This window comes from Aricia agestis, chromosome 17 (genome assembly GCF_905147365.1).
Source record: "Aricia agestis chromosome 17, ilAriAges1.1, whole genome shotgun sequence".
NCBI classification, from domain to species: Eukaryota; Metazoa; Arthropoda; class Insecta; order Lepidoptera; family Lycaenidae; genus Aricia; species Aricia agestis.
The window spans coordinates 3,146,491-3,414,789 of record NC_056422.1 but is presented as its reverse complement, the minus strand read 5'-3'; the positions used below and the strand labels follow the sequence as shown (position 1 = coordinate 3,414,789).

Sequence of the window (268,299 nt, the reverse complement as noted above, 5' to 3'; positions counted from 1 at the left end):
CCTCCGAAACGGCTTGACCGATTCTCATGAAATTTTGTGAGCATGTTGAGTAGGTCTGAGAATCGGCCAACATCTATTTTTCATACGGAAAAAAAATTATATGGCAAAACAACGTTTGCCGGGACAGCTAGTAATATTTAAAATTCGTCTGAGGCTTAAAATTCGAAGAGTTTTTTTTTTTGCGCTACGGCGATGTGAAGCGTTGCCAGTGTGAAGTAAAAAGCGGGAAAACGAATTCCTCGTACAAAAAAATGGCGCTGACATTTGACAGTCGAACAAAATATTCTTAAACAAATTCCCGCCATAAATTTTCGAGTTTGGAAGTCGGGAATCCGTGTTAACACTTTTCTCGTAATTGGTTTTAAACGAATATTGATGGTGTGTTGGTCGTCTGTTCTCAATAAAATCCAATTGTGTTTACAATAAAAAGGAGAATGTTTCAAAAAGTACGTAACGACAATTCTTCCAGAGTACTAGATTAGAACTAGTGTTGCTAGATTTTTTTAACCTTGAATTATAATTATAATAATATTTTTTTTTATTTGAAGAAAGATGTACAAAGATTGTTAAATTACTAATTATGGTCCCAGTCTTTCTACTTACTATTTAGGTACATGCAAAAAAGATAAAAATCTTTGATTTGCCATTTGTCTCAGCTGGTAATTTCTTTAATTAATTTAATAATTAACCCCCGACAAAAAAGAGGGGTGTTATAAGTTTGACGTGTCTATCTGTCTGTCTGTCTGTCTGTTTGTCTGTGTGTGTATCTGTCCGTGACATCGTAGCGTCCAAACGGGTGGACCGATTTTGATCTAATTTTTTTTTGTTTGAAAGCTGACATGATCGAGAGTGTTCTTAGCTATAATTCATCATCATCGCCTGCTCAGTGCTGGACAATCAGGGTTTATCTGGTTCATGAAAGGCCGTTAGCAACTTGTAGTCGTTTGATGGGTTTTATATTTCATTCTAGTTGTGAATATACAATATACGTATACACATACTAATGGAAAGTTGACCTGGTGTTGCAGCATCACCTGGTTATCAATAGGATATCCAACTCCTCGCCAACTTAGAGCAGAGGTTTCGTGTTTGGGCTCATTTTGATTGCGACAACCAGTAAGAAGTAGATAAACACTAAATATTTACATGCTGCTACTGCAGCATCACCTAGATTCTATAGGAACCGACCTTCGTATGAACCCAAAGTGGATGTTTCATGTTTGGGCTCATATTAACGGCCTCATCGAAAAGGACATTGATAAAATATGGTAATCATGATAATATGATTCTGTTGATAGGAATTAATATTCTGCACTATAACCAACACCAGTTTAAAAAGTATGAAATAAAATTAAATTAAGAAATTTAAAAAAAACCCCCCGCCAAACAACTTTAAAAAGTAATGAAATAATATTTACTGCCTTCAAGTTCAAATAATTCCTAACTTGTGTAAAGTAATATTTTAGTCCATAATTGTTGTCAAGGTGTGTCGGGGGACCGTTCCTTGTCGCCTTGATGATAGCTCGAAACGAACTGAATTACGGCCCGTCCTCCTGCGACTATTTATGTGGGTCGAGGCGAGCCCTAGACTGTTCGAGAACATTTCTTCCCGAATGCACACAATTGGCGTAAACAAGTGTGGAATACGAATACGAATACGAATCGAGAAGCTTAACGCCATCTAGTATCCAATAGCGGATTTACGCTGTCTGCGTTTCTTCAATAAGTTGCGCTGGTCTGTCGCTAGATGGCACTACGTGTCCGTATACCGTGTACCGTAACAATATGTCCCTTCCCGGGACTCGAAGTGACTCTATACCAAATTTTGGCAAAATCGGTCTAGCTGTTTAAGCTTTAAGAGGTAATAGACAGACCTTTCGCATAATTAAATTTTAGTATGAATATTTATCCAGTAATTTCATTGTACAAACTGTACAGTTTCGTACATAGGGTCTTATTGATTAAAATAAAAGGGATATCGAATACGTTGCTCATTTATTATATTGAATTGAAAGGGCCGGAGATAACGAATACTTTCACCAATATAGGGCTAAATGTATAAGGAAATTGATATTGTTCCGCAATTTACTTAGAACCCTATCCGCTGTCGATAGGGAAGCTAAAAACGGTATTTATTGTATAGAACGTTTGGTAATACAGCTGCTTGCAAGAAAAATGTTGCTACGTTCAAAAAAAGCTATTTCTACACTTGCAAATTGTGAAGGACGTACAGCGGTATTAATCACTGGTCAATACAATTAACTCATTAAGGCCGCGCACAATTTTAAGATTGCGGGGAAGAAACTGGAAGGGCCAATATAATATATAACGTTGCTTTGCCATAATATAAAGTAGGTACCTATTTCGCCCTATTTTATTGAAGTGACTAAATAAGTTTGTTACCATAGCAACGTCCATCGCTATCCAGTCGCACAAACAATGGTCGTCGTCAGTCTAGAGTTGTAATAATTTACTATTATTTATTCAACAAATGCACTTTTCAAATTATAAAAAGTACCCAGTAGCCGATTCTCAGACCCACTGAATATGCATATAAAATTTGGTTAAAATCAGTAAAGCCGTTTCGTGGCCTAACATTGTGACACGAGAATTTTATATATAAGATATTTAATCTACCAATAGCGTGTCACCATCTGATCACGATCTACCAATGGCGTGTCTCCGTGCGCGCCACCCGCCCCGCCAAACACCTCGTCCCACCAAAGAGATCTAAATACTGCTTATTCCCCTACCAGTTTCGTCCAGCGACCTATAAGTTAGGGGCAGCCTACCGAGCCCCCCGTGGAGTTCAAAGATGATTGTGTAACAAATTTATTCAAAGTCAATTTTCGGCCCAAACTGTCAAAACCGATCCACTTTGAAGTCCACATTCAGTAATTAGAAATTAAACGCTTTAGCACCGAATTAACATTTAAAATCATATTTTGGTCACATTGGAAAATACGTTTTCAATGGAAAATCACGTTTGAATGCCCCTTTTCAATTAATGTTTTTGCGTTGCTATTCAGTCTAAATTCAAATAAACATTTGTATATTTTTGTTACACAAGTAAATTAGTAATTCAAGAAAATTAAAAATCAAAAACGTAAAAAACTTAATACACAAACTCAAATCGATCTGTGGGAGAGCTAGAAATATTGCTTAGAACACTCACAAAATCGGTCGACCCATTTGGATGCTACGATGCTACGGACAGACAGATAAACAGACATGAACCCTCTGCAGTTCCTGTCGGGGGTTAAAAAAAATAAAAAACACACGCTGGAAAAATATTCACTCTACACTAATTGCAAATTGCAATAAATCGATATTAGTAATTATTACTTACTTAAAATAAAAATGAAATTAATTTGGCGTTAAGTCCGCCTATAAGTATATACCAGCATTGTGCAATAAGTATAAATAAAACTAGCTGACCCGGTAAATGTTGTTTTGCCATATAAATTATTTCTAGTGTCAATATAAAAAGTAAATAAAAATTAAAAACCTATTCTCATGCCTAAAGAATATACATACAAAATGTCATTATAATCGCTTGAGCCGTTTTGGAGGGTTTCGCGCACAAACACTGTGACACGAGAGTTTTTTAATATATTAGTACAAACAAAGTAAGTAAGGACAAACGGACGACGTCGCGTGTAATAGGCAGTCTAGTATGAATATAAATTGTAATAAAACAACATTGGTAACAGATTCCCGTGCAGATGTTCACAATATTTTAATCAAGTAACAGATATTCCTGCGAACATTACGCGAATTTAGATCTAGTACTGGAAATGTCACTTTTTACTTTGTGGTTCAATGAAAGGACTTTAATAGAATCAGGTGTTACTTTGCGGAAATCCATAGCTTAAGTGTGTTATTATTTTTAGCAATATTCCGCGAAATAAACCTCAACCTGTAATTAAATGAGTGAGTGTACGCATTGGCATGCTTATGCGTATATTTCTAAAATCACCTAAATAGATATAGGTATATAGTTATAGAGATAATATTATCTTTTTTATATGATATACGTGGGAGAGCCATGCTTTGGCACCAATGGGCCGGCTCGACCGGAGAAATACATCGTTCTCACAGAAAACCGGCGTGAAACAGCGCTTGCGCTGTGTTTCGCCGAGTGAGTGAGTTTACCGGAGGCCCAATCCCTTACCCTATTCCATTCCCTACCTTCCCCTATTCCCTTCACTTCCCTACCCTCCCCTATTACCCTATTCCCTCTTAAAAGGCCGGCAACGCACCTGCAGCTCCTCTGATACTGCGAGTGTCCATGGGCGACGGAAGTTGCTTTCCATCAGGTGACCCGTTTGCTCGTTTGCCCTCTTACTAATTATCCATACTAATTTTATAAATGCGAAAGTCTGTCTGTCTGTCTGTCCGTCTATCTGTCTGTTACTTCTTCACGCCCAAACCGCTAAACCAATTCTGCCGTTTGGTTTGAAAGGACATGGGATGCTTTTTATCCCGCTAAAATATGCGGATGCTGCGACAAAGATTTTGGCGTAACGGAGTTGCGGACTAGTAGGTACCCACTACCCGCATAATTAAAAAAAAAAAAACTCTTCAGTCTCTTCCAGTACCTCTAGCTCCTCACTCTAATGTCCATTCCGCCCTTATTTTCAGATTGCGGCCATAAATATAGGGATGGACACATCCAATTTGATCGTCGTCTTCTAGTGAAATATCTACCCTTCGCCGATTTATATTTGCGCTTGTTTTTGACCTAATAAACTTGTCAGGATACAGATGGCGCTGATAACAGCTATCTTTGTGTTTTATCAGCTTCGTATTATATGAATATGAGAATAGAATAACAGCGGCAAAATTAAAACTAAGGGTCACAATTTCAAGTTGGCCGACTATCATACAACTAAATTGCATAGTTTAGGCCGCGCTACACCGGAATGGCAGAGGCGAGGCGAATACTTTTAGTGTCATTTACGATTTTAAACTTTATCTTCATTATATAGTATCGCTTAAGAAAGCACCGTAAGTGCTCGCCTCGCCTCTGCCATTCCGGTGTAGCGCGGCCCTTTCGCAATTTTATTGGACAACTTTTTAATTGTGGGTAATCGGAAAGGAATCGCGGTTCTTATACCATCGGTGTCCAATTATTTAGTTGTACAACTTAGTTGGATGCAATGTGCGAGCTCTCATAAGTCGCTATTGCTATTGGTATAATACGTTATACGAGTACTATGCGATTTAGTTGGTCAACTTGAAATTGTAAGTCTGCGGTCGCTCCCGCTGCAATAGACACAATGTCAAAGTGTCTGTACTTTTTGATGAAATTGATGACCCGGTATACTTAGTATCATTTTCCTCCTAACCTACCTTGGACTTCTAAGAATATATCAAGACTAAAATAGGTTCAGCCGTTCTCTAGTTTTAGCGAGACCAACAAAAATTGAAAATTCATTTTTATTTATAACTAGCTGTCCCGGTGAACTTCGTGTCACTTTAAAACCTTCCCTGGACTTCTACGAATATTTTAAGACTAAAATTAGCCAAATCCGTTCAGCCGTTTTCGAGTTTTAGCGTTACTAACACAATTGAAAATCCATTTTATATATATCTATACTAATATTATAAATGCGAAAGTATCTCTGTCTGTCTTTCTGTCTGTCTATCTCGCTTTCACGCCAAAACTACCGAACCGATTGTAATGAAATTTTGTATACAGTCTAAAGCCTGAGAAAGGACATAGGCTACTTTTTTACTGAAAAAAAGCGTTGTAAGGGGGTGAAAATGCGTAAATTTGTTCAAATTAAGTTAGTTCCAAAAATCCATAATAGATGGCGCCGTACGTCTTCTACATCGCGCTAACGCTTGCCCAAAAGACTTTATATAAGAAGTGGTATTATCTTACTTTCGATTTTCGATTTTTTTCGATTGTTATTTCTATTTTACGTTATTTAATAAATCAGTACTTCATCTATGCAGCCAGTGACGTAACATTAAACCTATCATTGATAAAATAGTTTATGGGTAAAGTTGTGTAATTGGGGGGCTAAATAAGCTTAAAAATTTGGCATAAAATATAAAGTTTAATAAAAATAATAGTAAAAGGTACCAGGGTTTTTTTTATAAAAGCTTTTGACACCAATTTTGTTGACATCGCGCGCTATAAACTGAAGTCCACGCGGACGAAGTCGCGGGCAACAGCTAGTACTTTATATGGCAAAGAAACGTTTGCCGGGACAGCCAGTAGATAATATATTGAAGAAAGAAGACAATCATCCACAGTGAAGTGTACTATTTCAGTAAAATTATAATGAAAACTTAATGACGCCCTCAATTCCATTGCGCCAAAGTGCGGTTATCGTGCGGGAACCGCACATTTTTCCCGGATTAAAACTCTCTTTAATAATATGTCCTTTCTCGGAATTCAAAGTATCTCCATACCTCAGCAAAATCAGTTCAGCGGTTTGGGCGTGAAGAGGTAACAGACAGACAGACATACACACTTTCGCATTTATAATAATAGTATGGATGACTTGATGGTCGTCGACACAACAAGAAGCTCTAAAAGCAAAAAGCCGTGAATTTTAGTTTATTGACTCACCCTCTAGTGACAACCCTATCGGCCAGCGGTCCTCAAAGAGTTGTTAGCGCGGCCTCATATCCGCCCCACACCGGATATTGGTTTTTCACGCCTCGCTCGCACTTGTCCGCTTAACTTTAATCGTTTGTGGAAGAACATTTTAAATAAGCATGATGTTAATTCTATCTTTTAAATTAGATGTTTACTATCACACTTAAGGGGAGGTTATTCCTAAATTAGCAGGCCGATGTCTGTCAGTGCGAATATCGACGTAAAAGACATTAAAATAACATTCATATCAGCGCGCCTTGTACAGTGGCGGTTACGACGATCGCCGCGTCCATGATAGGGCGAAATAGGAGAAAAAACCTTTTTACTTAGATAAAAAATAGTATAACTAAACATGTATCCGTACATTTCCCTGTAAAATTTTAATAGTAATCGAACTATCCAAATTATTTTTTGATTGAGTCCCTGTAAGTCCTATAAAACTGAAAATGTTTTTAAAATCGAGGTTGTTTCGGATTTTTTTTTAATCGAGTAAAATTATCTGTATTGTGTTTCTAACCGTAAAAGTCACTAGTTAAAAGATGTATCTATACATGTATATATTTTTCAGTTTTTTTTAATGACGCTTTCTTTAAAAATTACTCATTCTAGAAACGTGAATTTGGAATAACCTAGCCTTAATATAAAAATCTGCCAAGTGCGAGTTGGACTCGCGCACGAAGGGTTCCGTACTGCTACTTCCGTAGAGCAAAAATAGGCTAAAAATTGCAGACGGACAGACGGACAGACACCGAAGTCTTAGTAAAAGGGTCCTGTTTTTACCCTTTGGGTACGGAACCCTAAAAAGTACCGAAAAAAGCTAGTTTTTTGTGTATGTAACTCACAATATTTTTGTTGAACTTATGAAAGCAGTCTTGTTCTAAATGATCTATTAAAGAACATAACTGCATTCATAACTCAATACGTGTTTTTTGTGGGATGATACACAAATGCTTAACACCGTCCAGTTACTATATAGTGAAGCATTTATGGTAATATTAGTTGCACAGTGTGTAGAAAAGTAATTTAATTAAGGACAAAACATCTGTATAACGTAGTGTATGATGTCTGTCTATCGAGTTTTGACCAATCAAATCGCAGTATAATGCCTTTTTTAAAACACACACACAAATAATACAAACATACATAATAATATTATGACATAATTAAATTTAACATTTGACGAAAATTGCTCCACCGAATCGTGACTGTTCTTTAAATATTTTTAATTTTAGATTCGAAAAAACGTAAACTATTCGTTCGACTATTTCGATAGGCGATAGTAAGCGATAGTATAATATGAATACATAAAGGCAAAACAGCATGTTACAATATTGATAGCAATTTCAATGCAAAAGGCGCCTTTGAATACCTTTTATTTTGAGTGACGGCTCGTTAGGGGCCCTACGCGTTCTATTTATAAATGTTTCAGTTTGAAATAGGAATTTCGAATTGACTGGCGATGAATATCTATGATTTTGATGCTCTATGCCTTTGTAAAAGCAGCAGTCATTTAAGATTATATCCTCTTTGATTTAAGGTACTAACTATACAACATAAGTAAATACGTATTCATACACCATTATCAATTTATATGAATCATGTTTATACACATAATGTGTAGTTTCATAATTAAAACATTGTTATATAGTTAGAGATATTTATTGAATGTACCGTCCATTCACTCCCATAATCCATGCTAATATTATGAATGCGAAAATGTGTCTGTCTGTCTGTTACCAATTCACGCCAAAACCACTGAGCCGATCTTGTAAAAATTTTGTATGAAAATACTTAGAGTCCCGGGAAAGGACATAAATATATACTTTTATCCCGGAAAAGTATATGGTCAAGCGCGATAAACAAATTTTGGCGCAACGGAGTTGCGGGCGTTATCTAGTAAAATATAAATTTAATATCTATTATCTAACAAATAAATAAAAAGAGAAAATGTCACCATGATGATGATAACTAAATCGTTTACAGTATTAAACTAAAACAATACGGTCCGTTATAGTTTAGTTTTCAATTTCCCGGCGCCCGCCCGCCTGCTGTGCAGAGTTTCATTATTTACAGACACCTCGATACAGACTTGCGCCAGCCTCGGTAAAGGTTACTTTCCGAACCTCGCGGCTAGCGAACGCGACCGACAAAAAAAGGCACTTTATGACATAGCTATGAACGCGCGTTCAGACGTGCGCGTTTTCTGCTCGCGCGGATTCATCATTCATAGCAATTTCACATGTGATGAATCCGCGCGAGCAAAAAACGCGCAGAAAACGCGCACGTCTGAACGCGCGCTTATAGATTTCAATGCCTTCGTGGTCCAGTGGTTAAGAGCGTGGCCCTTGACTCGGAGGTCGTGGGTTCGATTCCCGCGTTGGAAACATGTTAATTCCAAGTTTGGTTAGGATAATGCAGGCTGCAGGCTGATCACCTGATTGTCTGACAAGTAAGATGATCCATGCGTCGGATGGACATGTAAAAAGTCGGTCCTGTGCCTAATCGCACGCCAGTCGTGTCGGTCTTCCGTCTCACTGGGTTATGAGAGAAAAAGGAATAGAGAGTGCTCTTGTGTACCGCGCACACACTTGGACACTATAATACTACTCCTGCGTAACTGGCCTGGTTTCAATGAAACCGGCCACCATCACCGAAACCGGTGTACCTAAGAGTTATTATTTATAGGTTTCGTTTTGCTCCACGCCACAGGCCACTACAAAGAAGCGGCAGCGGTCGTTAGACCAATATTGGTAGAAACGAAAACAGTAGCCTAGGAGTTAGGTCAGGGTTAGGAAAATTCACATATAATAATATCTATGGACGCTTCACACCACGTCAGTCTGGCCCCGTGCTAAGTACCTGAAGGACTTGTGTTACGGGTACCAGACAACGGAAATATATTTAATACTCTTATACTATACATATATTTAAGATTTTTATTATATTATGATACACATATTTAATACACATCCATGACCCAGGAACTTTGAAAGCTTTTTGTTACGTCGGCAGCATTCGAACCGTCCCCCGGCTTGTGCTACCAATTGTAGCCCTCCAAATGAGCCACAGAGGTCGTCATATAGGAACATGACGTGACTGCACTTTAAAATTAATTTAATACCGAACTTTACATAGGCTGTAACAAAACTATACACTACACTACACAAAGTATATTATCACCTTCGAGCACTATATTAGTGATCGAAGATTATCACTTGATAATACTTTGAGGTGTGTAACTGTGTACCTACGTGTTCCTTTTCTTTCAAGGATGAAAGAACTTTTTTTTTTTTTTTTGTATGGGAAAACTCGTGACTTTCGGGCAAGCGCCCATACAAAAAAAAATGGTCTTTCAGTGCTGCTGCCTGCTACTTTCACAGTAAACTCTCTACCAGGAACACATGCACACCCTAAAGTATTCCACTTAGTTTTGTTACATTCTGTATACTACACAGGAAGATATACATTGATTTTAACATACATGCAGCTCTAGCTGTTGCTACCACTCCCTTTTCAATTTTCGCTTTTGCGTTCGTTCCTGCTACCGCTTGTTAGCACCAGTAGCCCTAGCACGACCACCAGTAGAAATGCGGAAGTATAGACAAACTGTGGACATAAACTAAAGGTGCCGTTCCAATCTTTACCGCGGCCAATCGCGACCAACAAAAATTCAATTAAAATGCCACTTTATGACAGACTATAGTATATGTCATAAAGTAGGATATTTTTTGAATTTTTAGGACTATAGTCTGTCATAAAGTGGAATTTTAATTGAATTTTTCGTAACGAAAAAAGATCGGGACGCTACCTACTACCTTAAGAGGATACACCAGGGGCTAGAGAAATGAAAAAAAGTACGTGTAATATCTATAGCTAGACAGCTATAGATATTACACGCCTATACCGCATTCTGCGGTATAGGCTTGAGGTAAGGGAGACCCCTTACCTCAAGCCTATACCGCAGAATGCGATAGAGACAACTGCAGAAAATCCAGAAAATCAACGATTCGTTGTCCCCTGATTCCTTCTCCAAAACTTAAACAATTTAAGTACTTTTTTTTATTAAAGATTAAAAAAAGGCTTGAGCTGTGTTCCTATGTTTCGCTTTTTTTTGTTTTCTGGACGTTTGAACACAGCGGAAAATCTGGCCATTTTTTTGGGTTTTTGAACGTTCATATTTTATTTAATAATTAAATTATGACAAAAAAGAAAACATGGAGACATTGTATTAGTGGCCGTAGATATTCAGGAAAAAAATTATAACTCTACTAGCATTATCCAGGGAGGAAACAGGGGACAACGTTTGTATGGAAAAAAGGGCAGTGTGGACTCCTCTTAAGTTTATCTCCACAGTTTGTCCATACGTTCGCATTTAAATCATCGCATTTAAAAAAATAAATCAAGGTTTATTCTATACTAATCTACGAATAATAAAAAACTAAGAAAACGTACCTCCCATACTTCAACCGTTTTGATTTTTGAATTTGGTTCCTTACGCACACTAAAATATGGCAATAGCAACGAAACACTAACACTAAAATTTACGAAATAAAGCCGTTGACATTAATTGTCACTTTTATATTGACACAAAATTGTGTACCGAATATTTGCATAAAGAACCGAATGCATGTATTCGGGTCACATTTTGTAGACTCGTGGACACATTTTTTGACACAGTTACTTTTCCTTGTTGTTATTATTCGTAGATAGGTATTAATCTATACTAGAAGACGCTAGCAGCTAAGTTACACCAAAACACGTTTATTGGGCGGGTACCGAACGTTTTCTGGGATAAAAATATCCTATGTCCTTTCCCGGAACTCAAAATATCTCTATACCCAGCAAAATTAGTTCAGTGGTTTAAGCGTAAATAGGTTACAGACAGACAGACACACTCTCCGCATTTGTAATATTAAGGGAGATCGCAGACGGCACACAATTTTGTGTGATCGAGTCTGCGGCGCACAAACAATCCGCATGGCGCGGAGCGGCGCGGCTATGCAGATTGTATGTGCGCCGCAGACTCAGTCTGCTCTCGGATCCCGTCCGATGAGCACGCGTTTCCCGCTCAAGTGCACGCTGCTAGGCGACTGTGGTGCTGTCTCTTTCTATAGACAGCGCGCTCTCGCTCGGCACACTTTGTGCTTGTTGCGATTTCGCGATCACGTCCGCGCCACGAATTTTTCTCGATTTTAGTGTGTCCGCGATCGAGCGAACTCTGCGCCGGCGCTTGTTTGCCTCGCCCGAGTGTAAGCCCTCGCCCGCGCTTACCGCCGTAGGTCGCGTCGCGCCTTGCTCGCCAGCACCCGAGTGCTAGTGTTGTGAGTGTTTTTTGTGTGTGTTTCCCGACCGCCTGGAACACATCGTAAGTACGGTGACACGAAAACTAGGTACACTATACGAGGTTCGTACCTCTTTACACACCTCCCCTCCCGGTCGCCGGGCGGGGTTGTACCCTCTCGAAAATTCTCCTTTAAGAGCAGACTGACCGACCGACATCATGGCCGACATGATTGATAAATTTTTATCATTCCTTAAAGTGGAGTACCCCGACGCCGCGAAAAGGTGGGACAACTTCGTGAGAAGTCACGATGCTGATTTCTCCGCGTCTCCCAACTGTGACACTGCCGTGACTTCCGTAGAGTCAATGGTCCCCCGACTTACCTACTCGTCTCCTTCTGAGATGTCTTGCTCGGAGCAAGAGACTGACCCTGGTGAAGGTGACTTCACAACGGTCGTCAGTAAAAAGACGAAGAAGAGGAAGCGCGCCGAAGGCTCTTCCTCTCCAGTCTTATCCTCCCCGACTAAACAGGCCGGAAAACCAAAGTCTAGAAAGACTAAACCGGCCCCTAGGCCCGAGCTACCCGCGACGTCCGTGCAGACTAGTAGTGCCGCGTCCCCCACTCGCCCCCCGATCGCCCCTCAGGCATCACAGGCCTCGCAGGCCTCGCAAATAGTTCCGTCTCAGGCCCCTCTGTCTTCTGAGACGGAACCCGCGCCCAAAATGCCTCCTCCTGTCATAGTACAGGAGAAAGAAAAATGGAACATCATTTCCGCCGCGATAAACGAGAAAAAGCTCCGCTACACGTCGGCTACTACAACTCCGACCGGGATAAAGGTCCAGGTCCAAGCACCTCAGGACCATCGCCTCCTTACTGCGTTCCTCCGCGGAAAAAACATAGGTTACCACACCTATGCCTTAGAGGACGAACGTGTCCTCCGCGTCGTCATAGTAGGTGTCGACAAGTTCATCACCGAAAAGGATGTACTTGAAGACCTAATAGCCCAAGGTTACCCCGCGACTGAGGTACACAGGATGTACCACCCCGTCAAAAAACACGTGTACAACATGGTACTAGTGATTCTCCCCCTTACCCCCGAGGGTAAGGAAATTTTTAACATACGCGCCGTATGTAACATAACCGGCATACGCGTGGAACCCCCCCGTAAAAGAGGAACCCCTGGCCAATGCCACAGGTGCCAACTTTACGGGCACTCCGCGCGAAACTGCCAAGCCCGACCGCGCTGTGTCAAGTGCCTCGGAGACCACGGCACCTCTGACTGCCCACGCAAAGCACCAGCTGAGGAGTCCGAACCTCCCAGCTGTGTGCTATGCAAAACACAAGGCCATCCGGCTAATTACAGAGGGTGTGTAAAAGCACCCAAAGTAAAGAGACGAATTGCGCCTCAAACAAAGACAAACAATAAGGAAAAAACAAAGCAGAGATTTATCCCTGCTCCGCTTCCCACTAAATCACCTTGGGTGAACAGCACTAGTACCCCTAATAACGTTCCCGTGCCCCCCAACAGGGCCCAGCCCACCGCCGCGCAAAAACCCGCGCCCTCCGCGAGAAAACCCGCGCCCCCAGCGACAAAGCCCGCATCACCCGTGGCAAAACCCGCGCCCCCCGCAAAAAAGTCCACTCCCCCCGCGAATATAACCTCCAATTACGGAGACGACCTAGGCTACGTGACCGATTTCCTAAGCCTCATAAACCCGTCAGAGGTAGCCGATTTCTCTTACGGACTACGGACGGCTAGGACTATTTCACAATTATCCGCCTGTCTGTCGACTTACAACGACTTGATCCGCAGGATCAATTCTCTCCAATTATCACTATCGTTTAACTAATGGAGTCCACCGGAAGGATAAAACCGCGCTCCCTACAGGTAGTTACGTTTAATACAAACGGCATACATAATAATATTGACGAAATCCGCGAATTCGTCTTAAACTACAATGTCGATATTTTACTAGTTCAGGAGACGTTCCTTAAGCCTAGTAGAAAAAGCCCCAAAATAGCTAACTATAAAATAGTTAGAAATGACAGAACCCGATCCCAACTCGGTGGCACAATGATTTATTACAAAAAATCATTGCACTGTGTTCCCCTAGAACCCCCATCCCTAATTAATTTAGAAACTTCTATTTGTCACATTAGCATGACAGACCATCAACCCATCATAATAGTATCTGCCTATTTAGCCAGCAAAATGCCCATAACTTCTAGCGAATTAGGATCGCTATTTAACTTAGGCAACGCCGTCATCATTGCCGGCGACCTAAACTGCAAACACACAGAGTGGGGCAATGTCATCTCAAATACGAATGGCATTAGATTAACCGCCTTAAGCGACTCCTTAAATTTTGCAATTTTAGCCCCTAACGACCCCACTCGCTACGACACTGCTAGCCGTAGTAACAACCTTACTCATAGCCCTAGTGTTATTGATATCGCATTAGTTAAAAACATTAACCTCAACATCTCTTTGGAAACAATCCACGAGCTTAACTCGGACCACAGACCAGTTAAAATTGCGCTAGGCAATTCTAACCAACTCGCTGCTAGTACTAAAAAGATAATTGATTATAAAGTACTAGGAGATAACCTAAAAAACCTTCAATCGAGTCACCTCGATCTCATTCCCGATTTCATAGAAAACTCTAAAGTGGCGCTTGAGGCCTCTCTCCACTTGACTGACCATCTGGTAGAGAACATCGAAAAATCTTCTAGGGAAATGCCAACGATTCATGAGAATCGCTGGCCTCTCCCAGATGATATAAAAGAGTCCATCAGACTCCGTAACGCGGCTAAACGCACATACGATCGCTACCCATCGGAAGACTGGAGGAGGGCCCTCCGTCACTACGAGAGGGAAGTTAAATATAAAATCAAACAACACAAAGCCGAGAGGTGGGATCGACTTCTTAGCGAACTCGAACCGTCTCACACGGCCTACTGGCCGCTCGCGAAGTCCCTCAAAAAAGATACGGAGAGCGATATGCCTCCATTAAACAGATCAAATCGTCCTCCTGCACTGGAGGATATCGACAAAGCCGAATGCTTGGCCGACACCATAGAAAATCAGTGCCGACCTAGTACTCTCCCAACTGACCCCGATCATGTTAATCTAGTCAATACCGAGGTAGAAAGCCGACTCATGGCCCCACCTTCAGAGCCCCTCAGGCCGGTGGATGCGGAGGAAATCAAAGATATTATTAAAGATTTGAATTCCAGAAAGGCCCCAGGCCTGGACGGTATCTCAAATAAAACCCTTAAATTACTACCTTCCACTATAATTGAATTACTCGTGAGCATCTTTAACGCCCTTTTACTAGGATGTTCATTCCCAGATATATGGAAAGTAGCTATAATAATAGGTATCCACAAACCGGGTAAACTCCGGACGGAACCAAGTAGTTACAGACCAATTAGTTTAATTAGTTGCCTCGGTAAAATTTACGAAAGAGTTATACTACGACGCCTAAAAGACGTCATAGTTGATAAAAAACTCTTACCTGATGAACAATTCGCATTCCGCGAATTCCACAGCTGTCCCGCTCAGGTACACCGCCTAACGGAGTACATATTAGAACAAAAGAACAATAGGAAACCGACTTGCGCTGTTTTCTTTGATGTCGCAAAAGCATTCGACAAAATTTGGCACAATGGGCTAATCTATAAACTTTTTAAACTCGGCATTCCCGATAGTCTTGTTATAATAATAAGTAACTACCTCAAAAACCGTAAATTTCGTTTTAGAGTCGAAGGCATTCTGTCTTCACTTAGAGATCTAGAGGCTGGAGTACCGCAGGGCTCGGTTCTCTCCCCGACCCTCTACAATCTCTACACGTCCGATTTGCCCACCCACCCTCGAGTACAAAAAGCGCTTTTCGCGGACGACACGGCCCTTTTCTTTGCTCATCGCCAAATAGCTTTCGCGTCCAAAAAACTCCAAGAAGCAGTTACCGAACTCGGTAAATGGTTCGCTAAATGGAGAATTGAACTAAACCCCGACAAAAGTCACGCTATATTATTTAACGGACTAAAACGTAAGAAAATGCAACCTATTAGTCTGCACGGAAAATTAATTCCCGAAGTCACGGCTGTCAAATACTTAGGAGTAGTACTAAACAAGTCGATGTCATTCACGAACCATATATCGAATACTGTACGTAAAGCGAAATTTGTATTATACAAATTATATCCTTTACTCAACGCAAGTAGCAAAATGTCCTTAAGACATAAGCTCACCTTATACAAAACATGTATAAGAACGATACTCACTTATGCGTGCGTCTCTTTCGCACACATAAGTGACAATCAGATGAACCAATTGCAACGAGTACAAAACCGTTTTTTGCGCATGGCAACAGGTGCCCCCCGTTACATGCGAAACATCGACTTGCATAGAGACTGCGAGCTTATCACTATCAAAGCCTATATCAAAGAACTCTCAGAGAGATTCTTTGAGAAAGGCAAAGTACATCCCAATCCGCTCATTCGTAAGGCTGTGGACTACGAACATGACGCATCATTCCGATACCCCTTCAGGCGGCCTAAGCATATCTTAGCCGACCCTGTAGACCCCATCACAGAATACGTAACGTACTGTGTACAGTTACGTAAACACAAATCACACTCACCCGCGTGGTTAGTACTGCACCGGGGACGACGCCGGCGCCTTCCCCGAGGACTTAACACGACCCAAACGACAAACAGACAGACCGACCGAAATCCGGTGTGGAGCTCGATCCAGGGTTCGAGTTCGCATGCGGATAGCATAGGAACACACCTAAATCATGACCGCGACCGCGACATTGTCGTAGAGAGCTCTACCAATTACTTTGACATTAGAACATACACGCGTATGTCACCCCAACCGGACTCGGAAGGGGAGAGGGACGGCCCTCTTTTAAGCAATAACATTAATAACTTGAGCTCATCTACCGCGATAACTCGTACGCAGCTAGTTTGTGCTACCGCGCGCGAGCAGCCTCACTCGTCTGAGAGTGAGTAAGGGGTCGGACCCCTTAAGAGCAGGGGGGACCCGTGTCCCCACGTCAGATAAAAATAGCTTATTTTCGTAGCTCTCCCCAATATTGCCCGTCTAGAATGTCACACGTGTGACTTTAGGGGAGGGGGCCAGGCCCCCCTCATTGTTTATTTCCAAACCAACTAGCAACAGACTAGTTATAGCCACGATTAAACTACCATGGTCTTAACCAGACCAGTAGCTTAGACCCTTTCGAAAAAAAAAAAAAAAAAAAAAAAAAAAAAAGCCGCAGACTCGATCACACAAAAAGTGTGCCGTCTGCGATCTCCCTTAAGTATGGAAGTATGGATGTTTGAGAAAATTAAACTGGATGAGTCATAACCGAATCCTTAGTAGAATCGGGGTATAACCATATTCTGTGGTATAACTGCTTTTGTCTTTTTGACTCCCGACGAAAAAGGAGTGTTATAAGTTTGACGTGTTTGTCGGTCTGTCTCATGATTGAGAGTGTTCTTATCTACTCATCATTATTACACTTAATAGCACTTAATTGATAATTTCGAAGGTATATTTTTTATTTGTCCAGTTTATAAAAGGGAACTGTTATATTTTGAATTACCAGCTGCAACAGTTTCTATAACATTCCCAGAAGTAAGAACATTCCAAGTGCTGGGACCTTATGAATTTATAGCACTATTTTGACGTCTACATTGTTTGAACAACGCTGATCTATTAAGCGCTAGAAGAGAATGGAGCTAAGTACACATATTGTATCAAAATATGGAGCTAAGTACACTTATTGCAGAAATAAAGTTTTTTTTTAATTCGGGGCAAACCTGATGAACAACTACTGTCGCCTATGGACGCTCGCAACATCAGAAGTGAGAAGAGCTGGTGCAGGAGCGATGCCGGTCCTTTAAGAGGCAATAAGCTCTCTTCTTGAAGGTTTGCAGGTCGTATTGGTCCGGAAATACTGCTGGCGGCAGTTCGTTCGAGAGTCTTACAGTACGCGGTAGAAAGTTAGCGAAAAACGCACGGTGGAAGACTGCCACTCATTAAGGTGATGAGGATGTTATATTTTTCTCCTAGAACGATGGCGGAAAGTTGCAAGAGGAATGATTATTTTTTATTTTTAAGTTTTATCATATGACTTTGATTTTGAATTTAATCATTATTAAATGTAGGTGAGGATGGGTGTGGCAGTAAGTGCAAGTAGGTACGCTTTCTTTGGATTTAATTTTTAAATATCTGAACAGGGGCAAATTATTATTATTGCAGCTTATACTAGGTGTAACAAAACTTACTAAATTATACTTAAGGGTGTTTCCCTTTCAAAGAGTTCACTGCATTTGTAAGTAGCAGCGCTAAAGGAGTAACTTTTTTAACTCTAGTATGGGAAAATTCATCCAGCTCGGGCGGTTGCTCATACAAATCACAAAAAATATTTGCTGCTTCAGCGCTGCTTCGTTTACAGTGAACTTTATACGAGGAACACATACACACCCTAAAGTATTATCACGTTTAGTTTTATTACACCTTGTATAAAGTTCATATTATGGCAAAGTCCTGTACACTTTAAGTGTGCTGTCAAAGGTTTTGATAAATCGGTTTACGGTAAGCGTTGAAAAAACTTTCAGCACCATAAATTTCCATAAACGTAGGTTTCCTCTGTCTAAAAGATATATTGTGGTGCAACCAACCCTAAAAATACGTTGCAGTTAAAAATACCCTCTTCATAATCAAAGACGAGTGGAAAAAAGTGGGTAACTAACATTTTGAAAGTTGACGTTTTTTGCATAAATAGAAGGTTTAGGACGGGGAAAATCGCTATAAAAATATGGATGTTGTGTTGCTAAAGTACACATAAAGTTCATAATATATTTTTTGTACTAGCTTTCTCGCCCGCGCCCCCGCGGAAGTATTATTAATTATTATATTATACAATCTTTCATTCCCTATTTTGTCCTTTTAGGGGTGGAATTTATCAAAATACTTTTCAAGGGGATGCTTATGTCATAGTAGCTTTATGCATGCAAAGTCTCAGCCCGATCGGTTTAAAATTGGCTTTAATTTATATATAATAACTAATCACTTTATATATTACTAATAACTAATAACTTTCATCCCCTATTTTAACCCCTTGGGGATCGAAATCCTTCCTTAGCGGATGCCTACGTCATAACATCTACCTGCATGCCAAATTTCAGCCCGATCCGTCCAGTGGTTTGGGCTGTGTGTTTATAGATCACTATGTCAGTCACTAGTCAGTCAGTCAGTTTGAGTTATATATTTAGATATTTCGGGTCCTTGGCCTCCATTTATGCAAAAAAAAAAAAAAAAACAAACATTTTCGAAAATGTTAGTTATCCACTTTATCCTTACGTCTTCAATTTTAAATGACATTCTGTGTAATAATTTAGCTATTTTACGCGAAATATATTGCTATAAAAATGCCTAAATTTTCCTCTAACAAAGGATGAACCCTGATAAAAAGGCGAATAAAACCTTGGGTGACTTTTGAAAATTTGGTTCGAAAAAATGTTTTTAACAAAAATACACTGTGAGCGCGTTCTGCGTAGATCGGAACACAAATAATTATTGAATTTTCGGGTAGTTGAACAATTTCAGCGAGTTTGACGTCCGCCTGTCTGTCAAAGGTGCGTCCACATTTGTATCATTTGCGCGATCAGATCTCCGTCGCGTATCATCGAAGCGTATCAAAATGATACGCGTATCATGATACGCCCCGATCGCTATCTAATACGTGTTGTATCAAATATGCGCGTGATCGGCAGAATGATCTAATAGGCGTCCACACTATGATACGCATACTTGATACGGCACGATGATCGCGACGGAGATCTGATCGCGTAAATGATACAAATGTGGAACTCTCAACGTGACCACGGGTCGCTGGAAAGCAGCCGTAACGTGGGGAAAAAGTGTGGTACTCAGGGACTGCCGCAGTATGGCCACAGTAAGGCTATTGTCAACTTATGCAATTATTATACGCCTACAGTCACACACACTCGTAAACAAACATCGTTTCAAAGTCTGGCAACGTCGCGTCGCACCCCGAGCCTCACCGAGCCGAAGCCTGTCGAACTGAAACGACGTTAGACAAATGTTAGGTGTTTTTCGTTACGGAATTTCTTGATTCGGTCGCTGCGTTCAAAGCCCGCCATAAAAGCTACGCAACAGCTTAAAAGTGCTCCGCGACCGGGTCCTTAATACAATGTACCATCGAGGAAATTGATTCCTAGGCAGTTGACACACCAACGTCATTTGGCCGGATCATGTCAATTCACTGTTAAGGCCCTGTATTCCCAGAAACGGACGATTTTCAAGATTTCAAAGTGACAGTAGACACAAAAATATAGTAATTTAAATTCTAAAAAAAATATATTTGTTAGTTAAGGATCTAACACAGTGGAATTTATATTCCATAACACAATATCATGAACTTCACTCGATAGAAAAAAATCCCAAAGTTACCTCTTCTTTTAACGAAATTTCCATACAAATTATTTGGAATTTTCAGATAATTTTTACACTGAATTAAAGACAAAGAATATATCTGGGGCGATTCGTTTTTTTGACTCTATTTAATTGATGTATAAAAAAACGACGATCAAAAAACTATAAAATAGCAGGCGCAAAGGTTCGGCTGGTACGCTTTCAGTCACACACTTTGCGCCTGCTATTTTATAGTTTTTTGATTCACACCTTTGTTGCCTCCACAATTTTTGTCTCTTTAATAACACTTGTAACTTTTGTTAACTATTTTATTTTCAAAAAACAACCACAAACACCAATAAACACCTGCTAGTTGACGCCATATTGTAAATAAAACGCACCTAGCGCCGCAGCGGTGCGCGCTGAACTACTTTAATTAGACGGCGGCTTTTGAATCAGCTGTAGTGTTGAACGTTTTGAGTGACTAAAATATTCAATATAAAAGCTAGACGTGTAATTAAATGGCGTTGTTCAGTCAAAGGGCTAGCTGTTTGATTGAACGGCTATTTAAACCAGTCGGCTGCGACATATACGTATTACGTACACATATTTTTACACACAGATGAAACTAATTTTGGTTACGTTTGACACCTCGAAATTGTTGCTCTATTCCGTTAGGTATATTAACTTTATGGATAGTACCTACTGTCTTTTCCAGCATTATATTTAAGTCCTCCTCTAAGATGTAACTGCGAATAAATAGCATTAGTATGACGCTAACGACGGCACCCGGCGCAGATGCATGCTCCGAACATCGTTTAGGAGTCCGTGTAATTGTAGTAGGAATTGCGAAAGAAAGGATTGGGCTGATTTTAGTCTTAAAATATTCGTAGAAGTCCAGGGAAGGTTTGAAAGTGACACGAAGTTCACTTTCTCACAAGTATCTATGGACGCTTCACACCACGTCAGTCCGGCCCCGTGTTAAGTACCTGAAGGACTTGTGTTACGGTTACCAGACAACGGAAATGTATTTAATAATACATATTATATAAGATTTTCATTATATTATACATACTATATTTATTATATTTATTACACATCCAAGAGCCACGAACATTGAAAACTTTGTATTCCGTCGGCGAGATTCGAACCCGCGACCCCCGGGTTGAGCTACCAATGGGGATTGTCCATTTTTTTTTTTAAATTTTGCTCATTACAAAAACATTTCGAGGAATAAGGTCAGTGATCGTTTTTATGTATATGTTACGCTCAAAGACCGAAAACGCTCAGTGAGCGATAAAATGGCTCACAACGCGTTGTGGTCATAGTGAAACAGCCACGACGCGTTCTGGTAATCACAGAAATACCTACCACATAGCGAAATTCGTGTCGTGGCTGACGTGCTATTCGACCACAACGCGTTGTGGTAATCGAGTAAACCCATGACGCGTTCTGAGCATTTAAAAACAGCCACGACGCGAATCCGTGTTGTGGCCCTAATGAAAACGGCCACGTTGCGTTCTGAAACCAGGTTAGTTACTCAGGAGTAATTTTGTAGCGCCCAAGTGTGTGCGCAATACACAAGAGCACTCTGGTTTCAATGAAACTAGGCCAGTTACGCAGGGGTAATTTTTATAGTGCCCAAGTGTGTGCGCAATACATAGGAGCACGTTACGAAGGAGTAGTTTTATAGTGCCCAAGTGTGTGCGCAATACACAAGAGCACGTTAAGCAGGAGTAGTTTTATAGTGCCCAAGTGTGTGCGCAATACACAAGAGCACTCTGGTTTCAATAAAACCAGGCCAGTTACGCAGGAGTAATTTTATATTGCCCAAGTGTGTGCGCAATACACAAGAGCACTCTGATTTCAATGAAACCAGGCCCAGTTACGCAGAAGTAATTTTATCAAAGTCACGGTCAAAGGGAAAAATGTTCATCCAAAAAGTGGTGGGGCGCGTCTTGCACGGACTATAACGTTATACTTGTGCTGGTCAAAATAATTTTCAAAAATCTGTTTCTGATAATATTATAATACTAAGTAACTATGTGTGTAAGTACTTACTTACATACTTTTAGTTTCTGGTTTCATTTTATAAAGTCAAAAAATTTGAATAACCAAAATATTTGTTTTACGGAACCCACGTTTAAGCTCGCACGTTTAGCTTGATTGTTTCTTTGAATATTTTATAATGAGCTACGGTGAGGTAGGTTTAAATTAAATTTTAATGTTTTAGGAGCGGTCGTAAAAGATCTGGGGAGATTTAAGAATTTTTAAGACCGGTCAGGTGCGTGTCGGATCACAAATCTGTATAATCTTAGCGTGCTCATTTTCTCCCTTCATTTACATATTTATATTGGCCCAAGAACCAGCGACAGCCAGATTTTCGTCATTACTTGCTTTTAATAAAGGTATTAAAGCTGAAAGATTTTTGTAAGTATACGACTTTTGTATACTACTATAGAGGTAACAACGACCAGCAACTATAGAGTTACGGTCGTGGTTACTTAGGTATCCTGTTCAAAAGGTCGACTAAATGTAAAGCTCAATTTTTAGGGTACCGTATCAAAGGTAAAAACGGGGCCCTATTACTGAGACTTTGAAGTCTGTCCGTCTGTCTGTTTGTCTGTCTCCAGGCTGTATCTCAAGAACCGCTTTAGCTAGACGTCTGAATTTTTTACAGTTTATGTGTATCTGTTGCCCCTTTAACAACAAATACTAAAAACAAAATAAATTAAATAATTAAGGGGGCTTCCATACAACAAACGCATTCAATTATTGAATATGCCAAACGAAAATTAAAAAAAAAGATGATGACGAAAATTGAAGATGAAATTGCATAGTGTGGACATAGCTAAAGTCTAATTTAACAGACGTTTAGTAGTAATCTACTAAGTGTTACTTTTTGCAAAAGTTCTATGTAAAAGTAGCTTTAATTTCTCATTTACACATTAATTAAAGGACAAAAAGCTTTTTAAAGTAACGACCTCTTAAAAAGCGTTTTATAATCAAGATCAAAGAAGTTGATCACAATAGAGGCAGGGCAGATGTTTTCAACAAACATTCATTGTTTCTTTTCATTATTTCCTTATTGTGATAAACCGCGATTTTCGGGATTTTTGTTTTTTTTGATTCCGTAAAAAAAAAAACATTTATTTTCATTCCATTTTTTAGTATAAGTAGGTACTTAAGTATAATATAGCAATTACCTAAAGTCATAGAATCATCATTCAACAGTCATATAGCCATGCTTAGGCATGAATGGGCCGGAAACCTGAATTGACCAGAGAAATACCACGTTCTCACAGAAAACCGTTCCCTACCCTCCCCTATTCTCTTCCCTTCCCTACCCTATTCCCTCTTAAAAGGCCGGCAACGCACCTGCAGCTCTCCTGATGCTGCGAGTGTCCATGGGCGACGGAAGTTGCTTTCCATCGGGTGACCCGTTTGCTCGTTTGCCTCCTTATTTCATAAAAAAAACATAATGTCATTTCGGTGGTTAAACTTATCATATCGGTGCACAGAAATAAAAATCGGTGCCGGTTTATCATATCGGTGGCAACCAGAATTCAAACTGAATTTTCTCCTTAGTCTTAAAAGATACGTTAATGATATTAAATTTGGGAACATTTTGTGTCTTAAAGAATACATAAAACCTAAAAAGTATATAAAATATGTATAAATAAAAAAGTTCACCGATATGATAAAAATTCACCCACTAAATACATGACGCCCGCAACTCCGTTGCACTAAAATCCGTTTATCACACGGAAACCGTACAATTATTCGGGCTAAAAAGTATCCTTTGTCCTTACCTGGAATTCAAAGTATCTCCATACCTAGAAAAATTGGTTGATGGGTTTGTGTGTAAAGAAGTAACAGTAGGTAACTAATAAGTCCATGTAGAAATAGTCAATGCTAACAAAAATCAAGAATTACCAGCTTATCGCTATAATAGAGGCTCGAGGGTAGATATGAAAATTCATAGGGTCCGGGAAAGCCCTTAATGTTAGTAATTAATCAGGGAAGGGTCGGCAGATCGGCTTTCAAACATGGCGGATAGTTAAAATGTATAAACTGATATCCGATAGATCGTAAAATATCGTTAAGAGATTATATTCCCAAAATTTTATATCAACAACAAGGCTATATGGATTATGGACTATATACAGCAAAAATAAGTGATAATACTTTAGGGTGTGTACGTGTTCCTTGTAGAGTGAAATTAGCAGCGCCAAAAGACGAAAAAATTTTTTCACTTTTGTATGGGCAAGGGCCCAAGCGTCACGAGTTTCCCCTGGATACAAAAGTGAAAAAAAATTTTGATCTTTCAGCGCTGCTACTTTTACAGTGAACTCTCTACAAGGAACATGTACACACCCATGAACGTGGGAAAGCCATGCTTCGGCACGAATGGGCCGGCTCGACCGGAGAAATACCACGTTCTCACAGAAAATCGGCGTGAAACAGCGCTAGCACTGTGTTTCGCCGAGTGAGTGAGTTTACCGGAGGCCCAATCACCTACCCTATTTCCTTCCCTACCCTCCCCTATTACCCTATTCCCTCTTAAAAGGCCGGCAACGCACCTGCAGCTCTTCTCATGCTGCGAGTGTCCATGGGCGACGGAAGTTGCTTTCCATCAGGTGACCGGTTTGCTCGTTTGCCCCCTTCTTTCTTTAAAAAAAACCCTAAAGTTTTATCACTTATTTTTGTTACACCCTGTATATGGGCATCATGCCCATAACTTCGTTGCGCCAAAATTATTTTATCGCATTAAGCCCGGCCGCACATTGTCCGAAATTTCTGATACGAAACAGTTGAAAGTCCGCGCTGTCTCTTACATTTTGTACTGAGCCGAGTGAGCCCGAACTCGCCGGAAGGATATTTCGGATAGTGTGCGGGGTGGCGGTCCGGTGGAATTCAACTGTTTCTGATCAGAATTCGGACAATGTGCGGCCGGGCTAAAACCGTACATTTATCCCGAATAAAAAGCGTCATAATTTTCTTCCCGATATATAAAGTATGTGCATACCAAATTTCAACAAAAAAATCGGTTCAGCGCTTTGGGCGTGACGAGGTAGCAGACAGACAGACAATGTATAGTGTAATACAGTAAGTATAGTTAAGTATAGTGGAAAAATCAACGATAATCTTCTTAGGCTGACCCTAAGAAGATTATCGTTGATTTTTCCACATCGCAATGTCACGTGACGAGTCGGGTGGATCCGATAATCTGAAACCGATTTTCAGGAGCTGATAATCAAGAATTTCGATTTTCGGTAACCTACTTTCATCAACCTACATTTTGAAAAAAAACATTCGCAAAACTAAATTCAGGAAACGTTAATTAAGAAGCCTAAATTCTTGATTCTTAATACAGGAAACGACATTTCTGAACCGAGAGTCAGAAACTGATTTTCAGAAGCCGATAAACAGGTTCCGATTTGTAAGAAACTTAACTCAGGATCCTAAATTCAGGAAACGGCATGTAGTATACTTCATTCAGGAACCTGAATGTTGGAATATCAAGAACCGATTTGTAAGATAACTAAAATACACTGTAATATGTACAGAATGACATCGAAAAAGTGTTTAAAGGAAGCGTCGTGAAAGCGTTTCCCTGTAGTTTATGTACACCAAATAAATTATGTTCAAAACCTTTCCTTTAGGGTTGCCACCTCTATCTTATTGTAAAGAAATATGTACCGCTGAACATAGAACCTCCTCCTTTCTGCAAGTCGGTTAAATAATAATAATAATATCTATGGACGCTTGACACCACGTCAGTCTGGCCCCGTGCTAAGTACCTGAAGGACTCGTGTTACGGGTACCAGACAACGGAAATATATTTAATACTTTTAAACTTAACAAATATTTAAGACTAGCTGTTGCCCGCGACTTCGTCCGCGTGGACTTCAGTTTATAGCGCGCGATGTCAACAAAATTGGTGTCAAAAGCTTTTATAAAAAAACCCTGGTACCTCTTAAATGAAAACAGCTGTGCAGTGTGTACATAATATTTCATTTTTTAAATTAAACTTTATATTTTATGCCAAATTATAAAGCTTATTTAGGCCCATAATTACACAACTTTACCCATAAACTATTTATATCATTGATAGGTTTGACTTTTAAGGTTACGTCACTGCATAGACAAAGTACTGAGTTATGTAATAACGTAAGTAATAACAATCGAAAAAAAATCGAAACTGAGGTATAAGATGATACCACCTCTTGTAAAAAGAAGTCTGGGCAAGCGTCACCGCGATGTAGAAGACGCACGGCGCCATCTATTATGAACTTTTGGAACTAACTTAATTTGAACAAATTTACGCATTTTCACCCCCTTACAACCTTTTTTTCCAGTAAAAAGTAACCTATGTCCTTTCTCAGGCTTTAGACTATCTGTATACAAAATTTCATTACAATCGATTCGGTAGTTTTGGCGTGAAAGCGAGACAGACAGACAGACAGACAGACAGACAGAGATACTTTCGTATTTATAATATTAGTATAGAAGTATAGATTTTTATTATATTATACACATATTTAATACACATCCATGGCCTTTGAAAACTTTTTGTTTCGTCGGCGGGATTCGAACCCGCGACCCCCGGCTTGAGCTACCAACAGACGACCACAGAGGTCGTCAAATATAAAATTTCGAAAAAAAAAATGCTAATGTATATAGGTTGTAACAAAACTAAATGATAATACTTCACGATGTGTATGAGTACCCTATATCGAGTTCGCTGTTAAAGTGGCAGCGATGAAAGGGCAATCTTTTTTTGATTTGTATGGGAGAGCGCCCCTGCGTCAAGAATTTGGCCATACAAATCACAAAAAAATGCTCTTTCAGCGCTGCTACTTTTATAGTGAACTCTCTATACTCACCCTAAAGTATTATCACTTAGTTTTGTTACATCCTGTAGATTAGTGTAGATTACTGCCGACGGCATGTTTTTAAGCCTGGTACGTCATACGTCATACATAGACAAAATTGACATAATGGGTTTTTGGCCTGACTGGGCTACCACCCATAAGCTATGTTCACACTGTGCACTTTCATCTTCAATTTTCATCATCAACTTTCATATTGGCGCATTCAATAATTGAATGCGTCAAGAACCGCAACGCCAAATTGTCATTTTTGAAGTTTTGGATACGGTCAGAGGGCATGCGTCGCGGACATGCCTCACGTTCGCTGTTGACTGCGCTATAACGCATGCCCTTGACGAACAGAAAAAGGCACAGTGTGGACAAAGCAATAGAGAAATATAATACACGGGGCACTACCACCTCGCTTGTTTGGAAGATCTTCCTTCGGATCCACCACTCATAACAGACAGTGGCAAACCATGAGAGGTATAACCATTGCATTTGGCGTAGTTGTCCATGACTAGATGACCCGGTCAGCTAGAATCCCTTCCTTCCTAATAGTCTTGAAATATTCCATGAATATTTCAAGACTATTAGCCAAATCGGTTCAATCGTTATCGAGTTAAAATGAGACTAACTTAATTGAACACTTATTTTTATGTATGTTGGTTTTGTATTTGTGCCTCAGATACATACCGCATGTCCCTCCATTTGTATGAAAACGAGCGTGCCACTTTTTTCCTACCTACTGTGACGTACCAATGATAAGAAACTATTCGAATTTCTACAACTCTATACAGCACAATTAGGCATTTTTCAATCCTATTGACGTCCGATTCCGATAACGGTGGAGCGCAGACTAAAGAACAGACTTACGAAAGACGAGCATTGCTCGTCGTGTGGGAACGCGAAGTACATACACATTACACATGCGGTATCTATCTTGATCTTATGTTTTATTATGTTTACCTTTTGTTGGCAACCCTGGTGCCCCATCTTCTGTCAATATTGACGGCGTATCCGACTATTTTGTGAGTTTACTTCGTCTGATGAGAGATCGGCTTTCAAGAACTATGAAAATATGTCTTCCACTTGAAATAGCTTTTGAAAGTTGGTAAAGTAGCTTTTTTATTTAAATCTGTGCATCATCATATTTTAGTGCCGTTCATTCCAGATCATTCCGGCCTTGGGCTATTTTTTTAATTTTGGGTACTTATTTGTTGCTGGATTATATTCTTAGCTGACTCTTAGACGCAAGTAGTAATAGGTCAATGACTGAATATTATGATTGATCGGGCTATATTGTAGCCTTCCAAATACGTTTAAAGGCCGGTAACGCACCTGCAACTCTTCTGATGTTGCGAGTGTCCATGGGCGACAGTAGTTGCTTTCCATCAGGTGACCTGTTTGATCGTTTGTCCCCTAATATCCAAAAATGTTACTGGTTACTTACAGTAAACAGTAACAATTTTTAACTCATAAAAGCCTTTTACCTCGTGCATTAAAAATTACCTACATCCGAAAATCTTCCGATTTTATTACCGGTACGTGCTTTCGTGGCTTTTAGACCCCTCCCTTCCTCCAACCCCTTTGCCCTAAAAATACTCTTAACAAATACCCCTGCCCCTGAGAAAATATCCCCACTATCCCTGAATAGACCTTGGTGAACAATATTAAGGTAAGCATAGGTAAATTGGTTTGAATTACAGTCTATACTAAAGGCAACGTTACAGGTTATGCGTCTCCAAGTTTCAAACTTTTGATGGTGGAACTCTTATGTTGTGTAATGTTTAGTCTTTGAATAAATTGTATAAATGCTGGTGTCTTATGAGTTATGACTTATGAGTTATGAGTTATGACATTTATGAAAACAATTCGGTTTGATTCCGCCTGCAATGTAGGTATTTTAAATTACCGATGACACACCATGCCGAAATTACGTCGCGTTATATTGTATGCGTTTGACATTGCTGAGTAATCATGCGGAATTTCCGCCACGGAAATTCGGCATAGTGTGTTTAGTAGACATTTTATGTGTCGCTCGCGGAGCTCCTAAAAGACAAAGGTTTTTTTTTTTTTAATGAAATAATTTTAAGCAAACGAGCAAACGGGTCACCTGATGGAAAGCAACTTCCGTCGCCCATGGACACTCGCAGCATCAGAAGAGCTGCATGTGCGTTGCCGGCCTTTTAAGAGGGAATAGGGTAATAGGGGATGGTAGGGAAGGGAAGGGAATAGGGGAGGGTAGGAAAGGGAATAGGGTAGGGGATTGGGCCTCCGGTAAACTCACTCACTCTACGCAAGCGCTGTTTCACGCCGGTTTTCTGTGAGAACGTGGTATTTATCCGGTCGAGCCGGCCCATTCGTGCCGAAGCATGGCTCTCCCACGTATAAAAGCACACTTTGAGAATGGCTGCGATAGGTAAACGAAATCCTGTGTGAAGTTTTTTTTATTTATAATAATACCTTTTGATTTCTGATTGTGTTAGTTGCGGACAATATTAAATATATTTTGTATAATATTTACTGAAAATCAATTGTAGAGACCTAAACATTTTTCTTTATAATACACAACCTTTACTTAAAGTATAACACGGCTTATCCTGTAATATTACACGTTACGGTGAGGCTAAGATAAATACGGCTCAGACCCTCTTTATCCCGTAGCGGAAGCAAATTTCCGGATTTCACATGCGGCCTTCGAGGAATCAAGGTACCTACTGAGCAGGGGCAGAACTTGACTATAGTGAAATATCATGCGCTCCCCACATTTCTACATTTCCTTAGACTTAGAGCATATAGTTTGTAGAGCTAAGGATGTTTTAATAAAGAGTAAAAGAGCAGCAGTCACTTTCAATTACTTGTCATTGACAGGGTGACAGATAGGCACATTTGCCTATCTGGAATATATAAAAGGTGTAGACGCAACGTTAGATTTTTAAGTATCTTTGGTAGGTTGAAGAGTTCGCGGGGAGGGCGCTCGAGTCCTATTAGTAGATGAGTGATCAGACGGAGTGTCATTGGTAGATATTAGATTGTAATCAAGCGGTGAGACGTTATTGGTAGTTGTTATTTGTAAAGCGCTTATTTACTCTACTTAATTTTTCGAAAGGATCTTAATTTGCGCGCTACTTACATCCTGGTTATAACGTTTAAGGGGCTGTTTCACCACTTAATGATAAGTGCCGGAAATGCTATCCAAAACTTATCTGACAAAAAGAGCTACTCTATCTATCAGATAAGCTGTTGTGGATAGCCTATCCGGCACACATCAGTAAGTGGTGAAACAGCCCCTTAATCTGCTAAAATTACAACTCACATTTTTGGTCCTACCCTTCAAAAGACTTCAAACGTCTTGGCTATTTGAAGCGATTATCACGGTAATGGGCGACGATGACACTTTCTTCGGCCGCAAAGCCGTCTCGTAAACACTGACAACCATTACTCACCCGCGTCACGTCGCGTCACCCCCGCGTCACGTCGCGTCACCCCGCGTCACCGTGACAAATGACATCGATTTAATTGTGTCATAATGATCTATTATATTTATATTGTAATGTGGTGACTGGTGACGTATTTATTATACTTTGGAGCATTTTTATGGTACGAGCCGATTGAAAAACACTTGCTTAGTGCGTGGCTTTTACCTTTTCGTAGTTTCGATTCCCGCTTTGGAAAAAAATTGTTTCTGAGTAACCTCACCTGATTGTCCGACAAGAAAGACGATCCATGCATTGGATTGGCATATAGAAAGTTGGCCTTACCCGATTTCTCGTCAGCCCTAGTAGACAAGTGGCAAGCGATTATCGTTAACGCCAACAAAATGTATGCGATTTGACATAAGTCATCGCTTCGCTAGCGAATACTTATGTCAAATCCCATACATTTTGTTTGCGTTTACGATAATCGCTTGCCACTTGTCTAGGCCAACTGTTGTGTCAGTCATCCATTCCACTGGGTTACGAGAGTAAAGGAAGAGAGGTCTTGTGCACTCCGTACACACTGGGGCACTATAAAATAGCTCCTGGTCTTGATGAAACTAGCCACCGAAGCTAATATTTATTTCGAGAATTGAGATATGATTCAAAGAGATATTCTACATAACATTAATATTAGATATTGAGTTCTAAATCGTACATATATACATATTGCTAATATTGGATTTCGTGTCTAGTACTTATATCTAGTCATTTCCGTTGAAATTGATTTGGCTCATCGCTGTTTCGTAGAAATGTGATTTAGCTATAATCCTATTCTATCCTATTATACCAATATCCATACTAATATTATAAGCTAGAAGCCGAGCCCACAAATCTACTTATAAATAAAAATTACTACTTAAGGCGTAAGAAACTCGCAGGGGGCCCACTTTTTTTACCAAAAAAAAGCGATAAAAATTAGTCTTTGCGAATTAAATTAAATGCGAAAGTATCTCTGTCTGTCTGTCTGTTACCTCTTCACGCTCAAACCGCTTTTGCTAAAATTTGGTATGGATATACTTAGAGTCCCGGGAAAGGACATAGGATACTTTTATCCCGGATAAATTATTTATTACAGAAATAGTATTTTGCCGCAACGGAGTTGCGAGCGGCATCTAGTTATTTATCTTTATTAATGTTCCGCGCGGCTTCGCCCGCGTAATTTAGGAATGTCACGGAAACCGTACATTTTCCGCAAAAAAGAAACCTATGTCCTTTCACGTGGTCTATTCTTCATGTGTGAAAAATAACATAAAAATTGCTCCAGTAGTTTCTTAAGATAATAAGCAATTTTAAATAATTTCCTCCGTTTTTTCCACATTTTCCTCTATTTCTACGCACCTATTACTCTTAGCGTAATAAAATGTAACCTGTAGCCTTTCCCGATAAATGGGATATCTAACACTGAAAGAATTTTTCAAATCGAACTTCCTGAGGTTAGCGCGTTCAAACAAACAAACAACGGACGGACAGACGGACGGACGGACGGACGGACTGACGGACTGACGGACTGACGGACTGACGGACTGACGGACTGACGGACTGACGGACTGACGGACTGACGGACTGACGGACTGACGGACTGACGGACTGACGGACTGACGGACTGACGGACTGACGGACTGACGGACAGACGGACAGACCGACATGACGAATCTATAAGGGTTCCGTTTTTTGCCATTTGGTTACGGAACCCTAAAAATGATTTTAAATTTTGTTAGTCTCGCTAAAATTCGAGAACGGCTCACCACTCACTCGAGTTGGCTAATTTTATTGTTGAAGCATTCTTGGAAATTCACCGGGTCATCTAGCTTACACAATATTTAAAAAATTACTTGTATTTTATTTTTCACACCAAATTTTAAAACAAAATAAACGTTACGAAGCATTACCTATTACTTTATTATCATTGTAAAATGGCGGAAAGCTACAGGCTTTTTTCGTACCGGTAATGATAATGAATGAACCGAAAATACGTTGAATAAAAACCGATAATATACTTAGGGGGAGCCTTTATGGCAGGGTGAATATTGAATAGATCCGGGGAATTTCTTCCCGGGGATTACCCGCGAAAGTCCGGGATAAAACGGGACAATAAATAAAACGTATGGCGTTTAATGCGACTCAGATGCGCTAGCCCGGGATAAGTTACAAATAACGGAACAAAAATATCCGAAATGATTTATTAAGTCTCGCTTTTTTAATGAAAATGTGTTATTTTACTACCTTGTATTTAAGGTAGTATCCTCTTTGGCTGTAATTTTATTTTGTATACTAGCTGTTGCCCGCGACTTCGTCCGCGTGGACTTCAGTTTATAGCGCGCGATGTCAACAAAATTGGTGTCAAAAGCTTTTATAAAAAAACCTCTTAAATCAAAACAGCTGTGCGCAGTGTGTACATAATATTTCATTTTTTAAAATTATACTTTATATTTTATGCTAAATTTTAAAGCTTATTTAGGCCCATAATTACACAACTTTACCCATAAACTATTTATATCATTGATAGGTTTATTAAACCTATCAATGATATAAATAGTAAACCTGGTTTATCTTTTAAGGTTACGTCACTGCATAGATAAAGTACTGAGTTATTTAATATCGTAAAAAAGTAATAACAATCGAAAAAGAAACGGAATGTAAGATGATACCACCTCTTATAGAAAGAAATCTGGGCAAGCGTCACCGCGATGTAGGAGACGCACGGCGCCATCTATTATGGATTTTTGGAACTAACTTAATTTGAACAAATTTACGCATTTTCACCCCCTTACAACCCTTATTTCCAGTAAAAAAGTAGCCTATGTCCTTTCTCAGGCTTTAGACTATCTGTATACAAAATTTCACTACAATCGGTTTGGTAGTTTTGGCGTGAAAGCGAGACAGACAGACAGACAGAGATACTTTCGCATTTATAATATTAGTATAGATAGATTTCGTTATGTACTTTTTTATAAGAATTTTTGTCTATGGGTTTTTTCTGCCTTTATTCCTTATTGTCTCTTTTTAGGATTAAATATTAAGTATCAAGCTCTAGTTTTAGTTCCGCCATTTTCTTCGCAGCTTACCATCACGCCTTTAGACTTTTTTATTATAAGTACTTACTGTACTTATTTAAATGTGAAATCCATAAATAAACCGATTTTGCTGTTTGGTATTAGATATACTTTGAGACCCTGGAAAAGACATCTAGGATACTTTTTATAAAAAAAAATTGAAGATGTAATGAGTAATTTTAAACCTATATATATAAAAATGGATTTTCAATTGTGTTAGTAACGCTAAAACTCGAAAACGGCTGAACGGATTGGGCTAATTATAGTCTTAAAATATTCGTAGAAGTCCAGGGAAGGTTTTAAAGTGACACGAAATTCACTGGGACAGCTAGTAATATGATAAAAATTATAGGTAAGTACTTATATCATTATGATAATAATTTGATGCCAAAGCATGGTGATGAATGATGATCTTTATTGTGATCACGCATGTATATCGTGACTGGGAAGCCTTATTGCAGATGTAATCTTAGCTATTGTATAATGTAAACACGTTTATACAATAATAGCACGATACTTATTAGGTTATAAAAAATTGCGTCTGAAATCTGAATATCATCGTTCGATACTGGAAATGTATCGACAACTCGACAAGGCTATAAATGAACGTGGCGAAAACGGGAACTAACTGCCATCATACAAAAACGTCATCTTTGACAGTTCTCCTTTACCAGCAGCGCTCCCCGCCCACGTTCATTTAAAGCAGCTTGTAGCACTTTATATTGTAATTATTACTGTCAAGTTTTCGCGAAAGAGCCAGCACAGACAGTAAAAATGTTAACACCGATAGAAGCTGGTGTGTTCCTGATTGACTTAGGCTATACACTGTGTAACAAAAATAAGTGATAATACCAAATTTTTTTTCACTTTTGAATGGGAAAACTCGTGACGCTCGAGCCCTTGCCCATACAAAAGTGATTTTTTTTTTCGTCTTTCAGCGCTGCTACTTTCACAGTTAACTCTCTACAAGGAACACGTACACACCCTAAAATATTATCACTTATTTTTGTTACATCCTGTATTTCGTGTGTAAAAAGTTATGTTTTTTTCCCTGAAATTACTTATGTCGACCACGGAATTCCACGCGGGCGAAGGCACAAGCTTTTTCACTACTTCGTATGTTACCGCTTGAAAAAGAATAGCAATTTCACTGTATAGTGAGATACGTCAAAACATGAAATTCAAATTAAGTATTCGCATTCAAAAATAGAACTTCGGAGTTTACGGCTATATTTGGCAGAACAGTGTAGAGAACAGTTTTAAAATTCATTCCACTTGGCTGCCAACTTACCTCACTTATTCACGGAAACGGAAACGCCTTCTGTTTATACCGGCGGTTGCCATGGCGACTTAGTTTCCAGCACGCAAGAAAATTTGAATCTGATATATTAATGTGCTGTGTTTTTGTTTTATGGCAATGATGAAATACTCAAAGCAGATATGTTACTACCGCGCGCGTTGTGAAGATTCAAATACGGCCCAATTGGGCCGTTTGTTGTTTAGTCTGCATCGAGCGCAATGACGAACGTGCCGCGTCTTGTCTTACCTAAATAAATTGAAAATGACGTCGTGCGCTTTTCGAAAATGTACCAATTATGACTCAAAAAAAAAAAAAACAAAACACATGGAATCTCTTACCACATGTCTCGATTGCAATAAATACCTCTATTATTTACATTTTCAATAATTTTTTCGAACAATCTTCGTCATAGCTCAGGCGAAGAAAGAGACAGCGATAAGATTCGACGTTTACAAATAGAACTGTCTCTTTTATGTCAATGGTTTTTCATATCTTTTGTTTCACTTATCTATCAAATTTGTCAATGTTTGCAATTTTGAATTTGAAAATTGTTCGGAAGAGATTTAAGCCGGAAAATAGTATGGACTGTATAAGTAGAACATCATTGTTTTATGGTGTGTTAAAGGTTTTGAAGAATTATTTATGAGGAGGTTCTTTGTACTTTACATAGCCTACTAAAGTACCTGTTCATTGTGATATCATATCAATGTGTACCTAGTACCTACCTACTTAAAAATAAATTGTTTTAAAATAATTCAAATTTCGAACTTTACCAGAGACAAAAATGAAAAACTGTCAATGGCGTTTATTTTTCATTTGTCTTCTCGTTAATAATTTATTTTTAACGACGACGATACAAAGGCCCTGCTTATTTCTAAAAAGGGATTAGATAAAAAGGTTATATTATAGAACGTACACAAAATTTTCAGTTTGAAACCAAACAAAGCGTAATTTCGTGAGAAACAAAATTAATTATGGAGGTCAAGTTGAGTAAAAAACGAAACATGTCGGCAACATACGTAACGCCTACAGATCCTCGCTAGCAATAAACAAACATAATTTGCTCTCATTTGGCAGACCGTAGATTAAAAAATGTTTTGGGTTTTTACAGATTACGATGGCAATTTAACCATTGTTTTTACGAATGGATGATACATTCCTACAAGGATTCAAAGATCGGCATTGTCTGATTGCCACATGGATGGTAAGCTTGGTGTCATTAAGCGATCCCAGCGACTCATAGGAAACTTAGGCCGGTATAAATAGTCAGTACTCAAAATGCATCTCGGTCTCAAGACACGGTTCAGGCCCTGTGACTGGTTGGCTGTCAAAATTTGGACCAATCATAGAGCCGAACCGCGTATTGAGACCGAGATGCATCTTGTGTACTGACTATTTATACCGGCCTTAGATAACTTACTGCCGCACTCAGAGACGAATATATTAAGGGGGCGACTAACCCTAAAGTGTCGATTTTATAATTCATTTTTATACTTGAAAATAAGCCCTGAATTGTTTCATTTTCTAAAATTAGATACTACATTATATTTTCGATCTGAGCAAAAACACGATATCTTAAAATTTTCTCGATAGAAAAAAATCACAAAAATGCATCTAATTTTCACGAATTTTTCATTTATTGCCATAACCGTGCATTGAACTAAGTTAATATTTTAACACATTGTATAAAATTCTATCATTGAGGGATCGATCTAGCGGATTTTTAAAATGTTGTATATTTATCGAGTTATTGAGAAAAAACTAATTTGGCGATGAATCCGCGTCGTCCTTTTTCACCTGGCATATGAAAGACGGGCGTGAGTGTAAAGAGAGAAGGACGATGTTTGATTTTTTGGGTTATTCGCCCTCTTAAGTGAAGATTTTGACATAAACCCGTACATTATCTGTCAAACTCTTCATTAAATTGGAGTTTTATTATCATTAAATGTAATGTCTCTAGTGCAGCCGTTAGACCATTTTAGACACTTCTCTTTTTCCCAATGACATTTAACAATATTATGAGGGCGTAGGATCCGATTTTGACACGCGCCAAAGCAGCCTTTTTAGCCTACATTTATTATTGCCAAATTGTCAAAAATTCTTTAAGTAAAATATATGTCCGTACTCCGTACTTACTTCTTACTGACATTTCCATAAAAAAAGACTGAAAATTTCCCTGAAAATTTCTGACAGGGACGGACAGTGGGAAGAGATTTTGTTTTATACAGGGTGTTAAAGTCGTCACGTAACAAAACAATGTAAGTAATAATAATTATTTTTATATTATATTTATTTATCAATGTAATAATAATTAGTTTTAAGTATATACAATGTGTCCCGACACCGGTGTCCGATCCTTTAATGTCAAGATCTATGGCATATTTTATCGACAAATTGGCTCTAAAATTTTCTCTCTCTCTCACGGTTGTAAAATGGCAGCCATTTTAATTTTTCTCGGGCTTTCACACTAATCTGACCAGTACTTCACATGTAAATATCCTATGAAGATAAAAAAGGTCTCATTAGATAGCTGAATTTGAGGACTATGCTTACATAGGCAATATGTTATAAATTTCGTGGTATTAAACATAGAAAAACCCAAGTTTAAGAAAAAAAAATTGTGTATTTTTTATTAACGGCTTTTTGTGGAAAATCTAGCATATTAAACTGGTTCTTATTTATTTTAAATAGATAGAGGAAGTTTTTATCTTCTAAAATTCTTTTACTTCAATGCTCTAAGACAGATAGTTTAGAAGTTATAACGATTTTCTTATGATGAGGTGGTCAGATTAGTTAGAAGCCAGAGAAAAAATTTCTTTTTCAAAAGTTGGAGAAAAAAAATTTGAACTCATGATGTCTGGCTTATATTAGTGACAAATTGGCTTTCAAATTATTTTTCTCCAACTTTTGAAAAAAAAAAATTTCTCTGGCTTCATACTAATCTGACCACCTCATCATAAGAAAATCGTTATAACTTCTAAACTATCTGTCTTAGAGCATTGAAGTAAAAGAATGTTAGAAGATAAAAACTTCCTCTACCTATTTAAAATAAAAAAGAACCAGTTTAATCTGCTAGATTTTCCACAAAAAGCCATTAATAAAAAATACACAATTTTTTTTTCTTAAACTTGGGTTTTTCTATGTTTATTCCACGAAATTTATAACATATTGCCTGTGTAAGCGTAGTCCACAAATTTAGCTATCGAATGAGAACTTTTTTATCTTCATTGGATATTTACAAGAGCAGTTCTGGTCAGATTAGTGTGAAAGCCCGAGAAAAACTAAAATGGCTGCCATTTTACAACCTTGAGAGAGAAAAAAAATTTGAGGGCAAATTTGTCGATAAAATATGTCATAGATCACGACATTAAAGGATCGGACACCGGTGTCGGGACACATTGTATATAAAATATATAAGTTAGTTTTAAGGTATTTATTATATAATTAATATGTACCTATGTTAGATTTAAGGTATTTGTTTTATGGGCCTCTGATTCCCGAAATAAATGATTTAATTTGATTTGAATAATACTTTAGGGTACACACCCTAAAGTATTATTCAAATCAAATCAAATCAAATCAAGATAAGAGACACAAACACTTGTTTCTCTCATCTTGAGTTCACTGTGAAAGTGCAGCGCAGAAAGTGCAATTTTTTGTGATTTGTATGGGCAAGAACCGTCATGAATTTCCACATACAAAAATTAAAAAAGTTACTCTTTCAGTGCTGCGTCTTTCACATTCAACTCTATACAGGGGACTCGTACACACTCTAAAGTAATTTAAATGTATCTACTTACTTGTTTTGTTACACCCTGCATAGCAGTGATGATAATGCTGATGATGAGCCAGATGAACAAGGTCGGAGCCTCACGCGATCACGTGACTCCGTCTGAACTTTGAATGATAAAATATGCAGATTTGTTCGCGCCCTGATTGTCTCGTTTTTGTGTTTCTGTAGGTCAATGATTCAACCTTTGACCTTTAGGTCAAAGGTTGAATCTTTAGACTCACACCGGTTTCGGTGATGGTGTCCGGTTTCATTAAAATAGCATCCAGGAGTAATTTTATAGTGCCCAAGTGTGAGCGCAGTACACAAGAGCACTCTCTATTCCTTTACTCTCTTAACCTAGTGCGACGGAAGACCGACACGACTGGCGAGAGATCAGGCGCAGGACCGACTTTTTACATGCCCATCCGACTCATGGTCTTCTTTCTTATCAGACAATCAGGTGATCAGCCTGTATTATCCTAGCCAAACTTGGAAATAACATGTTACCAACGCGGGGATCGAACCTACGATCTCCGAGTCAAGAACTACGCTGACTAAACCGACATCGATGAAATTTGGTACGGAGAAAATTCGTGTCCAGGGAAAGGACATAGATTTTTTTATCCTGGAAAACAAATTTCGGCCCAACGGAGTTGCGGTCATTTGCTATATTTAGCACAATTTTTTTTTATGAAATAAGGGGGCAAACGAGCAAACGGGTCACCTGATGGAAAGCAACTTCCGTCGGCCATGGATACTCGCAGCATCAGAAGAGCTGCAAGTGCGTTGCCGGCCTTTTAAGAGGGTATAGGGTAATACGGGAGGGTAGGGAAGGGAATAGGGTAGGGGTTAGGGGATTGGGCCTCCGGTAAACTCACTCACTCGGCGAAACACAGCGCAAGCGCTGTTTCACGCCGGTTTTCTGTGAGAACGTGGTATTTATCCGGTCGAGCCGGCCCATTCGTGCCGAAGCATGGCTCTCCCTCGTATGAAACAATTTTAACCGACTTCCAAAAAAGGAGGAGGTTTCTCAATTCGATCGTCATACAATGTTTTTTTTGTTATCAGGTGTTCACGAGGAAAAAGAAGTTCCTATTCCACCTGTTTACAATAATAATAATAAACTTAATGCAATATTATGCTCAGCTTAATTATTCATACAGTTTTAAAATCTCCTGGGATCGGTGCTGGTGTTGGTTATGGTATTTTGAACTCTATTTGGACGTGATAAGGTCGATTCGAGAGGTGGAGGTTGTATATTAAATCGTCGTGATTGCGCTGCATTGCTCGGAGCGACCTTCAAGCCCTCACGCTTGTACTATCGCGAGGAAAACGCGTAATGTTTTTTTTTTAATTTAGCGTCCTGCGTCAAACAAAATTTGCTTCCTTTTTTTTTAATTTAGAGCATCAGCAAAATCTAGCTTGCTTTTTCCCAACATAAGTTATGTTTTTTCTAATTGTTGATGTTGTAAGCAGCTTGAAGAAAAGCAGTCTTTTGTTGTGGTCAATTATTGGTCATGTTGATTGCAACCAGACCCGTTTAAATTTTTCACCACTTATTTTAGGTACAACACGCAGATTAAACTTGACTTATGCTTCCACGGAGCTTCCCTAAAAAAGATCACAGATTAAATCAACAAATTATATTCAAATTTTTGCGAAGATTTAAGCCTATATTAGTCGCCATATTTTGTAACTTAAACAACATAAGATAAGTATCAATGTGGTATTTCCCCAAAGTTCCGTTATTTACTTTATATTTCGTATTGTTTTACCTATTTAAAGGTTGAAATATTACAAGTCAGATAAAAACACCAACAAAAACAATTTCAATAAACAAAACCCTGTTCTAATGGTTGTGTCTTTTAATTGGCGCAAAGATTTTCTGTTCGCTCGAAGTTTCGTAATTAACGTCATTAGTTTTTATGGGCGCTATCTTTTTAGGGTTCCGTACCCAAAGGGTAAAAATTGGACATTATTAGGTTCTTACCTTCCTACCTTCGATGTCCGCCGTTTGTCCGTTTGCCTGTCTCCAGGCTGTATCTCAAAAATCGCGATAGCTAGACTGCTGTTGCAAATTGTGTATTTCTGTTGCTGCTGTAACAACAAATACGTGTAAATAAAGTGTATATTTTTCAGTACCATGATTTTTTAGCCTTTTTTGCTCGAAATACATTCAAAATGGCTACAGGCAGGCGCTTAAAATACTCACAAAACACTTAATTGTATTTATTTTTGTGTGAATATTACTTTCATAATTATTAATGAAATTAAAATTAAATAAAAAAAATCCAACACAAAGAACGCATTTTTCCCATTTTTGCTCTACAATTGTACGGAACTCTTCGTGCTTGATTCCGACTCGCATTAAGCCGATTTTTAACGATTGTCAATTACTTTAGTGCGCGAGTGTACACGTTCATCAACTAAGTTGGGAGTCAAGTACAGAGCTTACATAACTTAGATGAAGGAAAACTAAATAGGGGCCAAATTGCACCTCAGCTTTACCCGACTTTGCTAAATTAGGTATTGGCTTATTGCACAGCCATTACGGGCTAATGGTTGTAGTCTAATGTTCCTTATTAAAATACATATTGTGCAAAATCGTCGCTTGGATGCGACATTAGAATTGTTGTGACTATTATTACTGACTGTCTAAGCTGGGTATTATGGCCTGAAGGCTGAAGTCACTTTGATTAGCTAAGTGCTGGCAATTAGTGCAGGTGATTAGTAATCCGGAGAAAGTGTGAACAGCGACTGATTAGTGCAAGTCCTTTATTTTCTCTTAATCACTAATCACCTGCACTCGCACAAAGTAAAATACAGGCCCTGTCAAGTCACGATCCCAATATCATAATTTACAAGGTTCATAAGTTATAACACGATCAAAATACGTTGGCCCGCTATCTGCCTATCAATAAACTTCTCTAGTAAGTAGGTAATTATAGTACCAAACGCCTCCGTGGTCTAGTGGTATAGAGTATAGAGCGCGGCTCTTGACTCGGAGGTCCTGGGTTCGATTCTCGCGTTGGAAACATGTTATATTATTTCCAAGTTTGGTTAGGACAATGCAGGCTAATCACCTTGATTGTCTGACAAGTAAGATGATCCATGCGTCGGATGGGCATGTAAAAAGTCGGTCCTGCGACTGACCTCTCGCCAGTCGTGTCGGTCTTCAGTCTCACTGAATTGACAGTTATGAGAGTGAGGGAATAGAGAGTGCTCTTGTGTACTGCGCACACACTTGAGCACTATAAAATTACTCCTGCGTACCTGGCCTGGTTTCAATGAAACTGGCCACCGTCACCGAAATCGGTGTGGGAGTTATTATTATAGTACCAAACATCAGGGCCCCCGCTACCATATGTGCAATGTGTGCAATGCACACGGGCGCCATCCTCTAGGGGCGCCAAATCGCCATCCTTTAGGGGCGCCAAAACCAAAGCCCCAAGGACTTGCACTTGGCCGACTCTTGTTTGCTTTATTTCACCTACCTACCATAAAAAATAAATAGAAAAAACTTGCCTTAAGGGGCGCCAAAATCATTTTTGCACACTGGAGCCAATAGCCGTTACGGGGGCCCTGCCAGACATTGATTTCCAGCTTTGTTTTCTACTATCAAACCCAGTTTTAGTAACTTTGTTAACAATTCCTATTTTTCGATCGCCATTTTCTGTTTTCCATCGTTTTTAATGTATTCGCATCATCATACGAAACCAATAACGCCTTACACACTCTTATCACGAGAAAAAACATACTGCGTCACACAAAAATCACAATTAAATCACTTTTATTATCAACACAATAGAGTTGTTAATTGCAATGACGCTACATGCAATAGCTAATGACCTCTACGTCGTATATTTTAAGGTCGACAATCGTATGCTACTATATTATACTATGTACCTGTCTGTACCATCCACAGGTAAATAATTATTCCTTCATTAGTTGTAATGGCTGTGGTTTTCCGACTTGAGTGTCTGACCGTAATGTTAAACGTATTTGACTGGTAAAGGGCTACAACTTCTACAAGGATGATTTTGATCGAAATAACGCCGCCATCTTGTAAAATGTCACGTCAAAAAAACGTGACATTTTATAGTGTGGCAATCATAAAGTTAATATACCTAGCGGAATAGAGCAACAATCTCGAGCTGTCAAACGAAACCAAAATTGGTTTTCATCTGTGTGAAAAATATGTGTACGTATACAATTACACATGCATGACTGAACATGAATTCTATGAGATTAAATTGTCAACGTGCGGCACGTGCCGACTGGACGTCAAAAAAAGAGTGCTGCTGTCATGTATCACACGTCTCTTTTTACCACGCAGCGTTACTGATAGTGACATCTCTCTTGCTCAGGCCTCTTTTTCTCTATTACGCTAGGTATATTAACTTTATGGTGGCAATAAATGTGCCACACCAGCTTCGGTGATAGTTGCTGGTTTAAAAAGGTCAGTTTTTAGGGTTCCGTACCTAAAAGGTAAAAACTGTCACTGAGATTTCGCTGTCTGTCCATCTGGTTTCTCCAGGCTGTATTTCAAGAACCGCTCTATAATGGAACGGAACCCTACGTACGCAAGTCCAACTCGCATTTGGCTGATGTTTGATTGTTACTGAAACAATATTATTTTTCTATGTCGGTATGTAAAAGCGGGACTGAGCCTGTCCCGCGCGGGACAGGCTCAGTCCCGCTTTTCGGGGAAAGCCCGAACGCACGTGCAGCGTGATGAGAAAGGAAAGTGCGTAATGAAGATATCATCCTTACCCTCCCTTATTAGTTATTACCCTATTCCCTCTTAAAAGGCCGGCAACACACCTGCAGCTCTTCTGATGCTGCGAGTGTCCGTGGGCGACGGAAGTTGCTTTCCATCAGGTGACCCGTTTGCTCGTTTGCCCCCTTATTTCATAAAAAAAAGGTAGAGGGGTGGATTTTCTTTGGCTACTTTTAGCTATCTGTTATCAGGTAAACGTTAATTTAACGCAAATAAAAATGATTTTTTATCGTATACTTTTTTTACTTTGTCCCGCTTTTGACTGAAGAGTCCCGCTTATTCACTCAAAAAGTTCCAAAGTCCCGACTTGGCACAAAAAAAATCTGGCAACGCTGGTCTCTGGGTTGAAGCGGACCATAGCATGAAGATCCAATCCGCGCTATCGAAGTTGCTGAGATTAATATCATAATCTGAAATGATGACGATGGGCTTCGCCCTGAGAGTCCTGACCGAGCATATCAACACGCTCGATCGGGGAAATCTTCCTTTGAGGCCCCCAAGCTTGTTCCCACAGGGTCATGTGACATTTGAAGTTTGAAATTGACGTAAATGACGTAGTGGAATAGTAGAAAATCTGTCAAAGGCGTAGTCTGATGAGAATTTGAAATAGACGGTCTGGCTCAAAATTTCTGTGCTATTTTTCTTTAAAAAGAGTTATTCGGAAAACCGTTAAAAAAAAGGCCAAGCTATTATTTATGTATGCCGCGACCGAAATAGTTTTCGTTCGCGAATGAAACAAATTAAAAAATCAATTTTCTGCCATCTAAAATTGAAACGTGTTAAAGCCTTTTCAGAACTAGTTTGTTGGCTCTTTTATTATAGCGATGAAAAAATTGGATTAAAGTTTTATTTTAAACGGATATAAAATGATTTTCGAACTTTTGTTGGCTTTGATTTGGCACGTTTACTATCATAAATTTACGTCTGTGCATAAATTCTAGTTTGAACATCAAACCATTCGATAACTTATGCAATATGCCCTCGATCGAATATCGAATGGTAAATAAATATATTTTAATTAATTTATTTATTAAAAAAAACGACTTATTTAACTAACTTTAAAGGCTCATAATAAAAGTTATCAAGCTGCCATGGAAATGCTTAAATTTATATTTTATTTTAAAAAATCTGTGAATCTGTAACCTTGGAAACGTCACCATTATAATAATAATAATATCTATGGGCGCTTCAAACCACGTCAGTCTGGCCCCGTGGTAAGTACCTGCAGGACTTGTGTTCCGGGTACCAGACAATGGAAATATATTTAATACTTTTATACTATACTTAAATTTATGATTTTTATTATATGATACACATAATATTTAATATACATCCATGACCCAGGAACTTGGGAAGGGAATAGGGTAGGGGATCGGGCCTCCGGTAAACTCACTCACTCGGCGAAACACAGTGCAAGCGCTGTTTCACGCCGGTTTTCTGTGAGAACGTGGTATTTCTCCGGTCGAGCCGGCCCATTTGTACCGAAGCATGGCTCTCCCACGTATTGACGCGATTTCATACAAAATCTCCCTAGCAACGTAATTTGGGTCATCCAAGCGTATATTTCATAATAACGATTAGGGCATTCTCCGCAAACGAGCCGCGTAACACCTGATGACGTGCTCTGACTGCGGGAGATGTCAAAAAAGTCCGCTTTCGTTTGTTATTTAATTCATTAGACGTATTCGTATGCGGACGGCGTTCTGATACATTTTTGTCTATTTGAGGTATGGCGATATTATGAAACTACATGTAACATGTATTGTTTAGAATTCTGATTAGATTGGTAATTGGCACCAAACTACTGGACTGTGGACCAACTAGCGTTATGATTCTGCAGCGCGCTATCGAAGTTTTCTAAGTGTAGCAAGATTTCAGCAGTCGTAGGTGGTACCTTAAATCAATTTCGGCTTCGGCATAACCCGAGCATGCTAGCTGAGGCATTTATACGTGGGAGAGCCATGCTTCGGCACGAATGGGCCGGCTCGACCGGAGACGTTCTCACAGAAAACCGGCGTGAAACAGCGCTTGCGCTGTGTTTCGCCGAGTGAGTGAGTTTACCGGAGGCCCAATCCCTACTCTATTGATCCCTTCCCTAACCTCCCCTATTCCCTACCCTTCCCATAGGGATGGAAAGGGTAGGGATTATAGGGGAGGGTAGGGACTCTCCCCTATTATCTCTTAAAAGGCTGCACCTGCAGCTCTTCTGATGCTGCGAGTGTCCATTGGCGACGGAAGTTGCTTTCCATCACACCTGATGGAAAGCAACTTCCGTCGCCCATGGACACTCGCGATAACGAGCAAACGGGTCACCACCCGTTTGCTCGTTTGCCCCCTTATTTCATATTAAAAAAAAGGCAGGCGCCTCACTCGGTGAGGCTCTCAGATATTTTTGCACAGCCCCATAGCTATGGCGGAAGTCAGAATGATAGCCCACAAATATCCACGCTATAGAGTTTTCTGAACGACTCTTTATGCAGGCAGAGTTGAGTTCGAGTTCGGTTTCAGTCAGGTACGATTCGGATTTTGATTTTCGACCACGACGAAAAACGTGTAATTCTATAAAAACATGTAACTATACCCAGACATAGAACTTCCTTTTTTGGAAGTAGGTTAAAAACTCAAGACGACGTTAACAGGTCGATAAGGACGACCTAAATGATGGTCGATAATGACCTCTGCTGAAGGTCAAGGTGCGCTCGCCACTTGTCACCTTATTGACAAGGCCGTAGAGTCCATATTTGAGTGCTAAGTGGGTTGATGGGCCAGCGATATAGAAGAGTAGATATTGCATTAAAAATGCATGTTTTATTTCTACTTAACCGCTGAACAGTTTTAGTTGAAAGGTATGCAGAAAACGGATTTAAAAGTGATGGTGACGGTAGTTCTTTCTTTTATTATGCAACTAGTTGACGCCACCCGTGCAATTCTGAACTCCGAGCTCCGTTGCGCCAAAATTTGTGAAACCGTAAAATTCTCCACGTCAAAAAGTATCCTAATTTCAGCAAAAACAGTTCACCGTTTGGGCGTGAAGAGGTAACAGACAGGCAGGCAGATTAGAGATGTGTCGACTAGTCAGTAAAGCCTATCCGGCCACTTTTGTAGTCGGTGGCTAGTCAGCGAATAGTCGGCAAAAAGCGCCGACTATCCGGATATTTACTTTTTCATTTTTGCTATTATTGGAATTACATTAAAGAAAAAACTTGATTTTTTATAAAGTGATACCTAGTGATAGTGAGTTTTATTATCCATATCACACTTAATCAGTCTCACAGATTTTAAAATTAAATTAAATGTTTCTGAAATTACTTGCTAGTAAAGAAATATTTTTTTAATAATATATATTTTTAACAACAAATTAAGCATGCAATCTTGATTCGATAATACATACTTAATGTACACATGAAATATTTCCTGAAAACCATTAACTGTATCATAAAAAAGAAGTAACGTACGCGAAGTAAACATGACACAATCTGACACCTTCGCAGGCGGCGTGCCGCGTGTGTGCTTACCCGCGAATCAGCAGTAAAAAAGCGTTACGGAAACTTCCGAAACCATGATCGGCTTGGCCGAATAGTCAGCCGATTAGTCGGCTTCTTTGCAGCCGACTAATCGGCTAGTCGGCTAGTCGGCCAAAGTCATGATCGGCGCACCTCTAAGGCAGATAGATAATATGTACTTAAGATCAATTTTAGTAACACAATAACCCTTTTTCACTAAATATGGATAAAAGCAAAGAAACCAGCGCAATTTCGAGTGATGAATAACTAAAAGTTCATTAGAACTACGATTAAGAAAATGTCGGCACAATTTGATGAAGTGAAAAAGTTTTTAGTCTTCTCGGTAAGTTTTTGCTAATTTTTCTTAAAAATCAACTTTTTGTTAGACAGAATTCAGGTTATAAGTACCCGTTTATAAGTTATAATTATAAATAATAACAAAAATAAAATTATGTATAATGTAACCCTTTGGGTAACGAACTCTAAAAGCTATGTAGAGATATTAAAATTAATCTATGATTGCTCATGTGACTTCATATATGACTATGCCCAGCTGAGTAGGATATTTTACTGCAATGTTTTCGCGCTAGACGGCAGCACCAGCATAGACATTCAACAATAGTTTTGTTCAACGTTTGACAACGTTCTGTGAATATTCTAATATTTTATATATATACAATGTGTCCCGACACCGGTGTCCGATCCTTTAATGTCATGATCTATGGCATATTTTATCGACAAATTGGCTCTAAAATTTTTTCTCTCTCTCACGGTTGTAAAATGGCAGCCATTTTAATTTTTCTCGGGCTTTCACACTAATCTGACCAGTACTTCACATGTTAATATCCTATGAAGATAAAAAAGGTCTCATTTGATAGCTGAATTTGTGGACTACGCTTACAAAGGCTATATGTTATAAATTTCGTGGAATTAAACATAGAAAAACCCAAGTTTAGGATCGGGCTGAAATTTGGCATGCAGGTAGATGTTATGACGTAGGCATTCGCTAAGAAAGGATTTTGATCAATTCTACCCCCAAGGGCTTAAAATAGGGGATGAAAGTTTGTATATAATACTTCCTAACGCGGGCGAAGCCGCGATCAAAACCTCGTATTCTAATATGACGTGTGCAAAATGTCGGATTTTGGTCGGATTATTTACTGGTGGCCCCCTTTGCTCCGACGTTCCCGTAATATCCCCTAATCGAACCCTGACATAATTTCAAAGTGACAAACTCCTTAACTTTATAATTATTTTAGTACGAGTATGGATACCTACTGCCGAAAAGAGCGACATCGATATAAAAACATAGATGTATCTTTGACTATTTTTCCAATTATATTACTAGAAAAAAAAATAGTGAGTCTTGAGTCCCTTCGCAATCGACCATAGACATAATCGGTGAACCGAGCAGTGAGATGTGCCGACTCGATTGTTTATGTACCGTGACGCGATTTCACTTTGGTAACGATACTCTACTCGTTATATCGATATTTACGACCAATGATATTCTATGTTACTAACGTAACTAGATTGGAAGTTTACGGTAGCAACGCGTTGCCACTTCGAAGATGCCTGCAGGCATATCTCACATACATAATGACATAACGAATATATGACTTGACATTGTCTTTTGAACAAAAAAGTGGTTACGCATTTCTGAGAATCTTTTGTAAGACATTGCTACTCTAGTATTTTAGAAACTCATTGTTTACAACCTTCTAATCATCGTCATATTTATGTTGTTGCCCGCCTATTCCAGGGGCAGTCAATGACCATGGGCCCTCAAAATCTATATTATTTTACTAGCTGTCCCGGTGAACTTCGTGTCACTTTAAAACCTTCCCTGTAGTGCTAGCACGGCGACCAGCGGAAATGCGAAAGTATGGACAAACTGTGGAAATAAACCTAAGGTGCCGTTCCGATCTTTTTTCGTTCCGAAAAATTCAATTAAAATGCCACTTTATGACAGACTATAGTCACAAACTGTGGAGATAAACTTAAGGTGCCGTTCCGATCTTTTTTAGTTTCGAATAATTCAATTAAAAAGCCACTTTATGACAGACTATAGTTCTAAAAATTCAAATAATATCCTACATTATGACATATACTATAGTGTGTCATAAAGTGGCATTTTAATTTAATTTTTCGGAACGAAAAAAGATCGGAACGGCACCTTAGGCTTATTTCCACAGTTTGTCCATACTTTCGCATTTCCGCTGGTCGCCGTGCTACCGCTACTGGACTTCTACGAATATTTTAAGACTAAAATTAACCCAATCCGTTCAGCCGTTTTCGAGTTATAGCGTTACTAACACAATTGAAAATCCATTTTTATATATTTACTAGATGTCCCGCGCGGCTTCGCCCGCGTAAATTAGGAATTTTACGGAAACCGGATATTTTTCCCATAAAAATAGCTCTTATGTCCCTACTCCCTTCACTTGGTTTACTCTATATCTGTGCCAAATATTGCCATAAAAATTGCTCCAGTAGTTCGTAATTTCTAATATTTCCCCCGTTTTTCCCACTTTTTCCTGAGTTTCTTCGGTCGTATTAGTTTTAGCGTGATAATAAATAGCCTATAGCCTTATTCGATAAATTAACTATCTTACATACTCTCAGTTCAAGCAAATATACTCTCAAGCAATATTAAGTATCGATTTTTTTAAATTATCGCTTGACAAACTCGAGTCTCGATCTAAAAGACTATGCAAAGTACCAATAACAGCTGGTCATTATAGGCTCATAAGTCATAACCATGGGACGATGTATGGTATAAAATGGTAGTGATGATGATGATGATGATGAATGTAATTTGCGTAGTAGCATATGCTTTCCGTTCTTAAAACAACGCCGAATTTCCCAAACTTGTATCTATAAAGAATCAGGAGTTCTCTCAGCACCTTCCGAACCACGGTATACCAGGTATACCTCGCTGCAAAATCATGCTTAGAATACTTCTCACGAAACCGAAGTCACCACATGTTTCCATATAAATTTTGAGAAGTTCCCTCGATTACTTATGCATCCTTCATCAGATCACCACTTTTGTGAATATAATACCAAATTGGGATGATACCACATATACCAAAAGAAAAATGTTGAAAATCGGTTCACAAACGGCGGAGTAAATCGCATTCAATATTATTCTAAATTGAAATAGAATAATATTGAATGCGATGATAGCGCCGTCCGCCGGATCTAATGTAAAATATTCCAAAATCAACAACAATAAGAAATTAATTGAAAAAACATTTTCCAGTAGACCAAACTGTAAATCTAAACCATTCTCGAATCTCCACGAACACACACAAAAAATTTCATCAAAATTGGTCCAGTCGTTTAGGAGGAGTTCAGTCACATACACACGCACACAAGAAATATATATATTAAGACTAGCTGTCCCGGTGAACTTCGTGTCACTTTAAAACCTTCCCTGGACTCCTACGAATATTGTAAGACTAAAATCAGCCCAATCCGTTCAACCGATTTCGAGTTTTAGCACGACTAACACATTTGAAAATCCATTTTTATACAGTGTGTAACAAAAATAAGTGATAATACTTTAGGGCGTGTACGTGTTCCTTGTAGAGAGTTCACTGTGAAAGTAGCAGCTCTGAAAGACGAAAATTTTTTTTCACTTTGGTATGGGCAAGGGCCCGAGCGTCACGAGTTTCCCCATACAAAAGTGAAAAAAAAATTTGGACTCTCAGCGCTGCTACTTTCACAGTGAACTCTCTACAAGGAACACGTACACACCCTAAAGTATTATCACTTGTTTTTGTTACACCCTGTATATAAGATTATATATTATATAGATTTTTTTCTCAGTCCATACTATCCCACTAGGCAAAGGCCTCCCCCAGGATTTTCCATTGTTCTCGATCTTGCTACTATACTATTATACTACTTTCATAATATTATCAATTTTACCAAAGGCGTAGAGTAAATTGTAGATACCATGAATTAAAAGCGCTTACGTTTGTTATTCGTTAGTTTTTTACGAAAACAAGATTTGAAACAGGTTCAGTCGAGAGTATTTTTGTCATAAAATCTATTTTTTTTCGATTTAATTTAAATCGTCAAACGGTTAGTGACCCGGCGTCCGGCGAGTTCAACGATTTGCAAAAAAAAGTGTATTGCCAAACAATCGTAAACTTATTTGGGAATAGAGATTTTACAAGCAAATATTTTGAACGGGCTTCCTTACCATATTTTCTGCGGCAACGAAACATTGAATAAGGCAAAACAATGCAAGTACGGAGTACAAAGTCTTATAAGCCAGTGGTTAGTGAAATATTGTGGGCCGACAGGCCCTGGCTGCATGTTTCATAATCATAACTGACGATTGTAGTTTTTATTAAATCTGCATTAATTTGTTTTGCTTTGCATTGACTTCAAGTAATAACTCAGACTGTATTTAGCTTTGGTGAGATTTTACTAAAGAATATCTCCAGCTCAGATTTTAGATATTACCATTTTTATGTTCTGTGATCTAAGCGGTGTATAGTACAGATTTAAAAGTTATATCCATACTAAATACTAATAATATTATAAATGCGAAAGAGTGTCTGTCTGTCGGTTACCTCTTCTCGCCCACGTCCGCTGATTGTATTGAACTGTATTTAGACGATACGTTTTAAAACTTAAAAGTGTTAAGAGGATACACCAGGGGCTAGAGAAATGAATAAAAAGTACGTGTAATATCTATAGCTGTCTCCCTTACCTCAAGCCTATACCGCAGAACGCGATAGAGACAACTGCAGAAAATCCAGAAAATCAACGATTCGTTGTCCCCTGATTCCTTCTCCAAAACTTAACCGATTTAAGTACTTTTTTCACTAAGGATTAAAGAAAGGCTTGAGCTGTGTTCCTATGTTTTGCTTTTTTTTGTATAATCTAGCCAAATCTTTGACGTGGGAGAGCCATGCTTCGGCAAGAATGGGCCGGCTCGACCGGAGAAATACCACGTCCTGACAGAAAACCGGCGTGAAACAGCGCTTGCGCTGTGTTTCGCCGAGTGAGTGAGTTTACCGGAGGCCCAATCCCCTACCCTATTCCCTTTTCTACCCTCCCTTATTCCGTTCCCTTTCCATCCCTGCCTTCCCCTATTACCCTATTCCCTCTTAAAAGGCCGGCAACGCACCTGCAGCTCTTCTGATGCTGCGAGTGTCCATGGGCGACGGAAGTTGCTTTCCATCAGGTGACCCGTTTGCTCGTTTGCCCCCTTATTTAATTAAAAAAAAAAAAAAAAATCTGTTTTCTGGACGTTTAAACACAGCGGAAAATCTGGCAATTTTTTTGGGTTTTGGAACGTTCATATCTTATTTAATAATTAAATTATGAAAAAAAAGAAAACAAAGGGACATTGTATTAGTGGCCGTAGATATTCAGGAAAAAAATTATAACCTTACGAGTATTATCCAGGGAGGAAACAGGGGACAACGTTTGTATGGAAAAAAGGGCGGTGTGGAATCCTCTTAAGTGACTTAAGAAGGAGTGCATATTATTAACTTTGTATAACTTCATTTGTACTTTAAAGACTCGTTGTTCGACTCGTCTAATGTCAATTCCATAAATTTTTATCGGCGATTCTATAACGAAGCGAAAACGAAAAAGTTTCGGCTAAATGGCCATGTAATAGTAAGTAGTTAAAAGCCGCGTACATCTGTGGCCGCGTATCTGTATGTAGATTGTAGATACACAGCTGGTAACTACTATTGGGCTTGTTATTTTCAGTAAAAAAAAAAATTAAATACCGAACAAAGCCTCTAATTACGAAACTACTAAATTGTCAAATTGTCAATTAATTTGTCACGAGTTCCAATTGTCAATTTGACAAGTTCGGAGTTTCCGGATGCAGGTGCTAATAATTAAAGGACGCCGCTAACAAATCCAGCCTCGATGTTCGCTTACAAATTACACCTGTAGCCTTGTTACACGTTTAAATAAAGAATTGGGCAAATAAAAAAAAATACAGAAATCTTTATTGTCAGAAATAATTTTACAGAGATTTGCAAAAACATCAGTTCCCCTGAAGTAGATGAAGCCTGTGATAGGGGGGAAATTTCACTAGCACTAACTGTTGCTGTTAGAGGGCAGTCCAAGTCTGCCTATCTTCTTATACATGTTTTTCGGAATCTGCATGTATTGCCGAGCAAATAACATTGTTCACTTAATAAAATGAATTGAAGAATACTACGACTTCCAATCAAAATAATAGGTAAAGATTTATGGAAGTAACAACAGAAAAAGAGCAAGCCTTGACATATTCGGATCATCGAAAGTCGCAATAGCTAACAAGTGCGTCTTATTTCGCCGGCTTTGTGCAAAATCACAGACCAATAACGTAAACCGTGATTCTTCCCTTATAATAATCAGTATAAAGCCAGGTTACTAATAGTAAGGTTGTTCAATAAATTCATACCCTTGTATCAATTACCGATATAAACAACTTATTGTTTTAGTTGGCGCGAGCGTTGCACGGGTAAGCCAGTCGCCTCGCGTCCGTTCGGCGGCGCGGACCGTTCCAATTTCAAATTTGCCTATCGCGTCGTGTGTGTTTGTGTTTTTTTTTATTTGTGCATTCGTTTGTGCAAGGATTTAAACGCAGTCGACCAAAGGTTTGTTTTTTTTTTAATTTTAGGTATTAGTTGTTAGGAGTTAATGGTCCAACTATTAACTCTTTTTCCTTCCTTTTGCTTTAAGTTTAATGTTTTTATGTAAATAAAATAAATACTGCTTTATAATTATTAAGACTTTAAGAACATTATTTTTCAACAAAAACTAGCTTAACTAATGATCCAATATTTCTGTTTTAATTATAATTAAGCAGTACTTATGTTATAACGAGCATAATCCTTACCATGTTTTTATCTCCAAATGTTATAGAATTAGTATAGAGAAGTATACAATAAAATAAGCTCATATTAATATTATACAATTTACTGTAACTTTCTACTAATTTTCTAGCTATTTCAAAATACCACAATAACGGTGCTAGCAATTTGTAAATGCATTATCAAACATGTAATGCGTTTATAATAGTTTGTTGATAATTTTATCAAACTTTTCTGGTCACAGACAAATTAAAAAACAATTAACATTTTAATATCCCATATTTTTTACTTCTTAAAAAAATATAAAAAATAACAATACTTTTTCTCAACCCAATAAATACTTTTTCAAAAATTATATTCAGCCAGTAATCACAAAAAATTAAATACCTTTTTAATATATCCAGCCAGGAATCATAACACATTAAATACTTTTCTAGAATGATATCCAGCCAGGACTCATGACCTGGAAGTTGAGTGGAAATTCGAGCTGCTCTACATTTTCTTTGAGCACTGATTTTCAACGACAGCCCGCGATATAAGCGTCATACATGCTCAAATTGCCTTTATATTACTTTATGAAACGGCACCGGCAAATAGGCAGAAGTGCCTGATGGGAAGCGATTATCATCACGTCACGATGGGTAGCTGCTACAAGTGAATTGCTGATCTTAACGGCATGGAACAAAATACTGTTGCAAGTTGGCAAAACAACAAGTTACGCCTGTTTTTATGAAGCCGTCGTATCATGCCAGATAAACCAAAATGTTGGTTTTCAAACATTTTGGTGTCATGGTCCTAAAAATGCTTAAATGCTAAAAATTTTCATTTTGACCGCCCTCATACTCTTGGTATACTATTTTTAGTCCTGGATTTATAAAAAGGCCGTATAGGCCACGGCCTAGGGGCGCGAGCGTCCTAGAATGGCGGCGGAAATAAAGTCGCCTACACTCATAAAATAAAAAAATATAAATACGGCACTGATCATATGAGTCTGTCCGTTACCTCATCAGGCCCAAACCGCTAAACCGATTTTTTAAAATTTGGTATGGAGATACTTTGAGTCCCGGGAAAAGACATGGGATACTTTTCATCCCGAAAAATGATCGGTTCCCGCGCGATATACAAATTTCGGCGCATCGGAGTTGCGGGCGTTATCTAGCATAATTATACGTCTACGCTATCACATTTACAACTAAAAAGGCTACCGTATACCCTAAAATACTGTTTATACACTCAGGATAGATTTCCGCTAAACACACAATATCGGAGGTACAAAATAACTAAACTAGGTCGTAACGATGACGGATCGCCCGCTGCGCTGTATTGCCCGGGGGTGAAATTCCAGATGGAATTAATTACCTGGATAAGCGTTTTGGGCTTCAATGTGACATAAATCTAGATTATAATTAAAACTCAACGCTGGAAACGCCGAATTTCTCATTACAGACTGTGTAGATAATCAAGAGAATCGTTTCATAAATTTTATAGTTACTGCTTTTTAGAACTCAAGATTTGAAATTTATACGTGGGAGAGCCATGCTTTGGCACGAATGGGCTGGCTCGACCGGATAAATACCACGTTCTCACAGAAAACCGGGGTGAAACAGCGCTTGCGCTTTGTTTCGCCGAATGAGTGAGTTTACCGGAGGCCCAATCCCCTAACCCCTACCCTATTCCCTTCCCTACCCTCAACTATTCCCTTCCCTTCCCTACCCTCCCCTATTACCCTATTCCCTCTTAAAAGGTCGGCAATGCACTTGCAGCTCTTCTGATGCTGCGAGTGTCCATGGGCGACGGAAGTTGCTTTCCATCAGGTGACCCGTTTGCTCGTTTGCCCCCTTATTTCATTAAAAAAAAAAAATTAGAATCAGGAATCGTTTGACGGATCACGGAAGTATCTGTATAGAATGTTTTAAATGTCAGTTTCAAATCGCAAATGTCAAAATATGCCCCCAAAAACTTAAAACTCAAGCCTTTGCGTTGACATGCTCCAATTTATAATAAAAAAGTAAAGAATTGCCCTAGGAAGAGCAGCCATAATTAGAATTAATGCTTTAAAATTCTACTCAAGCTCATACAGCTTACATGTTCTATGTTAGCTCGACACTGAAAAAAAAGATGTTATGCCAGCTTGCTAGCATGTTTATGTGGGATATTACAACCTCCTAATTACTTTCCTAAGTTTACAGAGGAGGGTTAAATTTCGACCGCAGAACGCTTAATTATTTTAGTACACCCTAGCGAAAACGACTCATGCATATTAGCCCAAGAGTCAAAGTCTGTCTGGCAATAGGAACCAAGTGTCAAAAATTACCGGCAGTGAGAGACGAGATTCCTACAGGTATCCTGCATAAAATAGGGATAAAAAATTGAGCTTTATTTATTTTAACGAAGGTAAGGTAGACCTTTAGAGCTGAAAACTCCTAAAGTACCTAACCGCGACCGAAACTCTATAGTTCCTGTAGCTCTACCATGAGTTTAAAGCTATTTTTTTGACGAAAAATAGGGAAACGTAGGTGAATGAAATTTTGCACATTTATATGGTGAAGGAGTGCATCGAGCTAATATTATTTTGAAATTAAGTTTTTATCGTACATTTTTTTAACAAACAAAACATTACACACACTGCAACACACACACTAGGTAAATGACAGATTTTTGAGTGACAAGCCTATACTTACGAATTATACTCTTTTATTTATGGTTGAAGTCTGTTGACAACAAGGTGACAAATTGAAAATGGATTATAGTTTTTTTTTATTGAATCTTAGATACTATTAGACAATGCTTACACGGCCAGTCTGAGATCAGCTGAGTCCCAGAGTCAATATTTTTTCACAAAATATAGATAGTAGTACTAAATGTCGTTGAAACTAAGGTCGAATTTCGACCATTTGGCGATCTCTAGTAGCTTTAAACTCATGGTATAGCTACTGGTCGTTCTCACTTCTATAGCGGTTATAAACAGGTAAACTTTCATCTTTAAAAGATGACGAAAGTCTGGCTATCGCTGGCTCTTGGGTTATATTATGTGCCGTTTAGTTTTTATTGAAATGTAAACCAATATATTTTTATTTTATTTTCAAATAAAATATTTCAAACAAACTGAAAAACGTATAACCTTCACGGTCGAAGAGTTTTAAAATTTGAATACCTCATGCATCATGTTACGTAAACAATTAATTTGCTGTTTAAATGTATTTTTGGTTTAATTGTATTTTTGTCATTGTGAGTTTTCAATGCCGAACTAATCAATTTTAAGTAGCATTGGAAAACGTGAAATTAATTTAAGTACTTGTAGAGTTGTAGAGTATATATGTAAAAACAACGAGTTACACTACAAGAATGCCGGTGTAAGGAAAAACGAAACAGCAGGAGAATTCCTCTTCTACGCCGCGCCGGCGGGCTTCTCTCTCTTCGTCTTATAGACTTTCGATCTAGTCACGTATTTTCTATCTAAGGTTTTTAACCTATCCTAAAAAGTTTTTGTTTCAAATCGTATTTTGCGTCTTCTCGTCGATTAAAGGATCACTCAATTTGAGTAGCTTCTGAGTTCAAGTGAATTTCCACTCGCAGAATGTTCTTGCGATGGTCGCGGTGACCTTCACAGGTAAAAAAGTGAAAAACAATTATCCAGTTGTTTTTGTACTAAGCATGTGGCATTGAAAACTGCCGGCTAACGCGTAAGGCTGGTGGTACACTTATGTGGTTTGCTACGATAAACTAAAATATATAAAAAATCTTCATTAAATTATAGAAGTCACTAGCTAACAGCCGAGCTTCGTAATATTGTAACATCTACATAAAAATAAAATTACTGTATTAAAGCACTAATCAAATAGGCGTGATAGTTTTTCCGTAAAGTTTATTACAAAAATATAATATTGTGGGATATACTAGGGCTCGCTTCGCTAGCACTGATTAAATGTTTCAGGGTGCTGCCGTTTTACTGGGTAAAAAGTGCCTACTGTTAGTTCTAAATTAATATTATTTATATTATGAATACCAAAATGATGGATTTTTTTCTTGCGTGTCAATCTACGCCAAACGACTGATAACGTGGGATGCCCGAAGAGGCATAGTTTGATGCGCGCAGCGCGTGTGTGTACGCGCATGGCTGCGTTTCCACCGAAGCTTGAGAACCAATAGAAACGCTTCATTTGCCTGACCACGTTCAGCGCAACGATTCTATTGGTACTTGTAAAACACATTCCTCGCAACGCAGCTTGGCTCATCTCCGGTGGAAACGCAGCCTTAGACAGGGCTACGCATTTGATTGTGGTCAAAGTGACCACAACGAAATGCGTAGTTCTGTCTTGTTTATATTTGTCTAAATTTTTAGGTAAAACCAAAACGATTATCGACCGAAACGATGGTCTACAGTTATTAATTAATGTTTAATCCATACTAATATTATAAATGTGAAGATGTGTCTACGTCTGTCTGTCTGTTACCTCTTCACGCCCAAACCGCTGAACCGATTTTGCTGAAATTTGGTATGGAAATACTTTGAGTCCCGGGAAAGGACATAGGATACTTTTAATTCCGGCTAAATGTACGGTTCCCGCGCGATAAACGAATTTCGGCACAACGGAGTTGCGGACGTCATCTTGTAATTTATAATAATATCTATGGACGCTTCACACCACGTCAGTCTGGCCCCGTGCTAAGTACCTGAAGGACTTGTGTTACGGATACCAGACAACGGAAATATATTTAATACTTTTATACTATACATATATTTAAGATTTTTCACATATTTAATACACACCCATGACCCAGGAACTTTGAAAACTTCTTGTTCCGTCGGCGGGATTCGAACCTGCAACCCCCGGTTTGAGCTACCGACAGCCCACCCACTGAGCCACAGAGGTCGTCAAGTTCATTTATTAATTTTATTATTAAACTGTCGTCGCTTAGCTCATTTTCAAAAGTTATTTTATATCGGATTTTCCAGAGACAACAAACATAATATTGTAAATTAAGATTTATATCTTTCAAGCATTTGCTATTGCATTTATTTACCTCAAGGCAATCATGTAGTGTCATCATCATGTTGCATATTTACTGCTTAACATTATACAAAAATCTGGATTTCGCGTGAAATATACGCACAAGAACGTGTCAAATATATATATCTATTTTTAAGAGATGCGAGATCAGTAGTCTTACATCTATCGCTATAGATCAGCTTTTCCCAAAGTGGGCGATAACGCCCCCTTGTGGGCGCTGAAAGTCTAAGGGTCTGCCCGGTGTGGGACCCAGAAAAAAATGAACGCGTCGTGGTAGAGGCTTGGAGGGTAATTTGTTTCATCTGAATTCATTTTATATTGAAACAAAGGGGGCGCTAAAATATATTTTTTTCTCAAAGTGGGCAGTAGACAAAATAAGTTTGAGAACCCCTGCTATAGATTATAGTGTAGTTTATACGTGGGAGAGCCATGCTTCGGCACGAATGGGCCGGCTCGACCGGAGAAATACCACGTTCTCACAGAAAACCGGCGTGAAACAGCGCTTGCGCTGTGTTTCGCCGAGTGAGTGAGTTTACCGGAGGCCCAATTCCCTTCCCTATCCACCCCTATTCCCTTCCCTTCCCATCTCTACCCTCCCCTATTACCCTATTCCCTCTTAAAAGGCCGGCAACGCACCTGCAGCTCTTCTGATGCTGCGAGTGTCCATGGGCGACGGAAGTTGCTTTCTATCAGGTGACCCGTTTGCTCGTTTGCCCCCTTCTTTCATAAAAAAAATAAAATAAAAATAAGTATACTAGATGACGCCCGCAACTTCGTCGCACGAAAGTTCTTTCATCACGCGGGAACCGTACATTTTTCCGGGATAAAAAGTATCCTATGTCCTTTCCCGGGACTCAAACTAGTATCTCCGCAGCAAAATCTGTTCAGCGGTTTGAGGGTGAAGAGGTAACATACAGACAGACAGACAGACATATAGACAGACACACTTTGGCATATATAATATTAAGTATGGATTTTCATGCTACACTGCAGCACCAGCACATAATATAGTAAACAAAAACTTTTGTTCGACGTTTGGCCACGTTTCTGTCAATATTCTACGCGGGACAATAATACACGTGGGAGAGCCATGCTTCGGCACGAATGGGCCGGCTCGACCGGAGAAATGCGTGAAACAGCGCTTGCGCTGTGTTTCACCGAGTGAGTGAGTTTACCGGAGGCCCAATCCCCTACCCTCCCCTATTCCTATCCCTTCCCTACCCTCCCCTATTACCCTATTCCCTCATAAAAGGCCGGCAACGCACCTGTAGCTCTTCTGATGCTGCGAGTGTCCATGGGCGACGGAAGTTGCTTTCCATCAGGTGACCCGTTTGCTCGTTTGCCCCTTTATTTCATAAAAAAAATCTGCTCTGAGTTCTGACGTGTGTGCAACATGTCGGATTTTAGTCGGATTGTTTACTGTCGATATGTTAGTAGCGCCTTCTGCTGCGACCTTTGCCCAATATTCCACATTTCTATCGCGGCGTTGTCATAGATGAGACAAGTTCATCTAGACGAGTTCTGATGTTTGTTATCTCTGTCACATTTAGAAATCTGTCACGCGAATACTCTATTAATCAGATCAACTGGAACTAATGAACCATCACCTGTCAGATATGAAACACATAATATTCTTTTTTACCAGTAACAATCTACATAAGCAAGCAATTAAAAGTTAAAAAGTCTTAACCCATAATTAAGCTTTATCTTTATTCTGAGATATTACTTTACCTTAATTTATTAATATATTGTTACTAAATGTTTTGGAATAAAAACGATTCTATGTACTTTATCGCATACTAAAATACATGAAAATCGGTTCGGCGCATGATGCGTTAAGACAGACGGACTTTCGCGTTTATAATATTGTTAGTATGGATTACAGCTTTTAGGCGTCATTTATTCTAAAGGAAAATTTTCCTTTAGAATATAATTATTCTAAAGGGAAAATTTGGAGGCGACTGCGATCTTAAAACAACAGGTATTATTTATTTACCAGTCAGTGATGTCACTGCCTATTCTATTCAAGAAATATTATCGTAACTTTTCCGTAGCGGTAATTTACCCCCTGTCAAAAAAACTTGTTATATTTCGTCGTTTTCTATACAAATCGCGATTGGCAGTGAAGTGACAGATGTTTCTAGTCTAAGGGCGATATTGTATTTTGCATACTCGATGAGAACTGAGTATGAATATTGAGGTATATCACTTCGAACTAATAAAAAGTTGTAGATTATCATTCTAAGGGCTAAGAGGTTTTCCGGTGAATTTATAAAAGTCTAGACTCTAGCGTCTTTATTTCAATTTTTTTACTGAATACAGTGCGAGCATTTCTTAAATAGCTCTAAGACTAAGAAGGTCAATGACTGTTGGGGATATCTTATTTTGATTAGACTATAATAGTATTGAATCCGACCGTAAAATCCTGCAGGAATCGTTTTTTTCGATCAAATATATTTTAAAATAATCTTTAGAACGTATAGAATGGATTAATATTGGGTTGCCTTGTCAAAAGTAGCCGCAAGTACTTTATGCGTAGTGTCCTGTCATTCCTCAATGTCATTCCTTCTTAGTTCTTACTTTTCTATTGAATTTCATTTTGCTCAATTAGAGGTACTTGCGGCTACTTTTAACAAGGCAACCCAACATTGATCCATTCTATACGTTCTAAAGATTATTTTAAAATATATTTGATCGAAAAAAAAACGATTCATGCAGGATTTTACGGTCGGATCTTAGGATATAATACCATAGATAGAATCGATATGGTAGCCATTGCCCATTGTCACTGTTGAAGTCTTTAAGCTCATTGTACCCCGGCCTTAAGTTACGTAACGAGTTGTGTCATATCGACCGCGACGGAGTTCAGTAATCAGAGAAATATGTTAAAGACTCTAGTCTCCAACTATTAGTTATCAACAGGTGATAAGAAAAGGCACCTTCGGAGTAATAAAATCTTTGGGAAGGATCATAGGAAATATAATATGTAACTGTAGAAAAACTACTCTTCTTCTTTTTATTTGTTTTTAATATAAACTCCTCTGGTGTTTCGATCGCTCAATGATTTTTTTTTATAAAATAAAGGGGCAAACGAGCAAACGGATCACTTAAGAGGGCGACTAACCCAAAAATTCAAACATCGTCCTTCTCTCTTCACACTCACGCCCGTCTTTCATATGCCAGGTGAACAAGGACGACGCGGATTCATCGCCAAATTAGTTTTTTCTTAATAACTCGATAAATATACAACATTTTAAAAATCCGCTAGGTCAATCTCTCAATGATAGGATTTTATACAATGTGTTAAAATATTAACTTAGTTCATTGCACGGTTATGGCAATAAATGAAAAATTCGTGAAAATTAGGTGCATCTTTGTGATTTTTTTCTATCGAGAAAATTTTAAGATATCTTGTTTTTGCTCAGATCGAATTCTCTGAAATATAATGTAGTATCTAATTTTAGAAAATGAAACAATTCGGGGCTTATTTTCAAGTATAAAAATTAATTATAAAATCGACACTTTAGGGTTAGTCGCCCCCCTAATGGAAAGCAACTACCGTCACCTACGGGCGCTCGTAACATCAGAAGAGCTGCAGGTGCGTTGCCGGCTTTTTAAGAGGGAATACCTTCTTGAAGGTTTGCAGGTTGTATTGGGCTGGAAATATTATAAATGCGAAAGTGTGTATGTCTGTCTGTCTGTAACTTCTTCACGCCCAAACCTCTGAAACGTAGATTTTTCAGGGATAAAAAGTATCCGGCTATTTCCTTTCCTTTCCTTTCCTTATCACGAAACCGTTTTGAGACTCAAACAATCGTGCGAGAATGAAATGACGTTGTTAGAGCAGGACGCGGCATTCTCATCCGTATGTTTGAGTCTCAAAACGGTTTCGTAGTAGGTCTACTAGGACGCCTTACGGGAAGATGTTACAGACTATAATAGTATTGAATCCGACCGTAAAATCCTGCAGGAATCGTTTTTTTCGATCAAATATATTTTAAAATAATCTTTAGAACGTATAGAATGGATTAATATTGGGTTGCCTTGTCAAAAGTAGCCGCAAGTACTTTATGCGTAGTGTCCTGTCATTCCTCAATGTCATTCCTTCTTAGTTCTTACTTTTCTATTGAATTTCATTTTGCTCAATTAGAGGTACTTGCGGCTACTTTTAACAAGGCAACCCAACATTGATCCATTCTATACGTTCTAAAGATTATTTTAAAATATATTTGATCGAAAAAAAAACGATTCATGCAGGATTTTACGGTCGGATCTTAGGATATAATACCATAGATAGAATCGATATGGTAGCCATTGCCCATTGTCACTGTTGAAGTCTTTAAGCTCATTGTACCCCGGCCTTAAGTTACGTAACGAGTTGTGTCATATCGACCGCGACGGAGTTCAGTAATCAGAGAAATATGTTATAGACTCTAGTCTCCAACTATTAGTTATCAACAGGTGATAAGAAAAGGCACCTTCGGAGTAATAAAATCTTTGGGAAGGATCATAGGAAATATAATATGTAACTGTAGAAAAACTACTCTTCTTCTTTTTATTTGTTTTTAATATAAACTCCTCTGGTGTTTCGATCGCTCAATGATTTTTTTTTATAAAATAAAGGGGCAAACGAGCAAACGGATCACTTAAGAGGGCGACTAACCCAAAAATTCAAACATCGTCCTTCTCTCTTCACACTCACGCCCGTCTTTCATATGCCAGGTGAACAAGGACGACGCGGATTCATCGCCAAATTAGTTTTTTCTTAATAACTCGATAAATATACAACATTTTAAAAATCCGCTAGGTCAATCTCTCAATGATAGGATTTTATACAATGTGTTAAAATATTAACTTAGTTCATTGCACGGTTATGGCAATAAATGAAAAATTCGTGAAAATTAGGTGCATCTTTGTGATTTTTTTCTATCGAGAAAATTTTAAGATATCTTGTTTTTGCTCAGATCGAATTCTCTGAAATATAATGTAGTATCTAATTTTAGAAAATGAAACAATTCGGGGCTTATTTTCAAGTATAAAAATTAATTATAAAATCGACACTTTAGGGTTAGTCGCCCCCCTAATGGAAAGCAACTACCGTCACCTACGGGCGCTCGTAACATCAGAAGAGCTGCAGGTGCGTTGCCGGCTTTTTAAGAGGGAATACCTTCTTGAAGGTTTGCAGGTTGTATTGGGCTGGAAATATTATAAATGCGAAAGTGTGTATGTCTGTCTGTCTGTAACTTCTTCACGCCCAAACCTCTGAAACGTAGATTTTTCAGGGATAAAAAGTATCCGGCTATTTCCTTTCCTTTCCTTTCCTTATCACGAAACCGTTTTGAGACTCAAACAATCGTGCGAGAATGAAATGACGTTGTTAGAGCAGGACGCGGCATTCTCATCCGTATGTTTGAGTCTCAAAACGGTTTCGTAGTAGGTCTACTAGGACGCCTTACGGGAAGATGTTACAGACAGACAGACACACTTTCGCTTTTATAATATTACGAGCTTTTGCCCGCGGCTTCGCTCGTGTTAAGACGTATTATTATATACAAACTTTCGTCCCCTATTTTAACCACTTGGGGTTAGAATTTATCAAAATCCTTTCTTAGCGGATGCCTTCGTCATAAGATCTACCTGCATTCAAAATTTCAGCCCGATCCGTCCAGTGGTTTGGGCTGTGCGTTGATAGCTCACTATGTCAGTCAGTTTTTACCGACTTCCAAAAAGGAGGAGGTTATACGTTCGGCTGTATGTATCTTTTTTTTTTTTGTATGTTCAACGATAACTCAGCCGTTTGTGATCCGATTTTCAAAATTCTTTTTGTGTTGTATAGGTTTTAACTCGAATTTGGTACCATGTTCACAAAAGTGGTGATCTGATGATGGGATTCTGGAGGAATCGAAGGGACTCCTTCAAATTTGTATGGAAACATATAATGATTTTAGTTTTTTCTGAAGCATTCTAGGCAAATGCTACCAAAAAGTAAGAATTTGCACCAGGTTGTACCCTGGATCCGAAGGTACCCAACAGAACTTTTGAATCCTTATAGATACAGGTTCGGGGATTTCAGCGTTGTTTAAACAACTGAAAGCATAAGCCAACACATCAGTTTATTTGATCATCATCATTAAAAATCATAATTATGCCATGGGTCATCACATTATGGCCCAATTATTGATGCTTTTCGTGATATTTTGCACCGAAGCAGATGTTTTTTGATGATTATTTCGCTGTTTGTAAACTGATTTTCAAAATTCTTGTGTTGTTGTATAGGATATAATCTTGATTTTGTATAATAATTACGAAAGTGGTGAGCTGATGATGGGATCTATGAGCAATCGAGGGAAATCCTTGAAATTTATCAAAAGACTCATAGTGGTTAAAATGTTGTTTCTAGTAACTTAAACATATGTTACGAATAAGAGAAAGTTCATATGAAGGTGTCTCTTGGTCCAAAGGCACTGAACAGAAAGAACTCCTGAACCTTTAAAGATAAAAGTTTTTAAATTGCAGCATCGCTTAAATAACTGCAAGCATTTACCACAATTTCGCTTACAGTAACATAATGTTAATAGTTAACATTCGTAGTGGTTATTTACGCATAAAGCCTTATCATGTAGATAACTAAAAAGAGTGAAATTATTATTTTTAACAAAAAATTAAAACCGACTTCCAAGAAAAACAATAATAATATGAACTAAAAAGTATTAAATAACTCTTACTGTATAATAGTGCCTTTTTCAGAATTCGTCTAAATCTCAACTATTTCTGTACATACTACAGTCACAGTATAGCAAGGGATATGTCATATTGCTATACTGTGCTACAGTCTTCATTACTTTGAAGTTGGTACCAGTCCCATAAGCTTCAGATATTCTGACATTGACTGAACTCACGATAAAATTAGCTGGTACCGACTTCAAAGTAATGAAGACAGTAGTATGTACAGAAATAGTTGAGATTTAGACGAATTCTGAAAAAGGCACTATTATACAGTAAGAGTTATTTAATACTTTTTAGTTCATATTATTATTGTTTTTACCTTGGAAGTCGGTTTTAATTTTTTGTTAAAAATCACATCAGAAAGTAGCTTTTTTAATGATACATACAAACTGAAGCATCACATAGAAATATATTACGGCGAAAAACATGCAAAAGTCGAAACAAAGAACTTAGGAAAAGGGCAAAGGCACAAAGAAGGTAGATTCAGGTTAATGAGAGACCTGGAATTACCTGGATAGGGCTGTTCTAAATACTACAATAGACCTAACCCTACTAGATTAGTCGACTTGGTACTTAGGTTATACTTTTACATCAGGGCTTGTTTGGCAAAATAATGTTTTACGAAATTAGTATAACATCCGTACCTACTAATATTATAAATGCGAAAATGTGTCTGTCTGTCTGTTACCTCTTCACGCTTAAACCGCTGAACCGATTTTGCTGATATTTGGTATCAATATATTTTGAGTCCCGGGAAATGTGCGGTTCTCGCGCGATAAACAAACTTAGAAAGATGTCCCAAACATCTTTTTGAATGCAAACCTTGGACCGCTGTATTTGTTTACCAACAAACCAGTGACCTCAAATTATAATACGCCGGAAGTACATCTATTACTGTAGTCTGTATCATTACATCGTTTATGCATAAATCAAATCAAATATTAAATAGGTACTCGTCTTGTAATATTATAATTTATATTTTATAGTAAGTATAGTAATTAGACCAAAAAATAAAGTAAGTTCCTGCTTACAAGAGATTACTTTAATTAAATAAAAAATCTATTAATTTCGTAATAAAAAAATATTAATACATTTAATTAAAAATTGATTGATGATTATAGAGCTTAGAGGTATATATTAAGTATATTTTAAAGTAAAATTATTATTAAATTATTATGTTTTAAGTTCTTAAATCTTAACCTATCATAGTAATTAATATTATAATATTAAAAATACCTTATTAATGAGTGAGGTGTTGCTTAAATAATGGTGTTTATCGTATATTCTAATTCAGCTATATATATATATATAGCTTGGATGATATTTTATATCATCCAAGCTAACTTTGCACGTGGAAACTGGAATTTTTCAACGCAGCGCCGCTCTCATAGAGCAAAATAATGCATCTGAAAACTGGAACATTTAAACACCATTGACATAAATATGATGTTCTACAAATACCAGACAAAGACTTATAATTACAGTGCACCCAACGGATCACCTTGCGGGCCCGTTCACGCGACTCTACATCCTATTACGTGCGCATAAGTGCCGTAATTGCCTGACGCAATAAACCTTAAACTTTAGCGGGTCACGGCCGTGTTACATAACAAAGGTTTTTATGATTTTTTTTCGTTTTAAAATCAATGCAAGGAACTCGCAAGGCAAAAAGTCGACAAAAAGTGTATGAGAATGCGTACGATTGGCAAAAAGTGTGTAAAAAACTGCACGATTCTAATGAAGGAGCATCGTGGCCTTGCTAGTCCATTTTGGGGTCTGGTTTCTTAGTGATCTAATACTAAATGGTTACTATAGGTAGTCACGTGTACTGACTAATAGACTGGATAATATATACTAATATTATAAATGCGAAAGAGTCTGCCTTTCTCTTACCTCTTCATGGCCAAACCGCTGAACTGATTTGGATGGAGTTTAGCTGTAAATACTTTGAGTCCCGGGAAAGCACACTGTTGGAAAAAATGTACGGTTGTGTGTTTTTTTTTTATTAAATAAGGGGGCAAACGAGCAAACGGGTCACCTGATGGTAAGCAACTACCGTGGCCCATGGACACTCGCAACATCAGAAGAGCTGCAGGTGCGTTGCCGGCCTTTTAAGAGGGAATACGCTCTTTTCTTGAAGGTTTGCAGGTCGTGTCAGTCCGGAAATACTGCTGGTGACAGTTCGTTCCAGAGTTTTACAGTACACGGCAGAAAGTTACGCGTAAAACGCACTGTGGAAGACTGCCACTCATCAAGGTGATGAGGATGGTATGTATTTCGCGTGGGACGATAGCGAAAAGTTGAGGTGGTATGATTCCGAACAATTCCTCAGAGCACTCCCCGTGATACAACCGATAGAGGATGCAGAGTGAAGCAACATCTCGGCGTAATTCCAGGGGGTCCAAGCTGTTTGAAACACTATGGCAGTCAACAATTCGAGCAGCCCTTCGTTGGATACGATCCAGAGGGAGCAGTTGGTATTTTGGCGCCCCTGCCCAGAGATGAGAACAATATTCCATATGAGGCCGAACCTGCGCCTTGTAGAGTTGTAGGCGTTGGTCCGGGCTGAAGTACTGTCTCGCTCTGTTAAGAACGCCAAGCTTCTTCGAGGCTAATTTGGCCTTACCCTCAAGATGATATCGGAACTGGACTTCGCTCGATATGTTGACGCCAAGTATCTCAATGCTAGGGGAGATGGTTAAAGATGTGCACTCGAAACGAGGATAAACGACCATTGGTGACTTTTTAGTGGTGAACGCGCAGACTTGTGTCTTGGTGGGGTTGAATTGGACTAAGTTACGTCTACCCCATTCAGAGACCTTCTCCAATGAATTCTCCACCTTAGACACAAGTTCGTTTCGACTCGATATTAGGGGAGCCGGTATATATACCGGCTCCCCTATACATACATATGCTGTATACAGCATCACCTATACTATCATCCGCATAGCAATGAATGCCGTTGGTTTGTAACATGTCATTGATATGCAGTATGAATAGAGTAGGCGATAGCATAGATAGTTGTGCGCAATAAACGAATTTTGGCGCTGAAAAATAATGTAAAAGATTTAACCATAATTACTATAGGTCTACCAGTTTCTGATGGCAAATTTTGACGGCAGATTTTCAAAAAATATCCTTGATCATTGGATAAATTTTCATATTTGCATGTTTCATACACAATAAGCCGTTAAAAGAAAAAAAAAGGATCAAGTTTTTTTTTAATAATTACCCCGGCATTGCTAGAGTCAATTTAATTTCTCACTTTCTGCCATCAGATTCTGGTAGACCTATAGTTGTTGCGATTTTGTTGCGCAGGAAATATCAATTAATTTATTGCGATAAATTAATTATTATCTGCTGCGCAAACAGCGCAACCGAACGTTTTCAGGGAAAGAAAATATCGTATAATATGTCCTTTCACGGGTCTCAACGTATCTTTGTACCAAATTTCATCAAAATCGTTTCAAGCGAAGATGTAATAGGCAAAATGTGCATTAATTATAATAATATTCAAATGGATTGATATTTTATGAATATGGTTACAAAATATATTCTATTTTTTCCCTCTTTTGAAACCTAAAATATCAATACTTAATCAAAATTCAAGTATTCAAAACTTGCAAACGCGGACGGCTTTGGAAAATATCGGCGAGGCCAGGCACTTACTAAACCAAATAAGCCTGAATCCTGGCCTGAACAAACATGAGGTTGCGTTGTATTGATTGGCCGAAGAGTTAGGTAGCTGGATGTGACTCGAAGGTGGAAAAGGTGGAACTTAGCCCAAATAGGTAAAATCCTTACTATAGTTTGTGCGTTCTAAGATGATATGGGTTCCTTGCAACGGGTTTTTTTTACAAGAAAACAAAAAAAAATCAAAATGTAATAAATAATATTCCATCTACAAAAACAAATGTTTCCTTCAATTGTAAATGAATAAAAATGAAAAGATGCTAAATGTAAAAATTATAAATATTAACTGTGAAATAGGAGTAAGTATAAAATTATTGTTACGAAAACATTTGAAAAGTGTCATATGCATGAAACGGAACTTATGTCAATAGAGATTGACTCTGTTGTATCGAAATGAAATCGATAAAAAAGGGCGGCCATCTTAAATCGCCGGCACCACTGAAAATATGTCAGTACGAAATCGATAATTTCCATTGCAATTCCTTTACGAAGTGATATATTTAAACTATCGATTTATTTTTGGTAGGTAACTTCCCTACTATTGTCAATTAAAATGTGTCACGCATATCATCATAAAACGCACAAACTATAATATTGTTAATGTGAAAGTGTGCCAGTCTGTTACCTTTTCACGATTAGTCTTTTTTTTTATCTATTTTTATGGGGGTTTTTGACAACCCCATCGTATCCGCCTTAATTAAATTCACTCATCAACTTCCAGCAATAAATTGTAAACGCCCAAAGCTGCATTAGACCTAGGCATCGTGATAATATTGATGCGTGTAATACCTGCCAATGCCTGAACTGATTTAAATGGCCCATACGGAAACGGAATACTTAAAGAAACGGGAAAGGACTCATGATATGATAGTTATTGGTCCGCAAAATATTAATCCGGCTAAAATAATATAATTTCGATGCAGTTGATTAAATAATGCTATTAACAGCTTTTTTGACAGATTCTCCATACTTCATCTGTCAAGTTAAATTGTGGATAGCCTATTTGCCACTTAACAGGAAGTGGTGAAACAGGCCCTGCAAGTTTTAGGGCCTGTTTCACCACTTTCTGATAAAGTGCGAATAGGCTATTCACAACTTTTTTGACAAATTCTCCATACGTCTTGATCTGTCAAATTAATTGGTGGATAGACTATTCGTCACTTATCAGGAAGTGGTGAAACAGGCCTTTAAAATGGTAAATGTCAAAATGACGTCAACCGCGTTCTTCCTTCAGATTAAAATTTGGTGAATCAGGCGCTCTAAAATGGTTGCTATGGAGAATCATAATTATGAATCATAATTTGATTCATTATTTAAAAATCGCAAAATGGTCACTCTGCTTGCAATTCCTATGCACAATTCGTACTAATTTAGACATTCGTCAGCGGGGCTAAAATGGTCGCTTTGAAGAATCATGATATGAATCATAATATGATTCATATTTCTAAAATCGCAAAATGCAACTCTGCTTGCAATTCATTTCTGTATTTTTGTACTGATTTGACATTTGTCAGTTTGACAGTTTTGACAATTCATTTGCTGAATTGATTGAGAGGAATTGCTAAATGTGACCATTTTAGCCCCGCAGTTTGACAGTTTTGACAATTCATTTTCTGAATTGATTTGAGGAATTGCAAAATGTGACCATTTTAGCCCTGCTGGGCACACAAACATTTCTGACAATATTTTTGTCTCTACTAGTATAAATAAATCTTCTCAACAAAACCTTGTATAAATATATGAAAGATGCTTAAATTCGCTGCCTCAGGGTTATATTACATCGCTTAGCCGAGGCAAGGATAATTGAAGTATAAAAAAAACATTAATTTCTTGTAAAAATGTAAGAAAATAAATATTATCAGATGTTAAACGAAACATCAACCTTTTTATAAAACGTAACGTAAACGTAAATAACTTAATAACTGTCTTCCCAAATCTTGTAAACCACTCTGCTTTGATGTGCTTACCCAGTATCGATAAGATGGTAATTCAACATGACATGCATTTACGTGACAGTATTTTAATTGCTGCATGATCGTCTACGGTCCCTAGGATGTTCATGTTTGACAATTCAACTATCATTATCGTTGCAATTTTGTTGAAACTTGAAATTTTGTCTGTCTGTCTGTTACCCCTTCACGCCCAAACTTCTAAACCGATTTTGCTAAAATTTGGTATGGAGATACTTTGAGTCCCGGGAAAGGACATAGGATACTTTTATCCCGAAAAAATGTACGGTTCCCGCGCGATAAACGAATTTTGTCTCAACGGAGTTGGGGCGTCTCTAGTATAAGATAATATATCTTCATTCTCTTTTAGCCAACTCTATGCAGAATGTAATAAGACAAAGTAAAAATAATAGTGTGTATGTGACATGTGTCCCTTATATAGAGTTCACTGAGAAAGTAGCAGCGCTGAGAGTTACTTTTTGTTTAATTTTGTATGGGAAGAAGAAAATTCGACAGCCATATCTAGTAAACTACATCTATGTTGTGCCGTGTGCGCTATCCTACTAATTCGAGGTTTACCTGACGATCGATTTGAAATTAGGAAACTTGATAGATTATTAACGCGGGAGGTTACTTGTTGTAGTTGCCAGCAACTTTGATGCACAGAAATTTGATTATAGCTCGGAAACTGTAATAACTAATAACTATCCTTTATCTCTTCCTGGGCTTCAGAGTATCTCCAAAACAGTTGCATCGCAAGTGGCAACAGACGCATAGATACATGTTTATATGAGGATTAAAGTACATCCAAAATACTTAATCTTATATCTTATATAATATATAAAACTCAAAGGTGACTGACTGACATGTAGGCCAGTCATTAAAGCCAAAACCCGAAAGAAATTAGTAACTTGATAAAATTTTAGGGGGTTGTTAAAGAGGGTAAAATAACCTACCGTGTGATTTTGCAGCGTTCTGGGGTGTACGGAAAGGGTTGAAAAGGGGTGAAAAAGGTTTTTTGTTAATAACATTGCGTAAAAAATTAGTAACACGCTGCAAATTTGGAATTAGGTTGTTTTTACCGTTTTGTAACGTGTATTAAATTTGCAGCGTTTTGCAATACATGAAACATTGTTTATTATTAAAAAACAATAAAATTTGTTAATAACAGGGGTAAAAAAATTAGTATCACGCTGCAAATTTTGAATTAGGTTGTTCTTACCGTTTTGTAACGTGTATTAAATTTGCAGCGTTTTGCAACATACGGAACATTGTTTATTATTAAAAAACAATGAAATTTGTTATTAACAAGGGTAAAAAATGTAGTAACACGCTGCAAATTTATAATTAAGTTGTTTTTACCGTTTTCTAACGTATATCAAATTTACAGTAATTTGCAACAAAATGAACATTGTACATTATTAAAAAACAATGAAATTCGTATTAACGAATTTCATTGTGTTCTTACCGTTTTGTAACGTGTATTAATTTTGCAGCTTTTTGCAACGAACGGAACATTGTTAATTACTATATGAACAAAAATCGGGGGCGGGACGCTGACCATCTAACGGTCCAGGTATAATCACGAAAAAGCATGTCAGTAGAAAGGGAAAACTTTGGAACAAAACTGTAATTGAGAATTTTCTTCAAGAAAATATGAAAATAGTAAATTATGAAAAATATTATCCACGAAATATTATTAACATATTTTATTTATTGTTCCGTAGTAAAGATATTAATTATGCAAAGTTGAAAAATGTTTCTAATACATGCTGACAACATTTTCTTTGCATTGCAACTCTTCACTTACTTTTTTACCATCAATACTAAATGAAATATTTGTTCATATAGTAATAAACAATGTTCCGTATGTCGCAAAACGCTGCAAAATTAATACACTTTACAAAACGGTAAGAACAACTTAATTCTAAATTTACACCGAGTTACTAATTTTTTTTACCCCTGTTACTAACAAATTTTATTGTTTTTTAATAATAAACAATGTTCTGTATGTTGCAAAACACTGCAAATTTAATACACGTTAGAAAACGGTAAGAAAAAACTAATTCCAAATTTGCAGCGTGTTACTAATTTTTTTACCCCTGTTATTAACAAATTTTATTGTTTTTTAATAATAAACAATGTTCCGTATGTTGCAAAATGCTGCAAATTTAATACACGTTACAAAACGGTAAGAACAACCTAATTCCAAATTTGCAGCGTGTTACTAATTTTTTACGCAATGTTATTAACAAAAAACCTTTTTCACCCCTTTTCAACCCTTTCCGTACACCCCAGAACGCTGCAAAATCACACGGTAAGTTATTTTACCTTCTTTAACAACCCCCTAAAATTTTATCTAGTTACTTATTTCTTTCGGGTTTTGGCTTTAATGACTGGCCTAATGGTGATCTATCAACGCACAGCCAAAACCACTGGACGGATCGGTCTGAGATTTGGCATGTAGGTAGATGTTATGACGTAGGCATCCGCTAAGAAAGGATTTTGATAAATTCTACCACCAAGGGGTAAAAACAGGGGATGAAATTTTGTATATAATAATACGTGCTAACGCGAGCGAGGCCGCGAGAAAAAGCTCGTTACTATATAATTAAGTATTTTGGATGAACTTACTTTAATCCTCGAGGATTTCGACCGACTTGTTGATCCGATTACGCAAAGGTCTTAGCATACGTCGCTACTGGCTCGTACCTATGTACAGTAAATAAATGTGCGCTTTTATAATTTCCGATGTCACGTTATCGTGGACGCCGGCTTCCACGATAAAACGTTGAGCACGTTAGGCTTTGTCCACATCTGTATCATTTTCCCGATCAGATCTCCGATCAGATCTCCGTCGCGTAGCATCGAAGCGTATCATGATCGCTAGTGTGGACACAAAATCGCGAAAAAGGATCGCGATCATTTTGCCCGAATAAATTAATAAATGCCCTTTTGATTTTACGCACCGCGGACGTTTTGTACGGTTCAGACTTCAGAAGAGTGTAGACGTCGTGATGTCCTCTAGTTATCGTCGACGGAAATTTAAAAGCGTCTTCATAATATATTTCCATACATTTTACTTCAGTATGTTAACGTTTTACCGCGGACGTCCACGATATTACCGCCACGTCCAAAATTATAAAAGCACACAATCGGACTAAAGTCCGAAACGTTGCGCACGTCATATCAGACGTCGAACGGTACTTTTTGTTTAGGGCTCCCACATCGCAAATATCTGCGACAAAATTCATAATAAAAATGACATTGCGATGCGATGCGATGCGAATTCGCAGTTTTGTGTGGGAGCCTTTACTGTCTATGCTGGTGCAGGGTGCTTTCATTTGTATATCGTTAAGGGATTTTTTTAAACACATTATCGTGATACTTTTAGTCACGGACGTAAAAAAAAATACAGATGTAAACTAGTCTAATCACGAGTGAAGCATAGTTATGGCCGCCCGTGTAGGATGTGTGCGTGTCATTGGTGTCGTCACTCAATGTACAATGTCAGCGGGTTGTAGTACCTAGTTGCGTGTGTGGGTGTCGGTCACGTGTACAATAAACGAAATTGTCGTACCTTGCATGCTTCATCTCTTTATAGTGTAATGCTACGTCCGTATTTTTTTACGTCCGTGCTTTTAGTTAGAATATTTATTAGCTATGCACTGTGCACTTTCATCTTGAATTTTCGTCATCAACTTTCATATTGGCGCATTCAATAATTGAATGCGTCAAGGAACGCAACGCCAATATTGTCATTTTTGAAGTTTTAGATACGGTCAGAGGGCATGCGTCGCGGGCATGCCTAACGTTCGCTGTTGACTACGCTATAACGCATGCCCTTGACGAGCAGAAAAAGGCACAGTGTGGACAAAGCTATAGTACGATATTAAAAAGGAAGCGGCAACAAAATGGCTGATCAAGGTTGGTAATATCAAGTCATGTACATCAATCATTCTCAAACCGCAAACAAAAGCTTATGTTTAAGCTGAAGGCTCGAGGATTTTTATTATAACCTTACTTATTAATACGTAAGTCGTTACAAAAACCAATAAATCTTCTTATATATTATAAAATTCTCGTGTCACAATGTTAGGCCGCGTACTCCTTCAAAACGGCTTTAATGATTTTTACCAAATTTTATATGCATATTCAGTGGGTCTGAGAATCGGCTACTGGGTACTTATTATATTGATAAGTGCATTTGTTGAATAAATAATAGTAAATTATTACAACTCATGACTGACGGCGACCATTGTTTGTGCGACGGGATAGCGATGGACGTTGCCATGGTGACATACTTATTTAGTCACTTCAATAAAATAATACGGGCGAAATACTTTATATGGCAAAGAAACAGCTAGTCTAATATATAAAATTCACGTGTCACAGTGTTTGTGCGCGAACTCCTCCAAAACGGCTTAACCGATTTTAGTGAAATTTCGTGTGTAGGTACTTTCATTAGGCCTGAGAATAGGTTCTTATCTACTTTTATTATATTAATATTTAATAATTTATATGGCAAAACAACGTTTGCCGGGTCAGCTAACATATTAAAAAAACTTTTTTACCGGACCATTAAACTAGGTTTGTGATGTGTCTGTGTGAGTGTGTGTCTAACCACGTCATCGTAGCATCCAAACGGGTGGAACGATTATGATATTTTCTTGTTTAAAAGCTAACAATATGATCAAGAAAGGATGCAGTGCCTGAAAATTTAGGTATACACGGCACTTATATTTTATTAGGCGCTGAAATTTATTTTTCTGTGCAGTAGCTCTACTATGAGTTTAAAGCTATAGTATTTATCGATACTCGATACCGACTACGTAAATATTTAGTATGGCAATTTTAGTTCCGCAAGTAACCGCTAGAGGCGCTGTAAAATTTCCCATACTAAAAATTTACGTAGTGGGTATCGAGTATCGATAAAAACTATCCCCCTTACTAATAAACGTTGTATAAGCTTTGAATAGTTATACAGTGTTTTGTTCCTGTCACACAAGTGACATTTTTAATTGGATTGAAGAAGACAAAACACTGTATAACTATTCAAAGCTTATACAGCGTTTATTAGTAAGGGGGTATAGCTTTAAACTCATGGTAGAGCTACAGGAGTTTATACATAATCGGTTAAAATCTTGAAGAGGGTCAGATACCTTTGCAGTTCGAAAGTCACAAACCAAAATGTACCGAATTAATATGTTTTCTACAACAATATGCACAATTCGGATTCTAGGAAACTAGTCAACCTACCTACTTAGGTGATATTCATTTTAGACTAGATTTCTAGGTATCGAAATAGCCGTAATTTAAACTAATGGATAGATTAAATACTGAAATTATATTGTGCGTTGAGATCCTTATCTATACTAATATTTTCTATATTATATATTTTTTGTCAATAAAATAAGGGGGCAAACGAGCAAACGGGTCAGCTGATGGAAAGCAACTTCGTCCATGGACATGCCTTTTAAGAGGGAATAGGGGAGGGTAGGGAGGGGAATAGGGTAGGGGATTGGGCCTCCGGTAAACTCACTCACTCGGCGAAATACAGAGATCGCTGTTTCTCGTCGGTTTTCTGTGAGCCCGTGGTATTTCTCCGGTTGAGCCGGCCCATTGCAACAATGTGTCTCTATTTCTGCTTCACGCACAAATCGCTGAACCGATTTTCTTGGGTGTGGATCTACTTTAAGTCCCGAAAAGGGACTTAAAGTATTATATTCAGAATATGATATTTTTTATCCCGGAAAAATGAACGGTTCCCGCGCGATTTACGAATCTTGGCGCAACAGAGTGGCGGGCGTCATCTACTTGGCAATAAATATGCCACAATCTTTACAAGATTTTCTCCGCGTAGGTGTATACTGTATACAGTATATACGTATAGCAACTTCAAACAATATCCGTCAACATTTCTTCCGGGATTTCCCGGGATAGTTGTGCAGGTGGGAGATAAATCATCGCGGAACACCCTTGAATATTCAAATGAGTGTGTTTTTCCCGCCTCTGTTGGGCCCAAGTTATGAGCTGGGAGCTGGTTGAACTGACGAATAAGCGAAGGTTACATGTTAGTTTAGTAGCGTAGTTTAACCTTACCACAACGTTACTATAATGGCTGGTTCACAGTATTCCAATCCAGTGATCTAATCCAGCTCTGGATTGCTACTGGAATAAAGTAATGAGCACTGGATGCGCTGGAATGCACTGAATTGCTCACCCGGTACATTCCAGTGCTTGTTTACCGCCTCATACTCACAGAGGTTTTTTGATTAAGTACTTAACTTTAATTAACAAAGATTTTTACATAATCTCTATATTATTTCAACCAAAGATCAATAATAGGTAATTATTATTCATTATCTCTGAATGCGGCCGTTAGACTATTCTAAGTTTTCCTTCAAAGTCAAACAAGTCCAAAAAATATGTTTTAACACAATTTTTATGAAGCCTGCATTAATTTCAATATTCTATTTTATATTTCCTCCAAAACTTCATTATACATTCTATTATACTCAAAGGGAATTTTTGTTCGAAAATAGAACAAAAGATTCAAACATTCATCAAAGGAATGGAAATAAGACTATTGAGTTTTGAAAATGTCCTCCATTTTGTGTCAGATAAGAGTTCTCGGTGTGTACTTACCTACTTGGAGTGGTTTGGCGAAACTACTATTAATAGAGTTCCGTATCCAAATGTATGATTGCAAACGATTATACCTTAGTGTGTTGCTGTTGCTGCTATAGCAAGAAATGCTAAAAAACAGAATATTTAAATCCTTCCTTTCCATTAGCTACTGGGTACTTATTATATTGATAAGTGCATTTGTTGAATAAATAATAGTAAATTATTACAATCGAGACTTTTTTTTTTTATGAAATAAGGGGGCAAACGAGCAAACGGGTCACCTGATGGAAAGCAACTTCCGTCGCCCATGGACACTCGCAGCATCAGAAGAGCTGCAGGTGCGTTGCCAGCCTTTTAAGAGGGAATAGGGTTATAGGGGAGGGTAGGGATGGGAAGCGAATAGGGGAGGGTAGGGAAAGGAATAGGGTAGGGGATTGGGCCTCCGGTAAACTCACTCACTCGGTGAAACACAGCGCTAGCGCTGTTTCACGCCGGTTTTCTGTGAGAACGTGGTATTTCTCCGGTCGAGCCGGCCCATTCGTGCCGAAGCATGGCTCTCCCACGTATAAACTGACGACTGACGGCGACCTTTGTTTGTGCGACGGGATAGCGATGGACGTTGCCATGGTGACATACTTATTTAGTCACTTCAATAAAATAATACGGGCGAAATATGTATTTTATATGGCAAAGAAACGTTTGCCGGGACAGCTAGTAGTATATAAAAATTCGTGTGGCAATCGGGAACTGCCGCTGCATAAGCTATTGCATAGATTTTTTTTTTCATTCGCACACAAACACCGTGCCAAAGTCTGCCGAACTGAATCGACGTGAGACGATGCCTGGCAACGCCGCACCGACCGTCATAGCACAGCGGTGATTTTGGCAATAATCAAAATATTCATAACATAAAAAATATAAATTGTCATTAAACCTTTTTGAGTGCGGCCATAAGACGTTTCCACTGAAGCGGAGCGGAACTTAGCGGTGCCCGAATTGACCAATCGTGCTATTCCAGCGGAATGACAACGAAGATTTCGAGCACGGTGATTGGTCAATTCGGCACCGCTAAGCTCCGCTCCGCTTCAGTAGAAACGCAGCCTAATTTAATAAGGGATTCTCTGCCCTTTAGTCGCGTTGTGCGTACACTCCGGGTCGCTTCATTATACTGGCCCTAAATTTGGGTTCCGTAATTTGCGCAAGCATTACTATGATCTGCTCATCCCTCAAACGTAATCTCCTAAGCCAGATGTATACGTAATTTCAACCTTATTGCTATCAAAATAAGAGCGGTTATGTCGGCGGTTTTGGTAATATCGTGTTTTTACTAGCGCTTGTTCAACAGCCTAAACGAGAAATTAATTGCGGATTTTCTTAAAGTTGTCGGAAATTGAATAAAGAGTTGACATGTTTAAGCTACGGCTTTTATTTGTCGAAGAAAAAAAAAAACTCTGTACATCATCTTGTACTGTGTATCGTGGGGGAGCCATGCTTCGGCAGGAATGGGCCGGCTCGACTGGAGAAATACCACGTTCTCACAGAAAACCGGCGTGAAACAGCGCTTGCTATCAGGAAGTGGTGAAACCGGCCCTTAATAGCTTAAACTTTACAACAATTTTAAATTAATACATTCGTAACCTACAAAAGTAGGTCACACTTTTGTAATAAAGTGTTTGGAAACAAAAGAATTATCCGATGATTTTCGCAAATCAATTGACTTTTGTAACTGTGCCAACTTCCGATGAACTTATTGTAGTACACGACTTTATTGTACTTTTGTATAACCTTTATTGTACTTTTGAAAGGTTTTATAGGTTTCAAAGGTCGGTATTTAGCAATAGTTTGATATCATAACTGTAATAAAATTATAGTTTGATAGTTTATTATTAAACCAAACATTAATATTATCATTAGATGAGGATTTTGTTATTACAATTGATAACTAATAAGTTTAGTGAAATAACATAGTAGTTTAACAACATACACAGTGTAAAAAACTGTAGAGTATGCCGTATGCATGTGACCCTTACATAGAGTTCACTGTGAAAGTAGCAGCGCTGAAAGAGGAAATTTATTTTAGTGATTTGTATGGGCTAGCGCTCCAGTTTTTGTGTAGACGTATCCATCTTGGATTGCCTATAAAAAGTAATTCTTTCAGCGCTGCCACTTTCCCAATGAACTCTACACAGGGTATAAGGTACTTACAGGGTAGACACTAGACATACACACACACAGAAAGTAATACTTTCTTGTACTCACTTTGTATTGTCACACCCTGTATACGGGGGCCGATCGGCGTCGTTCACCTTTCAGATCGGCCTACGATCAGTCCGAACGGGTCGATCGGCCTCATCGTAGAGGCCTTTATACCACAGTTTCCTCTTCTCTGACTGTACCTAATACCTTCGGGAGCTCCAGACATATCTACTAACTCCTTCCGTTCTTTAAGTAATTTTGCCGTAAAAATCGTAGTAAACTTGGCTCCGTGCTTAGCTTATATTTGGCATAAAGTTTTATTTTTAAATTCTTCCTTTTGTGTTTTTATAATGCTGTAAAGTTTATGGGCGAAGAACGATTTTAGTGAGGCAGTAAATGAGGTTTTATCGCTTTACGAGAAGAGGTTTTAAAACTAGTGTCGCGAAAATAGGACACTACTTAAAGAAATCTCGTGATGATGTGAACACGCCCCTTAGACAAAGTATCTATCGTTAAAACTTAAAAACGATGACGAAATTCGCTATCAAAATGTATGCGGTTTGACATAAGTCATCGCTAAATGACATTTATAATTTATACGTGGGAGAGCCATGCTTCGGCACGAATGGACCGGCTCGACCGGATAAATACCACGTTCTCACAGAAAACCGGCGTGAAACAGCGCTTGCGCTGTGTTTCGCCGAGTGAGTGAGTTTACCGGAGGCCCAATCCCCTAACCCCTACCCTATTCCCTTCCCTACCCTCAACTATTCCCTTCCCTTCCCTTCCCTACCCTCCCCTATTACCCTATTCCCTCTTAAAAGGCCGGCAACGCACTTGCAGCTCTTCTGATGCTGCGAGTGTCCATGGGCGACGGAAGTTGCTTTCCATCAGGTGACCCGTTTGCTCGTTTGCCCCCTTATTTCATAAAAAAAAAAAAACATTTCGCTTGCGAAGACTAATGTCAAATCCCATACATTTTGATAACGAATTTCGTCATCGTTTTTAACGAAAGAGACTTTGGCTACGGCCTCAGTTATTGCGCGACAAACGAATTCAAGGCAGCTTTTCGATTTTTATCGCAAGCGACCGCGACCGACAAAAATTCAAACAAAATTTTATTTTATTACCAGTTTATGATATTACTAGATGACGCCCGCAACTCCGTTGCGCCTAATGGTCGATTTACACGGGCCGATTTTAGTCACCCGGCAAGTCACCAGTCAACAATAGTATTCGCAGCAAGCGATCGCTTTCGACTGAGCGTTTGCACGGTCGATTTTTTTTTTTACTATTGACATTGACTTTGTATCCATAATTATGTACCTAATGGTAATTAATTATTATCGACATAATATTAGTATAGCTATTAGAATATTATAATAAGAATAATAATAATAATCACACCGAAACAAAATAAAATGATGTAATAATATTCGTTGACTAAAATTAAGATCGTTTATGTTAGAAAAAACACAAATTGACATGTAGAAATTATTTATAATTATTATTTATTAAAAAAGGATAATAAGAAAATTTAATAAGATAAGTATATAAATTATAAGACATAGCTGTTTATGTATAAGTATTAGATAAGGTATAAGATTGAAAGACTGTATAAAATCTGCACGCCACCCAAAGGCAAAATTAGAGAGCTTTAACACCTAACTATAACATCATATTGTACCTTATTTCTGCAAATAAATGATTTCTGATTCTGATTTCTGATTTAGTCACCAGCCGCATGCGGCCATCGGCCGCACGACTTTGGGGCTTGCGACTTTAGCCGCATGCGGCGTAGTCGAATTGCCATTTACACGGTCGATTTTCGCCGTGCGGCGGAAATCGTGCGGCTTTTGTCACCCGTGTAAATCGGCCATAAACTCGTTTATCGCGCGGGAACCGTACATTTTTCCGGCATAAAAGTATTATTTGTCCTTTCCTATTCCCGGGACTCAAAATGTATTCATACCATACATAGAGGTAACAGACAGACAGACAGACACACTTTCGCATTTATAATATTAGTATGGAAGTATGGATAGGTTTCATTTTAAAATATTATAGGCACAATAGACATAACTACAGAGTTCAGCCTGGGGCGAAGCGAAGTAATTAAATGACACTCAAAAAGTGAATGTTTAGTTTATGTTAGAATTAAATATTCACTTTTAATTGATAACTTAGTTTGTTACTAAAAAAGGAGAATTAAGAGTCGACACTAAATAAGGGCCGGGGGCAAGGTTAACACTAACGACATGACAGCATTTACAGGAGGTGGGGGGGTTAGGTTAGGTTAGGTTAGGTTAGTTTAGTTTATGTTAGAATTAAATATTCACTTTTAATTAATAACTGAGTTTGTTCCTAAAAAGGAAAATTAAAAATCGACACTAAATAAGGGCCGGGGCAAGGTCTATTAACGACATGACAGCATTTACAGGAGGGGGGGGGGTTTGGGGGGGCGCATATTAATCAAATGATACTCTAAATCTGTATGTTTAGTTGAGGTTACAATAATTTCGTTATAATATTCACTTTTAATAAATAACTTAGTAAAGTACTGTTGATGATAATGATGATGACGATGATGATGATGAATATAATATGAATGTAATTTGCATTGCAGTATATGCTTCCCGTTTTTAAAACAACGCCGAACCCCCCGAACTTGTATCTATAAGGATTCAAGAGTTCTGTACAGCACCTTTGGAACCAGGGTATACACTGGTGCAAAATGTTACTTTTCGGAAGCGTACGCTCATAATCCTTCAGAAAAAGTTAAAATCACTAGATGTTTCCATATAAATTTCAAGGAGTCCTCTCGATTCCTCATGGATTGCATCATCAGATCACCACTTTGGTAACCATGGTACCAAATCACGGCTGTATCCTATACAACAACAAAAGAATTTTGAAAATCGGTCCACAAACGGCGGAGATATCTGCGAACAAACATAAAAAAAGAACATATTATATACGGTCGAATTGAGTAACCTTCTCCTTTTTGGAAGTCGGTTAAAAACTATGACATATTCGCTGGACGTGTTCCTCTTTGGTCGGTTTGTTGGTTTGTTGTTTGTGTTTTGGCACATGCGATTAAAATTGTCAGAATCCAATTTTGAAATCTTTGTTTTAAATATTTAAAAACAAATTATATCAGCCAGCGCGAGGCACATTCCGTTCATAATCCTAGTGAAACCCGACGAATTTGACAGATATTAAAACCTGTCCGTTTCTTTGCAGTCGAACTATTGGTAGTTATGTCTATTGTGACTCTGTAGGTTTCATGAATCATGCCACCGCAGCTAAAATCGACATATTTTGACATCTAGTTTTAAAATAATTCCATTACACTTTCTTGAACCTTAGTAGTTCTATTTTCAAACTGATTTTATAACTTTAGGATACAATGGCGCCTGAAATTATTATGTCAAAATGAGTATCCAAAGTAAGGTCATTAATTTGACCACGTTTTTTGCCCTGCCATGCCATATTATATACGTTTAACGGCAAATTATCATGCATTTTTACTTTCGCGTCGCCTGTTTTGTCAAAATTCCTCATTAAAATTTTTCAGAGGTAACGAAAGCTTCAAATATAAATAAGATAGTATTAAATATAATTTAATAAAAATTTTCTTTGCCAGAAATGTTGGAATTGTCAAGTCCAGCGCCGTTCAGAAGTAAAGTGATTAAAACTCGGTACCCGCTTTAAGATGCAAACTGTTATTCCTCCAGCTTATTACATTCACTGTATTAAATCTAAAATTTAATTCAAATCGCAGATTTTGATTTCATGTATTTTGTTATCATCATCATTAAATTGTTATTTTGAGTGTATATTACATTTACATATTTTACAGAAACTGCAACGACAAGGGGGACAATAATAACAATTTTAAAAAGTTATTATAATATTATAGTTCAATAGACATTTAAATTAAAAACATACAAGATACGCGCTAAAAACATAACCCTCCTAGCAGTCGGGTAAAAAGAAGTAAGGTTTGTTTAGTTTCCGTTTGTTGAGGCAAATTTGTAAAAGTGATAAGTTCCCTTAGGGAAATGCACGGTTTCCATGCGATTACTTATTATCTTTTCCAGCAAGGCACGAGCAACATGTAATATTATAAAATTAACTTTTTACCAAACACTGGCTGAAAAGAACAAAATACTTTAATATGTGACCAGCTGATGAAAGAGGTCGCATATTATTTCTATTTTCTTTGAAAGAGGTCTAACATCTTTTGTGTCACGTAATATGTCAGTCAAGCCGCGGGATCAGGGTCACGTGACAGGGGTTTTAACGTGTCATCCGATTACTTACGTGAATATCGAGGGTATTGACCAAGTTACTGTTTACAGTTTGCACTATAACGCCTCGGCTTTAACACCAATGCTAGGTTAACGGGCCCCTAGACGAGCAATTTTATTGCGCAATATCACGTATTATACAATTTTATTAACCGTCTAAGTTGATACCATAAAGTTAATATACCTAGCGGAATAGAGCAACAATCTCGAGCTGTCAAACGAAACCGAAATTGGTTTCATCTGTGTGTAAAAATATGTGTACGTATACACTTACACAAACATGATTGAACATGATTTCTATGAGATTAAATTGTCTACGTGCCGACTGGACGTCAAAAAAAGAGTGCGCTGTCATGTATCACACGTCTCTTTTTACCACGCAGTGTTACTGATAGTGACATCTCTCTTGCTCAGGCCTTTGTTTCTCTATTCTGCTGTATATTAACTTTATGGTTGTTACTGAACATCGCGCGCCTTTAACTGTCAAATAAACTGTTCAAGCTGTTTTAGCCTCTTTTAATTAACACATTTGAAATATATAATATTTAATACTTTGTTAATTTGTAAGAATAGTAGTATTTCATATTATTATATTGTAGTTTATAAGCTAAACATTTGCATGCCCAGTTGGGCAAATGTGATGATACCATTGTGAAATCTACTAACATCTTTAAGTACTAACTCACATTTTGCAAATAAAGAAATTGAATTGAATTGAATTGAATCAATAAAACTGAAGCGTGTTATTGCATAATACAATTGATCGTCTAGGGGCCAGCTTTGAAACGTTGTCAAACGTCAAACAAAACTTTTGTGTTGTGCTGCCTCTAGCGTGACAAACTGTGAAAACATTCAGTAATATTCTATTATACGTCTAGCAGCTGCGAAAGCCAGCTCAAAATAAATACAGTTGCTAGACCAAGAACCTAAAATGTATCGAAATTGAAGTTTCGGGCATAATACTTAATAAACGCAATTCTTGCACGTGAATTCCGGTTTTCCGGATAAAAACTGATGTTTTAACGTCATTACCGGTTTTCCGATTTTCCGACTTTATTGTCTGACAAATGGCGAATTGCTGTATGCAGATAACCGAATTAACAAGTTAAAATAGAGCGCGAATATTGAAAAGTATTTATAGCCGCTATATTATATTCCATACGTATGGACATCATTTGATTTTTGTACAAGCCAATGGTAATTTGCTACTGCATTCTTTCTTCTTTCTTTCTTCTTTCTTTCATCTTTTTTCATCTTACTAGATTATACATAATTATTAAACAGAAATTTTGTTTTGGTAAAATAGTAATAACCAGATAACGCCCGCAACTGTAGTTTATCGCGCGGGAACCGTACATTTTTCGGGGATAAAAACTATACTATGTCCTGTCCCGGGACTCAAAGTATCTCCATATCCAGCAAAATCAATCGATCGGTTTGGGCGTGAAGAGACAGATAGACACAATTTCGCACTTATAAATTATAATTTTAGTATGAATTGTAAGTTTTATTATGTTTTAGGTTTTACCTGAGGTTTTACCCTACGAATAATAAAAACTATGGAACCGTAACTCCCATAGGCCCATTCTATTACTGTTATTTTGGTTGCTTTCGAACTGTCATGTAACGTCAGCCTGATACCGCTAAAGGCCACCTAAATATTGCAAATGTATTGAAAATACACCAGTGTAACTAAGTATACTTTTTTGACAAGTATTATAGAAGATGTTCTTTGACGGAGTTACTTTTCCTTAGTTTTTATTGTGAATGGTAGGTTTACCTAAATGTGAAAATATAGATTTTATGTATAGCCAGATATATTCGGCAGATGATGAAGGAGATTAGTTATGTCCACACTGTGCACTTTCATCTTCAATTTTCGTCATCAAATTTCATATTAGCGCATTCAATAATTGAATGCGTCAAGGAACGCAACGCCAATATTGTCATTTTTGAAGTTTTGGATACGGTCAGATGCGTCGCGGGCATGCCTCACGTTCGCTGTTGACTGCGCTATAACGCATGCCCTTGACGAACAGAAAAAGGCACAGTGTGGACAAAGCTAGCTGTTACAAGTTTTGTAATTATAAGGGGGAAAAAGGTACTAGCGCACAAGTTTTAAAATGTTACTCATCCACTTTATCCACTTACGTCTTAAATGAGTTAAACTACACTTAAATAATATTTCTCAAGACGGCAGAATTAATTTAATCACAAACTTAGGACTATTTTCGTTTGGAAGTTCCGCGGAATGAAAGTTTTGCGGACGAATCTTATTAGGAAAGTGGTCGTAACTTTTCCATTTTCCAACACGAAAATGTTTACACCTTTACATCTCTGCTTCTTTTTTAAGGTCTGTGCTTAGAGATATTTAAGGATAACGAAGTTATTTCTTATGTTAAAAAAACCTGTATACATATACACTCAAAAATTATTAAAACACGCACAGGAATACTATCAACGCCCTCTGCCCCTACTATGCAGGTACTAATAAAAAAGTGTCGAGGTCAAATATCGTTCTGTCTAGCCTTCTTTACGAAGAACGCGTCATGAGATACTTCGTTCCAATAATGAAGAGTGGAACAGACAATTAATGGAGACACGCGCAGAGTCATAAGAAATAGTACATACTCAATACGCAAGTTTCAACTGAATCGAATCTAATGACACTTTATGTGGAAACCAAATAGCCGACGTGACAAATTATTACATTACACTAGCACACAAAAACATAATAGCTTTTCGGAAGTTGGGTAAGAAGGTAACGTCACGTCCGGTTCAAATAGAGAAAAACGGAAGTAAACAATTTGGGACACTTTTCTACAATGGCTACGTCGTCGTGACATCCTTCTTACATACTTGTTTGTGGAATAGTATAGAATACTTCTTGGAGTTTTTGAATTACCTGCATAATATAATTATTATAAAATAAGCATTTTCGCATTTTTATAATCTTCTTATATATAAACATGGATTTTCAAATGTGTTAGTCGCGCTAAAACTCGAAAACGGCTGAGCGGATTGGGCTTTTTTTAGTCTTAAAATATTCGTAGAAGTCCAGGGAAGGTTTTAAAGTGACACGAAGTTCACCGGGACAGCTAGTATTAGTTATATTAAACTAAGTCTCTCTGTCTTAACCGATTTTGATGAAATTTGGTATGGAGAAACGTTGAGTCCCGGGAAAGGGCATAGGATACTTTTATTTCGGAAAAACTAATATTATAGTGTCTGTCTGTCCGTTAACCTCTTCACGCTTAAACCGCTGAAACAATTTTGCTGTTTGGTATGGAGATACTCTCGGGAAAGGACGTAGGCTAGTTTTTGACAGAGAAAAATGTAGGGTTACCGCGCGTTAATATATTATTACTACATGACGCCCGTAACTCCGTTGCGCTAAAATTCGTTAATACGTGGGAACCGTACATTTTTCCGGGATTAAAAGAATCCTTTCCCGAAGCTCAAAGAATTTCCATACCCAGAAAAATTGGTTCATAAGTTTGGGCGTGAAGAGGTAACATACAGTCAGACAGACACACTTTCGAATTTATAATATTATAATATTTGTAATTTTGTATGGATTCCGATGGCTGAATTAAGATGTTTGTCTGCTATTGATGATAAGAATTCCTTTCGCCAGTCATGTGGCAGGATGGAATCATTACTCGTATTTGTCCCTTTATTGTCCTTTTCAACGACTGATTCCTGCTTCGACTAGATCATTGTGTTGCTGTCGCATTCGTTCTCGTGTCCTTGGTACTAGCAAGAAAGAGATGGAATAAGAAGGAAGTGTGTGTAGGCGTAGAAAGCGGCGTGGAATAGTTTGGTTAAGTACTTAATACTTACGAGTATAAGATGAAACGTTAAAACAAAGTATTTGAAACTATTATAGTACTTACTAAGTAGAAAACGCCTCCATGGTCTAGTGGTATAGAGCGCGGCTCTTGACTCGGAGGTCGAGGGTTCGATTCCCGCGTTGGAAACATGTTATTTCCAAGTTTGGTTAGGACAGTGCAGGCTGATCACCTGATTGTCAATCAAGTAAGATGATCCATGCGTCGGATGGACATGTAATAAGTCGGTCCTGCGCCGGATCTCTCGCCAGTCGTGTCGGTCTTCCGTCCCACTGGGTTATGAGAGTAAAGGAATAGAGAGTGCTCTTGTGTACTGTGCACACACTATAAAATTACTCGTGCGTAGCTGGCCTGGTTTTAATGAAACCGGCCACCGTCACCGAAACCGGTGTGGGAGCTATTAAGTAGATGACCCCCGGAACTACGTTGCGCAAAAAAACTTTTATTGCGTAGGAACCGTACATCTTTACGGGGTAAAAAGTAGAATATAATAGAAAGAATTAGCACAATTTCTAAAACTCGGTCAAATTTTACTCTTAATAATCCGATTACAAGGAAAAGTTCGACAAACTAATTAAATTTAACGATCAATCTATATTTGAAAGTTGCGTCTTTTTAAAACTTCTCTATTATGAAATATAATAAAATTAACATCGTAAAAATTTAAATATTTTTACGATGTTAATTTGGTAAGAGCTCAATTTTAGAACATAGAACATACATGAGAACACATTTTTTTTAATTTTTAATGACTATTCAGACTTTATTTAGAAGCAATGCCAGAATCAATTAGAAAGAACAATGTAATATTTTGTCCCTGAACGCTTGTAACAATTTTTTGTCTTTCCTTTATTGATTTTGGATGTTAAGAATTTTGATCAAACTTACCGTTTTACCCTTTAAAATCCTAGAATAAATGTTATATATAAAACTAGACGTTCCGCGCGGCTTCGCCCGCGTAAATTAGATATTACACAAACAAATAAGTCCACAAAAAATAGCCTATGATCCTTCACGTGGTATATTTCTTATCTATGCCAAATATCAGAAAAATTGCTCCAGTAGTTCGTGAGATAAACCCTTTCAAATAATTTCCCCCGTTTTTTCCACATTTTCCTCTATTTCTTCTCTCCTATTAGTCTAAGCCTGATGAAATATAGCCAATAGCCTTCCTCCATAAATGGGCTATCTAACACTGAAAGATTTTTTTAAAATTGGAACAGTAGTTCCTGAGATTAGCGCGTTCAAACAAACAAAAAAACTCTTCCGCTTTATAATATTAGTATAGAATATAGATTCTCGTGTCACAATGTTAGTTACCGTACTCCTCCGAAACGGCTGATTTTTAACAAATTTTATACGCATTTTCAGTAGGGTAGGTACTTTTTATAGTGATAAGTGCATTTGTTGAAGAAGTAATAATAAATTATTACAACTCGAGACTGGCGGCGACCATTGTTTGTGCGACGGGATAGCGATGGCCATATTGTGCCATACTTATTTAGAGGAGTGCTCTGAGGAATTGTTCGGAATCATACCACCTGCAACTTTTCGCTATCGTCCCACGCGAAAAACATACCATCCTCATCAGTTTGATGAGTGGCAGTCTTCCACAGTGCGTTTTTCGCGTAATTTTCTGCCGCGCACTGTAAAACTCTGGAATGAACTGTCACCAGCAGTATTTCCGGACCGATACGACCTGCAAACCTTCAAGAAAAGAGCGTATACCCTCTTAAAAGGCCGGCAACGCACCTGCAGCTCTTCTGATATTGCGAGTGTCCATGGGCGACGGTAGTTGCTTACCATCAGGTGACCCGTTTGCACGTTTGCCCCCTTATTTAATAAAAAAAAAGTCACTTCAATAAAATAATAATATGGGCGCAATACTTTATATTATGGCAAAACAACGTTTGCCGGGATAGCTAGTATCATACTATTATCTTTTTCGTAATCACGTTGGATTACAATATGACATGTTATTAACCCAGGGAAAACTTTAACCTCCGGAAGAAGGAGGAAATCAGACCGATTTTCGTGAGTCTTCGAGATGTTAATCAAAGGAGTTGACGGATGAGGATAATTTGCCAAGTTCCCAGCAGGGCCGAGGGCTTTCCATGTTACTGTAAAATTAAATTCCGTAAAAGTCATTTTTAATTACACGAAAGAATTCCGACCAGCGCTTAGAAAAGTAAGGCGAAGTGTACACTGGAGATCGTTGTACGTAGATGTCATAAATGTATGGGATTAATAATTAAGATGTTCGGTATCGCTAATATATTTTGATTCCCGAGAAAGAATAAATATAGGTAAATTTGTATTACTGAAAAATGTACGGTTCACGCACACTAATCATTTTCTGACGTTGCGGTCTGCGGACAATTCTTGCATCTCGAAAACGATCTAAAATGTCGTTACTTGAAGAAATTTGGTTTTAAATAATTAAGAATTCAGCAGAAAAGCAAATGCTTGTACTGATAAACTTTTAAATATTCAGTATATTTTATATATCATTTTAGTATACTTTTAATACGCCAAAAAAAAAACGCGAGTCGTATCACCGTACAGTAATATTTTCAGTGGGCCCAAAAATCTTAAAATTATTACTAACACAACACTCCTAAAACAAATAGCCATCAAGTCAGAGGCGTGATGCGCAATAATGAGGGCCTCGAGGGGATGGCGTTCATTACCGTCAATGTGCCCTCAGCTTTACAGTTGGAGATTATGAGGGGATCGCTTATGAGAATTTTCAATAAGGCCTTTGGATGTTCCACTTTATTATTACCTTTTTTGTTTATCTTGAAGAGGAATTCTTAAACGATGTGACTTTTGAATCTTTATTTCCGAATCTTACATTTCCTTTGCGCAGAAAAAACGACTAGACTGTTTATGTCGAAATTTTGGAAAGATATACGGGGAAGGACATGGTTTACTACTTTTTCTGGTATTAAACATATAATAGAATACCTACAATAGAATGACATCTCCTTGTCTATTCTTCAGTAGAAACAAACTCTTACTATGCTAAGCTAAGCGTGGACTATCAAAACCATTAATAATAAAATTAATAATTCGTAACGATCAAACTCTTCTTTTCGTGGTGTATTTGTGATTGTCACGGATTGTAAAAGTTTGTTAAAATTTTCAGTTTGAAATTAATTTGAAGCGACTACAAAGGTACGGCAGAATCGTTTGCAATATTACTGGTTTGTGGATTTCGACTCTCTAATTAGTGTTTTCTGAGCGATAGAACTTCTTCATTATAACAATTTAAGAGTTAAAAGGCTTTTGAAAAAATACGTAAACTTGACTGGACACTCTACCGCGTGTCTAGATGGCTGTATTTCTTATTAATTTAATAACAACAATAAATGAATAAATTCTTATTTTCAATAACAATCGCAAAAAAATATTACCAGGAACACATTTTCAACGAGCAGTAGAAATCTTCTTTCAGGGGCACATTAATCCCCCCCCCTACACCTGCCTACACCTACTATCTCTATACTGTACTCGAAACAAGGCGGTAGCGGTAATTGACTCCCTGACAAAAACTTGTCATCTATCTATATATATAAAATTCAAAGGTGACTGACTGACATGGTGATCTATCAACGCACAGCCTAAACCACTGGACCGAACGGGCTGAAATTTGGCATGCAGGTAGCTGTTATGACGTAGGCATCCGCTAAGAAAGGATTTTGATCAATTCCACCCCCAAGGGGTTAAAATAAGGCATGAAAGTTTGTATAATATAATAATACTTCTTAACGCAAGCAAAGCCGCGGGCAAAAGCTCGTTTTCTATATAAACCGCGATTGACAATGAAGTGTCAGATATTGTCAATCGCGGCTTTGTCCTTTTTGTGCCTTAAGAACACATTCCTCGCAACGCAGCCTAAGCGTGCTAGATCGAAGTAGATCATTCTTGTAACACATTAACACATGTGCCAACACTGCAGTCGGGCAATGAGGATGCAATTAATTTCGTGACCAACGTAACGCGATTGTCCGTGCGCCTACGCAACGCTCCATCTACTCTATACTCTGTTTCTTTATGCCTTCGTATATATGCTGCGGCCGCACATGCGTAGTGCTTCGTGCTTGAGACGATACCATTAGACGATCTGCGTGTAATAAGCTCTCACTCACTAACTCAGCGGGCTCCGCAAAGGCCTTGCAGGGGCTCCGCGATCGAGAGGCTCCGTCTAAAATGTTCTACTCGTACTTGCGGCACCAAAAAAAAGTTGGAGCATGTCTTGACTCAGAGGTAGTGAGTTCGTTTCCCGCGTTACTTTACGTAACGTTGATCACTTAGGTGATGATGCGCGCTTCATGAGGCTGGATAGTTATTGTTAAATTGGGGTCAAGAGACGGGGCCTGATCGAAAATTCGTAAGACCTAAGGAGAATAGACCGCCAGCGCGTCTACGAGAGGAAGTAACTCCTCTGTCACGTTGCAAAAATGTATGCCTGCTGTGCAAACCGTTTTTTTTTGCCTGCCCCTGTTTTGTTTTTACTTTTTTTAAAACTCCCGGAGTTTTTCTTGCTTGTATGAGTAGTACAAAGTACTTAGTTGTAGTCTGAATGAATACTTCAATAACAGTTTCATTGTTTATTTTCAGGTAATTGCTGGCCTGACCTTCCCAACACAACGGCTACTTATGTCTCAAGACTAGACGTTTAAGTGATATTCTACAATACCTAAGTACAATCATTATTACAAAGAACGTTGTAACCACAGTTTACAATATCACTATTCTGTGTTATAACGACTCCGTTAATAACGTTGAGCGACGACATTTTCAGGAAAGCGATTGAAAACTACTTTATTGTATTGAATTTCATGGCTAACGGTCACTGATGCCAATTGAACTCCTTGAAACTCAATTTAAAAAGTCAAAACGTCAAAATATTGACACTACAACTTTTAAAAAAGTATTTTCGTCAAAATTGTGACTGCACTGAAGTTTATAGTTATTTAGCTGAAACCACATATTTTTCAAACTTTAACGAATAGACAAAATTATGACAAAACAACTGAAAAACCGAGCATATTAAGTCGAATAAAATAATGATAAAGTATTGAAAACAACCAGTGCCAATGTTCATTACGAATTGTGGTTTCAATTAAAAACAATTGAAAGCAAGATGGCCGATCTCCCAAAATGGCGCATTGTTTATGGCTAAATTAAATAGAAAATTGTGATTGTTTCTACGTTCGTAATTAATTCTGAAATACCGCCATTATATTTAATTGGGTTGACTTACACAAATTCTTATCTTTATTAATTTGTTTATTTTGATGTTTGAGTCGTTAACGAAATGGAAAATCTAAATTTATTGGTTTGCAGACGATTTACTTTTATAATACCGCTGAAATTGTTTTGTTAACAAAAGGATCTTAATTTTGTTTTCACTCGCACCGTTTCTCAAGTTGAAGCTGACACAAGCTGTCCGTTTTAAATGGCTGCTCTTCACGTACTTCAAATGAAACAGAAGCCAATTTGCAAGGGATAATTTCAACATTCAACAATGAAAATGAAATAATAGGGATGATGACAAGGTCAAAGATAATTAGCGAATTTTGTTAATAAAATAAAGAAATCACGGTAAAAAATTAGTGTTCCCAAAATTTCAGCTTGATAGCATTTGTATTTTTTTTGTTATGCGCCTTCAAAGTTGGATATTCAAGTCGAATTTTTTTTCAATTAAATTTCTTAATATTTGTATACAATTCGATAACTTATGCAATTAAAAGCAACTTTTGTTATGAAACCACTTTCATAAACGCAATATTTAATATACCTGTCGAACAAAGTTGTCTCCCGATGCGTACAAACTACTAAAGACTGACGTCATACTTTCTTAGCACTTTGTATGGAGCGTTTCGTGCAGGTCTTTTTTATGAGATATTTGAATTGTCATATCTTGGTGAATTTTTAAGCTATCAGAGTCATTCTTTCAACGATGTTTCTATTTTTTAAGTGTCTTTCAATTACCGATAAGAAAAAAAAAATAGTCATCATGCCTATTGTGATTGCTTACAATAATTACTTTAACTTTATCTTTAGATATCAAAAATGTGTGGAATATGGGATTTAATATGTGTCGTTAAGTAACATAATATTATGGCGCTTGGGACTGCTTATGTCCAATCCCATTTTTGATTACTAATTTCGCATTCCAATTAATATAGAATGGCGAATTGTCTACGTACCTAGATTCTCCTATCCACAGACAAACAACCGACAAAAATTATTACAGCAAAGAAGTACTTTAACTTGATATTGGTTTCCTCTACCTCTTCACTTAACTCATTTACATTTTATAATAACAAATATAGAGCTCTGTTTTTCAAAATAAACCTTGGCCTAGTCTCTTTAATTACTTTCTTATACGCTTTAATGAATCCGCCATGTTGTATCATTACTGTCTTTGTTGTAGCCTGACGAGGTGTTTTAGGTGCGAATTTCATTTTCCATGGTTGGTAGCTTGTGTATTGACGCCTGATTCCGCACTTGATTTAATGAAGAAATTTAGCTTACACGAATATTATAAACGTTAAATTAATTTTAAAAGCAACCCCCGATTAAAAAAATTAAGTACTTAGACCAAACTCAAAATTTTCTACACTGAGCGTGCTGGTGATGATGTAGTATAATATAAATGAATAGCTAAGAACATGCTTGATGGTGTCAGCTTTTAAACAAAAAAAAAATTAAATCAAAATCGGTCCACCCGATTAGCTGTGTCCACACTATGCGCTTTCGTCTTCAATTTTCGTCATCTTCTTTCATTCAACTTTCGTTTTGGCGCATTCAATTTCGTTCAGTTGCAGTATCTGTCAGCTTCGCGTCGCTGCCTGAGTCGCGAGCATGCCTCACGTTCGCTGTTAACTGCGCTATAACGCATGCTGAGCGCATGCCCTTGACGACAGACAAATGCACAGAAAAATGCACAGTGTGGACAAAGCTATTGGATGCTACGATGCCACGGACAGACACAAACACACTCACACGTGCAACTTATAACACCCCTCTTTTTTGTCGGGGGTTAAATTTTTTTTAAGTTATTTGAAACTTCATGGGAGCACAGTTCATAGGACTGAGTTTACAGTGCGGAAACCGTAACATTTTCTTTGACAAAATGTTTCCTATGTTTCATTTCCGGACCTCTGTGTCTTCTGGATCTCCATACTCATTATAATCATAACAGACAGACACATTTTCGCATTTATTTCATCATCACCATCATCGGCCTATTGCCGTCCACTGCTGAATGTAGGCCTCCCGGCTCCCCTAATGAGCGCCAACCATCCCGATCTTGGGCAGCCCTCATCCATCCGCTGCCAGTCACTTTCTTCAAATCGTCGGACCACCATGCAGCGTGCTGAATTAACATTTATTTATCGGTTGGGATATAAGCTAGCACTCAACAATTCAGAGTTTTTTACAAGCCCCATTTAACAATTTGGCACCTACTTATAATAAAATCAATATAAACAACGAACAGACGGATATGAATAAAAAGCGAGCACTTTTTCCTTACGTAAGATAGCGTGCGCCGACGGTGCGTTACCTGCATTTGTTAATGTTCTAATCGTGTGGTGCAAAACATGAGCGGTGACGGGCTGATTATCGTATCGTGACTACTAATTTGGCATTTTATTAGCGTTTTAGCTGTGTCGTTAATTATAATTATATGTTTTAATTACCTTAGATAGTTCTATAATGATTTTCCTAGTTCAGATTCATTAAGTCGGAAATATACCGCGGTTATTGTTCAACGCTTAGAGACGAGTATAAGATGACCAATAACATGGTATAAATGTTGTTGTTAACTTTGCTACCACGATTTGCTATCATACTCTTAACTTTAACCACCTGATTATCAGTTGTCTGCCGATTACACTAACCCAGCACAGACAGACAGATGGATCCTATTTCAATTTGAGGCGCCTGTCCTCCGTATGTGGCATGAAAGTTGATGAGTAAAAGCGACAAAAAATTAGTTACGTCAGATAAATAAAAAACGATAAAAATTCAGTTAATAACAGCTGTTAATCTGCTTTTGTATCGCTTCCATGTCAGCTTATCGCTATCTCTCCCGCTTCAGCTCATGGCGCATACCATACGTGAGGAAAGTGTTTCACTCGGGCGTGCGGCCGACAGTTCCGAGCTTGACGCAACACTTTGTCTCATTGAATATCGGACAATTAATTGAAAATCGATAGAATTTAATTATTTTAAATCGATATTAATTATAAAATATTCCTCATTGCTGAGGGTAATGAGTAATGACTCTCAGCAATGAGGAATACGTGAATGTGGAATGAAATACAAATGGAAATACAGGGGAATACCCCTGTAGGATTTTGGTGATGAAATTAGGAATTTCACGGAAACCGTTCGTTTTTCGGCATAAAAATAGCCCATGTCCCTTCACGTGGTCTAGTCTTCATGTGTGCCAAATAACATAAAAATTGCTCTAGTAGTTCTAAAGATAATAAGCGATTTCAAATAATTTCCCCCGTTTTTTCCACATTTTCCTCTATTACTTCGCTCCTATTAGTCTTAATGTGATAAAATATAGCCTATAGCTTTCCTAAATGACCTACGTCGTTTGGTCGGGTCATATCAACTCAATATTATCTAATCAAGGTCTATCTACGTTTGGCATAACACGACCAAATGAAGTAAATCCGCCACCTGCTAATAAATCAATTTTTTTGATGGTACATTTCTCAGTGGGCTTTACTTTTGCTCGTACGTACGGACTACGGAGTCACGGATTAAATATAAAAAACATAGCTGTTATAAATATATATCAAAATAAATTCCAATAATTTCAACATTGTCTGTGAATTTCATATTCAATAAGTACCTATGTAACTCGTATTGCTCCGAGTAAGAACGAAATATCATATTGGGAATATGATAATATGCAAACCAGGCACAATAATCAAATTACTTAGGTACAGTCAAGAACTAAAGGGTTGTTCAGACTTCAGAGTGCTTTGAATTGTAATAATATTATTATACTGTTCTACAGGGTGTATCAAAACTAAGTGATAATACTTTAGGGTGTGAACTGACATATTGTAATGATATTCGCTGTGAAAGTGACAGCGCTGAACGAGTATTATTATTTAACTTTCGTATGGGAAAATTCATGACGCTGGGCGAAAAATTCCTTTCACCCTTCAGCGCTGCTATTTTCACAGTGAACTTTATACAAGGAACCCATACATAACCTTTAAGGGGCCGGGTGCCATCGAAATTCTCATACATTACGTATAAATACCAAAATCATTTTCTCATACGAAAATATTTAACATGTTTGAGTTATTTTTAAGCTTAAAATAGTAATTAGCTAGGTTCCTGTACAAAGATTCATAGCAAAATATTTACATACCAGAAAATAAGAACGATTACAATATTTACATACTAAATTGTAATCGTTCATATTTTATAGTTCTTTTTTAGTATTAGTTTGATAATAAGTATGGATAATTGACGGTATCATTTAAAGTATAAGGTTTAATGTTAGTCGTATAAAAATTCAATTAAATGTTAACTTTGACCTTTCAGTTGCATCTCATACTTCCCGTAGTCCTTGGCAGACGATCACCGGAAACAAGATGGCGGATAGTTATCGTGTGAATGATCTTATGTTATGTAAATATTAACAATAGTCATCTAACCTTAGTATTTAACCTTAAAATGTCTGATAACTTGACAAAGATGACCAACAAAACAGTTGACTAATAAAGCACCTTTAATTCTAGTAGTCTGTTCTCTATCTGTTAATTATTTTGATGATAAAAGAAATATACAAACGAACATAATATAACCTCCTCCTTTTTGGAAGTCAGTTAAAAACGGAATAACAACATGAAAATTTCTAGTTTGACAATGTTTGCACACAAATAACATGCGTTGCAAATATTAACATTTAACATGCCACTTCACGATGCAAAGATGTCTAAGGACCTGTATTCACTTTGATTAGTGCGAGTGCAGGTGTCAAGTGATTCATCATCATATCAGCCTATTATCGTCCACTGCTGGACATAGGCCTCTCTCAATGAACGCCAAGATGACCGATCTCCTGCTACTCGCATCCAACATGGGCCTGCAACTAAGCGGAGATCGTCATCCCACCTAGTTGGAGGTCGACCTACACCCCGTCAAGTGATTAGGTGATATTAAAGGACTTGCACTAATCACTCACTGTCCGCACTTAACTAATTTCTCCTAATCACTAATCACCTGCATTCGCACTAATCAAAGTGAATACAGGCCTTTATGCTGAGTACAGTGTTTAATTTTGAATTTTTTTACAGTGTCCTTCAGCTGCCCTAGCTAATACAATACACATTAAAGAAAACAAAATAATCGATTTCATTCGGTTAGTTTCCGAAGCTAAGTCGAATGGAATTGTGAATAACTATCATTAGCTGTGCCTTTGCCACACTGTGCCTTTTTCTGTTCGTCAAAGGCATGCGTTATAGCGCAGTCAACAGCGAACAGGCGAACATGAGGCATGCGACTCTGACCGTATCCAAAACTTCAAAAATGACAATATTTGTTGGAACGTTGCGTTTCTTGACGCATTCAATTATTGAATACGCCAATATGAAAGTTGATGACGAAAATTGAAGATGCAAGTGCACAGTGTGGACATAGCTATTGAAATTGACAATTTACAGGAAATATTAAAATAACATTTAACAGCTCCAGTCGCATATTTAAAAACAAGTATACATTACAATGAATAATATTATGAAAAAAACTTAACCTGTAACCTGATCTTATGTTATTAAACATTTTTATTATTTTGGTATATTTCCCGTTCTTGATCAAATTACTTGCGTATATAATTTGTCTGTTATTTTAAAATATAAGGGACAATAATTCAAATATTTTAATGCCTAATAGTCTATATTCTATAATAAATAATAAGAATCGAAGTTTCAAATGTTACTTAGAAAGTAAATAGGAACGAAACTTCTGGATAAGCTGTTTCTTATAATATTATTTATTAGGCTATTGTGAACTAAAATTTCACTAAAATATCATTTAATTTTAGGTTTTTTGCCAGGAGTTTATCTATATACCTACCTAAAACAGCGTTGCTAATTGGTTGATTAAATCAATCGGCGCTAGATTAATTTCAGTGAAAACTTACAAACCCAATCTATACTTCTATACTTTTTAATATTATAAATGCGAAAGTATCTCTGTCTGTCTGTCTCGCTTTCACACCAAAACTACCGAACCGATTGTAATGAAATTTTGTACACAGATAGTCAAAAGCCTGAGAAAGGACATAGGCTACTTTTTAACTGGAAAAAATAGTTGTAAGAGGGTGAAAATGCGTAAATTTGTTCAAATTAAGTTAGTTCCAAAAATTCATAATAGATGGCGCCGTTGCGTCTCCTACATCGCGCTGACGCCTGCTCAAACGTCTTTCTATAACAGGTGGTATCATCTTGCATTGGGTTTTCGAATTTTCGATTGTTATTTCTTTGTTACGTTATTAAATAACTCAGTACTTTATCTATGCAGTGACGTAACCTATCAATGATAAATAGTTTATGGGTAAAGTTGTGTAATTGGGGGGCTTAAATATACTTTATTTGGCATAAATAAAGTTTGATTTAAAAAATGAAATAAGTTATGTGCACAGTGCACACTGTACAGCTCTGTTTTTGGGTGTTTTGATTTAAGGGGTACTAGGGTTTTTTATAAAAGCTTTTGACACCAATTTTGTTGACATCGCGCTCTATAAACTGAAGTCCACGCGGACGAAGTCGCGGGCAACAGCTAGTAATTAATAAGCATAAAGAGATTTTAAAAAATCAGATTGGAACTTTCAATATGTATGAAACACAAGTGAAATAGCTACATTTGCTATTTCTCTTGCTTCTAAATTCAAAGGTTTTATTTGGAAATAGCTACCGGAGGAGATAGAGTGTTCCATGAGAATTCGTATTTATTTTCATTAACATGAAATGTCATAATATAACCAAGAACATGCAAATTTCGTGTAAGGCCGGTCGCACACTAGCCTGTGTATTTTGCAAAGATTTATTGTGTACTTATAATACTTTGACAGGTCGCAGTCAGTCCTTTGGTCTGCAACTTCAAAAAGCAAATTGACGTATTATGAAGTTAAATCATTTGTGGCACCGATTTGTCAAAGGCATTTACCTGAAGCATTACAAATTTTTCTTTACGAAAATGATTCATTGTTTTCGGTCAAAAATTATAAATATTGCCTAAAATCTGGAAAATTCAGGTTAATCAATCAATGTCAGATTAGAAAAATCCTTTATGCGTCGCTTATAAAATCAGTCAAGCGCGTCATCTGTCGTTAAGCTCGATTAAATTTTGTTCAAGCCAAGGGTTCCGGATAATAGTCCGGATGGGTTCTTCGTCTAGTTTAACCTCAAAATGAGCATGCTTCAGGAAATCTATGAAATATTTAGGGGTATTGGCCAAAAATGGCGACATGCTAAGGGTTTATGACGTAGTGACTGTTATTTGAAGATATTTTAACAACTAAGCACGTCAATTACTTTTTCAGGATTTACTAGGCTAGGCTTCTAATAACAAAAGCGATAGTAACGCCATGGTATCTAAAGTTTTTGAGAGATTCATTAGCCCATTTGATAAGTTTAAAAAAATTAACCAATCAACAACGCTATTAAAAGAACAAACTCCAGTCAAAAACCCTTAAATCCATTTTTTTTAATGGGGATTGTCCATTTTTTTTTAATTTTGCTCATTACAAAAACATTTCGAGGAATAAGGTCAGCGATCGTTTTTCTGTATGTAAACGAAAAAAATAACCATTAGTTACTTATATTTTTGAACAAATATGTTTAACCTTTGTTTGACCTTCAATGGCGTTAAATTAGCAATAAATTCTGCCAACATTACGTTTCGAACTTTTGGTAAGCTTCTCGTATCAGCTATCACATAATGAGAACTTGCATTTGACGAACCAACCATTATAAATAAGATTGAAAGGAAATTTAAAACATACTGCAGAGGTCAATTGGCGGCCGATGATGACGTCAGAGCGAAACTTTAAAAATTTATTGAGAAAAAACTAGCCAATGAATTTCAAAATTATTTAATTTATATTCGTAAAATACCCTATTTTAACGAAAAAAATATAAAAAGTACATGTGATTTTTTTTGGACAATGCCCATTCTCTTCGCCTGATAAAATTCCGTAACGTCATTCCTAGCATCAATAAACTCAGTGTACGTTTCTCCGCTTTAATATCAAGTGTACGTTCCCCTTTACGTGAAAGTAATTACAGCTGTAATTTGAACTGTCTCCGTTGTATGGCTTTCATTTGTGGAGATCAGAACACCCCCCACCTCCCCACCCCCGGGGGGTACACTAGAAGACTATTCGTGTCATGTAATTCTCATTATTGAATTATGACAAGTAGTTCAGTTTAAATGGTACCTACGTGAATATGAGGCAAAATTGTAAAATATAATATTACGTTGGTATTTTTAAATTGTTAACATTTTATTATTCCACAATTTCGATCAAGACAGCTAAATAGTAAATACACACTGTAGCGAAATGGTAGATGTGTTTGTTTCTTTCATGTGCAAGTATGATAATATGAGTCAGCATTCCTTGACTATTTCATATACGTCTGTAATTTTTAAACGAACCGAAAAACGAGCAGATGGATCACCTGATAGAGGGTATAGCTGCACCTATAGGCACATTGCAACATCAGAGAAGTTAATAAGTAGTTATGTCCACACTGTGCATACGTCTTCAATTTTCGTCATCAACTTTCATATTGGCGCATTCAATAATTGAATGCGTCAAGGAACTCAACGCCAATATTGTCATTTTTGAAGTTTTGGATACGGTCAGAGGGCATGCGTCGCGGGCATGCCTCACTTTCGCTGTTGACTGCGCTATAACGCATGCCCTTAACGAACAGAAAAAGGCACAGTGTGGACAAAGCTAATTTGCGATTTATTTACTTATATAAGAGTTATCTATGGAATCTTCGCTCTGAATATCCTTTTATGTTTTTTTTTACTTGTGCGAAAGATTATATTTTAGGCCACCGACTCATTTACTCGGCGAAACCTTACTTTGATACATCCATAGACAAAAATAGTCGAGCATTAACAAAATTACTGTGCTAATAGGTTTAAATGTATGTCGGTATATTCTCAAGATCTATGTCTGAAGGATTACACTAACGCGATTAGGCGCGCATATCTAATGTAACATGGCGTTATATGCCACATTGCCAACCAGCCGGTAGATCTGGCGAACCGCCAATGCCAATGCCAGGGCCCCGATTTAGGAAGTACTCGGTTCAAATTAGTCGGTGGGTCAACTATTATAAGATTTATAAGGTTACTAGATGATGCTCTCAACTCAGTTGTAATTCGTTTATTGCGTGGGAACCGTAAATTTTTCCGGGATAAAGTATCCTCTGTCCTTTCTCGGGACTCAAAGTATATCCATAATTCCATACCAAATTTGGGCGAAATAGGTTCAGTGGTTTGGCGTGAAGAGGTGACAGATAGACAGACACACTTTCGCATTTATAATATTAGTATGGATGGCGTCAATAGGTGGGACAAGGAACATCAAGAACCACGGTCATTGACCGAACGTTATACAGGGTGTACAAAAAACAAAATGGTGATACTTTAGGTCCTAAACTATCATCACTAATTTGTTTCGGGTGTGTATGTGTCCGCTGAACCTTTTTCTATTTATGTTTAGGCAAATTCATGACGTTGGGGCATTTCTAACAGATACTTTCCGAACCGACTTCGGAGGAAGCCATTTTTATTTTTCGGTATTTTGCCAATATCGATTGTACAGTGTAAATCGATTGGCAAAATAATTATCTTCAGATAAAAATCCCTAAAAAATTAAAGATAAAAAAAAACTCTTACAGCGTCTGCACTGCTACTTTCAGGGACTTTATTAATATTAATTATTACCCCTTTTGAAGCGCGCCTGCGTGAAGTTATTTCATATTATTTGTGTATTGATATACCTGGCATAAAACTTTGATCCCTATTGAAATCCGCGGTGGAATTCAGAAAACATTAGAATATTTAAAACAGAAAAGATTTTTTAATAAATTATAAACAAAAAACTTTTTGAAAAAAAGCTTTTATTTAAATAGTCTAAAAAGAAAAAATAAATTTCTCCTTAAAAATTTTAACTATTAAGTTATAATCCTCAATATATTATACAATTTGCATGATAATAAAATCTTGTCGCGCGTATTGTATTGGATGTAGAATGAAATTACATTCATTTTCGAGTTACTCTCAAAAAACCCTTTCATTTAATATCCATATTGTAGGACTGCATAGAAAATAATTATTTCGCCATCTTGGATTGTCGGCCATATTGGATTTAGAGATGTCATATACTATATCGTGCATGGTCATCCAAACTAAACGAGTCTGCAAAATTTCAGCTCATTCGGTTAAATATATCTACTTTAAAATTGAGTTCCAAAATTCCACCGTAACATACATACATACATACAGAGCAAGTTAAATAAAAGCTTTTAATAATAAAATGGATGCATGTACCGCCATGCATATACTAAAAATATGTTGTAAGTTGTAATCCCCTCTCGCCACTTTTCTTTTTTGTATAAGGGCAAACGAGCAAACGGGTCACCTGATGGAAAGCAACTACCGTCGCCTATCGCAACATGAGAAGAGTTGCAGGTGCATTGCCAGCCTTATATCTGCGAAAATACTATTACAATAACATTAAGTTTGTAAAGTTATTAATAGCTTTATTGAATAAGCTTCGAAGTTTCAACAAGAAATTTAATATAAACTAGAGATTTAAGACTGAGGTAACTTGTATCTAAGTAGATGGAACTTTTGTCTTATATTTCCACTGACTTGCTACAAACTGACAAACTTTGAAATCCTTTATTATTGGCTGGATTAGGCACTGAGAAGCAACCCACGTATTTTGTAGAAGTAGTGCACTACTTTTGGACTACATTTTGTTGTGGTAATATTAGGACCTGTTCTGAGATGAGGACCGTAGACTTACTAAAAATACAAATCCATACTTCCATGTAACTAACTAACATTGATTACTTCAATAAAAAGTAATATTGTCTAATGTTAATTTAAGGAGTGAGCACACTGAGACGGGCCGTGCCGGGGCTCATCGCAAAAATCCGCCTCCATACAATTTGTATGGAAGCGGATGCGCGTATCGCACACTGTGTCGGGGCGCAGCGGATTTCCGCTTCCATACAAATTGTATGGAGGCGGATTTTTGCGATGAGCCCCGGGTCGCTGAGCCCCGGGACGGCCCGTCTCAGTGTGCTCACTCCTTTAGTATCCTACCAGTTATAGAGCTTGTATCCTGTATCCACGATTATCGTGATCATTAATAATCATTGTGTTGGCGCGTGACCTCGCCGCCACCGCGGGGATTAGCTCTGTCAATATAGAGACAGAACTGTTTGTGGTTGATTATGGGTTTGTGGGATTAGAGCTGGTGGGTTTTGAAGTTATTAATAACAACAGGTACATTTTTCAGTTCTAGGGTCTATGCCTCTTTCTACTTTAAATAGTAAGTAGAAGATAAAAATATCAAATTCTATACAATGACCATAATTATTATGATTTTAATTTTTAACTTACGTTGTCAGTTTTTTTTTAATGAAAAACGAGCATACGGGCCACCTGATGGAAAGCAACTTCCGTCGCCCATGAACACTCGAAACATCAGAAGAGCTGCAGGTGCGTTGCCGGCCTTTTAAGAGGGAATAGGGGATATTAAGGAAGGGAAGGGTAGGGAAGGGAATAGGGTAGGGGATTGGGCCTCGGGTAAACTCACTCACTCGGCGAAACACAGCGCAAGCGCTGTTTCACGCCGGTTTTCTGTGAGCCCGTGGTATTTCTCCGGTCGAGCCAGCCCATTCGTGCCGAAGCGTGGCTTATTCTTATTTTATATTATTTGGGATAACTGAGGGGATAACAAACAATTGCGTTTTTGAATAGCATTAGGGAACATTAGGCAATAAGTCAGAGCAACGGGCGCCACTAGCACATCCCTACCTATTGACAGTAAAAAATCAGCCAAAATCCGATACGTCATGTTAGATTATTATTGACAGAAACGTTGTCAAACGTGGAAAAAAACTTTTTGTTTACTGTGTATTCAGTACTAGATGTCCCGCGCGGCTTCGCCCGCGTAAATTAGGAATTTTACAGAAACCGTATCTACATTTTCCCATAAAAAATATTTCCCCCGTTTTTCCCACATTTTCCTGAGTTTCTTCGGTCGTATTAGTCTTAGCGTGATAATATAATATAGCCTATAGTCTTACTCGATAAATGATCTATCTAACACTGAGATAAGTTTTTAAATAGGACCTGTAGTTCCTGAGATTGAAGCGTTCAAGCAAACATACTCTTCAGGTTTATAATATTAGGTAGGTATAGATTTTTTTTAATTATCGCTTGACAAACTCGAGTCTCGATCTAAAAGACTATGAAATGGTATAATATGGTAGTGATGATGATGATGATGATGATGAATGTAATTTGCATAGTAGCATATGCTTTCTGTTCTTAAAACAACGCCGAAACTCCCAAACTTGTATCTATAAAGAATCAGGAGTTCTCTCAGCACCTTCCGAACCACGGTATACCAGGTATATCTCGGTGCAAAATCTTACTTGTTGGTAGCATATGCTTAGAATACTTCTCACGAAACCGAAGTCACCACATGTTTCCCTATAAGTTCTGAGGAGTTCCCTCGATTACTTATGGATCCTTCATCAGATCACCATTTTTGTTAATATAATACCAAATTGGGATGATACCCTATATACCAAAAGAAAAATTTTGAAAATCGGTTAATAAACGGCGGAGTAATCGTTGAATATAAGAAAACAAACATAACACCTCCCCCATTTTGAAAGTCGGTTAAAATTGTAGCCTATGTGTTATTCTGATGTATAAGCTATATTATTGTAAAGTTTCATTAAAATCCGTTCAGTAGTTTTTGCGTGAAAGAGTAACAAACATCCATACATCCACACATCCATACATCCAAACAAACTTTCGCCTTTATAATATTAGTAGGATGCTGGTGCTGCCCCTACCGTGATAACATTGCAGTAATTTATCCCGAGACACGTTTATTTTGCAAACAAAAGCTTCTGTCAGTCCAATTTCCAAGCTTAAAGAATTTGACACAAAAGTAACCACTGGACCACCGAGGCGTTATTATATTTTTATTACATTGTTTGGCTTACATTCGCTTTTCGTAGCAAAATCTATTTTCCGTGGCATAAAATCTTCAATTTATTAAACGCGATAAAGTTTTTCAATAACCATATTTACCAATCGTACGTAATATGAGATGTGTCCCCGATCCGCAAAGTCTTATTGGCGAAAGGATTATTCGGATTGGTGAGAAGTTACCGAAAACGATTCTTGCGGGTCGTGCCATTTTCCGGGAAACTCGCGTGCCATTTTCCGGGACGTTTTAACCTCTGAATCTTGTGAATATGAATTATATTATTAGAGAGAGGCGACCTGAGTTAATTAAAAAACTTTGAGAGGTTCCAAAATCTCAAAATCATATCTGTTTACAACTCATGCGTTAATTGTTTTGTAACCCGAAGAAATGCCTCAGGAAACGTACTTGCCAAAAAAAGAACCTTCTATACCCTAAATTAAATTTCGCAAATACCAAATTACAATAATTTTACTTGCGTTATACGTTAGACAAGTTAAGATTTACTTAATATTAGTTATTACTTATATGTACTATCTCTAATTCTCTCTACAGTGTGTAACAAAACTAAGGGATAATACTTGAGTGTGTATGAGTCCACGGTGAAAGTAGCAGCGCTGAACGAGTAACTCGTTTTTAACTTTTGTAAAGGCAAAATCACGACGCGCTGTTCGACGCTAGGACGCTTGCCCATACAAATCACAAACATTTTTTTTGTATTTTAGCGCTGCTCTTCTAAATTATAAGGGGCACAATATAACACACCCTTAAGGCCTTAACTATTATCACTTTGTTTTTTTACAGCTTGTATTAGATCAGTGTTTCCCAACCTTTTTCGGACCCCTAGGAAATCATGTACAGATTTAGGGACCCCCTTAATAAAATAAACAGCAAAAAAATCTGAATATTTATGGTCCAGAGACGACACCGCGGACCTCCATACGTATACTCGCGGACCCCCAGGGGTCTGCGGACCACAGGTTGGGAAACACTGTATTAGATGAATCTGTCGTATGGTTTTGCAAGAGGCTGACCAAGCAATATAGTACAATAGTTTTATAGCTTGTACTGCGTGGGTTATGACGAAGCGAACAGCTATGTTACGACGCAGTAACTTTATGCATTACATGTGCAGATTATTAAATAACATATTAAAATTCATATTATTATTTATGGAAATTGTGTTAACAAAGGAAAACGTGCATATTTTTCCTTTTTAGGGTTTTTATTCTTATTTACGTGAAAAAATAATGTGAAATTGTAAAAAAAAACGCTAAACATGTACGTGACCATTTTTTTTTGATGCGCAGGGGAAACCCATCATGGGTGCCCTAGGCTGGGGATATGCCTCAGTTAGCTGAAGCAACCCGGGGGTATGTGAGACTCTTACTCACTAAGACCACCTGAGGTTCGCCTTCAGCCGTATAAAGGGGGGGTGTCCCGGATCTAACAAACACAGGACTCCCTCCACGTCTACCTCAGAAGGGACCGGACTTCCACCAAAGTTAGGGAACGCTTCGGCAAACTGAAGCGTTCCCCTCGGTGCCGGGACTGGCTAAGCCGGGGAGGTTCCCATCCTCTCCCGGAGCCCCGTTAGACGAGACTTAGGAGAAACATTTACGTGACCATGTGCTAGTTGTTATTATTCTTAGCTATGTGCAAATCTCTCAGTAAGTTTTGGTGCATACCTACTAATATTATAAGTGCGAAACTGTGTCTGTCTCTTACCTCTTCACGCCCAAACCGCTAAACAGATTTTGCTGAAACTTTGTATAGAAATACTCTAGGTCCCGCTGTCTATAAACTTTCTCACTACTTTTCCATACTTTTCTATATTGTATTTAATTATTATTTGTCGAGAAATTTCAGAGTCTATACAAATCATTCCTCTTTGTGATATTTGTATAAAAGTTAGTCACAGTTCACAAAGTTTTGTCCTTGTCTTTTTAAATAAAAATAGGTAGCAAGCGAGCAAACGGGTCACCTGATGGAAAGCAACTACCGTCACTCATGGACACTCGCAACTTCATAAGAGTTGCAGGGGCGTTGCCGGCGTCTTGAAGGGAGTGTCTATCAAGCATATCAGAAATATCTCTGTGCTATCAGGAGACTTTATAAACGTACAAACTATAAACATGTATTCTCTTGGAATCTTGGAATAAACTTTAGCAGATTGTAGGCTTCTTTAAAATGTAAAGCCTATGTTGTTAGTAAACAAACCGTCATCTAGGTCAGCGCCCAGCGGTTAGCGCGGCCGTGACCAACCCATTGCAACTTGCATTTGTTGCTAAAGGCCTATAGTGGAAGTCGTGAAACGGGCATACTTTTTATGTCTTTACAAGTTTTAAATCTTTGCGATATTCAAATTTTTATTCGTTTCAGGGTTTGGTCAGTTAAGGTGTGTTTCCACCATAAAGTTAATTATACCTAGCGGAATAGAGAAACAAAGAACTGAGCAAGAGAGACGTCACTATCAGTAACGCACTGCGTGGTAAAAAGAGACGTGTGATACATGACAGCAGCACTCTTTTTTGACGTCCAGTCGGCACGTGCCGCACGTTGACAATTTAATCTCATAGAATTCATGTTCAATAATGCTTGTGTAAGTGTATACGTACACATATTATTTTTCACACAGATGAAACCAATTTCGGTTTCGTTTGACAGCTCGAGATTGTTGCTCTATTCCGCTAGGTATATTAACTTTATGGTTTCCACCCTAGCCGTTGCAAGGTATGTGTTTTTGGAAACCAATGGAATCACTTAATTTATGTTTGACCTCGCTAAGCGACTCTATTGGATCTTCTAAGCTTAAAGTTTTTTTTATTCTATTAGATCTTAGAACTCATTCCTTGCAACGCAGCGGCAGTGGAAACGCAGCCAAATAGTGAAATTCATAATATTATCATGTCATAGATTGGACGACCTCTGTGGCTCAATTGGTTGAGTGTGTGGCAGCTCAAGCTGGGGGTCGCGGGTTCGAATCCCGCCAACGGAATAAAAAGTTTTCAATGTTCCCGGGTCTGGATGTGTATTAAACATGTGTATGATATAATACAAATGTTAAATATATTATGTATTGTATAAAAATATGAAATAATATGTATATTTACGTTGTCTGGTACCTGCAACACAAGTCCTTCAGATACTTAGCACGGGGCAAAACTGACGTGGTGTGAAGCGTCCATAGATAATATTATTATATGTAGATCGTACATGAGAGGCTTCTGAATAATATGGTAAAAAATTCTGTCCTTATAGCATGTTCCTACTATAAAACGTCAAGCGTCGTTGCTTCGACGGACCGTAACCTACCACAATGGCCTCGCTTACCAGATTTACTGCTTAACTACTATAAACACTTGTGGTATAAACACTGGACGTAATGAATGTTCCGTACAGTTCGGTCGCACAAAGGAACCCCAATAGCGGAGCTTTTCAGCGGGAAATGGAACGGATTACGGACCATAATGCGGCTATCTCCGTGGAACAATTTGCTTCAACAATATGACCAACATGGCGAACTAACTGCGATAAATTTTTGGAAATAATTGATATGAATATCATTGAATGGCATGTCACTTACGACTTCATTACCAACCATAAAGTTAATATACCTAGCGGAATAGAGCAACAATCTCAAGCTGTCAAACGAAACCGAAATTGGTTTCATCTGTGTGTAAAAATATGTGTACGTATACACTTACACAAGCATGATTGAACATGATTTCTATGAGATTAAATTGTCAACGTGCGGCACATGCCGACTGGACGTCAAAAAAAGAGTGCTGCTGTCATGTATCACACGTCTCTTTTTACCACGCAGTGTTACTGATAGTGACATCTCTCTTGCTCAGGCCTTTGTTTCTCTATTCCGCTAGGTATATTAACTTTATGTTACCACCGAGAAAGAGTATCTTTAGCTAGAGAAGAATTGACAAATTGACTGATTGAGAAAGTAGCAGTTCCTTTCTCAATCAGTCAATTTGTCTATTCTATTCTTTCACATTTCTATTGTGGTCATGCGCCTGCCGGGTTCGCCTTTTAACTATTGTCAATTACCATACATTTTAATTTCTGAACATTGTTGTCATTTACTTAAATCTCTGGTTAATTTTGATGGTTGAAAACCACTGGAGTTGAATTTCAGGCTATATTTGTGTGCATGTATCCATACTTCCATACTAATATTATAAATGCGAAAGTGTGTCTGTCTGTCTGTCTGTTTGTTACCTCTTCACGCCCAAACCGCTGAATCGATTTTGCTAAAATTTGGCATGGAGATACTTTGAGTCCCGGGAAAGGACATAGGATACTTTTTGTCCCGGAAAAATGTACGGTTCTTGCGCGATAAACGAGTTTCGGCGCAACAGAGTTGCGGGCGTCATCTAGTCTTGAATATAATAACACTAGCTGTTGCTCGCGACTTCGTCCGCGTTAGCATAGTGGATCACATCCCAAGTATTATTTATTGTACAAAAATATTAAATATACAGAATTGACTTTCCTACGATTTTATTATAAGTATAGATAGATGTTCCGCGCGGCTTCGCTTGCGTAATTTAGGAATTTCACGCAACCGTACATTTTGCAGCAAAGAATAGTCTTCACGTAGTCTATTCTTCATGTTTGCCAAATAACATAAAAATTGCTCCAGTACTTCATAAGATTTCGCTCTTATTAGTCTTAGCGTGATAAAATATAGCCAATAGCCTTTCTCGACAAATCGAAAATTATCTAACATTGAAAGAATTTTTCAAATCGGATAAGTAGTATATATTTTATCACGCTAAATATATTAGCGTGATAAAATATAGCTTATAGCCTTCCTCAATAAATGGGCTATCCAACAGTAAAAGAATTTTTCAAATCGGACCAGTAGTTCCTGAGCTTAGCGCGTTCAAACAAACAAACAAACAAACTCTGCAGAAATATAATATTAGTATAGATGATACAGACCTCCGAGTACGAGTAGTAATAACAGACCCTCAAATAGTGAAGGAAAATATCGAAAGACAGCGCGTCCAAAAAATAACAATCTGCCAGTCCCATGCATATTGCATCATGCATGCAGAGGAACGAAACCATGGTGAATATTTAGTTAACAAGCGGGTTTAAAGTTTGGACTTCGGGTTTATTTGTAGTATAAAGCACTAAACAGATTTGTGGGTGTTTTTCAGAAAGCATTTTACGATAACTTGAAATCGTCGTTCATCATATTATCAGAAGCATTCTATCTTTATCTTATCGATATTGAAACTGTATTTTTGTACTATTACTTGGCAGAATCGACCTAAACATGATAGTAATTAATAATTATTAAATCATTTTATGAACAAAGACCGCTAAAGAAAAAAATCTATCAATCTTACTCATGTTCTTTTTCTTACGGAACTTCAGTCCAAAGCGTTAAAAATACTTCCTCATATTGATAGGCTCATTGTTTTCTTGCCAATATGGCTACAGCGTGCGCGGGGGTGAATTTTCCACACAGCATAGTAATTAAATCCCTTCTCCTACGCAATAGGAGCTATTTTCGTATGCACTGATTATGCTAATTTATGTAAGACACATGGTAATGACAAGTACGTGATTCAGCTGGCCAAGGCTGTGTTTATTAATTGTTTTTGTTTATAAATAAACCTTTGCTATGGTACAATACGACTCAAGATAAAAATTCATAATAATAATTATTAAAATCTGCCTTTTGATGTTTAAACCGCCGATTTTGAGATTCGGTGAGATTTGGTTTGGAGATACTTCACGTCAAAGAACAGAATTCAAAACAATTATTAGGAACTACCTCACACCAGGCACAGTGTTGTACACCACGGTAATAAGCTTGAGTGGTATCCTTTTCTACAATGGACATAACAATACCCTACTCGTACGGCTGACCCTTATGCACTTTGGGGATGTCCCCATAGTTCTACGTCCTTATGTTATGCATACCTACTGTCTTATCACCGACCGTGTGTGGTCGGTGTGTCTCATAAATTATTCCTTCTTTTTTATTTTCTCTTTTTTAGGGTTCCGTACCTCAAAAGGAAAAAACGGAACCCTTATAGGATCACTTTGTTGTCCGTCTGTCCGTCTGTCAAGACCCTTTTTCTCAGGAACGCGTGGAGGCATGAAGCTGAAATTTATATCAATTACTCAGGTCTACTGTCCCTTGAAGCTGTGAAAAAATCAAACTTCTAAGCCAACGCAATCAAAAGATACAGCCGTTTATGCCGCAAATTTTCGACACTTGCAAGGGAATCAAAACCTACAGGGTGCTTCCCGTGAACTCAGAATCTTGAAATTTGGTACGAAGCAACGTCTTATAGCATAGATAAAGGAAAAATTACGAAAACCATAAATTTTTAGTTACATCACATAATATATTTTTTTTTAATAATTTTAAACTTACTACCCATTTCCTCATAAACGCGTAGAGGTATTAAATTGAAATTCATACTAAATACTCAGGTCTATAATACCTTTAAGCTGTCGGAACCCTCGGTGCGCGAGTCCGACTCGCACTTGGCCGGTTTTTTTAAATTTTGTGTCTTTTGCGTAGGTAATAGGTACGTGATGTTTTAATTTCCTTTCTTTGTATTGTAACGTGTAATCAATTATATTCTACTTATTTGAGTTTTTTATTATTATATCATGGTGTCATATTGTTGAATAAACGTTATTATTAATATTAAAAAAACATGCGATACTTAGTTTAAATTATGAAGGAATTGACGATTCGCTATAGCGATATAAGAATTTTGGAATAACGACATTTCGGGCAGTATTTTAGTTGTAAATACTTGTTTTTTTTTTTTTATGAAATAAGGGGGCAAACGAGCATACGGGTCACCTGATGGAAAGCAACTTCCGTCGCCCATGGACACTCGCAGCATCAGAAGAGCTGCAAGTGCGTTGCCGGCCTTTTAAGAGGGAATAGGGTAATAGGGGAGGGTAGGGAAGGGAAGGGAAGGGAATAGTTGAGGGTAGGGAAGGGAATAGGGTAGGGGTTAGGGGATTGGGCCTCCGGTAAACTCACTCACTCGGCGAAACACAGCGCAAGCGCTGTTTCACGCCGGTTTTCTGTGAGAACGTGGTATTTATCCGGTCGAGCCGGCCCATTCGTGCCGAAGCATGGCTCTCCCACGTATAGAGTTGTTGTTGCTCTCTCACGGCCACACTCAGTGATATTTAATGAGGATTCAAATAATTGAATTTAATGAATAATGTTTGACAGATAATGTATGAGGCTTATGTTATAATCTTTATTTTAATTACAGTTAAACTTAACTAATATTCGTCTCTGAGTGCGGCAGTTAAAGTCTTAACTCTATGTAGAGTAAAACTACTTTATTAACATTAAAAAATACTATATTATACTACTTTCATATTACTTTACTGTGTTTTGTTGTAAGCCCTTACATGGGAGAATACGTGGAATAGTAATACGTGGGAGAGCCATGCTTCGGCACGAATGGGCCGGCTCGACCGGATAAATACCACGTTCTTACAGAAAACCGGCGTGAAACAGCGCTTGCGCTGTTTCACGCCGAGTGAGTGAGATTACCGGAGGCCCAATCCCCTAACCCCTACCCTATTCCCTTCTTTACCCTTAACTATTCCCTTCCCTTCCCTACCCTCCCCTATTACCCTATTCCCTCTTAAAAGGCCGGCAACGCACTTGCAGCTCTTCTGATGCTGCGAGTGTCCATGGGCGACGGAAGTTGCTTTCCATCAGGTGACCCGTTTGCTCGTTTGCCCCCTTATTTCATAAAAAAAAAAACATAGAACTTAACTTTGGTTTTAAGCCAGCCTATTTATATCACTGTTATCTTAATTCCAAAATCCAAACAATTACTTCAATTTAATATTCTGTTTTCTTTTTCAGAACAAGATTCCCGGCCGTGGAGTACACCGTGAGTATTTTATCGCGAAGTTTAAATAAAGAATATCTCTCTCGGAATCTGGGATAATGCCTGCGATGAATTCGCAACGAAATCCACCGGGGTTGCCATGTTTTTGATTTTTTTTGTCTGAATATTTTAGAGTACGGTGTTATTGACAAAAACTGCAAAATTGGGGTATGTTAGGGCAAGGGCCTCTAGTGTGAAAACGTCGCAATAATATTATAATATCCTATTCATTCAGTGTATTGTTTTCGTATCATAACAATATGTTGAAACACCTGCAATGAAATATATCACCTGAAAATACATTTTTATTTAAAAACATTATAAGAACAATGCGCTATTTAGTAACGATTTAAAATTAACCGCATAAAATGTTTCAATAGCATAACTAAATGTGACTAAACGAGTCGGTATTTTTACTGTATACATTTACAATATCTTTTGTGTTTCATGTTTCTTAGCGTTGCAAAAATGCGTTTATTCTATATTTCAAAACGTTTTATTTTTAAACAATTAAAGGTGTCCTTGGAATCAATATAGGTTTTTAAAAATGTGTTCGTGTTAGTTTTTAGGGTTCCGTACCCAAAGGGTAAAAACGAGACCCTATTACTGAGATTTCGATGTATCTCTGTCCGTCTGTCTGACCGTCTGTCTGTATGTCTGTCTGTCTTCAGGCTGTATCTCTAGAACCGCTATAGCTAGACATCTGAAACTTTCACAGATTATGTATTTCTATTGTCACTAACAACAAATACTAAAAATAAAATAAAATAAATATATTTTAAGAGGGCTTCCATACAATAAACGTAATTTTTTTTTGGCCTTTTTTGCTCGTAATCAATAATGGCATCTGCTAGGCACTTGAAATTTTCACAGCATCCTTAATTATATTTGTACTTTAATAATTATTACTTACTAATAATAATAAAAGAAATATTTAAGGGTGGCTCCAATACAAAAAACACAATTTTTGCCTACTTTCGCTCTATAACGGTACGGAACCCTTCGTGCGCAAGTCCGAATCGCTTTTTGCCGATTTTTTTAAGTTTTAAACTCGAGTAATTGCCTTATCGCCAAATGTTAACAGTTATGTCAAAACTTTAGGTAGGACTCTTTACTCTTTAGTGTAATTTAAAGAAAATAGTTTATTTTTTTTAAAGTTGCAGATTAAAGAAATATTTAACTATTAGAGCGGTTTTGCATTACGGTCTACGATCGATCCGGATCCCATTGAATCCGAGATTCACGGATGACGGAGAGAAATGAGGTAACCGAGTCCGGATTTAGTGCGTAACCTATCACAGAAATTGTTCTACGTTTATCCCAGGGCGTTTTTTCATAGGTTCGGATCGAATTCGTATTGGACGCAGTGTGAAACCGCGCATTTACTACCGACAATGCTGTAGCAACCCATGCCGCTGCTTTTTAGTGGCGTAAAGCATGCCTAGTTCATAAAGTGGCATTTATTTGAATTTTTATCGGTCGCAGTCGCTTGCCCCGTTGGTCGGAACGGTATCTTTAGGCGTCGGTACTCAAACGAAATACGAGTAAATCTAAGCAAGGGCTTTTATTTTATTAAATTATATTTCTTCATTTTGGTAACCCTAAGGGACCCGGGAAAGTTTAATGAAAACGAAGTATAAAGAACATTTAAAATTGTTAAAGTACATTTGCATAACATAAACAGTTTCGTTTTTCTCCCTATACTTCGCTTTTATTGTTTGGATTTGTGGAAATCGTTCTGTACAAGTTTTTTTCTGTTCTGAGTTCTGACAGTTGTATCTTTGAAGATAAATAAGTAATGAAATTATTTAAATAAGTTCAATTTGAGGTTTTTATTTAAACATTCGAAATGTATTTTTTGGAGAAAAAGTTGATTTCAGTGTCGAACTCTTGTCTTTTCTTTGGCTGTGATTGAATTTATTTTTTGCGGGAATTTTCATTTTAAAATTAAGTTTTTCTGATTCTTTACTGTTTATATTATTTATCGTCAAGTTATAATTGCTGTTAATGCCTTTGTTAATGTAATTATTATTGATTAGTTCACTGCGAAGTTAACCGTCAGATTTCTGACAATTTTTCCATCATAATAATAAGACATGCAAATATAATATTTATGAAAATTTTGCTATTACTTAATACGTTGAAAAAATATGAAAGAAGGGACCTTAAGACAATAAGACCTTTAAAACAATATTTTATATTTTATTTTACAAAAAATACGAATTAAAAGTAACGTGAAACGGAACGGATGTCAAAACACCAAGCAGCGTTCAGTAACGTCACACAGTCTATCCCCGCGTTCCATTTAGCGCATAGACATAATATAATGCTAAAGACCAACAAAGAGTGCGAGAGAGAAGAAAATCCTTTATGGAATTATAACAAGATGAAAAGAGAGAGGCAGTCTAATGAAAATTGTAACAACTTTTATTTGACAGGTCGTCAAAAGTCGTCAATCGTTTTTATGCCCTTTCGGTATTTGCAATTTATTATTTAAATCGTATGTTATTTTCAACAAATACTATTATATATAACAATAATAACTTGTGCTGTGAGTGATTGCAGTGTAAATCATAGGAATAATCCTGAAAAATATACATTTCACCCGTAATTAATCTTCATGTCCTAATTGCTACGATGTGTTTATTTTTGCTATGTTCTGGTCTTTAGTTCTCTATTTCAAATAAAATATTGTGAATCCTCCCTTCTACTTTCATATTTTGCGTAACTAAAGGTACTATTGTTCCTATATTACACAAATTTTGAAGAAAAATTTTTCATCAAAATTTCTTACATCTACGCTAGTGCTTGAATCAAATTTATCGATATGCTTATCGATATTTTACAATAACATAAATCTAAAATAAAAATCATTTATCTTTATATTTATCACCTTAAGCCCGGCCGCACATTATCCGAAATTTCTGATCAGAAAAATTCGGACGCCCGGCGGAACGCACTCTGTTCATACATTTTGTTGTAGACCCATCATACTAAAAGAATTTCTGACGTGTCAAAATGTATGAGCGGGGCGGGGCCTCCGAATTTTTGTGATCAGAAATTCGGAAAATGTGGGGCCGGACTAAAAAGGACATATTATCTTATTTTAACTAATATAATATAGTATAGTATAATATAGCTAATATAATATAACTACTATAATATAGAGTGACTCTAAAACTAGAGGAAGGTTTATATTTATATATCGTAATCATTTGTTTTACAGATTCCCACAAGATCCTCTAATAAGAGGAAAATGGCTGAAATTAATTGGGCGTGTTGGTTGGAATCCCAAGAAAAATTCAACAATATGTAGGCAAACATTTCATTGAAATTTTTTAAAGAAAAATTAGAATAAATACTATTTTGGTTAAAGGAGCTATCCCAACTTTATTTGTGCCAGTAAGTTTGACATACTGTTGCACTTGTTACTGAAGCAATTATTAAAAATAAGCAATTATAATCAATTAATGCTTTTTAGTTCATTTAAGATTATACTTATATGAACTAAAAAGTATTAAATAATCCTTATTCTGTACTCAATCTTCATAATTTTGAAGTCGGTACCAGTCCTAAGTATATAAGTTGGTGTTATACCTATTCTGTCAGAGAACTGGCGATTAGGTTAGCTGGTACCGATTGCAAAATAATGAAGATTGAGAACAGAATTAATACTGAGTACAGAATAAGAATTATTTAATACTTTTTAGTTCATTTAAGTATAATATTGCTATTGTCATTGCCTTGGAAGTCGGTTTTAATTTTTTTGTTTAAAAATAATAATTTTACTCATTTTAGCTGTCCATAACGTTTTCTATACTTACAGTTGGTGTTTTAAAAAATCAAAATCAAAATTGCTTTATTTCTGAACAAATCTAAAATAAAATATATTTTCAGAATATATGGTGCCTACCACCGGTTCGGTAACTAAGCCGACGAGAAGAACCGGCGTAAGAAACTCACACGCCCACTTTTTACCAAAAAAGTGAGAAAAAATATAATCTTTTAAAACAAAATTTACAATGCTGTAACTAAAAATTATACAATGTAAACATAGATAGATACATAATAATTGTAAGTCATGTAGATGTAGCCTTGCAAGCAGTCATTCAGCATTCTACTCCCAAGATGTGCCATCAATTATGAAATCATTTTGGCTTTGGCACAATACGTTCTTTGACTACTTTTTTAAATTTATTAATCGAAAGATTTTGAACGTTTTCTGGGACCATATGTTCCCATTTGAATATCAAGGAGTCACTTCGATTTCTCATTGTTTCCATCACCAGCCCACCACTTTTGTGAACATTATACCTACTCGGAACAATACAATATACAGCAAAAGAAAAAATTTGAAAATGGGTTCATAAACGGCGGAGTGATCGTTGAACATACATAAAAATATATCCACAGGCGAACGTCTAGACTCCTTTTGTTTGGAAGTCGGTTCAAAATAATTGTAATAAAATATTATGATATTTTATAATATGTATTTAATTTAAGAATAAAATATAATATACGATGTGTGTTGTTTACTTTCAACGTTTACTTTCAATGTAAGGACTGATTTACCAGATAGATTTTACCTGAGTAATAAATAAGTAACTTTATAATGTGTTAAGTGTAAATTATTTACCCCTTTAAGAACCTCATGTCATAACATATCCGACGATTGAAAAATTATTCCAAAAGAAAATGTGTATCTACTTTTCAATCGTCATCTTTTTTTGCCAATTAAAATTTATGATACCTAATTTGAAATACAAATCTATCAAAGTTGCATATTATTTATTTCTTATAGAAACTCAGGTAAAATAACTCGAACGGACTAAACTATCGATAGCAAAATAATATACTATCGATAGTAAAATATACATCACTAGCACACGCACACATTGACAGATCAAAAATGGTCACGCATTTTCGAGTTGTCAGGTGGTCTTTACGACAGTATATATTATGTCTATGATTTAGCGTTAAAAACGATCAAAATGCCTCCATTTTGAGCGTTTTGATCGTTTTTTACGCTAAATGGAACGCGGCTCATGACAACTTTTTTAGAGGTATGATCAGGTGGGGCCATTGTCAATAATTGTCAAACAGTAGTGACGTCATACAGACTATAGATCCGTTTTGGCGCCAAAATTTAAATTGACAATTTTAAACCGCATTTTTTAATACACTTGTGGTCTATTCTACATGGAGTTCTTTAAAATAAACACAAAAATAAAAATATCGCATCTTCCCTATTATCACGCACTAAGATTCTTAGAGTCGATTTCGAAATAGGAATATACCAATTACTGCATTGTTTTCTTACAGCACCCGCACAGACAGTAAAAAGGCTCACTCGGTGTTGCCAGCCGGAAACACCGAGTGTGAACTAATCAGTGAGGCCCATTCACTGCAGGAATGCCGTGCAGTCCTGCCGTGAATGAGCCTTTTAAACAAAAGGTCTAAAAAAAAGTTTTGTTCATCGTTTGACAGCGTTTCTGTCAATATTCTGATGTGACGTGTGCAACATGTCGGGTTTTGGTCGGATTATTTACTGTATGTGCTAGTAGCTCTCTCTGCTCCTTTGAGCATAATTATTCATTATTATGTGACAAGTCTACCTGGTTGTCACCGATATAATAAATCGGTAAGCTTCAAAATATGATTGCACCTGCATTTTCATCAGCAAAACAGCTCTTGCAGCGACGTCTTTTGACGCTCGGGAATTTATACGATCATTGCCGAAAAAAACGAAAATTTCTATGCGCATTATCACTTTGGGAGCACTGTACTTATCTTTACTATAATAATAATAATATACAGGGTGTAACAAAAATTAATGATAATACTTTAGGGTGTGTATGTGTTCCTTGTAGAGAGTTCACTGTGAAAGTCGCAGCGCTGAAAGACCAAAAATTTTTTTCACTTTTGTATGGGGAAACTCGTGATGCTCGGGCCCTTGTCCATACAATAGTGAAAAAAAATTTTCGTCTTTCAGAGCTGCTACTTTTACAGTGAACTCTCTACAAGGAATACGTACACACCCTAAAGTATTATCACTTATTTTTGTTACAACCTGTATATGGACGCTTCACAAATCACACCATGTCAGTCTGGCCCCGTGCTAAGTGCCTGAAAGACTTGTGTTACGGGTACCAGACAACGGAAATATATTGAATACTTTGATACTATACATACAATATACATTTAAGATTTTTATTATATTATACATGTTATATATTTAATACACATCCAAGACCCAGGAACATTGAAAACTTTTTTTTGTTCCGTCGGAGGGATTCGAACCCACGATCCCCGGCGAAGCTACCAACTCGCTCACCAACTGAGCCACAGAGGTGTAGAAGCGTGCCATCCACAACCAAACAACTTCAACCAGTTTCGGAGTGATATGCAAACAAACGTACAACCTTGTGTGTTAGCAAATTGACTGCTTACATACGACATTGAGCGCTATAGCTGACAAACAGCGCGTTGACATAGTAAACTTACGTGTGACACCGATCTATGACGAGATAATTATGTTAGTCAAATAGTAAATACGTAGTGTCTTTTCGCCTATGTGGTAATCCAAGATAATAACTGTGCTTGTTTTTAGATGTTATGTGTACCAGCTCGCTCTAATGGCTGCCATACACGCTACGGTCTACCGGAGAGGTCCACCTGTGCAGGTATGCCTGCGCAGGTGTCAGTCGAAAGAATTGATTTTTCGATTTTGCGCCGATCGCCTGCGTAGGTCCAAAAAACTGCACAGGGTCTAAAAAACTGCACAGGTCTATTCCCACATCTGGATCTCTCCGGTAGATCGTAGTGTATGGCTTATATTACGCGAAAAAAAGTAAAAAAATTTTTTTTTTTTTATTTGTATGGGTAATCGCCCCAGCGTCATGCTTTTGCAAATGTTATAAAATGGGCTCTTTCAGCGCTGCATTACAGTGAACTCTATGTACAAGAGACACACCACACACACAGCTTTGTTTGTTACATCCTTTACCCCATATTTTGGCGCAACGGAGTTGCGGGCGTCATCTAGTACTCTTTAGAATAATTCTACAGTTTATAACACGAAGAACTTATCTAAACATTTCTTTCAAAGGCAGCTCCATAGAAGCAGGTGCATTGTTAATTTCTGCGTGTTATATCAGATTTAAGTGTTACCTGGTTAATTATAAAGCGGTTGATATTGAACTCAAAGCATTTAAGATGACGCCATTTTGTCCTCGCGCCAAGGTAACTCGACTTATTGTTATAAGTGTCGATAATAATAATTACATAACTTATAAATACAAGCGTTTATGGTTTCTATTAAAATATATTATGGCTCACGCAAAATCACTGTAATTCTACAGGATTATAAAGAGGTTACAATACTTTAGTGTGTGTATTATGACGTATTCGACGACCTCTGTGGCTCAGTTGGTGGCGCGTTGGTAGCGCAAGCTGGGGGTTGCGGGTTCGAATTTCGCCGACGGAACAAAAAGTTTTAAATGTTCCTGGGTCTTGAATATGTATTAAATATATTAAGTATGATATAATAAAAATCTTAAATATTATAATTATGTATAATATAAAAGTATCAAATATATTTCCATTGACTGCAGGGCTAGCATAACAACAGTAGACATGGGAAAGAATCGACATACTCACAGATTTTATCGACAAAATGGCGGATTTCCATTGTCTAACTGTCACTTTGTCTGTTCTTCCGTAGAAAGAAACCGTTTCTATGGTGACCATGCTACGCCTGCTGGTACCCGTAACACAAGTCCTTCAGGTACCACAGGACCAAAAATTCGAGTACCGGTTTATATTATTTCAGTAGCAATCCTTTATTTCATCGAAAAATACCAAATCCTGGCCAAAATATAACAATTTACAAACTTTGACTCAAAACTTTACCGTTACCAAAATATTATATCTTAGATAGGTCAATGCCCGTAGGCGAATGACACTTTATGAATATAATTATTAATAATTTGTTCTACGCAACAACAGGTTTTTGAAATATTTCCAAATAAACCGCCAAGTTTGTCGTATATTAGCATATTACATAATATATGGGCAGTATCATGTTACAATTAAGTAAATATTGTGTGTATTTGGCAACGATGGTGAAGCTAAAACGATAGAGTTTCAAGACGTAGATCGGCGAGTCTCAGATAAAATAGGACGTTATTTTCCACAAAATGTAATAAAATAGTATATTACGCAGTGTGGTTTTCACACTAGAGGCAACACGAGCACAGACAGTAAACAAAAAGTTTTGTTCGACGTTTGATGATGGTTCTGTCAATCATTGAGGTACTATATACACTGTCAATATTCTGATAATATGACGTGTGCAACATGTCGTCATGTCGCCAATTTTGATCGGATTGCAATATACTGTATGTTTTTGTAGCGCCCCTAAACTTCGCATAATAAGAATATGGCGATAAATGTTAATATTAATGAACCTATAAGCTATGTCCACACTATGCAATTTCATCTTCAATTTCGTCATCATCTTTTTATTCAACTTTCGTTTGGCATATTCAATAACTGAATGCGTCAAAATCCATCCGCGTTGGAAAGAAAAGTGTCATAGCGTCGCGGGCATGCCTCACGTGCGATGTTGATTGCGCTATAATGCATGCCCTTGATGAACAAAAAAAGGCACAGTGTGGACAAAGCAATAGAGCTATGCATGACCTAATATTCCGAAATATTTGATTGATCAACTTCCCTGTAGTCTGTGGACCATCAGTTTATGATTTGACTGACACACATGATACCACCAATAAAAAATATCTAAATATATCGACGCTGATACACGTACGAGTAGATTCAAGGTAAAGCGAGAATTTGTCGGTTTGTAATCAATCATTATTTTACAGGGTCACCAACTTAGGGGTTTCCCCCTTTTGGGAGGCAAAAACATCAAATATAATTTTTTAGAGGTGGTGATTATAGTACAAATTACATTTTAGGGGCTTTTTACAGTTATTATAGTGAATTTGCCTTACATTAAATTTAGGGTAAAGTATTTTTAATAAGAATAAGTTTATTTTGACAATCACACAACACAATATAACATTATTACAAAAATACACAAAGAAATGAAGAACACAAAAAATACAATAATATTCAATTGTGTGACGTCAAAACTGGACCCAGCTCAATAGTTGGTACCTATTATTTTACACTATAATTTTACTTCGTACTCCTATTGTCAATATTCCGATCCGTCATGTGCAACACTGCACAAACACTGCAACACACAACACACTGACTTCGGTCCGATCGTTTACTGTATGTGCCAGCAGCGCCCTCTGCTCCGACCTTTGCGTAATATTCCCAATTGGAGATGCACATATTATCACGTGTTACGTCGATCAGCGCGCTAAGCGTGTATTTCCGTGTTTCGTCATACCTCATACTGCTGGTTCAATGACGCGTGCCGCACGCACTATTGGCTCTACGTGTTAATAGCTATGTCCACACTATGCGCTTTCGTCTTCAATTTTCGTCACCTTCTTTCATTCAACTTTCGTTTTGGCGCGTTCAATAATTGAATGCGTCAACGAACGCAAAGCCAACATTGTCATTTTTGTGTTTTTGGATACGGTCAGAGGGCATGCGTCGCGGGCATGCCTCACGTTCGCTGTTGACTGCGTTATAACGCATGTCCTTGACGAACAGAAAAAGGCACAGTGTGGACAAAGCTAATATGATACATTTTTGACATTAGCTGCTGTGGAAATATGTACTTTGATACTTTTGACGCTTTGTCACGGGGGAAATGCGATGTAATGAGGGTGATTGAAATTCTATTTGTTACCAGGTGCCGCTATGTAGCCTTAGGGTCTATCGTGTCAACTGTCAAACTGCTATCATGTGACACGATACGCCTAGGGTGTATCGTGACACATGACAGCTAGAACAGTTAGCGGCACCTGGTGACAAATAGAACTTCAAACACCCTAATTGTCAAAATATGTTAATTGCTCATGAAATGGTGCTAATGAAACTTCTACAAAAGTGGTGGCCTCAAGACGTCATGTATCCGAACCATAATATTGTAGTGGTGCCACTGTTGAAGCAAATGTGACGGCCTACCAGCCAACACAGTCGCATACGTCAGTGCACTGGTGTATATTTCGTTACGTATGAGGACATATTAAAAATCATTGAAGTACTGTACATTTTTTTAGCAAGGATATTTTAGCGTATCTTCAAAATTAGGGATGACACCGCCATCTTATAAAATGTCACTTGAGACTTGAGAGACATCGTTTCGTAATCGTTCTCTTGTCATCCAAGAATTTAGTGTGTTTCATTTTGTTTAACATCTGCACCCACTCGAACCTTCGAGATGTCATCACATGTCAAAATACCCCCTATGTCGTGACACAATGTAATCACGCGTCAAAACATCCCCGTCGGTTTTGATAAATGTCATTACACTTCAAAACATCCCCGTAGGTTTTGACACAATGTCATCACGCATCAAAACATCCCTGTAGGTGTGGACTCTGGACACAATGTAATTCAAATTCAAATCATTTATTTCCGGCATCAGTGGCCCATATAACAAATACCTTAAATCTAACATACATATCAATTATATAATAAATACCTTAAAACTAACATACATACTTTATATATATTCTTAAAAACTAACACTGTCACGTTTTGCCGGCGACGTGACTCGCTTCGTTCCGGAGTCTCCCCCGGAACCTCCGATAGACTACATCCATCGGCCAGAACTCCGGCGCCTCGAAAGTCGACAGAAGATGCGTCGGTACTCTCACCACAAAGGAGCTAAAGTTAACCTTGTGGCGAGACTGCAGACCCTCGACCCTCAGGCACAGTGTCGTCTTGTTCTGGATGTAGTCCACGACGTCCTCGACCTCCTTTAAATTACATGTCAAATCATCCCCACAGGTCTCGACTCTCAACACAATGTCATCAGGCGTCAAAAACGTGACTGAAAATTTGAGGGTGAAATTACAAAAATATAACGGCAATACTCGTAATTAAACTAGATGCTCATGTCGCAAGCCTTTGGCAAGTGTGAATGTCACAAGCGTCGCGACATGGCGCGTCATGACACTGAGATCACAGGCGACGTCACCTTACAAAAAACGGATCGTTAAGACCTCGAAAATAAAAGTTAATTTGTAAAGCCTTCCGTCTAACACGCGAAAAGCTACTCTATAAAGACGAGTTAAGGTTTAATGTTAACTGTCGGACACTTCAAAGGTCAAAGGTATTTTATACCGCTCTAAATGCACTTTTTACCTTAATTTGAATGGTCGTGCAAAGGAAATTAGAAAAGCCGTAAGACCAGCAATTATGTTTCAAAAGTATTTCATACGTAATTATAGGTTTGGTTTTAACAAAGAATTCTATAGAAGGCTTTGGGTTTTAGCGTGGTTTTAACACTAGCAAAATGTACATTATACTTGACGTTCTGTTGTTGTAGATGTTCAAAGGAACAATATCCAAATTCTACTACTAAAATCCTCATCAGATTATGGCAACAATCAAGATGATTGCTGAATTCCGCGGGAATCTTACCTTTTTCCCACAAATAGGGCCTATGTTTGTGCTGACTGCTGTATTAATAGGGATGACGACAAGGTCAAAGATTAGCTGATTTTTGAAATAAAATAAAGCCATTGCATTGCGATAAAAAATAGGTATTCCCAGAATTTCAGCTTCATAACCGTATTTTTTTTGAGCTTTCAAAGTTGGATAGTCAAGTCGATTTTTTTACAAAATTCCTTAATTTTTGTATACCATTCGATAAGTTATGCAATTTATATTTTTTTTTCTTATGAAGCCACTTTCATAAACGCAATATTTAACATAGCTATCGAACAAACTAGCCATGCGTGACGTCACAGTTAGGTGACATTTTGTATGGAGCGTTTTGGGAAGGTCTATTTTATGTGAGTTCTGAATTGTGATATCTTGGAGTTTTTAAGCTATCAGTCATTTTTTCACCGATATTTCTATTTTTGAATGGTCCTTCACTTACCAACAAGAAAAAAAATTTCGTCATGCCTATTCTGAATCAGTGCTAAATTACACAAATATCATTCAAATAGTTCTTGAGATTAGCGGTTGGAACAAGATTTTCAGCTTTATAATATAAAAGCATAGAAGTGTAGTAGTGTGTGTAGTGTGTGTGTGTGTAGTGTGTAGTATTATTATTATTATTATTAAGTGTAGATGATCATCACTTTTATCATCATCATCTCGTCATCACTTCAACATCTTAGTCAATATATTCTGATTCCTATTTGTATTGTAATGCAATCAAAGGTACAAGGCCTGGTACATAGGCCATATTTCATTTCCATATTGATTGACTAGACTTGATCAGACACACTTGATAATATCAACTGTAACGTGTCTCCCAACGTTGGCCCTTAATAGACAATAATAATTAGTAATTACGATCCCACCAAAAACATTTTCATGTAAAAATGTTGCCAAGATGAGAACATAATATTATAGTTCGTCGTGTCAAAAAGTAGTGAGATCTCATGTAGAGCCAAGTTTCTAACCTTACATACTCAACCCTAAATCTAAAAACCTTAATTTTACCCAAAAGCGCGGCAAAATAATTGATAATAATATTATAATGTGTCAGCCGCACGAGGAGAATCTATAAACTCTACACATTAGTCAAAATCGGTGGCCTGGCCATTTATCATTAGTTACTGAATATTAAGTTCAAAGCCCTGGCGAATAACAAAATGGCCAACTGCATCTCTGTGATTTTTTCTATCGAGAAAATTTTAAAATATCGTGTTTTTGCTCAGATCGAATTCTCGGAAATATAATGTAGTATCTAATTTTAGAAAATGAAACAATTCGGGGCTTATTTTCAAGTATAAAAATGAATTATAAAATCGAAACTTTAGGTTAGTCGCCCCCTAAGGATATTCCAGTAAACAAGATAAGTACTTGAACTTGGCTTCACATGCTGCCGCGTGTCTAGATATTTTCAGGACCATTTTATTCAGTCTCAACATTACAGTTAGCTTTTCCAACCTAGATATAAAAGTTACATAAAAATAAACATCGCTACGTTATTTCAGCGCGGCATTGTATTTCCATTTCTTCGTAACTAGTTCCATATAACCCAAGAGTCAGTGACAGCCAGACTTTGGTCATTTTATAAAAGCTGAAAATTCTCCTGTATAATAATAATAGCTCCCACACCGGTTTCGGTGACGGTGGCCGATTTCATTGAAACCAGGCCAGCTACGCAGGAGTAATTTTATAGTGCCCAAGTGTGTGCGCAGTACACAAGAGCACTCTCTATTCCTTTACTCTCATAACCAAGTGGGACGGAAGACCGACACGACTGGCGAGAGATCAGGCGCAGGACCGATTTTTTACATGCCCATCCGACGCATGGATTATCTCACTTGTCAGACAATCAGGTGATCAGCCTGCATCGTCCTAACCAAACTTGGAAATAACATGTTTCCAACGCGGGAATCAAACCCACCGAGTCAAGAGCCGCGCTCTATACCACTAGACCACGGAGGCGTCCTGTATAAGAACCCTATAGAGGTAAGAACAACCAGCAACTACGGAGTTTCGTCGCGGTTACTTTAGGAGGTATCGAGTTCTGATGGTCTTTACTAGAATATTAACCCTAGAGTGGGCGCGTTATTCCGCGAAACGTCAGTGGGCGCGTGTGGAGCATTTTGCCGCCCCTTTTCTTTAGTTAATTTTAGTAGGAATTAAGCAATACCATTAATTTATTTTGACACGATTTAAATAACACACAAATAACAATTAAAAATTCACCATTTTTATTAAAATCTGTTTTAAGGACTTTGGCTTACAAAACAATTTTGGAAATTTAATATTTTTACTGACTTTTTTACTTTGTCCTAAATAATACCCAATAATACTGAAAAATTTAAGCAAAATGATCAAAATTATATGTTTTCCTTATCTGCAGGATATGTTTTATCTGAACAGTCTTCACAAAAGTATAAGCTATGTTCATTGCACAGCAACTTTGGCCATCTGCAACACCCTATTTAGTGCACATATTTTCAAAGATTATATATTATTTTCACAGAAATATAGGCGATGGAAGATCCATCTACCTTCTTGGAAGATGATGCTAGGTTTGCTTGTACAAATCAAGTAATTTGGTTTCGAATTTGGTTCCGAAGAAATATGAAATATGTCTTTAGAAGACCTTGTGGTCATATATTATGACTTGACTGGCTGGCTTTAGCAATTTATTTAGTATTTGAGAGAAATCTTATAAATACTACGTTGCTATTACTTAATACTTTTAAATTGTATAATTAAAATTGTTTTTACAACCAATTTACCATTAAATAAAGTCAGTATTGCAACTTTGGAAAAAAATAATGTCGAAATTTTGACCTACGTCAGTGGGCGCGCGGTGAGCAATTTGCCGCCCCGCGACACCTGATTGTTCTTACAATCAGGTGTCGCGGGTGTGTCAGTTAAGGTTCTTACCTTAACTTTAAGCGGGCCCCCGTGTTCTAACGGCGTCCAGCTTTTCAGCACGTATAGCTAACGAGATTAGGGGCTGCTACTATAAAGCGCAAGACTTACGAGCTATTGTTTTACGAATTATTAACGATTTTTCAGTGCGGGCGGCAAAATGCTTATAGCGCGCCCACTCTAGGGTTAAGCTCAATTTTCTATCCTATCTTCTTCAGGGTAACTGTAGGAATCTCGACTTCCAGTGCAGAACATTTTTAACAGTTTCTTCCTACTGCCCTATAAAGTATAATAGTAGAGGAATTGCTAAATGTGACCATTTTAGTCCCGCTGTTATGCTATACATAACATAAATATTATCCGACGAAGTTGCAGTGAGAATAAGCCAACACATTTTTGAGCACCCCGTGTCCTTACCTCGTCGGCCTTGTCGCCCTCTTACCCCTGAACTTATGAAGCTTTCTGCAAGCTCCGAATGCCGCATCAATCATCATCATGCTTATGCCACCTGTCTTATAATAGTTGATTCGCGTAAATACGCAACCAATCAATATTATCTACTAGCTAAAAGCCGAGCTTTGTTACGGCTCGCGTCGTTTTCAGCATAGTAACCAAACCTTGACTGACCGATGATAACATATCTACATATTATGTCACATCCAAATCAATATTATGCGTGATAGTTTTTCCGTAAAGTGTACCACAAAAGTGCTCAGGTTGTGGGATATTTTTAGTAGGGCTCGCTTGTTAAATTTCTGGGCATTAGGCATGGTTTTTTAAGATACCCCGCTTAATGGAAAATAAACTTCCCGATTTAGGTATCACAAACTGTAATTATTATTATCTAAACAATAGTTCATTGATCTTAGCATTGTGATAGACTAGTTCTGATCTGTCAACAACCTTCGTACTCTGTTTATGTTAATTTTGGCAATAAAACGTACAACATCAGAGAGGTAAATAAACCCCTAAATATGCGAATGTTTATAGACATTTTCCTTTGTAAATAACAATTTATGGACGCTCGTAATGCCTTCAGACTTTAAGGATATTTGTAGTGAAAAGAAAAGACAACTTGTATTCGATTTAGAATACCACCAAAAACATTTTATGTAAAACGTTGCCAAGACGACCACACAATGTTTGCCGTGTGCAAAAGATATCAGATCTCATGTAGAGCCAAGCTTCTGAATCTACACGGCCTAACTCTACCGAACCGAACTTCAACAAATGACTGATTGACATAGTGATCTATCCGCACAGCCCAAACCACTGGACGAATCGGGCTGAAATTTGGCATGCAGGTAGATGTTATGACGTAGGTATCCGCTAAGAAAGGATTTTGATAAATTCCAACCCCAAGGGGTTCAAATAGGTGATGAAAGTTTGCATATTATAATAATACTTCTTAACGCGAGCGAAGCCGCGGGCAAAAGCTCGTTCTACATATAATCACTAAATGTATGGCTTCGCCGTTTCGCTACCATTGCGGAGGTGATGCGAATATTCAGTTTCTGATCTGAAGTAAGTAACAATCTAGAAACTTAGTAAAAAAAACCGGCCAAGTGCGTGTCGGGCCACGCGCAATATAGGGTTCCCTAGTACCGCTAATTTTTTATTGGTCAATGAGAAGACATTTATAACGTGTTTTACACTGCTAACAACATCATCTCAGTTACTTTCAAAGGAATTTGAACGAAAAGTTCCTTTATACTTCGCCGAATACATTTTTTTAGTTGATCGACAATTACTCAATAACTTATGAAGTCTTAGCCGTGATAGTTTTCCTTTAAAATTCAGCATATTTCCTACACCCGTAAATTTTTTCACATTTCCAGAAGCAACTGACGACTTGACGACCTCCGTGGCTCAATGGTTAGAGTGTGTGGCAACTCAAGCCGGGGGTCGCGGGTTCGAATCCCGCCGATGGAACAAAAAGTTTTTCAATGTTCCTGGGTCATGGATGTGTATTAAATATGTGTATGATATAATAAAAATCTTAAATATATATATGTATAGTATAAAAGTATTAAATATATTTCCGTTGTCTGGTACCTGTAACACAAGTCCTTTAGGTACTTAGCACGGGGCCAGACTGACGTGGTGTGAAGCGTCCATAGATATTATTATTATAACTGTTTAGCTGGTAGAAGGGGGCGGGGGGGATACTGGACTCTAACGATTTTTTCTACTTTAATATAATATTTCACAAACGGATCCCTAAATCGAAAAATTATCTGTGAATACTTTTTTTTTTAAGATTAATTCATGTACCATTTTGTCGGCATCATTAATATGTGCATTTATTCCAAATTACAGCTTTGTATGTCCTATAGTCTCTGAGCAAAACCGCGGACAGACAGACAGACAGACGGACAGACCGAAACTATAAGGGTTCCTTGTTGACTACGGAACCCTAAAAGTAATCTTATCAATGTATGGCAAAAAACTCAATCACACACTAAGTATTATAGTAATGCGAAGCCATAAAGTTAATAAATACCTAGCGAAATAAAGCAAGAATCTCGAGCTGTCAAACGAAACCAAAATTGGTTTTCATCTGTGTGAAAAATATGTGTACGTATACACTTACACAAGCACGATTGAACATGAATTGTATGAGATTAAATTGTCACCGTGCGGCACATGCCGACTGGACGTCAAAAAAAGAGTGCTGCTGTCATGTACTCGTATCACACGTCTCTTTTTAGCACGCAGTGTTACTGATAGTGACATATCTCTTGCTCAGGCCTTTGTTTCTCTATTACGCTAGGTTTATTAACTTTATGTGCGAAGCACGTCTCGAACCATTTTTTCTACGCCTTATGTTACAATTTTCTAGCACATGTCACAAAGCGTTGCTATTAGCACGTACCGACCTTGAAATATATGGCGATGACCATATCAATTACACCTGACATAGTGATCAGATGATCATTGCGTGTATATTCCGCATTATACTCCTTAAGGATATGATGTGACATTTGAGTATAAAAAGTTGGTGTACCTACATAATGAGAAGTTATTTAATAGCGCCAAGAAGGAATCCATACTTATTACATATTATACTAATGTTATTAATGTGAAAGTGTGTCTATGTGAAGTGCTGACAAACAGACAGACAAACACATTTTGGAATTATAATATTAGTACTATCGGACTCGACAGACGTTGTCCTGTATCATTTATTTTCTGAATCTGGCTGATTTGTGAATCTAAACCATCTGGGGCGCCACCCAAATGTAGGTATGCAAAAAAAAATATGTTCAAATTGGACCAGCCCTGTGTTCAGTGACATACACACTTACTCGGCTCCCGCCCGAAGAAAAATGTTTACCGCGCGGGAGCCGTACATTTTTCCGGGATAAAAAGTATCATATGTCCTTTCCCGGCACTCAAAGAATCTCCATAACAAATTTCAGGAAAATCGGTTCAGCGGTTTGGGCGTAAAGAGGTAACGGACAGACACACTTTTTTTTAATTAAATAAGGGGGCAAACGAGCACACGGGTCACCCGATGGAAAGCAACTTCCGTCGTCCATGGACACTCACAGCATCAGAGGAGCTGCAGGTGCATTGCCGGCCTTTTTAGAGGGAATAGGGTAGGGAAGGGAAGGAAAGGGAATAGGGGAGGGTAGGGAAGGGAATAGGGTAGGGGATTTGGCCTCCGGTAAACTCACTCACTCGGCGAAACACAGCGCAAGCGCTGTTTCACGCCGGTTTTCTGTGATAACGTATTTCTCCGGTTGAGTCGGCCCATTCGTGCCGAAGCATGGCTCTCCCACGTTTACATATTTTATAACATTAGTATTGATGTTTATTGTATAATATGCATTATACACACAGATACACCTTATAAACCTACTTCTTGGCCTCTTGCATATGCATAACCTGAGCCGTGGCGAATCTCGACCTCTGCTCATCGCACTCGGCCTTGTCGGTAATTACAAATAATTATGCATAACACATGTGACATGCTTCGTTTGTTTACTTTTAGTGCGTACGATACGATTTGTCGCAAGGATATTACAAATAATCATATTTTTATTTTTTGGGTCATTTTACACCGCACCGCTATGCATTTCTAAATTATTATGGATTTGACAGACTTCAATTGTGTCGACCTCATGCAACTCAATACAAATTCAGAAATGCACCTGACTGGATTTCGCAAACCACTTTTTGCGCGGAAATCGAAAAATTGCATCACAGAATGGATAGCGACCTCCATGGCCAATGGATATTAGGCACATCATAATATTATAAAATATCTTAAATTATATTTTACCAATTTTCTTAAGTAAAAAATTTTAAACATTTCATTTTTAAAAATGTCTTCTCACGTCCAATGGGAATCAACCCCTAGTTATCACTCATACTCATATAATAATGTAAAATTATATTCTGTTAACTATATATAGAATAGAAGCAAGAATATGTAAGAGAGGGTAACTGAATTTGTAATAACAAATGTATTTCAGCAGATCATCCAAACGATCTTTATATCTTTTTTGCAAAAAATTGTTTTATCTGCGTACGACATATCGTGAGATCTAAACAGCGATCGCTTACACAACAACAGTTGGAAGTTAATGTAACATGTGACCATTAGGACCAAACTGTCGCCATCTAGTGACCGGGCGGGTAACGACACCGATATTGCACAGTCAATTGCTGTAAATTATGTCAACATTTGATCGAATTACCTTAAATGCTGTTCGCGTTTATTTATCTCTAACAAGATGACGCCCGCATCACCGTTGCGCTAAAACTCGTTTATCGCGTGAGAATCGTATATTTTTCCGGATTAAAAAGTATCCTATGTCCTTTCGCGGGACTCAAAGTATCTCTATACCGGTTCAGGGGCTTGGGTTTGAAGAGGTAACAGACAGACAGACACACTTTCGCATTTATAGTATGGATGCTGCCACGGTGGCCAATGATGGAATAATACAAGCAATTTTGTATTGAAAGACAATTTCGTTTTTCTCCAAAAAATCGACGTATGAAGACAGATTCACAATCGTGGTTATCCATCACAAGGACCTTTAGGGTCGGGTCACACCTAGATGCGATGTCGCAACTGCGTTTTTTGTTTTAAAGTCAACGCATGCTAATATTTTTTAACAAAACAATAAATATTTATTTTAACTTTGGTCAATGAACAAATTATTTTATTGAAGGTCTTTGCAGTTGATGATATCTTTGACAAGCAATTACTTTGCCCTGGATTAAAGTTGTTTAAAATTGACTTGATATTATTAACACCCACGACACAATAGATCTTATGTTTAATGTCACACTAAGCTGTCTACACCAAAAAATCCTTAAAAAAACAAATTTTAGATTTGATTATTGACTCCAGCCGATATCTATTCTCTGTAAACTGCAAGTAATTTTCCCGCTTTTTTTTCAAATACATTTTCGAATGGCAGCCATCTTGTTCCTTTCCCATCCGCCATTGCATTCTGTTGTGCCGATCCGAATTGTAAATTCAATGGGTATTCGTATTTTATCTATTGAATGCAGAGGACTCTTTTATTAAAAAATAGAATTCTGCTTGTTTTCAAAGTTGGAAAAATATGAATAAAACATACCTAGCACGATCTAATCACAATATTTTTTATATTTTTACTAGCTGCCCCGTAAAAATATTTCGCCCGTGTTATTTTATTGAAGTGACTAAATAAGCATGTCACCATGGCATCGTCCATCGCTATCCCGTCGCACAAACAATAGTCGCCGTCAGTCTCGAGTTGTAATAATTTACAATTTTTTTTTACTTTATTATTTGTTCAACAAATGCACTTATCAATATAAAAAGTACCCAGTAGCCGAATCTCAGACCCACTAAATATGCATATAAAATTTGGTTAAAATCAGTAAAGCCGTTTCGGAGAAGTACGCGGCCAAACATTGTGACATGAGAATTTTGCATATAAGATAAAAAATATAACAAATACCATAATATAATAGCTATTAATGCTTCAAAGAACTCATGTCAAGGTATTTTAATACAATAGATAGTTTATATATAAGTATATAGCGACATTTACAGCCATGACCATAAAAACTTAAAATTTTAAATTTAAATTAAATTATTTCTAAATAATAATAATAATAATCGATAATTTTATATAAAAAACACTTTCGAATTGTTTAGCACAGCTTCAGTCATCAAGTGTAACCTTTTGAACCAATAGCATCTAACTGCTTTTATATATTTTTAAACCAAATTAAAGTTAATGCTTTGTATCTCGTAGAAACTAGTGGGACGGATGACCGACATGACAGCTAAGACAGGGGTGAGCGATTTTTTCAGGCATCCAACTTTTGAGGATCATTTGTCTTGTCACTCAGTCACACCCCAAGGGACGTTTTTGCCTTTAAATAATCTGTATCTTGAAAAAGGTTAGGACATGGGTTTCTTGCTAAATTAAAACAGGGAGATTTTCTACAATGTCTCAATAGATTTTGCAGAAAATCTCCTTGTTTTAAATTTATACTTTAAAGACTGTAGAAGAAGAGTATAGACACTATGCTTTATAACATTGTTCTTTAATTAAACTTAAAAAATAGACCAACATAGCTTAAGAACTACATATTATCATATACTACATTGTCGTTAGATACGAAACAGCTGTAACTTGAAGGGGTACATTATAAGCCGTCTTACCGTAAATGATACACTATATTATAAAATACATTTTTTTATAACACAAAGTACCTACGCAAAAGTTAGGCTTCTAGTTTTAAGGAAACTCTATGAACTCAGGTGCAAAGGAAAATGCCATGTTAATTTCTGTGTGTTGAAAATGTTTTTTATGCTCCAGAGGTCGTCGGGGCGCGTTTTCGTCAATTTTTCAATTACCGATCGCACGGGCGCGTTTTAAAAGCCTTTCATTGTGCTCCCTTTGTTGCGTTTCCCCCGTGACTCTCCACATAACTGATATTTCCAATCAGGAACATGGCAATATCCTTCCTGGATGTTATAATAGAAACGGTAACACTGTACAGGGTGTAACTAAACAAGTGATAATATGATTTAGGTGTGTACGTATCACATATATACATATAGAGTTCGCTGTAAAAGTGGCAGCGCTGAAAGAGATTTTTTTATGATTTGTATGAGCCAGCTCCGCAGCGGATTTACCCATACAAAAGTAAAAAATACGCTTTCTGCGCTGCTCCCTTCGCAATAACTCTATTAATAATAATATTATAATGTGTTATAATATTATAACACACATACACACTCTAAAGTATTATCACTTTGTTTTGTTATACAATTTCAAAGCGCACGGAAGTGCGGAGGCCAAGTTCCAGCAGGCCGCGCGCATGCTTTGCACTATTTACACGAACCGTTTCGACGCACTTTTGACCCCCTGTAGCTCAGTGTCTATTGCGAGTGCAAAGATAAAATTAAACCTACGTAATTATGTTCTAGTACTTAAGCAGTATACCAAATTTCATAGATATAGCTTCAGTAGATCTTGAAATATGTCCCTGTAGAAATAGCTAATTTTTTGGCACTGCTCACCCACTCACTGACCGGTAATCAAAACCTCTTCGCCACTTCCAATTGTCCTAGCGTTATGAAATTTGGCACACAGGTCTTGTGTTATATGTAGATAAATTCAAGATTAATTAGATTCAGTCAAGCGTGAGTCGGCTCATTTACGAACTTTAGATAAAAATTCTTATGTACCAGTGATACAGCGTGCAAGGGGGGTATAAAATATTGTCATGTAAGTATATTGCACACTGTATAGCTTATTAAATAAATACTGTTTACTTAAAAATTTGGCTTCTATTGATAGTTTAATAAATACCACCAGTGCCGTCTATCGAAATAATTGTTTACATCGGGCGTGGTACAAAAAGAAAAAAATAAGTATGATTTCTTGAAAAAAATTAATGAAATCCCACCAAAAACTGTTAAAATGGGGCCAAGTTCCTACCGGATAATTTTTTTCCTAAAAAAGGAGTTGAAATCCAATCTAATGCCAAGTTTGATCGTAATCATTTTCATCAACAGATGATCCATAATACTTCTAAATTTGAACTTGGCAGGTTTTCGTTCTATACGTTAACACTTGTATAATTGTATAATTATTATCCCTCCGTGCACCATGTGAATAAAAGTTACACTGTGCACCACGTGGGGTTTGTCAAACCCCAAGACTTATCTGGGCAAGAAATGCGTAATTTGTATTTATTTGTGCATTTTATTTCAAATAACTGTTTGTTATCTATTTAATTGTAATATAACACGATACTTACTGAGATAACTCCCATTTTTAATCCTTTACACCCAAAAATGAAAATTTAGTAATCTTTTACCAAGTAAAACATATAAGTACTCTTTTTTGGTGAGCTCTTATAGCTGAAAAGTTACCTTTTATTTCCCGTATTGCTTTTAAATTTTAAAACTAACTATATAAGGAATAGAAATTGAATAATCTTAACTTAATATAATAGGTCTACACGATATTCAGGCAAGTTGAAATCAATACATTTCTTACAATGAAAGTGGGCACGGTATGTGTAAGCAAAGAGGTCTATTATTGTGCTTACAACCGTATTTGAGTTTTCAATTTATCTTCTTGATACAATCTGAATACTTCTTTATTGATCTTTATATTTTTTCTGGTGGTACAGGGGCTGCTTTGTCAAGAAATTGGTAAAACCGCTTACAAGAACCTCTCAGTATCCATGGTTTATATGTTTGCGATTTTTCAAATATTCTTCTATGAAAGTCATACTTAATTTGTTCATAAACCTGTCCACTAATGCTTGTTAAATCGAAATGAATTCAAGAATGCGAGAAATTTTTTTTCACATTTCACAATGCTCTGTCTATACAACTTTTTAACGACGTCCTGAACAACGTGGGGTTTGTGGGACCCCAGCACACCAGCACACTTTGCGCACGTCTGTTCGTTGCATCGGTGAAGAAAATCCTAAACTACTGCCGCCAAACGGTAAGGCAACGTCTTAACTCCAGCTACATAAAGCGTCGAAAAAATCACACGAATTTCTAAGAAGTTATGAAAATTTTTGTACGTCTGGGGTTTGTCAGACCCCACGTGGTGCACGGAGGGTTAAATATATAATTAAATTAACCTGCCAAGTTCAAATTAGAAGTTAATTATGGATCATGCTGTTGATGAAGATGATAACGATCGATGAAGTGCATCTAAACTTGGCATTAGATTGGATTTCAACTCTTTTTTTGGGCCAAAAATTAGCCGATAGAAACTTGGCCCCATTTTAACAAATAAGTTTTTTTTTCTACAATTTCTCATTAGTACATTATTATTTCTTTTACACCTTTTGCATAAATCAAGGGCTCGATTCTTATACTTCGAATGTTTTTTTCGTTTTCATAATTTTTTCGTTTTTTCGAAAATTTTTCGTTTTCATAAGCATAAGTCATAACAATGACTTATGCTTACACGCAACTGAGTTTGTGCGCTAGTGAGATAGCCTGAGATTCTTGTGACTTTGGAGGTTTGAGAATCGTGCCACTAATAAATATTCTCCAAGCAATTAATATTCTCCAAGCATTGTTAATTTGCAATGTCCATCAGTTGAATACAAAAAAAAACATAATGGTGGTTTCTGAATTCTGAATATTTATTACAGTCGCATGTCTACACCGAGCCTTAATCCTAATATCATTCAGAAAAAATAGTTTTGTTTTAAATCAGAAACTAGAATACAACTTCTTTAACAATTAAAACATTTTGCTAAGAGATTAATTCGTCATAAAAAGCCCGAATTATGTTGGTTGGATTTATGAAGCAATAAATTGCAATTTTTATATCTAAACTTTGTGTCTGGCGCCCGGCCAGGTGCATTTGTCACCTACGCTAAAGAATTTTATCCATTTCGGGGTTTTTCGATTGCTTTTGTTTATGTATAAGTTTTACGCCAAAAGTTGCAAAGTGTTCGTACATCACTTGCTTGTTTGCTGAAACTTTTCCGATTAAGTTTGAAAGAGCTATTAATAAGTATGGTGCTTCGTATAGGGGGTACAACATTAATAATGTGTACTGTAGAGGTGTACTAATAGTAGATAGATACAATATTTAGATAGATTTTAATAGCTATGTCCACACTATGCGCTTTCGTCTTCAATTTTCGTCATCTTCTTTCATTCAACTTTCGTTTTGGCGCAACGCCAACTGTCATTTTTGATAACAAAGCGAAAATTTTGGGTACGGTCAGAGGGCATGCGTCGCGGGCATGCCTCACGTTCGCTGTTGACTGCGCTATAACGCACGCCCTTGACGCACAAAAAAAACAACTGGCAAAAAACAACTGGCAACTTAAGCAACTTAACTTAATACTTAGTATGAACTGTCATAGTATAAAGATAAAGATTTGTTTGTTAGTTTGAATTTGACTTTTTAATTTTTGGTTCCACTCTGTAACTACTTGACTAAAGAAATATAATAACAATACAATAATAATATTATAGACCGCTGGCGGAGAAATTTGATGTGGGAAAGTCTTTAGTCTGAGTCTTGTTAGTTGTTACACCGATTAGGGTGGCCAGTCAGCGCAAACAGACAATATGATTGGCCGAGAGCACTCACTCACCACTTTACTCGGTAGATGTAATCAAGGCCGACAACGCACCTGCAGCTCTTCTAATGTCGTGAGTGTCCATAGGCGACGGTAGTTGCTTCCCAACAGTTTGCCCGTTATTTCCTGTAAAAAAGGCTGTAGTATTATATAGTCTAGCTGACAAACTTCATAACGGCTGAAGTTGAAGAAAATCGTCCTTCACACGGATATAGGCTTATAATGTAAATGAGCAACTTTCAGTCCAATAATATAATTTGATTAATTTCTTAATGCTCCGCATTCTTAATCAAAGACCAAATGAAAACGCTCACTAGATTTAAAATAAAGGTGCCGTTTGGCATCGGGCGACATGAAGTAACCGCAGACGACATATCGCAACGACACTGCTGGTTTGTATGTATTTCTTAGATATAATACCCTGCGCAGCTAGCGACACGAAGCTAGCGACACGGGTCAATTCAGACCGAAACGCCACGAGGCGAGGCGAGGCGCGGCGCGGCATTTGTATGGATTTGACAGATTTCAATTGCATCAGACGTCTTGCGAATCTGTCAAATCCATATAAATTTAGAAATGCATCTACGCGTCGCGTTGCGGTCTGAATCAACCCGAAAGAAATACATACAAACCAGTGTCGCGACGACACGTCGTCTGCAGAGCTGCAACTTCACGTAGACGGTTCCAACGTATACCTTAACCTATTACTTACCTATTACTTTTCCAAATATAGAATTTTCCAATTTATTTTACAGCCTGTAGCTTAAAAATAAATATGAAGTTTCAGAATTCAGATTATTTGCTTTTGAGTCTTTTAAATCACGAATATTTCAATTTGTAATATCAAAAGTAGAATTATATCCATTGATATTACAACGTATAAGTCGAAAGTGGTTATTAAAGATTTTCCTCAACTTTCCTCTTTTAACCTCGTTTGGAAAATATTTTCAGTCGCACATATATTTTGATCTAGTTATTTCTTACTAGATGACGCCCGCAACTCCTTTGCGCCAAAATTCGTTAATCGCGCGGGAACCGTACATTTTCGGGATAAAAAGTATTGTATGTCTATTACCGGACTCAAAGTATCTCCCTACTAAATTTCAGCCAAATCGGTTCAATGGGTTTGGCGTGAAGAGGTAATATACAGACAGACAGACACACTTTCGCATTTATAATATTATAGTATGGACTTACAGGAAGACTCCGCACATGTCAATTCTTTGAAATTTTTCTACATCTACCGAACTAAAACGACGTTGACGGTGCACGGCAACGCCGTACCGTCCGGTGGGGGGGTGTTAGGTTTATTTTCGTTACCTACGGAATTCCTCGATTCGGTCGCCGCGCTCAAAGCCCGCCATAAAAGCTATGTAGTAGCTTAAAAAGTTTGTACGAGTTTTTTTTTTAATTGAATTATTCAAATGTTAACGATTCAAGTGTTTTCAGCCAGCACTGGCTTTGACGCCATTGAAGCCTGAATACTGTACACGGTCGCATATTAAGAGAAAAGTTACGTAAACATTTTCAAAAATCCTATTTTTAGGGCACTTTTTGTGTATTGAATATTTTGGAATTAGTTGATGGGCAGTTGAGAAATATTTAGGTTTGTACATTTATGGAAATTAACAAGCTTTGCATATTATATTATTCGTTAGTGCTTTCAGTCGCCTACGGTTATAAAATTTATTTATTTATTTATTTCGATTCACCAAAAGAATATCATCTCACACATCAAAATTAGTATATTATGAGCAATAATCACATATACTTCAGGTTTAAAGTCTATCCCCCTTACTAATAAACGCTGTATAAGCTTTGAATAGTTATACAGTGTTTTGTATGGATCTTCAATCCAATTAAAAATGTCACTGGTGTGACAGGAACAAAACACTCAACAACTCACATTTAATTGTCGCACAGGAATACTAAAAGCTGTTTATTCTCAAAAAACGCCATCTAGTTGATGCACAGGAATACTATCAACGCCCTCTGCCACTACCATGCAGGTACTAATAAAAAAGTGTCGAGGTCAAATATCGTTCTGTTTAGCCTCCTTCACGCCGAACGCGCGATAAGGAACTTCGTTCCAATAAAACTAGCTAAACATAACAACATACTTTGCACATCCGACGACATTATTTTCAACTTAAATGTTGTGATTTCATATTATAGCATCCAGCCAAACGCCATTACAGTACGAACTAGTAGTGAATTGTTACTTTACCGACGATTTCCGATAAACAATACCCTGTGTTTGGCACTGAGCTGTTCTCGCTTCACTAAATCTCTTCAAGGAAACAAATAATGATTTTCCGCATCCAGATCGATTCTGTTAAATAATCTTACATTAGTTTTAATGTAGTTTCGATGCAGTCTACAATAAAACTGGAAAATGGTTTTCTCACAAAATGTTAGCCAACGTCACGCTTTCTGATTGATCAAAATTATAGATGCTGGCGGGAAAGATTCCGAATTATTCCCGTCGAATACTTCGGAAGTATTCCGAAATATTCCGAAACTTTGGGAATATTTCAACTGTCAAAAAAACGAGGAAAATTGCACTTGGAAGCTGTAAACTATTTATCTTTAGTTGTGTATCTAAGAATATGTGATGCCGGTTACTAACATTATTAGCCAAGCGGCGAGAAACGGCTATTTTGGCTTATTATCATTACTAGCGATAAATAGCGGCTGGTAACGGCTTGTTACTTTTCTTTGATAATACCTAATCATATGAGTTCGTTTATTTTTTATGGTTTTTATTCTGATTTACTTACAATAGGATATATTAGTATGGATAGTATGGATATAAGTAAGTAATAAGTAGGTAAGTATAGATCCTCGATCCCATTGGCCATTACTAATTTATAATAAAACTAGATGACGCCCGCAACTCCGTTGCGCCAAAATTCGTTTATCGCGCCAGAACCGTACATTTTTCCGGGATGAAAAGTATCCTATGTCCTTTCTCGGAACTCAAAATATTTCCATGTCAATTTTCAGCAAAATCGGTTCAGCGGTTCGAGCGTGAAGAGGTAACAGACAGACAGGCAAACAGACGCACTTTCGCATTTATAATATTAAACCTAGAAGTAGGTATAGATAAACAATTTATATTTTACTTAAGAACGTAATGTGCCACTGTACAAATAATTCACTCAACCACCACAAAACACAAACAAACACGTATATTTCCATTGAATTATTCCGGCGAAATATTCGACGGAAACATTCGATTGCGGGGTACGAATCTTTCCGCGGGGTGAGGGAAAACTTCTCCGGGGAGCATCTCCCTTCCGCGCCGCCGTCGCCCGCTCACACGACTCGCTCGCCCGTACGAGCGGGCGACGGCGGTGCGGAAGGGAGATGCTCCCCGGAGAAGTTTTCCCTCACCCCGCGGAAAGATTCGTACCCCGCAATCGAATGTTTCCGTCGAATATTTCGCCGTGGCAGTCGGCGCGTGCGAAGCGGTGATAGCGGCCGGCGGGCGACGCTCTATGCGCGGCGGCGATCGATGATTGATGCAAAATACGATTTTTCAGCATAAATAAAAATTTATAATACTTATTTTTTTTATTAAATTCATTTTGAATAATTCAAATTTAAAGAAACTTTCCCAGAAGTATTCCGGAATTATTCGGAATTTTTCAGAAGTTTTGCAACTATAATCAAAATACGCAAATTCGTCTGACTAGAATATTATTATCAATACAATATTAAGGCAATTCCCTTGCGTTTGCAAAATAGGTTTATTTCAGCTCAAAATAAGACTGCGGTCAAAATTCCAGTATAAACTTTTTAATATTATTTGAAAAGATTAAAAAAATATCTGTGAATATATTTGATTATTTTTCCGACCCAAATATCGACCAATAGAATTGCACCATTCGACGTCACGTGGACCGTGGTACAACCTACATGGTATTAAACTGATAATTTTTTGAAAATTTTCTCTGGTAGTTGCTATATATAAAAGACAAACACGTCAAACTGACAGGTTGAATTCAATTGTGTCTCATGCTGCAATTATATTGGCCGACATTTGGGACGGAAAAATAGTCCCCCGAATACCACACGAGCTTCAAAATTATCTGGCATTTCCCTCAAGGTTCCCTGCAAACAAATAAAGTCGTCAAGTTTTTCAGGAAAAATCACTCGCGCTCCTTCATTTGTTTGCAACGAACCTATCGGGAAATATCCGATAATTTTGAAGCTCTTGTGGTATTATAAGTGAAAACTTCATTTTAATTATTGTGGACTGTATGATTTTTGTTGATATTATTTATACATCTATTTGAGCTATAGCTAGATACTACAACACATTTAATAATTAATCACATTCGTATCCAGCCCCAAAGGTGTCCCATATTACATACGATAGCCTAGTCTTTATTTATGTGGTTTACACATAATAATTCCGATACACATAATCAAATAAATAAATCTACCGTAGACAATAAACTAAGCATCTGCTAGCTTTCTAAGATTCTATTCTCACGCTATTTTCTCAGATATTTCCGAACGTCTGTTCCTAAATATTCTTTATATTTTATTGTTATGACAAAGACAATGCTTTATTACTTTTTAAGAGAAACAGCTTTACTCGTTACTAATTTTTAAGGAACACAATAATAACTAACGAACCTAATACAGTCAAAGGGACCGAACATGTGGCGATTTTACTTTAACAATATCTTAGAAATACACTACTTAACTTTCTAAAATATGTTCGCCGCCCTTTTTCTCGTTGTGTCCACAAATTTTTGTTGTGTTATAAATAAATAGTACAGAATTAGAAATTCGGTCTAGTGTAAAATTAATACCACAATATTAAGAGTTATGGGCCTAAAATCTGAATAGTTTATTCCGTCCGCGTCGCTGACCTAAAAGTCCTTTGGAGTTTGGGCCAAAGGGAAAGCTTACTTAGGGTGAGGCCACACTGCTTCAGTACGTTGCCTTGTCGGAACGGAATAACGCATGCCATATGTAACGTAGCTGCGTTGTGGCAACGCGTAACAACACAACAAACGTAAAATAACAACTTTTGCACCTAAGTGGTGAGTTAACTGGTATCGCCAAGCCGAAACTTGTTATTTATTATTTACTTGACAATATGTCTTGCAACGTACGTAGTACTTATTACGTCTCAGTGCCTGCAACCAATATAATATATCCTGCAATTATTTCTGCAATTTCTTTTAATGAATGCTGCCTACTAGTTTAACAAATTAAAAACGTTTCACTATATTATAATATGTGCTGCCACCTATATTCATTCTTGTACGCTCTCTACAAAGACTAATTCTATTTAAACTTTAAATAGAATTATTTGGTTCTCTATTCAAGATGATAAAAACGCATCGCGTTAGTCAACCATTTCATATGTCTATAGTTCCTTCAACGTGGCATATTATAAAATACTAGAGATCGCCCAATGGTCGAAATTCGACCTTACTTGCAACGACATTAGGACTGCTACCTTATGCCTATATTTTGTAAAAAATATTGTCTTCATCATAGTTTTTTTCAATTCTTGTCTCTGGGACTCAGCTGATCTCAGACTGGCCGTTTAAAGATTGTCTAATACTTATCTAAAATTAAATAAAAAAAAACAATAATCCATTTTCAATTTGTCAACTTGTTGTCAACAGACTTCAACCATAAATAAAAGAGTATAATTCGTAACATAGGCTTGTCACTCAAAAATCTGTCATTTTTCCTAGTAGGAGTGTCGATGTACAAGTTTTTTTTTTTCTTTTCTTTTTTCTCATCATATTCTGACAGTGAACTTTTTTAATTATCTTATTCCTCTTGATTAATTTATATTATTGTTGTATGGTTGTCTTAATATTAATAATTTAATTAGTGAACTTAAAATGTAAAATAGTTGTATAAGCTAAAATATATTTTGCATGCTTCAAAAGCAGAATGTTTGCTACTGCACCTATACTTTAAGATCTTTTGTTAAAAACATTCTATGCAAATAAACGATTATTATTATTATGTAAAACGTCGTTGCGGCGTTACTGCAACGGACCGCACCGCAACAACGCAATGTGGCTTCGCTGTTAGAACTTTCACTGGCTGGAATATTTCTTTGATCCTAAGGGACTCGGTATTGAAGTCTGAAGAGAGTATTATTTGATAAGCTATGAATTTTTCGGTTTAATGAAGCCCTTTGGTAAATACGGGCATTTTTCCCGACTGTGCCAGAGAATATATTTTTGAAGTGAGACTTCTTTTTTTGAGTTGAGAGTTTTTTGAGTTGAGAGTCGTTGAGCACTTTTGGGGGATGGGTAAAAACTGTAATCTCGCGTCAGATTCTCGTGCTGATCGAAAAACCGTAAGACGGTTGGAGAATAGAGTTGTAACATGGAAATCGATTAATCGTACAATCGATCGTTTTTTTTTCGATTGTCGATATTTTTTAATCGATTGTAGGGTTTCGATTAATTAAAAAATCGATTTTCATAAAAAATGGGTTAAAAAATTAATCGATTGTAAGGGTTTCGATTAATTAAAAAAATCGATTTTCATAAAAAATGGGTTCGGTGCAACCCGTCTTTTTTGTCTTTCGAGCTTTTTACATGTTGTATTAAATATATTTTTTTGTTTCAGGTCTCGCATGAAAGTGAAAAGCTGACGAAAATACTTTAAGGGGGATTTCCCACACAAGGTGAATATTACAGCTTATAATACGACTAGAGTTTTTTCCTAAATCTATGTTTTGGGCACGGCTTTTATACGTGGGAGAGCCATGCTTCGGCACGAATGGGCCGGCTCGACCGGATAAATACCACGTTCTCACAGAAAACCGGCGTGAAACAGCGCTTGCGCTGTGTTTCGCCGAGTGAGTGAGTTTACCGGAGGCCCAATCCCCTACCCTATTCCCTTTCCTACTCTCCCCTATTCCCTTCCCTTCCCTACCCTCCGGCCGGCCGGCCTTTTAAGAGGATATAGGGTAATAGGTACCCTATTCCCTCTTAAAAGGCCGGCAACGCTTTTGCAGCTCTTCTGATGCTGCGAGTGTCCATGGGCGACGGAAGTTGCTTTCCATCAGGTGACCCGTTTGCTCGTTTGCCCCCTTATTTCATAAAAAAAAAGACCATATGCTACCCCCGCTTCCCCAACATTTTTACTTACATAAGTAACTACTACGTATGTAATGTGATAGCAAGGCACGTTATTTTAACATTATTTTTAATGAAAACATAAAAGTGAGTAGCAAAGTAAACGCTGTTTTAAAATATATATGCTATCTTGAAAATTTGTATCTTAAAGTCCGTGGTGGAAATACCAAAGGTAACAATTTGAAACAAAGTGATAAGATAGAATGTCAGAATAGAGACGGTGACTAACCCGCCCCTTAATCTGACGTTTTCTTCCTCTTACGGCCGTTCCCAATATTTGATCTATCTCTGGTTTTGCCCTACTAGAGAGTAGAGATAGGAATAGCTCACATTAGACATAAATTTTATGTCAATTGTGAGCTATTCTTATCTCTAGTAGGGCAAAACCAGAGATAGATCAAATATTGGGAACGGCCGTTAGAGGACTACCTCTTCCATACTCATCAAGCTAATGAGCTGTCCTCATTTTATTTTCCTTGAATGTCAACAAAACTATTGTTCACAATCGATACATCTATTAGTTTTAATCAAGATGTGAGGTTCGGACAAGTAATTATTCGGTGGGGTGAGACGGGCGGGATGGCATAGGGTTGAGATGGGGGAAATGGGGTAACGACAGGGGCGGTCTCATTTGGCCCCGATAACTCAGTATCAAGTCCATTTGTTAGGTATTCGTGACATTATTGTTACGGAATGATGGAGTAAGTTATATTATTAGTTTTTAGAAGCATATAATTATTTTAGCAGGAAATACGAGTAAGTATATTTTATTTTCTTGCCAATCCCGCAATGGAGAGATTAACCTTCTCTTTCGTTAACTTCTTGATCCTGGAAAATACAAGATCAGAATAAAAAATATTGGAAAGCGCTGGAAGAGCCAGCTTTATCAACAGGTAAGTACACCTGGTACAGGTTATTTTTGTGGACTAATTAATTGTCTGTAAATACCTAATTTACGCGGGCGAAGCCGCGCGGAACGTCTAGTTTAATAATATTCAACAAGTCACTTTCAGTTTTAAAACTTCTCTGGGCCTTACATAATGTACAAGTCTAAATCCGCACCGAACATAATATTTGAACAAATATGGCCCTTGAAAGGGTTTTATTAATTATTCATTATACAGCGTGAACCCGTTCCCAAACATACTTGAACGAATTTACCACATCCTGCATATAAGGTATATAAGATATAACATTTTTTTTTTGGGTTTTGCAAATTTTCACCTATTAAATTTTAAAATAATTATGCACCATAAAATATATAAATAAAAATGTTATATTATTAACATATAATTCACAAAATGTTTTTGTATTTAAACTAAAAAGTGACAGACAAAAAAATTAACCAAAACAATGAAAAGTATTATAATTCAAAAATGGTTCCATTTATTCTGTAAAAGTGTGAGATTTAACAGCATAGAGGTGTGCCTTCATCAAAAAACGCCGACGGCAAATTCTGTGATCGAAAAAATGAATGAAATCTACGATCTACGGCACAAAGCGTAGTGCTACGGCGTAGCGCTCTCGTAGACAACACGTAGACCTGCTACGAACATTGTACGAACTTTCAGAGACTTGTAGAACTTTTATGCCTTAAGCTTTTTAGCAGTTTTTGGTTAAATACTTAAGTAAAACTGAAAGTGTAGTGTAAAAATCATAGTTTAGATATTTTTAACAGTACCTGGATGACCGAGCTTTGCTCGGTATAGCAAACACGCATTGACTTCGTATTACTTAATAACGCCATCTGCTGGTCAACTTAAAACAATTAGTTGCTAACAAAATAGTATTATTATTCGCCAATAGATGTCAGGAAGAGTCATATTTTTAAGTTTATCGATTATCGATAAAACACGAATAAAAAGAAATTTTCTGAAAATGATTCCTAGCTAGATCGATTTATCGCCCCCGAAACCCCCTATATACTAAATTTCATGAAAATTGTTGGAGCCGATTCCGAGATTCCAATTATATATGTATATATACAAGAATTGCTCGTTTAAAGATATAAGATGTAGAAATTAACAACTTCTGTAAAATACTTTAGTAAAAATGTAAGTGTAAATTAGCCTCATTAACAGTATAGAAAAACGATCTCACGAACATTTTGTGTTTAAAAAAATGGAAACTTTAATGCTTAGTTTTTTTTTACCAACTTCGGTAAAATACTTTAGTGAAATTAGGTCTAAGGTCAAAGAAAATAGGTCTAAGATTATTTTTAATAGTGTAGAATTTAGTGCGAACTATTCTTTCAAAATATTAAAAAACCGGCCAAGTGCGAGTTGGACTCGCCTATGAAGGGTTCCGCAGCAGCAATAAGGTTTATTTCTATGAAATTAAAAGGTTTTTGATTTATTTTTATATTTCAGTTGATTTAATGAAAGTTAAATTAAGGTTTACCATTTATGACGTTTAAAAAAACCACTGCCTAGATCTCGTTCAAACCAATTTTCGTTGGTAGTTTTCTGGTAGTTTTTATAGTAATTTACATCATAGGTATATATTTTTTAGAATCATCATAGGTATATTATTTTTTAGAATGATTTAGAAGTATTATTTTTTTTGTTTCAGTTGTATCTATGGAGACCCCTAAAATTTTTAATAATTTTTCCATTTTTGTATCAAAATCTTAAAGCGGTTCACAGACTACATCTACTTACCAAGTTTCAATAGTACTTATAGCTCTAATAGTTTCGGAGAAAAGTGGCTGTGACATACGGATGGACAGACAGACAGACAGACATGACGAATCTATAAGGGTTCCGTTTTTTTTCCATTTGGCTACGGAACCATAAAAAAGCGTTTTCCAACGACCTCCACAAAATTCTTTAGTGAAATTATATTAATATTATTAGTGAAAAACTTTTTCATTAATAGTGTAGAAAGATGTTTTATTTATACGCGTAAACGCTAGAATCTATTGCCTCTAAGAGATAACGAAATATATTTATGTCTATCACGTTAGTATAAATAATTCAGTGAATGTGGAAATATCGTTGAAATATGGAGGAATAAAGAAAAATGGCGGAATTCCCGCGCTTATGGATTTGGAGGGAAACGGTATTCGAAACAGATTTGTATTATTAGATTTTTTTAATTCAATGTGGTACGCGGCATGCGTTATAATGCTTTGTATTATTATTCACGATATTTTTATGGACAGGTTTCAATATCTGTCAAATTCGTCGGGTTTCACTAGGATTATGAACGGAATGTGCCTCGCGCTGGCTAATATAATTTATTTTTAAATATTTAAAATAAAGATTTCAAAATTGGATTCTGACAATTTTAATCGCATGTGCCAAAACACTAACAACAATACGACCAAAGAGGAACACGTCCAGCGAATATGTCATAGTTTTAAAGTTAACAACCCTAGCAACAATTTTCGTCATAATACGTCATATTTAAAAATTTCTACATCAGTTCTAAGTCGGCATACTCTATCATTCTGTCTACTCTGACAAGAGCACGCTTAATTTAAAAAATGGTTAGTGATACAGTCAATATGTAACGAAAAATTGAGTGCTCTTCGAATAAAGACCTAGCGTTATTTGAAGTGATGAATCGTTTGTATTTTAAAGTTTGTATTTTAGGTCGGATGACGTCACTTCAATTCGCAATGCCTTCTACAGTTTTTATTTAAAAATCTTTTTCGTAAAACCAATAGTTACCGAGAAAAAAGCATTCAATTTTTTTTTTATTCATTTTTTGTATTTCTCAAAAACAGCAATTAGCGCGACCTTTTTAATTTTTCTGTGACCTCTTGACATGCCCCCCTAACGATTCATCACATTACATATTGAAGAGCAAATTACGTATTGATTGTACTATAGCACTTATGCCTTCGTCTTACCGAAGGTACGATATAATATGCGAAAACTTTCTATCTCTTCATCGTCTATGATATTTTGTATACTATTTGTTAGATATTTTAGCTAGTAAGATTGTTTTTATTTCTAACTCCATATATAAAGAAGTTTGTGACGATTTTAAAAGTTTTTTAAGTTCTCCAACTTCAATCTTTCAAGTTCTCCAACCGATTGTTGGTGTAAATCGTACAATCCATTTAAAAAAAGAGCTTAAGTTTAAGATTATAAATTCGTACTGGTAAGTATACTTTTACTATACAATACAAATTGTGAATTTTCTTTGTCGCTAATACTAAACGACGTTTAACATTGGAAGTTCCTCGCAGTGTTTCCTAACAAAGTTTCATTATGTGCGGTGATCTGTCAACGTGACAATTAGTCTGGTTACTACTGGCATTCAGTGTAAAGAAAAAAAATAGCAAACTGCAGCAAAAACAATTGAATAGTAGCCTTTATTGAAGGCCATCATCGTTTATTTATTAGTTTTTGCCTAAAAGATTGACAAACACACAAACAAACCTTTAGTATTAAATAACTAGCTTTTTCCCGCAGCGTCGCTCGCGTTAAGAAGTATTATTATTAATTAGTTATCAAAGCCTTAGGTTTAAAATTGACAAAGTTTCATACAAATTTTCATCCCCTTGGGGGTAGAATTTATCAAAATCCTTTCTTAGCGGATGCCTATGTCATATCATCTACCTGCATGCCAAATTTCAGCCCGATCCGTCCAATGGTTTGATCTGTGCTTGATAGATCACTATGTCAGTCAGTCACCTTTGAGATTTTTAGATGGTGACAATCTTATGTGGTGACAATGGTATGGTTGAAGTCTGTTCAAGTCAAATTAAAAATTGACTGTTGTTTTTTTTTATTAAATCTGAAATAGTCAATACTTTAAACGGGGAGCCAAAAGACGAAGATAATTAAATTTAAGGTCGAATTTCGATCATTGGGCGATTACTAATAACATTAAACGTCTCTAAGTGCGGCAGTTGGAGTCAAACGTACAAAATTTTATATTTTAATATCAAGAAGAAACAATTAGTAAACTACGTATGCGCCAAATGAAACTACAAAATTACGGCCCGTCAAAGTGGAATTTCCTTTAAAACTTTTTGCCTCTACCCGAATAACTTGAACATTTCCACGCGAGTTGAAATACATTTTTATAATCCTTGGATAACGAATGTGGAATTTAAAATATTTTCGGTATAATTAAGGAATGAGGTAAAGGAAAAAAATGCTCGATTCGTAGGCAAAAATGCTACGTGTTTCGTATGAAGATTGCTTAATTTTTTCCGAACTATTTTTAATTATTGAGTTAAAAACAAAAATTAAGAAATATTTTAATGATTTTCCTCTGCTTTTATGAAATTTTATCTTATATATAAAATTCTCGTGTCACAATGTTAGGCCGCGTACTCCTCCGAAACGGCTTTACTGATTTTAACCAAATTTTATATGCATATTCAGTGGGTCTGAGAATCAACTACTGGGTACTTTTTATATTGATAAGTGCATTTGTTGAATAAATAATAGTAAATTATTACAACTCGAGACTGACGGCGACCATTGTTTGTGCGACGGAATAGCGATGGACGTTGCCATGGTGACATGCTTATTTAGTCACTTCAATAAAATAATACGAACGAAATACTTTATATGGCAAAGAAACGTTTGCCGGGACAGCTACTAATTTTATAATATTGTGTTTTTTCTTTCGTAAACTTCAATTTCTTCTTTCTTTCCAGATGAGGGCGCTGCGGTGTTGTGTTCTTCTCGCTGTCTTCTCGTCTATAGTCCACGCACAGTCACAAGGTAAGTTAAATAGCTCGTCTAATATTTTAGACAACATTTTAGTAGATATCATAAAGTTAATATACCTAGCGGAATAGAGAAACAAAGGCCTGAGCAAGAGAGATGTCACTATCAGTAACACTGCGTGGTAAAAAGAGACGTGTGATATATGACAGCAGCACTCTTTTTTTGACGTCCAGTCGGCACGTGTCGCACATTGACAATTTAATCTCATAGAATTCATGTTCAATTATGCCTGTGTAAGTGTATACGTACACATATTTTTCACACAGATGAAAACCAAAATTAGGTTTCGTTTGACAGCTTGAGATTGTTGCTCTATTCCGCTAGGTATATAACCTTTATGGTAGATATTCAGAACAATCTGAAATGGATATATTGCAATGTCGAATTAAAAGACGATAAGTTTTCCCTTTAAATAAATGTACAAAACGTAAACGTGTAACTTGAAAAATTTTTAGACCCGTATTATTGCAATAAAGGTTAGCTTACACTTCAAATGTGAATCTACGTGTCTAAAAAGAAAACATACTAGTCCGAAGATACGCGGTTGGGCATGATAACGCATGCAATGTGTTTTAAATCATCGATGACACACCATACCGAAATTACGTCGCGTTATATTGTATGCGTAGAGCATTGTTGACGTAATTATGCCGAACTTCGGCCGCGTATTTTCGGCCTAGTGTGCTTAAACACTAACATAACCATGTGGTCGGCTGCGTCTGTAGTACCTTTCTTACCTTCTTATATTATGTACCTTCTTTTAACGAATATACGCTAATATACTAGACGTTCCTGAAACATTTAAAAAATACCAAATAAAAATTATTATAAGCTCATCGCTTTAACTTGTAAGTTGTTATATCCGTCCCAAAATTCAAACTAATAATCTGGATTATTGTATAGCGGGGATGAACTATAAATCCTTAACTCCTGAGCCGTATATTATGTCCTGATGTGGGTCGGGACGCCGAGCAGTTTCATTAAATTGATAATTATGTCTCTACGAGTTACATAATTTACATGTACTTGAAACGTTAAGCGTGTAAAGGTGATCCCTCACCGAGAGCATTCGCTTGTAACGTAACGTTACAAAGTCGAGCATCACATCAGTAAGGGAGGAGAACCGATCATTAAAATGCGCACCTTGTAATGATACAATGTGTAATATCGTGATAGAACTTGGCCGTGTTCGTCGGCGTATTTTTGGACAAACCTTTTATTGCGCATGTCCAAAAGATGTCATGGCAACGCCATAACAAGTTGCTGGTCAAGTCGTAAACAACGTCTTAATTGTTTATACATAATTAAAATAATAAAAGCTAAACATAAATACATAAGCCTAAATTGTCTAAAAGCCGCAAAAATAATTTATTTAACACTATGATAGTGTTTGATTATTTTATTTTGGAAAATATGGGTATAGATCACTTGGAAAAATTTAAAAATTTAATTGTTTTTTTTATGAAATAAGAGGGCAAACGAGCAAACGGGTGACCTGATGGAAAGCAACTTCCATCACCCATGGACACTCGTAGCATCAGAAGAGATGCAGGTGCGTTGCCGGTCTTTTAAGAGGGAATAGGGTAACATGGGAGGGTAGGGATGGGAAGGGAAGGGAATAGGGGAAGGTAGGGAAGGGAATAGGGTAGGGGATTGGGCCTCCGGTAAACTCACTCACTCGGTGAAACACAGCGCAAGCGCCGTTTCACGCCGGTTTTCTGTGAGAGTGTGGTATTTCTCCGGTCGAGCCGGCCCATTCGTGCCGAAGCATAGCTCTCTTACTGGTTTGTTCATTGCAACGCCACCAACAAATTGCAATTGGGTTAAATGTCAAGTCGTAAACAGTTGTCGTTGCCATGGCATGACATGATTTGGACATGCGCAATAACTAGGTTTTACAGCGAATGCGCTAAAAATTACGCCGACGAACACGGCCCTTGTAACATCAAAGATACGTGACAGTGAAGTCAGCTTGCTATGGAATGGTCAAAGTCGAATCTATAATGTTACATTACTCGCAAATGCTCGTCAGTCAGGGAGGTAGTACTATATAAATGTAATGCGGGATTAACACGGGTGACTATAGCCGCACGATTTATGCCGCACGACGAGAATCGACTGTCTAAATAGCAATACGCCGCATGCCCAATTGCCATATTTTACACAGTCTATTTTCGCCGTGCGGCGTAAATCGTGCGCCTATAGTTACCCGTGTAAAGGGGCCCTTACGCTCAAAGTCGAATCTATAATGTTACATTACAAGTGAATGCTCCCGGTGAGGGAGCACCTTTAAGGTAAATAAGGTGTACCTAGTATATGTAATTGCGTCGAAAACGCTGCGATTTAAACGCGTGTCTCCACTGATTCCAATAAATAACTAAACACGTTCATACTGAACTGCACTTAGCGCGTCTGTGGCGTTTAGAATTTGAACGAAAAAATGTTCATACAAAGGCCACTTTCCATGATTGCCACAAATGCCACAGCTATCATTAGTTGCATAATCAATTGCGTGCAAAATTCATGAAGCCGATAACAATAGATAAGCTATTGTGTCTCGTTATTCCACGAGCGATGGGTTAAATACGAATATCGTAATTATCTGCATTTGTCCATCATGGACAAACATGTGAATTTGTACTAGAGAAAGGGACGTCGTCTATGTCAATGTATACAGGCTTACCTATAATATTCTAGTACTTATGAATCCTGCTAGATTACTATTTCTTGCTGCACAAGTCTATCATTATCTTTAATTGTCCCTAAACCTAGGCCTATTCTAGTATTTATGTTCCTATTTCTTGCTGTACAATTAATTCAGTCATTCGTATCCGTCGGCCGATAACTCGTATTGTGTTGCCGCACCATTACACAATCACCAAGGGGTACATTTTCATAGTTCAACTAATGTCTTGCGTCCATTTATCTAAATAGGGAATAATATTACGCAAAGAGGGCGCTACTAGCTCATACAGCGGGGCTAAAATGGTCGCTTTGTAGAATCATAGTATGAATCGTAATATGATTCATTTTCTTAAAATCGCAAAATGGTCACTCTGCTTGCAATTCATGTCCACAGATCGACAAGGCTTTATATGAACGTGGCGAAAAAAGGAACTAACGCTGCCATCATACAAAAACGTCATTTTTGACAGTACTCCTTTACGTGCAGCGCCCGCGCTCATATTCATAAAAAGCCTTGTTGATCTGTAGAATTCCGTACTAATTTGACATTTGTCAGTTTGACAGTTTTGACAATTCATTTGCTGAATTGATTGAGAGGAATTTTAGCCCCGCAATGCCAACCCGACATGTTGCACACGTCATATCAGAATACTGACAGAAACGTTGTCAAACGAACAAAACTATTTGTTCACTGTCTATACTGGTGCCGCCAGTGTGAAAACATTGCAGTAATATCCTACTAGATGACTTGCTTGAGAGTGAAATTACTAACTCAAAATCAAAATTCTTGATTATGTCTAAAGAAATGTTTTTCCCCTGTTAAAATATATCCATTCATACAGGGTGTAACAAAAACTAGTGATAATACTTTAGGGTGTGTACATGTTCCTTGTAGAGAGTTTACTGTGAAAGTAGCAGCTCTGAAAGACGAAAATTTTTTTTCACTTTTGTATGGGCAAGGGCCCGAGCGTCACGAATTTCCCCATACAAAAGTGAAAAAAAAATTTGGTCTTTCAGCGCTGCTACTTTCACAGTGAACTCTCTACAAGGAACACGTACACACCCTAAAGTATTATCACTTGTTTTTGTTACACCCTATAATCGCAATTTGATATAACACCCAGAAGTCACGCGTTAAATTGCCACGTCATGATTCGACCAGCGTTTTAGGAAAATACCGAAAATCCATATCCATAGATCCATAGTATTATAAATGCGAAAGTGTGTCTGTCTGTTACCTCTTCACGCTTAAACCGCTGAACTGATTTTGCTGAAATTTGGTATGGAGATACCTTGAGTCCCGAGAAAGGACATAGAGTACTTTTTATCCCGGAAAAATGTACGGTTCAAACGCAATAAACGAATTTTGGTGCAAGGAAGTTGTCAAGTATAATATATTATAATATTGTCTGCTAATCTTAACTGTTTCGACTTTCTAAATTATATGTATTTTGTTCCTTTTTAAACAATTACTTATAAATTATAATTAAAAACTAAAACACATTGCTGGCAATTTCGTTACTCTAAATCTTCAGTCTCCTCACTGCTTTAAGTTCTTTTTCGAGGCTCCAAGCATTTCCAAGCATCACTAAATCGGTTCAACTTTTAGGCTGGTCTTACAGTGCCGCGTACCATCCGCGCGGGTAGTGACCCAGTCGAAACTATAAAACGAGTTCAGTGCCACGTGGTTTACCACCTCGTATAGTCGCAATGAAAAAACTGCGGCCGAAACACCGTCCGCGCGGGCCATCCGCGCGGTTTATTTTACTATGTAACGATCTAAGGCACTCAACGCTCGTGGACCGCGACGCTTACCAACCGCGCTGGCAGACGCGTCACTGTAAAACCAACCCGCGGGCACGCGCCGAACGTGCCGCATTTTAGAATTCGCTGTATGAAATCATATTGTGAAACTTCGCACATTCGTCCGCACCGTACGCGCCGCATTTCGTGTTCTATGCGGTGCGTTCGAGGCGTACGGTGCTGACAAAATATGTGATTATGTGCGATCAGCTCTGACAGACTACTCTTACACATTTACAATATTAATAGTACGATTACGAAGTAAACAGTGACGATGAAATCCAACTAATAGAAAGCATGAGTGTGCTGTCCCACGCGGAATAGGGGACAATACGTCATCCCGATAGCGCCGGTTCGGGGAGTGTCCGCAAATATATCTAATGGATATACCCCGTGACACACAGACAGACAGTTCGACGATTCTATGGGTCATTTGGTTTCTGAGGTTTCTTGAGAAGCATTTACCTATTAACACCTACAGTAGTCATTATGTAGTGTTATTCGAAAGTTTTTAACCGAATTATAAAAAAATATTAAGGCCAGACGAAAAAAGAGGGGGTTTCAGTTTAACGTATCCTCTCTGCATGTGTGTGTGTGTGTGTCTGTTTTATTTTATTTATTTATTTAAATCAGGCTACATAGTAACATAGGCCGACGTACTGTTTGTCTATGGCATCGTAGTATTCAAAGAGTTCGGTGGATTTGAATCCAGATTTTTTTGTTTGAAACCTGACACTATCAAGAGTGCTTTTAGCCATTGTTCATTATCAGCTTGCTCACTAGTCAGTACCGCTTTTTTATTGATTTAGCATTATTCTAGCCTATAAGGCCGTATGTATAAGCTAGGAGAGAATTGGAAGCCGTGTCACTGAGGAGATTTCATTTCTTATCGCTCGCCACTAGGCACTAGCGTCGCTCGCAACTAGATGGAGAACCAATTTATACGATTCACAAAATCAATTACAATGGGACGGATTTACTTATTGGACGCTTAGACAGAAAATTAGATTTGAAAAGACACAAATCTATACCAATATAAATGAGAAAGTGTGTCGGTCTGTCTGTCGATCTGCTTTAGGTGTAATATTTTTGGGAATCCGTCCTTATCCATAGTACAATATTATAAATGCAAAAGTGTGACTATTCTATTACCTCTTCACGCCTAAACCAATGAACCGATTTTGGAGAAATTCGGTATGGAGATACTTTGAGTCCCCTATAAGGACATAGGATATTTTTATCCCGGAAAAATTTACGGTTCTTGCACGAATAACGTATTAATATATTACGCAACCTGAATAGCGGGCGCCGTCTTGTATTACATGTTTTCTGTTCTTTTGTTTTCATGACCATTTCAACAGCTTTGAAAAACTTTTTTCGAATATAATTTCGAAATTATTCCAAATATTTAATAAACGTTCTGGCCTTAATAAATATAATGGCAACATTTAAACGCTGTTTGAACTTTTCGTAATTGTTGTTTTAATTAAAATTTCATGAAACATGGATAATGATGCGACATTAATTATACACTTTCACTTGAAAGGATTCAGGAAATAATATTGGTTAGTATGATTTATAATCAAACTAGTGTAATGATTAAAAATACTAATCTTTATTTTCTAAAAGAACTGTCTTCTCTCCTTTCAAGTAAGACTTGTTTGAGATTTAAATAGTAACTCGATATGACGCTTGCAACTCTTTCGCGGCAAAATTAGTTTATTGCGCGGGAACTGTAATTTTGTTTGGACGTGAACAGATAGACAGACACATTTTCTTTATAATAATATTATGGAAATTATTCTAACTACTGTAAATGTACTGTATCCCTTATCGAATCTCTGGCTGATACAACATTTGCTCTGTACCGTCTGATTAGAATTTGTGTTTCAATTATGCAACGGAGTGCATCTCTGATTGACCGCTTATTTGCTCATGTCATATTTACTCATTATCATCAGTTCCACTCTTGCAATAATTCTATATTTAATATTATTAAATTCGAAAGTTTATCAATAGTATGCTGACCCAGAAAAAAATTAGTATTTTTTTTAATGAAATAAGAGGGCAAACGAGCAAACGGGTCACCTGATGGAAAGCAACTTCCGTCGCCCATGGACACTCGCAGCATATGAAGAGCTGCAGGTGCGTTGCCGGCCTTTTAAGAGGGAATAGGGTAATAGGGGAGGGTAGGGATGGAAAGGGAATAGGGGAGGGTAGGGAAGGGAATAAGGTAGGGGATTGGGCCTCCGGTAAACTCACTCACTCGGCGAAACACAGCGCAAGCGCTGTTTCACGCCGGTTTTCTGTGAGAACGTGGTATTTCTCCGGTCGAGCCGGCCCATTCGTGCAAAGCATGGCTCTCCCACGTATAAATGCTATGGAGATATTTTGAGTTTCAGTAGCTTTAGAATAGTTTATATCCCGGTAAAATATAAAGTTCCCGGTACATAAATGTTATTGGCTACATCCCTTTATTAATTACTAAGCAATTATTTTACTGTAAAGTGAAAACATATTACACTTACTGTCTTAACCGCACCATTTTAGCAATTAAACATTGCAACTTTTGTTACAGGGTTATAACCTTATAACCCTACATAGGGTATTAAAGGGCTGTAAATAAGCTGAGCCCTTAGTAATCCATTAATATAATCCCGTGACGTCACACCGCATGTAAATTATACAGGGTGTTTCATTAAATGCTCTAATAAAACTCCTCAAGGGTTGAGGTGTGGGAGTGCTTAAAGCTCATCATATACATTATTAAAATTATCCTTAGTAGCCTTAGACACAGTTTCATCAAGCAATGTTAAATAAATAATGACTTGTTAAATCAGTTAATGGCCTCTTAGAGCTATCGAGCGTTCCATCATGCCCTAATGTCATGTTAAATCACCTAACACGGTGTTAAATTTAATTCCTGGTATGGAGGTCCGTTAAATAGTTATATGAGTCAAAATAACAACTTTCAAAGACAATAATATGCAATATCAATAAAAGAATCTGTTTTGACTTTTGAGTCTTTCCGCCATGTTTCTGCTACGTCCTTATTATTAATTATTTTCATAGTTATGAATAATTATTTATTTTCACTTTGCCAAAAATTCAGCCTTCGGATTTTCCTTGACATTGCAAATATACTAACTTGTATCAAAATTACCAAACCGAAATATGTAAATAAAAGTTTGTTCATGTTTTCAGCTTTGACAGATAATAATTATTAACCTGGTAGGTAAATTAAGAAGAACTATTGTAGTGTAACATAAATCGATCTAGCTAGGAATAATTTTTAGAAAATGTCATTTAATTCGTGTTTTATCGAATACCGAGCAAAGCTCGGTCAAATAGCTAGTCTACTATTATACTAATAAGGAAGAAAGTGACACATTGCAGCAAACATGTCGTATTAATCTTGTACATTGCAATTTCGTCGCCTCATAACAAGAATGAACGAATTGATTGTTGTTCACTCGTTGTTCACTTAACATTGCATTTACTAATCCGCTGTTAAATTTTTACTGTGGGACATAAGTATTTTAACAGTTTAATTTTCCAAGGTCCGTTAAGTAATGCCTTGTTAGGATTTAACAAACAGAGGTTGGTGAAATTGGGTCTTAGTAATCGACGGAGAGCTGGTGACCAAATCGGTCATGTGGCTTCAGCTGTATTAAAACTGAACAACCTTTTTTGATAATCTGCGTGCTGGCAGGCCATGGGTGGTGGGTGTTGGTGTAGTGGGAAAAATGTAGGTTCAGCGACTTTAATTTTTTCCAAATAGTTGCTCTGTACTTTCTGTGCACCCAAAAAAAATTTCAAATCGTTCGAGTGGTAGGAAGGGTTTGCCGGCGTTTATTAAAAAAAGGCAAATTAATTAAATCAGGAATAATTGTTTTCGGTAGGTACCTTCCATATTTTTTTTTGTAATTACATACTAACTAATCTCGCGTCAAAAAAAGCCAACACAGCTGAACCACATTAAAATAATAATAACTAGCTGTCCCGGTGAACTTCGTGTCACTTTAAAACCTTCCCTGGACTTCTACAAATATTTTAAGACAAAAATCAGCCCAATCCGTCCAGCCGTTTTCGAGTTTTAGCGCGACTAACACATTTGAAAATCCATTTATATAAATATATATATATATATATATATATATATATATATATATATATATATATATATATATATATATATATATATATATATATATATATATATATATATATATATATATATATATATATATATATATATATAGATTATCCTTGAACCAATGAAAAAAATTAAAGTCGCTGAACCTTCTTTTTTTTATTTTTTTTCCTCACCTCACAACACCCACAGTCCATACCCACCGCCCACGGCCTGCCGCCCACGCAGATTATTTTATGGTTTAATTATTTTTTGTATTCTGATTTATGATTCCTGAAACTCTCTTAAAAGTGTATTGAGTTGGTGGCTGTTTTTAAATTTCTTAATATAATTTGGGGTTAAGAGGATACACCAAGAGCGAGAGAAATTGAAAATAGGTATTTGAAAATGTATTGCTGTCTCAACAATCTCAAGTCTCCCACCGCAGAGCGCGATAGGGACAATAAGAGTTCTAATAAAAGAACAGATAATCTTCGATTCGTTGTCCGCTGATTCCTTCTCCAAAACTTAACCGATTTAAGTACTTTTTTCATTAGGAATTAAAGCAAGGCTTGAGCTGTGTCCCTATGTTTTATTTTTTTGTATATTCTAGCCAGTTTTGTTTTCTGGGTGTTTGAACACAGAGGAAAATCTGGCCATTTTTTGGGTTTTTGGACGTCCTTATCTTTTTTAATAATAAAATTATGAAAAAAAAAGAAAACATAGGGACATGCTAATAGTGGCCATAGATATTCAGGAAAAAGATCATAACTCTATCGGCATTATCCAGGGAGGAAACAGGGGACAACGTTTGTATGGAAAAATGGCGGTGTGGACTCCTCTTAAAAGATTATAATATTATGTTTTATAGACGGGGTGCCATATATTATGTTTTCAGTGCGGACTGAGGTAAGCCTTTAAGCGGCAGCCGAAATAAGAAACCTTTGGGGCGTAATAAATATTGCCTCTACGTGACTTTCATTCTAAACTCGGTGACAATCATCAGCGACAGCACCATGACCATGTACCGTACCTAATAATAATAATAATAAATTCTTTATTGAGAGCTACTAAGGCCCAAATTGTTAGTAACAAATATCTTAAAAACTAGGTTAGTGAGTAGTATTTTATTAGTTTTGAGTAACATTTATTTCCTAACTAGAACCCTTAAATGGTGTTCTAGTATCGACGAGTCATATTTTTCAGCCAGCATCTTTAGAATACCATTCGTACTCGATCGCAGTCTGCTCAGCAAGGACCATGTCTTTATTCTTATGATTGCATAAAAGTCATCAGTATGCTCATTTGCAAACATACCCGATGCTGAGCAGAATCGTGGCACTCCCAACAGTATTCTAAAGCCATTGTTATATTGTACCCTAATTTTATTTATACTTTTTTGTGTATTCACAGATTCGCCGTATAAAAAGTTTGGCAGTACGCTTTGAAAAGTGTTATTTCTGCTAATAATACCTAATAATATTATAAACTAGATGATGCCCGCATCTCCGTTGCGCCAAAACTCGTTTATCGCGCGGGACCCTACATTTTTCCGGGACAAAAAGTATCCTTTGTCCTTTCCCGGGACTCAAGGTATCTCCATGCCAAATTTTACCAAAATCGGTTCAGCGGTTTGGGCGTGAATACGTAACAGACAGACAGACAGACAGACACACTTTCGCATTTGTAACATTAGTAAGTATGTATGCGAAAATGTGTATGTCTGTCTGTCTACCTCTTCAAGCTTAAACCGTTAACCGATTTTGCTGAAATTTGGCATGAAGATAGATTGAGTCCCGAGAAAATATACAATTTCCGTGCGCTGCTATTGAAGCTTTTTCATTTGTTTTGTATTAAGTATATTAAGTGTCTATACATACTATGCCGAATTTCCGCGGCGGAAGTTCGGTTTGATTCCACCTGCAATGTATTTTTAATTACTGATGACATACCATGCTGAAATTCCGTCGCGTTATAATGTATATGCATTTGACACTGACCTCCATTATACAAGTACGCTGGACTTATGATACCCTTTGAAATGACAGCTATTTTTGTGCCTATTTGAAGCGGAATCAGCGCCCCCAATGCGGGGGAAGGGAACTAAATCTTCAAAAAGTCCAGCGTACTAGTATAATGGAGGTAAGTGGTTTTTGGTCGGATTATTACTGCTAGTAGCGCCCTCTGCTCCGACCTTTGCTTAATATTAGATACCAATTATTGTTGGTAAGGCGGCACCACATCGCGATATTGACATTGCTGACGTAATCATGCGGAATTTCCGCCGCGGAACTTCGGCATAGTGTGTTTAGACACTTATACACACCTAACTAATATAACTAACTTTTCTATTTACTGCGAAATATCTGCGAAACCAATGCGAAACAGCAATAGAGCGAGATGCAATATAACGCATGTCGGGCGGCGGATGAGACAGTAAAGGAGTGAGCACACTGAGACGGACCGTGCCGGGACATCGCAAAAATCCGCCTCCATAAAATTTGTATGGAAGCGGATGCGCGTATCGCACACTGTTCCGGGGCGCATCGGCGCGGATTTTTGCTCGGCAGATTTCCGTCAATGCGACACGGCCCGACAAGCCTCGGCTCAAAATCCGTCAATGCATTGCGCGACAACCCGCCCCGGCACGCCCCGGCACAGTGAGCGTTAAAACCCGTCAATGCGATGCGACCCGACCCGGCAATAGTGTGCTATAGCGCATTTTGCGCTGCGCTGAGCCCCTGAGCCCCGATCCGCCCCGGCACGCGCCGACAAACTGTGCTCGTACCTTAAAACTGTTCGCCGCTGTTTCACAGTTCGCAGCGTCGGTGGACTAGAGGCGTTAACGTTAATAATTGAGATAATTTACCTTGAGTTGTCATTGATTTCCTCGACCGTAAAAAACCAACGGCTTCAGCGCTCTCGGTAATTATTATTTAATTGGCTGTCGAACAGTCGACAAACTTTTCGGTTGTGTCGATTGTGTTTCCGCCTCGTTACAATATTGCTTTTTGCTCAATGAATAGACTAGAGGTACATTTTCCGAGATAAAAAAAAAAGACATACTTTAAGTCCTGACTCAAAGTATTTCCCATACCACATTTCAGTAAAATCGGTTGAGCAGTTTGGGCGTGAAGAGGTAACAGACATATAGACAGACTAGCTTTTTCCTGCGGCTTCGCTCGCGTTAAAATCAGTATTATTATAATATTACTAGCTGTCCCGGTGAACTTCGTGGCACTTTAAAACCTTCCCTGGACTTCTACGAATATTTTAAGACTAAAATTAGGCCAATTCATTCAGCCGTTTTCGAGTTTTAGCGCGACTAACACATTTGAAAATCCATTTTTATATATATACAATCTTCCATCCCCTATTTTATCCCCTTAGGGGTGGAATTTATCCCGGGTAGGCCACGATGCACTAGGTGTTCCAGTGCGTCGTCGCGGATTAATGTGGAATGGTGTATCCACTAGTTGAGCCTCAGGTGAGGCAGAGGTGGTGGGGCTGCGGTCGTGTATCACGCGTTTCCCGTAGTCCCACCTTCAGGAGCAGGAACACCGTTGGGGTTTTAGTGGGTAGTCCCGGGTGCGTCTTCCGTCCGCCCCGGGGAGTCCCACATACCTCGGTGGTCCTCCTCGAGAATGCGTAAAAGCATTCCCCCAACGAAAAAAAAGGGGTGGAATTTATCAAAATCCTTTCTTAGCGGATGCCTACGTCATAACATCTACCTGCATGCCAAATTTCAGCCCGAACGGTCCAGTGGTTTGGGCTGTGCGTTGATAGATCACTATGTCAGTCAGTCAGTCAGTCACCTTTGAGTTTTATATATTTAGATAGACGCGCTTTCGCATTTATAATTTTAGTATATGGATGTTTTTTAAGCCTAAAACATAAAATTGAATCCGTTTTTCACTTGAAACTATGTTACTTGCAAATGAAACGCAAAAATACTCAGGAAAAAAGTTTTGTTATCGTGATTAAAAACTGAAAATAATATGATTTTCTCATGTCGTTATCGGTCTAGCTATGTCGCGCTCTTTATAAACAAAAAGCCTGAAACCACGTCCTTATAATTATGGGAGAACTACATCTCTAAATGTATTTATTTTACTCTATTTTTAGTAGTTATACATTATTTATGATCTATAAAAATATTGGTTGGAAGTTGGAACAGACAGACAGGCGGACAAACGTCCTTCCTGAAGGTCTAAGGCTTACGGGACCCGTTTTAACTCTTTATATACGGAACACTAACAAGGACACATTTTACAGTCAAAGCAGAAGCCAAAAATCCCATTAAGCCATTTCGCCACGATGTATAAATTTAAATTTATTTAGACAACCCGAAATAATGTTTATCTTAGTGTCCCACCGAAGGGGAATCGCCCATTCCAGAATAATTTGTGAATTACTTAATTACATAACTCAAGTGAAACGCCCTTAATGGAATATTTGTCAGCCTTGGAATTTTAGGCTTTTAGGCTCCAAGAATTTAAGACCTCATCTTAAGATTGCCTAAGTTAAAATACTAAAAGGAGTTACTAAAAACAAAAGTTGGATTTGGAACTTTAGAAATGTTGTGTAAGCGTGACTACATTATTTACAATTTAGTTTTTGGAATATCATCATCAAGCGCCCTCTTTATATCAAAGTAAGTTACTAAAAACTTATTTGATATAAAGGAATGGGTTAGGGGATTGGGCCTCCGGTAAAACACAGCGGAAGCGCTGTTTCACACCGGTTTTCTGTGAGAACGTGGAACGTGAACTCCGGTCTAGCCGGCCCATTCGTGCCGAAGCATGGCTCTCCCACGTGTAAAGAAAACACCATAAAATCTCCACTTCTATTGGATTAAGAGGATGGAAATCACTAGAATCCCCCCGGGCATGATTGAGGTATCGAAAAAATATCAATACACTTGGGCCCGCGTCGTTCGCAACTTGAATATAACTTCCCCAGTCATGTGATAACGATATTGGCTTCCTGAGGATTTTGTGTCGATTTTTTGGTGTTTTGTCATGACGAAAGCCCTGTGGACTGGGATAGAAAATATTTATGTGTGTTCCTTGAAGAGAGTTTAACGCGAAAGTAGCAGCGCTGAAAGACCACATTCTTTTTTCACTTTTGTACGCCCATACATGCGGCCAAGCGTCACGAGTTTCCCCATATAAAAGTGAAAAAAAATTGGTCTTTCAGCGCTGCTACTTTCACAGTGAACTCACTACAAGGAACACATACACACCCCATATCACTTAGTTTTGTTACACCTTGTATACATCTGTCCATCTAGTTACATTTTGTTTATATAGGTACGTTTTGGTGTATTGACGAAAAGCCTCGTGGACTATTGTAGAAATTGTTACAATATTTATCCATCCATCCATCCATGTGTATCCATACTAATCTTATGAATGCGAAAATGTGTCTGGTATTTCATAGCTCTTAACAATCAAAGACCTGAAGTAATTTAGATGGACATGGAGATACTTTAAGCTTTGGGATAGGACTAAAGGAGTGAGCACACTGAGACGGGCCGTGCCGGGGCTCAGCGTGCCGAGGCTCATCGCAAAAATCCGCCTCCATACAATTTGTACGGAAGCGAAAATCCGCTGCGCCCCGACACAGTGTGCGATACGCGTCCATACAAATTGTATGGAGGCGGATTTTTGCGATGAGCCCCGGCACGCTGAGCCCCGGCACGGCCTGTCTCAGTGTGCTCACTCCTTAAGGATATTTTTTTATCCCGGAAAATGTACGGTTCTTGTGCCGTAAACTTAATTTTAACGTCAAACAAAAATATAGGTGATATTAGGCAACATCCTTAATCTGATACTTTGCTCGTTTGGGCACAGAATATACCTTGAACTTCTGTCTGTTACATTCTTTCATCCCAAGTGTACGGTCCACGAGCGACGGATTTCCTTTGCGAATCTTTTGAACGATACGTCAGTCCTTTGTTGTAATTTGTATCAATAGTGTCGGATACATCAAAGCTGTTGGCGTCTACAAAGAATGCGATAGCATCGGCCCGCGACGAAAGAATTTGAGAATCCTTTTTGAGTTTGGACATATTCTATTTATATACTTATATACATGTTGAAATAACTATAGTATACACTTATACAGTGTGTATCTCTTGAATAGAGTCCAATGTGAAACTAGCAGTTCTTTAGTTCAGTTTCAGTATTATTGTATGGACAAATTCGTGAACTCTGTTTCAGGAACACTAAAAAATTACATACCCTATATACCGTAAGAATTTCGCAACACCAGGCGTAGCTATATACAAATATTATTATAAACTAGATGACGCCCGCAACTCCGTTGCGCCAAAATTCATTGATCGCGCGGGAACCGTACATTTTTCCGGGATGAAAAGTATCCTATGCCCTTTCCCGAGACTCTATGTATATCCATACCAAATTTCAGCAAAATTGGTTCAGTGGTTTGGGCGTGAAGAGGCAACAGACAGACACACTTTCCCCCGTTTATAATATTAGTATGGATGCGAAAGTGTGTTTTTCTGTCTGTCTGTTTGTTACCCCTTCCGCTTAGGCGGCTGAAACGATTCAGATGATATTTAACTTGAAGATACTGTAAGAGACTGGAGTAGACGAATTTCGGAGCAGCGGAGTAAGGGACACATAAACACAACACGACGTCGTGTCGTAACACGATGCGCGTTGTTTCGCGATGCGACGTCGCGTCGTGGGCATACGACGAGCATTGTAAAAAACTACGTCGCGACATCGTAACGAGCCACGATACACGCTACGACAACGTCGCGTCCTAGAAACTCACGATTCGATCCTGTGTCAGCGCCACGGTTGTTATTCATTGTGGCACTGACACAGGACAGATCGAGTTGAAATTTGGCATGCAGGTAGATGTTATGACGTAGGCATCCGTTAAGAAAGGATTTTGATCAATTCCAGCCTTAAGGGCATAAAATAGGGGATGAAAGAGTATATAATAATACTTCTTAACGCGAGTGAAGCCGCGGGTATAAGCTAGTCTAATAATAAATCATTTGTCAGTTCACGACACTTAGCCCCAATTTCACCAACGTCTGTTAGTGCTAACAGCTTGTTAAAATGTCAAGTCTTCTCTTTCATTCATAAGAAAAACGAAAGAGGTAACGTGATACTAATTCGAGCGTTAACTTTAACAGTCGTTGGTGAAATTGGGCCTAACTTGTTATCTTGTTTAAAATGTTTAAATAACATCTTTGCAAATTAAACTTCAACTGTAAAATCCTTTGAAAGCATCCAATAAATTAATTGTTATTCTTCGTCCATCGTCAGTGATCTACGATGTCTTAAAAACGTAGCTTATAAATAATTTTCAAAACTTTCTTATTAGTTAAACAAAATATGATATGCGTACAGGTTTTAGATCGCTCGCTCGGCAAAGGGGCTATGGACTTTAGGCGCATATATAATGTTATCAATATTTCAACTCATAACGTGTCACCGATATATTGCGATATACCAATACGGGCCCGTGTGATCTCTGATCAACCAATAGCGAGACTCATGCCAAAGCCTTCCTCTTCCATTTTGCCGAGCAATCTTAAAGCTGTAAAGATATTGTATGCAAAGCAATTTCACTACATCAAAGAAACATTTTATCCAAAACTGCAAAGGACACACACATTGATTTTTATTTTATCCTCGCGAGGAGCCTAGTCTTGACTAATGGGCTACATAGCGTGTGAAGTGTCCATTACCTTTATTTATGCCGCTATCCCTGTCTAATTCACTGAATAAACAAGGACAAAAAAGTACCGCTATATTTTATTAACACACCCCAGTATATCCTAAGACCGTTACCATAAAATAGAATATTAAAACTCCTACAAGGATGAGAATAAATTGAAGACGTGAGGGGATGCAGTAGGTAACTAGCATTTTATAAAATGAGGATAATTACTCATTTTTTCCCTTATAAGTAATATGAAAAAAATTTTAACTTACCAACTTATTCAATATTATATATTTAATATAATATCTAGCTATACATAAAATACACTTTTTGATTTCAAACCATTTTTCTGATCTTTAGGCCCAATTTCATCAACGACTGTTAAAGTTAATGCGCAAAAAAGTATCAAGTTACCTCTTTCGTTTTTCTTATGAATGAAAGAGAAGAAATGACATTTTAACAAGCTGTTAATACAAACAAACGTTGGTGAAATTGGGGATTAAACTTCAATTTATGCCAAAAACGAACATTCCAAAATGTTAGTTACCCACTTCATCCATGTTTTCAAATTGGTTCACTCCATTCGGAAGGGAATTGGGTATTTTTATATTGCATTGATTCAATAAGCGCGGCGGGCAGTCAATTTTCGTTGATTCCTTTATCCAGGCTGTCGTGTGTGCCAACTTGAATTTAAATGTGGCGTACCAAATTGGCAGCGAAATATTTTTTTTCAGCAAAAACTGTTTTGTTTTTCGTATGTTCAGCGAAAGAAATAATAGGCTATAATTACTATATAGGTAATCACTACAGAATCAGGCGAGAAAAACTGGCGTTAGAACTTAATTAGAAGCTACTGTAGTGATAAGCAAAATTGGGCTTGGTCTTGCGATCTTTGTCTTGTTTATGCAAAAAAAGCAAAACAAAGACCAAAACCAATTTTGCTCATCACTAGCTTATGGGTGCCACCTTTTAGGTTGGTATTAGACATAGAGTGACTATAGAGTCTAGATAATGCCCTCATAACAAGTGCTCGGCCGAGGGCACTGTCTCGCCACTCTACTCGGTAGGTGTAATCAGCGGGGCTAAAATGGTCATATTTAGCAATTCCTCTCAATCAATTCAGCAAATGAATTGTCAAAACTGTCAAACTGACGAATGTCAAATTAGTACAAATTAGTAGACATGAATTGCAAGCAGACTTGCATTTTGCGATTTTCAAAAAATGAATCATAATATGATTCTTCAAAGCGACCATTTTAGCCCCGCTGGCCTTGTACCATGAAACTGTTTTGAGACTCAAACAATCGTATGAGAATGCCGCGTCCTACTGTAACAAACGTGAAATGACGTTGTTAGAGCAGGACGCGGCATTCTCGTCCGATTGTTTGAGTCTCAAAACGGTTTCATAGTAGACCCACAGGCCCTATGTTGAAGAACATAATCCTCTCAACTCTACAAACAACGCGGTCAAAATATTATGTAATTTAACATTTTTTAGCTAGGTTCAAAAAATAATAGGAAATCTTACGATCGGAAAGGGCAGGTCACCAATTGGTTTGATTGTGGCGCTTCACGGTATTCATGAGTCATCCCCACCCCCGCCCGCCCCCTTCCCTTCCCGCCCGCCCAACAGTCGACCTCACACATTCATATTTATATTCACGGAATCACGTACCTCTTCCCCGAGACGCTTTCAGACCTCAATAAGTAACAATTGTTGGTAACTGTGCTTGGTTTAATCTGCGGAAACATAAAGGTTTTAATAATATTTTTTTTTCAATTTAATGTTAAAGATAATAATTAAATTTTAGACTTGTAAACTTGTGAATTATCTTGAAATGATATATTGTGACTGTCACCAAATTTTCATTTCGTGTTGGCCGATTGAATAAGTCTAAATTTATTCAACCAGCCATATTTATAAGACATAATAATTATATTAATTTGCTAGCTGAGTTGTGCCCCGCGTCCCGCGATGTTACCTGCAGTTTTTAGAGAAAATAAATTGTGATAATTCCCCACGGTAAAAAGTTGCCTTATGTGTTAATCCAGGGGATCAGCTAACTCCATACCAAATGTTATTAAAATCGCTTCAGCTGTTAAGGCGTGAAAAAGTAACAAACTTACAAAGTCACAACTTTCGCCTTTATAATATTACTCGTAGTGTGATTTTGAACGTGGAGAGTTGTATAATCTATATCTATAAAACTCAAAGGTGACTGACTGACTGATTGACATAGTGATCTATCAACGCACAGCCCAAACCACTGGATGGATCGGGCTGTAATTTGGCATGCAGGTAGATGACGTAGGCATCCGCTAAGAAAGGATTTTGATAAATTCCAACCCCAAGGGGTTAAAATAGGGGATGAAAGTTTGTATATAATAATACTTTTTAACGCGAGCGAAGCCGCGGGCAGAAGCTCGTCATCTATATTGCCCATGACATACAATGCCATAGTTCACTTTACTAGCGGTCTTTAGATTGTTTTTGTTGTATCCCCTACGGTGTTAAACTTTCCCAATCCCAAAATTATGCCTTAGGGACATGTTCATAGCTGTTTTTATTATTTCATAAGATATAATAATTATTAAATTTTGGTATGTTATTATTTTTAGCAATATTCCGCAAAATAAACCTCAACCTGTAATTAAATGAGTGAGTGTGTACGCAATATAGGCATGCGTAGTGCGTACAGTACAGCGTACACTTACTTGTTGACGTTAATTTCGCGGAATATTGCAAAACGTATACTAAATTTTAAGCTATGGATTTCCGCAAATTGATTATGATTAGAGAAAAATTCAGTGCAAAATGGTCTGAAAAACAACTGTTCAATAGATGTTTAAATATTTCATGGCAAGACCGTTAATTTCTAACAAAATAATTATACAAAAATCATTATAATACAAGGTGAGAAACAAGTGTCACAATTCACACAACATGTGGAATCCATACTTCCATTCATACTTATATTATTACAAAAGTGTGTCTGTCTGTCTGTCTATCTGTCTGCTACCGCTGAACCGATATTGCTGGGTATGGAGATAAAGTGACTGCCTGGAAAGGACATAGGAAAATGACATAGAAAAAAAATATATAATTGGAATCTCGGAATCGGCTCCAAAGATTTTCATAAAATTTAGTATATAGGGGGTTTCGGCGGCCATAAATCGATCTAGCTAGGAATCATTTTTATAAAATGTCATTTTATTCGTGTTTTATCGAATACCGAGCGAAGCTCGGCCAAATAGCTAGTAGTAATAAATTGACAATCACTTTTTAATTTATAGTATGTAGTCTTAAATACATACATTTGAAATATATAATTTATAATACTTATATAATATACCTTCATTTCATAAAGTTATCTGCACGGTAAGAATCAAACAAGATTTAATTACATTAGGTAAAGAACTTAAGTTTAAGTTTTACGCTGAGACTTTAACTTAGCAGACAACTCAAATAGATTTTCGGCTAATATTTGCACAAGACCTCAGGGTACTTAGACAACTTGCTTTCGATAATATTGACTATGAAGTTAGATATCAAAATTTTATGGAACTTAACATTAAAACATGACACATCGGTGATATAGTAATATTATGGCACTTGAGAATATGGCATATCCATAGATACTAATATGTAAAAGTGTGTGTTCGTAATTCGTATGTCTGTTAATCTTCAGGCTTAAATCGCTGAACCGCTTTTGAGGAATACAATAGAATAGTTATTTTTTAGGAAATTTGGTAAGCAGACACTTTTAGTCCCGAAAATAACACAGTTTTTACCCCCAAAAATGTACAGTTGTCACGCGATAAACGAATTTTGGCCAACGGAGTCAGCGTCGTTTAGTCCCTAATTTACTATCGGATGCAACTTGACTAAATAACCTGACTACACGAAACTTTCCCTGGATTACGTGGATCTTAAAGTAGACGTCTTTAAATAATGTACCCGGGGCGTCTTGACTCATTGTACTAAAGTATTCAGAAAGCCTTGAAAGCACTCTAAATACTCTAATAATTTATTTAACAATACAGCCTCTAGAAAGCATTTATTTAACGTTTAAAGTTTTGCACACTGATGATACGAAATAAACAAAAGCTGCCAAAATCTAAAACGCCCTATATTATATCGAAAACGCGATGGAGAAACCGCGTTAGTTGTGTCATGTGTGTAGAAAAAAATGAGAAATTGATAAAAATGCAAAAAATATAGGCATCAACGTACTATGGCAATGTTTTATGGTCCTTATACGTCTTGAACTTTACACACACACAGGCTTCATAAAGCAGATTAATGATTTCCTTTGGGATCATGAAGTTAAATTTCAAACTGAATTGAAACCTGACTCTAATTAAGAGGGCGACTAACCCAAAAAATCAAAACCTTCTCTCTTTACACTCACGCCCGTCTTTCATATGCCAGGTGAAAAAGGACGACGCGGATTCATCGCCAAATTAGTTTTTCCTCAATAACTCGATATATACAACATTTTAAGAATCCGCTTGGTCTGTTTTTCAATGATAGAATTTTATACTTACAATGTGTTAAAATATTAACTTAGTTCAATGCACGGTTATGGCAAAAAATGAAAAATTCATGAAAATTAGATGCATATTAATTGTGATTTTTTTCTATCGAGAAAATTTTAAGATTATGTGTTTTTGCTCAGATCGAATTTTTGGAAATATGAAGTAATATCTAATTTTAGAAAATGAAACAATTCGGGGCTTATTTCAAGTATAAAAATGAATTGTATAATCGAAAATTTTGGGTTAGTCGCCACCTTAAACACGATTTCAAATTCTTCAAATTCCAATTCTTTATTATACGAGATTATACGCATACTTATTGTATACACAGTAGCACAAAGTAGACAGTGACATCACGTCGTTTAATCCCATGCCAAATTGAACTTAAGAAATACATTTGTTCCAGAACCAAGCGACGAAACAGCAGAAGTGTCCACGAGCGCGCAAGACGATGACGAACCCAAGGGGGCCTACATGCGGGCGCCCTCGGGGGGTGTAGCTGTAAGGAGTGGGGAGGACGCCCTCCTCACGTGCGTGGTGATGGGGGCGAGGGGCAAGCCGGTGCTGTGGAAGAGGGCCAGGGATCTCCAGCTGCTAACGGCAGGAGGGGTCAGGGTCACGAGAGACGAGCGAGTCAGGGTGCTGCATGATGATAGTGAGTAATGTTTTTTTCTACAGGTCGTGTAACAAAATAGTTATCATACTTTTATAAATAGTTCACTGTGAAAGTAGAGACGTAAAGTCTAAACCATATAGTTAATATACCTAGCGGAATAAAGCAACAATCTCGAGCTGTCAAACGAAACCGAAATTGGTTTCATCTGTGTGCAAAAATATTATGTGTACGTATACACTTACACAAGCATGATTGAACATGATTTCTATGAGATTAAATTGTCAACGTGCGGCACGTGCCGATTGGACGTCAAAAAAAGAGTGCTGCTGTCATGTATCACACGTCTCTTTTTAGCACGCAGTGTTACTGATAGTGACATCTCGCTTGCTCAGGCATTTGTTTCTCTATTCCGCTAGGTATATTTACTTTATGGTCTAAACGTAAACAAACATTTTTTTGCTGTATTGCTGTTTAAATTTTGTTTCTGTTATTTCTAGGGTTAATTATTGCTTATGGATAAGTTTGCGTACAAAATATAATAGTCAGATTTTATTTGCAAGCTAAATTAAAGAAGCTTATTTTTCTGTAATAGTTACATTAGCTTCATTTGTCTCTAACTTACATGGAATCTAAACGGACAAACCACTTTACACTATCTACAACTTTGCTAGATTAATTAATTTTATTCTATGAGTAACAATGATCTAATTATTGTTTGATCCAAATGATGAAAAATGATGAGTTTCATCCAAAACCTTTCTTTTGTTCGTAGCTGAAGAACCCCTCCAAGGTCCTGGCATCGCGAAGGGCGGCGACGTGTGGGCGCTGGTCATCAAGTCGGTGAAGCCGTCAGACTCCGGCCTGTACATGTGCGAGCTCAACACCGAACCCCCCGTCAGGAGCTTCCATAGGTTAAATGGTTAGTATTGGTAGGTAGGTAGGTAGTATTGGTCACAGGATTAACATTTTGTAAGAATGGCACATTTTGCCGAAGTTAAACGCACCCTGCGTCTATTCTTGTGGTTTCTGTATGTTGATTATTGCTAAGTATTTTGTACGTGGGAGAGCCATGCTTCGGCACGAATGGGCCGGCTCGACCGGAGAAATACCACGTCCTCACAGAAAACCGGCGTGAAACAGCGCTTGCGATGTGTTTCGCCGAGTGAGTGAGTTTACCGGAGGCCCAATCCCCTACCCTATTCCCTTCCATACCCTCCCCTATTCCCTTCCCTTCCCGACCCTCTCATATTTCCCTATTCCCTATTAAAAGGCTGGCAACGCACCTGCAGCTCTTCTGATGCTGCGAGTGTCTATGGGCGACGGAAGTTGCTTTCCATCAGGTGACCCGTTTGCTCGTTTGCCCCCTTATATCATAAAAAAAATATAAGTTTTATTAAAATCGATCTGGGGAGTAGCTCGGAATTTTCCCTTTCTAAGATGTGCTGATTTACTTTGGATTCTGGCGATGGATATCACTGTATAATTGTGATATTTTATACCGTCCAGTTACTGTATTAATAGGTTTAATTTTAGTCAGTGATAGTACCGCGTATGGCAGTAGCGGTATTGTCACAATATCAGCTTTTCTTACAAAATAAGGAGGCAAACGAGCAAACGGGTCACCTGATGGAAAGCAACTACCGTCGCCCATGGACATTTGCAACATTAGAAGAGCTGCAGGTGCGTTGCCGGCCTTTTAAGAGGGAATACGTTCTCTTCTTGAAGGTTTGTTGTATCAGCTTGAAGAATGTACTTGAAGCAGAATCGACAGTAAAACACCTCTCTTTTCCAGTAATCTCAAGAGGACTCACACCACCAGAGAATCAGAACTCGACGGACTCCTACTCCGCCAACACGCCAACCCTCTCAGCGACTGCCATATCTCACAATTACACCAACTGCTGCATCAGCTCCAACGTCTCCAAGGGCTGCCTGGGCTTCTGCAGCATACAGACCATTCTGGAAGGAACGGGACAAGATCCCGAAGCTTGCCAACCAGATTTTCCGGCTATAGTCAAGTAAGTAGACTCATAAGACCGAAACATCGAAATTCGTTTATGATGCGGGAACTGTATTTTTTCAGAGTTAAAAACTATCGTGTGTCCTTTTCCGGGACTAAAAGAATCTTCATGCTAAATATCATCAAAATTTGTCTCGTAATTAAAGAGGTACAAACATACAGTCAGACTTTCACATTCATAACATTTTCGCATTAAAAATATTTATATGGATAACCCAAAGAAGAAAATGGGTACTAGCTGCTACGAATAATAAAAACTAAGGAATCGTAACTCCCATACTATTACCGTTTTAAATTTGGTTCCTTTTGATCTGTCATGTAACGTCAGCCTAGTACCGCTCAAGGTCACCTAAATATTGCAAATGTATTGAAATGTGTACCTAAGGTACACATTTTTGACAAGTATAATTGTGGAGCATGTTTTTTGACGGAGTTACTTTTCCTTAGTTTTTATTATTCGTAGGTACTAGGATATTTAATTAGTTCTACTTTTCGTAATGACTTCAGCCATGTCGCCTTCGTTAATTAAGAAAGAAATAAATTACGTACACAGGACGCTTCTGTAGAATCATTAGTTTAGTCGCAAAACTATTACAAGTGGAAGCAATTAATCAATTCAAATGAATAATGAAAAATATAAACAAATTCTTAGTCTTGAACTAAGTTTTCGCTAAACTCTTAAAAGTACCATCAATTAGTACTTTTGATACTTTGAATTTGAAATAAGTCTCTTTCGTCGGAATCCATACGTAACGATGTCTTAAATATGTAGAAACCACACCATGTATTTATTTGCATTACCATGCATTATGCATGGTAATGCAAATAAATACATGACGTGGGAGAGCCATGCTTCGGCACGAATGGGCCGGCTCGACCGGAGAAATAGCACGTTTTCACAGAAAACCGGCGTGAAACAGCGCTTACGCTGTGTTTCACCGAGTGAGTGAGTTTACCGGACGCCCAATCCCCTACCCTATTCCGTTCCCTACCCTCCCCTATTCCCTTCCCTTCCCATCCCTACCCTCCCCTATTACCCTATTCCCTCTTAAAAGGCCGGCAACGCACCTGCAGCTCTTCTGATGCTGCGAGTGTCCATGGGCGACGGAAGTTGCTCGTTTGCCCCCTTATTTCATAAAAATAAAAATATTGTACTGTTTTAATGTGACATTAATGAATAAGAATAACAATACATCTGGAACAGGGGTCGTACAATGAAACCGTTTTGAGACTTGATCGAATCAAATTGTCTTGTTCTGCTCTAACAACGTCATTTCACGTTTGTTCGAGCAGGACGCGGCATTCCGATTCGTTCGAGTCTCAAAACGTTTTCGTTGTAGGCCTCCTGGAACATGTTTCTATAACTTACCAAAACTTTGTCCCCAGGTGCATGGCGGACGGCCGGAACCACGTGCCGTGCTGCATGCAGGAACACGTCCCGGACATATGCCAGGACGTCTGCCGCGGGGAATTCACCCCTGTCACCGACAACATAAAGACGCATTACTCCTGCGCGACCTACATGGAGAAAACTTTGGCGTGTATCGTCGAAGGCATCGGTAAGGTCCCTCTGGACTTTGTTAGGAAATACGGTTTTGTTACAGCATTTTATTGGTGGAGACTGGAGATTTCCTTTGTTTATTAAACTAGCAGAATATTACAATGAAAGTATGATAACATCGCAAGAAAATTGTATTTTAAAAAGATGAAACCGACTTCAAATTGTACGTAATTAAGAATTAAAATTCCCTATCTCAAAAACTACTGAACCGATTTTGATGAAACTTGCAGTATTCCTTAAGTTGAACAATACCTGGTACAATAAAAAAAGAATCACTTAAATCGGACTTGTAGTTCCGGAGATATGCGTGCACAAAAATAAAAACATACATACATAATATTACATACACTTTTGAACTTTGCCACATTTGTTCAGAAACTGTTATAGAACAACACTAGCTGTCCCAGCAAACGTTTCTTTGCCATATAAAGTAGGTATTTCGCCCGTATTATTTTATTGAAGTGACTAAATAAGTATATCACCATGGCAACGTCGATCGCTATCCCGTCGCACAAACAATCGCTGCCAGTCTCGAGTTGTAATAATTTACTATTATTTATTCAACAAAATATGCACTTATCAATATAAAAAGTACCCAGTAGCCAATTCTCAGACCTACTGAAAATGCATATAAAATTTGGTTAAAATCAGTAAAGCCGTTTCGGAGGAGTACGCGGCCTAACATTGTGACACGAGAATTTTATATATAAGAAGATATAAAAAAACTGGGCAGTTCTGGAAATATTACCACATACGCGTCGAATTGATAACCTTCTTTTTTTGAAGTCGGTTAAAAATTAAACTCATTTTTGTCATTGATCAAAGCGGACATAAAATCAGAATAAGTTCCCTAAATAAACGCAAAATTTGGTTATTTAAAAGAAACCTCTTGAAGCGGTTAGGTAGCCAATTTGTAAAATCTTTGTTTTTCTTTTTTGTGTTTGTACCATAAAGTTAATATAGGTACCTAGCGGAATAAAGCAACAATCTCGGGCTGTCAAACGAAACTCAGGCCACAGTATAGCATATGTCATATTGCTATACTGTGCTCAGGCCTTTGTTTCTCTATTCCGCTAGGTATATTAACTTTATGGTTTGTATACAAAATAAATTAAAAAAAAACACATAATATGTATAGTTTTAAGAAATTCACATATTTTCAGAACTGCTTCCAAGTCCACCCGAAGACGTCGAAGTGGATGCACTAAATGAGAAGCAACTAAACGTAACCTGGAACCCACCCACACAGAACCTAGATTCGGTCACCGAATACGTAGTCAATATCACCGCTCTCAGGTCCTTTGATGCCCACATGATGGATACCTCTGAGAGCTCATTGAAGAATAACACGTCGAAGATCAGCCAGCCAATGGTGATTAAGGTCCCAGCGAACAAATCCTCGCTGATTGTAAATGATCTCCTACCATTCACGATGTACGAAGTGACCGTCACGTCATACAATATTCACGGATCCAGCCTCCCCAGCTATGCTATCAGGTAAGACCTGATTTTCTTTCGACCAGCAAGTTTATCATAGTTGAAGAAATACTTTCTACTACAAAAGCAAAATAGTTCTATTGGCAGGAGGGTGAGGGTTGTCACACCAAACAACTCTTCTTTTCTGTATGATTTGTTCGTGTGTATTTTTACAGACATAAGACAGCCATAAGCATATGCAAACGCACACTAAAGGACATAGGCCTGCTTGGTCCACTCCCCTCCTCCATGGGTTCCTAGACGCCCATGATGCTTATACCTGTGACCTTTCGCAGGTCATCTGTCCACCTGGTATCAGATTAAGTTCTTGATTAATGGATTAGAAACTTCTAATCGAGATCAATTAATTATCGATCAATCACGATGTTTGCTGAATATCGACCGGTGAGGGTTGAACTTGATGTAATTAATATTCCTGGATGACATTGCGATTCTCCCTGAGCATCACAAGAGAATGTTGTTATTAGGAAACTTATGAAATACTCCCTGTGACTTCAGTTGCAGACGGAAATGTGTATACCCGAATTTAGCTCTGTCATCATTTTCTCATGATCTTTTAAGGAAGTAAGTGGTCCAAAGGGGATAATATAAATAAGTGCAAAGCAGTTGTGACTTTTAGTTCGACATAATAATGTGCTGTAAATTGTGCCAGTTATTTATTCGTTGCTGCTTTCCCCTTCCTTCCAAAAAAAAAACCAGGCTGGTAGAAACATACTCATTTTTGGGAGGTACTCTTGGAAGGGAATTTCTCTACAATCAGACTTTTGCACAACTTTATCTTTGATTGGCAGAACCTTAACGTTAACTCCTGGGAAGATGAGGAACACGAAGGTGGCCGCGGCCCCGAAGCTGCCAGATGTGAGGGGCTGCTGTGTGTCAGCTGGTGTCAACCACTTCGGTTGCGTGGACAAGCTCTGCGATCCCACCAAGACCTTCGAAATTGGGGTAAGTTTTAGTACCATCGAGGAAATTGATTCCTAGGCAGTTGATGGACCTACGTCATGTGGTCGGCTTATGTCAATTCATTGCTGTGATCGGTCGATGGTCGGATCGATCCGGTTTGACTTAACGCGACCAAATTACTTAGGTCCGTCATCTGATTAGGAATCAACTTCTCTGATATTACTTGCCCATATTCTAAATCACAAAAATGGTCGAATACCTAATGCTTCCAAAATTACAGGCCTGTTTCTGTTGAAAATATAAGAACAGCGATAATAGTGATGCTCGTTTTTACCAATCGCTCCCTAAACTGTTCGCTTACAATATTTTAAAGTCCATTTCAACAATGCTTAAGGGTCACCTAAATTTTTAGGCCTCAAGGTCTTAGGACGAACAACATAAGCCTTGAAATATGTAACCTAATGGCTGCTAGGAGACACTTAAAGTTGAGTGCGATTGGTAAAAACGGGCATTAACTTTCTTTAAAATTTGAGCAGACCCTCAATGCCACTTGGCACCAAAAAGTAAAAGTTAATAACACTAAAATATTTTGTTTAAAGTAAATATTGTATGTTTTTTTCATATGGGACTCGTGTTGCACATTCCACTTTCATCAGCACAAATTCACTTAACTCGGTCAACGCTCGCTCTGAAGCCTTACTTAAGTTAATATATTCCGACCCCAATAGACGATCAAACAATTAAATAAAAACGTTGAAGGTAATGTAAAAAAATGAGTGCAGTTAAAAGTAGTACTCGCTTTCAGTGTAGTTTGCTACGAATAAAAAATACTATAGAAGAGAAAGAGTAAAAAAATGATTCCACATAATTATTATTAAAAAAAAATTGAATTCGACTTCCAAGGTAAAAACAATATAAATATTCGCAATGAACCAAAAAATACTAATATATAGGTAATTCTTATTTTATATTGGTGTCTTTTTCTAAATCTCAACTGTTTCTGTACTCAAATCTTCATTTTAAGTCGGTACCAGCTAACTTAAGCTTAGGTTCTAAACCAAGGATCTCTAAAAATCTTCGGGCTAGTACCTACTCCAAAAGAGTCGCATTATTAAAAAGGTTGAAAAACACTGCTGTATTCTATTTCAATAGTACCAATTATAGTACTTTGAGTTATATTACGTAAATGAATGAGAAAATGTCACTGCCTTTGTGCGCTACATTACAAATGCAAGGAAATAAAGTTAACTTTATTTTTATTACTCAAAGGCGACTGCAAATTATAATATTGTCTGAGACTTTTGTAAGGGAGAATTTATAAGTACAAACTCACCATCCATACTAATAAAACATCTACCTCTTCGCTAAGTTAATCTAGAATGGCACGAAGACAGAATATCTTGGAAAGAACACAATATACCTAATATAGAGATTCTTCTCGCCGGGTCAGTTCCCGAACCGGTGGTAGGCACCAGTATAGACCCGTCGTTCAGAGAATATTTGAAAAAAGAAATCTGAATAAAAAATTTTGAGTTTGAGTTTGACGGCCCCTTTAAATGTAACTTTGATCCCCCTTTAAATGTAACTTTGATGAGCAATGAACTTAATTGATTGTGGTCATAATTTTGCAGTTTGTGTTTTTTAATAGTCAATTTAAAAATCATTATTAACGTCAAAATATTTGCATTACAACTTTTTAAATCCCGATGATAAATATGACTTCTTCGTGCACAAAATTGCGAGAAACACCGGTTCATAAAATATAAATTGCTTGAAATAATTGAAATTAGTTAAAATTGCGAATTTCTCTATATAGCCCGATATTCCAAGTATTTTATAAACATCAAATGCTTTCCTTAAATTCTTAACGAAACAAATATTCAGTTAACAATTAAAGGGCATTGGGTAACTTTGTATGGACCTGTGGCGTCATTTTTTTTCCAGCGGCCAGGGATAAAACCATAACTATTTTGTAGCACTACATTAGAGAAGCATATATTAGTAATAAAAATTGTTCTAAGTAATATCGGAGCTGAGCTACGATTATTTTAGTATATTTATTTTTACATCTTATGTTCACAAAATCAATAGTAATTAACGTCACTTTATGGAGCTATCCTTAACAAACAGGCGTAGAAAGGGTATATTAATCTGTTGGATATATATTTCTCACTAACTATTGCCCACGACTTCATCCGCGTCAAATATGAATAATTTTTCATACATATTTTCAAACTGGGTTTAACTCTCGTCCAACTAAAATATAGCCAGACTCGAGACTATATTTCATTAGACAGTGATTTTCAAAGGGCCGGAAGCAATATTAGGCAATTATAATTATTGTTCTTGTGTATTAATGTGTTGTGGGTAAAATGAAAAGTGTTGTTCCCATAATATAATGTCGATTATTTCCACTATTTAGCGAATTTTGCAGTATGCAAAGTAGTATGACGCCCGACGCCACCAGCTTTCGCCAGAATTTTCAGTCCAGCTTTTAATCTACTTCCCGACTCATTATAGAAGTACAGCTGTAGGAATGTTTTATAGAATACTAGCTGTCCCGGTGAACTTCGTGTCACTTTAAAAGTTAAAACCTTCCCTAGACTTCTACGAATATTTTAAGACTAAAATCAGCCCAATCCGTTAAGCCGTTTTCGAGTTTTAGCGCGACTAACACATTTGGAAATCCATTTTTATATATAAGAAGAAGATATACTTATGAGAAGATTAACTATTTACTTACAAAAAAAAATGTGAAAAAATCAAAACATCTTTAAGAAATTCGAGAAAATATGGACTTGCATTTTTTTACTAAAGCAAAATAATCTTTGTTGAGTTGTAGTCTTCTACAACTTAACAAAGATTTCAGTGTTGATTTACATTGATCAGAGGATTACCGGATCATCATTTATTACTATAACAAAATAAACATAAATCAATTTAATCAAAGTGATATCACAGATTACTTAAATAGTTAGAAATGCTCTTTATTTTTCCAACTCAACGTTAACTATAGTCAAAATGACAAAACCAGCGACCTCTGAGTGTAGGAGCGATGTGCAAAATGCTCGCACCGTAATGTTTTGAACTAATGAAAAGACACAGTGTTATGAATTCATCGTTATAACTCTCGGCAACTGAACTCTTATACTCTGTATTTTGTCTGCAAACTTTTATGAGTTCAAAGCAATTGCATATTAAGTTCTAACCGCGTATCGTCGGTAGACTAAAAACATCTGTCACATCTTCGTTTAAAAAAAGTTTTGACAGTTCAATGACCGCCTCGCCTCTAGACATAAAGTTAATATACCGTACCTAGCGGAATAGAGAAACAAAGGACTGAGCAAGAGAGATGTCGTGCGTGGTAAAAAGAGACGTGTGATACATGACAGCAGCACTCTTTTTTGACGTCCAGTCGGCACGTGCCACACATTGACAATTTAATCTCATAGAAATTAATTATGTTCAATCATGCTTGTGTAAGTGTATACGTACACATATTTTTCACACAGATGAAAACCAATTTCGGTCTCAATTGACAGCTCGAGATTATTGCTCTATTCCGCTAGGTATTTTTATTAACTTTATGCCTCTAGAACACCAACGCTGCGAAACGCGAAATATCTGCGAAACAAGAATAGAGCGAAATGCCTTAAAACGCATTGTCGTGTGGCGAGTGAGACAGCAAATCGGTTCGCCGCTGTTTCGCAGTTCGCAACGTCGGTGGACTAGAGACGTAAATCACCGCGTATAATATGTGCTTATGTGTTAAACCACACCACGCTATATGTCCACACACACACATCTGTGACTAACGCACCATCATCAAGCGCTACTGTAACCCCAGCTGCAGGTCACAGATCTGATGATTTGCGCGCCCTGGGCCGGAGTGACCTTCGGGTGCCTGGCCAACGGCATGGACCATACCCCGTGCTGCCGCTCCCGGGGTCTACCAGACCCCTGCTTGCCGTTGTGCAGTGGAAACATCACTACGCTGGACTTCAATCACTTCAAGTAAGAAGTGTTTAACAATAAGTTGATTTGTAGTCTCAATGATGTTTTAGTTTACTTTTTTATTCGCATAAATTTTGGGTAGGAGAAAGTTATGTGTTGGTTTAATTTTACAGACTACTGTAGAAATGTTCTTTTGCCATAAATTATACTTCTGCATCTTCTAGATCTGCTTTGTTTGCAATTGTATTATGCCTTCTGGCATAGTTTTTTTCTTTTTTTTACATAATATTACCTTGGCTTTTTAATAATCTAGGATTTATCTTTTCAAATTTTACCCCAACCACTATCGTAGTGATAACTACTGTATGTATACCTTCAACAGGTGCTTACGCTTCATGTCGTCCTACACCAACTGTCTTCTGCAAGGCTACGGTGTACTCCCTGGACCCCCATCCAGACTCCACCTCACCAACATCGACACTGACTACGCTATAGTACATTGGGCTCCTCCCGCAGCGTTGGCTGATACTGTCCAGTATTACAATCTGCACTTCAAGTCGCTGCAGGCTGAGGACGATTATAGGACAATGGAAAAGGTATGTTTTAGAGAACAAAGTAATTCTGGTCTATCTTTCTTCTTTTGTTATAGTAGGATGGTGGGCTTTTGTCGGTGGAACTTCCGCCATTTTTCACAATCTGCTCTTACCATCTTTATCTACCTACAGGACATACCTTGAATTTAAGTAATCATATTATGGCTTGTGTAGTTTTTACTTCGCCTTTTCTTACTTTTTCTATTTTAATATGAAATGTCTATTACATAATGCAAATGTGAAAAGAGATTTGATATCAGCTGATGATTTAAGGTTACTAATTGTTCGATTTTTCTAGGTTCAATCGCCCTACATCCTTGAAGACCTAGAGTCTAACACTGACTACGAGATCTACGTAGAGGCGGTCAATGAACATGGCGTCGGTGAGGCGTCACCCAGACTTATATTCAGAACAGAAAGCCAGGTAAAATACTCATATTCAAGACAGAGTGTTATGTCGATTATAAAGATGCTTACACTGCTCCGATATTGACAAGGAAATACTCTGCAAAGTAACGCAAACCAAGTGGTATTCGGCTTTCCCATCGCAAATAGTGTACATAATAGCTTAAAGTGGCACATACGTCAAAATCGAAACCTTCTTTTACCTTGTAAAATATAATAGTATATTCTCCTTTACAACTTAGCTAAAGGCTTCCTTCTCGTCAGGTCGTCGAAGAGATAGAGGAAGCAGCGAACGCATACAACATGACGGCTTGTTGCGAGCGCGTGCAGCTGTCCGGAGTGTGTATGCCGCTGTGCTCGTATGATGCCAAGATGTCGGATCTGCGGACCCTGGCACCGCTCTGCACGCAGGACTTCCATAAGCTGCTGCGGTGTGGAGCTGGAGGTAGGTTCTGCTGCCACATTTTTAGTAGGATATGGCCGTGGCATTATTGTAGTACAACTTTATTCAACACGCGAAAATTCACTCGGTTCCATAGTTTTCCTAACGGGGTGTCTTGTTAACTTCTGCATGCTGAGATGTCATCATACCGAACATGCCATACAGTTCCATAATTTGGCGCTGGTGGTTAAATGACGACCTCTGTGGCTCAGTGGTGAGCGCGTCGGTAGCTCAAGCCGGGGGTCGCGGGTTCGAATCCCGCCGACGGAACAAAAAGTTTTCAATGTTCCCGGGTCTGGATGTGTATTAAATATATGTATGATATAATAAAAATCTTAAATATATGTATAGTATAAAGTATTAAATATATTTCCGTTGTCTGGTACCTGTAACACAAGTCCTTTAGGTACTTAGCACGGGGCCAGACTGACGTGGTGTGAAGCGTCCATAGATATTATTATTATTATTATTAAATTCTTTTTTCATTTGTAAGTCACAGATTAACGTGCTTTTGATAAACTTGTTAACCTTGAAGGTCTCTGTTACCTGTGAACACAGCTTTAGTTTCTTCAGCTTTCTACCTTTCTCCGTCGACTTGATATTACATAATATTAAGCTAAGTGCTCTCCTCATTCGTCCAGGTCGTAACCATGAGCAGTGCTGCGCGCGTCGCGGCGTGATCCCCGCATGTCGCGGCGTCTGCTCCGGCGCGCCATCCGCCGCGCTGCACACATGTGTGCCGTATATTGGCAACATCGTACAGTGCTTCGAGGAGGGTAAGTTGTTCCACGATGCTCGATAAGGATAACAAAAAATATAATCGATAAAGAATCGGATCAAACCAAATCAGAACAATTTAACGATGCCTTACTGTTTTTAAACTTCGTTTTCGTAATAAGTGGTTTGGCAACTTGGCTAAAGACTACCCAAAAGACTGGCGGAAAACATGTTCTGCCGTCATGGATGCTAGACTTTTTTCCTTCGTTTTCGTACAAAGATGAAAAAGATAGTCCATTATCACGAAATTAAAATCAAGTTCAACCCTGAAGGTTAGGTTTCCACCAGAGATGTTTTGCGAGAAATGTTTAAATTTTTTAAGGTGAAAAAACAAATCTTAGCGAGGTCGGGTAAATGAACCAATTCTGTTGATTCTCAATAATACCTCGCAACGCAACACATCTAACGCATCCTAAAGTCAGTATTTCTTCAGGCACTGGCCTCCTCCCTGGTCCTCCACGTGAGCTTCACGCTGTGGTGTCCCATGACAAGGTATTCCTGGACTGGTCCGCACCACAGGACGGCGCCAACTCCACCTCCTACGTGGTGCACTGGCAGAAGATTGACAACAACACCCTGCCTTACGCCTACAATAATTTGCAGTTGGACAACGTAAGTTTCTTTAATATTTTACTTGTGTGCGTGGCTAATTCTATTTATCGTGCTGCATATGTGTACGTGTACTGCCACACTTATAGCTCTTAACGCTCCAATAGGACGGCGGGCCAGCAACAGCCAGACTTTTGTCATTTTATAAAAGCTGAAAGTTTTCCTGTATACGACCTACACCTAACCTAACCTCTAGTTAGAACGACTCTTACTCCATAATAATATGGTGGTGAATGTGTATCCCGCCTAGGTAGGATTTTGAATCAAATTATATACCCCAGTTTTTGCTCTTTATAAGAACGAAGTCTTTTATTTTATTCACACCTATGTGTATTGAATTTTTAAACTATAGAGATATAAGAGCCCTTGCTTGACAAAGAGTAGTAAGCGTTATTTATAGCGCTCTTTGTCTTTTAAAAGTTTTCAAGATCAGTGATTTAAAAAGTAGGTCTTTTACAAAGATTCCAGCTAAACTAGAAGGTTTCAGTTTTTCCCTATATTTTATAATAGCTGTTACATGCTCGCGACTTTGTATGCATCAACACATAATTTTACAGAAGATGTTAAATAATTTTGCCCGATTCTTCCATTTATTTTTATAGCTAAAAGCCTAAATCGATAAATCAGGTATCCAAATCCTAGCATCCAAAACAGAAAAATAAATTCGGATCAGTAAGTCCTGAGATTAGTGCCTTCAAACAAACAAACTCTTCAGCTTTATAATATTATTTTTAAAATGATATTTAACCTGGACCATATTTTAAAATGACAGGTAAATTATTACTTAATTTACCTGTCATTTTAAAATCAATCTCACCTTCCAGAAGAAAATAGTGAAGGAGACGATGGCTCGCCTGGAAGGCCTGGACGTGAACAGCACTTACCACATGTTCGTGGTGGCGCAGAACGAGCACGGTTCTTCCGTGCCGTCCAGCATGCTGCTGCTTAATGTAACTGATGGTGGTAAGCATTTAGTATAGCTTTGTAATGTGTATAGTCCTGTCACGGAGCAGACAGAAGTTCCTCTATAGATTTTTTGCCAATTGACTTTTTCACTCGCACTTTTTCTACTCGCTTCGACAACTCGCTTGGGATTCTAGAGCGCGTCAAAAAAATCCGAATCAGAGAGTCTCCTTAGTCCATCTGCTGCTACGTCTTATCTTTTTCACTGGCGTATAAATACTGTTTACTTGCTGTGACAACTCGCTTAATGGGTTTTATTTTTTAATGAAATAAGGGGGCAAACGAGCAAATGGGTCACCTGATGGAAAGCAACTTTCGTCGCCCATGGACACTCGCAGCATCAGAAGTGCTGCAGGTGCGTTGGCGGCCTTTTAAGAGGGAATAGGGTAATAGGTGAGGGTAGGGAAGGGAAAAGAGGAGGGTAGGGAAGGAAATAGGAGAGGGTAGGGAAGGAAAAAGGGTAGGGAGATTGGGCCTCTGGTAAACTCACTCACTCGGCGAAACACAGCGCAAGCGCTGTTTCACGCCGGTTTTCTGTGAGTCCGTGGTATTTTTCCGGTCGAGCCGGCCCATTCGTGCCGAAGCATGGCTCTCCCACGTCAAGCGCTTTCTAGAGCGCGCTTTAAAAATCACAATCAGAGTGTAGAGGATCCTCATTCACGCAAGATTTCCTACTTGCTGCAACCCGCCTAGGTAGAAACCTAGTTAGTTGCAGACCGTGACAAAGAAATATACCTACATACTGTGGTCTGTGGTATAAAACCCAAGGCTTTCATAACTCCCAAATCCAAGTACTAAGCGTTGGTCTTCAACCACGCGGAGATATTCCGAATATATCATTATCTAGCTGTTACTTCGTCACAGACACAGAGAACAAGGAGGTGTCCGGTATACCGTCACCGCCGCACTCGCTGTCCGTGTCGTCGCACTCCGCCACCTGGCTGACGCTGAGCTGGCAGCCGCCGCAGTTCTCGCTGCCCGACGAGAAGATCACTTACACGTGAGTATTATGTGACAGTACTCGTATGTGTCACAACTCACAGGCACGGAACAACCAGGTGTCGGGTATACTGTCAAATCTTTTCATCTTTTAAAAATTTTGAAGTTCTTACCCTAGCTTAAAGATTGATCATTCTTATTCGGAAACCTTGTTAATGAAAATAAATCTATTCGTAATCAACTGACTAAAATGACTTTTCGTTCTTAGGTTAAACGCAAAAGCAATAAGAGCAAATCGAAAATCTTTTTCTATTACAACAATGTTTGCTACAAAATATCTCAGCAAAATAAGAGCTAATGGATTAAAGAATATCAAAACATCCCAACCTAAACTAGATCCAAGATTGCTTCACAATACTCCAGCCAAAATGGATGAAATTCAACTTTCGCTACGAATTCTACTTCATTACATTAAAGGTTCTGAGCGAAAAATAAGCGCTGCTCAAAAGCTGCAAAGTAATATGGGAACTATTTTATATTTAAAGATGAATAAAAGTTTGAGTTCAATGATATAAAAGCGAATAAAATTATTCTTTATTTTTATTAAGAACGAGCTTTTGCCCGCGGCTTCGCTCGCGTTAGTAAGTATTATTATATACAAACTTTCATCCCCTATTTTGACCCCTTGGGGGTAGAATTGATCAAAATCCTTTCTTAGCGGATGCCTACGTCATAATATCTACCTGCATGCCAAATTTCAGCCCGAACGGTCCAGTGGTTTGGGCTGTGCTTTGATAGATCACCATGTCAGTCAGTCACCTTTGAGTTATATATATAGAAGATTTTTATTAAGAATTTACTTACAAGTAGCCGACCCGCGCTGATTTGCCCACGTTGACTAGAGAATAACGAAAAGACTAATTTAGAAACAAACCTTACTACAAAATAAAAAAAACGGCGGAGTAATCTTTGAATAATAAATATCCCCGATTTTTGACCCCATTAACAGTATGTATCATCGAGGAAATTGATTCCTAGGCAATTGACAGACCCAAGTCGTTTGGTCGGAACATGTCAATTATTGTGACCGGTCGGATAGGTTTGATGTAACGCGACCAAACTACGTAGGTCCCCCTAGGAATCAACTTCTTTGACAGTACATTTGTTTTGTGGACGTTTTAAAACAACAAACTAAAAACTTTATGAAGGAAATTATCATTTTTATTTTATTTATGGTAAACTCAATCAGGTTATTATGGATATAAACAAAGATACATATATTAATTTAAACAATTAAAAATACAATCTAAAATATACAAATATATACAAACTTAAAGTATAAAGCTATAAAACTATAAATACAAAACTAAAAACTTAAAAATAATTATTCCCGATCTTTCCTCCAGGCTATTCTTTAAGATTCCGAGTCAGTCCGGACAACAGAACATCACGAAGATATCAACGACCGTCCCTGGACATACCTTAGAGAAGCTGACACCCAACACGCAGTATGTCGTGTGGGTAAAGGCGCACACGGTTGCTGGAGACTCCCTACCTTCGGAGACTCTGCTGGCCTGGACTGATCCCGCTTACCCCGCGTTTGTTGAGGTAAGAATTAAAATAGAAGAGAATGGTATATATATAAAAAGGAAGGAAGAAGAAGTTGCATGATGATTATGAATGTGCGGTACACGATATCATGGGCGTACCCAGGTTCTGGGCCAGGGGGGGGGGGGGGCAAATTACCCAGGTTCTGGGCCAGGGGGGGGCAAATTACGCAGATTCTGGGCCAGGGGGGGGCAAATCAGATTTTTTATAAGCTAGGTGTTTATAAAGAATAAAAAATTAATAATTTTTAGTTGTATTGCAAACAAATGGCAAACAATCGTTATTTTTATAGATGAAAGTACTAGATAATATACTTAGTAGGAACGTCAACATGATCCAGGGAGGGGCAGCTGCCCCCCCTGCCCCCCCCCCCCCCCCCCCCCCCCCTCGGTACGCCCATGCACGATATAGTATATTATGAAAGTTTCACAAATAAAGAAAATATTATGTCATACATCATCGGGTTCTCATGAGGAACGGCTGTTATGAAATTCATGTATTGTTACTGAAAAACCATGCATTTGAATTTTTTTTATTTTTGCTGCTCTAAAATTGCAGCACCATTGACACTATTTGTATTTTTGTTGTCATTCTTTTTTTGTTCTATTTTTATTCCTTTTTTGCATTCCATCTTAATGAAAAAACTTTAAGGAAGCTAACATTAATACAATACTCCGGTTCCGGTACTAACAACTACTACTGGTTCAGAAGAAATAATAATAATAATACTATACTCACTTAGGTATTCGTTTCGCAGCCTCCAACGGTCAACCCTGTGAACTTAGTCGTGGAGGGATCCAGTATGACAATACTCTGTATTGCCATGGGCACCCCTACACCAACTACATCACTGTATATCTCTGGTAAGTTGATAATTTAGATAGTGTTAAATGTTATAAAAGTAAATTAGAACTAGCTAAAAGCCGAGCTTGTGAGGGCAAAATGAGGGCTCGCGTCGTTTTTCTGCGTTGTAATCATGAAGTTAATATACCTAGCGGAATAGAGAAACAAAGGCCTGAGCAAACGAGATGTCACTATCAGTAACACTGCGTGATAAAAAGAAACGTGTGATACATAACAGCAGCACTATTTTTTTGACGTCCAGTCGGCACGTGCCGCATGTTGACAATTTAATCTCATAGAAATCTTGTTCGATCATGCTTGTGTGAGTGTATACGTACACATAATATTTTTACACACCGATGAAACCAATTTCGGTTTTGTTTGAAAGCTCGAGATTGTTGCTCCTAAAAACCTAAGATCAAGGCACACGCTGTTCTATATATCTCTAGGAACATAACATCAATGTAATTAAAGCTGTTAGCACATATAAAGTATTTACGATCTTGTACAAATGTACCATCGAGGAAATTGATTCCTAGGCAGTTGATAGACCAAAGTCATTTGGCCGGATCATGTAAATTTCACGTTAATTGTGATCTGTCGGCTGGGTTTGACGTAACGCGACCAAACTACGTAGGTCCCCCATCTACCTAGGAATCAACTTTTCTGATAGTACTTTACCACCTGCATAATATAATCTACCTAGCCGTTTTCGGCTTCAGTGACTTGGTTATGTACGTTAAGTCAGATACGCAGGAAATATTTAAGTGCATAAGTGCGCGCGCAATACACAGGTGCACTCTCTCGTCTCCTCATTCTTACTCTAATGGAACGGTAAACCGCTACGATTAGTGACCACCTGCGTGCTAACAACGAGTACACACTAAACACTGGAACTAATTACTAAGCCCAACAATTCTCCAGGTCGGCTGGTCCGTCAAGAGGTGACTCGCCACATGGTGACCGTGATTCACAACGTCACGCGGGACATGGACCAGATCACATGCTATGGTGACAACGGCTACGGAACCCCCATGCAGGCGTCGAGGAAGATCAATATTTCACGTAAGAATTTTATATTATTAATAAAATGAAAGTACGTGTGGCACTTGGGAATGCCGCGGTAAAGCATAGCAATAGGAAGTCTGCATGCATACGTCTAGTCGCACGCACCGCGCTGAAGCCTGCCAAACTGAAACGACGTTAGACGATGAGTTAGATTTATTGTTTCTTGATTCGCTCGCCGCGGTCAAAGCCCGCGATGAAAGCTATGCAGTAGCTCAAAAAGTTTTTTTTTTTTTTTATGAAATATAATGGGCAAATGAAAAAAGGGAATGGGGTAGGGGATTGGGCCTCCGGTAAACTCACTCACTCGGCGAAACACAGCGCAAGCGCTGTTTCACGCCGGTTTTCTATGAGAACGTGGTATTTATCCGGTCGAGCCGGCCCATTCGTGCCAAAGCATGGCTCGCCCACGTATATTTCGAATAAGTTACAAAATAACTTTTTCTGGAAAGTGGTAGACCCGCCTACCACTGATTCAGTTACTAACCCGGCTAGAAATACTGGCGTAAGAAACATGTACAATGGTTAATGGTTATCTCAAAATTGGATGTAGTTAAACCCGTTTTGGAAGAAAACTGGTTTAACTATATCAAATTTTTAAGAAGTTTTAAACAAGTTTTGGATATAGAATTTGTTACACGAGACTTCGTACCAAAAAAACTATATTATTGTTTAATGTTGGGAAATGAAAGGTGAAAAGCATTCAAAGTGACTGTATTCAAAAAGTTCTCAAAGGCGGACTAGTTGTTATAATAGCAGCATAAACTTTAAAAAATATGTCGTCTTAAAAGTTTCAAATTAAGAACTAAAACAAAATATTTGTTTGTATCATTATTTAGTTTGCTTTTAGTTTAGTTTTGAACTTTTTAATTGGCTATCGAGCAACGGTACTAATTGCAATCAGCATATTTTCTATCTCAAAGCAAAAAGATAACCAAACACAAATTATGTATTAGATGTGCCAACAATCCAAGCGTCAGGGATCACCATGGCTGCGGCTGGTGACTCCGTGATACTGGAATGCAGAGTGGAGGCGCTACCCAAACCCACCATAGCCTTCTGGAGAGACCCCAACGGAAGAACTCCAGTTATCGATGGACCCAACTACTCGATACAACTGGTTGCTGATGCAGATGTAAGTATTTCTTTCACAACTTGTTTTAGTAGAATGGTTTGAATTGCATGAAAGAAAATCCCACTGAGACCGTACGCTATAATGTGACAAAATAATAAAAGCATGATCAAATCAAAATCGGGGCAAGAGTTTCGGTTCTTTGCGGAAATCAATGAATTGCCTCTATAGTATAGATCAAACATCAACGACGGTAGCAACCGATGTATGTTAAGTAATTTACGAAGAGATTCAAGAAGAACCTTTTTTTTACATGGGGAAATGCTTTGCGCATCCCCGGCGGATTGAGGACATCGGCCGGATATGTGGGACTCTCCGAGGAAATACCCACTAAAACCCCATGGTGCTCCACTCCCCGCTTAGGCATAGTTACGGGCACGGTCAACCCACCACAACTCTGCCAACGGTTGTCTTTCCAGAGCCATCAAAACATGCAGGCTTTTCTAGGTCGTCCCGGGGTGGCCTAGAAAAGCCCACACGGGATTTACGATGTGCAGAAACTTCATGCGCATCACGGCTCTCTCTGGGACTCGGTGCAATAGGCGGTGGTGTCCCCACACTGCCACTGCGAGTATCCCTTAGTCCACTCACAGAAGCGGCTCTCTCTGGGACTCGGTGCAATAGGCGGTGGTGCCCCCACACTGCCACTGCGAGTATCCCTTAGTCCACTCACAGCTGCGGCCACTCCCCTGCAATTACTTCAATCAATTACTGTCCCAGTTTGGCTAAAAACAATCAAGTAGAAAGTAAAAGAGCTGTTACACAACTTAAGGATATGAGGTGTAATAACGTCTGTATGGAAATGAAGTGCGTAACCACCTGGAATCCGCTGATTAGTGGAAATCCACTCGCCCATTGCACATTTGTAATTCCGTCTTCGTTAATATTTTAGATTAAGTAACAGTTATTTTCTAATGTTAAACGCTTGAATAAAGACAAAGAATAGCTGTATTATGTAAATTGGTTGTTAAATTTTAAGATTACTTTTATCGTTAAGAGCGGGTTGTAACATTTTGCTGTGTTTTCTAATAAGTGCGATCCCGGAAGACGATTGACTTAAATGAAATTGAGATTTATTTAATCATTGTATATTTTTCTGATATTTGCCTAACGGAAAACACGATTCACTTACTTTGACTCGATAGTTTTATTATATTAGCTGCAAATGTTTCCAAATATATCTTTCGAGTATAATAAGAATTATTTAATAGATGAAGGCAAAATAGATGATCTTATAATTCATTTTTATACTTGATAATAAGCTACGAATTGTTTCATATTTTAAACATTAGTTATTAAGGAAAAAACTAACTTGGCGCTGATTCCGCGTCGTTCTCTTTCACCTGGCATATGAATAACGGGCGTAAGTGTGAAGAAAGAAGACTGAAAGACGATGTGTGATTTTTTGCTAAGTATATTCGCCCTCTTAAACTTGTGCCTAAGTATATAAACAATCGCATCTATTCCCAGGAACAAACAAAATATACAATGCGTCTCATCATAAAGAAGATAACAGAAGCAGACGAGGGAGACTATTTCTGTCACGCGGAGAATGCGTTTGGCAAGACCCTCAGACCGGTGTCTGTCCGCTTAAGGTCCACCACACCCCACCACAACGTCACGGAGTGTTGTACTCAGGTAAGAACTTCTTTGATTGTCCATAAATCTACTTTTGCAGTAAATCATTGAATATGCTTTTCTTTAGTTAATAAATGTGTATATTGTTTAATGAATTCGTTATTTTTGTCGTTTACATACTTTGTACTGATGACGCCGCACTGTTACATAACGCTAATGTAGTTACGTTTGTGGAAGTCATGCATTTCTTGTAACTTGTAAGCTATGAATAAAGTAAGTCTTAATACTAAACCCTGTGGAACACCCTGGCGCTAATTTCTCCAAAAACAAGTCTCTCGTTATTTTAAACGTGAAGTCATTGAACTATGTGTAAGCTACAAACCATCAGAACATTTTCTACGAAACACATTTTCGGTAAACGGTCGAGCAAAAAGGCAATATCTAAGAAAATATTGAAAATCAAACTTCCATTCTGCCGTAAATTGACCGTCAGACGTATAGATTGCTTGATCCGGCGGCTGATGCTCACTTTTTGTTCCATCAAGCTGCAAAATGGCGCGCGGGAAAAATTATCGGCAAAAAATTTCAGGGTGACTCGTTGTTTCTTTAAATGCTTCTAACACTTTTAGGTACCAAAAATATTCGAGTTCCACACAAAATAAAACATGAAATCTTTCTGCATTCATCTACTGAATAAATTATAATTCAATATTTAAAAATTCCGCAAAGCAGAAATTCCAAAGTGTAAAATATGAAAGCATATCGATTCAACTTTCCAACTCCCCGTCTGAGTGCAACTTGTACACTATATCCGTAATACAAATGAAATACTAGAAATTAAGCTGAAAGCGCTGCAAAGTTTGCGACACTTGAGCAGTTTGGTTGGAAGTTACCTATCTCGCACCTAAGCCCAAACATTCAACACTAATACATAAACAGGCAAACTTCGCACAGAAGTTGCTCTTTGCGTGGGAAGTTCATAATTAATATTGCTATTGGAATCGCGTTTATTTTGGGATTTTCAACGATTAGTTTTCCTTTAATTATAAACAGTATCATTCTGAATAAGGGGGGGTATTACATTATCATTTATATTGGATCATTTCTATGATCATATATAGGATTCAATATATATGATCATTTGATCATATCTGCTTATTACATTATCATATTTCATTGATCCTATTTTACGTCATATGTGGTTTCAATAGCCAATGGAGAGCGCTAACGCTGACAGGTATTGACGTCAGGGTTACTAGATCTCAGAGAATTCGATGTGTCAAAAGACATCGTCATTTTTAATATGGCTTCTTTTTTGTTATTTCAGCAAGATTATCCAAGTATATAATTAGAAAAATAATTACATTACATTATTTGAAACATATTAACGAACAAGAAATTAAAAACTCTTTTTTATATTAAATAACTGGCAACACCTATTTCTATGACCGTATTGGATCCAATCTCTCAGCAAATGTCAAAAATCTATGATCAAGGAAGAAATGAATCATATGTCTACATTACATTATCCAATATCATTGACTCAATGATCTCAGATCCAATATATATGATAATCTAATATCCCCCTAAGAGTTTTGCAGAGTTTTAAACGATTAATTATACTGTAATTACAAAATATAATTTTATTTATATCAGCACTCTTGTAAGATTCAAAATGTAAATAATCGACCAATTGCGAGTCGGCCTCGCGCACGAAGGGTTCCGTACCATTATAGAGCAAAAATAGGCCAAAATTATGTTTTTTGTATGGCAGCCCCCCTTATTTTTTATTTTATTTTAATATTATTATTAAATATTAAAGACTACATATAACTAAGGATTTTGTAAAAAAAAAAGTACTTACCGGTTGCCATTATATAGAGCAAAAAAGGCCAAAAAATCACGTTTGTTGTATGGGAGCCCCTCTTAAATATTAATTTTATTTTGTTTTTAGTATTTGTTGTTATAGCGGCAACAGATATATACAATCTGTGAAAATTTCAACTCTCTAGCTATTACCGTTCTTGAGTTACAGCCTGGAGACAGACAGATAGACGGACATCAAAGTCTCAAAAATAAGGTCACATTTTTAACCGACTTCCAAAAAACGAGGAGGTTATATGTTTGGCTGTGGATATATATATATATATATATATATATATATATATATTTTTGTATGTTCAATGATTACTCCGCCGTTTGTGAACCGATTTTCGAAATTTTTTACCCTTTGGGTACGGAACCCTAAAAAAGAAGTGCGATTCGGAACCATGCACGAAGAGTTCTGTACAAATAGCTAAAACATGTTTGTTGACATATTATTATGGGCTTCCTACTAGATCCATTTCTGTGGGTTTAACCAAAATACCAGTAACAGAACCTTTATTGATTAGTCATGTCTAGCCGTATTTTTAGTTAAGTACTTTTTTTTATTTTTTTACGATAGCGTTAATAGATGCACATTTGCGCAATATGCTAACGTGCGGAAAGAATACGAGGTCTCTTTTTCGCCATTGGTTGTGGAACCCTAAATATTTATTTGTTTTTTTTTTCAGATGAACGTATCGTCATCGTGCATAGACGCGTGCAGCTTCCACCTGGACATGGACAACATCATGGACCGGCCCGAGTGTATGAACGATTTCGACAAGCTCATGAAGTGTGCTGCTGATGGATCAGGTGATGATTTCTCATAATTCAACCCGACCATCGCTAAGCTTAAAGGAAATGTTATCTAAACAACTGTTCTACAAATGAAAGAGGAGCGACCTTATGTGGTTAAAATATCCCGCTTTTTAAATCGATAATTAATAACGTTCTTTGCTTCTGGACTCTGGTTACCGGATGCAAGAAGACTCTGCGAACAAGCATCTATGGCAAATGTCTAAAATCTCTCTAACGATGACCAAACTTCACGTCATCTTCTTAATATTCACTCTTAAATCTCGAGCGACTTCATCCTCGAATCATTTGATTTGATTTTTCATCATCATCATCATTCCAGATCACCGCGCGTGCTGCGCCTCCTGGGGCGTTCCTCGCAACTGTCTCGAGCTGTGTCGCGGCGGCACTGTCTCCCGAAGCTGCGCCCTGACGCACGCCCGTCGCGCCCTCGCCTGCTTCCGTGACGCGGGTGCCAAGCTGCCTGGACCGCCACAGAACCTGAAGGCACATGCGGCGCCCACACCTAACTCAGTGCTGCTCAGGTGAGAATTGAGGCTACAGATTCAAATTAGAGATAGTCGTTTGATCTGATTCAGAGGTAATCTTTAGATTACATTCAGATTACCTTAAATATCTTAAGAATTTCTTGTGTTAAGAGTCCGTATACGAAATTTTGCCAATTTCGCTGTTTAACAGACGTGATTTAACAGTTAAAATACAGTATTTCTATAAGTTTTAATGCACAACATGTAAGATCATTTCAATTATAATCTAATGTTGGAGCTAGATTTTTTTTAAAGTATTTATTTTTAATTTACAATTTTGTGATTTTTGTTGTAAAAGGTTTAGAATATCACCTGTTTATGGATTGTATTGACGTCTTAACGGTATGAAAAAAATACAATGTACTGTTGAGAAAGTCGTCTATACAATGTTGGAATTACTTTTTACCACTTTGATGTGAAATAGTTGAGTAAAAAAATATGTAACTCGGCAAAATTTTAGAGAAAATGGGCAAAGAATTGCTATTAATTTCGGCAACTTGAAGCTGTAATTCTTCATTGCTTCACGTTACAAATCCTGCCTTCAGCTGGGAGCCGCCTCGTAAGAACCCTCAAACGGTCTACCTGTACCGGGTGTTCTGGCGGGCGTACGGGGCCAAGGTCCCGGAGAAGCTGGACACCAGCGAGACCAGTGTGGTACTGACCGGCCTGCAGGATGACGTGCGATACGAGTGTGTGGTAAAGGCTGCTAATGATGTCGGTGAGTACACCATTTTGTGTTTTAACCATCAGGAAATTGGTTCGTAGGTATATAGCGGACGTTATATCGTCGGGCTATGTCAAGTTAGTCGTATTCTGTTGGCTGGACAGTGGGCTTGACGGTATAATTACGTAGGTCCGCCATCTGCCCAAGACTCGATTTGTTTTATAGAGACAACTGACAACATTGTATATGACCTGATTAACAAGCTTCGGTGTATTCGTCAGTTTCTAGTATAAAACACATTCATGAATAGCTAAATATAAGTTCCTGAAAAAATCGCAAGCTTATTTTAATTGTTTTCAAATCAACCAACGCCTGAATTGACAATGCAGAATCTTTTTTCTCTAGGTTTCTTTTACTTTAAATTCTGTTCTACTGAAGATACAAGTTTCCCTAAAAAGGGCCATTCTAGAGCTGTCCTATTCTTTTCTTCTTCCCTATCCTAATCACCTCTCGTCTCAACAGGTACATCAACCCTCAGCGCGCCCATAATGTTCACGACGGCAGGCGAGGAGCCCGGCGCTGCCGCCGCGCCTCAGACGTCCGGCGCCGCGTCCGCAGTGGGAGTCGCGCTGGCCTGCATACTGGTGTCAGCTATACTGCTGGCCGCTGGACTTTATTATAGGCATAGAAAGGTGAGCGCAAAAATTGGGATGCGTTGTGGAATGGAGTGTGAGATTGTAGAATTAGGCTGCGCGATGCATGCGACATGCCCATTGTATGCATCGCGCCGCATAAACTCAGTAATACAAGAAACTCGGACGGGAACCCTATAAATATCTCTTCGAATTCGTATTTCAAGGTTCAATTTAGCTTGAGAGGTGTCGTTAAATGGTACAGCGGGGCTAAAATGGTCGCTTTGAAGAATCATGATATGAATCATAATATGATTCATTTTTCTGAAATCGCAAAATGCAATTCTGCTTGCAATTCATTTCTGTATTTTTGTACTGATTTGACATTTGTCAGTTTGACAGTTTTGACAATTAATTTGCTGAATTGATTGAGAGGAATTGCTAAATGTCAAATGTGACCATTTTAGCCCCGCTGGGCATAAACCAGAATGCAGTCAGGTTGTTTGTTTTATTAATTACCGTTTTTGCTTGTTAACGGTGATATACTCTCATGCTCCTGCTCCACCTGCGTTAGCATCATAACTAATTAACTTAATGCCAAACTGAGCGTAGCTTAATGCATTAACATAATATTACGCTTGTACTTACGTTAAACGCTAAGGCGACGCCTTGATAATTTAGCTGTAGCGATATCGATTTTTCTCAGCAATGACTAAAGCTAAGAAATTAAAGTTCATTGTTAGTATTCATCATGTCTTTGTCTTTGAATTACCCATAGCATAACACGATTGGTCAACTTTTATAACACAGAATAATCAATCAAAAATACCTCTGCTTAAAAAGGGATTCTAATTTTGCCAACAGAGGAGAGTGATTTAAGCTTCCAAAATTTGTACATAGATTGGTTCAATCAAGCATACATTTTAATTTTCCCATAGCTTATATGTAATATTATATTTATGGTTTTTAAATTACGCGACAAAAACCATTTTGTCGCTTACGCCCTTTCCATTTCTTGCTGTTCCATTTCTTTTTTTCTATATGAGGACATGGTTTTTTACTTAAACGCGGCGTCACCTTAAGAGTCTACTGTCAAAACGCTAGCCCCGCCTACACACACCGCTATCCTCCAATCGTGATACAATGATTCCATGAATCGTGCTCCCGGGCAATATGCTTTACGCTGCAGCTAATAGTGAACAATATCGCGTAACAACGTTTCCCGCATTATATCACGAAAGTAAAGGCCGTAAGTCCCAAAACTGTTTTTTGATGATTACTTAAAAACTAAATACAATACTAATATTTCCTTTAGCTATTATTTTTTAAAGTGTGTGATTGTAGTAGTGCAAGTTATTTAATGATAGTAACTCAATAAGTGTAACAGGTATTTGTTGAAAAACCCAGAAAGATTCATAATTTCGAAAAATAAAACTACCAAGTCAAAATAAGTGAATCGTGTTTTCGGTTAGCCAAATATCAGATAAATATACAATGATTAAATAAATCTCAATTTCATTTGAGTCAATCGTCTTCCGGGATCGTAATAGGTACTTTTTAGAAAAAAACAGCAAAATTTGACAGCCTGCTCTTAACACGTTAAAACGTTGGCTACATTTGCGTACCATCCTGATTAATGTGCTAATTAACGCCTAAACACCATAGTAAAAGGAGGGGAAGTAACACACGGCACACAACAAAATCTCGGCGGTACCAGCCTAGTAAAGCTGGCCGAGATTTTGTTGTGTGCGGTACGAGGTGACGCATTGATACTATGGCGCACACATACAAGCCGCGCGCGGTGCCGAAGATAACTTACTTCCCCTCCTTTTACTATGTAAACACGCAGATGGAGAAGGGGCATTGCACCTACGTTCACGGACCATATTATTACGAACAACATACAACACTATACATTAATTCCAACCTCAGTATACCAATTTATAAAAAAAAGTTTACCAATAACAAAACCACTATGGAGCAGCGAATGTAGGTCAGTTCTTAAAGCCCGCGCAAAGCGGATTAATAATTAATTGTTCGAACAATCCTTATCCCCTTGACATAAAGCTGATAATATGACTTTCAGTTGCTGAAACTGAAGGCTCAGGGCGGAGTGGCGTTTGAGAACCCCAGCTACTTACGAGAACCCAACCCGGAGACTCCAGGAAACGTAAGTCAATCACTTTTCCTAACGAGGGATTTCGGATAAACGTACCATAGAGGAAATTGATTCCTAGGCCTAGTTGACGGACCTACGTCATGTGGTCGGCTTATGTCAATTCAATGATAGCTGTAATCGGTCGGATGGGTTTGACTTAACGCGAACAAATTGCTTAGGTCCGCCATCTATCTAGGAATCTACTTTTCTGATAGAACATTAATGTTTTTGGCCAAGACCTACAATAAGTATAAGACTTTGATGTTATGATGCAAGTAGCAAAATAAGAGTTAATAATTTCAAAAGCACAAAAAGAGATTTGTAATTATTTTATAAACATGAAACAGTGTTTGTTTGTCTTTCGTTTTGATTTGTTAACTTTTCACGTTTAAGCCGCTAAACCGATTTAGATGTGAAAAAATCCCAAATGTTAGATTTTACGCTATTTTTTCCGTAAAGAAGTGGCGGGCAAAGTCTAGTAAAAATAAAAAAATAATATAGTAATTTCTGATAATAATGATAATAACTATATTGTCTCATTTTCGACACAGTATCTCTATTTTCATACATATAAAATTTAACATTTGGAATATAAAAGATAATTGCTATGTTTAGTTCTCCTCTCGGTTGGTTTAACCTGAAATATAATGTTACTGTTAATTATCTTGTATAACTTTCCCGTTCAAACTGTTGTAATGTTAAACCCTTGTTCAAACTTTCAGCTAGTTTCACCTTTTATCCATTCGCGTATGTTCTGTTTAGTTTAAAAATTACTTTGTTACGTGTAAATGTTATACGAGTACTGAAGACCTTCATAACTGCTGAATATTCAATGTTAATGTTAAAATGTGTTCAATTTAAAATCAAATATATAATCCTACTTTAATATTATCCTTCTTGTCTACCACTATGCTTTTGGTAGTTTTGAGAAATTGCAAGCAACAACTAGGATTTTGCCAAATAGCAATTTTTTGATTTGATTGATGACAGCGAAGCGTTTACTGGATATCGCGCGAATCGCGATGAAGTTTCCGAATCCGAGTCGAATTGCGCATTGTGAATCAGGGCCTAGATCCATGGAATTTCAAGCGCCCTGTCACTCAGACGACGTATTTTTTTAAATTTGTACTAGGTTTATAGATTACCTACCTAGTACTTATTTTAAAAAATACGTCGTCTGAGTGACAGGGCGCTTGAAATTTTGTTAAATTATGGATATCCATAATTTTTGGATGTCTATGATCCCCTAACTATAATCACTGTCCATTCCAGGGTACTCTCCCGAACGGCGCTGCTAACGGCAACGGCGTGTCCAACAGCGCAGCCTGGAGACAGGAGATCCAGCCTGGCACCACCATGCCGCAACGGGAAGTCGACCCGACGCTATACGAGGAGCTGAAGCTCGGCCAAGATGGCGCCGGCTTCAAGAGACTGAAGCCATAGCGGTTCGCCTCGCCGCGCCGTAGCCCGCGCCTGACGCACCGCGTCGCGCCGGAGTGAGCGCGACGATGTCCCGCTCGGACATTAGCTAATGACTATATGACAAGAGTGCGAAAGTCCAGGGCCTGATTCTCAAGCATCGAATGCTATGTAGAACGTATCTCAATCGCACGTAAGACAGCATGTGCGAGAGAGATAGCCGACGTTCGAAAAGACGTTCGACGCTTGAAAATCGGACCCCAGTTTAGGTAAGACCACGCTGCGTTACCAGAGCTAAGTTAAGCAGAAATGTGTGAGAACCAATAGAATCGCTTCAATTCACTGACGTCGCTCAGCGCAGCGTTTCTATTGGCTCTTACAATATTCCTCTTAGCTAAGCCTTGTTAGAACGCAGCCTTAGGACACGAGTGTTTCAAGTCCAGTTAGGTAAGACCCTAACCTTTTGTATGAATTAAAATTTGTATGGATGTAGTTCAATAGGTTTCATATTGTTAATTTTGACGTCGATAACGCCATTGGTCCTTCGAGCCGGACTGGGAGCGTTTTTAGAGCCACACACGCAAGTTGGCATTTGCAATAAGTGATACTATCATCAATGTAAATAATGCCTATCTGCCAACTCCTAAAATCGCTCCGAAATTGTAGGACAGTAATTTTAGTCAATATATTGACCGGGACAAAAGCAATACAAAATAGACCACGACTTAGGATATTGTGACAGTTTTTACCACACTTATGTGATGTTAACCAAAAAAAATGTAAATAAGTAGATTTACTATGAATCTTAGTAAAATCTATTTTGGAATTCTAATTTCTTTTTTTTTCGTTTTATTTCGTAAAATGGATTCTCACCATTTTGTTTTTTTTTTAACTTGACATATTTTGCTTACTGTAAGACATACATTTTTAGTGTCGTGACGAAAAAAAACGAGGCGTCCAATATCATAGTTCAACTGATCCTAAACCTTCCATTATTATTCAACATAAAAAGATAGAAATTCAAGTACTAAGATTCATAGTATAACTTTTTAGAGTAAAATAGAATAGAATTAAATACAGTTGATAATATAGATGGTTCTATACAAATGTGCCTTTGAACAATTTTATGTAGTGTATATTAGTGATTGTATAAATGTATTTAGTGTAAATAAAAAAAAAACATTCCATGTTTCTATAAGTATCATATCCTTTATTGTTCGTTTTTCTGTTTCCAGTTTTTATTATTGGGTATTATTTATATAACTACCCTCTTATAAAGATTTTTGCAGCGTTTAGCTATTCGAGGTCTGCAGTGTCCTTTGACGTTTCGAATATGCTAGCTATAGACAAAACATACTTTGTATATTCGCTGTTTTATTTTTGTTTTAGTGAGGAGCTTATTGTTAAACATACAATTTCTTATTTTATTTTGCGTTACATTTTTAAAGTTTAGTCAATTACATTGGTAGTGATTTTTTTGTATTTGTATAATATATCTCTAATCTATGTATAAATATAAAATAGGCATATGTTTGGCCTACAGTTATAATAAGCTACATGTATCACAATTTATCTTTAAATGATCTCATATCATTTTCTTAGATTTTTATCAAAATCGGCACAGACTTGAAAGCTTTCTATGGACTCTAGTGTAACTTTCAATACACTGAAAGAATGACAATTCTTATAAACCTTTCTCTATCTCTCACATGTTTATTTTATCATGCTGTTTCATTCACACTGTGTGAGGGAGATAGAAGATAATTGTTGCTTATATGATAAGCAAAAACAAATACAAATATTTTACTTTTTTGTTTGCACAGCGTAACGCTAGAGGAATAAAAGATTTACTATATTATGTATGAAATGAATCTTATATGATTTTCTTAAAATGTTATCAAAATCAGAACATTATGTTGCTCATAAAGGGTGTGATGTTTCTTATCCTATACTGAATTTATTTTTAGGTAAGTAAATCGAAATTAGATTTGTAAATAATATTAATAAAAAAACTTAAAAATATGTTATACGATGGTTTTTGTTTGCTTCCTCAATATGTACTATAATAATAATATTAAAATATTATATTGTGACGAGCTTTTGCACGCGGTTTCGCTCGCGTTAAGAACTTAACGACCGCATCCCATCCCAGTCTGCTGACTTGTAGTGCCATACACGACGGTATTTAACAGCGCGCTGTCTTAACACCGTTGTAAGTGGCACAGAACTCCTAACAAGGCAATGATTCGATGAACCAAGTGGTGCGGTTATGGATATTTGGTAGCCGTCAGGATTTGAAGTCAGTAGGAGGTCCAACAAGGAAGGATTCTGACCACCCACATCTGGGATTCGCGTAGGCGTAGTAACCAGTTGTGTCAAATCGTTCGCAAGGGCAAAGTTGCAGACAGATCTCCCCGCATGATCAGTTTTACTGGAATTAAGCCAGTCGGCGTGGTGGGCATTAAAGTCACCAAGTATGGATGGGATCTGCTGCTGCACAAAATCTGAAGCAGCTTGCAGGTGCTCCAAGAGTCGGTCCGTCTCGGGGTCACCACTATGGGACCTATATAGGCACGCATAGACGCGAGGGCCTTTGTTGCAATCTATGCGGAGCCATAAGTTTGATAGGTCCATGACCTCAAGATTGCTGAGGCGGCGAGAGCTGATATTATCTCTGATATACACACACACTCCAGCTTTGGGTAGAAAGGAGTGCTCGAGGTAATACCCTGGGTGGGAAAGGTATGATGTGTCACTCGGATATGATATCTGCGTCTCGGTTAAAAAGAGCAAAGCCGGCTTTGCCGTCTCAGGGTGGTAATGGACGGCATTAAGGTTGGAGTGTAATCCCCTGATATTACAAAAGTCCATGTTTAATATCGAGGGGGATGCCTTTGTGTGTTTGCTCTTGCCCCGAGCAGATTGGAGTGCAGTTTTGCCCTCCCCAGAATACGAGGGGCAGCCTGGACGTCCACGTTCAGTTCCAGGGGTTCCTGAGCATGGGCGTCCAGAGAGGGATTCTCCAACGCAGTTGGTACCCTCCTTGGGTAACAAATTGTTTTTCAACTGCGGCATGTCTAGGGAGTTAGGGGATTGGGCCTCCGGTAAACTCACTCACTCGGCGAAACACAGCGCAAGCGCTGTTTCACGCCGGTTTTCTGTGAGGCCGTGGTATTTCTCCGGTCGAGCCGGTCCATTCGTGCCGAAGCATGCCTCCCCCACGGTCACGGTCCCACGGTGTCTGCCTGTCTGTCTGTTACCTCTTCACGCCCAAACCACTGAACCGATTTTACTGAAATTTGGCATGGAGATACTTTGAGTCCCGGGAAAAGACATAGGATACTTTTTATCCCGAAAAAATGTACGGTTCCCGTGCGATAAACGAGTTTTACGGGCGTCTAGAATAATAATAATAACCCACCTTATAATTCAATACCTACGTCTTGGCGCTTAGGTTTATAGACTCTTCAAATTTGTCGATCTTTTACAACCAAATTAAGTTCATCCTTATGATAGAGTATAGGCCCGCTATCCCCAACCCGCAGCCCTCGGGTCGCATGCGGCCCGCCGGGACTTTATATTTTGTAGCCCGCGTGATGTTAAACAATTTTGAAATTCACGCCCACCGGCAAAATAATGTAAAGTCTACGTGATAGTCGTTAAATGTTTTCCACTTTTAAATCGCTAATTTTGAAGAATGTTTTTTTGACCCTAAAAAAAATTGTTGCGGCCCCCGACTCCATAACTAAAACATGTTTGTGGTCCGCATGAAAAAAAGGTTGGGGACCACTGGTATAGACTATTGACAGACGTGGGTCTGTCAATAGTCTATACCATGATCATATATAGTCTATATTACATCCTGAATGTGGATTTACCTTTCTTAGGGGATTTAAAATTAATTTTATCTGAAAAACTATAACAGTACAAAGTATGCGATGCCTATATTCCACTAATACTCCTCGGGCTAGCTAACAGCAAAATGTAATAAAAGTTTGAAGTAAGCAATTCTTTCGAACGATAGAATTTCCTATTTCCTTGCCTTTGTGGACGCCGGTTATAGGCTACTTTATTGAAATTACGTTTCCTTCCTGACCACTTGGAACAAAATTACTTTAGTCTCGTCTTATATTTTATAGAATGGAAAATGGCTTTTTTTTTAATTGCTGAGTCCACTTTAGCCATTGTATTGCTTAACTTACTTAAGGTGTGGAAAAATCTGTAGAGATTTTGAATTTGTAAAGGCCTTTTTATACCTACTTACATGGAGAGACAGTGGCAAGACGTTGCTCCTCGGCCAATCAAATTGTCTGTTCGCACGGTCTCGCCGCTGCCTTACCACTCTACTCGGTAAGTGTAATCCGGCTCTTAGATCGACAAAAGAGCATGTCCTTTCTCGATCTATCTAACTAGATGTGTAGATAGAGAATCTAGATGTATCTAACAAATTTCATATTTTTCACAGTGTAGCACAAGCTACGGCAACCGTAGCAAAAGCTATGGAAACTATAGCAGAAGCTACGGCAACCGTAGCAGAAGCTACGGCAACTGTAGCAGAAGCTACGACTGCTATAGCAGAAGCTACGGCAACTGTGGCAGAAGCTACGGCAACTGTAGCAGAAGCTACGGCAACTGTAGCAGAAGCTATGGCAACTGTAGCAGAAGCTACGGCAACTGTAGCAGAAGCTACGGCAACTGTAGCAGAAGCTACGGCAACTGTAGCAGAAGCTATGGCAACTGTAGCAGAAGCTACGGCAACTGTAGCAGAAGCTACGGCAACTGTAGCAGAAGCTACGGCAACTGTAGCAGAAGCTATGGCAACTGTAGCAGAAGCTACGGCAACTGTAGCAGAAGCTACGGCAACTGTAGCAGACGCTACGGCAACTGTAGCAGACGCTACGGCAACTGTAGCAGAAGCTACGACAACAGTTGTAGCAGAAGCTACGACAACTGTAGCAAAAGCTACGGCAACTATAGCAGAAGCTACGACAACAGCTGTAGCAAAAGCTACGACAATAGTTGAAGCAGCAGCTACGGTTGCTGTTTTAGAAGCTACAACAGCTGTAGCAGATGCAATGACAAATCACTGTAGCAGATACGACAACAATTACTGTAGATAATACTTAAGTTTTACGAGTTCAAACCAGAAAAAAATTGACATAGTCGGACCTCTTGCAAAAATAATTATTGTTGTAACTTGTAAGTAAAAAAAATAATACAAATATGCTTTGATAAAATTACTTCAATTAGAATCAATTAAGTTAACACTTAACTAGATTAGCTACTGATTGAGTTATTAGAGGCGGAATTATAAAATTATTTATTAAAACTAATATAACATAACTAGATTTCGATTATTCACCAAATTGCAATAATTGTTAAATATTATAAGTTGTGCGAAGACTATACAAGCTGTTTTAAAATTATATTATGATTTAACTTTATACTTTTATTAAAATCATACAAATTACAATAATAATTCTAACATAATATTTCAAGAAACTTAAATGCGTTCACATTACACTAATACAAAGGCAACCTCAAATTATTATTGAATATTAACTACCTACTACTTAGGTTTTATATATTTTTTAGATATTATAATTTTATTATATTGGGGTAGATAGGAACACAAATAATAGGTACTTAATTGATTAATTTACGGGTAGTTATACAATTTCAGCAAGTTTGACGTCTGTCACCTCAGTCCACCCGTGACCACGGCCGCTGCAGCGCGGCGCTGGAAAGCACCCGAAACGTTAAGAACGAAATCCGTACCGCAAGTGATTAAAACATTTATTATATTCTAATATTCGAATTTATATCTTTCTTAAGTTGTTGTTTACCTACATACGTTACCATGGACAAGAAATCTAGTAGGTACTAGATATAGTTACTATCAGACGACCTCTGTGGCTCAGTGGGTGGGCTGTCGGTCGGCTCAAGCCGGGGGTCACGGGCTCGAATCCCGCCGACGGAACAAAAAGTTTTCAAAGTTCCTGGGTCATGGATGTGTATCATATAATAAAAATCTTAAATATATGTATAGTATAAAAAGTATTATTTATATATTTCCGTTGTCTGGTACCCGTAACACAAGTCCTTCAGGTACTTACCACGGGGCCAGACTGACGTGGTGTGAAGCGTCCATAGATATTATAGTATTATTTATATCAGGGAAACTGATTTACATTCAAAAGAACTACTCTGGTGTAGTTTTTTTTAATTTGCTGTAGTAATGACGAACCCAGCCGACAAATCTTGACTAACCTTGATAATATAATCCGATCAAATAACGAAAGTACGTAATCAGTTGATGGATCAATTCCTCTGATAATGCTTAAGACAGATGAGAATCCTTCATTCTTCGATCATAATTTAAATTATTCATTTAGCAATGTTAAGTTTCTATTCACCCTGTACATCAGAAGCATTGATTCGTTCAAACGAGTATAAAAGAGAAGCATGCTTCATGAAAAGATATTCCGGAAAGACTCGGTCAACTAAAAATTCAGTCCCCACTTAAACCTAGAAGCGACGGCCTGATCGTTATGCTCACCTTCTCTAGGGTTCATTTATTAAAATCCTAACTTATTTTATTCCATACTCTAATATTTTTATTAGCAATGTCGTTTCTTCGAGAATATAGTCTAGATAAATGCGATCTGCCGACTCTGTTCTCAAACGTATCGGTCATGTTGAGATGCGTTACTTTAAACATTTATCAAGATGCGAAACGTAAGTGTGCACGCATGAATCATTTAGAGAAAACATTTTCCAACGCGGGAATCGAACCTACGGCCCTCAAGTCAAGAGCCAATGCCCTCAACAATTTAGCACTTGCCTCTATAGATTTCCCATAGAAACAGGCGCCTAGTCAACTTCTGCGTGTCAGTTTGTACAATATTTAGCTAATTACGTTATCAACGCAACTGAAAACCGACGAGACAGACGTTTTTTTTATTCGTGTTCGTAGTTTAGTTAGATTTTAATAATTCCTTCTTCGTTTGTATTTTTCAATTGATTTTACGTCAGAATCGCACTGACCTACTCGTCAAAACAATATAGTGCTTTTCATCGCGAAACTAGTGTGAAACATGATGTGCGGTGATTACTATACTCGCATCATCAAATTGGCGAAAATAAATACAACCTATTATTTCATAATTTCATTCATTTCAGGATCTCCACTCTGGGCGTACTGCCTAACCTACATTACAGTCGTGGCATATCTCTATACTTACATCCTGTCGACCAGCTGGTTCGTGTTTGTGCGGTGCAGACAGACCGGCGACCTGGTGTCTGCCTCTGTCATCTTCTCCGAGGGCTGCAACAGCTGCACTTGCATAACCAAGTTCATTGTCATGAACGTCCATAGGTATATTATTACATATACCTACATCACAGCCGTGGCGTATCTCTACAGCTTTATCCTGTCGACCAGCTGGTTCGTGTTCGTGCGGTGCAGACAGACGGGCGACCTCCGCCTCCGTCATCTCTGAGGGCTGCAACAGCTGCACTTAAATCACCAAGTTCATCGTCATAAACGGCAATAGCTGGTATAGTATATTACTCCCACTCCTCTACTATACCTTTCTTCTGATTTATTTCTTTGCTGGTCCCAAGATTACGAGCCTGAGTGCGAGTATTCTTAGACTTTAGAGGGTTTTTTGATCATGTAGGATTGAAACAAAAAACATGATCAAAGTCGGCCCACCCGTCTGGAAGCTACGAGTACGATGCCACGGATAGACACTGTATACAGACAGACAGACACATCAAACTTATAACACCCTGTTTTCTTACTAAACTTTTCTATTTTGCCACATATTCTTTTGACTTTTTTAACAAGTAATGATTGCTTTTAGGAAAATACTTTGCGAGCTGGTTAGCCGTTATTTGGACTGCGATGCTCAAGTGGTTCCCGGAAGTAGGTTCCATCAAAATCTGATGAAGCATACGAGGATTGTAAAGAAACGCGCTTTGGGTATATTCTTCGCTCTGATGGGTATCACCGCTTTGTTCATATTGCGGAGCCAAGTCAGACCAGGGCGTCATCTCCCCCAAGATATTTATGTAATGTATGGTAAGTACTTTTATGGTCACTTGATATTGCAATATGACGAGATGACATTTTAAAATGAGGCATCCAAAACTGGAAATTATCCACCACACAAGAAGATTCGAAATTATGTTTTAATTTTGAATGGCTCAATTAAAATGCAAAATTTGCCTCATTATGTTGCAATGTGACCGTTCTGACCGTTTATAGGTAATTTAGTACCTGTTTAGTCACAACATTTACTTAATAAAAACAATTTTTGTGATCATTTGATCAAGTACTATATTAATATTTCTACAAACAGACCGTTTGTAATCTAATTATGGACTAAAAACACTGTACATATTCTACTACGTACATACGTCCATTATATTTTATTTGTAGGTTTAGAACCAACATTCGAGACGCCAAACTATGAGATGTCGTTATTCCTTATGGTATTATGTCTGGCTGTATGTGTATACGAAATCGCTGTAGTTAAAGCTCTCGTCGTAATCATGGTTGGTTACATTGAATCACAGCTCCTAGCACTGAGCGAAGAATGTGCCAATATTTGGGATGATACTAAAACATCCATAGACGATAATCGAGGTAAAGATAATAAAATAATAAACAAAGAAGTAGAACTCAAACTAAAGAATATAGTTCGATTTCATGTAATCAACATAAATAATTTGAACGATTTCGATGAATTCTACAGATTCATATCGTTTGCGGATTTCACTTTAATAGGAGCAGCTATAATTTCAGAACTACTTGGGAAATTGGAGAATACTTTTTTGGATCTACCGTACACTTTTCTTCAGATATACATAGATTGTTACATTGGTCAGAGACTGTCGGATGCGATAAGTAGATTTGAAAACGCAGTGTACGAGTGCAGGTGGGAAAATTTTAATGCCAAGAATATGAAGACGGTGCTTCTGTTACTGAAGATGTCCCAAAAGACAGCAACTGTTACAGCCGGGGGAATCACTCCATTGAACTATATAACCTTGATGTCAGTCATCAAATCTACTTACTCTGCTTACACTACTCTAAGATCATCAGTCTCTTAATTTGGGCATTATAATGTTTAACTTAGTAATGTCATTTTAAATCTTGCACCACATTTTTTTACCACTTTTAGGCTGCATTTCCACCAGAGCTGAGCGGAGCTGTGTTGCGAGGAATGTGTTTTTGAGAACCAATATCGCCGCGGTGAGCGATGTCATGGCAAAGTCATGTGATTGAAGCGATTCTATTGGTTTTCAAAAACACATTTCTCGCAACACAGCTCCGCTCAGCTCTGGTGGAAAGGCAGCCTTAATCCACTTCTTTATCATAACTTGTATAATATATTATGTGCATAAGTAGATTTTGTAGCAAAGTCGTGTGTTTCAAGTAGTTAAAATAATTGCCAGTGGCTCAATGAAATAAAAAAGTAATTGCGAAATTAATCATTTATATGGATGATGTCCCAAGGTACTGATGGCGAGGTGCGAAGGTGAAAAATTAATTGTCACGGTAATTATATTAATTGACATGATATAAAATATTAATTTAATAAAAATTAAATAATTTAAGCATATTTCTATCCATCATAGAACTTTCTTTCTATCTTTTTTCTAGTCCACATTAATTTTAACAATTTTTGGCAATTATTGATGATCATTAAAAATGAGTTTTATGATTATGTCTTTTAATTCTTTATAAACATTTTTACCATCATTTTATCATGATATTCAAATGTCCTAGCCTAGCCAATTTCTAAAATCACATATTCTTAGCCTCTATAGGCATAATTATTGTGTAGTGGTATAATATTATTTAGTTGCTCTTCCGTTTATAATATAAAATGATAGGCTTACGAACTTAATAGACGAATATTACTCGTACAAATGATAAACGTATATATAAACAAAAGTCTAATTATACATTAGGAAGAGCAGTTAGAACGTACTTACTACTTAGTAGTTAGTACATACCTCTATATAGTGAGATTCAATGTGAGCATAGGATGAAAAAAGAGTACCATATTAATTGTAACAATAGTTTTTAATCTAATATATAAAATTCTCGTGAGTCGTGTCACAGTGTTTGTGCGCGAACTCCTCCATAACAGCTCAACCGATTTTAATGAAATTATTTATGTATGTACGTTCGTTAGGCCTGAGAATAGGTTTTGTATCTAATTTCAAATTGATACTAGAAATAATTTATATGGTGTTACAACATTAGCCGGGTCAACTAGTTTTATCCATACTAATATTATAAATGCGAAAGTGTGTCTGTCTGTCTGTCTCTCTGTTACCTCTTCACGCCCTAACCGCTGAACCGATTTCACTGAAATTTGTCATGGAGATACTTCGAGTCCCGGGAAAGGACATAGGAAACTTTTTGTTCCGAAAAAAGTAACGATTCCCGCAAGATAAACGAATTATGGCGCAACGGAGTTGCGGGCATCAACTGGTTATACAATAAACGTTTGTTTTACGGATAAACGGGATAGGAAAAATGAGCATTACTCAGTTAGAGGGAAAGTTTTCACCGTTATAAAGGCTGAAATAGTTTTTCTTTTAAATAAATTAGGATCAAAATAATAATACCTTTTAAAATATAGAGCTTTATTGTAAAATTTTACTTAATAGCCGATTTCAGAGTTGTATATGTTGAATAGGTAAATCTAATGACAGTCGCGAAGGAAACAAAACTCAAATCCATGAAACCCCCTGCTGATATCCTCATAACTCTCTGCGCATTCATCAGTATCAACAGCACAGTCTTCTTGTTTGAAGTGTCAAAGTTTTCCCATTTACTCCCATATATTGCCTTTATAAATACTTCATTGGCATCAATAATTTTCTGACCAACAACGCAATCTATAAACAGAGCTACCATAGTAAAATTAGCTTGTAAAAAAGTATTATTAAGACCAGCCAACAGCTCCGCAATAACTGCAAATGTTATTGAAGTTATATCTACTACTCTAGCGCTTCTTACATTAGCTTCCAATAAGTTAATGAGATCCTTATTTTTTATATGCAGTTGAGCTATATCTCTTAGCTGTTGTGTGATATATTTGTTGATGGATCGCTCTTGGATTTTAAATATATCTTTCTTATTCTTTCCTTTTCGAGGGAAGAACTGATTGCGATCATTCCAAAGGCCCCTTAGTTCCTTCGCCATAGCTAGTAAGTGTGCTTCAGTGTATCCGTATAAGATAAGATTCAATGCTTTAATACTTGCTACCATATAGCCGGAAAAGAATACGGCGCCTGCTTTTAAAAACATTGCTATTTCGTAATTGGGAGACTCGTATAATGGTTCTAGACCTGGAAAAAATTACATTTATTTAGTATTTACAATATAATATGATGAAATTAAAAAAGTTTTGCATTAATTACAAAAAACTCTAGGAAAGAAAAGTGTTTGTTAACCTAATAACATTACTGTCAATGAAAATTGAAATGAAGAAACATAAATAATGCAATCAAACTGACCATAAATTATAAGAAAATCTTGTGAGGAATTTTTATCACTTATAATAAATGGATATAGAATATAAATCACAGCGTTCACAAAGAGCACCGTCCAAATGGTCAGAGCGCGTTTTTTGATCATCCTCAAATATTTTTGCAAGTTTCTAAAATAGCGTGTCCCTCTAATCACTGATTTATCACATTCTAAATACTTTTCCACTATGTATTCCATTCTTCCCCTAAAAAATAGACATAAAAAAGTAAGAACTGTATAAGAGCTTGTGATAAACATTTGTAGCGTGATAGTATTTTGGAAAGGCTTATTTCGAAAGAAAAATGTTATGAAAAAGAAGTATCTTCCTGGTTCATCACCAGGAAGATACTTCTTTTTCATAACATTTTTCTTCTATCTGTTTTCAAGATTTAGAAACAGACAAATCATGGTTATTGTAGTTCAATATTACCTTAATTTGGTAACTTACCCAAACATTTTAAAATACAGGAAATATGTAAGACCTGTGAAGCTACACATCCCCAGAGAGAACTCAATGCTTGCCGCTGTAAAGTCTTTGGTTTCCAAACATCGGATGAACACAAACCATGCCATAGATATCTGGTAAACGTAGACATAGCTAATAAAGCAAAACCCAGCTATAATATTAACTACCAAGGGAACACCTGAATCAGAAATTAAAATTTTAAAGTACATGAAGATATTAAGGAGGCAGAAAGTAAGTTAATATTATTACCACCAATCGAAGCCCTAAACCTTAATAGAAGACCCAAGAAGTCGACAAGAGTAAGGGTCAATTTAGACCGCAACGCGACGCGTAGATGCATTTTCTTTTGTATGGATTTGACAGATTTGCAAGAAGTATCAACTCTCACTTCTCACGCTATTGAAATCTGTCAATTCAGTACAAATTTAGACGACGCGTTGTGGTCTGAATTGATCCTAAGTTAACTCAAAAGACAATGACGCATTCCAAAAAATAATGTTTACTTGAAAAATATTCTTACTTAACTTTAAAAATTAATCGTTGGCAATTTTTAATAAGCAGAAAGGCTCCTTACGTTCTTTACTTCCATCTATATTTATTGTGGCTTTTCGGAATATAAATGCTAGATTTTTTATCGAAGTCTCCAAGTCTGAATATTCTAAACTGAACTGGCGTATGTTTAGCATTTTTGTAAAGGTTTCTTTACACCACGGTGCCATAATATTTTATATATGATACATACGGTAGCTTGACACTGATACCAGAGTTAACTGCGCAAGCGACTAATTTACTTTAATTTGTTATTGTTAACTTCAGTGCATTACTTTGGCACACATTTTTTCTGTTTATCACTTTGTAACTAACTTTCAATGGTTAGGTTTCTTCTTGTTTTACAACGATAATTTTGCACCCTGTTATCATGATGACAATAACTTTTGACTCCTCTTGCGATTCCGCCTTCAACACTAGGTCACTTAAAAGTTGAGTTTGCTCGTAACGTGGTTTTCTATTTACCTAGATTCTATCTTAAGTCTACATTGAACACTAAAACAATCATTATGAAGTCGATGAAAATTATTTTGTAAATAACTGCTGAACGATACTTCGAACTGTACATTATTACGTTAGCTACGTTATGTTTATTTACTTACTGAAAGGTCATCGCGATTTCCGATATCTTACTAATTGCACTCTTCGCGTTTATGTATGGCAGGTGTTCCTAAACTTTTAACATAATGTAGATTGTAGGATATATAAATCCAACTGTATATTATTTTAGTATTCAGGAGATATAATAACAAAACATTTTAAATTACAAGATATAATATTATAAGTACACCACAACCTCGTATATAACGTTAAATATAAATTGAGATTTATTGAATTTGGACACTCAAGCTCATGAAACAGAAGATTGTAGCGTCGTGTATGCAGAATACGAAGTTTTCATTATAGACATAAAAGTAGCGTAATTTAAAGGAGATATTCCACCGGCAGTTACCTCGATTGGCTTTTGGGAGTTTCTCAGTAGCATCAGCACTATCTTCCTGTTTTTCACGTCAAAATTCTCCCATTTACAATCATAAATAGCATTACAAAATACTTCGTTTGCGTCAGTAAGCTTCTGGCCAATGTAACAATCTATGTAGATTTGCACCACCGTATAAGGTATCTCCAAATATGTGTTTTGCACCTTTCCAAGCAACTCCGATATTATTGCAAAAACTATCATCATGAAATCAACGAATGATATCCATCGATAGAGTTTCTCAAAATCTTGTAAAAGTTTAACACTGTATGCGTGGAATTGCAAAATATTAACCAATTTAAACCTGATTTGTAAATTCATGATTTCTTCACGCGGATGTCCGTCTGTTTGTCTCTCCTCATCGAAACTATTTTGATGCCTCTTGTCGTTTTCTTCGCTTACATCGTTCCAAATTTGCAAGCACTCCTCACTCAGAGCCAATACTTGAGATTCAACATAGCCAATCATAACGATCACAAGGGCTTTGACTGCAGACAATTGGTATACTGCTACTGTAATACTTAGCGCCATAAGAAATAATGATATTTCGTAGTTTGGTGTTTCAAAAGGAGGTTCCAAGCCTGCAAAATACACATTATTTTATAAACTTCTGAATTTGACCAGTCCGATTTTTAGTGCAGCGTTTTGCCTTTGTTTTTAACGTTTTTATGTTCCAGCAAATTTTATATTATACTAGCTTACCCAGCAAACGTTGTTTTGCCATATAAAGTATTGTTGAGGTAAACCTCTTTAGTGTAAGATGGTGTTGGCCGTTCAGATTTTAGAAGATGTTTATTTCCTATGTTTTTGATATTTGACACCTTGTTAGTTTTGAATGTTCTGTTGAATCGTCTAAAGAAAACCAATATATGATTTACTTTATGTACATTGCTTTTTATTAATTTCACAAAGTACTTCATTCCACCGGAGCCGAATTAGGATAGAAAACGACTCCCTGTAAAGGTTATGTGCCCAGAACGTAAGAAGTACTAAAAATATTCATTATGGAATTAAGTAAAATGCAAATCTCAAAGTTGGATGGTACTAACTGGGTGCAGTGGCGATACAGGATGACTGCACTACTGAGAGGTATGGATGGGCTTATCGATATTGTGAATCGTAAAGTTAGTAAGCCAGAGAAGCCAGCAATCAACAGTGGCGATGCTACTGCTGCAGCGGCAATGGCCGAATACAAGAAGAATTTAGGAGAGTACTTGAAACTAGAAAGTACGGCTCTTTTATTGATTACGAACAATATTTCCGATGAAGCATTAGATAAGGTGATCAGGTTTTCAAGTCCAAGTGATGTCTGGGATGAACTACATCGGCTATATGACGGCGTGAACGATGACCGTCTGTATCACGCCTGTACGAGCCTATTTCAGTTAAAGATGGACATCTCAGACGACATTGCGACTCATGTATCCAAAGCGAAGAATTTGTGGCATAATCTAAATCAAGAGCTAGTTAAGGCTGATGATGGGAAGGAGCTGCCAGAAATACTACTTATATGCAAGATTTTGGATACATTGCCGGAAGGATATTTTTCCTTCAAGTCGAGTTGGTTAATGATGTCAAAGAAGGACAGAACTATAGACAATCTGACCAGTCAGCTTTGTGCCCATGAAAGGGCATTGACGACAACCTCCAAGGAAGATACTGGATGCGTGTCAAGATCCACTGGTGAAGCTTTGATTGTTGACCGTACGCGAAGGTCTATAAAGAAAAAACCCAAAGCGTTTAAGTGTCATGGTTGTGGTGAAGTTGGGCACTTCAAGAAGGACTGCCCTAAAAAGGAACGGCGCGGAAAAGCAGGAATGACCAACATGATGGCTGTGCTGGTCAACGTCATTGATTGTAACACGGATCGGGATGAGTGGTACGTTGACAATGGCGCCACACATCACGTTACAATGAGAAGTGACTGGTTCCAGGATTTCGAGCGTTTCCAAGAACCACACATGGTAACCACTGCTGATGGGAAAGTGGTAGATGCGCTAGGAAAGGGTTCGATTCTTATGCAGATAAAGAAAAGAACATTCTTAATGAATGACGTGTGGCTAGTTCCGAAAGTCACGAAGAATCTTTTTTCGGTGCTCTCAGCACATGATATAAACACGGAAAGTTTGTTTACGTCACAAGGCACTACTTGCTCATTTAGCATTAAAGGAGAATTGTGCGTGACTGGAAGTAGACAAAAACATGGCGGTTTGTACAAACTGAACTGTAAACCGATTCAACCCAAGAAAATGGTGATTTTGAATGCAATTGACACGTTACAGCTTTACCACGAACGTATGGGTCATCAGGACAAACGCCATGTGAAGCGAGTAATAGAACGAGAACTTGATGTAAAGGCAAAGGACAGTGGGAGTCTATGCGAAGGATGCATTTTTGGAAAGACACATAGGAAGAAGTTTGGTGTCCGAGTAAAAGCTGTCAGTCCAGGAGAACGCATTCACTCTGATGTATGTGGTCCATTCCCACCAAGTTGTTCGAAGTCTCGGTATTTCGTTATATTCAAAGATGAATTCTCCAAGTACCGTTACGTGTACATCATGAAAAATAAATCGGAAGTACCTGAGTTACTAAGTCTGATGTTAGCAGATGCGAAGGCAGCAGGTCACCGAATTAAGGAATTTCTGAGTGATAACGGAGGCGAATTCGATAATGAAAAAGTACGTAAAGAATTGGACAAGTACGGAATACACCAACGGTTGGTTATGCCTTACACGCCTGAACAGAATGGCATTAGTGAAAGGGAAAACCGCACAATCGTGGAAATGGCTAGAGCAATGATGTATGCACATGAAGAACTTCCTCAAGTTTTATGGGCTGAGTTGGTGAAGACTGCGGTTTACATTTTGAACAGAACAGGCCCAACTTCTGTGGAAGATAAATCCCCATTCGAGCTGTGGTTTGGTAAGAAACCACAAATTAAACATTTGAGGATCGTCGGTTCTACGTGCTACGTGCATATTCCCAAACAAAAAAGGAAGAAAATGCAGAAGAAGGCACAAAAGTGCATCTTTATTGGCTATGACAACGACGATGGGTACAGACTTTGGAACAAGGAATCAAACTCTCTGGTACGATCTCGAGATGTCACATTCGATGAAAGACCCATAGAATCAAAAATTGACTCCGATGGTTCACAAGTGGAGAAAGATTTGACTGACCTGGAAGTTCCTTTATATGTTAGAAGGAAATCTACCTCTAATACTGATGTGAATGAGGACGTACTGGTTGAGAGGCACAGAGACATAGTCCAGGAAGAAAGCCAAGACGCTGTTGAAGCCCCTGTTGCCAGTGATGAGGTAGAATTAGAAAATGTACTTCCAGAGATGCCAGATGAAGATGAATCTATTGAATTAGGGGGGGAGAATGAGGAAAGAGATGAAGAACGAGTCAATGATGAAAATGAAGGGGAGATCATTGAGCAGTTAGCAAGACATGAGATGCGCTTAAGAGACCGCTCTCTCCTCAGACGCCCTGGTAAATTCAATGATTTCGTATCATATGTCGGTACAGATTCCTATGTAGAGCCTAACACGTACAAGGAAGCAATAGCCTGCCCTGATAAGGAGTTGTGGATTAAAGCTATGGAAAGCGAGATTGAATCCCTGAAAGAGAATAAGACATGGATTCTAGACAGGTTACCCAAGAATCGGAAAGCTATTCCATGCAAATGGGTTTATAAGGTAAAGCAAAACCCTGATGGTACAGTCAGCAAGTACAAAGCTCGACTAGTAGTAAAAGGCTTTCGACAAAGAAAGGGAGAAGACTACCACCAGACTTTTAGCCCTGTAGCCAAGATGGCAACAGTCCGAGCGGTATTGAGTATTGCTGCTAGTGAAGGCATGAAACTAAGTCAGTTCGATGTTTCAACAGCTTTTCTTTACGGATCTCTATCAGACGAAGAAATATATATGAAGCAGCCAGAAGGGTATGATGACGGGACGGGTCGAGTCTGCCTGCTAAAGAAAAGTTTATACGGTCTGAAGCAAGCTCCTCGTTGTTAGAACAGGACTATTCTGGATTTCTTCAAGGAAATTGGCTTTGAAGTCAGTGAGGCAGATCCATGCCTCTTCAAAAGAGACATTGGATACGAAAAGCTGATAGTGGCTCTCTATGTCGATGACGGGCTGGTCGCTGGTACAAGTGAAGGTGTAATTGAGAAGTTCCTTGAAAAACTAAAAGAGAGGTTCAAAATTACAACGAAGGCAATCTCGTATTTCCTGGGAATAGAGATAGAAACCAGAGAAGGTGGTGATATAAGAATCCACCAGACAGCTTATGTTAAGAAAATTTTGAAACGGTTTGGAATGCAAGAATGCAGGCCGGTATCCACTCCGATTGTTAAAGAAGAAGTAGTTCAGAAACCAGAGAAGGACGACGACTTTTTTATCAGGAACTACAGGCAAGTGGTTGGTGCACTCGCATATCTGATGGTTGGCACTAGACCCGATATCGCATACGCTGTGAGTGTGGTCTCCAGAAAACTAGAAAATCCCACTCCAACAGACTGCGTAAGGTTGAAGCGCATTCTACGCTATCTGCAGTATGCACCCGATTTGGGAATACTTTACAAAAGGAATTTTAAAAGAGGTAACATAGAATGTTATAGTGACGCCGACCACGGCAGAGATATTGCGACAGGAAGATCTACTTCTGGAGTTCTGTGCCTATATGCTGGTGGAGCAGTATCGTGGCTCAGCCAGAGGCAACAAAGCGTTGCAATATCTACCACAGAAGCCGAGATAGTCGCTGCCAGTGAAGCTGCAAGAGAAAGCATTTGGCTAACTCGTCTTATTGGTAGTTTGGTGAAGACGGAAGGCCTACCTGTACTGTATGTAGACAACGAGGCAGCTGTACGTCTTGCTGAGAACCCTGAGTTTCACAGAAGGACAAAGCACATACGCATTCGGCACTTTTTTGTACGAGAGCTAGTGGCGATTGGAACTATAACTGTGAAGAGGATCAGCACTGAGCTGCAGCTGGCAGATATTTTTACAAAGCCTCTTGCTAGGACTCGGTTTAAACATCTGGCGAACTGTCTTGGCCAGCACATCTAGAGAAGGTGTTGAGGTAAACCTCTTTAGTGTAAGATGGTGTTGGCCGTTCAGATTTTAGAAGATGTTTATTTCCTATGTTTTTGATATTTGACACCTTGTTAGTTTTGAATGTTCTGTTGAATCGTCAAAAGAAAACCAATATATGATTTACTTTATGTACATTGCTTTTTATTAATTTCACAAAGTACTTCATTCCACCGGAGCCGAATTAGGATAGAAAACGACTCCCTGTAAAAAGTATTTCGCCCATATATTTTATTGAAGTGACTAAGAAGTGAATAAGTAATGCACCATGGCAACCTCCATCGCTATCCCGTTATTATTCGTAGCGTCGAACAAACAATGGTCACCGTCAGTCTCGAGTTTTAATAATTTACTATTACTTATTCAACAAATGCACTCATCAATATAAAAAGTAGCCAGTAGCTGATTCTCAGACCTACTGAATGTGCTTATAAAATTTGGTAAAAAATCAGTGAAGCCGTTTCGGAGGAGTACGGTAACATTATGACACGAGAATTTTTTAAATAAGATTCATGTAGGTCTAAGTTCAGCAAGGAGTATTAATAACGATTATTATTATCACTACATACCGTAGACAACGTATAAATCTTCAGGGAAATGTCGTCCAGGTCGTAGCAACGCCATTGATGCATACAAATAAGCGATTCCGACCAAACACATCCACACGCTTAACGCTCGTCTTTTCACCACCTTCAACTGTTTCTGTAGGTTTGTATGAAACCGAGTTTTTGGTGCTACTTTGGTGTCACACTCTAAATATCGACTTATTAGTTCACACATCTCTTCCCTGAAAATAAGATTGATTTAGACATCATTTGCTGCGAATTAGAGTTGCCAAAACTTTTATTGTGTTATTATTTGACATAAGCTACTTCGTATTACAGTTTCCGTACGTTCTCTATAGATGGATATGTTACCTGATTTTATTTATATTATTTAACTGTCCCAAAAAGCTACTTGCAGTACGTAAGTTTGATTTAAATAACGAATTCAGGCCAACTTTTTTTAATTATTCAGTCCCTTAAAAGTAAGCAATTGATCTAACCTGTAATATTTCATGAAAATAAACTTCGTCACACACGTCGAGCTATTTGTTCCAAGTGAGAAGACCACGGAGGCAGCTACCAAATCCCCAGTCTCTTGGCAGCGGACGAAGATGAACCAGTGCATGGAGAATATGTAGACGTAGCAGTAGGCGATGATAGCTGACCATGTCACCAGATACGCACCCATTGGTGGACCTATTCAGGTAAGAAGAACTCTTCTGTTTCTGAAGCTGGGATGGGTTAGGACTTAGAAGCTTATGAAGATGGACTGATTGATGTTTCTTAAGTTCACTAGAAAAAAAGCTATGAATGATACAAGTATAGGATGTACCAAAGGCATTACTAAATTCCTGAGAATAATATTCACTTATGCATTGGTTGAAAAAAAAACACTCTGTATTTAATCAAGGCTGTTAATATTAAGGACAAGCACATTTTTCACACCAAACACTACAACAGCAAAAGGGTGGTTAGAGATGACAAATTCCTTATTTAATTTAGACTATAATATATTTTGTATTTAAACGATAACACAGTTACTTACGTTTGGAATCTTTAAAAATGCTTAACGTCACGTATCTTAACAGCACTGCTATGTTTGAGAATAAGTATGACAAGTCACATCTATCACTGCGAATTTCTTTAAACAGCGACATTATAAAATTGTCTACAAATAGACCTAATTGAAATAACACTTGTATTATAATAATATAGCTTATTTGGTCGCTGTTAAGCATTAGTGTCCTAACCCACATTTTTTTTTGTTGTTAAATTTTGAATGCAGTCTTGTTCTAAAACATTTACAGAACATAACTGCATTCCTAGCTCAATACGTAATTTTTGTGTGGGTTTGTACACGAATGCTTAACAGCGTCCATTTTATAAAAAAAAACACTTCTCATAAGAAAACAACCAGAAAAGCGATATGTCATCGCAAAATCATTGATGGAAATAAAGAACTAATCAATATTGATACTGGAAATAGTATAAAATAAAACTTACAAACACTATAATTAAAATAAACACCATGTTCCAACTAATAATACTCATTTTCATTAATGTAATTAGTACTCACACATAGGCACATAAATTTCACACAGTAAAAGTAGATTTTGTTGTAAAGATGATAAAGAAATGTAAAAGGAGATTTAAGAAGATATTATGTGTTTCAACTACGAGTACTAATTACATATATTCTATTCGACAAAGAAACTATACGAAATTCTCAAAACCTATTATTATTTTTTTGTTATTGCAAGCTAAACATTAGACATAAAAACAGATTAATTGCTTTTCAAATGCACTGTCGACGTATGTGGATTCAATAGTTCTGTCAATAACCTGCAGTTTTTCCTATTCACTAAATTACTGGTTTGATTAGGGTTAGGTAACCTAAATATAAAATTGAAACTTACTGTAATTTTTCGATACAATGTTGGCAAATTAAAGTAAAACACTTTATGTAAAATATTGCTAATCATGGTAAGTTCGGACATAGGGTAAGTCCGGATAATTCAACTTTTTACTGAATTAGTCAGTGTTCTTTTTACCTGGTGCTAAGCTACGGGCATATAAGCCATACTGCACTGCAACCGCAATCTGTAGTACCGTACCTGTAATTTAATTTAGCGTTAACTTGAATTATCCGAACTTATCCTGATTATCTTTATTTATTCATTTGGAATTTCTTAGTCCAACTTGTATTAGATCTCCTGCGTGCGTTCGCAATGTGACATCTATTTTCAATTTCAATTCTTCTGGGTCCGACTTGAAAATCAAATCCTGAATGCAGTACGCCAGAATTGTTTTTAATATTTGCATAGCGTATCGTTTTCCTGGAACAAAATCGTTTAGGTACTCGAGTGGCATAATTCTTGTATGCTATTCAAAAAATTATGACAATCAAGTTCGGCACAATTATTTCTTTTTTCGGATAAACATTATTTAATAATTTTAGCTTTGTTATTAATAAAGTGCATAACATTATTAAGTATTTAAAGAAAACAATAAAAGGAAACCAATAAATTTTAAAACAAAATGTTTATTACTTATCATTAACGTACAAGCAACTAAGCAAAAAATGGATCCGCATATTTTCAACTGTAATTGCAGCTTAAATCCAAGAGTCGCAAAGTGTTTAACTGTGTAGCCTAAAACTAAGAACTTACCAATACATGCTCTCTTCCCAATACTAAACGCGAGTATGGGAGGTGTTGGCTCTCTCCAGCGTTCAGGTCGAAAATCTAGAACATCTGGACCCCAAAGCCGCTTCAATCGACCGGACGCCCACATGTTCAAAACAAAGAACGAACCTTTAGGTAGCAGACAGTCCCCTAAACAAAAAATTGATAAGTAAGTAAGCTTGTTAAGTAAGAAATTGATGATAAGAAGTAAATAAACGAAATTAAACAAGAAATACACATAGCCTATATTTTGACAAAGCTACAATACCATAAAAAGACATTTCAAATTATAACTACCCTCGTTTTTGTCCCAACCTCAAGTATACAGGTAAAATTTTCTTTGTAAGATTCACTCACTTAGTTGTATGTCTGTATCCACTTTTCTCAACACTACAGGTACGGATGGATACAGTCGCAAGGTCTCGTTGATAACTCCTTCGCAATATACCATCTCCTCTAGATCTTCTCTATTAACATCACGTTTTGTATCACCAAATATTTCTTTGATCCTTTTAAATAAATTTGATACATGTTATGAATAAAATATATCGTTTATTTTGAATATATTTGTAAATAATATAACATTGCTATTTGTATTAATATTATTTTTTTAATGAGCATTTCTTTAATTACGTTTAAATTTGCACTTACTCTTTATACAGCTTCTTCTGGACATCTTCTCTGCTACCAATCATAATGAATATGAAATGCAAGGTTGTAGCTACTGTTTCTTGACCAGCGAATATTATTGTGTTAACTTCTGATTTGATTTCCTCTTCAGTCATGTTAGCATTACTTTTACTTAGGTTATGTAAAATATCTAAAAATGATTTAACTCTAGGCCCAGATAAATCTGCAATCAAATTATTAACATTATGTTCTATGAGAATAGTAACCTTTTTATAATAATAATTATATAACATCTAATTCACTTAGCTAACCATTTTCATTAGACTTCCTAACTTCTGTATCTTTTTCATTTAAGTCTAGTTTTCTTAGCACCTGAAAAAAATATTTTAGGTTGATACAGATAAGATAGATAATTTTGCAGACTCTTCATAGTGAAATTCACTCACTTTTCCAGATACATTTCGTAAAACCATTACATGCTTCATATATTCCTTGTATGCTTTTGTACTTCTGTATATAAACTGTGGGTGTAAGAAAATATTCAATCCTCGTTCTATAAGTTTCTCGAGGGTTTTAGTGAACGCGTCATAGTATTCCTTCGTTGCAATACTCTTCGATATATCTGGTATACCTAACGCCGTCTCTGTAAGTAACAATTACTTTTTATGCTTTTATCATCTTAATCAACCAATTGGGGCCTACTACTGAACGTAGACCTTCCATAACGAGTGTCATCCAAGCCAACATTCAGTGTCATCCATCTTCGAATTGTCGATCTATCGAGATGCAGAGTTATTTTCTGTTGCCAATAATTGATACTTACGTTGTTTGATCGATTTTAATTACTGTATTGATTGGTATAGGGATACTTTTTAGTTTCCGAATGAGGACATACTAGAATAGTTTTACTATATCACGGAAAAATTGTCGTAATGTTTTAAGACAAAGTAATTGGGAGACACCAGTGTTAAACCTCTTACTCGTCTTGGCTCTAACGTTCTTCTGTAAGGTCGCGGTGATCAGTGATTGTTAAAATTACGTAATAGACTTACGACAAATAGCTTCAAGGGTAGCGTGTGCTATGATCTGCTTGGCATCAAAGGGTCCCCTGTCAATCTTGGTCTTCATCATCTCAACCAACTTTTTGGCTTGCTCGTTAAAGATTGCCTGGTAATTGCTTACAACTTGGCTCGAGAAGGCTCCAGCCATCATCTTTATGTTTTTCTTCCAAATGTGTCCTACCAAGAAAGGTACAATATAAAATATAAGTAGCATATTTTCGATCCTGTGACCCATCGGTATATTTCTAACCAGTCTGTGTGAATATGTCCGTGACATCGTAGTTTCCGAAGGAATTGTCAGAATTTTAATTTTCTTTTGCTTATTTAACTCAATAATATGCTCAACTTACTTACCTATGCCTGGTTATCGGAGTATTTTGTCAGGACATTATCTATTCACTCCTGCTTTTGATTGGCTAGTGCCAAAGCAGTTTGGCTAATACCAATCAAGTACGACACAAACAACTTCAGAAACCGGAAATTAAACATTTTTCGTCGTGTCTGTGTTTTACATAAATTATACAATTGTAACAAAACTAAGTGATAATACTTTAGGGTGTCTATGTGTTCCTTATATAGAGCTCACTGTGAAAGTAGCTACGCTGAAAAAGCAACATTTTTTTTGTTATTTGTATGGGCAAGCGCCCGCTCGTCATTAATTTTTACATAGAAAGATGAAAAAAAAGTTACTCTTTCAGCGCTGCTACTTTCACAGCAAACTTTATAATATAGAGGACCCATACACACCCTAAAGTATTATCACTTAGTTTTGTTATACCCTGTATTTTTACCATTTTTTGCGCATCCAAACATAGCTAGCATTCTTACCCGGAGCTGTTACCAGCCCGTTTCCTAGCCACTCCCGAGCAAAACTGTACTGATGTGGCTTCTCTATGCAAGCGTTGGATGCCAATTTCGCCTCATCAGGATCTGATATGACTGTAACATAAAATGGTTAATAGTGTATGCTTACCATATTTTACTTTTATAATACCTTTTGACTACGACCGCTTTTGAGTCTTTTCGTTTAGAAAAAGCGACAGTATGTAGGCCAGTATATTATAAGTTTATGAGAAAAAGACTCTACGGCGTTGACACTTTAAAAAAATAATTGTAGTTTTTTTTTAAGTTTACGCGTAAAGTAATAAAGTTGTCGACATAAATTAGGGTAATATTTACCTAAAGCCGGATAATTTCCAACCCAAAAGACGAAAGGTAACCCAGATTTTTCCATCGCATCAGTAATTTGCAAGAGTTGTCGGAAGATGTCTGAAAATTTATTAAAAATACACCTTATTTTGTCATTTTTTTTTCATAATTTAATTATAATAACTTCTGGGTTTTTAACTTACGCTCCTTACTGCCTAACAAAAGATGCATATTACCCAGTAAGGGCAAATACGGCCAGCTTGGCAGATGACTTAAATATCTGCCTTTCCTCCATTTGAATATTGTTAGAACCACGTAAATAATACCTATAAGTCCACAGCTTACAATCCAAAGATCCATCTAAAATAATAGATATATTTAAAGTATGGTGTATAAATAAATTTTACGTGTCTTCATTTGTTCGCATTTTGAAGAGTCATCCATTTTTTTTTTATGAAATAAGGGGGCAAACGAGCAAACGGGTCACCTGATGGAAAGCAACTTCCGTCGCCCATGGACACTCGCAGCATCAGAAGAGCTGCAGGTGCGTTGCCGGCCTTTTAAGAGGGAATAAGGGTAATAGGGGAGGGTAGGGATAAGAAGGGAAGGGAATAGGGGAGGGTAGGGAAGGGAATAGGGTAGGGGATTGGGCCACCGGTAAACTCACTCACTCGGCGAAACACAGCGTAAGCGCTGTTTCACGCCGGTTTTCTTTTTCTTTTTTTTTTATGAAATAAGGGGGCAAACGAGCAAACAGGTCACCTGATGGATAGCAACATCCGTCGCCCATGGACACTCGCAGCATCAGAAGAGCTGCAAGTGCGTTGCCGGCCTTTTAAGAGGGAAATGGGGTAATAGGGGAGGGAAGGGAAGGGAACAGGGGAAGGTAGGGAGGGGAATAGGTTAGGGGATTGGGCCTCCGGTAAACTCACTCACTCGGCGAAACACAGCGCAAGCGCTGTTTCACGCCGGTTTTCTGTGAGAACGTGGTACTTCTCCGGTCGAGTCGGCCCATTCGTGCCAAAGCATGGCTCTCCCACGTATAATTACCCCACGTACACGTGGCATACCACAGAATAGTGTCTATGATACTAACATTATAAAATATAATAAATACAAATAATCGGCCAAGTGCGAGTCGGACTCGCGCACGAAGGGCTCCGTACGGTTATAGAGGAAAAATAGGCGAAAATGTGTGTTTTTGTATGGGAGTCCCCCTAAAATATTTATTATTTTTTTTTTTTTTTTTTTATTATACTTTTTGCACACATCAAGGTACAGAGGCGGGCTTAATGCCTTTAGGCATTTTCTTCCAGCCAACCTTTGGGTGAAGACGATAGAGACGAGATGTGGTAGATGCAAAGTACATCTATAATTTTATCAACATTAATAAATACATACTATAATAATTACTATTACATACTATACGGATACTATAGTTCAAATAAACTAATAAATAAATAATAATATATATATATTTTATATACACAATAAATATCATATTTTATATAATATATATATATATATATATATATACACATATATATATATATATATATATATATATATATATATATATATATATATATATATATATATATATATATATATATATATATATATATATATATATATATATATATATATATATATATAATATATATATATATATATATATATATATACTAATAATATATTAATTAAAAGCAACTTAATTTATTCTGTTCTTAATCTGCCTGAGACTTAATCAAAAATAATTCACGAACTCTGCGCTTGAATACCTTTATTGACTTAGCCAATCTCACTTCCACTGGCAGTGCGTTCCAGAGGAGGATAACTTGGATATGAAAGGAGGAATGGACGAGTGATGTTTTATGGGGTGGACAAAGAAGGAGCATGTTATTTGTGGACCGGAGATTTTTGTCGTGATTGCTACATCTAAATTTAAAATGAGCAGCCAGATAGTCAGGTGCAGAGGGAGAGTGGAGCAGGGAAAAGAGGGTACACAATGCCCGTAGCGATCGTCGTTCACGTATCGGCAGCCACTGCAACTTGGCACGGAAAGGGGAGATGTGGTCGTACTTACGGAGGCCAAAAATAAATCTAATAGAATTATTGAGAAGCCGGTCGAGTTTGTTGAGGAGCTCCGAATTAAGGTCGAAGTAGCAAGTATCACAATAATCCAGTACTGGGAGTATAAGAGTTTGTACTAGTAAAATTTTTATACTGGATGGCAAGAAATATTTCATGCGATAGAGAGACCGCAGGCAATTAGTGACACTTTTACTAACGTGAGACACCTGAGTACGCCAATCGAGATTAGCATCAATATACAAACCGAGATTCTTAACACTGGGGCTGAAAGGAATAACGTTTCCGTCGAAAATTACAGATGGGAGAGTTCTAGTGTCGACTTTTCTCAGTAGTCTCGGGCTTCCTATCAAAATCGCTTGACACTTAGCGGCATTCACAGACAACCCAAACTTGGTGGACCATGTGTTGATAGCATTCAGATCTCGGTTTATATTATCGATAGCATTTGGTAGGTTTTCTACTGTTTCCTGACCGTAAACCTGCAAGTCATCAGCGTACAGATGATGCGCACTGCGAATTACAAAGGAGACGAAATTAATAAATAATGAAAATAAAAGGGGTGGGAGGACGCCGCCTTGTGGGACACCAGCCTCGAGAGTCCGCCAATCAGAAAAAGACTGATCTACTCGAACACGCTGCTGACGTCCCCGAAGATAAGAACGAAACCATTTTAGCGCTTCGGGCGAGATCATAATATGAGAGAGGATTGCTAGAAGAATGTCGTGATTAACATTGTTAAAGGCGTTTGAAAAGTCAATCAGCACTAAGACAGTAATTTTAGAATCCTCCATACCGGTTCTTATATCATTTGTAATTTTCAAAAGAGCTGTAGTGGTACTGTGTCCCGGTCTGAATCCTGACTGTAGTGTAGAGAGAAAGTTATGTTTGAACACAAACCGGGATAACTGCTTGTTAACACACGCCTCGATCACTTTTGAAAGGAAGGGGAGGATGGAAATTGGTCTGAAATGAGAGGGTTGAGTAGGATTTTGTACTTTCGGTAAAGGCCGGACGTAAGCCTTACGCCATAAGTTGGGAAATGTGGAGGACTCAAATGAGAAGTTGATTATATGAGTGATGGCAGGGAGAAGATATTCAAGGATGGGAGTGATCATTTGGCGGCTAATGTCATCACAACCCACGGCTCTGGAACTTAAGGACTTAATGACTGCTTTAACCTCGCCTGTAGTAACTGGTGTTAACTGAAAATTATCTATATTTGCTCGTGGTAATCCGATTAAATAGTCTATTGTTTCAGATTTAGTGAGTGTGTCCATGATAGGAGAAGTAGCGAAGTGGGTATTAATGTCATCCAGACTAACCGTGCATGGCAACTCCAGATGACACGATTTCCCGAAGCCTATGGTACCAAGAAATTTCCAAAGGTTAGCACCTGAAGAAGAATAATTAATTATTTTACTGGAGATGTGTCGGCGTTTTGCGTTGCGCACCATCTGATTACACTTATTCCTCGCCTCCTTAAACTTTTCCCACTTAATGTCGGATCGGTCGGCCCTGTATTTGCGAAAAGCGCGATCACGTCGTCTCATTGCCTCCTTTATCTCAGGATAAAGGAGGCAATGAGACGACCGATCCGAAATTATAATAATTTATAATAAAATTAAAATAAAATTTATTTTATTTTAATTTTATTATAAATTATTAGAACACAGATAAAATAATTAAGCATATTGTGAAAATTATTGATTACGAGCCAAATAGGTCAAAAAAATACGTTTGTTGTATGGGAGCCCCCTTAAATAAAAATTTTATTTTTAGTATTTTGTGTTACCTATAAAGGCAACAGAAATATATAATCTGTGAAAATTTCAGATGTCTAGCTATAGCGGTTATTGAGTTACAACTTACAGCCTGGAGACAGACAGACGGACAGAAAGACGGACATCGAAGTCTCAGTAATAGGGTACCGTTTTTACCCTTTCATAAAAAATATTCATGTCCAAACCGCTGAACCAATTTTGTTGAAATTTGGTATAGAGTCCCGGCAATGAAATAGGATTGTATTTTTAACGAATTTAGCGCAATAGCTTCATCCTGTTGCATGAATAATTACTCCTGGGAAGGAAAATTGATATTCCCTATTTCACCCCCATATTTTGGAGGATGTTTATAGGTGTAATTTTTAATCCTTTCTTTCTTATACTTATAATACTTTTAAAAAATATGTGTAAAAACTAAAAAGTTTCAGGATAACGGTTAGAGTAGTTTTCGCATAAAAGTGTAACAAACTTACATTCATAACATGAGTATTGAGTATCAACGCCTCCGTGATCAGTGGTATAGAGCGCGGCTCTTGACTCGGAGGTCGTGGGTTCGATTCCCGCGTTGGAAACATGTTATTTCGCTCATGACTATTAACAATGTCGGATGTGCAAAATCGTCATTTTTGTTTTATTTCATAAAATATGTCCTTATAACCAAGGCTATCGTGAGCTGAAAAGAAAAAATCTATATTATGCGTAGTTTCTGAAATAGCCACATTAAATATTACTAAGATCGCCGGCTAACAATGTCGGATAGTCACTACCTACGTTATTAACGGAACGCGGAAGCGAGTAAGAGCGCACAATGTGCCATATCCGACTATGTTAACGGAGGGAATGGACTTCGCGCTGTCATTTGATTTTTTGCTACCGTAGTTATATTTTTTTACTTTTCGACGCCATTTTCAATGTCTACAAGATCAGCACGGCCAATTAAAACTTGGTACTCAACGAAATTAAGAAAAATATAGTAAAAGGCAAAAAATGCTGATGGTAATATTATGTCCAAAGCTAACGCTAGTGCGGAAAATGGTATTTACTATTCTTTATAATCTTTTTAAATATTTTTAACAGTATAGCTTATGTTTTATTGCTTTAGATTTGATTATGAGATGAATTCTTAACTTCATCAACATTAATTTATCGTAGGTAACTTAAAATTGTAGGATGTACCACATCCAATGTTCTTAACCGGTTTTTCAAATGTGTAAAATGTCGGTAGTACCACATACGACATTTTTAATCGGTTTCATAAATGGTTAAATTGTCGGTAGTGCCACTTCTGACATTATTATGTGGATTTATAAATTGGTAAAATGTCGGTAGTACTAAATCATAATCATTTCATTTACTTTTCTTATTGATTAAATGGCGCTTGTAGTTTGTACTATATCTGTCGTTGCTTACCGACTTTTAAGAAATTTCAGAAGGCTTTAAAATGGGTAATTTTTGTGCGAAAATTAGGTTTTTGTTGGCACATGTCATACATAATGAATTAATATAATTTTTTATTTATATACATGGGAGAGCCGTGCTTCGGCATGGATGGGCCGGCTCGACCGGATAAATACCACGTTCTCACAGAAAACCGGCGTGAAACAGCGCTTGCGCTGTGTTTCGCCGAGTGAGTGAGTTTACCGGAGGCCCATCCACTAACCCCTACCCTATTCCCTTCCCTACCCTCAACTATTCCCTTTCCTTCCCTTCCCTACCCTCCCCTATTACCCTATTCCCTCTTAAAAGGCAGGCAACGCACTTGCAGCTCTTCTGATGCTGCGAGTGTCCATGGGCGACGGAAGTTGCTTTCCATCAGGTGACCCGTTTGCTCGTTTGCTCCCTTATTTCATTAAAAAAAATATATTATTAATCGTATTTTTCATGGTTTTGCGATTTGGTGACTAGTAGCCGCAATAAAGCCAGACTTTCTTGGCATTTTGCTATTAAGCAGGTAGGCAACAAACATAAAGATTTACTCAAATTATGTAAAAGTGACATAATTCCCAAAAATAATATCTAAAATGCTATTTAAAATACCACAATGGATTAGAAAAAATCTCGGATGAAGAAGACTGCTTTTGAATAATTAATCGAATAAATACTAATCTCAATTTTTCATGTAAACAAAGGCTGTGTTGGTACGTAAGTGACCTAAAATGTAGAAATTTTTAAGAACTACTTGACTCCGCGAACTTCGTTTCATGGGCCTGCAAAACAGTCAGTCCTTCGTCAGTACTTTCTGTATTGCCCACACATTTAGGCACTATCATCTCTCCAGCATATTTGGAAGATCTAGATGAGATCGATAGCCGGTCGTTCGACTTGCAAAATATATAATATTTTCCATTACACATTCGTGGTAGCCGCCGCCGTTACCGCGTCGGCGCGGGCGCCATATTTTGAGTTTTAATCAAACTGTCCTTACTTCTAAAATATTTGGCTCATGATTTAAAGGACAATTCTATTTTTCACATAATTCCAATTAATATTTTGATATTTATGTAGGTAAGGATTAATAACGAATATGCAAAAAAAGTCACGCTAGAAGGAGATGATTTGAAGTATTTTTTTTAATGAAAGTAATGCTTATTATTCGTTAACCATAAAAGATAGACATAAGCTGCCCTGGGCTTTTTTGTAGATAATGATGAGTACTATAAATATGTATAGCATTATTTTGATGTATCATCAGTATTTTTCGTAGCGGAAGCGAAATAATGAAATTTTTCGCAAATTTTTACCACTTTGGGTTATATTTTTGCTATTTTCGGTAGGATCCCTAATATTTTTCAGAATAATACATAGCCTGTGTTCTTTGCAAATGATGTAGCTTTCCAAAAGTAAAAGAATTTTTAAAATTACTTCAGTAGTTATTGAGCCCATTCAATACAAACAAAACTTTTTCTCTTTATAATTTAAAACAAACTTTTTCTCTTTTATAATTAATATATTTTTTGATTTTTTATTTTGTTTAGTTAATTTATGTTATGCTATCAAAAAGTCAACAAAATAGTGTCGGTAATAATTTTTAATTTCAATTTTTTAAGTAAGTTTTCATTTCGGATGAAAATTTGATTTTCCGAATTATTTAAATCATAAGAAATGTTTTGTATTTTCATAGTGAGTGATTCATACGTACATTGTTTTTACGTTTTATTTGACAGAAGTCAATAAAACTATTTTTTTTCTTTAAATTGTTGTCGTTTTTGTTGGTAATTTCTACATGAGACATATTTTTAAATTAACAGTTATCACTTAACAATGACGTAAATGCCACTTCCGACAAGCAATCGTCGATTTTCTACAAGCAACAATAATGTTCTGGCACTTCCGACAAATCAGCATTACTCGTACCCCGTTAAAAAGGTCAGAAGTGACTTTTCTCATATTTAGGCATAAAATACGAGATACTCATAATAACATATCAAACGTAAATAACTTTTATAGTATTAACCTGAAATTTCATGATCCTACTTGAAATAAGTAAAAAGTTATGCACAATTTAGACTTTGAATCGCTCTCCTGTAAAGTTGTCGTTTTTCACATCCGACATTGTTAATAGTCATGGGCGATTTCCAAGTTTGGTTAGAACTTAGAACAATGCAGGCTGATCACCTGATTTTCTAACAAGTAAGATGATCCATGCGACAGATGGGCATATAAAAAGTCGGTCCTGCGCCTTTTTATATGCCCATATGTCGGTCGTCCGTCCCACTGGGTTATGGGAGTAAAGGAATAGAGAGTGCTCTTATGTACTGCGCACACACTTGGGCACTATAAAATTACTCCTGTGTAGCTGGCAGCCTGGTTTCAATGAAACCGGCCACCGTCACCGAAGCTGGGAGCTATTATTTTTAGGGATTTTGAAATAAAAACCTTTGAATAGCAAAATATTACTTACGTGGATGCCAAAGATACAAAAGATTATAATACAGAGTAACTACGAGGAAGTTACATGAATGAGAATCTAACCTTATTCAGTCTATTAAATAGATAGCATTAATATAATCGCCCTAGACGAGGAAGAAAATAACACCGTACGATACGACAATTTTATCGTAACAACGTCATACGTCATACTACAAATATCGTATTATAATAATATGTAACATGTACTATACGAGTTCTTATGTTCCATTTGGTTTTTAGTACAGTAAATGAAGGCAAAAATCAGGTGCAACCTACGATTTTGTTGAACCTCCATTGATTAGGATTAAGTACGTTAAACCATCTACTTTAAAAGTGACATACGCTCGTATTGCGCTTTTTGTATTTAAGGGGTGAATTCCACCGCTTTTGTTATAAATAGAATTAAATCGGTCAAGTGCGAGTTGGACTCGCGCACGAAGGTTTCCGTACCATCTTGGAGCAAAATCAGGCCAAAATTGTGTTTTTTGTATGGGAGCCCCCCTAAATTTTTTATTTTATATTAATATTATTATTAAATATTAAAGTACACATTTAACTAAAGACTTTGAGAAAAAATCAAGTACCTACCTGTTGCCATTATTGATATAGAGCAAGCCAAAAAAAACACGTTTCTTGTATGGGAGCCCCCTTAAATATAAATGTTATTTTGTTTTTAGTATTGAACCCTAAAAATGCAGATTTAACCATTCCGGTTAAACTAATTGTGTTTAATTTGATAAAATAAAATATGTTTTAATGTTTTTATTCGTGATTTATGATTATTTAATTAATTTTTCAACCCCTTTAGCAACCAACCCTTAAATCGTGAAAAAACCGTACTGATTCATAAAGGGTTTAGGTTCGTTATTTAAAATTAGTAATTTTTATTAAAATATACCATTGATACAAATGTTATGAATGAATTGATAAATGTCGAAAACAACCATTTTAAAATTACATTCATAATAAGTATAACATTTTAAATGTGTCTATTTGTCTGTCTGTTACCCCTTCATGATCACTAATGTTGCTGAAATTGGGATAGATATAGTTTGAGTCCGGACTCCGGGATACTGTTTATGCCAAAAAAATGTATGGTTCCGTGCGAATTGCAATAAACAAATTATGGCATAACGGAGTGGCGGGCGTCATCTAGTCATCACTCATCAACATGCCTAAAGCTAAATGATAATCTATAGGTACTCTATACATATAAATAAAATTGGAGTGTCTGTTTGTAATATTAAAATAACCGTTTTTTACTACATGCATATGAATATTTAGACGGTACTTACACCAAAATAACAATTTTTAGAATTTTTGTCTGTCTGTATGTCTGTCTGTTTGTTCCGGGTAATCTCCGTAATGGCTGGACCGATTTAGACGGTAGTTTTATTGGCAGATAGCTGATGTAATAAGGAGTAACTTAGGCTACTTTTTAACCGACTTCCAAAAAGGAGGAGGACATATTTTTACTTTTTTATTTTTACCTATGTATTTTACATTTTATTGACGCGGACGAAGTCGCGGGTAACAGCTAGTTACTAATAAATATAATAATTATTGGGCCATTATTATAGTCCATGTTGTTAAGCATTTAATCGTTTTTTTTTTTATTTGGCGTGATTAGTCTGAAATAAATCACTGATCAGAAGTTACGATCAACGATAATTAATTACAACAGCCCGCGATCCCTCCACACATATATAAATTTTTTGTAGCTTAAAAAATACAAACATTAGGCAGCAGCAGCATAGTTCTTTTTTATTCATTAACAATTTTTATAATTTCGCAGATTATTATTCACCTGTATTAAACAACCTTAAAATCACAGATGTGAAAAAAAATTCACCGATATAAAAAAATATTGTCACCGAAGGTCTCCGAAATACGGAGTCACGGAGTCACCATATCCGTGATTTTTTTTTGCATTTCGGTGGTTTTTTTTTTTCATTTCGGTGACCAAATAGGTTACCAAATTCACCGAATTTGGTAACCTATTTGGTCGAAAATGCAAAATATGCATCAAAACGTTTAATATTTTGACAGCTGTATTAATTTAAATACCGATATATTGTATACTATACCAGCTATCCCGGCAAACGTTGCTTTGCCATAATATAAATCAAGTATTTCACCCCTATTATTTTATTGAAGTGACTAAATAAGTATGTTACCATTACAAAGTCCATCGCTATCCCGTCCCACAAACAATGGTCGCCGTCAGTCTCGATTTGTAATAATTTACTATTATTTATTCAACAAATGCACTTATCAATATAATAAGTACTCAGTAGCCGATTCTCAGACCCACACAATATGCATATAAAATTTGGTTATAACAAAAAATTGAACCCTTCTTCCAAGGAAAAAACAATATTCTTAAAATAACCTAAAAAGTATGAAATAATTATTATTCTTCATTAGTGCCTTATTCAAAATTCGACTAAATCTCAAGGAATTCTGTACTCAATTTTCATTCGTTTGAAGCTGGGTTAAATTTTTTGTTAAAAAATAATAATTTTACTCTTTTTAGTTATCTACAAGACAAGGCTTTTTGCGTAGATAACCACTACGAATATTAACTATCCATATTATATTACTGTAAGCGAAATTATGGCAAATGCTTGGAGTTGTCTAAGCAATGCTGCAATTTTCAAACTTTTATCTTCAAAGGTTCAGGAGTTCTGTTCAGTGCCCTTGGACCAAGAGACACCTTCGTATGAATTTTTTCTTATTCGTAATATATGTTTAAGTTACTAGAAACAACATATTTAACACTATGAGTGTTTTGATAAATTTCAAGGATTTCCCTCGATTGCCCACAGATCCCATCATCAGCTCACCAGTTTCGTGATTGTAATACAAAATTAAGATTATGTCCTATACGACAACACGAGAATTTTGAAAATCAGTCCACGAAATAATCATCAAAAACATCTGCTTCGATGCAAAATATCACGAAAAGTACCAATAATTGGGTCATAGTGTCATAACCCATTAAATAATTAACCTTGTAATAATTATGAACAATCAAATTGATGTATTGGCTTATGTTTTCAGTTGTTTAAACAACGCCGAAATCCTCGAACCTGTATCTAAAATGATTTAAAAGTTCTGCTCGGTACCTTCGGATCCAGGGTATAACCTGGTGCAAAGTCTTACTTTTTTGCAGCATTTACCTTGAATGCTTCAGAAAAAATCAAAATCACTATATTATGTTTCCATACAAATTTCAAGGAGTCCCCTCGATTCCTCATGGATCCCATCATCAGATCACTACTTTTGTGACCATGGTACCAACCTCGGATTCAACGCTGTACAACAACAAAAGAATCATGAATATCGATACAGAAACGGCGAAGTTATGGTTGAACATACAAAAAAAATATATAAACAGACGAACATAATATAACCTCCTCCTTTTTGGAAGTCGGTTAAAAATCTGTAAAGCCGTTTCGGAGGAGTACGCGGCCTAACATTGTGACACGAGAATTTAATATATAAGATATTAATTACTACGCCAACATCTGCAGCCACCAAAGAAGAGATGGAGGAATTTTACCACGAGCTGGAATTAACTTGCAAATCGTTACCAAGAAAGGAATGTACAGACTTTAATGCCAAGATAGGACACACTGATAACGATCAACACCTAAAGAATTTTATCGGCGAGTACGGCTTGGGCACCCGCAACAGTCGCGGAGAGATGTTGTTAGAGTTTTGCATTGAAAACGGACTATTCGTAACTAACAAGTAACACGGCTTATAAACAACATCCACGGCGCTTATGGACATGGCGGTCGCCGACAGGTCATAAAAATCAGATTAACTTTATATTTATCAGCAGCAGATGGAAGTCGTGCATAACTCTTTCTAAGACTTTTCCGGGTGCAGATTGCGGCAGCGACCATCAGTTATTAATAGCTCGATACAGAGTTCGCCTCAAAGTAGTTTCAAAGCCTCCACCATCAAAAAAGTTTATTTTCACACAATAATCGAAAGTTTTTGAGGACTCATTTCAAACACGCTTGGACAGCGAAGTGTTCTTTCCGTTTGACTCAGTCAATACATCTTGGAATCAGCTTAAGGTCGCATTAGAAGAGACAGCTAAAACAATCACAAATGGTCTGAAAGTAAAGCACTCTAGAGCTGAGTGGATGAGCAAGACCACTTGGGAGGCAATCGCACAAAGAAAGGCACTCAAGACTAGAGGAATTCGTTCAAAGGTGGAACAACAGCGATACTGTAGACATTACAAGAATACATATATCAATTCCATAATATGTAGAGATATCCAAACACACTCTGATACCCTACACCCACGAGACATGTTTCAAAAGGTAAAAATTCTCACACGGGAACTTCTTGGAACATAGAAGATGAGAAGGGTAACCTGATTTCAGACAAGAACCAAGTGATGACAAGATGGAGGAACTACTGCCAAGACCTATACAAATATACAGGCACAAAGCTTGGGTAAATCTGGAATCAGAGTAATGCATTGTTAAGTGTTTTCTCGAATGAAAAATGCTACAGATTACAGCAATAAAACGTTTATTCTTCGATTTTACAATTAGTGAAAAAATATGTGTCGTCTAGTTCGCATATTGATGTCGAATTATAATTGTCGTATTATGAAGCGTCTTGATGCGTGTTCCATTCGTGTTCCACGCGTTCTTTTGTTTCCTTCTAGAATTTCCTTAAAATCGAGTTGGTCGCGGATGACGTCACACATCTAGTTGGCCACGCTTTTCAGATTTTCATACGTATGAGTGAGATGGCGATATTAGTTATGAAATTAGAGCGAGACAATTGAAATGTATGAACATCACTGACCTCCATTATACATGTATAATGGAGATCAGTGATGAACATGCATTCAATAGTCGCGTTCGTTTCGTTTTTCAATGCACATTGCGCATGCGCAAAGTTAAAAATTAGTGTCATTGTGAGTGTCATGTTCTAAAATCTGACAGAAATTGTTAGAACATGACACTCCATTATGAAGTTGACAGTCAGCTGCCAAACTGCGAAAAAATGAAACGAACACGGCTAATATGTCTTAAAGTATGGAGAACAGAACAGAGGCCAGACGATTGGACAGAATCTCTCGTGATACCACTACATAAAAAAGGATCTATAGTCAGGGAACCCTAGAACAAATTTTGACTGCACTGCAAACTGACTGCACGTCCCAGGAGGCAATGCATCAGGCCGAAAACAGAGACATGTGAAGAGCCCTATCCCGGAAAGCAAATCGACGGCGGAAATTTCAAATGTCGTAAGGGACAAACCCCGACTTTACAGGAGAGCAAAAAAAGGTTTTTCTTATTTTCTAACTGGCATAACTCTTTCATTTAACGGCCTATTAAAATAATTTCTAGACAGTTTTGTTTCAAATTGCACCATTTACAGCGATAACTCAAGTAATCTTAGATAAACATAATAGTTTAAGAGATGATGTCCCTTATTGAGAGGGACGTTTGTTCTAAAATTCCCGTGTAATTTTAGAACAAACGTCCCTTACACGTGGCCATTTTTGGCACGATGGCCAAGTATTGTCTGTTAAAACATTAAAAAAATATGATTGTTATAAAATGTTGCTTACACACAGTGTCAAAGGGAAACCATTTTGTTGTAACCACCGAGCTGTCTGAATCATCTGGCATTTAATGTTGTAAAGCATACTAATTAATAATCAGGATAATGAAGTAACTTCTAAGAACATAATTGTTTTCATTGAAATAACATCATAGGATATTGCAAAATACAAAATTTTAATTATAAAATAACTACAAAATATGAGTTAACTGGGGTAACTATTTTGCAAAATTTTTAGGAGCTTCCTAATCTAACTATAATAATTAATGTGGTATGTAAATAGCTGAGTTCTTGGAATACTCTAAAAATCTTAATCTATTTACGGTTAGAAGCTAAAAAATAGTGTTTTTATATGAGAGCCCCCCTCAATTATTTATTTTATTTTACTATTATTATTAACCCATCAAGCCCCATACGCTCACCAATGAGCGAGACACAATAGAATAAAGAAGATAGAATCGAAGGATTAAATAACGAACATAATTGTGAGTGGTTGACCAAAAAGGGACCTCAATGTAAATAATTTGATTTCGAGTAAATCGCGTTTCAAGTTTCGTGTTAAAACAAGTTGTAGAACTGCCTCGGTTCACAAAACAATTCATAAAAAAAACTACGGCACCTAAAAATATGCTGATTAGACCAAAACAAAGCTAAAAGACCATTTATTAAAAAAATAAAAAATAAATCGTTTCCAATCCCTTCGGGTTGATTTCGAGTAAATAGCGTTTGAAGTTTCGTGTAGAAACAAGTTGTAGAACTGCCTCAGTTCACAAAACAATTCATAAAAAAAACTACGGCACCTAAAATATGCTGATTAGACCAAAACAAAGCTAAAAGATCATTGATTAAAAAACCGTTTCCAATCCCTTCAGATACCTTTTTTTGGTCAACCACTCACCATTAAGCAGGGCTCGGAAACCGGTTGCAGAACAAAACCGGTTTCGGTTATTGACCCCAAACCGAAATTAATTTCGGTTAAAGGTTGCACTTTACCGGTAAACGCAGAATACCGGTTTTTCTTTAATTTCGGTTTTGGTATTGAAAATTAACCGGTAATTTGCCGCGCGCGACGTTGCCACCCCGTGCGCAAGCGAAAAGTAAGATTTTGTATCAAGGTATACCATGGTTGAGAAGGTGCTGACGGAACTGATTCCTTATAGATACAAGTTTGGGGGTTTCAGCGTTGTTTTAAGAACGGAAAGTATATGTTAATGTGCAAATTATATTCATCAGAATTCAGTAATAGTAATGGACATTGAAATTACTATGTAGTATGTATGTGTGCTGTAGGACTAGGATGAATATTATGATTTATGCCTGTTATTGGCAACCATCTCGTTTCAGACAATTTTGATTTTTACAAAATGATTATACAGATTTTAATAGGTAATTAGTTTTCTATTAGGTATTTAACAACCATCAGTTAAAAATGTAGTGTTTATTTTTTATTTTACTCGACTTAAAAAGTTTTATAGTCTAAGTCAGCGGCAGGCAACAGGCGGACCGCGGTCCGTGTGCGGACCACGAAAGGTCGAATTTCGGACCGCGAAATATTGTAAATATTAATTTAAAAAATTTCAAAACTTATGGTGTATTCCGAACATTCTTTACGATAGGGACCACAATAGTTCTCATGAGGTCTGCTGGCAAATAGGAGTGCCGGATACAAAACGTATAGAACATTCCTAATACTCTATGCAGATGAAAGCCTGCGTGCCGCACTGAGTCCGTCGTGACCAGGCGATTTTCCCCTCTTCATGCCATTTATCACCTTGGACTAGGGTTGTTGAGGAAGTGATTTTGAGGAAGAGGAGGAGGAAGAGGAATTTTCACGCGCAAATTTAGAGGATGCGGATGAGGAAGAGGATATTTTTTGAGGAAGAGGATGCGGATGAGAAAGCGGAAGAGGAAGAGGATGATAGGAAATTATAAATACTAGCGGACCCAACCCAAAAGTCTTTGTCCTGTCTGTACATAACTAGGTACATAGGTACATTACACAAAAATTAATTAAAAGGGCATTTTCCAGTGGACCAAACTATGAATCTAAACCATTCTCAAAACACACACAATAAAGAATCATCAAAATCGGTCCAGCAATTAAGGAGGAGCTCAGTAACTAGTCTAAGAAATCGACGATCAGACCGAATAATTCGTGTAGTTTTGAAAGTTGGTACAGTTTTTCCTAAAGGTGTCCAGATGAATATACTAAAAGTCCCCGAGGGTGGGGCAAGAGCAAGGTGGGGTAAGGGGAGGGGGGGAAAGATCTCTTTTTCAAGGTTTTCGCTTGTGACTCGAAAATTATTTAAAATATCTCTTTAGTGACTTCTACATTAATTATCTACATTAAAACTATAAATTACGTCCAAACATTTTTACTGTACGATAAAATAAATTTGAAAGATGTTTACGATAAAATAATTATAAACAAAAAACTTTTTGAAAAAAAGCTTTTATTTAAATAGTCTAAAAAGAAGAAAATAAATTTCTCCTTAAAAATCCTCCTCCTCAATATATTGTACAATTTGCATGATAATAAAAGCTTGTCGCGCGATTTGTAAATAAACTACATATTATGTAGTACCAATTTAACTGAGTAATTAATATTATGTATTTTTTTATAAATTTATCAAGTACTTACTGATAGATTAATAAGTCTCGCGACAAGCTTTTATTATCATGCAAATTGTACAATATATTGAGGAGGAGGATTTTTAAGGAGAAATTTATTTTCTTCTTTTTAGACTATTTAAATAAAGTAGGTACTTCAGTCCGGACCAACGCCTACAACTCTACAAGGCGCAGGTTCGGCCTCATATGGAATATTGTTCTCATCTCTGGGCAGGTGCGCCTAAATACCAACTGCTCCCTCTGGATCGTATCCAACGAAGGGCTGCTCGAATTGTTGACTGCCATAGTGTTTCAAACAGCTTGGACCCCCTGGAATTACGCCGAGATGTTGCTTCACTCTGCATCCTCTATCGGTTGTATCACGGGGAGTGCTCTGAGGAATTGTTCGTAATCATACCACCTGCAACTTTTCGCTATCGTATATATATATACAGGGTGTAACAAAAACAAGTGATAATACTTTAGGGTGTGTACGTGTTCCTTGTAGAGAGTTAACTGTGAAAGTAGCAACTCTGAAAGACGAATTCTTTTTTCCACTTTTGTATGGGCAAGGGCCCGAGCGTCACGAGTTTCCCCATACAAAGGTGAAAAATTTTTTTGGTCTTTCAGCGCTGCTACTTTCACAGTGAACTCTCTACAAGGAACACGTACACACCCTAAAGTATTATCACTTGTTTTTGTTACACCCTGTATATATATATATATATATATATATATATATATATATGTATGTATATATGTATATATATATATATATTTTTGTTCTACTTTAATTACACACACAAATTATATTTTTATGTATATATTATAATGCTTATATTATTATTTACAGTCAATGTTATCTATTTTATTTATGTTTATAATATTTATTAACTATCTTACACACAACCCATACATTTACTACACATAATATTATAATTATTTATTGTGTGCCTCAAGAGTCAAGACGTAGTCTGTCCAACGCCGACAAAATGGGTCCACAGAATATCAGGGACTGTGGAGCCCACAGTCATGAACCTGAGTGGATTCCACTTCAATAGTTTGGGCATTACACCACCAACCAATTCGTATCTGGCGCCTTGCTTAATGCATTATTATGTTTTGTTTTATGGTTATTATTATTTATTTATTTTTTTTCTCTTGCATTGTTGTTGTTGTTTTTTTTTTTTTTGTGTTTCTGATTACTATCAAGCTACTTGTATTGTGTGGTGTTTTTAAATTTAAATGTACAGAACTTTGTGTAATGTCCAGATTACTGAATAAACGTTTATTTATTTATTTTTATTTATTTATTTAAAATAACTATTCCCTTATCTTGGATGAGCCGCCATATTAGATGTAGAATGACATTACATTCGTTTTTGAGTTACTCTCAAAAAGCCCTTCCATTTAATCCATATTGCAGGACTGCATAGAACAATAATTATTTCGCCATCTTGGATGGTCGGCCATATTGGATTTAGAGTGATGTCACATACCAAATCGTGCATGGTCATCCAAACTAAACGCGTATGCAAAATTTCAGCTCAATCGGTTAAATATATCTACTTCAAAATTGAGTTCCAAAATTCCACCGTAACATACATACTTACATACATACAGAGCAAGTTAAATAAAAGCTTTTAAAAACGTAGTGGTATAGATTCATTCTTCCTGAAGATATTTAAAAAGAATAAATTTAGATAGGATCAACTTTGAAGGAGGAATCACGGGAATACGTTACCTTGATTAACTGTACCTAGAGACAGATACAGTAAATCGGCGTAACGTAGTCCCCTGATTCCTCCTTCAAAATAGAGTCTATCTAATTTTATTTATTTTTTATTATTTTCAGGAAGAGCCTTCCCCCCCTCCCCCACCGCCGGCTCTTGTCCCGCCCTCGGAGACTTTTAGTATATATTCATCTGGACACCTTTAGGAACAACTGTACCAACTTCAAAAACTACACGAATTATTCGGTCTGAATTCCTTAATTTTCCCAGGCTAAACATACACAACAACGCACACAAAAAAAAGATGAGTGAATGATACAATTCTCTGGCTCTGGCGTGTGCGTTGATACGCGACGCGCATGCGCAGTGAAATTCCTCATAAGTTCCATTTTGAGGAAGCGATAGCGGAAGAGGATTTTTTTTTTTTATTTATGAGGATGCGGTAACGGTTGAGGAACCCAAAATATTGCGGAACTTCCTCATTATGAGGAAGCGGAAGAGGAATCCTCAGCAACCCTACCTTGGACACATCCTTACCCGAGAAACCAATCGCTGGGCCCGACTGAACTTGACGCTCAGTGTCGAGAGCCAGCGGCAACAGGGATTTCACCTGAAAAACCTCTCGAAGTAAATTCGCAATCTTAATTGGATCCTAACCTAACCTAACTTCACTATTTAGTTGCTTAGTACCTCTCCAGAACTTATCAAAACTCTTGGAAGAGTGTTGAGCAGCCAGTTTGTCCATTCTGACCTGCTCTTGATTATTTTTACAAAATTTTAGACGCAATTTAAATATTTTAAGACTCTCATACATTTTGTCATAAAAAGGTCCACTAGTGGGCTTCCCCGCTAATAAATCTATACTAATATTATAAATGCGAAAGTATCTCTGTCTGTCTGTCTGTCTGTCTCGCTTTCACGCCAAAACTACCGAACCGATTGTAATGAAAATTTGTATACAGATAGTCTAAATCCTGAGAAAGGACATAGGCTACTTTTTTACTGGAAAAATGGGTTGAAAGGGGGTGAAAATACAAAAATTTGTTCAAATTAAGTTAGTTCCAAAAATTCACACTAGATGGCGCCGTGCGTCTCTTACATCGCGTTAACGCTTGCCCAACATCTTTCTATAAGAGGTGGTATGATCATACACTTGAGTTCCGATTTTTTTCGATTGTTATTTCTTTTTTACGTTATTTAATAAGTCAGTACTTTATATTATATACAGTGACGTAACCTTAAACCTATCAATGATAAATAGTTTATGGGTAAAGTTGTGTAATTGGGGGGCTAAATAAGCTCTAAAATTTGGCATAATATATAAAGTTTAATTTTAAAAAATGAAATATTATGTGCGCACTGCACAGCTGTTTTGATTTAAGGGGTACCAGGGTTTTTTTTTATAAAAGATTTTGACACCAATTTTGTTGACATCTCGCGCTATAAACTGAAGTCCACGCGGACGAAGTCGCGGGCAACAGCTAGTAGTTCATAAGATAATAAGCAATTCCATGTAATTTGTAAGTTTGTGACTGGATATGGATGCTTTACATAGAGTGCTTACTATTCTATTATATAAACCATCTATGATGACTCTATGTTGGATATTAGGGTATATATAGGGTTTCATCCCAATTTGGTATTATATTCACAAAAGTGGTGATCTGATGAAGGATCCATAAGTAATCGAGGGAGCTCCTCAAAATTTATAGGAAAACATGTGGTGACTTCGGTTTCGTGAGAAGTATTCTAAGCATATGCTACAAAAAAGTAAGATTTTGCACCGAGGTATACCTGGTATACCGTGGTTCGGAAGGTGCTGAGAGAACTCTTGATTCTTTATAGATACAAGTTTGGGAGTTTCGGCGTTGTTTTAAGAACGGAAAGCATATTATGCTACTATGCAAATTACATTCATCATCATCATCATCACTTATACCATGCATCGTCCCATGATTATGAGCCTATTATGACCCTGTTATTGGTCTTTTTGATCGAGACTCGAATTTGTCAAGCGATAATTAAAAAAAAATCTATACTTTAATATTATAAACCTGAAGAGTATCATCATCATCATCACTTATACCATGCATCGTCCCATGATTATGAGCCTATTATGACCCTGTTATTGGTCTTTTTGATCGAGACTCGAATTTGTCAAGCGATAATTAAAAAAAATATATATATTTTAATATTATAAACCTGAAGAGTATGTTTGCTTGAACGCGCTAATATCAGGAATTACAGGTCCGATTTAAAAACTTATTTCAGTGTTAGATTGCTCATTTATCGAATAAGGCTATATATTATAACGCTAACCTACTACGACCGAAGAAACTCAGGAAAATGTGGGAAAAACGGGGGAAATATTAGAAAGGGTTTATCTCACGAACTACTGGAGCAATTTTTATGGCAATATTTACGTGAAGGGAGTATAGCTATTTTTTATGGGAAAATGTACGGTTTCTATAAAATTCCTAATTATCGCGGGCGAAGCCGCGCGGGGCATCTAGTATATTATACAAACATACTTAACAAGATCAGGCCATAAAAGTTTAAAAAAAATTAATACTTTGTTTATATAATTTTTTTTAACTTGAACAAAAAACTATAAATCCAAGTAATATTGTCAAAAAAAATTGGTTTCATTTATCATCACATAATTGTTTTGTTAGAAACAAAATTTTTTCTTAATATCAATATTTAATTGTTTATAATCGTTTTTTTAATATTTCTATTGTTAAAATTAATATTAATAGTGAAATAGGCTGGAGGCTGGAAGGTTTCTGAAGATAAAAGACTTCTTACCGACTTCCAAAAAGGAGGAGGTTATACGTTCGGCTGTATGTATCTTTTCTTCTTTTTTTTTTGTATGTTCAACGATAACTCAGCCGTTTGTGATCCGATTTTCAAAATTATTTTTGTGTTGTATAGGGTTTAACTTGAATTTGGTACCATGTTCACAAAAGTGATGATCTGATGATGGGATCCTGGAGGAATCCAGGGGACTCTTTGAAATTTGTATCGAAACATATGGTGATTTCAATTTTTTCTGAAGCATTCGAGGTAAATGCTACCAAAAAGTAAGATTTCGCATCAGGTTATACCCTGGATCCGAAGGTACCCAACAGAATTTTTGAATCCTTATAGATACAGGTACGGGGATTTCAGCGTTGTTTAAACAATTGAAAGCATAAGCCAACACATCAATTAATTTGATCATCATCATCAAAATCATAATTATGCAATGGGTCATCACATTATGACCCAATTATTGATGCTTTTCGTTATATTTTGCATCGAAGCAGATGTTTTTGATGATTATTTCGCTGTTTGTGGACCGATTTTCAAAATCCTTGTGTTGTTGTATAGGATATAATCTTGATTTTGTATAATAATTACAAAAATTGTGAGCTGATGTTGGGATCAATGAGCAATCGAGGGAAATCCTTGAAATTTATCAAAAGACTCATAGTGGTTAAAAATTAAAATGTTGTTTCTAGTAACTTAAACATATGTTACAAATAAGAGAAAGTTCATATGAAGGTGTCTCTTGGTCCAAAGGCACTGAACAAAACTCCTTAACCTTTTAAGATAAAAGTTTTTAAATTGCAGCATCGCTTAGATAACTGCAAGCATTTACCACAATTTCGCTTACAGTAACATAATGTGAATAGTTGACGTTCGTAGTGGTTATTTACGCATAAAGCCTTATCTTTTAGATAGCTAAAAAGAGTGAAATTATTATTTTTAACAAAAAATTAAAACCGACTTCCAAGGTAAAAACAATAATAATATGAACTAAAAAGTATTAAATAACTCTTACTGTATAATAGTGCCTTTTTCAGAATTCGTCTAAATCAACTATTTCTGTACATACTACAGTCTTCATTACTTTGAAGTCGGTACCAGTCCCAAAAGCTTCAGATATTCTGACATTGACTGAACTCACGACAAAATTAGCTGGTACCGACTTCAAATAATGAAGACTGTAGTATGTACAGAAATAGTTGAGATTTAGACGAATTCTAAAAAAGGCACTATTATACAGTAAGAGTTATTTAATACTTTTTAGTTCATATTATTATTGTTTTTACCTTGGAAGTCGGTTTTAATTTTTTGTTAAAAATAATAATTGCGAGCCTAGCCTTCGAACTTCAAAACTATGCACCGTTTTGTGACGGGAATGAATCGATAGGCAAGATATTTTAAGAGCCCAGAGATGCCTAAAATAATCCCTGACCTGATCCTGGATGGTGATGATAGTGTAGACCAGAAATGCGTAACAAACCATACAAATGAGGAAAATATGTTTGTCAGTATTAGCTCAGGACCTACATACTTCGGTGTTTCAAAAAAATCTGGTCATCAAATTGAATACTTAATTGATTTTTTTATCTCGATCACAACCATAGTGATATTTAAGAGATTTCGAGGCAGAGCAGTAGTTGATTGATTTTTTTAGTGAAGGCAAATGAAGGTTATTGCTTATTGAGATTAATTATCACTAGCTATTTGACCGAGCTTTGCTCGGTATTCCATGAAAATTACATTTTCTAAAAATGATTCCTAGCTAGATCGATTTATCGCCCCCGAAACCCCCTATATACTAAATTTCATGAAAATTGTTGGAGCCGATTCCGAGATTCCAATTATATATGTATATATATATATATATATATATATATATATATATATATATATATATATATATATATATATATATATATACAAGAATTGCTCGTTTAAAGATATAAGATAAAGCATTCTAACAATTCGCATAATTAATACTTCGTTTTATTCATTTCTAGAAGTCTTAGTCGAAAAAAGTTCTTAGTAGAAACCCCATGCGACTAGTGTGAGTTTTTTGATGCACATAATTAAGGGTTGAACAATAGAAATATAAAAAAAACGATTATAAACAATTAAATATTGTTTTTAAGAAAAAAAGTTAATTCTAATAATCATAATATTTTCTAGAGCATAAAGTTAAGAAAAAGAAATTTTTAAGAGCATCGAAACAGTCCATTTGTTTATAATTTTTTTGTGAACAAATGGCGGAATTTTTTTTTAGTTAATACAATATGTCTTTCATTAATATAAAACAATTATGTGATGATAAATGAAACAAATTTTTTTTTGACAATATTACTTGGATTTCTATTTTTTGTATAAGTTATAAAATTATTATTTAAACAAAGTATTGATTTTTTTTAACTTTTATGGCGTGATCTGTATGTGTAAAAAAGGGCTCCACGAACTGAAAATTTTTTACGAAAATTATTTAAGCATTTTTTTAATGTACAATGAGGACGGAAGTTCGAGAAAATTTCGTTAGTTAATTAATAAAAAAGACAATATACTTAACCGATTTCAATGCGGCGCACCTTTTTGAAGACTCTCAGTCGTGGCGGCATACTATTTTCTCGTGACACGTGAGCCGTGTCATACAAAAATAAGAACAAGTTAGCAATACCAATGTTCAGACTAGCCAAAGTAAGCAAATCTTATACAATAAAATCCCAGAAAATGTTCAAAATCTACCTTTAAACAATTTAAAAAAAGCAGTTAAAGAACGTTTGTGTGCTAAAGCGTATTATAAAGTCAATGATTTCATCGAGGACAGCACACCTTGGGAATAGGGTGGCTCCATGCAGGTTACTTTTCTTTTATTTTTGTTACATAGCTGTAAGACATAACATTGTAATTTTCCATTTTTTTAGTAAAAGTTTCTTACGCCGGTTCTTCTCGGCGGGGTAGTTCCCGAACCGGTGGTAGGCAACGTAGTTTCTTCGTTCGACTTTCAAAAAGTGTATCATGATACCCATTTTGAATAAAAAGATATTTTATTTATTTATTTTTTATTTTATACGCCATAGAAGTAAATGACACGGCTATCGTGTCACCCGCCACGCTCAAAAAGGTTTATTGTTTTTGTTGGTTTTTACGTGTTTATTAACTTGATTTATTTAAGTACGTTTTTAGCGGGAACACGCAGCGACGCAGCAAACTATCTCTCTTCCGCTTTTGACAGTCTAAAGTAGACATTTTTCTTGAATTTGTTCGTATTTTTTTTTTTGCAAGTAGAGTCCTAGCAGCCACTTTAAAAACATGGCCACCTAGAAAGGCTGCTTTGTATTGACAACCTTTTCTCCTTAGGGAATATTACGTAAAGGTGGGCGCAGATCGTGCTACTAGCACACACAGTAAATAATCCAATCAAAATCCATCAAAATCCGACATGTTGCACTGTGCACACGGTACACGTCATGTCAGAATATTGAACAGAAACGTTGTCGAACATCGACTTTTGGAACGAAGTTCCTTATCGCGCGTTCGGCGTAAATCTGAAGGCTAGACAGAACAATTTTTGACCTTGATTTGACACTTTTTTATTAGTACCTGCATGTTAGGGGCAGAGGGCGTTGATAGTAAGTATTCCTGTGCGTCAACTAGATGGCGTTTTTTTTAATAAACAGCGACGCGTTGTTAGTATTCCTGGGCGTCAATAGATGGCATTTGAGTAAGTATATATGTAAATACAGGGTTTTTTTGAACATAACAAATAACTTCGTTCATTCCTAGAATGGCGGCAGAGTTCGTTCATAGGGGCGGTAAAATTAAAGTGGCCTACACTCATACATAATATAAATCCGGCTCTGATGCTGCATCTAGCATCAAAACATTGGAATAACAATATATGATATATCCTATTGAGAAATCTTGTTACATAGGCGACGCGACGTGTGTCATTGACCTAATACTGTTTTTCGATACAAGGCTGGCACAATATACCTATTAAACAATAATATACTAAGCATACCCCTCGACTTTGTTTTTGGTAATGTTTTAATGAAACTTTACTCTTTAGACATCACAAACTATTTTTTCGTTGAAATGAATTACACTGGGCGTAGTTTTATTTATTTATTTAAATAAACAAAGTTATAATAATGTAGGGCAGCGGTAAACTTTTTGGTGGCGGAACCCTTTTAGACAGCGTTTCTCACGGAATCCCAAAATAAAAGAAAAAGTTGTAAATAATTATTAAGTATTTACATAGTTATTTAAGCGTAGGTAATAGAATTCAAACAAATGATGATAGGCAAAAATGTATGGGCTCTGGTATATTGCTCAACAGGAATGGATTGTATATTTTTAGGAAGGTATACCCATGTACATTAATGACCAATAGGGCGCTTGTCAAGATTCGTTGTACTTTTTGAGTAAAGCCATGTTAAAAGTGACATCAGCGCTCGTACATTTCATACTGTTAACATCACGTTATATTATAGCATGATTATTTTTAGGGTTCCGTAGTCAAGTTTTCTTTATCGCTTATTTATAGAGTCGACGATCAACACGTATGAAATTGACATTACACGAGTCGAACGTTAACTTCATATTATCATGGACTAATTCTTATAGGGACCGTGCAGAGCGATGACACTGCTACTAGTGACGAGTAGCCGAAACTTTTACGAAAATTTTATTGACAAGCTCAAGTCATGCTACGGAAAATTAAAGGATTTCTTGAGAAATTTGAGTATTTTCAAGCATTGTTGTATTCCCGGATGTTCTAATACATACAAGAAAAATAAAGGCAAATCGAACGATCTAAAATTTTACTATTTTCCTGCCAAAAGTATTCACATGCCATGGCTTAATGAAAAACGAAAGAAATGGATAAAAGCCGGTAAAACATACGTAAGTACTTAAAAAGTTCCATGAATGTTATGTGTAGACTCGTAAAAACGCTGAATTTTGTAGATTATAACCGTAAATTCATTTAGATGAATACAATATTATGAACCTAACCTATAACCGTTGCTTCTTTCAGTAAACATCCAAACTGGCTTCCAAGTTCCATCTAAATTTTACATACCTATGCACCGCTCATTTAATTGGCCAAGATCGGAAAATCCTGTGCACACGGCAACCTACAATTTTTCCTGGAGAAGAAAATAAAAAAACTCTTTTAAAAAAGAATTTCAAAGACATCAACTAGAATGCAACAAGTTGCATCAAAAGTAAGGATAATTTGGAGAAGTCCTGCCAGGAATTCAACACTGAAGCACAGAATATAATATTATAATAGTACTCCGTAATAGTGTTTATCTTGAACCATCTTGTCAAAGTTTTGGTTCTCAAAAGGATGATGCTTCAAGTTGGAAAACTATGAATAGTGCAGTCTTTGTGTGTTATTTAAAGAATACTTATAGTGTTTGCACTGATGAGGTACACTAGTTAAAAATAGTGACAGACAAAAGTTGTAAAGATGGTATCGAGTGAATCGCAGAAGGTTGATGAAATAAAAGCATTTATTTTAGTGAACTTGTTTTATTTTATTAATCCACAAGCATTTTCAGTAATTATTATAAGTATTTTTGCATCTTCATTATTTTATTGCAATATTTATCAAGTTTTTACTTTCTATGCTGATGGATGCTACTAATTACTTTTTCAGATGTTTTCTTAGATAACTAGATAAGCTTTAAACATTTTAATTCACGCTTTCGTTCTTTGTTTACGGTTAGAAAGTAGAAACTCATCCATACTCAATATTATAAATGCGAAAGTGTAGACGTCTGTTAGCACTTCACGCCCAAACCGCTGAACCAATTTTGCTAAAATTTGGTATGGATTTACTTTGAGCCCCGGGAAAGGACATAGGATACTTTTTATTCCTGGAAAATGTACGGTTCTCGCGCGATAAATGATTTTTGGTGCAACGGAGTTGCGGGCGTCATCTAGTCTTTTACTTTAATCCTTCGATCGCGTATTCTTGGAAATATGTTGTTGTTCCCGCGGCCGCATGTGGCAACTTGGGAGTGTAAGTATTAAATCATTTTATAGTCTAAAACATATAAAAAAACACTTATAAACAAGCCGGGGTCAAAGAGAATGCGAAGCCAAAGTCACTCACAAGTTACTTCTTTTACTCGCATCGTGTCGCTGCTGTCGAATTACGACGCCCTCTATAGTTTCTGCACGGTCCATATAATATGTTGTCTCTCGTGTTTGAAAAAGAGTTAATAAAAAAAAAAAACTTAGTCTAGTTGATCAATTATATTAAATTGAATTGGTTTAAAACGCATTTGAGTTTAAACTAAATTTAATTAATTAAAGCAATGTAGACATGACAAGCATGACATGCATGCATATTGCATATATTATGTCAGACATAGGCTAGGGACATGAGAAATCTATTCACGTATTCTCTATTCAAATCGCAGCTATAACCTTACAGAGTATGTTATCTTTCTCGTACTCTTTTAATTTCTTGCGTGTGAGAGTGTGACAGCATCAGTCCTCTCAGAGTCATGGTTGCATCTCTGCCATATCTTCAGACTATCGAGTCCTTCGTAGACTCTAATTAGTAGATTCATTTTTACCTTCAGTTTGGTGATGTCAGCTTCAAACTCCAGCTCTCTCACCACATGTGCGATCATCGTTTTCAAGGAGTGATACGCATATTTTTCACCTAGTAAAGAAGTAAGAAATAGGAAGTCATTTAATTAATTTTAAGACATTTACAGTAAATATAGCTCATAATTCATATGATTTTCACCATATATTTTATGCAGTTTTATGCCTATAAATGTTTTCAGATATTTATCTTATATTTATTAACATTATTTGGCATCATTAATTTGTCATGTCTAGAGTCTAGACTGATCACGATTCACGACTGATATTGACTTGGTATCCTTGATCAAGCAATGCGACAGGCCTATGACGAAATTTTTCTGATGGTACATTTTTAAACTCACCAAGACATCTTCTTTTCCCCATGCTGAAGGATAAGAGAGGAGGTAGAGGAGTGGCAGGATCTATCCAACGTTCCGGTTTAAATTCTGAAGCATCAGCACCCCAAAGTCGAGTCGAACGGCCAGATCCGTAAATGTTTATAAGGCATATGCCATCCTTTGGTAAGGTGCAGGATTCTGAAAATAGAAAACTACATTATAGACTGAAAACGTCTAGACGTTTACATGACTAGATGATGCTCACGACTTTGTGCATAAAGAGGAAATAAGAAGGAAGTATAGATTTTTCTACTATTAAAATTATACCTAAGTATATGAACTTTCTCGTAGTCTACAAACCGTAATCTACAAATTTCATGAAAATTGATTTAAATATTTATGAAATTTGGTTCATGAAATAAAGTGTTTTACGTTTGTCATATTTATGTAAGTAGAAGTATGTTTTAGGTAAGTATATCCCCTTTGAATGTGTAATGTCTTACTTATCTTGAAGTCCCGATCTATGTTTCTTAAGACGATAGGTGCTGGAGGATGCAACCTGAGTGCCTCACGAATGACTCCTTCACAATAGACCATCTTCTCCAAATCTTCCTTTGTCACATCGCGATTGGTATCACCAAATATTTCTTTTACTCTGTAAGTAGTCTTAAATTATTGTTTATGTTTGTTAAAAATCATATTTTTTGATATTTAACTAATTTTGTATTATGCCATAGCTCAAAACTTCCCTTGAGGCACTCCAATGATCAATTTAGAATTTATCATGTTACATTAGATTTATTCGTTCACATCTCAGAGTTCAAGGCACTCAACACTCGATACTGTGATGATACATACAATCAAAATCTTATGTTAAGTCTAAACCAGCAAAGTACACTGAAATAGAATACTTACTCTTCATACAGCTTGTCTTGTATATCTTGTCTTGAGCCTATAGTCAATAATACAATAAGCATTGCAGTCGCTATGGGTTCCTGTGCGAACACCAGAGTATCTATCTCCGATTTCATCTGCCGTACAGAAATATTTATATCTCTTAAATGGTCTAATAGCGGCTTGAATCGCGGCCTGTATACTGAAATATAAAAATATATATATTTGAAAGGTGTTTTTAAGATTGTTTAATTGCCTTTTTACTATAATTAAGTATTATGTATTATTAAAATTTGATAAATTCATATTGTCAGGATCTACCTTTTCTATTAGATTCACTATCATTCGGAGTTAAATCTTTTTGTTGATATTTCTGGAACAACTGAAAGATATAATAGACAAATGTTATTTATTGTTAGCTACACCTGTTTTAAAATAAAATATTAAAATTACCAAAAATAATAAGAAATTAAGGACATTATCATATTATTAAGCATTGATTTAATATTTTCCTACCTTGTCAGTGGTATCATGCAGAACACGTGTACTCTTTTTTAGGTCCTTATACGATTTTGTACACTTAAATATAAAATCTGGGTGATACAGAACATTAAGGATACGTTCTACTATTTTCTCGAATGTATTTGAAATCGCTTCGTGATATTCGTCAATTGGGATTAAATCCGGTATTTCAGGAGCACCGAGAGCTATCACTACAACACATAAAAACTGTAGTTCAAAAAACTATAAACCCTTTTGTCTTGTGACATAGCCAGAGTTATTATTATTGTACAGGAATAAATATTAATTATACGACACCTTATAAGCTAAACTCCATCAAGCCTTTCAGACTGCAAAGTGTGACAAACAAGTATTCATTCATAGATAATCTCGAAAAACATAACCCTTCTTAGGGAGCAGTCGAGTAAAAATATTTATTTCTTAGATACTACGTACACTTTAAATTACAGTTCGACGCATTGCAAAATATCCGAAGTTCTAGAATATTCTTTTAAGGGGGCGACAAACCCAAAGTGTCGATTTTAAAATTCATTTTTATACTTGAAAATAAGCCCCGAATTGTTTCATTTTCCAAAATTAGATACTACATTATATTTCCGAGAATTTGATCTGAGCAAAAACACGATATCTTAAAATTTTCTGGATAGAAAAAAAATCACAGAGATGCATCTAATTTTCACGAATTTTTCATATATTGCCATAACCGTGCATTGAACTAAGTTAATATTTAAACACATTGTATACAATTCTATCGTCGAGAAATCGACCTAGCGGATTTTTAAAATGTTGTATATTTATCGAGTTATTGAGAAAAAACTAATTTGGTGATGAATCCGCGTCGTTCTTTTTCACCTGGCATATGAAAGACGGGCGTGAGTGTGAAGAGAGAAGGACGATGTTTGATTTTTGGGGTTAGTCGCCCTCTTAATGAAGAGGTTGACTTAAATCTGCTAGTCTATGTAAATGGTCGCAAAATACTTACAGAGAATCGTTTCGAATGTAGTGTAAGATATTTTCTTCCAGGCATCAGCTGGTTCGCCGATTTTCAAGCTATCGACCAGTTTTTTGGCTTGGGCATTGTATACATCTTGATAGGTCCTCACTGATCTACTTTTTAATGCTTTCGAGAAGCCTTTAACTGTGTGTTTCCATATGTGAACTGAAACATTGTTTATTCTGAAACATTTATCATATCATCTCTGCAAGCTGTTCCTAAAATCTGGCAAGGCTTGCAGTAGGCTACCGATTTTGATCCTGTTTCCTCATACTGTCAAGCACGTCAAAAGGCAACGCGGAAGTCTGATAACGGAGTATAATTTGTTCATTGATCCATCACTCGCTTGTTGCACAGAAGAATGTCCGAGAAGAATATCCGAGCCTCGCTACTAACCGAATCGGTTCCAAGCACACTGACTGAGACGAGTAGCGATTGGTCACTGTGCAAATTGATATGTTTGCCACGTGTTTGCCACCAATCTTTACTAAAGGAGAACTCATATATTCACCAATTGATTCCTGATTATTATAATTTATTGGCTTACCAGGTGCAGTGGCGAGTCCATTGCCAACCCACGTCTTGCCGAAGTCGTATAGGTACGGTTTCTCGGGGAAGTTGTTGCTCACCATTTTTATATCGTGCGGATCGGTAAGGACTGCAATTATTTGTAATGTAAAATTATAAAAGAAATGGTATTTTTATCCGGTTATAATTTATTTTGTTTATCGTACTCACGAAAAAGACGGCCTATTATTATTACTAGCTATTTGACCAAGCTTTGCTCGGTATTCGATAAAACACGAATTAAATGACATTTTCTAAAAATTATTCCTAGCTAGATCGATTTATCGCCCCCTATATTATATACTAAATTTCATGAAAATCGTTGGAGCCGATTCCGAGATTCCAATTATATATGTCGCAGGGAAAAGAAGATAGGTATCAGGGATATCCCGAAATCCCTAGGAATATCACGAAATCGCGGTAGATACCGAATATTCTTGTTTCTTACGTCATCTTACTAAACAAATCTAGTGATATGTCATTTCACTAAAATAAATCTAGTGAAATGTCAGAAAAGCGGATACCGCCGAATAAAAATCGAGCTACGCATTTCTCTCGCTCGCTCTAATACCCTATCACTATCTTAGGGGGGCGACTAACCCTAAATTGACGATTTTATAATTCATTTTTATACTTGAAAATAAGCCCCGAATTGTTTCATTTTGTAGACATAGATACTACATTATATTTCCGAGAATCAGACCTAGCAAAAACACGATATCTTAAAATTTTCTCGATCACAAAGATGCATCTAATTTTCAGGAATTTTTCATATATTGCCATAACCGTGCATTAAACTAAATTTTTAAACTCATGATTTATGGCATATTTAAGTGACAAATTGGCTTTCAATTTTTTTCAGACGTCCGTCTGTCCATCTATCCGTCTGTCCGTCTGTCTGTGTGTCTCCAGGCTGTAACTCAAGAACCACTATTAGCTAGACTTCTGAAATTTTCACAGATTGTGTATATCTGTTGCCGCTATAACAACTAATACTAAAACAAAATAAATTAAATATTTAAGGGTGGCTCCCGTACAACAAACGCGTGTTTTTGCAATTTTTGTTCGTAATCAATAATGGTAACAGGCAACAGCTAAGCACTTAAAAATTTTCGTAAAATTCTTAATTATATTTGTAATTTAATAATTAATAATAAAATTAAAATAAAATAAGTATTTAAGGAGGTCTCCCATACAAAAAACACAATTTTTTGTTTACCTACCTTCGCTCTATACCGGTACGGAACCCTTCGACTGGACGAATTCAAATTGGAGCTGGATCTATTCCCGAAGACTGCGTAAACCCGGGGAGTATTGCTTTTAATTTTCATATTTAGAAGTCATCTTTTACAATTACAACAATAAAAAATCAACTCCACATCGCTCACCCCTGTGAGCTACGTCCAAAACACACTTGGCAAAGTTTACTTCTCTCTTGGCTTGACGAGTAGTGGAAGCGAAGTTGAAGATAAAAACAACAAGCCCAGACATACACTAAACTCGAATACTTCACACACATTAAACAAGCAAAGAGTCATCCTCAAAAATACTCAAAAATTAAGTTATTAAATATTGAGTTGTACAGTTATTCAGATTTAATAATTACTATTCAATCTGTTTATACTGTCTTCCACACTTTGTTCTTGGTCTCCTTGTTTGTTTCTTGTTTATTTTCAATAGTCTTAATCTCAATTCTATTCATTCCTTATCACTTTGCTTATCCTTTCCATTTTCATAGTAACTGTACATAAAATACACTGAAATATTGAGGCTGGCTTTAGCTTATATAGTAAAAGGTGACTTATAAGTAATTAATTCTAATAATCAAGCCCAGTTTAGCCTAATATATTATAAAACTAATTTCAGTGCTTGGGAATGGACAGCAAAATGATGACTCGCTCAGCCGTGGCCCGCCGTACTGAGGAGCAACTTCGTGTGGCCCTCACTGAACTAAAACAATATAAGGATCAGTGCCAAATGCTGTTAAGGGAGAGAGATGATAATGAAAAAGAAATGCTATCTGTTTTACAAAAGAATAAGGATTTAAAATTAGAACTTAACAAGTTAAGCTTGGACTTTGAGGACATTCATAAGCAAAACGTGGAACTACAGGACATCGTTGATGGCTTCGACCAATGCCGAGAGGAGTATGAAGACACTCTCAAGAACTCGGCTAACTTGAAAATTAAATTGAATAATGCTGAGGACTATATTTTAAAACTTAAAGAACAAATACATGTTCAAAGTGCCACCCAAACACAAATCTTGTATGATGAACTTATCCATAGTAAAAGTAAGTCACATTCTATCTCTAAATCATGTAACATTGACATTTCTACTGTTGATTTAACCGGTGATGATTCATTGCCACTGTGTGAAATGAATAGTAGGAAAAAATTAAAGAAATATATTAGAATCAGAAAGTGCATCAAGAATTATTGTAAACTGTCACTGAAAAATAAAAAATGTTTAAATAATTTATCAAAGGTTGTTAAAGAAAACCAAATTTTGAATAATAATTTGCTAAATTGTAAAATTGACTTAGAGCAAATTAAGTGTAGCTATGAGGCCGATGTATGCAACCTACAAGCAGAGATTTCAATACTTCTAGACTCTTTAGACAATTTGAAAAAGAAATATGAGTTGTCACAGCAAGAAATGCAGGGGCATATATCAGCAATGAATGATCTGCTTGAAGTGACTCATTACAATGAGGAGCGGGTTTATTCTTTATTGAGAATCAACGGTTCCTCAGATAAAGCTGATCATTCCGTTTTAAATAATATTGCAGATATATGCTCCAGCCAGAAGGTACATACGGAATGCCCAACAAACATTACTTTAGTCAGTGACGAGTTAGGTAAGGATTTAGGTGTATATTTGAATAGAATGTGTATCGGACAATCTTTTTCTAATTTTTGTATGCCCGGAGCTTCTTACACTGAAATTTTAAAAAGGGCTTTAACTATGACATATTGTCCGAATACTACATTAATACTTTTAGTTGGGAGGAGAGGAAAATTAAACAAAAAACAGATGACTGAATATTTGGACAAATTATTTAATATAAAAAATGTTACAAAAGTCATATTGTTTACTTTTCCCTACATTCAAATGTTGCCAAAGAGATATAATAAAGAAAACATTTCCAGGTATCAGCTGAATAGCCTAATGTATACAGCTGTAAATAATAATTGTATTATTTTAAATGACTCGCATACACAATGTCAGGTTGTAGATATTAATAATTTAGATTTGAAATTATCTACTATGAAAAGAGATAAGTACTTCTTATCTCATTTTTATAAAAGACGTATAGCCAAGTTGCTATTTAACTTTTTGTTTATAAAATCAGCCAAGTATTTGGCTTCCTCGACTACTGCTTTTATTGAGCAGAATATTAGTCATATTTTGAACGAATTGGAATATGTTCCAAATATTTCTTTAAATTAGATAATAAGACAATGGAGGAAATCTCTTGCAGAAATAAATTACCTTTAAATAGTCAAAATCCTACCAATTTAATAGATTCAAATATAGTAAGTGAAAATAATTGTAATTTAATTAATCTGGTGCATCAGAATTTACAAGGTATGGTAGGTAAAGAACTTGAAATTGAGTTATTTTTGAAGGAATTTAACATTGATATTATGTGTATATCTGAACATTGGTTTAGATCACATGAACTCATTTTCAACTTCAATGATCACCAGATAGCAAGTTCGTTCAGTAGAGAAAATGCCATTAGAGGCGGCTCTTTAATATTAATCAGAAACAATTTTAAATTTAAGGAACGTAAGGATATTGTGAGTCTCTCTACTGAACGAATAATAGAAGTGGCCTGCATAGAGCTGAACCATCTAATAATTGCAAGCGTATACAGGCCTCCATCAGGGTTATACGAATCTTTTGAAGTAACTATGGAACAAATTTTGTCAAAAATATGTGCATCTAACAAAAAGGTTATTATATGTGGCGATTTTAACATTAATTTATTAGATTTAACCTCAACTACTGTTAGATTCACATCTTTATTTCAATCGTATAACCTTTACAGTTTGTTTCAGGAACCAACAAGGGTCTGTGAGACTACAGCCACTTGTATTGACAATATATTTACTAATCTTATTCCAGACAAAAAAGAAATAATTAATAAGCTAAGTTCTGATCACTGTGGACAAATAGCCTCTTTTAATATCAAATGTGACAGTGATGCGAAGAAAAATCTTGTGTTTATTCCTGTGACCACAAAACGTATTGAGCAATTTAGAAGTAAATTAAATTCAAATATCCATTTATTGGACAGCTCACATAGCTCTGATGAAGCTTTTAATAAATTATTTAAGGTGATAAGAACTCAATTTAATTCAATATTTACTTCTAAAACGGTTAGAAACAGTAATAAAAAAACTAAATTTATTAATTGGGCAACAAAAGGAATAAAAATAAGTAGGAAAAGATTATATGACTTATATGATGAAAGGTGTATTAACAATAGTGAAGTATTTAAAGCATATGTTAAAAACTACTCAAAAACCTTCAGAAAAGTTTGTAAAGCTGCTAAAGCCCTATATATAAAAAATAAAATTAAAAACTCTAAAAATAAAATCAAAACAACATGGCAGGTAATAGCGGGTGAGACTGGAAATGTCACCTGTCGTAGCTCTGATTTTGAACTATACTTTGAAAATAAAAAGATTACTAATGATCAAGAAGTTGCGACGGTCTTTGAAAAGTTTTTTGCTGACATTCCGGTCTCAACGACAAAAAATTTAAATTCTTCGTCTGAAGCTGCCGAAAAGCTACTCAGAGACAATGTAAAGGAATGTGATGTCAATTTTAAGTTTAGAGAAATTAACCCCAGAGATATTATTGATACCTTTAAATTGTTGAGTATCAAAAATACTGCTGATCTCTGGGGCATGTCCACAAAAATTATTAAATCAATAATTGACATCGTAGCTCCTCATTTAGCAATGATTTTCAATGACTGTATAAAAAATGGTGTTTTTCCTGACTTAATGAAGCATAGCAAGATTGTTCCTTTATTCAAAGCCGGAACTAAATCGGATCCCACGAATTTCAGGCCTATATCAATTCTACCGACCTTTAGTAAAATATTTGAAAAAAATATTTTAAAACAATTACTAGTACATTTTAATTCTAATAATTTATTACATGATAATCAATACGGATTTACTAAGGGTCGATCCACAACGGATGCTGGTATAGGACTCCTTTGCAGTATTTTTGAGGCTTGGGAGGAGTCGCAGGATGCCTTAGGTGTTTTTTGCGATCTCTCCAAAGCCTTCGATTGTGTTGAGCATGCTACATTGATCAGGAAATTGCGCCACTACGGAATTAAAGACTCTGCTCTCAGCCTTTTGACTTCTTACCTTAAAAATAGGACTCAAAGGGTTGAGGTTAATAGTAAAAGGTCCAAAGGAACCAAAATAGAATTAGGTGTCCCACAGGGATCTATATTAGGCCCATTTCTTTTTCTCATCTATATAAATGACTTACCTTATCTAGTTAAGGATAATAATAATGAGATAGTGCTTTTTGCTGATGACACTTCACTTATTTTTAAAGTGAAGCGACAACAGTCGAACTACGACGAGGTAAACAGTGCTCTCTCAAAAATAGTACATTGGTTTAATGTTAATAACTTACTTTTAAATTCTAGTAAAACAAAATGTATAAAGTTTACTTTGCCCAATGTTAGGCAAGTCCAAACCAATGTAGTATTAAATGATGAGAAGATGAATTTGGTAGACAACACTGTATTCTTAGGTATTACACTTGATAGTAAATTACAGTGGGGTCCTCACATTGTTAATCTTGCAGGTAGGCTCAGTTCTGCAGCATATGCAGTCAGAAAAATTAGGGAAATTTCTGACGAAGATACGGCACGATTAGTATATTTTAGTTATTTTCATGGTAGGATGTCATATGGAATCCTTTTATGGGGAAACGCTGCCGACATTAATACAATATTTGTGCTGCAGAAGCGAGCCATACGTTCTATTTATAAAATGTCTGCTGTAGAATCTCTGAGAGATAAATTTAAAGAAATTGGTATTCTAACTGTTGCTTCTCAATACATTTTGGATAATGTAATATATGTTAGAAAAAATATAAGTAAATTTAAAGTTAAAAGTGACATTCACTCTAGGAATACTAGAAATAAGCACAAGCTAGATATGCCGGTGATCAGACTTAGTAAAGTCAATAAATCTTTTAAAGGTCAATGTATACGCCTTTACAACAAAATCCCAGAAAACGTTCAAAATCTTTCCATTAATAAATTTAAAAAAGTAGTTAAAGAACGTTTGTGTGCCAAAGCCTATTATAAGGTCAATGATTTCATAAACGATGGCACACCTTGGGAGTAGGATGGCTTCTTGCAAGGCTACTTCTTCATTATTATAGGACTTACAATTATGTATGTGGATATTGTATATAATATTTAGTTACAAAATTGTAAACTTTATTTTAAAAGATTAATTTTTTTCTCACTTTTTTTGGTAAAAAAGTGGGCCCCGTGCGAGTTTCTTACGCCGGTTCTTCTCGCCGGGTTAGTTCCCGAACCGGTGGTAGGCATCATGTAGGACTTTCTGAAAACATTTATTTTAAATTTATTCAGAAATAAAACAATTTTGATTTGATTTGATTTGACTTCGTGCGCGAGTCCGACTCGCACTTGGCCGATTATTTATGAGTATAGGCCACTTTAATATTGCCGCCCCTATGTACGAACACTGCCGCCATCCTAGGACGCTGCCGCCCCCCCTAGGACGCCATAGGACGCTGCCGCCCATACCGCCCATAGGCCATGGGCCATGGCCTATACTGCCTATACTTACATAAATCCAGAGCTACCAACAAATAGCATCAGACTTATGAAACTTGAAAGCGCTAAAGATGTGCGTAGTGATGGTCAGATATGTAAAGTAAAATTAATAATCGGCCAAGTGCGAGTCGGACTCGCGCACTAAGGGTTCTAGCTATTGCCATTATTGATCAAAAAAGGCCAAAAAAATAACGTGGGAGCCCCCCTTAAATATTAATTTAATTTTGTTTTTAGTATTTCTTGTCATAGCGGCAACAGAAATACACAATCTGTGAAAATTTCAGAAGTCTAGCTATAGCGGTTAATGAGTTACAGCCTGGAGACAGACAGACAGACAGACGGACAGACATCGAAGTCTCAGTAATAGGGTCCCGTTTTTACCCTTTGGGTACGGAACCCTAAAAAGCGCAAAACCCACAAAAGAAACGGCAGTGGTAGATTATATTCAAGCTGCAGAAGTTATTTCTTGTACTTATCTTAATTTTTAACAACATTGAAGAGGAACAACAATTGAACGAAAGAGGAACAACAACATAAATACTTACTAATCATAGGTCTGGTGCCTGACCATAAAACGAAGGGTACGTTGGTTTTGTCCATTATATCAGAAACTTCCAGAATTACATTATGTAAAGCTGAAAAATGTATAATAATATGCTGTTATTGGCTGTTAAGGTGACGCCGCGTAAAGTAAAAAACCGTGTTGGTTGTTTTAGATTGCTTGTTTTCTATGAGAGGCCGGGCAAGCAATGGAACAGCAAAAATGGAAAGGACGTAAGCGACAAAATAGTTTTTGTCGCGTAATTTAAAAACCATAAATACATTTCATTTATTTTTTACTATATAATTTCATATAAGCTAAGTGTATGCTTGAACCAATTTATGTACAAATTTTGGAAGCTTAAATCACTCTCCTCGGTTGGCAAAATAGGAATTCCTTTTTTTACAGAGGTCTTTTTGATTGATTATTCTGTGTTATAAAAGTTGACCAATAGTGTTATGCTATGGGTAATTCAAAGAGAAAGACATGATGAATACTGACAATGAACTTTATTTTCTTAGCTTTAGTCGTTGCTGAGAAAAATCGATATCGCTACAGCCAAATTATCGAGGCGTCACCTTCATTTAAATGTCACTTTCGCTGCACACTGCGTAGCAAGACTTAATTTAAAGTTAACGAAGAAAAACTATCACTCGTTTTGATATAAATATTAAAATAGGTTCTTCCAGGTGCACTTTACCCGAAGCATTCTGCATACCAAAACTTTACAGTGAACCAAAAATTGGCCAGGAATGCTCTTGCAACCCGTCTGATGCGTCCATGGGCGACGTTAGTCACTTTCCATTAGGTGAATGTTTGCTCGTTTGCACCATACTTTTATAAAATTAAATGAAAATGGAGTATATAATCGCTTACCTTTGCCACCGCTGAGTAATAAATGCATGTTCCCAAACACCGGTACGTAGGGGTAGGTAGGTAGATGCGTTAGGTTTCTCCCCATTTTCCATTTTAAAACGTAATTGTACAGGAGAAACGTAGCTGCTAGCACGCCAAGCACTAGCAAAGTCAACATCTAAAAAATAATCTATTTTTTTTAAATTAAAAGTAATTATTAAGTTAAAAGAAAGTTAGTATTAGGTTGTTATGTCTATTCAAACATATTTTTATCGTCAAAAAACCGTCAGATGCAGTGAATACCACAGTATAGCAATATGACATAGGGACTAATATTGCTATACTGTGGTGAATACAGTTTATACTCCACTCGGGCTAACTTGTCGCTAGCGGTCATTGACTCCCTGTCAAAAACTTGTCATTTTCCATATAAACCGCGATTGACAATGAAGTGTCAGATGTTATCAATCGTGGTTTTATATATCGGTGGTAGGCAACGTAGTTTCTTCGTTCGACTTTCAAAAAGTGTATCATGATACCCATTTTGAATAAAAAGATATTTTATTTATTTATTTATTTATATGGAAAATGACAAGATTTTGACAGGGAGTCAATGACCGCTAGCGACAAGTTAGCCCGAGTGGAGTATAGTCTGTTTTAAGCTGTCTTAACTTTGAACTTATATTGAAGCAAGACATAAAAGTAACTTGTCAATAGTAAAAGTTGCTTATATTTCATTCATAATCCTTTTTAAATAACTGTTGATTAATGCATTAAAATAAAAAAGAGAGGAAAAGGTAACTCACCTTTTTTCTGACTTCAAAGTGTAAGTTGATGTAAGCTTTTGAAAAGTTAAATAATAATTGATTGTCCCTGATTTAACGGTAGAACTAACAACATCTTCTTCACAATAAAAACAGAAGCTGACTAACAATACCTTGATAACAATAGCGTTAATCATAATATTATTGAACTTTGCCTCAAACCAAAATTGTGAAATAAAATATAATTATACGAATACACATTAATGGCAACTTTAATGCGAATGTATGTTTGTGTGTTTTCTTATAACTATATTTATATGAGTAGTTTTCTTATTACTTATATAATAGGGTGGGTTGCACCAGAGGCGTGGTTATAGTTACAGTTATGGTCAAAGTATGGTATATTATAGTTAAAGCTAACTTTAACTTTAACCTTAACTTTGACCACAGAATTTGACAGATGACAGCTGGTCCGACAAGGCTTTAAATGAACGTGGGCGCTGCTGGTAAGGGAGAACTGTAAAAAATGGCGTTTTTGTATGATAACAGGGTTAGTTCCTTTTTTCGCCACGTTCATTTTTTTTTATTTTTATGAAATAAGGGGGCAAACGAGCAAACGGGTCACCTGATGGAAAGCAACTTCCATCGCCCATGGACACTCGCAGCATCAGAAGAGCTGCAAGTGCGTTGCCGACCTTTTAAGAGGGAATAGGGTAATAGGGGAGGGTAGGGAAGGGAAGGGAATAGTTGAGGGTAGGGAAGGGAATAGGGTAGGGGTTAGGGGATTGGGCCTCCGGTAAACTCACTCACTCGGCGAAACACAGCGCAAGCGCTGTTTCACGCCGGTTTTCTGTGAGAACGTGGTATTTATCCAGTCGAGCCGGCCCATTCGTGCCGAAGCATGGCTCTCCCACGTATAAAAATTAATTAATTTTAAAGCCTTGTCGAGTTCAAGGTTATCGATAAATATGGCGTCCGTTAATGACTTTAACCAAAGACTTTAAACTTGTGGACTGTAATAATAAGTAGTGTCCGACCGAAACTGGTTTCTCAGCCGAAACCGAAACCGAACTTTCGGCCTTACTCTCAGTTTCGGCCGAAACCGAAACCGAAACTTTGTAAAACATTTAAAATTACGATTATTTACTGAAATTTATTGATCTTTAACATAAATTAC

At 37.2% G+C, this 268,299-nt stretch overlaps 7 protein-coding genes across 11 annotated transcripts; 3 read left to right on the top strand and 4 right to left on the bottom strand.

Moving 5' to 3' along the window:
• The first annotated feature begins 53,594 nt into the window (after positions 1 to 53,594).
• On the top strand, positions 53,595 to 203,990 carry LOC121735608 (Ig-like and fibronectin type-III domain-containing protein 2). 5 transcript variants are annotated; one of them, XM_042126475.1, is made up of 29 exons: positions 53,595 to 53,741; positions 114,526 to 114,553; positions 146,273 to 146,330; positions 152,408 to 152,474; positions 173,753 to 174,001; positions 174,735 to 174,881; positions 175,755 to 175,980; positions 177,369 to 177,541; positions 178,707 to 179,040; positions 179,832 to 179,985; positions 183,797 to 183,957; positions 184,280 to 184,493; positions 184,789 to 184,914; positions 185,160 to 185,340; positions 185,979 to 186,113; positions 186,548 to 186,726; positions 187,548 to 187,686; positions 188,551 to 188,686; positions 190,032 to 190,233; positions 190,991 to 191,096; positions 192,001 to 192,141; positions 193,098 to 193,276; positions 194,744 to 194,911; positions 197,407 to 197,530; positions 197,856 to 198,057; positions 198,606 to 198,778; positions 199,247 to 199,416; positions 201,443 to 201,526; positions 202,787 to 203,990. In XM_042126475.1, the coding sequence occupies exons 4-29, from the start codon at positions 152,408 to 152,410 to the stop codon at positions 202,955 to 202,957; spliced, it is 4,341 nt and encodes a 1,446-aa protein (XP_041982409.1). In that variant the 5' UTR covers positions 53,595 to 53,741; positions 114,526 to 114,553; positions 146,273 to 146,330; the 3' UTR covers positions 202,958 to 203,990. The 5 variants fall into 5 exon arrangements, with proteins under 5 accessions (XP_041982409.1, XP_041982407.1, XP_041982408.1 ...); XM_042126473.1 differs by having other exon boundaries at positions 190,976 to 191,096; XM_042126474.1 differs by having other exon boundaries at positions 183,791 to 183,957.
• Positions 203,991 to 207,432: 3,442 nt separating this feature from the next.
• LOC121735640 (putative cell agglutination protein SPAPB2C8.01) lies at positions 207,433 to 208,053 on the top strand. The gene has a single exon (XM_042126535.1). It carries the CDS (start codon positions 207,433 to 207,435, stop codon positions 208,051 to 208,053), a length of 621 nt encoding a protein of 206 aa, XP_041982469.1.
• A 1,503-nt stretch (positions 208,054 to 209,556) lies between these two features.
• LOC121735639 (odorant receptor 2a-like) lies at positions 209,557 to 212,053 on the top strand. Its single transcript, XM_042126534.1, has 4 exons — positions 209,557 to 209,671; positions 210,116 to 210,311; positions 210,802 to 211,019; positions 211,380 to 212,053. The coding sequence occupies exons 1-4, from the start codon at positions 209,560 to 209,562 to the stop codon at positions 212,051 to 212,053; spliced, it is 1,200 nt and encodes a 399-aa protein (XP_041982468.1). The 5' UTR covers positions 209,557 to 209,559.
• A 1,561-nt stretch (positions 212,054 to 213,614) lies between these two features.
• LOC121735638 lies at positions 213,615 to 215,086 on the bottom strand. Its single transcript, XM_042126533.1, has 2 exons — positions 214,939 to 215,086; positions 213,615 to 214,309 (listed from the first exon to the last, which is right to left on the bottom strand). The coding sequence occupies exons 1-2, from the start codon at positions 215,084 to 215,086 to the stop codon at positions 213,615 to 213,617; spliced, it is 843 nt and encodes a 280-aa protein (XP_041982467.1).
• Positions 215,087 to 216,328: 1,242 nt separating this feature from the next.
• Positions 216,329 to 222,816, bottom strand: LOC121735637 (odorant receptor 22c-like). The gene is made up of 3 exons (XM_042126532.1): positions 222,665 to 222,816; positions 222,153 to 222,370; positions 216,329 to 217,065 (listed from the first exon to the last, which is right to left on the bottom strand). The coding sequence occupies exons 1-3, from the start codon at positions 222,814 to 222,816 to the stop codon at positions 216,356 to 216,358; spliced, it is 1,080 nt and encodes a 359-aa protein (XP_041982466.1). The 3' UTR covers positions 216,329 to 216,355.
• Positions 222,817 to 224,303: 1,487 nt separating this feature from the next.
• Positions 224,304 to 244,872, bottom strand: LOC121735636 (cytochrome P450 4c21-like). The gene is made up of 12 exons (XM_042126531.1): positions 244,868 to 244,872; positions 238,737 to 238,740; positions 227,856 to 228,012; positions 227,683 to 227,772; positions 227,332 to 227,442; positions 226,495 to 226,680; positions 225,889 to 226,085; positions 225,754 to 225,814; positions 225,464 to 225,665; positions 225,170 to 225,321; positions 224,798 to 224,962; positions 224,304 to 224,464 (listed from the first exon to the last, which is right to left on the bottom strand). The coding sequence occupies exons 3-12, from the start codon at positions 228,010 to 228,012 to the stop codon at positions 224,304 to 224,306; spliced, it is 1,482 nt and encodes a 493-aa protein (XP_041982465.1). The 5' UTR covers positions 238,737 to 238,740; positions 244,868 to 244,872.
• A 9,652-nt stretch (positions 244,873 to 254,524) lies between these two features.
• On the bottom strand, positions 254,525 to 266,518 carry LOC121735610 (cytochrome P450 4c21-like). Its single transcript, XM_042126476.1, has 10 exons — positions 266,380 to 266,518; positions 265,508 to 265,597; positions 258,090 to 258,200; positions 257,531 to 257,707; positions 256,543 to 256,739; positions 256,348 to 256,408; positions 256,048 to 256,228; positions 255,636 to 255,787; positions 255,157 to 255,330; positions 254,525 to 254,867 (listed from the first exon to the last, which is right to left on the bottom strand). Exons 1-10 carry the CDS (start codon positions 266,462 to 266,464, stop codon positions 254,659 to 254,661), a joined length of 1,437 nt encoding a protein of 478 aa, XP_041982410.1. The 5' UTR covers positions 266,465 to 266,518; the 3' UTR covers positions 254,525 to 254,658.
• Positions 266,519 to 268,299: the final 1,781 nt, after the last annotated feature.

What these genes read in the sequence shown, in the direction of transcription:
- LOC121735608 (XM_042126471.1), top strand. Translation starts at nt 152,408, where the DNA reads ATGAGGGCGCTGCGGTGTTGTGTTCTTCTCGCTGTCTTCTCGTCTATA. An exon ending in AGTCCACGCACAGTCACAAG is followed by an intron (nt 152,475 to 173,752) that starts GTAAGTTAAATA and finishes CATTTGTTCCAG; the next exon opens with AACCAAGCGACGAAACAGCA. An exon ending in GTGTGCTGCTGATGGATCAG is followed by an intron (nt 197,531 to 197,855) that starts GTGATGATTTCT and finishes TCATCATTCCAG; the next exon opens with ATCACCGCGCGTGCTGCGCC.
- LOC121735640 (XM_042126535.1), top strand. Translation starts at nt 207,433, where the DNA reads ATGGAAACTATAGCAGAAGCTACGGCAACCGTAGCAGAAGCTACGGCA.
- LOC121735639 (XM_042126534.1), top strand. Translation starts at nt 209,560, where the DNA reads ATGTCGTTTCTTCGAGAATATAGTCTAGATAAATGCGATCTGCCGACT. An exon ending in CATTTATCAAGATGCGAAAC is followed by an intron (nt 209,672 to 210,115) that starts GTAAGTGTGCAC and finishes CATTCATTTCAG; the next exon opens with GATCTCCACTCTGGGCGTAC. An exon ending in ATTGTCATGAACGTCCATAG is followed by an intron (nt 210,312 to 210,801) that starts GTATATTATTAC and finishes GATTGCTTTTAG; the next exon opens with GAAAATACTTTGCGAGCTGG.
- LOC121735638 (XM_042126533.1), bottom strand. Translation starts at nt 215,086, where the DNA reads ATGTCTACGTTTACCAGATATCTATGGCATGGTTTGTGTTCATCCGAT. An exon ending in CTGTATTTTAAAATGTTTGG is followed by an intron (nt 214,310 to 214,938) that starts GTAAGTTACCAA and finishes AATTTTTTCCAG; the next exon opens with GTCTAGAACCATTATACGAG.
- LOC121735637 (XM_042126532.1), bottom strand. Translation starts at nt 222,816, where the DNA reads ATGGGTGCGTATCTGGTGACATGGTCAGCTATCATCGCCTACTGCTAC. An exon ending in CTTGGAACAAATAGCTCGAC is followed by an intron (nt 222,371 to 222,664) that starts GTGTGTGACGAA and finishes TCTTATTTTCAG; the next exon opens with GGAAGAGATGTGTGAACTAA. An exon ending in AGATTTATACGTTGTCTACG is followed by an intron (nt 217,066 to 222,152) that starts GTATGTAGTGAT and finishes TGTATTTTGCAG; the next exon opens with GCTTGGAACCTCCTTTTGAA.
- LOC121735636 (XM_042126531.1), bottom strand. Translation starts at nt 228,012, where the DNA reads ATGGATCTTTGGATTGTAAGCTGTGGACTTATAGGTATTATTTACGTG. An exon ending in TACGAAATGTATCTGGAAAA is followed by an intron (nt 225,815 to 225,888) that starts GTGAGTGAATTT and finishes TATTTTTTTCAG; the next exon opens with GTGCTAAGAAAACTAGACTT. An exon ending in TGGGAAGAGAGCATGTATTG is followed by an intron (nt 224,465 to 224,797) that starts GTAAGTTCTTAG and finishes ATTTTGTTCCAG; the next exon opens with GAAAACGATACGCTATGCAA.
- LOC121735610 (XM_042126476.1), bottom strand. Translation starts at nt 266,464, where the DNA reads ATGGGGAGAAACCTAACGCATCTACCTACCTACCCCTACGTACCGGTG. An exon ending in TGGACTCGCCACTGCACCTG is followed by an intron (nt 257,708 to 258,089) that starts GTAAGCCAATAA and finishes ACAATGTTTCAG; the next exon opens with TTCACATATGGAAACACACA. An exon ending in TAGTGAATCTAATAGAAAAG is followed by an intron (nt 256,229 to 256,347) that starts GTAGATCCTGAC and finishes TTTATATTTCAG; the next exon opens with TATACAGGCCGCGATTCAAG.